The sequence below is a fragment of the Dromiciops gliroides genome, chromosome 4 (assembly GCF_019393635.1).
Source record: "Dromiciops gliroides isolate mDroGli1 chromosome 4, mDroGli1.pri, whole genome shotgun sequence".
NCBI classification, from domain to species: domain Eukaryota; kingdom Metazoa; phylum Chordata; class Mammalia; order Microbiotheria; family Microbiotheriidae; genus Dromiciops; species Dromiciops gliroides.
The window spans coordinates 447,916,592-448,144,383 of NC_057864.1; the positions used below are offsets into that span (position 1 = coordinate 447,916,592).

At 40.2% G+C, this 227,792-nt stretch overlaps 1 protein-coding gene across 2 annotated transcripts; it reads right to left on the reverse strand.

Annotated features, from left to right (window-relative positions):
• Positions 1-22,900: 22,900 nt before the first annotated feature.
• On the reverse strand, positions 22,901-174,369 carry TBX15 (T-box transcription factor 15). Of its 2 annotated transcripts, none has more exons than XM_043999560.1 (8): positions 173,967-174,369; positions 86,882-87,095; positions 75,374-75,475; positions 72,429-72,600; positions 71,176-71,343; positions 62,823-62,887; positions 40,255-40,352; positions 22,901-25,572 (listed from the first exon to the last, which is right to left on the reverse strand). In XM_043999560.1, exons 1-8 carry the CDS (start codon positions 174,166-174,168, stop codon positions 24,785-24,787), a joined length of 1,809 nt encoding a protein of 602 aa, XP_043855495.1. In that variant the 5' UTR covers positions 174,169-174,369; the 3' UTR covers positions 22,901-24,784. The 2 variants fall into 2 exon arrangements, with proteins under 2 accessions (XP_043855495.1, XP_043855496.1); XM_043999561.1 differs by lacking the exon at positions 173,967-174,369 and adding an exon at positions 109,480-109,673.
• Positions 174,370-227,792: the final 53,423 nt, after the last annotated feature.

Here is a 227,792-nt window from a genome sequence, read left to right on the forward strand (position 1 = left end):
CTGTCTCTCTCTCTCTCTGTCTCTCTCTCTCTCTGTCTCTCTCTCTCTTTCTGTGTCTCCTCTTTCTCCCTTCCTCCATACCTCTCCCTCTCCCTCCCTCTTATGGTGGTAATAGCTTCAGAAATGAAATTAAGTCAATGAGTCAGTAAGCTTTTAGTATGTGCCAGCTGTGTGCCAGACTTTGTGTTAAGCACCAGGAGATAGAAGGAAAGACAGTCCCTGTTCTCAAGGTACTCGCAGTTTAACAGAAGCAACATGCAAACAACCCTGTAAACTGAGATAGATACAGGTTATATGGGAGCCAATGTTAGATGGAAAGCACAAGCATTTAGGGGTATTTGAAATAACTTCTTGAAGAACACTTATATTTTTTTTCCAGAAACTTAGCTTTATTCTTCATCATCCTATTGGCAATTTTCCTAGAAGCTCTCTTATCTCTGCTTTTCCAACTACAGTAAGATAGTGAAAGCTAAATTTTTAAATAGTCAAAATGATTTTACAAGACCTCACAACAACCTTAGGAGGTAAGGGAAGCATTATTATTATTCCTTTTCACACATGGAAAAACTGAGATTCGGAGAGGTTAGGTGACTTGTTTGAGGTCATACAATGAATGTGTGGCAGAAAGCCCATATTTGAAAGGCACCTTGGAAAATCCCATAGGATGAGGTGCTTGGCCCTCACAGATTTCCAAAGCTTCCCTTCTGAAGGATTAAATATTCATAAGGATCACAGAAATTGAGTTGTAAGGAATCCAATGCCTGTGATCATCTAGTCTAGCAACCCTGTCCCCTCCCCACACTGTATAGGTGATGAAACAGACAGAGATTTCATGGCTTCCCCAAGGTCACACAGATAGAAAGGGCAGAACCAGAATCTGGACCAAAGTCTTCTGACTACAAATCTAGGAATTTTTGCACTGTCACACACTGCCTCACTACTGTCATTAATCCTGCCTCAGTCTTGGGAGAAGTTACAGCCCCTGATGAAAGGCACCTTTCTACAGAGAGCAAGAGGACTCCTTCCAAAATGTTTGATTGTGGACCCAGGATGGATCTGCTGCTATCTTGTTCTTTGAGTCCACCAAGAGGGTACCACCAAGCCTATAGCCAGAGTCAGCATGGAATAGTGAGAAAGGAGATGGACTGAAATTCACAAGAAACATAGTTTTAAATCCTATCTTTAGCATATGTGTGACCATGGACAAATTCCCTACCTCTCTGAACTTAGTTATCCTTATTTATAAAATAAGACTTATAGTACCTTTCTCACAAGTTAGGGATGGGGTGGGGTTCTAATGACATAATTTATGTGGACCACTTTGAAAACTTTAATCAACAATATGAATGCCACTTATCATTATATACCTATAGGCAAAATTAGATAGATCATAGATGGTGGGGAGAGCATGGGGGAGAGGGAAAGGGAAGGAGGAGAGAGGAGGGAGAAATAGGGGGAGGGAGAGAGGAGAAGTGAGAAGAAGAGAGGGAAGGGGAAGGGAAGGGAAGGGAAGGGGAGAGTGATATAAGCTCAAAAGACAATTTTTTAAAATTTAAAAACTAAGTTTAGGGGTAGCTAGGTGGCATAGTGGTTAAAGCACTGGCCCTGGAGTCAGGAGTACCTGAGTTCAAATCCAGCCTCAGACACTTAACACTTACTAGCTGTGTGACCCTGGGCAAGTCACTTAACCCCAATTGCCTCACTAAAAAAAAAAAAAAAAAAAACCTAAAAATTAAGTTTATCCCCCAACACCCATCTTGTTCTTGTCTAGAATTATGTCTCTTGATTTGGTGCCAGTTTTCCCTTCTCTTCCTATCATAGTGCATCATGCAAAAATGACGCTCTATTAGCACAGAAGAGATTTGAAGGACTAGGGCCATGAGAACTGGGTGAGAAACAGTAGGAGCTGAAACCATAAACATCTGCTCCCCATTCAAATCAAATGGCACCTCTCCCTTTCTCCCATCCTTTCCTTTTCCTTTTCCCCCTAGAATCCTCAGGGGTCAGAATCCTCTGCTCAACAAATTAGAAAGGTGGATGTGTTTTTCCCCTTTTGAAGCTGAAGTCTGTTTGGGGTTTGCATTTCCATTGCAAAACTCTTTTGAAATACTTATACCTGCTTTTCCTCTAAGATAAAGGACTAAAGTAAGCCTATTCCCCACTGGATCCTCTTTAATTATTTCCCTAAACAGAAAAAAGGCTATGTCATCGAAAGCATGAAACGCACCTAAAATAATATTCTTAAATAAAGACCAATGGAATCAAGGTGTGACATCTCCAAGAAGAGCCAAGTCACAAAAGAGTCAGTCGTGCTGGTGGCCAAGTTAAATAACTCATAATTTTGGATCCCAGAGTCCCTCTGGAGCCTTTGATTGTGGGCTTATGGAAGGCCTGGACAAGCAAGAGGGCCCCAGTTATGTCTTGTTTAACTTGGCCCTTTGCATGGCTAACCCTTTTGCATGTTGGCTCTCCCTGCACATCTCACACCTTTCCACAAATGACCTTTTCACTCTGTGCTTGGCTTTTCTGTTGTAGGTTAAGTGTCTGCTCGCATTCACGTCACTGGGCTCCTGGCCCGTTGAGGATGCTGTGGATGGTGCTCTCCCCGTGTGCTAGTGAGGCACAGCTGGTTGTTTGGTCATTCTCTCTGTACCGAGAACATGTGAAAAATCGTCTTTGCAGCTTTGCCAGGCAACTCTATGTGTTCTGCTGGGTGGGTATTTTTGCCCAGCCAGTGTTTTTGTTTAAACGGAGTCTCCTGTTTTCTGAGACAATAATATCCAATAGACTGATAAATAAAGTATTCATTACTGTGCATTGAGTGACAAGAACCATTATTAAAAGTTAATGGTGGGGGGGGGCAGTTAGGTGATGCAGTGGATAAAGCACCGGCCCTGGATTCAGGAGGCCCTGAGTTCAAACCTGGCCTCAGACACTTCCTAGTTGTGTGACCCTGGGCAAGTCACTTAACCCCCATTGCCCTGCCCCCCCAAAAAATAAGTTAATGGTGAGGCAGCTTTGCCAGTTAATAATAGTATTATGAAAGACAAATTTTGAAGTGATATTCATCCCAATTCCACATAGTCAGATGCGTGGAAGCATACATACTTTGAGCCAGGCACTATGTTAAACTCTGGAGATATGAGCCAGCAAGATTATACTTGTCCTCAAGGATCTTATATTCTAATGGAGATATACAAAAAGAGGAACAGGAAATGGGGTGGGGAGGGAAATAGGAACACGGCTAGGAATAAACAAGATTGGGTTCTGGGCAAGAAAAGGTAAAAATTCATCTGTTAGACACCAGGATGGATGGCGGGGAGGGGGGAAATTGGAATTTCTGATAATAGGGGAATGAAGATGGTAGCTGGAGGATGGGCAGAATGGTATGGAGATCATAGATTTTGAGGCAAGCTATCTAGTCCAACACCATCATTTTACAGATGGGGCTGGATCTGAACTCAGATCCTCCTTACTCCAACTTCCATCCACAACCTCCTATCCTTCAACTCTAGGCCATGCTCATGCACATAAAACCAATTAATTGCCTTTGTCACAACCTTTGGTGACTTGACCTAGTCCAGTTCTCCTATTTCCCGACTTTGGCATTATTTGCCTCCATAATCAAGAATGACCCTATGACAACATTTTTTATGATTCACCAGCTACTCATGTAGAATCCCTTCTCCTCTTCCTTTAGCTATTCTCAATCTATGAATCTTCATCTTTTGGTGATACTCACCATCTGATTTTGCTCCAGAACTACAGAGATTTTCTAGAGAAAGGTGCCAAAATCAAATCAATTTTACCCACTATAATTTTTAAGTTCTACTTTTTCTTATGAACCTGAGAAAGATTTTTCAAAAATGAATATTTCAATGTACAAAACATTCAATTTTTCAAAGTATTTGACGTACAAAAATTTTATATTTCAACATAGAATATACAAAATAGGAGAAAAGAGGGTTGGATAGGAAACTATGAACTTGTATTTCATGCAATTTGGTTTTGTGTATATGAAATTTAACATGATAGTAACAGAGCTGCCCTGCTTCTATGCATTCCCTTCTGAACTTCTTTCTTCTCTTTCCTGTATCTTTAAATATTTCATTGATGCTCATTTCTTTATTTACTATTTTTTTCACTGCATTATCATCACTTCTCACCAACCTCTCCCCCCTCCCCATACATTATCTTCCTAAATAGAAATCCTACCTGAGCAAGTACATAACCTCTCTGAGCCTCAATTTTCCCTTCTTTTTTTCTCTTTTTTCCTTTTTAAAAAATATTTTATGACTAATATTGTAATGTTTTACATAATAGTACACGTATAACCCAAATCTGATTGCTTACTGCCTCAGGGAGGAAGGAGGGAAGGGAGGGAAGGAGGGATAAAAATCGGGACCCAAAACCATAAATAAAAATGTTTATTTCTTTAAAAGTATTTTATTTGTAATTCTTTAAATAAAACAAGTATTTTTTTCAAATGAAGGTTGGACTAGATGTTCTCTAAGGTTTATTTGAACCCCGACTTTGCTACTTAATAACTATATGACTTTGGACAAGTCAACCAACTTTTCTATGCCTCAGTTTCTACATCTATAAAATAAGGAGGTTGAAATAAATTACCTCTAACCTCCCTTCCATCTCTAGGTCCATGATTCTATGACACTTTGAACATTTTTGCTTTAGACTGAGCTCATTCTACAAAGAAGAAAAACAGAAGGTGTTTATAGGAGATTCAGCCTAGAAAATTTATGTGTCCTAAAGTTTTAAGCTAAGGACTGCATCACCATTGGGACATCTAATTTTGAGTCTTTGCTGCCTCTTATCAGAGTGGAATAGGAAGGTCCTGGGATTGGAGTCCAAGTATTATATGAGGTCATTTGCTTAGGATCAGAGGATCACCTGAGGCTTTTGAGTTTATATTAAGTGGTTATTCAAAGCTTAACTTTAGCCTAGAAATCAAATTGGAAATGTTAGGGGATAGAACAAAGAAGAAGGAGGAGAGTTGAGCCAAGAAGGTTTCTGCTAGTACCTTCACATGGTCAGGATCTTGAATGGAAAATCACATGAGCTGTCAAGGTTTTCTCATAACACGACAATATTTCTTCTTCTGGCTGACAGTAGAAGGTGTTATAAGCAGAAACCTGTGAAAACAGCAAGCTAAGCAATGTTAGAAACATCACAATGCTGAGTAGATGAACACAGCACACTTAGACTGTCTATTTGATTCCACCCAAAAGAGCTGAATTGGAGGAAAAGAGAGGGTCAAAGAATAGCTAAATCAATAGTAAGTCACTTTTAGTAAATCTCACTGATACCCTTTGAGAATCTCACAGTCTTAATAATACTCAGGATACCCTTACAATGTATCTGTGGACTCTGGCATGATTAATTTCATCCTTGCTGATGGGGAGACTGACTTTTATCAGGATGAGGCAACCAGCCTGAGGCTACACAATGAGTCTGCAGAGATGCTGAGACTAGAACACAGCTGGTGTGAATTCTAAATCCTGCCTTCTGGCTACTCTATCAATAATAGTGATAATATTTTTGGGGTTTTGGTAGGGCAATGAGGGTTAAGTGACTTGCCCAGGGTCACACAGCTAGTGAGTGTCAAGTGTTTGAGGCCAGATTTGAACTCAGGTCCTCCTGAATCCAGGGCCAGTGCTCTATCCACTGTGCCACTGTTGTAAAAATTATTAGAATGTGGTAAAAATTATTTGTGGTAAAAATTATTGGAGTTTTAGCTGACTCGTTTGAGAGGGGCCACACCTGACCCACCCTGAAGTTACATATGCTACTGAGGTCAGAAGAATAACTCTCCATAGGCAGTTTTGGGTTTTTGTTTGTTTCTTTGTTTGTTTTTTGGTGAGGCAATTGGGGTTAAGTGACTTGCCCAGGGTCACACAGCTAGTAAGTGTTAAGTGTCTGAGGCTGGATTTGAACTCAGGTCCTCCTGATTCCAGGGCCGGTGCTCTATCCACTGCACCACCTAGCTGCCCCTCCATAGGCAGTTTTTGAAGGACCTCCCCTTTTGGGGGAGGAAGATTGAATGTTCCATGAGGGGAGGCATAGGCTCTTCTGGACTGTGAGTTCTCTCTCTCTGGCTTCTGCCCTTCCAGTAGCATGAGCAACTGTAGCCTTTCCAGGTTTTGGTGAGTGAACACAGAGAACCCTAAATTCCTTTGAATTAGCTTAATTGGAAACAATCTAGGGATTGCATAGGTTAAGTTTAGAGTTAAGGACAATTTATCTGTATTTCTTTTTCCTACTTCCTTATCTTTGATTTTTTATTAATTTCACCTTTGTCATTTAATTAATTCCCAAGTAATAAAATCTGATTCTTTTGTGAATTAAAGCTGTAAGGCTCCTTTCTTATTGGCCTGGGAGAAATATATAAATGGGCAGTTAAGAGGGGAGGGTGAACCTAAAGGTCCCTCATATTTCCAGGACCCCAATATTTTGGCGAGTCACCCAATTAATGTTCCATATATCAAATTTTGGCCCTCACCTCACCAAGCTGTCCTCTCAATAAAAATAATATTTAACAGGGGGCGGCTAGGTGGCGCAGTGGATAAAGCACCGGCCCTGGATTCAGGAGTTCCTGAGTTCAAATCCGGCCTCAGACACTTGACACTTACTAGCTGTGTGACCTTGGGCAAGTCACTTAACCCCCACTGCCCCGCAAAAAAAAAAAAAAAAAACACAACAAAACAAAACAAAATAATATTAAATATTTATATAACACATACTATGGGGCAGCTAGGTGGCACAGTGAATAGAGCACTGGCCCTAGAGTCAGAATCAAAATGACCCTTGGAAAGTCACTTAACCATGATTACCATACAGGAACATCTCCAGTTGTCCTGATCCATATCTTGCCACTGGACCCAGATAGCTCTGGAGGAAAGGGTGAGGCTGGTGACTTTGCACAGCCCTATCTCACTTAAATCCAATTCACTGCAAGTCATGACATCACCTCCCAATGTCATGGTTCTCTTTAAAAATGAAGGACAAAGGGGCAGTTAGGTGGCGCAGTGGAAAGAGCACTGGCTCTGGAGTCAGGAGGACCTAAGTTCAAATCTGGCCTCAGACACTTGACACTTACTAGTTGTGTGACCCTGGCCAAGTCACTTATCCCCAGTTGCCTCACCAAAATAAATAAATAAATAGATGAATAGATAAATAAATGTATGCATAAATAATTAAATAAATGAATGAATAGATAGGTAAATAAATGAAGGAAGGGACAAACAAAAATAGCATTTATTATGTGCCAGGCACTGTGCTAAGCACTTTACAATTTTATCTCATTAGATCATCAGGTAGGTGCTGTTATTATTCTTATTTTACAAATGGGGAAACTGAGGCAAACAGGGGTTAAGTGACTTGTTCATGGTAACACAGTCAGTGTCTAGGTCAGGGTTGAACTTAGATCTTCCTAATTCCAAGGCTAATGCTCTATTCATTGCCTCATTATTAGGAATTAAGATAAAAACACTCAGAAAGCAAGGCATGATCAGTCCATGGGCTTAAGAAGCATTTTCCTTTATGGAGGTAGGCATAAAGAGCTTTAAAAGGGGATTTTGCTTAGGATTAAGGGTGAAATGGAGCCATTTCCTCCAGTCTTGTAATTCTTCTAGAATCCAAGGGTCCCTCTCCCAAGTATGATGAGGACAAGGGGGAAAGACATGGGTCATTTTTTTTTTAGTGTTATTGTCCCTTTTACATTACATCACATTTATCCCTAAGAAAGCCCCCCTCTACTCCATTGTCTAGGAAGCCTTCACTTTCATAAAGATTTAGGAACTAAATTCCTACTGGTTTAACAAAATTTACCTATTATCAACTGTGCCTGAGAGCAGGCAGGCTATTTCGCATCCATACTCCTTCCACATCACACATTTCTTCAAGGAAAGGAAGAAAGTGAATTTCCACATCTTCTTCTCTTGGACCAATTGGACAAGTTGATTTAAGCTTAGTTATTTAAATTATACAACATTGAGGGATTTTTTTATTGTTTTCATTTGCATCATAGTAGTAAGGTAAATTGTTTTCATGTGCAGCTATGTAACACAAAGGATAGATGGGAGGAGTCAAGAAGACGTGAGTTTGAATCCAGCTGTGTGACCCTGGGCAAGTCACTTAACCCTGTTTGTCTCAGTTTCCTCATCTATAAAATGAGCTGGTGAAGGAAATGGCCAAACACTCCAGTATCTTTTTCTTTTTTTTTTTTTTTTTGTGGGGCAATGAGGGTTAAGTGACTTGCCCAGGGTCACACAGCTAGTAAGGGTCAAGTGTTTGAGATGGGATTTGAACTCAGGTCCTTCTGAATCCAGGGCCAGTGCTTTATCCACTGTGCCACCTAGCTGCCCCCCAGTATCTTTTTCAAGAAAACCCCAAAAGAGTTGGATACAACTGTAAAATAAATAATAACAAAATATGGTTTTCGTGGTTTTTACACTGGGAATGTTGAGAAGACACATAGAAGCAGAGGATATCCATTCATATGTCTTCATACTTTTATTTCCCCAAATTGCTATTCACCATTTTTTATATTTCATTACATTCATGTACCACATCTTTGGTCATTCTCCTATCTACACATCCATTTTTTGTTTCTAGTTCTTTGCTAGCACAAAATTTTCTGTTCTGAATATTTGATGTAGGTGGGATCTTTCCTTCAGCCTTTAACCTCCTTAGAATCTATATCAAGAAAAAGGATTGTAATTTCAAATTGTTTTCCAAAATGGTTAAGCCAGTCCACAGCTCCACCAAGAGCAAATAAGTAAAAGTTCTGGCTTCCTTGTGATCCAGCTCCCTTTTGACTCCCCCTGTCCAGTCATCCAGAATTATGGAAGAGGAATCAAATGTCTATTAGTGTGCTGTACCTCAAAAAGGCCTGCAGTGAAGTTAAAAACCAAAAATCATGAGCAGGAAGCATCTAAGAGGGAAACTGCATTAGGCTAGGTCATAAAAGATGAGTGTTATATGCAGTAAAATGAGCTAAGGAGGAAAACATGATGAATGTTTTCTCAGTTTAGCCCAGCAGGCCCTCATTCACCATACGGTCTGACAGTGGGAACCTAGAGAAACTATAGGGCTCCTGTGGCAGGATCCTACTCAGGAAATACAAGGAGGGAAATCTTTTGTAGTGGCCCACATCTGAAGGCAGGACCAATGCACATCACCCTCCTCCACCCTCTCCAACACCTTATGAATTTTTTTATTTTGTTTTTGTTTTTTTGAGGCAATTGAGGTTGAGTGACTTGCCCAGGGTCACACAGCTAGTAAGTGTTAAGTGTCTGAGGCTGAATTTGAACTCAGGTCCTCATTTCTCCAGGGCTGGTGCTCTATCCACAGTGCCACCTAGCTGCCCCGACCTTATGAATTTAAAGACATGGATTCTTCCAGATTTCTGCAAAATCCAAAAGAAACAGTTGATTTCAAAAAATCTTTCACAAAAAAGGATCTCAACTATGCAACAGAATAGATGGTACTTAAGAAAATAAGATATTTCTTTCTCATAACACACCATGTTCATTCCTACATGTCCTTGTGTTCTGCTCACCTGGAAAGCTTACCCCTCCCCCCCATTTCCACTTTGCCACTCTAAATCCTATCCTTCCTTCAGGGCCCAGCTTGAATACCACCACAAAATGAAAGTCTCTTCTAATATCCGAGTTGTCAATGTCTTCTTTCCTTTAGGGGTAGGAATTAAATTTTCTCATTTGGCCATCTGGGTGGAACCAGGAGCAGTGAGTGGAAGTTGCAAATAAGCTCATTTAAATAGATAGATAGGTAGATAGATAGATAGATAGATAGATAGATAGATAGATAGATAGATAGATAGATAGATAGATAGATAGATAGATAGATAAACAGATAGATAATGAATAAACAAATAAAATAGATAAATGAGTAAAGAAATGAATGAATAAAGAAATAAATGGGGGCAGCTAGGTGGCACAGTGGATAGAGCACTAGCCCTGGAGTCAGGAGGACCTGAGTTCAAATCCAGCCTCAGACACTTAACACTTACTAGCTGTGTGACCCTGGGCAAGTCACTTAACCCCCATTGCCCCACAAAAGAAAGAAAGAAAGAAATGAATGAATGAGTTTCATGTATGGGTCAGCATGGATGGCATTTCAGGTCCCTATCAAATCTCAAATTTTTGTGATTCTGAACTGCCTCTCCATTAAGCAATTATATGCCATCTTGTTCCATTGTGTTGTCTCCTCAAAAATAAAACCACATGGGGGCAGCTAGGTGGCACAGTAGATAAAGCACTGGCCCTGGATTCAGGAGGACCTGAGTTCAAATCCGGCCTCAGACACTTGACAATTACTAGCTGTGTGGCCCTGGGCAAATCACTTAACCCTCATTGCCCTGCCCTGCCCCCACAAAAAAAACCACATATTTATTAATGTTAGGCATGATGCTAGGTGCTGAGAATTGAAAGGGAAAAATAAAATAGCCTTTGTTGTCCAGAAGCTTCCATTCTACTAGGAGGACCTTCTCACTACGATTGTATAATTGGCTAAAGGACATGCCAATATACTTGATCGAGCAGGAAAATTAAATTTTCATCTCTAAGCAAATGCTCCTGGGACACATTTGGTCTCTCTTCTCAGAGAGACCTGGTTCATCTTCTCAGTCTCCTTTCTTGAATAAGAATGTCCAGAATGTACACAGAAGAGCAAATTCAAGATAATTTGAAGAGAAAAAGAGCTTCACAAAGGAAGTGGCATCTAAGTCAAGCCTTAAAGGAAGTCAAGGATTTTATGTGGCAGATGTGAAGTGGGAGTTCCAAAAAGAACTTATGATAAATGGGAGGAAAAAGATCATCTATATAATGCACATGAAGAAGTAAGATTAGTAGGGCCTCACCACAGTCTTACTATATTACAGATAATTGATTCAACAAAAGAAAAAAGCTTCTCACAAAGGTTACGTGTCATTTCCTGTCAACATATAATTAATTCCCTTTGGATCCTCTCCGTTTGAACACTAAAATGGTCTTCTCTGATGTTCCTCATGAGAAGGTAGAAATGTACTGGAGAAAACAAAGAAGGCAAAGGCAACTGAACACCAAGTGGTAGATAGCTCCATCAATTTTTGTGACCCTATTCTCTCTTTCTTGTTTCTCCTCCTTCCTCCTACCCTAGTGGTTTAATTTTCTGGATCATCATCTGTGTACTTACCCCTAACTATAGGTGTCCTACAAGGTTGTCTCTTAATCTCTCTTCGCTTTTCTCTCAGCACATTCTCTCTTAGTGATCTCATCAATTTCCATGAATCAATAAAATCTTTGAACTTGGAGTCACGGGACCTGAGTTCACATCCTGGTTCTTCCATTTATCTGAATCATTTTGGGCAAATCCTTGAACTTCTCTTGTCCTTGTTTTCTTCCTTTGTAAAATTAAGGGTTATGTACCCACCAAAGCACTAAAAGAGGAAATGAAATAATATATTACAAATTATGAATTAGTTCAAGATGCAACCCAAGGTGACATGCTGTAAAGCTGAACCCAATCATCAATGAAAATACATGGTTAGTAAATAAAAAGGAGGCATTTGAAAGATCCTACAAAGAAAGCCAAACCTGAGAAGATATTTTGTTTTTCAAACATCCCAGACAATGGAAATAAATGTTTTTAAAGGCAGCAGCGACTAGGTGGCACAATGGATAGAGTGCCAGCCCTGCAGATAGGAAGCCCCATTGTCCTGAATTCAAATCTGTCCTCAGACACTTACTAGCTGTGTGACCCTCACCAAATCATTTAACTCTGCCTCAGTTTCCTCATCTATAAAATGAGTTGGAGAAGGAAATGGCAAACTACTCCAGTATCTTTACCAAGAAAACCCCAAATGGGGTCACAAAATGTGACACTGGCTGTAAAAACTACTGAACAACAACAACAAAAATAAATAAGCAGAGCCAATAAAATAAATTATCCCAGGAAAAATGTAGGAAATAAGAAGAGAAAGAAAAGAAGTCTATGGAATTAACAACAACAAAACAACAGAAAGCATTAAGAGACGTTTTTGAGGGTTTTTTGTTTTTGTTTTTTTGCGGGACAATGAGGGTTAAGTGACTTGCCCAGGGTCACACAGCTAGTAAGTGTCAAGTGTCTGAGGCCAGATTTGAACTCAGGTACTCCTGAATCCAAGGTCATTGCTTTATCCACTGCACTACCTAGCTCCCCCCAAGAGAGTTCTTTCTGAAATTACATAAGGAGAAAAGGGGAAAAGCAGAAATCCAATAGAAGTGATGATGGAGAAATAGGCCCAATATACCATGGACTAAAATTCATGAAATCTCACCTACACTTGAGTTAGAGTTTTCTTTTCTTTTCTTTTCTTTTTGTAGGACTAAACTACTGATTGGCAAAGCTATAAAAGTTGAGATAGGGAAAGACGATAGAGAGGAATATGATATACCCTAATCAAGCCAAAAGTTAACAGTAAAGGGGAAATGATTTCTGTAGTCTCCCAGAATGAAAAGAGTACACACAAAGAAGTGAGAAAATAGATGCAAGGAAGGAAATTGGAGGAAATAAAAGTACAAATCTCATGTCAGTGATGGTAGAGGGTCCCATTAAGAACCCTCCCATGAGGGATATTCTGTGAGAGATGGAGATCTTACAATGGGTAAAATTATTAAGGATTTTATGCTTAGAGACATCATTTGTCCTTCCTCAGAAGAAAGGAAATCAAAGGTCTTGTAGGCAACAAACAACCAGAAGAGTGTGAAGGTATTGCACTGAAGAGGAGATTTCATGGCAAATGTGGATGAAATGATCATAGGAAGGCAAAGGGTAATAAAGAAATGCACAATCAGGGACATGGGATAATCCCTACCATTGGATAATACCTTTTTCCCTTTTTATACATGAGGGAAAAAATTAGGTAAATTGGATAAGGTAAAAAATTAGTCAGGGGGCAAGAGCTACAAGGCAATTACAATAGAAACTGTTTAGAAGAGGGAATTCAAAGCAGATATCTTAAAAGTTTTAATTCCATGAGGAATACATCAACTGAAGAAGGAATAAATATGTATAAAAACATGAATCAAAAAATAAAAACCTAGAAAGACAGAAAGGGGAGAGAAACAATGAAGAAAATGAAAGCAAAAAATCCTTTATAGAAAATGAAATAAAAAACTAACAAACAAACCAAATTAAAGGGGAGGAAAGGAAAAGGAATTGTATTTAAGCAAGAGAAAAAAGAAGGGAAGAATTAAATAACTAAATAAAAGGAAAGAACATGGGAAATTTGATTTCTAATTACAAGGTTCAAGTGAAACATAAAATGGTAAAAAAAAAAAAAAAGAAACAAGAAAGAAAAACTGTAAGAAATTTAATAAGGTTACAGTATTTCTAGATCTTTATGATAAAATAATATTTGTAATTCTCAATAACTTTATCATATAAGTAATTTAATGCAATTAGGAGTTTATGTAAAGAGCTTGTGGTCATAAGGTAATATTTAAGGTATGATAATATTTGTAAGTCTAAAAAAATGTAATATAAGAATAATTAGAAGGAGTATATGTAGACAGAGGGTGTGATTATAAGGTGATATTGATGATACAACACCTTAGAAAATAAAATAAAGGGCTAAAAAGTAATTGCATGGAAGAAGTAGGAAGGGAGAAACATACACACAAAGAGGCATAAAAATAATAAATAAATAATGAGTGGATAAGTAAATAAATGAGTGAATACATAAATGAATAGACAAACAAAAATTAAAGAAACAGATAAATAAATGGTCGAGCAAGTGATAAATAAATAAAGGAGTGAATGGATAGATGAATAAATAAATAAGTAAGTGAATGAATAAATACATGAGTGAATGAATGAATGATCTAATGGAGGGGAAGATAGGGGACATGGGCAAAGATTAAACCTTACTCTCATCAAAGTTGGCACAAAGAGGGAACAATAAATACACTCAGTTTGATATAGAAATCTATCTATAGGGAAGTTCAGATAGAGATGGTGATAATGAAGGAGGAGGAGGGGAGTGATACAGCAGAAGAGATATTAGGGAAGGTAGTAATCATAAGTAAGGCAGTTGTGGGAAAGAAGAGGGTGGGGGGGGTCAGAATGGGAAGGATGAGCAGATGAAAAATAACATGGAGAGATATGGATAGTCAACATAACTATAACGGTGAGCACATTTGAGGCAGAGTGATACATGCCGGGTAAATGTAGAGAGTTGGAGCAAGGAAAGCAGGGATATCAGTTATGATTTTAGACAGAACAGATGCAAAAATAGATCTAGTTGGGGGAGATGAGGAGGGAAACTATATTTTGCTGAAGGGTACCATGGACAATGAAGTCATATCAGTACTTAACATGTATACGCCAAGTGGTATAGCATCTGTGTTTTTGAAGAAGTTGAATGAGTTGAAAAATCTCTAGGACCAGATGGATTCACAAGTGAATTTCTACCAAACCTTTAAAGAACAATTAATCCCAATACTATATAAATTATTTGAAAAATAAGAGCTTCAAAAAAGCTTGGAAAGACATGTATGGAATGATATATTGGGAAGTGAGCAGAACCAAGAAAATACTCTACATAGAGACAGCAATATTGTTTGATGAAGAACTGTGAATGACTTGACTATTGATGGAACAGATTTGGGCATGCTATTTTTCACATTCTTTCATTAAGTGACAGATATGGTGATTTTTCCATGATCATATGTGTATAACCCATATTGGATTATTTACCACCTCGGGAAGGGGGAAGAGGAGGGGACAAGGGAGAAATAGAGATTGGAATAGAAAAATATAAATAAAAATGTTCAATCCAGAAAGGTGGGGGAAGGGTGTGCTGAGAAGGGTACAGCAGGTATATATGTATTTATATACATACACACACACATATATATGTTGGACATTTATGAATCATTTAGGGATTATTTATATAGTAATTATATTTAAACAAATGTGTCATATAAATTGATATTTATTTGCTATTTATAAAACAGTTATTGAGGAATTAAAATACTAAGTTATATGTATTAGAATATATCTAGGTATATCTAAATGTAATAATGTAGAAAATTTACATTATATATGTCATATATGTATCTGCGTATATGTATGTTTGATATATGTATAAAATATAATTTTATATCACAAATAAAATTATTTTTTTGAAAAAAAACAAAAGAACAAAAAGGAATCTATAAGTTAAGTAAAGCTGTAAAACTAAGAGAAAGCAGTTTCAAATGGGAAGGAGGCTTAAGGATGAGAGAGAGCCTGAAAGAACTGAATTGCCTAAAGGAAATTAAGTTAAAATAGCCAAAGAGATAAAGTACTATCTTTACAAAGGAAGAGGAGCCAAAATAAAAAAAAATAATGGAGTGAAATGGAGAGGAAAAATATGTGTAAACTTAAATGTGAATGGATTAAACAATCCAATAAAACAAAAATTGATAGATTGGATAAGAAAACAACACCCCACGTTCTGTTCTTTGTAAGGAACAAACCAAAAAAAAAAAAAGATGACATACACAATAAAAAGGACTTAAAGTTATTATGCCTCAGGTAAATACAAAGAAGGAAGAATTTTAATCATCTCATCAGACAGAGCAACAAAAAATAATAATTCACAACACAAGAAAAAAAACAAGGAAAATGCATTATACTAAAAGGAATAATAGACAACAAACCAGTATCATATGAAATTTACATACTCCCTAAGATCCTTGAGTTCATCTTTTCTTATAGCACAGTAATATTTCATCATAATCATATACCACAACTTGTTCAGACATTTCCCAATTGATGGGCATCCCTGCAATTTCCAGTTCTTTGACACCACAAAATGATTTGCTACAAACATTTTAGAACATGTGCCTTTTCCTTTTTTCCTAAATCCTCTTTGGAGATAGACCAAGTAGTGGTATTGATGAGTCAAAGGGTATAGGTAGTTTCATAACTCTTTGGCATAATTCCAGATTGTTGTCTAAAATGGTTCAATCAGTTCCCAATTCTACCAACAATGAAATAGTGTCCTGATTTTTCCACAGCCCCTCCAATATTTTTCATTCTTCCCTTTAATCATTTTAGCCTATCTGGTAAAAATGGTATCTCAAAGTTGTTTAAATTTGCATTTCTCTAATCATTAATGATTTAGAGCATTTTTTCATATGACTATAAATTGTTTTGATTTTTTTCATGGGAAAACTACCTGTTCATATCCTTTGACCATTTATTAGTTGGAGAATGACTCATATTCTTATAGCTTTGACAAAGTTATTTATGTATTTTAGATATATTTTTAGCTGATAAACTGTCTATAAATTTTTTCTCAATTTTCTACTTTCCTTCTGATATTGGCTACATTTGTTTTATTTGTACAAAACCTTTTTTTAATTTAATATAGTCAAAATGATTGACTTTATACCTAACTTTGCTCTCTATTTTTTGTTCATTCATAAATTGTTCACCCATCCATCCATCTTCTAATTTTCTTGCAATCTCTCTTTATACCTAGGTCATGTATCCATTTTGACCTTATCTTGGTAAATGGTATAAGATATTAGTCTATGCCCAGTTTCTGCCATACTGATTTCCCCATTGTCCCAACAGTTTTTATGAAATAATGAATTCTTATCCCAAAATCTTGTCTTCACACTTGTCAAATAAAAGGTTATTATGTTTACTTGCTGCTGTTAATTGTATATCTACTCTGTTCCATTGATCTTCCTTTCTATTTCCTAGCCAGTACCAGATATAGCTTAAAATCTTTTATTATACTATATTTGGGAAATACTTTTTATTCTAAAAATTAAAATAAAATTTTAAAATGTATATACTCCCAATGCCTTAGCAAATGAATAAATAAAGGAAATGATAATTAAATTATAAGAAATATATACAGCAATATAATAGTGTCAGTAGATTTTAATGTCCCTTTGTCCATTTTGAACAAATCAAATAGAAAAACAAAAATGGAAAATACAGAATTGAACTTGCCAGCTCTTTTAAAATATTAATAAAATTAATAAACCTTAGCCAATCCTATTTGAAAGAAGAGAGGACAAAATCAAATTTAAAAAAATAAACAAATGAGGCAAAAATCACAACAAAAACAGAAGAAAATATCAGATCATACTATGCACAATTATATGTTATTAAAACCAAGAAAACAAAAGAAATAGAATGCCTTCAAAAATATAAAATAAAATACTCAAGCTAACAGAAGACAAATAGCCGTCTCATATAATCCATTGGGGGGGGGGGAGGGCAGTGATGAACTAGATGTAATGGAACTACCAAAGGGGGAAAAAATGGACCTAATGATTCACAAGATATTTCTATCAAACCTTTAAAGAACATTTAGTGTCAATACAACAAATTATTCTCAAAAATGGGGGAACAAATGCACTCTACCATATTCCATTTATTAGACAAATGTAGTCTTAAACTAGGAAAGGATAAAGCACAAAAGTAAAACTACTATAGACCAATATCATTAATGAATATATCAAGCAATATCAAGCAATTTAAATAAAATCTTGCCTGACTACAGCAATTCACTCAAGTAAAGAGGAGCTAAAATTACCTCTATTTGCTGATGACCTGATAATTTACACAGAAAATCCTATAGAATCAGCAAAAAGAATAATTCACCTATCTAATGTCATTGGTCCCCTTTGAGAAAGGACAAATGACAACATATTGCATATATTTTTGCACTTTTCAATAATATTAATGACTTTTTATTATTCTTTTTCTCTTATTTTTTCAGAAGATATTATTTGTTATATGGGTCGGCTTCCTGGAATCAGGAGAGATACTTAAGAAAAACTTTGGTGATAAAAAAGATATTAATAAAAATTTACTTTAAAAAAGGGCCAAGAAACAAATATAAAACTTCCCCAAAGAAAGGGGAGGGGATGTTATCAAACAAAAACATCTCCTTATTCTCTAAGTAGTGAACAAATTGATGTGCAGGTACCACAAAGTGGGAGGGATAGCTCACATCATGATTCAAAAAGATCTTGAACAATAGGGTTAGAACATTGGACAAACTAATGAGCTAAATTTTATTAGGGATATTTGTGAAGTCTTACTCGGGTTGAACAGATCAACTGTATATGTTCAAGATAGTGGGGGCAGGATGCCATCAATAGACAGATGGGTATGTGTGTATACATATATATATATATATATATATATATATATATATATATATATACATACACACACACACACACACACATATATATTATATATACACATATATACGTGTGTGTGTGCTTCTGTTGATAGGATGTAAACTCCTTTGTTTTTTATCAGGACACTAGTGGAACTGGTGAGGATTGAGTTAACTCATATTTCCACAACACCAACCAGGGCTGTTGTGAGAAAATAAGCTATAGAGGATGGTGAGTTAATTTAATCTCCAGGCAGAATGATTTGAGACCCAGCTGTGGACCATTTGACCAATATAGAATATAAAAATAGTTTTATGACTTTAGTAGAAGAGCTGCTGAGACTACAAGGGACCTCCTTGTTGACTGATTTTTTTTAAACTCCCTAGTTGGCAGTTTTTATCTGCTTTCACTTTTGGGGAGTGTTTTTTATCCCCTTGTAGATTACCTTTGACCTAGAAGGTGTTAGATGTTTTGTGATTGTTTATTTGAGTCCTCAGGCTCTAAGTGATCCATTAAACCAGACTTGGAACCATGACTGGGACCTCCTTGCAGGCAGAGATGTTTGCTTTTTTTTTCTCCCTGTATTTTATTTTATCTTTCTTTGTATCCTTAATGTTTTCCTTTATTTTTATTTTTATCTATTTTATTTTTCCCCAATTACATGTTAAAATAATTTTTAGCATTTATTTTTTTTTAGTTTTGAGTTCCAAATTCTATCCATTCCTCCCTCCCCTTCCCTAAGATGGTAAGCAATCAGATAAAGATTATACATGTAAAACATTTCTGTATTAGTCATTTTGTACAAGACTCAAACAAAAAGAAGTGATCTTGTTTGAGACCTTTGCTTTTGTTTCTGAATCCTCAGTGCTTGGGATCTAAATATTTGTTGATTGAATATTCTCTTCATCTGAAAAAATGTGGGGAGCTTAGTTTATTTGCAAGCTCAGTATGAGTCAGCAGTTTGAGGTGACAGCTACAGAAGCTAATAAGATCCTGGGCTTCATTAAGAAGGGTGAAGCAAGTCTATCCCCTATGTGTAGAATGGGGGGTGTTGTTAAGTGGCTCAAAGGGAGGAAGAATTAACATCTTTAGCTTCTTCTCCGCCCCCTCATCTTTTTTAAAGGAGATTTTCATTCCTGCCAGGAAAGAAAGCAGGAGTTTGAGGCCAGAGGCCACCACTTTGATCTTCTTAAAGAGAGAGAGGTACTGGGCTAGAATTATATCTATCAGTTCCCTTGAATATTATTAGTCTAGAGCATGTAGTTTTCAAGTTCAAGCTAAACTTCTGATAACTATTCATTAATGGGGAAAGGAGGATCCCAAGACCTATATGCAAGGCTTGATTTCTTCCTAACAAATACCAGTTTCACATAGCCAAGAAACCCATTTATTCAAGTCAATAGCAAAATAGAAATCCAAAAAAAAATTTTACAAAGGAGAATGTGTGTGTATTATATATTATGTTATATATAAATATGTATGTATATATTCATATGTATATGTATTTCTATATGTGTGTGTATATGTATGTATGTATAAGGAAAGTTCTCTAAGATCTCTAGTATAGCGAGGGTATGTATGAATCGAGTTTTACATATTGGCTTCTTCCCAGTCTTTTTTCCTTCAATAATCTGAAATGGGCTTGACATCCATATTCTCTCTTGAAGCTGGAATTTAAAAGATCCCAAAGCAACTCAAGAAAGTAAAGAAACTTATTAGCCTCAAATCTCTCTTCTCTGCTGCTCTTGTCAACTCTACTCAACCTTCATGCAGGCACAGGGTATTTATGGTCACCAGTGAGAAGAAAGTCCCTATTTCAATGGGCTCTGGGGCTCAAGTTGAAGAGGACTGAATTCAAGGAACAAATAGGTGAAAATCCCTTTGTCTTCTTCACTGATAAGACCATATTTATAGGATCATATGCGATTCTGTGTGCCTCAGTTTAAGAAGGATATTGAGATGTTGGAAACTATCCAGAGAAACATAAACACAATGGTGAAAGGCCCCTGAGTACATCATACCTTATGAAGTTACCATATGAAGTTCAAATGTATGTTTAGCCTAGAGAAGAAAAAATTCATGGAAAATAGCTGTCTTTGGATACTGGAAAGACTGTCATGTGGAATGAGGACTGAATTTGTTCTAATTATCCTCAGAAGGGGCAGCTATGTGGCGCATTTGAACTCAGGTCCTCCTGAATCCAGGGCCAGTGCTCTATCCACTGTGCCACCTAGCTGCCCCAGAGCTGTTTCTTTAGACTTAAACTATGTCTCTCATCTTTATTAGACAGCATTGCTCATAATATTTCATTTTTAAGGTTTTTATAGATAAGTTCATATTCTAATATAATATTGCTTTTGTCAGCCATGTCTCTCTGTTGAGCAAGTAAGTCAAATATTTTCTGACTAAGGTGATGCCTGAGCTTTTTTGCTCTCCTTGTTATGGAAATTAATTTATTTTAGTTTAACTTCTGGATGAAATTATTATAGTCTATATCAATGTCATTTCTGTTTTCCATTTCCCATTTTTTCAATACCTTCTTTAAATAGTTCAAGTTTAAATCTTAAATGTGTAAACATATTTTTTCTCATTACAATTCTTTCTTCTTGCTTATTATAAATTCTGGTCTTTGCTTTGATTTATTAAAACTCATCTGTAACTATACAAAGACAGCTGACTGAGGAATAACTTCCATGGCTATAAGAAGTCTTTCCCTATCTGTTAAAAGATAGCCATCTTCGGGGGCAGCTCTGTGGCGCAGTGGTTAAAGCTCCGGCCCTGGATTCAGGAGGACCTGAGTTCAAATCTGACCTCAGACACTTGACACTTACTAGCTGTGTGACCCTGGGCAAGTCACTTAACCCCCATTGCCTAAAAAAAAAAAATAGCCATTTTCATTCCTTGTGATAGTTTTGATGGTTTTGGATGGTCATGGTATTCACCAGTGCCTACTAATTCTTTGTTTTCTTAAGAAAGTGTACATAGTATAGAGGAATGAGACTTCTATATATTCTACATTTATTACTTTTTTTTATTTCTTTGTCATGAATCAACATTTCTCCCATATTTCTACCCATCCTCACCTTTCCTCACTTCTGCACTGAAGTCATTAAGTGTTGCAAGGTATGTTGACTTGATTGGGGCAGGGGGAGTGTTTATCAAGGTCTTCATAGAATTTAACTGTTTGCCTTGACTTCCTCATCTGTAGAATACAGATGATAATAGCGCCTCTCTCTCAGAGCACTTGTGATGATCAAGTTTTTGTAAAGCATTTCATAAACCTTATAGTGCCATTCTTCTTCTTCTTCTTCAATAGTTATTGGAATTAGGAATTTAAGGTTCAAACTCACACTTTAATGGATACTGGATTTCTTCAGGCTTCTGCTGCTCATATACATCTAATGAATTATTGTCAAGGGTACTGATAGAATCATAAAATAAATAAAATTGTAAGGGGTGTGATAGTAGTGATATTATTGGGATAATTTGATGAACTGAGTACTAATGGTCATGTATTCATTCATTCCTAGCTTTCCTAATTAATTTTTTGTTGACTAGGAATTCTCTTCTCTTGCCTTAGATAGCCCTCTTTCAGAGATTACATATCCCTCTTGTCATAAGTTTCACATAGTTTCATGTTTCTCCTTATGTTGCATTCCACAAGAGGGTCCTGGCTGTCATTAGGAAACTTCTTATATTTTTCCATTTAGCCTTTCTCTGAAATATAAAAAACTACTCTCCTCCAGAGAGCCTCTGCCCCTCTTGTAGAATTCCCACTCAAGAATGGTGTTGTGAGGATTCCCAACTCAATTATTACCCATAAAATGTCCAGTAATCCAGTAATCTCCAGTTATCAAGAATTTGAGGTGTAGGGTGATACATGACCATTTGGCCTGCTAATTCAGGACCTGAAGTTTTTGTGTATCCTTCCAATAAACTTACAATTGCAAATCTCTCATGTAAGTCTTTTTCCTATGCCCTATGACTTGAACCCAAGTTCTGATCACTTAGTATGTCAGACTAACACAATGAACAAGTTCATTTGGAAAAATTATCTGGAAAGCTGTTTCAACTCCTATGTTGGATTGCTAGAAGTATAACTACATTTTCTGTCTTGCCCCCTTCAAGGGATAGGAACTAGAATGTGGTTCCTTTATCATAGGGTACTCCCAGGTAAGGAAACTCCCTCTACCAATTTATGTCAGCACCTCTTCTGCAACTTAGAGTCTCAGAGAGTTGCATAGAACACTAGAAGTTAAGTGACTTGCCCAGGGTCACACAGCTAGTGAGGTGAGACTTGAACTCAGCTCTTTCTCAATATTGGAAAGTAGCTTTCCAGAGCCCACATAAGTTTTTTAAATTGGATAAGAAGGCTAAATCATTGTATAGTATAAACATGGGCTATAAAGTCAGCTATGAATTCCATCTCAACTGACCTTTAAGAAATTAGTTGTTGGAGTTATCCCCTTGTTAAGAAAAAAAATAATACAGCATCCCACTGGTTACTGTTGCCTCTCTCCCCTCTCCAAAACCTTTTCTTTTACCCTTTGTTGCTAAAGCAAGATCTTCTATACACCTGACCACAGGACAGTGTCAGCATGAATAATTGCCTGACTTGACATCCTTGTCACATATCCCAGAAGATTTTGGCAAAGATGTCTTTCTAGGGGAGGAATTGGTGTTCTCAAATCAACAGACACACAAGAAACAATTGCAAAGATTTATTTAGCGGCATTTTGTGCTTGGCACTTAGAAACAGAATTCCGTGCATAGGGCAAATTTTTATACACCTTTTTCTTCATACATATTTTACATACCATTTTATTGCCCCTTTTTAATATTCATAATATTGAATTCCCCACTAGGCACATAAATACATTTATCTACAACACCTCAAAACCAAAATCTTAATAATATCTGTATTATGTTATTTGGGATAATTGCAGTTCCACACCATTTAAATTCTTAGTTTATACCAAGCTGCAATTTTTTTAAATTGTTAAAGGCTGTGGGGAGGGAAAAGGAGGGGTAGAGGGAAGGAATTAAAGAAACTTCAAAATGCAACCATCTATTTGTTTAAAACGGTGCTCTAAGGGAAGAGGCAAGAAGAGTTTCTTTGAAATTCTGCACTCTGAATTTCTGTGAAACTTTACAAATTTTATAGGGCCACTCTGGCATGCAAGGCACTAAATCCGGGTCAACTGCCTTTGTTCACTTGTAGCTGACCAGGTTTCTCTTCATTGCCCCTGATTTCAACAAGATCAGGTTGAATTATCAAACTCTTTTCCCACACTCCCATTCCCATTCTCTATCCCCTTCCCATACTAAGTAAGATGCATGTTTTGGGGAGTCAAATTTCCTCAAATTGGTATACTTCTGGATTCTAAAAGAATACCACTGCCAGGACTTAGCACTGCTAAGATGTAGCCCTTCTCCCATCTCCCTTCCCATCTGGCATGCTGGCCAAGAGTGTTTGCAAATATAGTGGGAATTGGAGTGTCCCAAAGAATTGGAGTGTCCCAAAGAGGTCTCTTCCTCAGTAAAATCATGTTTTTTGCATCTTGTTGGGAGGGAAAAAAGCAGTTTCCTCAGTGAATTAAATTCTCACCACTTCACACTTCCTCATTCTCTTTCTCTTTTTCACTTCTTTCTTTCTTCCTTTCTTTCTTCCTCTTTCTTTCTTTCTTCCTTCCTTCCTTCCTTCCTTCCTTTCTTTCTTTCTTTCCTTCTTTCTTTCTTTCTTTCTTTCTTTCTTTCTTTCTTTCTTTCTTTCTTCCTCTCTTTCTTTCTTCCTCATTCTTTCTTTCTTCTTCTCTTTCCATTCCTTTCACTCTCTTCTATCACATCAATGGCATCAGTGAATTTTCAGGACGATAACCTATCACCTGGAAGGGCCCATAGTCAGGAGAGCACCTTCCTTCAAGAAGGAAAGTCCGATTGTGGCTCGGATGTCCATCTACCCCTTATCAATGGGGAATGGTTTCAGGAGATCTGGTTCACTCCAGAAACAGGTGGGGTCCTGGGGGGTAGGGGTCAAGGATAACCTTCCCAAACCATGTAGCTTTGTAGAAAGACCACTCCTTGGTGAAGTACCCTTTCTGGGCCTCCCTTCATAAAGAGCTCACCCTAGTTGAGAGTGAGTGTTAAGTGTGTATGTGTGTGTATGTGTGTTTGTATGTTTATTTATATATATGTATATACGTATGTATAGGTATGTATGTATATATATATATATATGCACGTTTCATTGGCTGCTACACTCTAGCCTCTCTCTTATATTAATATAAAATGATTGTCCCATCTTTCCAAAGGCCACTTAGGGTTAGAGGTTAGACACTGAATAACAAGACTAAGTCTTTGGATATTGTGAGCACGGGCCAGGAAGTCAGATGTAAATTCCATCTCGAGTGTCCTAAGAGAGCTTGGGAGCATCTCTTTGCTGTTGGGGTTATTCCCACTTAACCCCCTTCAGAAGGAAAAAAATATATATGCAGTTCCACTGTTCATTAAAAGGCTTTGAGCTCCTGACAGTGAGGATGCCTTCATGGAAACAGTGGAGGGTCTTTGGTGATGAGAGGCCAGGTCCCCCATTAAACCATATGCACGGACATCTGGGAGGAGGAAGACCCTGGGACGGACCCATACTGCCGGCTGTCACAGGTATTGGCTGTCTGCTGATTGGCTGAAGAGGGGCTGATCATATGCATGCCGTGTTCCATCCCCGTGGGCAGATACTGCCTCTCACCAAAGGCTCCGTTGGAGGGGGATGAACAGAGTAAAGTGCTTTGGGAGGTGGTCAGTTTCTCTGGGCTCGCAGCTAGCCTGGGGGAGGTGGGGAAGTTGTAACCATAGAGGTTGTAAGGGTTGTGAAGGGAGAAGGCATTGTAAGAGCTCTGCTGCATGTGGCTACCACCAAACACATGAGGAGAAGAGGAGCTGGAGGCTGGGTTGCCTGCCTGCATGACATATTGAAACTGGGAGGCAGGGAAAGAGCCCAGCTGGCTGCCGTAGGCTTCCATCTTGCTATTGCTGGGCAATGAGGGAGGAGTTGGTATTCCTGAGATCAGGGATGGAGTCCTCTGAGGCATGAAGGTTTCTGAGGACTGGCTGGCTGAGGCCGTACCACTCTGCAAGCGGTTGTAGCTGCTGTCACTCAGGCCTGGGTAGCTCTGCAAAGCAGCCATATTGCTCCTGGCACAGGGTGGATAGTCGGAGAGGTTCAGGTTGCACAGCTGGCTCTCCCGGCAGCCCACGTTGAAAGTGTTGGGAGCCAGGTGAAAGGTAGGAGGAGAACAGGATGGAGACAAGAGATGAGAAGAAGCAGAAGGTGATGGGGTTCCAGTGCTGGAAGTGGTGGGGGAGGTGCCCGTGCTGCCCCCTGAAAGACAGAGTCGAATACAAACATTATTTCAATGAAATCCTTTGTTATAAGCCAAGAAGACTTACCATATGAACAACCATTCCCATTTCTAGTGTTTTACTCATGACAACCTGGAGGAAGGAACATAAGTTCTGCCTTCAGCACATTAGGAAACTGCAGTTCAGAGTCGAAAAGACCAGTCTTCACCTATAGGATCATAACTCTAGAGTTGGAGAGGCTCCCTATCTTCCTTTGCTATGTTGTCTTCTCCCATTAGATTGTAAGCTCCTTGAGGGCAGAGGTTTCCTTTTCCTTATTTTTGGGAAAAGCAGAATCAAATGTCCTCTCCAAGTAACATTTTAAGATGACCTGGCCCAGTTTGCCTCTCCTTAGGCAGCCCAGTACTCTCCTCTCCACCCACATCTCCCTTCAGAGGCTCACCATGCTGACGATGGACTTAATGTGGACATCCAATCAGCTTTGATCCTACTGCTGTTCCCTAATGCTGTGTGTACCATCACACCATTCTGGAAAGCAATTTGGGAGTATACCAGAAAAGTTACTAAACCTTGCAGATCCTCTGATCCAAGCATGCTACTCCTGGGCATAGATCCCAAGGAAATTAAAGAGAGAGTGATATTTTTTTTGTGGGGCAATGAGGGTTAAGTGACTTGCCCAGGGTCACACAGCTAGTAAGTATCAAGTGTCTGAGGCTGGATTTGAATTCAGGTACTCCTGAATCCAGAGCCAGTGCTTTATGCATGGCGCCACCTAGCTGCCCTGATATATTTCTAAAAATAGCCATTGCAGCACTTTTTGTAGGAGCAAAGAAGTGTAAGTAAAGTGGGTGCTCTTCAATTGGAGAATGGCTGAACAAATTGGGGTAAATAAATGTAATGGGATATCATTGCATTGTAAGAAATGACAAATGAGAAAGGATAGGTAATCGACTTTCAATTTCACTGGTATCGGGAACCCCCAGATGAGGAAACTCCTCCAAATGTCAAGTAATCAAAGGTGTCAGTATTATAGAGTGTGTGGAGGAAAGTAAAGTGCAAAAAAGATAAAAAGCTAAGAAGAGCTTTAAATGCCTTTCACATAGAGCACTCCCTACAGCAAATTCCCTTGCCCAAGACTGCTGACCTTCAGGGCAGGGTTTGGACTTTCCCAGAGTTGCCAAGACATATCTTTCCCAGAGGGAGAATCTTGGAACCCTTTGGGGTCAACTTTAACTTCTGCTGGGATTCTCAGAATCAGAATTCCTATAGGACAGGGGAGAGGGAAAGGGGCAAATAAGAAATAGAATGGAACTAGAATTAGTGATGGAGAAAATGGACAGGGAAGCATTGAAAAAATGTTTAATAAGTTTTGAGGAACCAAAAAAATTGAATTAGATCAGGGGCAGCTAGGTGGCGCAGTGGATAAAGCACCGGCCCTGGATTCAGGAGGACCTGAGTTCAAATCTAGCCTCAGACACCAGCTGTGTGACCCTGGGCAAGTCACTTAACTCTCATTGCCCCACACCAAAAAAAAAAAAAAAAAAAAAAACCCAAACATTGAATTAGATCAAATTGAAAATCAAATACCCAAAGGTACTCCAAAAAGTATAGACCTAGTTGCCAAACAACAATTCAAAATCCATCTAATGATCTGGAAAATACTCCCCAATAGGACTGTGTGAGCTACTTGAGAGGATGGACCATCTTTTAACTTTCTATGTATTCCCAGATTAGCTCATTGCCTGGCACATAGTAGGCATTTATTAAATGTTAGTTGACTCACTGTGGTACCTGAATAAAGCAAAAATTTGGTTTTTGTTTATAGTTTTTGTTATTGTTGTGTCAGATTTAGAGTTTCAGGGTTGGACTAGAGATATTTGAGGTTAACCAGATTAACCCTTTTGTTTTATAGTTAAGGAAACTAGAGGTCAAAAAGCTCAAGTGACTTGTCCAAGGTAATAGCTCATTCCTTGAAAAGGTAGAATAAGAATATAAGGCTCCTGATTCCCAGACTATTGTTCTTTCCACTACACCAATCTAACACAAAACTACTATATTCTTTTGAAAAAAAAAATTCCCAATACAGGCTTCTAAGCAGTAACTTCTAGACAGGGCAGACTTCAACTATAGGTCAAGTGGGTCTTCACCAACACCATTATGGTGCAATTTCAGAGACCCCTGGAAAAGCCCTACCTCCGTTTGTTTGTTTTTTTACTTCCCATTTGCTAGTTTCCATTTATCATTTCAGAATAAAGCTTTCATTTACATCATGTCTGAAAAGGTTCAAAATGTAAATGACCCTCAGGGAAATCACATATTTGTTGAAATTCACACTAAGATAGAAATGACTGATACCAAGTCATTTCCTAAGAGCAAATTTTGACTTTGAGTAGTAGAATGGGAGAGAAACCACTTGGGCACCTGAGATTGAGGGGAAAGCGGCTCAGAAAGGGGTCTGCCTCACTATGTCACTTTCACGGTTTTGGCTAGGTCAGCCCTGCTTGCAGAATCTTATATGAAATCCAGTGAAATCCTTCCCAGCCTGTATTGGGCACAGGCCCCTTTTGAAAGGCTTTTTCTCTATTTCCCATATATTCTCACGAAAAGGAAGCTATGCTGAATTCTGTGAGCTTAGGTCAAGTAAGTGATGTGACACGAAATGGAGAAATCTGACTCCGGCTGTAGAGAGATTTGTGTTTTACAAGGATATTTATCTAGTCTCCTCTCTTTGTGAGAATTGTCCTGCTCTCCATGCGCTGGTGTTTACACAGTCCCAGAGGGGACCACCTGTTCAGCATGCTGTACTGTCCTGTTACAAATATGCTTCATCATACTCAGGCCTTAGGCCTACAGCAGGAAGTGTGATGTGCAACAGAGAATTTTTTACAACTTTGAAATGTTTTTTTGGATGGCTCACAGTGGAGGGAATGGTACTGATTTAAAATCCTAGTCAGTTACTACACTAAAAAAAAAAATGTGGGGCGGTGGGGTTGGGATATTAACAAGTTACAGTGTTCTCTGCAGACCAGATGAGAAGCCCACGTTAAGAGGGTTTTTAAATCGTTTTTAAATAGCACTGACTTGAAACACTTCTTTGTGGCCCCTGGAGCTGTAAGAGAAGGTGAGAAATGCTGGAAATGGATTAGCAGAAGTTGTATATGGGAGAAACTGTCCAGGAAATGGTCAAGTTCCTTTCATACATTTCACTTTTTATCATGCATTTTTCAAATGCCCGGAGGAGACATTAGTTATTCCTTTCTGTTCATACTGAGGGCTGGGTTTATCAGATCTTAATTTTTCAGAGAAAGAATCCAAGGTAACAAGAAATCAATATCAAATTAAATTCTCAAAACACATCAACTCTAAAGTAAAATTAGAATGGTAGATTAGCCAAAAGGATGCTTTTAAAAACAAAAACACTTAAACAGGAGAAAGGTAGTGTGTTATAGTGGATAAAGGTTGACCTTGTGGTCAGAAAGGCCTGGATCTAATTTCTACTACTGACAAAGTGACAGTGTGACCCTGGCCAAACTATAGAACCTCTTAGTGCTTCTGGTCAATTGTTAAGACTATAAGTTGATGAGAGATGCTGACATATTGGGAATAATAACAATTATATAGTGCTTTATAATTATTATCTCATTTGATACTCAGAACAACTCTGAAGGTAGACTGTATTGTTATCTCCATTTTACAGATGAGGAAACCAAGGTAAACAGAGGATAAGGGATCTGCTCAGGGTCACAAAGTTAGTAAGTGTCTGAGGCTAGATTTGAACTCAGGTCTTCTTGATTTCAGGTCCAGTGCTCTATCCACTGAACCACACAGCTACCTCATAATGATAGACAGAGTTCATCACTGGAAGCTCCTTACTCCAAAACTCAAATAGAAAAGGGGAACCTTTACTATACACATAAGGATCCCTGTGGGCCATATGTTGACTTAGTTTTTAAATTGTAATATTATTTAAGTTTTATTGTATTTTTATCTATTTATTAATTATTTCCCAATTACATTTTAATCTGGCTTAGCAGCATTTGAGTGTGTTGGACAACTCTACTCTATATCAAGGAATCTGCAGGTTGAGTTTTATGAAAAAGTGGGGGATGGGGGCAGGGAACGATTCATTCTCTCTTTTTAACCTTTGACACCTTTGACCTATGGGTTGCCCTGCAAGGGTAAAAGCTGAAGGTCTCTCATTGAGGGTAACTTAAACCAGCATGAGCAGAAAATCTTGCCTGAGCTCAGTGTGAAAGGAGATGGGTCCAATGCTCAGAGGGACTGGTCTCTAGCTCTACTCTCCATGTTCCCCCACCCCCCCGCTCTCCTGTCTGAATTCTTCCCCAATTTCACTAGGGCGTCTTACTTCCCTAACTCCCTCAATCTGCCCACAAGAGCGGCAGAAAGTAATCCTTGGAGCAGGTTTACTACTTTTACACAGCAGAAAATAGTTATTAGGGATTGAATGATTTGGAGTGAGGTACCCAAGATCCAAACAGGATCACAGCCCCGGGGTTGGCAGGGACCTCAGCATGTTAGCTCCTAATAGACAAGATCCCATAATGATTAGATACATTGGTGTCTATAGAGAAAGGCATCTCAGTCGCTCTGGGCATTCCCCAAACATCCATGAATACTCTGTCCAATGTAACAGTGGGTAGATGCCAGGGAAATGTTACATGCTGAAGGAGCATTGCTTATAACCTATGCTCTACTGGGCATGAACTCGCTAAGTCATCATCAATATCATAGCAACTGACACGATAACAATGAGAGGTAATGCTCATATAGTATTTTGTTTTTGTTTTTGTTTGGTTTTTTTTAGTGAGGCAATTGGGGTTAAGTGACTTGCCCAGGGTCACACAGCTAGTAAGTGTTGTGTCTGAGGCCGGATTTGAACTCAGGTACTCCTGACTGCAGGGCCGGTGCTCTATCCACTGCACCACTTAGCTGCCCCCGCTCATATAGTATATAACAAATATTCATCCTTTTTTCCTCACAACAGCCTAGGAGGTGGGGGCTATTATTATTCCCATTTCACAGATGAGGAAACTGAGGTTTAGAGGATATGAGTTACTTGCCCAAAGTCACACAGCTAGTGAGTATCAGGCAGGATTTGAACACAGGTCTTCCTGACTCCACATTCCATGCTCTAGCCATTGTACCACCTAGCTGCCTATAGTTCTTTTAGTTTTACGTAGCTTGTTTTATCATTTATTCCTCATACCAACTCTGTGAGGGAAATGATTCAGATGTTAATTGCTCTAGAATTTCACATTTGCTTCATGAGAAATATAGCATTTCTTGGTTGGGTAGCATAGGATTATGCTTATTAATATTTTTGGAATTGGTTTCTACCTCCAGCACTGCATGGGCACAATAGGCACTTGATAACTTAGAGTATAATACTATTTCAGAGTCGGGACTCCAAAACCCATCTAGAGAGTTGCTCAGAGGGGATATTTGGAAGGACCCAGGCAAGTCCCTGCCTTTTCTCTGCCATCTTGGCTCCTTATTTTAAATGAGGACAATGAGTCTGGATAAGGGTGATGTGGTTTGCCCAGAAAAGATACCTAGTAAGTGTCTGAGGCAAAATTGGCAAAATTCAAACCCAAGTCATCCTGACACCAAATCTATTGCACTACCCACCGGGTCACATCACCCCACCCTATATTCCCCAAACCTAAAGAAACTATGAAACTACTCTGGATTCCTGCCCCCTGAAGAATTGCTGTGGCTCTAGAATGGATTCATAGAAACCTTATGAATCCACTCTCTCCCCAGGCCAGTCCTAATGAAGGCTCTCAGGCCAGTTTCCTCATTTGTAAAAGGAAATAGATAGACACAGTGATCTCTAAGGTGCCTTCAGGATTGTGTATGATTCTAAGCACAGTACAGGAATAATAGGCCCCTTGGTTCCTTTTTTCTTTTTTTTTGTGGGGCATTGGGGATTAAGTGACTTGCCCAGGGTCACACAGCTAGTAAGTGTCAAGTGTCTGAAGTCGGATTTGAACTCAGGTCCTCCTGAATCCAGGGCCAGTGCTTTATCCACTGTGCCACCTAGCTATCCCAGCACCTTGGTTTCTAATGTCTTCTTACCCTTCTTTCTCTTCTCCTTCCCCTGAGATTCTGATTTACTTTGGAAAGGGGGCAAGACAGAGAGAAAAATCAGGATATCCTGAAAATTCCACTCCCAGTAGATTAGAATCCCCAGGAACCCCAAACCAACTCCTTGCCCCCTTCTGAGTTTCCCTTAATCTTATTTCAGCAGCATGCTGAAGTGAGATGAACACTAAAATTCATATATGGTATTAACTTGCTCATATATTCAGGGCTAACAGCCAAAATAATCAAAAGGAGTACATTTATAATAGTGATCTTGTAAGAAGACAGTAATCCAGAATAATACAAGCGTCCCATGAAGACAAGCTAAATGTGTCTGTGAAAATCCTAAATGCCAAACCTGCTGACTTTTGCATCTTTAAATTGATCACTTCCAGATTGCATTATGGACGTTTTCACATGAAGTTTCCCCTTTGTTTCTTTTCTTTTTTTAAATTTTCAGATTGAAAAACAGCAAGGAAAAAACTCCATCTGGTCTGGTAGGGAATAAATTTCCATGTAATTACTTGATTCCATGAGCCAGATACTCCTCTTGTATAACTTGATGGCATCTGTCCCTGAGGAGTGCTGACTCACTGGATGTCCTTGGGAAGTCCTTCTTGGGGGTTTATTTAAACAGGTAAAAGGTAAAATGTACTCTATGTTCTAAAGACTTATTGATTCATTCATTCATTCATTCATTCATTCATTCATTCATTCATTCATTCATTCTCTAAAGGTCAACTTGAAACAACTCTTTAGGAGGATCAGTTGAATGAAGTGGGGATGTTTATAAAAGAAAACTTAAGGAGAACAGTATCAATGTCTTCAAGTATTTAAAAGGCTCCCATGAGAAAAAGAAATTAAATTTGATTTGATTGGGCCCAGAAGACAGGACCAGGAGAAATTGTCAGAATGTGCGGAAAGGAAGAGTTCAAGAAAGCTTCCTGACAATTAGAGTTATCTAAAAGTGGAATGTGTTCCTCCGGAGAGAGTGAGTTCTCCATCAGTGGAGAAGATGGACGACCCTGTGTGAATGATGTTTTTGATGAAATTCCTGCTCAGATTGCATTGGACAAGATGGGGTTTGGAGTTCCTTCCAACTCTGAGATAATATTATTCCCTGAGTCATTAAGTGCCTATTGTTCTCATGCAGTGATGGAGGCAGAATCCAATTCCAAACATATTAATAAGCATAATCCTATGCTACCCAACTGAGAAATCCTATATTTCTCATAAAGTAAATGTGAAATTCTATACAGCTGATGGGAATTGTGTAGTTTCATGCTTTGAAAAATTAACTATAAAAACTCTCTTTCCCATTAAATTCCAGTATTTAAATGTTTCAAGCTCCTTTTCTTTAAAAAAAACTTGAATTTATGAAAGCAATACTTAATTACATGTAGATTGGGTATATTATAAATGGTCTCTCCTCCTGCCTATCTACACTGTCTACAAACCTTCCCCCTGCTGCCACACAGCTGGTCCTTCTCTACCCACTGCATTTCTCTATAGTTTTGTTCACCTCATTTTTTTTTTTTGCAGGGCAATGGGGATTAAGCGACTTGCCCAGGGTCACACAGCTAGCAAGTGTCAAGTGTCTGAGGCTGGATTTGAACTCAGATACTCCTGAATCCAGGGCCGGAGCTTTTATCCACTGTGCCACCTAGCTGCCCCCTTGTTCACCTCATTTTTCAATTCCTATCTGCTACCTCATAAAATCACAGATTTCTCTAAAATGGGTTTTATTTCCTCCATTGTCATGCTCTAATATTTGCTGTTATCTGACTGAGAAGAGGGAAGAGGAAAGAAAGGAAGTAAATTGTAGCAATATTCCTGAGACTCTCTCCAACTCTTTGACCAATAGCAGCCAAGATAACCACTATTGCCACTACCCTACATATATACAAGATCCTTCATGATAAATATTTGTCAATCAAGAAAACAGCAGTTTATAGAAAATCATGACATAAAAATAAATAATAAAAGGTTATAATTTAGTTTTTTGACAACTGTGTGAGAAGGCATTGAGATATTACAGGCATGGATTACAGATATTACAGAAGGCATAGATATTACAAAGCTTCTGGGCAAACTAAATCAATGCAGCTAGAATCAAAAGAAAGGAGAGGAGGGAATCCTTTAAATAAGGATGATAAAAGTCTGACATCTAAAAGTCTGTAGGGAATTGCTATAAGCTTAATTCATTTTTAAGATAACTTGTCAAAGGACATGATCAATTTTTTTTAATTCTTTTTTTTTTTTTGGTAAGACAATTGGGGTTGTGACTTTCCCAGGGTCACACAGCTAGTAAGTGTCAAGTGTCTGAGACTGGATTTGAACTTAGGTCCTCCTCCAGGGCCAGTGCTCTATCCATTGCGCCACCTAGATGCCCCAATTTTTTTTTCAAAAGAAAAGAAAATGCAACTATCAGCAACCATCTTAGAGATTTATTCAAATGAGGGCAGCTAGGTGGTACAGTGGATAAAGCACTGGCCCTGGATTCAGGAGGACCTGAGTTCAAAACCAGGCTCAAACACTTGACACTTATTAGCTGTGTGACCCTGGGCAAGTCATTTAACCCTCATTACCCCACCCCCACCCCCAAAAAAGATTTGTTCAAATAATCAGATAAATAAAGATGAAAACAACTGAGATATCACTTCATACCCATCAAAATATCAAATTGCCAAAGATGGAAAAATTCAGTGATGGAACTGTAGGAAAAGAGAGCACTGTTGGCAGAGCATTGAATTGGTCCCAACAATTCTAGCAAACAATTTGAAATTATGCAAGAAAATTTACTAAGCTGTACATATCCTGTGACCCAACAATCCCACTACTGGGTTTTATGCTTTGAGGAAGTTAATTACAGCAAGAAAAGACCCATATTCATGAAACAGCATTATTTTAATAATAAAAATCTGGAAACAAAATATGTTTTCAATGATTGGGAAATGGATGAACAAATTGTGACATATGAATGTAATGGAATAATGGGAATGCCAGATATGAGGATTTCAGGGAAACATGAAAATGTATGAAAAGATGCAGGGAATATAGCAAAAAGAACTCTCCACAATGACTACAACAATGTAAATAAATTAAAAACCAAGCTGCAAAGACAATAGACAATGTAGGTCCCAAATTATTAAGTATTAAAGCATATACTACTTCTGTTAACAACTAGTAAACTATAAAAGGGGAAATGGTATGCTATCAATCGAAATTACTCTATAATGTGGTTTTGCTTAACTGTTTGTGGGAAGTTTGAGTACTTGTTGGGTAGTATCTATTGTATTAAAACAAATGTATCCATAAAAAGTTTTTTAAAGAAAATGTTGTCTATCAAACAATATTACTATTATCTCCAGACTTCTCTACTTCCTTCTCCATTTCCTCCAATTTCCCTACCCTTCCTACCCAGGAGAAATCTCCACCACAAGGTTCTACTGTCTGAAATGGTGACCCCCCCCCCAATCCAGATTCCCATTTCAGGAGGGGACCTGGCCATGCTTATTTCATTCCTGATGAGGTGACAAAGAAGTCCAGAGAGTGGGTTGAGCCAGGAATCGAAATTACTCTATAATGTGGTTTTGCTTAACTGTTTGTGGGAAGTTTGAGTACTTGTTGGGTAGTATCTATTGTATTAAAACAAATGTATCCATAAAAAGTTTTTTAAAGAAAATGTTGTCTATCAAACAATATTACTATTATTTAGGATGAGGAGTTCACAACCTGTCAAGGTTAGTCATTGCACTTGTGATAGACCAATTAAAGTTTTTTCCTATGTTGAGTGAAAATCCAGCTCCTCATAATTTCTGCCCATTGGTCTAAGTTCTGAACTCTGAAGGTACATGGAATGTATCTAATCCTTTTTTTCCAAATAATTGTCCTTCCTATATATAAAGACGGCTCTCTTCTATGCCCAGATCTGCCTTTTCCAGGCTAAATAGCTCTAGTTTCTTTCAGAAGACAGACATACTACTGTCACCAAAATTCTTGGGGCTGTTGAGTCTTAACATCTAGGCTGACTCCTGTCACCAGTGTCAGATGATCAAAGATCCTAAGAATTTTTGACCATCAATTGTTAATGGGACTGAGACTGAAAGTCAAAGTGATCCTGAGGCTTCCCTGAGGCTCTGTACCAGCTAAATGATTCAATAGAGTCTTGGCGTTTTCCTTAACCCATGCTCTTGGCATACATATTCCACAATTTCAAGCTCTTTCTAGGTTCCCTTGGTAATAAGTACTTCTGTCCATTCCTGCTTCCATGAGGGCAATTAACCCTGTCTTAACCAAGAAAGTTGAATCTACTCCCTTCAACATGAGTCTGTGTCTATACTATGGGACCATCTGGAATAAAAACAAAAAACAAAATCCTTATTTTCTCCCTTAGGGCATTTCCAAATGTTCAGATAATTGGTGCCAGCTAAGCAAAACATCTGGATAGATGAATATTTCCATGTTTATCCAAATGTCCAGTATTGTATAGACACAGCTTAATAAATATTTTCTTTCCTCTACTAAGAAGACATTGTTAAGCAACCAATCTGCCATTGGTGCTTCCAGTAGAAAACCACTCCTCATCTCTGCTTCTAGAGAGACACAAAACAATTCCATACAGAAGAGCAGAGGCTCTTTCCTCTCTTTTATGAGTGACATTGCCCAGAGTTACTGGAACCCTCAGGCTTTAGGGAGTAGGGATGACATTGTTGCTGATTTTACGTCCTTTGTTAAAGTCAAGGAACTAAGCCACAGAGTTTTTAATCATGAGAATCTGGATCAAGTTCAGTCCGAAGTTCAAAAATATATTCCAATTAAACTATTTAATAGATTCTTGGCTTTTCCTATTGTCCCATCCCATTACCATGTGTATCCAATAATCCCAGGTTCTTTTTTGTTCCCCTGTTAATAAGTGGATTTCAGTGATGACATCATGCTCTAAGAGTTTAGCTTCTTTCAAACCAATATGTTTTCTACATGTCTGTAATAAACCTGAATATTCATAGATTTGAGTGAGTCATTCAAATTTACTATGAGCATGAAGACTACACAGGGGAAATGGAAAGGTGGATGGTGAAGGTAACCAGGTTGCAGCATATGACCAGTAAAAATTTATACTCAGAAAGTAGGAAAAAATATTACCAAGGACACTTACTAATGAAAAAAGGAGATGAATCTTTCAAGCTAAAATGGACAGCCCAGGTACTACATGAGTATGCTCTAGCTGCTAAGCGAAATAGAGGAAGACTTCAGACACACTGAGTAAATTCTCTGTAAGCAATTTACAGGAAGAAATGGATGAGAATCACGCTGGTTGAGAACATGCAAAGGCTTTGAAAGAATGCCTATACCAAGAAGGTCATAAATTTAAGTTTCTCATTTGGTTATGTATCATCAATGCCCCATTAGCTCATGGATTGAAGAATTCCATCCCCATTAGTAATTTTATGCTAATTTACATAGTGGTGAACGAATGCAAAGGCTTGAGGAAGGCAACACTTGGAGGGGAGGTAAAAGTAGAAATAACTAAACCCAGCAAGTCATTGAGTATTGTTTCCTGAGGCTAAGATATTGCTGCCTTGCCTTGTTGGCAATATACCTGCTAAAACTCCTAATGCAGACTGCTACTTGTACTCTAACATGGAAAATCACCCTGTAGAACAAGAGAAAATAAGTTTATAGCCATGTTCCAAAAGCTTATAGAAGTAAGCAGGTTACTAAAAAAAACTGGTTTCTAGAAAAAATCCAGTCCTACAAATGGGGACGACCAGAAGGCAGACGTAAAAGTGGGCAGCCAGAGCAAGGTTTGCTGACTGGATTTGGCTGCCTCAATTACTGTCATCAAAGATCATAGTGGAGAGGAAACCTTGATGATTTGGTCAAATGGCACTACTTTGATCACTGACAGTAGTCAAATGGTGGGATGAGATGGGATTTTCCATACCCAAACAAATCTACTTCCTCCACCCCTGCCAACTCCTTACATTTCTCTCCCTTATCCGGTTTTTGTTTAGAAAAGATTGTCAGGTTTCTGTATTTTTCAAAAGTGTTAATTCTGAGAAGGGGTCATTAGGCTTCAATAGACTGCCACAACACACACACACACACACACACACACACACACACACAAAAGGTTAAGAACTGTGGTTAGCAAGGGTGTGCTGGTAAATATTTAACAATGGGCTTTTCAGACCAAAAAAAAAAAAACACCACTGTCCACACTTTTAAGTTCATTCTGTATTATTGACATTTTCTCTATCACTTTAACTCTACTTAATCAACAAAACAAAAAATCAAGCAATGATTTGCAGCCTTGGCTGATTTCTGAGGTGCAAATGCTCACACTGAAGATTTAAAAATTGGGTTTTCTAAGCCTGTTTGAGCTTGCTCCAGCATACTTTTGATAGTTGGTAAACTTTCAGGAGTGCTATCCCATAGATCTCATAGCAACTTTCACTTTGACATAATGGGGTGGGGGTGAGTTGTTGGGATACCAGAGAATGGTGACACTGGCCGCTGACAAGAATTAAGGAATATTTTGCATACAGGTTCTAGTTTACCAATTCTGATCTATAATCTAGATCAGGCCTTCTTCTTCTTCTTCTTCTTCTTCTTCTTCTTCTTCTTCTTCGTCTTTGTCTTCGTCTTTAATACTTCCATCTGTATTCAGATACCATCAGTTCCTTCTCTGTAGATGGACTGCATTTTTCATAAGTCCTTCAGAGTTGTCTTGGATCATTGCATTGCTGAAAGTAACTAAGTCATTCATAGCAGATCATCTTACAATATTGCTTACAATATTGTACACTGTATACAATTTTTGTATACGATATACAATATTGTATACAATTTTTGTATACAGTACATTTCACTTTACATCAGCTCATGTAAGTTTTTCCAGGTTTTTTCTGATAGCATCCTAGAATAGGGCTTCTTAAAGTTTTTTCACTTACAACCCCTTTTCACGTGAGAAATTTTTATGCAACTCTGAGCACATAGGTATATAAAATAGGTTATACTAACCTTTTAGTGTTGCCAAATTTTTCTCAACCCCCACATACAATTATTCCACCCACAGTTTAAGAAGTTTTTCTCTAGACCTGAGGTAGTGAGCACCCAGTGTACAGCCCATACCCCTGGCCTGAAACACTCCTGAGCCTAAACCAGATTAAATCATAACTGGGAAATATTTAATAAAATAAATTAAAATACAATAACACATAGATTCTTATTCAGTCATTTTTCCATCTTGTCCCACTCTTTGTTATGCCATTTGGAGTTTTCTTAGCAGAGATACTGGAGTGGTTTGCCATGTCTTTTTACAGATAAGGAAACAGATAAATGGAGTTAAGTGACTTGGCCAAGGTCACATAGCCAGTAAGTGTCTGAGGCCAGATTTGAACTCAGGAAGATGAGTTTTTCCTGGCTCCAGGAACCACTGAGCAGTTCCAATATACAAATAATATTACATTTTAAAACTAAGTCAAGGGGGCAGCTAGATGGCGCAGTGGATAAAGCACCGGCCCTGGATTCAGGAGTACCTGAGTTCAAATCCGGCCTCAGACACTTGACACTTACTAGCTGTGTGACCCTGGGCAAGTCACTTAACCCCCATTGCCCTGCAAAAAAAACCAAAAAACTAAGTCAAGGGGCAGCTAGGTGGTGCAGTGGATAAAGCACCAGCCCTAGATTCAGGAGGACCTGAGTTAAATCCGATTTCAAACACTTGACACTTACTAGCTGTGTGACCCTGGGCAAGTCACTTAACCCCAATTGCCCCACAAAAAAACAAACAAACAAAAAAAACAAAAAACTAAGTCAATATGAAGTTCCCAGAGATCCTTATGTACAGGGATACCCACTTCTTTTTGAGTTTCAAACCATGGATCTAGACTACAGAAGATAGGAGTTGGAAAAAGAAGGGCAAAAACAGCTTGTCTGAAAGGAAAAGAGTGAGCATATAGGCTAACTGCATCTGAGATTTCACTTGAAATATATGTAGGTTATTTTCAGGCGGTTCTTTTGGAAGTGTTCCATGTCTTTCCTTGAGAACAATCTTGTTCCAAATAAAACATAAGGTAACAAGCAAGGGAGGTAGGGAGTCTCAGCAGGCTAAAACAGTAGACCTGGGGTGGAAAGTCAATATTTAGATCCCTCTCATCACTGGGGGACCTTAAGCAAATGATTGCACCCATCTCTCTATGCCCTAGGACCCTTGTCTATAAAAAGACAACCATATTGATAGTGGAGATAACACTGTAAGGAAATCTATAAATCCCTAGTGTTCTGTTAAATGCTTAAGAGGAAAAATGAAGTAACCAACTTTTCTCACTGGGGGCATTGAGGTAACTTCTGTAGATCAGAGTAAGTGCTACCTAAGAGAATAAGATCTGAGGGGTTGCTCCCATCCCCCATTCAGCCAAGTGATGACGCTCCAGTTATTTATGTGGTTTCCAGGTTCTCTTCATTTCATAGCCGTCAGCACAATCCCATGACTCAGCTGGAGGCCAGATGTCCCAACTCAAATTCTGTGCCTTGTCCCTTCCCTGCCCCCACCCTGTCCCCAGCTAGTGACCATTATCCAGTGGCTTACCTTGCTGTTTCTGCATGGTGGTGAAATCCTCAAAGGTGAGTGTGCGCACAGGTGGTCTCCAGAAAGCATATGTTTCCATAATGGCCTCCAGTCCAGTCCTATGGAATGAGAAGAAAATCAGGTGAAGAAGACATAAATAAGGCCAAGAAATGCATTGGGTTCGACAGAAAGGACAGGCCTAACTTCTCTCACCTGGCAAACTGCGGTGCATGCCTCACCGCTGAGAGATCACCTCTGCCAGAGTAAATTAACCTAGAAAAGCATGATGTACTGATGCCGTCAACTCACAGAAACAAACCAAAAAAAAAAGAATTCGCCCAGTTTAAGACCATCTATAAACCAATCCAAGACCCTGATGCTATTTCATTCTGAACTTCTACCATGTAGTATCACCCTGCAGGTAATATCACCAGCTAGATAAGAAAGACATTGATGTATTAAACATCCTTGGTCTTACTTCTAAATCTTCCTATGACATTGAGGGTAATGTTGAATAACTACCTAATCTCCCCTTGCCCTCCCTTTGAGATCCAAAAACAGTAAGAGCTTTCTTCTCCCTAATTTAATGGCTAACAATTGTATTTGACTGTTCCAGTGGGCAAGGTAGTGATCTTTAGAACATCAGTGACTTAAAAGACTTAACACATGAACAAATACAGATGATAGGGATTTCAGGCACAAGAGCCCTGGAAATGGTAGCACACCTCTTGCACACACACACACCTCCAGATGACTGGTTCTACTTACAGCCCAGACCTCATAGCCAACATTTGGGGAAGCAACTCCTATGGAGAAGGGGCCGGCCTTCTCCAACAACTGCCACCCACAGAGCAGGTGAGCCAGGCTAGTAAAGATGGCACCCTGTGTGTTAGATAGGATGTGGTATGTGCCAGGCCAGTCAAATGACCCACCACCACTTTGACCACCATCTCTCCTCACACCCTAATGGAAACAGCCCAAGACTCTGAACCCAAGAACCTTGGGAATAGCCATGCCTCCAGCCCACTGCCTTCAGTCATCATCCTCAGAAGAAAGACCTGTGGAGATCCAGCTGGGCAACTGCTCCTATGACTGCTACAGGCACAGCTTCTGAAGTCCTCAGTGGCAAAGGCCATTTCCCACCAAATTTTTCATAATCATAAATAGAAAAAAAGGCATCACCATCAGCTTTGCCACAATACCATTGGACTTTTCTATCTGACTTGACAATAAAATCTTCCATATGGGTTGCCTCTTCCATTCATCAGTCATTCAGTAGATAGACATTTAGTAAGTGCCTATTATGTGCCAGATACTGTGCTAAGCACTGGAAATACAAAGAAAGCTTTAAAAAACAGCCCTCAAGACAACATATAAACAACTTACACAGAATGGAAACAGGATATAGGATAAGTGGGAAAAGCAATAGAATTAAGAGGTACCAGGAAAGTTCCTGAGAATAGGGACTATTTTTTTCCATTTGTATCTCCAGTGCTTTGCATATACTAAGTGCTTCATAACTGCTTTAATCATTCATTCATTCATACAGAATACAAAAAAACTGTCAGTAATGAAAGAGGGCCAGTCAAGGGATGATAAATGCCTTAGGGCATGATCAATAGATTTTTCTCTTTCAGCTAGAAGAGATGACCTGAATCCAATGCCTTCTGAATGTACCAGGAATCAAATAGGCGATCAATCACCAAGCAGTTATTAAGTACCTACTGTGGTGATAGATACTGCACTAAGCACCGAGGGGACAAAGACAAGTGAAATAGTTGTCACCCTTGAGTTTACAGGTTATGGGAAAGGCAATATGTACATAGATACATATAATAATAGCTAGAATCTCTGTAAAGTGCTTTGAAGTTTGCAAAATTAAGATATATACAAAATAGATACAAGTGGATATGGTTGAGCAATAACAGCTGGGGAGATTAGGAAAGACCTTATGTAGCTGGCCATACTTGAGTTGAGTCTTGGAGGAGACAAGGCATTCTAGGGGAAGAACAGTGTCAGCACAAGAGTCAGTCAGTGGAAGAGCAGAGATGGGAAATGTTTCCAGATCCAAATACAGCTCTTCCTAATATTTTTCCAAACCACTAGGATCAAGGACTCAGCCTGGAAGCCATATGAGTAGTCTTTGGGATCAGAGTCTTGTGCCTCTCTGACTATAAGAAGAGTCAGAACAACCATAGAGCAGTTCTTATTAGACAATTTGCTTCTGGATCTGGCTGAAATGAGAATCTTTCCAATTTGGAGGAGAGGGGATGGACATGCTCACTTACCCTCATCCAATTATCCCCCCAAAATACATATGAAAGATGCATTAATTCAGATGTAACTAGATTTTCTAACAGGCAATCTCCTGCTGAGCTTTCCTCTCTTCAAAAGAAGATTTGGGTTCAGGGATGCAAGTTAAATCTGGAACAAAGTTTTTGGTTGTTGAGCCTTCTCTGATTCTTAGGGACTTTTCTTTCTAAACTCTGCTATCTTCCCAATACCTAGCATAAAGTAGGCATTTGATGGGCAGCTGGGTGGTGCAATAGAGCATGCATCGGACCTGAAATCAGGAAGACTTATCTTGGAGAATTCAAATCCAGCCTCAGATGCTTACTGTGTGACTCTGGGCAAATCACTTAACCCTGTGTTCCTCAGTTTCCTCATCTGTAAAATGAGTTGGAGAAGGAAATGCCAAACCACTCCAGTATCTTTACCAAGAAAACCCCAAATGGGGTCACAAAGAGTTGGACATGACTGAAAAACAACTGAACAACAACAAAAGTCATTCCATATCTGTTTGAGTTTAATTGTATACGTCTCTATCTGTTTATATGCCATGATGAAAGTTTGTGTTTTTGCCTTTTTCATATCCTCAGTGTTCAGCACATTGCCTGGTAAATTGTACATACTTAATAAATATTTGTTGATTGACCACCTGACCTAAAGGAGGACATACAAAAGACAGCCCTATACTATAGACTTGTCGAGAAGTGACTGTGATGTCCTTTCTTGAAACTAGCAAGCTTTCTCTTCCTTTTGGAGGTGTGATCTGCACTGTTTGATCTCATAGCACTGACATCTTCTCCATGTGGTTCATTTCCAGATATCCTGGTGTAACAGAAAGAGTTTTGCGCTTGGAGGTCAGCAGAGTCCTGTTTAAATCTGAACTCTGATCCTAATTCTTGTGAATATCAACAAGTCACTTCAACTCTCTCTAAGCCACAGTTTCTTCATCAATAAAATGGGGGTAAAAGTATCTATACCTACTTCACAAAGTCTCGCCAAAAACCAAATGATCCTCTAATCATTCGATTTATGTAAAACATTCTGTAAAAATGTAATGGGCATAGGGCAGCTAGGCAGCACAGTGGATAAAGCACTCGCCCTGGATTCAGGAGGACCTGAGTTCAAATCCAGCCTCAGACACTTGACACTTACTAGCTGTGTGACCCTGGGCAAGTCACTTAACCCTCATTGCCCCACAAAAGAAAATGTAATGGGCAGGGTAGCTATTGTTATTATTCCAGTTACATTCAGCTCTGAGCACCGAGAGAGCAAAGCTAGAGGTGTGTTATGAGTGTGAATCACTCATAGAAAAGGCTTCTTTTCCCCTTCCTTGGATTTCTAACATGTTAGTTGGTTTTTGTTTGTTTGTTTGTTAGAAAGGATTTTCTTTGCACAGCTACCTTCCTTTATCAGCTAACTTTCTAATGTCATCCCTGGCATCTCAGAGGCTTTAAGTACACAAGGACAGGCAAATCCAACCTGTATTTTAAGAAAATGTTCTGAGTGGAGGGTATTTCCTAGTGTTTATTAGCTGTTAATCTGTTAAAAGTCAAAACAGAAGACCTCTTCATATGGTCAACTCATATTAATGCTGAATACACCATGTACAATGACTTGGCGGAGAAAGAGAAAGAGCTCATAAGCAACTCGTAAGGAAAAAGGAAAAGAAAGTTAAGCCTAGTCCGGGGGAATAGAAAGGCATAGAAGGCTTAGATCTGGTCCTCCAGAACCTAATTTTGGATTTCTTACTGACCACCATAACAATAGCTTGTGAATTTGTTTGGCTTGAATATCCATATTTGTAGCAAGAGGTTTGTTTGTTTTTTAATTGAATTGAATTTTAATTGAATTTATTTTTTAATTTAATTGAAAAAATAAGATGAAATTAACAACAACAACAAAAAAAAAAACCCTAACACACCAATGATGATGGTAAGCTGTGATACCTAGAATACTTGTTTGCTCCAAGGTATCACAAAACTAGAGTAGATCTCTTTATAAATTCATAATACAGGTAGGAAAGACTATAAGAAGATAGGTTTCACATTGACAAAAACAGAGCAGCAGCATGACAGGATGGATAGAAAGCTGGTCTCACAGTCAAGAATAATTGAGTTAAAGGGGTGCAGCTAGGTGGTACAGTGGATAAAGCACCAGCCCTGGATTCAGGAGAACCTGAGTTCAAGTCCAGATTCAGACACTTGTCATGTACTAGCTGTGTGACCCTGGGCAAGTCACTTAACCCTCATTGCCCTGAAAAACAAAAGAATAACTGGGTTCAAGCCCCACCTCTGACACATTCTGGCTGTGTGACCCCTAGCAAGTTAATTAGTCAGTGTACCAGACAACTCCCTAAGGCTCTAAGTTACAGAGGAAGTATTGGGGAGGGAATTCTTTAATGGGTACTCTCTAAATTGATAAAATTACAGATTGACTCAACAATGATCTCTAAAATATGGAAAATGACCTGTGTTATCTTAGGCAAATCACGATCTCTGGGGTCCTCAGTTTCCTCATCTTTAAAATGAGGGGATTTGACTAGTTCAAAGCTCCTTAAACTGTGGGTTCAGACCCCATATGAGGTTGTGTAACTGAATGTCGGGGTTGCAAAAAATCTGGCAACAGTAAAAGGTTATGTATACCTATTTTATATACCTATATACTCAGGGTCGTATAAAAATTTCTCAGGCAAAAAGGGGTCATGTGTGGAAAAAGTTTCAGAAGCCCAAGACTAGATGGTCTTTGAAGTTCCTTAGAGTTCTAAATACCTGCATCTAAAGATAATGAATTTGAATTCCATCCAACAGTAGGCAAGACATTTCTGGTAAATGTTCTAACAAATATTTTTTAGATAGCTAATTCTGAAGAGGAAAATGATCATTTAGCCCAGACTCAAAATGTAGCCAAACGATGAAATTGGCAATCACAGTTTGGAATTAGAAAGGGAACTTGGAGATTCTGTTGTCTGATCTCCCACACATTGTAGGAATCTCTTCAGCAGCACTTTTTACCTACGGCCATCCAGCCACTGTTTGCTGTGCCATTGGACAGCTCTTCTTGTTAGAAAACACTCATTGCCGTTAAGCCAAAACTTCCCTTTTTATTCTTCCTCCTTATTCAAAGCAACATGGCGTAGGAAAAAGACAGATGGGCTTGAGCTCATATAGTGGCAATGACATAACTTGGAAAGTCATCTCACTCTTTTTGAGTCTCAATTTCCTTAACGATAAAAGAGAAATTATAACACTTAGATTTCCTGGGGGCAGCTAGGTGGCGCAGTGGATAAAGCACTGGCCCTGGATTCAGGTGGACCTGAGTTCAAATCCAGCCTCAGACACTTGACACTAGCTGTGTGACCCTGGGCAAGTCACTTAACCCCCATTGCCCCACCAAAAACAAACAAACAAAAACACTTAGATTTCCTAACTCACCAGCCATTATAGGGAAAATCTTTTGTAAACCTTAAAGTGCGATATAACATAAGCTATAATTTTTATTTTGTTATGAACCACTGATATCATTTTTGCCTTCTAGAATAAACTTAGAATAGGTCTACCCCAGCTCCCTTTATGTGACAGTTCTTCGGATATTTGAAGACTTCTATCATGTATGCTCCAATAGCTCCTTATACTAAGTGGCTTTCAGATGTTTCATCATTCTGACTTCCCTCTAGTTTTTCAATGTTTCTTTAAAAATGTGCCACTCAAAACTGTATGCAATATTCCAGATGTAGTCTGACCCAAGGAGAATATAGTTGGATCTTGAGCTCTGATGGCAATAATAGTTTAATATTCTCTGAAAAATAAAGCTCACTCTTTTACAGATTAAGATAAGTAACTAATCCAATTATGAGGTGATGAAGAATATGAGAAGTGGAATGCATTGACCTTAAAGGCATTTGTTAAGTGCCTACTATATGCTAGGCACTATGCCAAGTGCTAGGGGGAAAAAAAGGCAAGAAAACTCCCCAGCATCAAAGAGCTTACAATCTTCACTCTGCTTTTCTAAATAGTAAGATAGCAAATGGACTCTTTTGTTTTGTTTGTGGGTCAATGAGGGTTAAGTGACTTGCCCAGGGTCACACAGCTAGCTATTATCAAGTGTTTGGGTCCAGATCTGAACTCAGGTCCTTCTGAATCCAGGGCCGGTGCTTTATCCACTACACCACCTAGCTGCCCTAGCAAGTGGTCTCTTTACTGGCTAGAAGGGATTGATTGGGTTTAGCTTCTTAGTAAGAATATTGGGAGCTCTCCCAAGTAGTACCCTAGATGGGGTCAAATTACAACAATTGAATGATTGACTTGTAGAATATTATACCCTCTTCTTACTGAATGTTTGTTGTTGGTCAAGTGTGAGAGAAAACTAAATAAAATATTAAAAATATGTACATATACTAAATAAATGTTAAAATGCTAAATAAATAATAAAATACTCAATAAATAATAAAAGAAAAATACTAAAAATAGCTACTTAGCACCTGGGAAATGAACATTACCACTGCCTATCCCATCTCTGCTTACCATAAAAATTATGACACCATTCTCACTGCCATTTGGGAAAGTAGAAAGAGTAATATACCCCCCAAAACCCTGAAGGATATTCCTAGTACACTTCTTTAGTATGTCTTCATCAAAAGAAATGTACTTAAGATATAAGAATGTAACACTAGAAATGCCAGACTTGATCATAGCCATAGTTTTCCAACTCAGTAATCTGTCTCTGACAGTAACACCATAGGGCATTTGTGAGAGAGCATGATTGTCCAAAGACTTTAGAGATGTACTTGATCCTGTCTCTAGCTTTAATCTGTTTATGAATCTATCATTCATGAACTTCCCCAAATCCTTTTTGAACTTGTCTATATATTCATATTGTGCCATATCTTTAAGTTATAAGTGCCATGTCTGTTTATTCCCCAGTGGACTTTCTGTTTATCCTAAAACTACCTCTTACTGAATTGAGACAGACTACCCTAGTTTTACCATGCCAAGATCCACAGACCTCGTTTGTGTTTACCTCATTCACATCACTCATGTTTTCATAAACTTCAAATATGTACTCTCCCCAGTCTTTGCTATTCCTGACTGGATGGGAACCAGGACAGAATCAAGAGAGCAGGGAACTAAAAAAAGAACCCACAGACTTTTACTAGGGATCTGGGCATTGTTTCTCCATCTGAATCCCTCTTCTTTGATTCAGGGGTACATTTCAGATCTCTTTCCATGTTTGCTCTTTCCATGGAGATGCCTACCCTCAACAAAGCCTGAACCCCAAGTGTGCAGCATCCATTCTAATCTTTGCTCTGTCTAGCCTTGATTTTTCTCTTAGAAATCATTGCCACCTCTGCCTTAAACACACTCAGGTACTTTGAATGGCTCTTCCAGGGCTTGACCTGTGTTCTGGATTTTTGACTAGCTCCTCAATACACCTACTCTTAGCTCTATAAAGTTTTAGTGCAGAATCCTATGTAAAGTGATTCCATTGTCTAAAAAGTGAAAGGGGGTGGGAGGAGAAACCCTTTAAGCTGTCCCAGGTATCTGTGTGCCACTAACACTTTCCACATGCTGAATTGTTCTGCGCCTGCTGAATGCTATCAATGTGGCTTCTACTCAGGGAAGACAGTCAAATTGGCAAGTGTCCCCCTTCTCCCTCTCTCCCTTTTACTTTCCCCTCCTTGAGCCAGTGATAGAAAACATCAGTCTAAATCCAAGGGCTTTCTTAAGCCCTTCTGCTGTAATCACCACTTGTTCGATGCTTAGTACTCCAAAGCTCTTCACTCTGGATTCTCCAAACTATTCCTGGCTAAGCAAGTAGAAACTTCTTAACATGTGGGGATGGAGGGAGAGAAAATAAAGAGAGACAGGGGGCCCCTCATTTGCAAGCTGGTAATGCCTCAGAATCAACTATTTTGGGAAAATAGCCAGCCTGTAGGGGATTGCCTTCCAACAGACTCATTCCAAAAGAATGGCGGGGGTATCCCTTTGGTGTTCAATAAATGTTCAATAACTAGAACAATATTCATAATCCCACCAGGCATCATATTAACTTGCAACTTCTGCTTTCAATTTGGCTCAGGAATGGGGATTGCCTTAATTTTTTTTTATTCTATTTACTTTCTCTATCCTCTTTACCATTCAAATACCTGATTTCATTACTCTACATTGGTCCTTTTCTTTCCTCCACAGCCAATTTCCTGGTGCCATGGGTGATATAGGGAGCATGAGCCAGGGAGAGACAAGGTCATTTTTCATTCCACAAGAAGAGAGGTCAAATGGGAGATAACTTGAGAAAGCCCTCAACCCTCAGCCCCTCCTTCTCTTTCACTGGATCAGGGTTTGGCTTCTTCATCGAGACTGCTGAAGCTGTCTTGTCATCTTGGGGATAGTCTAAAGAACCACAAACTGACACAGGCCCACAACCTAGCTAAGAAGAATGATGGCATAATGCTTTCCACATGGCCTCAGAGGCAGCTCTGGAGATGACTTTTATGGGACAGAACTGCTGGTGTCCAATAGACCAATGAAGTCAAGAGTTCAAGTTGTTCCTAGCCCAAAGAAAAGGAACTTCGATGGACCAATTTCTGACACTTGTAATATAAGAAAGTACTCTTGCTTCCTTACCAATCCTCTGGCTCTGGATTAAATGTTAAGGAAACAATATATTACCTAGGTCTGATCCTCAAATTCTCTCCTCAGAGAACAAAAAACATGTCCCTCAAGCCACAGTGGGCCTCATTATCACAGGCTCCAATATGTTAGCCATTACAAAGACATCACCCTGTTAGATGACACCATCACTGGTCAAGAGCCATAGATAACAAAATGATTGCCAACTTTTTCTGGCAATACAACATGACCAAGAGGACAATGGTGGAAAAAAAGCTCATGACAGGGTAGGGAGAACAAATAACAAGACAAAAAAATGTTTAACATACTCTAAAAGACCATAAGCCAGGAGAAATGATAAATGATTATAAATTAAGTGGATAGGAGATATTTGACTGGATGTTGCTAGGAGTCTGTTTAGGTCTGGTTACCTAGTACTGTATCTATAACCATGATTGAGAAGGAAAGCAAGGAGAGCATTGATTAAATCCACAGGTTGGCCCAAGTGGCAGGTCCTATCCATGCCAGTCACAACAGAAAAATCATGCAAAATCCAAGGAGGCTGGAATAGTTGCCAGGAAAGAATAGAAGGAGGTTCGACATGGAAAAACAGAACGAATGCCTCCTGGGAGAATAAATGAAAATATAGATACTCGCTGGGAGGGAGACACTTGGAAAAGCACAGTGGTTGAAAGAGAGTTTATGATTGGCCAACTGGATCTCAGCTTGCAAAGTGAGTCAACCAGCATGTGAGCAATGGATTTAGAGAGGGAATGTGACCTAGTGTTAGGCAAACTGGTCCCCATGTTGGAGATTTAAGTTCTTTTCTGGGTTTTGTCACTGAATATTTATGCAAATTGGGAAATTTCCTTGGCCTCGGTGTTACCTGTTTTATCATCTGTAAAATGGGAAAAATATTACTTAAACTTATGAATCTCTGAAGATTTTTAGTGAATTTTAATGACTGAGTTAAACAGTTTCCAAATGCAGTCCTTTCACCTCCACAATGTGCCTGACAAACCTCCCCTCTTCTCCTCTCACTTTGTAAGTTCCCAGTTCAGATCCCATCACCTCTCACCTACAGAACTGTAATAGCCTTGTAACTGGATGTCCTACCAATAATCCTTCCCATTTACAATCCATTCTTCACACAAATAAACTTCCTAATGCACTTGTCATTCCTAAACTAGAGATATTTCCATACCTCCCTATTGCCATCCAAACCTAACATTAAGCCTTCAACCAAGCCTTCAACAATGCAACTCCAACTTACCTTTCTAGACCCATTTCATGGAATTCTTTTTCACACACTCCACATTCTAACTAACCTTCCCTGCTTCCCTTCCCCAGTAACATTCTGTCCACTCCCATCTCCCATCTCTACATGTGTAAAGATGTTTTAAATACTGCCCTCCTCAACTCTACCTACTGAAATCCTTGTTGTAGAATCTTTTCAGTCATGTCTGACTCTTCATGACCCCATTTGGGGGTTTTCTTGGCAAAGATCCTGGAGTAGTTTGCTATTTCCTTCTCTAGTTCATTTTACAGATAAGGAACTAAGGCAAAAAGGGTTAAGATTTGCCCAGAGTTACACAGATATTAAGTGTCTAAGGCTGGATTTGATCTCATGAAGATGAGTCTTCCTGATTCCAAACCCAGTGCTCTACCCACTGTGCTATCTAGCTGCCCAGCTCAGGTACCACCTCCTCCATAAAACCATCCCCAATGGTCCCCAGCTAAAAGTTTTGCTTCATTCCCCAAATGTCTCCTTGGCCCCTAGTCACATTCTACCTCATATTTTACTTTTTAACTATATATTTATTTTCCCCTTTTCTCAATCAATTATAAGCTCCATGAGGTCAGGGACCCTATAATTATTTTCATCTTTCTATCCCCAGCCACTTACATGATGCCCTTGATGAGTGAATGCTGGTTGTTTGTTAAAATGGTTGTTTAATATCTTATAAGGTCCCTAAGCAACTTGGATAAAAGATACTACAGGAAAATAAAAGGTCATTAAAATAAAAGTTGATATCATTGTTTTTACTCGCCTCAAAGGGATATAGATAGCTGATAAAGAAGGGAAAGAGTTGGGGTGCTTATAATGGAGAGTTCCATTCAAGTTTTTTAACTGAAACTGAACCTGAAGCAAATGTTCCTTTTCCAGGATAACAATGAGCATTTATATAATGCTTTAAGATTTGCAAAGCACTGACCATATGTTATCTCACTGGATCCTTACAATAACCCTGATAGGATAGGCTGTTATGATGTCATCTCAAAAGGTGCCAACCCTGGGTCTGCTATTAATCCCTAGCTCATCACTTCTACTTTTTCCATATGATAACAGCCCCCACCCCCTAGAGTTCCCAGTTCCTCGGATCTTTCATAACTTTCTTCCTTGCTGCATAATCCTTTGTCCCTGGAGGAAATAGCAGTCAAATGACAAGGGCATCCTGCTATGGGCCTAAGGGAGACAATACACCACTTACACAAGGCAGGCTTTATTAGGGCTTCTACTTGGCGTGATTCAAGGGAAGTCATGGAGCCCCATCGTCCAAAAATATCTCCCATATCCATAACACTAGTTATGGTTCCTATAATTGCACCCTTCTAGAGTCATTTCTTTGGATTATCAGTGACAGTAAAAGCACTCATCTCCTAGGAAGGAAGATGATTCAAAAAGGGAGATGAGAGCACAGAAAGCAGATGAGAAAAAGGCAAACTCCGAGGAGTGGGTCCTATTCTTTATATCATCTATGTGGTGCTTTAAGGTTTACAAAGTGCTTAACAAATATGACTTAATTTTATCCTCACACCATCCCTGGCAGCTAGGTGTTTTTATTAGTTCCATTTTACAGATGAAGAAACTGAGACAGCCAGAGATTAGGAAACACTTTCCTTAAGTCACAAAGCGAGTAAGTGCCTCATGTCGTTCTTTCTTTTTTTTCCTTTTTTTTTCCTTTTTTTTTTTTTTTTGGTGGGGCAATGAAAGTTAAGTGACTTGCCCAGGGCCACACGGCTAGTAAGTCTCAAGTGTCCGAGGCCAGATTTGAACCCAGGTCCTCCTGAATCCAGGGCCAGTGCTTTATTCACCGTACCACCTAGCTGCCCCGTCTCATGTCTTTCTAACTTCAGGTCCAGCATTCTATCCACCTAGCTACCTTTTGATGAAAAAGCAACAGCTACCTCAATTCCCTGTAAGTAGACAAAGTCATCTGAGAACACCCCAGATGCACTACTCAAACTCTGAATAAGTCAAGGAACTTCTCTGGCCCTTGGTGGATCTGGTCCTTGTGACGGAGATCTGCCCTCACTAACCTACATCCCTGGTGACACAGCATCCCCCTGTATCTCTTCAGTCGTTGGAGTACAGAGGGTGAGGAGTTTTAGGTCTGTTTGCATAAAGTAAAAAGATCTTGGTAGCAAGCTTCTCATTCAATTATACCAGTGACACTGATTCTGGAAATGCCAGCACCTCTTTTTATTTTGAGACCTGACAGCAATGGTTTGGGGTGTATTTGGGGACTTGGGGGAGGGATACCCATGGTGGAGGAGCCTGTGCCTTGCAGGACAGGGACTGGTTTTCCCTCCAGATGCAGGGGAAGCTAGAGTGAGGGCAGCCTAGATGGAGGAAAAGCTGAGTTTGAGGAGGTAGATACAAGGGGAAGACCCAGGACCTTCATGTACTCCCTAGTGCTTCTAAGATAAATTCGCACAAATCCCCAATTTTCAGACAGTTCATAAATTTCACCCTCTTCTGTTGGATCCTGCATTTATTTGGAGATGTTTCCTGGATGCTGATGGAAAACATCCTGACCTAGATGAAGCTGGTAGTAAAATCCTGGCAGAAGTAACTAAAACCCTTACCAGGGCAGGCACTTTCTCATCTGACAAGGGTTCAAAGGGCATTCAGGTGCCTTTTCTTGCCTTTGATTTCTCCTGGCCATGATCTTCAATATCAGGGCAGTACCTGGTTGGGTTCCCCCTTCAGTGAATCCATACTCATAGCTCATAGTCCTGCTCATAGTAGGTTTTTCCTTTAGGCCACTGGAACTTGAAACTGAGTGTTGGTTTCCATTGTCAGTACATACCTTCCAGCTATGGAACAGGTTTGACAGACTAGCTTTCCCAAGTCCAGGCTTTTTACCTCCCATGAGTCACCCTACAAAGGGCATCATTCCTCCCCTTGTCAATAGCTTACCAACAACACCTTCCATGTCTACCTGTGAAAACCAGAAATGAAGCTTTGGTGGGACCATCTTGCCTTCATCGTGAATTCAGGCAAAGGGGTAAGTTACAGTAGAGTCCCTTTCCTACCCTAACTTCTAGGTGGAGGAAGTTGAATAGAAGTTTCATCCCATTGCAAAGCAGCTCTTAGTGAGCCACCCCTCTTCTTCTGCCTTTGCTCACATCACACCCTTCCTTTCTAAAGTTTGCAGATGCAAGAGAATATGGAATGTCCTCCTTTTCCTATGAGCCAAGAAGCACAGAGAGATCCCCATCATTCACAGCTAGGTCTGCTGTTTCAAAGGCTTTATGTCCCAAACTACTGAGGAATGCAACCAATTTCAAATGATAATCAATTTCAGATTCAGTTTGAAATTGCCATCCTAGTCTTTCAAACTAAGATGATTTTGTAGCTTTCTAAATCACTCCACCTACCTTACTCTTCCTCACCTCTCTTTTCTTCCCCTCACCTATCTTCTATGTCCCGTCCCCTATCTTCCTTTTACTTTATTGTTTCTCTTCCCTCTTCTTTTTACTCCTTCCCTGCCCCCTCATTTTGACCCCCCCCTTTTCTTTCTCTCATCCTCTTCCTCCTCCATGTGCCTGAAAAGACCTCCCCTTTCTATCCCTCTGTGGCCCCAGCCCCTTGCTAAGAGCACTGGGATCGAATGGACAGCATCTGGAGATCATTCAATGCCTCCCCAACTCAGCAACTCTGCTTCCTGTTTCACGCCTGCCTCAGCTGGAAGCCCAGCCCAATCAAATGATTGGAGAAAGTAACTCAGTAACCTCAACTGAAGCAAGAAAAGAGTATATACCTCACCACCCTATTCTGGCTTAGATTAATGTTCTTTCTCTCCTCCTTGTATATCTGTGTGTCTGTCTATGTCACTGTTATCCCTCTTAGATTGTGAACTCTCACAGAATATGGACTGTGACTATATCATTGTCCCAACATGGTACCTAGCAGCAGGCCACATGCAACTAGGCATTCATTGGATGCTCTGAGGAGATGATGCTGGTGATATTGACAATGGCCGTATTTCGATTTGTCAAAAGATGATGGTAAGTGGGCAGCTAGGTGGTGCAGTGGATAGAGCACGAGCCCTGGAGTCAGGAGGACCTGAGTTCAAATCCTGCTTCAGACACTTGACACTTACTAGCTGTGTGGCCTTGGGCAAGTCACTTAACCCTCATTGCCCAACTCCCTCCCCCCCCCCCAAAAAAAATGATGGTAGGAATTGCCAAATTATGTGGCAATGCTTACAGCATAGTTATTAGGGCATTTCAAGCTCCCAATTAACACTGTAACATTAATTACTATTAAGGATCTAAGCTGTCTGGGAGCTATTAACTTATGACAGTTTAGAGAGGAGTAATATACAAGTCCACTTTTAGGTTTGAAGGAAAGTGTTTTGGGGTGCTCGTATTCCTACTTGTTCTCATGTCAAGGAGCTAAAACTACTTATTGCTTGCAGATGAATAGGCAACATATCAGTGGTTGGGTTGTCCATAAGTTGTGATGTGTTGGGTTTTTTTTCATTTCAGAATTTGATTGAGTTCTTCCCTGATGAATCGGGGGAGATGTATGTATATTTCTCACCTTGGAGGAAAATGAGGCCTCCTTGAATTAATCCACTCATGCTTTTCTCCTAGGATTAAAAGCTGAGAATCATCAATTTGTAAGCTATTGTTGTATCAGAAAGTTATAAGGGTTTTATATTCCTTTTTTCCAGTGAGAGAGGAGAAAAATAGAGAGGAATGAAAGCAAATGCTTGTTAATTGAAAAAAAATTTCTTAAAAGGAGAACTGTGAATTATTATTCTGTCCTTTACTAGCTTATACAGGGCACTTCACTTTGTTTTCCATATCTGCAAGATGGGGACAAATATGTTCAAACTACTTATTCCACTGTGATGTTGTAAGGAATGTGCATTGGAAATCCCTCTTATACAGGGCACTTCACTTTGTTTTCCATATCTGCAAGATGGGGACAAATATGTTCAAACTACTTATTCCACTGTGATGTTGTAAGGAATGTGCATTGGAAATCCCTCTATCAATACTCAGGTCTTCCTGACTCCAAACCCAGCATTCCATCCGCTGCACTCCATAGCACTAGTGGGCACTTACAAAGTACTCACTCTATGTAAGACTGTGCTAAAACCTTGGAGATTAAAAAAAAATCATAAAAATTGAATGGGGGAGATAAATATAAGTCAGAACACACAGGAAAAATTAAACAGCAGAAACTTGGAAGGAGAATATTCAGGGCCTAGGGAATAGCAAGTGCAAAGGCAGAGGGAACCAGCTGGGGCCAAAGTACATAGAAGGAAGCTGTAAGGTCACACAAAAGGAGTAGCAAGTTGGCTGGTAGGATTTGGGCCATAGAACCCATGAATGGGAGAAGGGTTCAAAAGGAAGGAATAGGTCAGATTGTAGAGAGCTTTGAATGATGAACAAAGGACATGGTATTTGATCCTGGAGGTAATAGGGAGCCACTGTGGTTCATTGCACAAGAAGGTGACATGGTCAGAAATACACTTTAGGAAAATCGCTTTGGCAGCTGAGGAGAAGATGGATTGCAGAGGGAAGAAGCTTGAAGCAGGGAAACCACTTAGAAGTCCATTACAATAATCCAGATAAGAGGGAGATAATGAGGACCTGAGTAAAAGGAGGACATATTCAAGAGATATTATAGGGTAGCCATTCTCAAAGGCGGTCCCTCAGCCCCTGGTGGTCTCTGAGACCCTTGCAGGGAATCCACAAAGTCAAAACTATTTTTTTACAATAATACTTAGATATTTTGATTTCTAATAAGGTAGATATCTCTAGGTAGAGCCCATATAAACAAAAGTTCTTTGGGTTCCTCTAGTTTTGAGAATATAAAGAGGTCCTGAGACCAAAAGGATTGAGAATTGCTGTGGTAGAGAAAGAAATCACAAGGTTTGGCAAGAAATGGGGGTAGGGTGGGAAGGAAGGAGGAATTGGAGAAAGGAGTCACGGATGACACCAAGGTTTTGAAACTGGGTGATGGGAAGGATGGTCCGTCCTTGACAGGAATTGGGAAATTCAGAAGAGGGGAGGGTTTGGCAGGGGAAGATGATGAATTCCGTTTTAGGCGTGTTGAGTTTAAAAGGCCTGCAGGACATCCAGTTTAAAATGTCCAGCAAACAATTGCTCGACAGAGAGACGAGGGCTGGAAAAAAATAGATCTGGGAACCATTTGTAAAGAAATGATGATTTGTGCCAATGGGAGCTGATGAGATCACCAAGTGAGAAAATCTAGAGGACTGAGGACAGAGCCTCTAGGGACACCTACAGTTGTAAGTACATAGTAAACTTGTCATTTGACTGATCTGGTCTAACTCATGTACTTGAAGACCTTCAATGAGAAGGAAAACACCACCTCCAGAAATTATTCAGAAGTTTCAGATAACTCTAATTGGTAGGAAGGGACAACTAGATGGTCCTCTTCCTGAGTTCAAATCTGGTCTCAGACACTTACTAGCTGTGTGTGACCCTGGGAAAGGCACTTAATCCTGATTTCTTCAGTTAAATGGCAAACCACTCCAGTATCTTTGCCAAGAACCCCCCCCCAAAAAAAAGAGGCAAATAGAATCAGACATGAGTAAAAAATGACTAAACAACAATTTTTAGGAAGTGTTTGTTCTGATGCTAAGATTGCAAGGTCAACCAGCCAAAGTAGACTTATTGAAACTCCTGGGAAATGTGTCCATAGAATAAATAGTTGATATTTACATGGTGCTTTGAGATATACAATGAATCAATAAACATTTTTAAGAACCTACTGGGGCAGCTAGGTGGCGCAATGGATAGAGCACCAGTCCTGGAGTCAGGAGGACCTGAGTTCAAATCTGACCTCAGACACTTAACACTTACTAGCTGTGTGACCCTAGGCAAGTCACTTAACCCCAATTGCCTCACTAAAAAAAAAGAAAAAAGAAAAAAAAAGAAACTACTATGTGTCAGCTCTTTGTGTGTTATCTTATTTCATCTACGTGATGCCCCATGAGGTAGATACAATGGGTATTTTTATTTTAAAATTTTACAGATGAGAAAAGATGAGCCCAAGGTTGGTTAGTATCAAAGGAAGAATTCAGACCCAGGTTTCACCAGACCCCAAGTCTATGCTATCTATGCCTCTCTCTTCTGGTCCTCTAGGCCCACCACCAAGTACATGGACACATACACTAACAAGACATAAATTTGTGTCTCAAATCTGGACTCAGACACTTGACATTTACTAGCTGTGTGACCCTGGGGAAGTCACTTAACCCCCATTGCCCTGCAAGAAGAAGAAGAAGAAGAAGAAGACAGCGACGAAGACTTAAGCATTACACAGCTGGTTGGGGGCATTTCTGCAGAGAGTAATAAATGGAAACTTTCTTCCTTTCTTTCTCCCCTGAACCAGGCCCTGGCTGGGGCTTGGTTCTTCCCCTTTTGAGGCCTTCTGGGTTGTGCTGGGATGGATACTGCTTGACAAACCTGAACATGTTTTGGTTTGGGGTTTGGCAAATTCTGGGTCTCTAAAGTATTTCACAAATGTTTTGTGTTCAGTAAAACCAAAAGACATTGGCCAAGCACCTTCCCCCCTAATTTTTAAGCCCATATGTTTTAAGAGAAATTTAGTCCGTATGTTTCTGGTACATTTATATGTAACTCATCAACTATTCTTTTGTATAAAGTGCTTAATATTGAAGATGCCTTGAGAGGTTCTTAAAAAAAATTTTTTAAAGACTTTCTGTTAATATCAAGAGACTATTTACTAGATAGGGCACAGGGCACAAACTGGTCACTATGACATGGGTATCCTGGGGAATGGCCCTTTCTCCACCCCTGACACAGAGAGTTTGGGTTTTTTTAAGTTTCTATTATTCTATTATTACAAAATCAGGAAAGTATAGTAAAGACATAGCCTCTAAGCAGTGTGATATAAATGGTAGAGTCAGCCTCAGAGCCAAAAAGATCTATGTTCAAATCCTGCCTCGGACATATGTTGACTATTTGACCCAGGACAAAGCACTTAAATTCTCACTGACTTATACAGCTCACAGAAGGCAGAAAGCAATTGTAATGTTTAGAGCAGAACCTTAAAGAAAAATAAAAGACAGACACAATCCAGGCCATGTGGTTCAAAAAGAGCTGTACCTTATAGTTTCTTAGACTTATTTTGGGCAGGGGGGTGGGGAGTGGGGGAAAGGAGAAATTATATATTGCAGGAGGTGGTTAGGGAAAGGGTAAATGAGTTTAAGATCAGGGGCTGAAAATGGTACATGAAATGGTACTGTGTGGTCTTCAGAGGTCAAGGCCCAGGGCCCTGGAGACATGTTGAATGACACCATCACCTAGTTCCTTTTAGATGGAGGCCTCAGGCAAGAACACCACTAAGTTGCTTTTGGATGTGTTTTGGCCTACTGGGGTTCTGGGAGGAGAGGCAGAACTTTTCCACTGCTTACAATGGGGCATATGTGTGTGCAAAGCTCCTAACACCTCTACCAGAGACTCAGGAGAGGAGGAACTGATGGTAATTGTGCAACCCTAGTTCTGCGACAGCTAAAAAACAAAGCTGAAACAACCAGGAGGATCCAAGTAGGGATCGTTGGAAGCCAGAATTACTGCTTGGTACAAGGATTCTAAATATATCTCTTGATCTAAGGTGGCTCCAAACCCAACCTTGGAAATACAAATGGACTCAAATATAAATTGACAGGTAGACGGGGGGGGTAGGGGGGGCGAGGCAGTGACTCACTTTACAGATCATATAGTAGAATTATGGGCTTCAGAGACCTTCTCTTTCAGGGATTCTTCACCTTTTTTATATGGTGGACCCTTTGGTAGGGTTGTGAAACCCATGGGCCCTTTCTGAGAATAATGTCTTTAAAATGTATAAAATAAAATACATGAGACATGAACCAGTCCTAGAAATATAGTTGTCAAACATTTTTTAAAGTTCACTGACCCCAGGTTAAGAACCTGAGTTAAAGAGAAAGTGCCAACATGCATTGCTAAATGAAGTTTTCCCATCCACGAGCTCCCTATGCCAGTGCAATCACAAATTCAGTCCCCTAGTTCTGTGCACTTGTTTTCCTCATCTGCAGAATGAAATGAATACTATCTTCTTTCCATCTATCTTATAAAGGGAGCTATAAAAATTAGTGTAATTCCCAAGCCCTTTGTATTTTCTAAGGAGAAAGTCATGTGGGTATTAGAATTACAAACAGGAGCTGTGTCTCAAAGAGGTTATTTTCAGCTGGGTACTCAGAGTAGTGGACGCTTGAGTGGTTTCTAACTTTAGAAATTCATTCTTGCCCAGTCATTGACACTGTTGACTATCTGGGAGTATCCTATGACTTTGGACTCATTTTACCTGCAGTCTTCCCCAATAAGTAAAGTTTGCCTAGCTCTCTTTCCTTGTCTGGGACAATTTCTAGTAATACCCTCAAGTAGGTCAAGAGAGGGTGTTAAGAATTCAGAAAGAGTGTTAGCCCAGCATTCTATATTTGTAAGGAAATATAGAAAACCTAGAGAATGTCCCAGAAGTGCTTTTAAAGGGCTTAAGTTAATGGAAAATTATTCCTTTGAAGAAAGATTAAGAATTATAAGGGGGTGGGTTTCAGAAAAACCTGGGAAGATTTGTATGAACTTATGCAAAGTGAAGTGAGCAGTAACAAAGCTATTACAAAGATAAACAGATCAGAGTGATGAGCAACCACACATAACTCCAGAGAAGTCCCAATGAAACACACTATTCACCTTCTGACAGAGGTCATGGACTCAGTGCAAATTGAGATTTTTATTTTGATATGGCTAATATAGGAATATTTGTAGCAGGGTGTTTTTTGTTTGTTTTCTTTTTCAATGGGGGTCTGGAAGAGGTGAGAGGAAAAGAAAGAAGCTTTTCATTGATTAAAAAAGATATGAAATTTAATTGTAAAAAAAGAGCTATGATTGTTTAGGCTGAAGAAAAGGTGGCTAAGGGGTACGTTAAGGAGGGCATCATGGATTCTTTGCTCAGTGCTGTGAGAAGAGCTACATTCCACCAAAGTCAACTAAAGGAGACATAAAAGGCAGCTGAGCTCACATCCACAACTCCTCTAAATAGGACTAAAATATTCATCAGACTGAATCCTAATGGAAAAGTACAGATAAAGTCATAGTAAATCCTTTTTCCCACCTAAGTCAGCATAGAAAAATGAAGAGGTCTGTAGACACTGGGGGCAGGGTTGGGGCAGGAACATATGGCTGGCCACCAGTACAGTGCCCCAGGTAGAGGCTGTGTACCAAAGTCAACTACACATCACAGTATATTAACCAGAAAAAAATGACTAGAAATGGGTATCAAAACTTTCATATTCAATAAGGAGTCTAATCCCATCCAACATATCAAAGATTGTCACAATGGCCATTCTCTAGTATAGAAAGATAGAAATATGGAAACCCTTGTAAGCACATGAAGATCTTTAAATCGAAGAAGAGGAAATTTAAGGGATATGAAAAGCTTTCTTCAAATATTCAATAATTTATTTTAAGTATTCACTGGGCTATTTTACGGAACAGGGAATAAACTTGTTATGCTTTGTCCCAAAAGACAAAACTTGAAGCAACAGGAAGAATGTGAAGAAAGATAGATTTCAGCCCAGGATAAGGGAAAACTTCCTAATAATTAATACTATCCAAGAGTGGAATGGGTTATGAGTTCCCCATCACTGAAGATCTTTGAGCAAAAGCTGGATAAACACCTCTCAGGGAAACTGGAGAGATGTGTCCTCAAGTGTGGGTTGGATTAGCTAATCTCTGATGAACCCTTGCGTAAAACAAGTAAACATACTACTGCCACGCCCCCATTAGTCATTTACATAAATATGGATTTTTATATGCCAAGTTTGCTTAAATAAAGGTACATGTAAAGGTACATGGCTTCCCTACTTCATGAAGTTGTGTGTGTTTTTTTAAAGGAATCAAATCAAATCCTTTATGAAAGCACACCATATTGTGTATTTGTACAGGTTTCATTTTGTTTACCCTGGAAATCTTGAGCTCTTCCATAAATTGCAAAGCATGGAATGTTCTTCATTGTGTAAAATATAGTTGCGAATTATTGTATGTAATCAAAAAGAAAAAGAAAGAAAGAAATCAGGATCGCCACCAGCTAAAAAAAAAAGCATGGCACTCTGGGGGCATTTAGTGTGGGGGCAATCCGCCCTGCATACTCCAAAAGCCATTTGAAACTTCACTTCTAATATTCCCTAGGGAAATATTACATTATTAAACCCAAAATCTATAATGATAGCCCTAAGTCAATCAGAAAATTTATAATTATATTCAAAATATTGTTCTATAGCAAAGCAATATGTGGCATATTTCTTTTTTGGTTTTTTTTGTCTTTTTTTTTTGCAGGGCAATAGGGTTTAAGTGACTTGCCCAGGGTCACACAGCTAGTAAGTGTCAAGTGTCTGAGGCCAGATTTGAACTCAGGTACTCCTGAATCCAGGGCCGGTGTTTTATCCACTGCGCCACCTAGCCGCCCCCCGCATATTTCTTTTTAAAAATGGCTGTGGCTGAAATTATTTTTTAATTATTTGACTCTTAAAGATAAAGCTTCAGTTATCTGGAAAAACCACTTATCCAGAACTGCTCATTCCTTTATAGTGCTAGATGATAGGATCAAAGAATGAGAGTTACATGGGACCTTACAGGTCATTTGGTAGCACCTCTTCATTTTACAATCAAGGAAACTGAGGGTAAAAGAGGTTATATTCTACTAATTATAATCACCACTGAGCAAAAAAAATATTAAATTAAAATTCACTATTTTACTAATAGTTGATCACTACCTAATTAGTTCTGCAAGACTAAATCACTCAGATTAAGTATCTCCTCACCTAGAGTGAAGTAGAGGATTTACGACTGATGCCTGATTATCTGGAATATTTAGGTTACATTAATAAAGAAATCTAGCTCCCCAGTTTCAGATTTAGTAGTCACTGCTTCAGATTTCAAATTTTTTTCTTTTAGGAGGTTTTCTGACATGAACATTTCAACATACGAAGAAAAACAGAAAAGAGGATTGTCTGCAAAACTATGAATTTCTATTACATATAGTTTTTAAAGTATATATTCCATTTAATACAATCATTCCAAACCTGCTCTGTTCCTCTGTATCTCCTTCTGAACTTCTCTCTCTCTTCTGTATATTTTTTTAAATGTGCGATTGATGCTATTTTCTTTCTTTTCTTCTTTTTCTGTCACCAATCTTACACCTCATCCCCTTCCCCCACCCCAAGCTTCAACTTTGCACCTTATTTTTCCTTTATTGGTATGATGTATCTGTTCTTTCCAAAACAGTTGGCCACTGACAAAGCCAAAGTCAGAAGCAGCAGGTGAGAGTGAAGTCATGGTAGACAGAGATTTCAAGGAGCTCTCTTTCCCAATTTTCCTTACCTGTTTCTCCCAGAATCCCTGAAGCCCTTAGCAAAGGGGTTTCGATCAATTTTTAATCTGGTGATCTAGAGAGACCATAAAATAAAAAGTAAATTAGTCATTTTACTTTATTTTTTTTGTTGTTGTTTTGGGGGGGTGAGGGTTGTTTTGTTTTTGTTTTTTATCTGCAGGGCAATGAGGGTTAAGTGACTTGTCCAGGGCCACACAGCTAGTAAGTGTCAAGTGTCTGAGGCTGGAATTGAACTCTGGTCCTCCTGAATCCAGGGCTGGTGCTTTATCCACTGAGCCACCTAGCTGCCCCCTCAAATTAATAATTTTAATGTAGATTTCTTTTCTAATTATTTCTATTAGAAAATCAACCTGAGTTTCATAGTCACCATTCATTTTCTTATCAGGTTTTGTTCCAAGATAAAAGATAAAAAATGATCATAAGACACCTGAAAACTAACCAAGAGACCATCTACACAAGTGTAGAATGAAACCTGATTGAATCTTGAACAGGAGCTCCCCAACCCATGGACCCATGGGGCTGTGATCTGCTACTACCATTAGAATCAGAGAACCCACTCTGAAATCCTGTGTCTGTCACTTAGAAGCTGTGTGACTTTAAGCAAGTCACTTAAGCTCTCTGTGCCTCCTCCTCCACCTCATAAGGCAGTCTTCATAATCTAAGGCAAACCAGACCCAATCAGATCCAAGAGGCACTTGCTTACTCAGGAGTGGGAAGTCCATTAGTCCAATTTCCCATGAAGGGCAGAAGCTCCTTCTGTGTTATCCTAGCTGCAGTCACAGTCTCATGAATTTCTCTAGTGCCAAATTGTCAAAGCTTGACCAATAAATCCCATATGAATTCCAATGTTTCCATTTTCGTGGCCACAAGAGGCATTCTGATACTTATGTGTCTGGACCAGATGTTAATGACTCATTAGAGGCAAACTCTTCAGGACCTGAGGGTTGGGGTGGGGAGTCAAGGAAAAGAGGGGGAGGCACCCTGAATTTACTGTAATTCTAGAAATGAGCGAATAGCATCACTTAAGACTTTTTTTTCAATATTCTGCAAATTGTAGGACTTATCACTAAGACAGCTCATGTTGTTTCCTGTGTTGCAAATCCCCAAAGCTCTCCTCATCTCCTCTTCCAACCCACTTCCCCACAGTGGAATTTCCCAAAGACACATTCTTTAAAAGTCTTTAAAAGGCAATGCGAGATCCTGACAAGCAGACTCTGACATGAAAGAACCGTGCTTGCTTTAAGGTGGCTTTTTTCTTTCCCGAAACACTCCTTGCTCCAATATCACATGCTAATAACACAGCACTAATAATGTAGTGAAAGAAAGCAATTCTGTCCTCTGTTTTATGGAGCAGATCAGGAGCCTCAAAGTTTGGTTTTCTAAATCCCACTGTCTGCCACATGAAGACTGCAGTGAATTTAAAGAATGTCATTGCTTTTCTGTTCTTAACTTAAAATCAGCTCTTTCCTCCTCCATAATCCTCAGTAGTAAACTACACACCATATTTTCTTTTCAAGTTGAGGTTATAATCGTTCATTCTCCCTTTCAAGTTGGCTTATGCCGTCAAACCCATTTATGAGAGGGCCTTCTGATATATGATTGGGCTGCTATACTGCTAAGGTTCTCTGAGCCTCCAAGGACATTGTATATCACGGCTTCTGGAGATCCATCTAAGAGCTACCAACCCTCTAGTCACTTGCTCACAGCCCCAAGGGTGTTGGCATGCGTGGTTGAAAGGCCAGCAACCATCAAATGATGCAATAACTGGATTCTCCTGCTTGTCCCAAGGCCTTCATCTGCAAAATCAAAGAACTTGGTGAACAGTTGGCCAATGCCCTTCACTGCCACTGAGTTTGCAAATTGCATTTTACTCAAGTTTGAATTTACATCTACAACTTCCCATCGGCAACTCATGGAAGAGCAGACTGGGATTCTCGAAGACAAGGTTAAATCCTACTTCAGATATTTTTGAGCTGTGTGAACTTGGACAAGTCACTTAACTTCTATACATCAGTCTCCTCATTTGTAAAATCAAGATGATAATAGCACCTTCACAGGACAGTTGAGACAACCAAAGAAAAATATATGTATTTGTCTATATGTATGTATATGTATATGTATGTGTATTTTTTTTGCAAATTTTGCAAGCCTTAAAGCACCTAATCATAGAAATAGGACTAACAATAATAGCAATAGCTAGTCTTTATATATCACTTCAAGGTTTGCAACATGATTTATATATTATCTCATTTGAAAAATTAAATTTTAGTCATAGCAATATGGATTTTATTCATGTAAATATGAGTTTTATTCCTATAGTTTTATTAATATAAATATGAGTTTTATTCATATAAATATGATTTTCCCCCAAGTTCCCTGGTCCATCAGCAATGGAGATCGTTAATACATTTCCAAATTTAGCCCCAGTATCTATGATCAATGTATGCAGGGATGCAAAAATCATTGGTTCCTTGTCTGTCAGGGCCATCACAGCCTCAGGGAAAAATGGAACCAACCAAGTCTTTAAGTCCCACTGAACTCTGCCATAAATGTTGAGGCAATAGAATGATCTGGCATATCTTTTCTACCAGAACCTGGACCCATGATGGACTTCTAATCACCCAGAGTGATCTCAAAGAAGTTTTGTTCAAGCTTCAACCCATGGAAATGGGGGCCTATAGAAACATCCTCTTGAATTTCCGTTGTGTGAGCCTACCTAGTGTAAGCTGAGCTACCCTGTGATGCTGGTGTGGCTCCTATTCATTTTAAACCTTTGACTGAATTAGAAGCCTAAGTAAGACTTCTTAGGAACAAGACTTGAATCTCACAGCATGGTACAAATGTTATCAGCCACATCTAAGTAGGAAATGGAACTCAGAAATATCCAAGTAGGATTTTCAGAGCACCAAAACTCAGAGACTCCTTCCTCAATCAAAAGTCTCTTGGTTTTCTTTCTCTTTTTTCTTATGGCTAGTAATGCTTTTGAAGGTTTCTTTTGGGGGATAAAAATGGCTCCACTCAGGAAGAAAGTAATTTTACATTGATGTGTTTGAAAAGTTGGAATAAAATTGTCTGGATCACTTAGGATACAAATGAGCCTCAAAAATCCTTTTGGATTTGCATATGAGCAATTTAGGCTGAAGTTTCAAATTTACATTGGACCAGTTTTCATTGAAAAATAGAACTGTTACATGCAGAGATCAAAGCTATGTCTTTTGAAATCAAGTTTCCTGCTCACCAGAGAAGTCAAGGTTTACCTGTGTGGTGTGTGTATGTGTGTGTGGCGGGGGGGGGGGGGGGGGGGGGGGGGGGGGGGGGGGGCGATAGAGTGCTTATCCTGGGATCATGAAGACCAGAGCTCAAACACAGCCTCAGACACTTACTAGCTGTGTGACCCTGGGCAAGCCACTTAATCATTCTTTGCCTCAGTTTTCCCATCTCTAAAATGGAGATAATAATAGCATCTACCTCCCAGGGTTCTTGTGAGGATAAAATGATGTCATATTTGTAAAGATCTTTTTGAACTTTAAAGGGCTACATAAATGCTAGCTATTTAAGGTCCCTTCTGTCTCTAACAATCAAAGATACAGTCTTTGCAATGGAAACTTTCACCTTATTCAGTTATTCAGGGTGGAGATATTGGCTTCATCCCCCTCTAAGGAACAAGAGCAGAATATGAAGTCACCTCCACTACCTCCTCTACAATTTTACTCTCCACAATGAAATTCTGGGCAAGGCCTAAGACTTCCTCTCTGCCTGCCTAGGCTCTGCCAAATTGGCCCTCTGTGAGCAAATAACAGTAATACTAAAGCCTCTCTGACTGCTTAGGTCAGTGAAGCTGAATAGGGGGAGGAGGTAAGTTTAGATGTTGGGGCTAGGGTGGAGTGTATGGGGTTGTAGGTAGTGAAGAGACAGAACTGAAAAACATTCCACTGAAATAAAAAGTGCTTCCTTCCCCCTCTTCTAGTCAAATGATGTAAGGTAGTGATAGAACGCTAGGCCCTTGACTCTGAGGTGTGGCCTAGTGAAAACTGTACAGGGCTGGGACTCTATGAGAATAAGAACAAATAACTGACTCAGTCAGTATTTCTTTGCTGTCGACTGCTTCTGTCTGATAGCATTCAATCATTCTCAACCCTCTGCAGTGGTTCAGAGAAAATGAAAGAAGAGAGGTGAGAGAGGAAGATGCTACAATTTTGTCTCTGCCTTGCTACCTGTTTCCCTCTCCCAAACAGAACATTAGGGATTTCTTCTCTCCTACCATTTACCCCTAACCCCAAAATCTTTTTAAAAGAAGGAAAGTGCTGTCATTTAATAATATCTTTTCCACTCAAAAATGCAGAAAAATCTTTGCACAGAAAAGTTTGAAATGAATTAGACAACTTAACTTATAGGACTATGAGCCTTGCTAATAGCTAAAATGGTAGCCTAAACAGAAGGTCATTTATAGTGCTTCAGGCCTTGTCGCAAAGGCTAAATAGGGTTAAGGGAGTAAAAGTACAAAGATCGAAGTTTTTAAAAGGCTTTCAGGGGACAAACCAGGAATGATTATGAGGCAAGGAGGAGAGGGGGAAGAAGAAAAGGAGGAGGAGCAGGAGGAGAAAAGAACAAGAACAAGGAGAATGAGAACAAGAAGTAGAACAGGAAGAAGAACGAGAATAACAACAAGAAGTAGAACAGGAAGAAGAACAAGAATAACAACAAGAAGTAGAACAGGAAGAAGAAGAAGGAGGAGGAGGAGGAGGAGAAAGAGAATAAGGAGGAGGAGGAGGAGGAGAAGGAGAAGGAGAAGGAGAAGGAGGAGGAGAAGGAGGAGAAGGAAGGAGAAAAGGAGGAGAAGAAGGGGAAGGGGAAGGGAGAAGGAGGAGGAGGAAAGAAGAAAGAGAAGAAGAAGAAAGAAGAAAAAGAAGAACAAGCAGTTTTTAAAAAGGGACTTTAGGGCACTATATTAAGCTATAGCTAAACAGACAAATTAAGAAAGGAGATGTGTGATATGGTTCATTTTTCATTTTGTCTTTCTATCAATATGACCTAGTACAATGCTTTGTCTATTTTGGAGGAGGGGAAAGGTGGTGGTTTAGATCAGTGAATTCACTGATTTAGTGAAATGGCCCTGCGGTATGTGCCCTCTACCAATGGGGATTTACAAGTGTTATTCAACTTTATAGTGTTAGAGAGTCACTTAAGATATGGAAGGTTAAGGAAGTTGGCCAGGGCTACATAGTCAATAGATGTCAGAGGTGGGTATTAAACCTGGCTCTTCTTAACTCAGAGGCTGGCATCTATCCACTATAATGCACTTGCTACCTCTTGTTTATATACAGTAGTTGAGCAATGGAGGGAAAAGATAAGAGCAATTTCTTTTAGATTAGTCTGGTTATTACACTAGGTTATAGGATGAATTGGAGGAAACAGGGACTCAAGGAAAGAAAAAAAAGTTCCCATATAAGACATTTCTGTCTTCCTGAAATATGTAATAGAGTTGAGGATCCAAGACACCAATAAATCATGGGCAAAATTGCATTGCATGAGATAGACCTGTAACACATGTAGGATCAGAAATTCAAAATCTCAGTGAAGTTTTAATAATAACTTAAACTTTGAGTAATAAAGTGTAAAATTTCACTAAGACATTAAAGACACATGAAAAGAGATCAAGATTTCACAGAGTTTCAGAATTGAAAAGTTGGAAGGAACCTCAGTAGCCATTTTGTCCAAACCATACCTGAAAAAGTATCTCCCCTGCAAAATACCCAAACATTTCCAATAAGAGTATGACTGACTACATCTCAAAGCAACCCTTTCCACTTTGGAATAATTCTAATCATTAGAAAAGTTTCTCCTCTTGTTCTGAGGTTAAATTTACCTCTCTGCAATGTCTACCCATTGCTCTATAAACAGGTAGCTCATCTAATACCCTTTGAAGGTGATAAGAAAGCAACCAATCAGAAATGAGCAATTCTTTGCCTTAAAGAAGAAAATGACCACCTCTGATTCTAGTTCTGAAATTCTGAAAATAGATAAACTATATAGATGAAAGCTGTTCAGGAACTCCTCAACTCTTTTCAAATTTACTGAATATATACACGTAGGAACAAAGGGGATCATGCATATAAAATAATTAAAAACCATAAGGCACTTCACCCTCTTTCTCAATTTACCTTTTTAGACATAGCATGATACAGTATTGGTGCTTTATAGTAGAAGCTTCCTTCTGAGAAATGAAAAGTGTCTTACAGAACCCTTTTGCAGCAACAACCTGGCTCAACATTCAACTAAATAATTTTCTAATTACATTTGACCTTTTCTAATGATGCAATCATACTGAAAGTCCATTTGGCAAATCTCACTCATTGAAATAGACACTTCTAAACCAGGCTAGGAGCAAGGGATGAACATTACATGCTTCTTCATTTAAATGTCCCAAATTGAACTCATCCTCTGCCCCTTCCTTCAATGGTCCCACCATCCTCCACTTTATCAAGATTTCAGACCTTGGAATCTTCTTTAATATTTTAAATCATGTATGGGTAATTACCCATAAAATCCTATTGGTTCTTCCTTTAAAATTTCTGTCATGTCACCTGTTCTCTACATTCCTACTGCAACACCCCCACCCCAACCCAGTGTTCTATACTTGAAAGGATTCAATAGCCTCATAGCTTCTTTCCTTTCCCTCAGTGCCTCCTTCCTCCAATTCATCCTATAATCTAGAGTGTTACCAGACTGATCTAAAAATATTTGCTCTTTGGCCTCAGACACTTGAAGGCCTCAGACACTTGACACTTACTAGTTGTGTGACCCTGGGCAAGTCACTTAACCCTCAATGCCCTGCAAAAAAAAAATACTCTTATCTTTTCCCTCCATCGCTCAGAATTTGACAGATCCTCCCATTGCCCAAAAAAGAAAACCAAAACTCCACAGACTTAAGTCCTTTTTCTTGCTTGTCAAGATCCAAAATTTTTACTCTCTGTTTGACTTAAGCAAAGTGTTAGTGGGAAAGGAAACTTCACTGAACTTATCCAGAGGTAAGAAGAATCTCCCACTACCTTAACTCTCTGCAATATCAAGTCACCCATAAAAAGGGCTCAAGTGAGCTCTGGACACAGAGTTACAAAGCACATGATAGTAAACTCTACTGCCAACAGCACTGCTTATTTACTGAGTAATTCAAGTCAATAAAACTTATTTGAATCAATAAAATTCTGTCCTGCAATTGAAAATAAGAAAACTGCTCAGAAAATCAAGGTATTTTGAGAATCTGGGGTGGGGAGTTACTTAATAGGGTAAAATGCTTAGACAAGTTGTGTCAAAGGGCATCATGACCAATAATAACCATGTACTGCATGCCCACTGTTCACATGGAACTTTCCTGAACAATGGAGATTACATGGATTACAAAACATCAAAGAGAACTATAACTGATGGAGAAAAAAGGCAACACACTTCAAATGCATACAGATGGGGGAGGCATGATTGGGATGTGAATGTTGAAGGAAGACAAATATTCTTGGTCATGACTCACTAAGACTGAAAGGATTCAGGGATAAGATAAGTAGTAAGCTGAAAGGAAGGTGTTTGGTGGAGACAGACAATGTTATAAATGAGAAGGATGAGTGCATTACACTTTGAGAAAAGGAAAGGAAAAGGAAAACTCAAAGGTAAGTAGCTTTGTCTGGCTGAAACAAGAGAACAGAGAGATACAGACATAGGCACATTAAGAGTTGATATCAACTCAAGAAGGCTGGTCTTAGTAATGGAAGACCTTGAAGGCTATGTTCAAAATGTGGTGGGTTTTTTTAATCTGATTCAAATCTGGATTGCATTAAATGATTCCATGTGTAATAATATCAAAATTAGTATTCTGTGTTTATTTAAAGCTTTGTCTCATGTATGACTTTTTTTCTTTCAGTGGCATGTCCACAGACATAGTTTTCTACCAAATGCATAGATAAAACAAGATAAAATCACTCCTGATCCAAATCAACTTTGAAGGACTGATGAAAAATGCAATCCATCTACAGAGAAAAAACTGATGGTATCTGAATACAGATTGAAGCATAATTTTTTGTTAGTCCCTTTTTCTAAAGATTTTTGTCTGTTTTCTTTCACAACCTAACTAATGTTGAAATGTTTTACATGACTACAAATGTATAACTTATATTGAATTGCTTGAGTTCTTAAGGGGGGATGGGGAGGGAGGAAGAATTTAGAACACAAAGTTTTAAAAATCAATGTTAAAATTTGTTTTTACATGTCATTTGGGAAAATTAAATTCTAAATAAATAAATTTTAAAATAAAAAAAGATAGAATCACTTTGAGTCCCAAGCAAGACCACTTACCTGCTGATTCTGATAGGCTGTGACTGTGGTGAATACAGTCTCTGGGAAGTTGAAAGTTTTCACGCCATCCCCCACAGGGACAGGCTTAGTTGGAGAGAGGTCACTACTGAAGTCTTTTCTGATCACATGGACTCGGGGCTGGTACTTGTGCATAGAGTGCAGGATAATCTGGAAAGGGAAGGAGAAGCATTGCCCAGGGTAGATAGCTTTCCAGGCCCTGCCATTAATGTATAGACCATGTCCTCAAGTCCTAGTCTAGAGCTTGACCATCAGTCACTTTGACTGGACAGGAGGCAGGGAAATTTGGGGCCAGTGATGTTGTGGAAGGTAAGTGGTATTACACAGGACAATAGGATATCACTGTTCCATTCAGGGAATCCACAGGGATTACGACATACTCTCTGTAATTAAACACAAATGTTTAATGACACTGTTGTGGTCCCAACTGACTGTGATATCACTCCAAGAGAATGCTTTACATCCTCTATCTTGTGAACTTATTACCACCCCCAGTTCCAATTACCCAATGCTCTTGTGCGTAATTTCACACTGTATTAATCTATACTAGTTTATGTCACTGTTGAGTGTTCTCATGTCCTTTTAGTGCATTTCTTTTCTGTCTTCCTCAATAGATTCTCATTTTTTTAGGTCATAGACCATCATTTTAAATGAATGATCCAGAGCATCTCTCCATCAGAACTAGGTGGGAGCATAATGATGTTTTGGACTATCAAAGTATCTTTTGTATTGTTGACTTTTCCCCAGTTATACAGGGAAAATTCAAGGTAGGTCCCTCCCTGATAGTTTTATCAACTCCAGCAGAGCTTCCAAAAATGCTGGTGGTTCAATCAAGCTGACTGCCCTGAGATCATGCTGCTATTGACTTGAGCAGTTAACTTTTACTGAAACTGAATTTTTAAAAATTGTATGTCCTGTCTTCCTACCTAGACTGTAAGTTCTCCAAAAGCAGGGAAAAGAAATCATATTTCTTTGTACTATTCCACAGCACCTAGCAGGTATTATATATTCTGGTTAACTTGTTTTGATTTGTAACACAAGAGAATAAAAAAGAGAAATGATATTTCATGCCACTGTTAGGACAGTGAAGGTAAGATATATGTTTGTTCTGGCTAAGACCCTGAAAGCAAGGATGTGACTGTTAAGCAGAATAGGACAAATTTTATCAAAGCCTTCAAGTGGGACAGCTGTACAGCAACAAGAGAGATGAGAAGTTAGAGGTCTCCTTGACTCACATGTCCTTGGTCATCCAATTCATTGTTGGTCAGTTTGAGTTTGTCAAAACTGACCACCTGCCTCATCCATGTGTCTCCAGAGGCCAGTGAATCAGGATGGATATAAACTCTTGGGGGAACAGGGGAGTCAGCATTGCCGGCCACCATCCACTTGGAGCTGTGATACACATATCTGAGAGAGAAAGGAAGAGAGGGAAGATTCAAAAGGAGAAAGTGGAAACCATTTGGGGTAGAAGAGGGGGAATGGAAATGGGTGGAAAGAAAGGAAAGGAAGTCAGAAAAATGTGAAAGGGGTGAGGAGAGAATGGAGCAAGGAAAGGGTTAAGGAAAGAGGAGACAGTGAGACAGAGAGAAAGAAAAATAGAAACAAAAACATGAGGAGGGAGAGAGAGGGACAGGGAAGGAAGGAAGGAAGGAAGGAAGGAAGGAAGGAAGGAAGGAAGGAAGGAAGGAAGGAAGGAAGGAAGGAAGGAAGGAAGGAAGGAAGGAAGGAAGGAAAAGGAGAATCCAGGTATTGGGGGAAATGAAAAAGAGAGAAAAAATTTAAGGCATATTTGAGGTGGAGAGGGACTTGAGGTTACTGAACAAAGCTATAGCTCCTCAGGAGGAAAACAGTCTTAATGTTCCCTTCCCTTTCCCTCCCCCTCCCCTTGCCAAGCATGTAGACATATCCACACACAGACACACAGACACAGGCATGCATGCACACACGTGCACGCACACACATCCTGAGCCCATATGTGTAACTATGGGCTAAAGTACTTTACTGCAACCTTTCACCTTTCAAATGCAAACCAGATAATCCCTTGGCCACTTGTTCAGGATCTGGTTGCTTATTAAAAACATCTTCTTCCTTATTCTCTTATAAAACTCAGCCATGTGCAAAGAACCACCAAGCCCCCAACTCATTAACCATTTCCTTGCTCTGAGTCTGGATTTTTGAGACACTCATAGAAAAAAAAAGGAAGGAATTCAATAGCCCAGAAATTCTATATAAGTTCTGTGTCTTGTCATCAGGTATATTCTAAGAAATTCCATCAAATGAGGCTTCCCTTTATGTTTCAATATCTTCTGCATCCTTTCAAATCAAGTCTATTCAGGAATGTTCCATTCTTAGTATTGAAGAGCATCTGACTCCTGGGCCTTCCTTGCAACATACAGATGAGTGGAAGTTTTCTCTATTCCTGCTTCAATTCCATTTTGCCTGCTTCTAGAGAAGGGCAGGAAGCTACAAATACAGTCCTGCTTGCAACCTAGATTAGATAATTGGAAAACCCATTTTCCAGAAGGCCGTTGAGGTAGTGACTTCTCCATCCCTAGAAATCTTTGGGTAAGGGATGAATGACCACTTGCTGGGAATATTAATACCTTCAGCCTTGTCTCATAAGTCTTATTACAAAGTCTTGCCCACTCATATTAAACGATCCTGGTAGTCTTGATTGACTGAAGAAATAGATCCTAACTATAGCTCTTCCTGTTTCTCTCTTTTAGATTTAGGTTATCCAGCTCCTTTTGTGCCCTTGACCAGCTTTGCAAGCTTCCTCTAATGCTGATCATGTGTGCTGGTTTGACCATACCAATCCTGTTCCATCCATTTCTATCTACTACCCACCCACCCAGATCTGCCAAAAAAGCATACTTGGCTTGATAGCTGATCATTTCAGAACTGGATCATTTTAAATCTGAGTAGAAGCAAGGTCAGTTGCAGAGGATTGGGAGGGACTGGGAAGCCAGTCAGTTCATATCCTCCCTCAGGAAGGGCTGCAAATCAATAACGCAATGCAACAGATTTTAAGTCTTTTGTTAATTACTCCTAGGAAAGGCTATTAACTAACCTACTTTACCCTCTAATACATTCAGGATTTGTGACTCCATTGGCATAGGCAGCCCACCTTCAACACTAATCACAGCTCTCGTGATGCAATTCCCTTCTTCATAACTCATAAAAACAAACATTTCTTGCCCTCTTTTATGCTTCTTTTTCATCCAAGGTCCTCCTACTGCAAACAAAAATTTTTTGCCTCTAACTTGGGGAGATAAGAAATAGCCAAATCCCTTTGCTCCTTGGAACAAACCCTCCGAATTGTTATTTGGAATTCATTTGTTATTCACTAGGCATTGGATAATGCTATTTATTGGTATTGGTTAATGGTATTTATTGGGTCAGCCCTTATCCTTCTCTTATTTTAAATAAATTTATCTTTGTCTCATTAGCCTTTTGATTAAGCTCCACTCACTCATATTATACTATCCTGGTACAAGTCCAGTTATCAGAGGCTCAAGAAAAATATTAGTTCACTTCATAATTTCCTGGCTACTAGTAAAGATTTGGAATATGGCATATTTCTTCCTCTTTGATACAGAGCCATAGCCAGGAATTCTGGCATGAGGGGGATATTTGTTTGATGCAAATACTTTCTCTGCAAGAGTGCAAGGAATGGGGAAATAGGCTACTGCTGGGGAGACCAGCATGTACTTCTACCACTATTAATTTCAAGTATCTTGGGTGATATAGGGTCCCCCAGGGTCAAAAGCACAATAAAGACCATCCATGTAGGTACAGCGAGCCCCAAAAGTTAAGAGTAGGCCCTAGAAGAGCAATGTGATAGTGATGGTGGAGGATTGTAAGGCACAGAGAATCTTTTTTTTTTCACAGAAAATCTTAATGAGGAGAAAGGAGCCCCCACCATGGCAGCACCCTGGAAGAAAGCCCTAGTCACTTGGTACTAGTTTCAGTTGTGCCTTGCCAAGGGAGTGTGTATCATCCAGAGCTTATATGATCATGTTTTTATATATTATCTGATTTTACAGATACTTTTTGAATGTCCTCCCTAGTATATAATTTCTATACAGCAAACTGTGAGAATGTTCTGTTGAACTGTCTCAAGGGCTCACAGACCATCTATGACAATGCCCACCATTCCACAGCATGGAGCTCTCATTACCTGTATCTTTTGTTATCCACGGGCACAATGTCCATTGCTATGTAATACTGCTGGTGAGGGTCCAGGCCTGTAATTTTCACTCTCATAGCTGGGAACATCCGCCTACGGAAAGCAAGAAAGAACGCAGAGGAATAAGATCATGAGCAAGCAGCCTGAGATAACAACAATAAAAATACTGGTAATAATCATAGCATGAATTACAATTATTTAGCCCTTTGAGGCTTGGAGAATGCTGGTAAACAAGCAACTGATTTGAAATTATAGAATCAAGGGATCTATTAATATTTATGATACCCCCAACAAGTAGTCATCCATCCTTTATTCAAAGACCTCCAGGGATGGGGAACTCACTACCTCCTGAAGCAGTCCATTCCATTTTTTGACTGCTCGGTGTCAGAACTTTTTTTCTTTACATGGAGTTAAAATCTGCCCACTTGCAACTTCTACCTATTGCTCCTTGTTCTCACATAAGGGGTCAAGAAGAACAAATCTAATCCCTGATCCACTTGAGAGCCCACCAAACACTTGAAGCCCATGGGAACATCAGAAAAAATATTTCCCCATCCCTTTACTTCTCTAAGTAAAACATCTCAAGCTCCTCCACTAGTCTTCATCTAGCATAGTTTCCAATCTGTTCACCCTCTTGATCACCTTTTTCTGGATACGTTTTAGCTTTGTATATAGGTTCCAATACCTTCAGCCTTGTTTCATAAGTCTTATGACTAAGCCCTATCCACTCACATTAAACTATCCTGCTAGTCTTGATGTAACTCCAATTAGCAGAGGCAAAAGTAAAATACTGGGTTACATTATTACTAAACCCCTTTTTGTTCCTGTCCTGGCCACTGATAAGGATTTGGAATATTTTATATTTCTTCCCTTTGATACAGAGCCATAGCTAGGAATTCTGGTACCTGGGACAGATGAAATCAATGTCCTTCTTAAAATGCAATACTCCAAGCTTGAGCAGTTTCTCTTTCCCACTATTTCCAGGTGGATAGCAAGGCCATTATTCTAGCACTTAGCCTAAAGAATCTGGTTGGGCTTTAGTTTGTACTATTTGAATCATCATCATTACCTTGGATTACCATATTCAGTAAACATGAAAAAGCGAGACATTCATTTACTGTCCCTTACTAGCATCCTTGCAAGGTTCACTAGAGAACAGAATTAACAATCGTTTTCAAACAGAGCTGCCTACAAAATTCTATATAGCCTATATAGCTAATAAGCTATCCCTCTCATGAGTCACACATCATATTATATGATGTGATGCTATCTTTTCTAAAATACATATTCAGTTCATTATTCCTCTTCTTTTCTATTTTGTTAATGTATGTTTTTAAAGATATTTTCCCTGACAACTGCCTTAGCTGCATCCCAAAAATATTGGTAATTTTTTTCATCATTATCACTTTCTTTCAACTAATTATTTATTATTTCCATTATTTGTTCTTTGATCTATTCACTGTTTAGGATTTCATTCTCAAGTCTTTGTTTGGGGCCAGTGTTGTTGATCTTTTTATGGGTGTTAGTTTCATCTTGACCACTAGATTATAAACCCATTGGAGGTAGAATGGTATCTTTGTATCCGATAGAATATCTTGAGCACTGAATTGGTGAAATAAAGTGGAAAAAGAACTGCACTTAGATCAAATACTACCTTGCCATTTATAACCTGTGTGATCATGGGCAAATCACTTAACCCCATGAGCCTTAATTTTCTCAACTGAAAAATGGGGATGATGATATTTATCCTACCTGCTTCGTGGGATGATTTTGAGGAAAGCATTTTGTGAACTAGAGCACACTATATACGTGTGAAATATTGTTGTGGTCATTGCTGTTGCTGCTGCTATTTTTGTTGTAGCATTTGGTAGCTGTTCAACAGTCATGCTGAATCTGCTGGAAGTAAGTCTTCTTCTAAATGGTCCCTTGAGGAAGGAGAGGAAGTAGAGAAGGCACTAACATCCCTTTCCCTTAACCAAAGTGCTACCAAAGTATAGGAAGAAGCATAAAACTGTCAGAAAACATTTCTTGCTGGTGACCTTTGGAGTCTGTCAACGTGTGTGTCAGGGGAAGAGCAAAGCTGAAGCGGAATCAATGGGGAGTGAATTCAAGCAGCCCTTGCCTTTGCCACAGTGACTTGTTAAACTTGACAGACGGAGAAGGGTCAGGATGTGGCACTTTACAACTCCTCCCATCAGTGGAGAGAGGTGGGGGAGGGAGCAGCCCCTGAGGAGGATTAAGTTTCAGAGATCCCAGAATCAAGCACACCATTCTTCAGAGGACCACAAGAAGCAAGAAAAACACTGAGCTTTTATTGTACAGAACATATTCAGGAGCCAGGCATGAAAGGGATGAATGAGTTCTGTGGGAGTGTTTATGTTCCCATGAAAGGGCATTAGGTCTGGAGTCGGGGATCTGAACTTAAATGTCTATTCTTTCACTTACTGTGTGGCTATTTCCCACTTAGTTTCCTCATCTGTAAAATGGGATACTAATATTTGAAGTTCCTATCTCACCGGGAGGTTGTGAAAACCAAGTGCATTCTAAGAATTAAAGGTACTATATAAATGTCAACTATGTTTACACCACTTACTGGCTGTGTGACCTTGAGCAAATAACTTAACCTCAGTGTCCCCATCTGTAAGATGATAATGATAATTGACCCTACCTCTCTCAGTGTTGTAAAGTGTTTTGTAAACATTGAAGCTTTATATAAATATTATCTATCTATCCATCCATTATTGTTGTTGTTGTTATTGGCCATAGTTTATGATAGCTGGACTTGAAATTGGGAGTTATCACTTATTTAGCACATAGTAAGTGCTTACTGCATGCAGGTTCAGGTTCTTTCTCTCTCTCTCTCTGAACCATACTGACTGTGAAAGCCTGGAAAAATTATTTCACCTCTAAGTGCTTCCAGGTAACTCTCTAAGATTATAAATGTCCATACAAACCACTACTAGTCAGGGGAGTTTCCTCACTAGAGGTTCCCTTATATGAAAAAGAGCACAGGTCTGAACAAAAAGTAATTTTTTAAAAATTAAATTCGGCTCCCTATAGCCTGTTTTCATGTTCATGGATATGGACTGAACACCTGAACAGCCATTTTGTAGTTGTGTGCCATTGGTCACAAGTAGTATGAACATCTCAATACAAAACTACTATCCTGTCAGTACTTACAAGATCTTTGACTACACATAATAGAAATTAGTGGTTCGCTTATCTCTTTTCCTATTTACTTTGTATATGGCTATGTTAATTTTGGTTGTGTGTGTATGCCCACCAAGCTGACAATTTTAAAAATTAAAATTTTCATTCAAAAAAAAGATCCTTACTATCAGTATGCGCATTCCCTCCAGCAATGCAGACTGCAACCCCTCCACATTTTAGCTAGTGGCTTTTCAAATTGCTCTGGCCAAAATAATTCACCATTTCATAGCCAATCCTCTACTGATGAGATTCGCTGAATTTAGCTAGAGTGGTCTCCAGACAACACATACAGACTGTTGCTGGCCCCACCTTTGAAATCCTTCCAGGTTTATAGGACTAGTCAGAGCTGAGCTTTGCTGGCATAACCTTTCAGAATGCACAGTTACCACCCCACCATAATAAGGCACCAGAGGAGGACTCTATGGAAGAAACCAAGTGGTATCACTAGAGAAATAACTCTGAGTATAAATTAATGGGTTCATCCTATTTAGAAGATAGCACAAGAGTTACCACCTTAGTTTTGTACATATCTGTAATTATCTATTTGTGCGTTGTGTCTGCCGTGATAATGATACTTTCTTGAGGGCAGAGATTAACTTTTGTCTTTGTATCCCTTGCACTTGGCACAGAGTATTTAAGAAATGTTTGTTGGGGCAGCTAGGTGGCACAGTGGAAAGAGCACCGGCCCTGGATTCAGGAGGACCTGAGTTCAAATCTGACCTCAGACACTTAACACTTACTAGCTGTGTGACCCTGGGCAAGTCACTTAACCCCAATTGCCTCACCAAAAAAAAAAATGTTTGTTGATCAATCAATCAATTGATTGATTGACTGAGATAGCTTTTATGGCTATCTACAAGAATACAATATGTCCATTCCTTCCTGCTCAGTCACTTACTGTCTGTATGACACTAGACAAGTCACCTCACTCCCCTGGGCTTCATTTTCTCATCTGTAAAATGATGGGGTTGGGTTACATGGCCTAAAGTTCCTATCTACTTTCTATCTATGACCCAATGATCTATAATTCAAAACACTTCCTTTTTTCCTGATCTCTAGGAATATGTATAAAACACAGAGATATTCATGTTCCGTTGTTTTCAACTCTTTGTGATCCCATTTGGGGTTTTCTTGGCAGATAATGGAGTGGTTTACAACTTCCTGTGCCAGGTCATTTTACAGATGAAGAGATTGAGGCAAACAGAGTCAATTGACTTGCTCAGGGTCACACAGCTAGTATGTGTCTGAGGTTGGATTTGAACTCAAATCTTCCTGACTCTAGACCTGGCACTCTATCCACTGCATCACCTAGCTGCCCTTATATGTATAAATCTATACACAGGGTGAGTATGTTTTTTATTTATTTAAAAATGTCCCATCCAAAGAAAATTTGGTTTTGGTACATCACGACTACTAATCAGTGTCTTCAAATTCACTATAGATTACCAAATTAAGAATAACTGGTTTAAAAAAGATAATGTTGTATATTGGAAAGAGGGCAGAATTGGACTTCAGAAGATCTAAATTCTGGTTTCACACCTGGCACTTAATAGCCATGTGATATTAGACAAGTCACTCCTGTAGCTGCAGCCTCAGCTACCTCACCTGTAAAATGGAGGGAGTGGATAATACCATGCTTAAAATGCCTCCTTGCTCCAAAACTCAATGGTTTCCATAGAATTTAGAACTGGAAAAGGCCATATAATCAAAACCTTTCTTTTTATATGCGAAAAAACTGAGGATGACAACGGGAAAATTACTTCCCTAAGGTGACAGGAATATTAAGAGGTAAATGTAGGTATTTACCTTAAGGAAAGAGATTATAAGCAAGAAGAAAATCAGCCTTGATTGGAATATTTTTTGTTTGGTTGGTTTTTGGTTTTTGGTTTTGGTGGGGCAATGAGAGTTAAGTGACTTGCCCAAGGTCACACAGCCAGTAAGTGTCAAGTGCCTGAGGTCGGATTTGAACTCAGGTCCTCCTGAATCCAGGGCCGATGCTTTATCCACTGTGCCACCTAGCTGCCCCCTTAGTTGGAATATTAACACTAACTGTAATGAGTAGAGTCCAAAGTTGACTGCTGACAATGTCTGACAATGAGAGATCAAGAACAGAACTTTTTGACTTTCATAAATGATGGAAGTGTTTGCTGTTCAACAGACCATACAATCATCTGGAATGTTTGTTTCTGAATTCACATAGAAGGAAGAATATGAATACTAATCATATCTTACATTTGTGTAGTGCTTTTGGCTTTTTTAAAAGCATTTTCGTGTACATAATATAATTTGGAAAAAGTAAAATATATTGTTCCCATTTTACAGATGAAGAAACAGAGAAATTATGATTTCCCAAGAGTTACATAGCAAGTTAGTAGCAGAATTCAAAGTAGCTCCCAATCTGGAGTTATTTCCATTAATACTGCACCTTGATGAAAGATCCCTGAAAAGGGGAAGCTGGAAAGGGATCCAAGATAAGATGAGGAATCCAAAATAATGATTAGGAGGTGGGAAAGAAACATACCATAATTGGAACACACAGATGGTTCATGGCAGGGAGTTAGTATACTGAGCAAGTTTGTCAGAGTTCCACAGGGAGAGGGGAGGCAGTGTCTCACAGGGGATAGAATGTTGCATTTTGAGTAAGAATATATGGATTCAAATCCAGTTCTGCTATTCACTGCAAGAGTGATACTGGGTGAATTGGTTAAACTTTCTAAACCTCAGTTTCTTCATCTAAAATATGAAATGTTTAGACCAAGTGACCATTAGAGTCCCTTTCAGTCATATCAACTGTTATGATCAGCTATGAAAATCAGAACTGAACTAGAAAATTCTCCTTTCCAGCTGAATATCCTATCCAGAAAACATAATTGTCAACTCTACAAGTATTTCATTTAAACCGAGTTCAAAGTGTGGTGTAGTAGAATGAACACTAGGCAAAAGTTTTAAGGCAGTGGACAAAGCACTGGGCCTGTATTCAGGAGGACCTGAGTTCAAAGCTGGCTTCAGACACTTAACACTTACTGGCTGCAAGGCCCTGGGCAAGTCGCTTAACCCTCATTGCCCCTCAAAAAAATCTAAGGTCTCAGTTTTGCCATTAATTTTGTGACCTTGGGAAAACTCATTTAACCTCTTTGAAAATCAGTTTCTTCATATGTAAAATGAGAAGGTTGGATTAAATAAGTTCTAAGACACTTTTCTGACCTAAAAATTAGATTAATTCTAATTTCTTAGATCAATATAAGAATGATAGTTCACATTTATAGAGCACTTTGAAGTTTTAAAAAATACCTTCCTCACTACGACAGTGTAGGTAATGGAAGTATAATACCCATTTTACACATAAGGAAAAGTAGGTTTATCCATGGTTACTCCATATATTAGCAAAAGTCAAATCCAAGATTAATTGCAGGTCCAGTGCTCACTACAAAAGAATTCACCCATCTGGTAATTTAACAAATACTGCTTTTTCTTTTTCTGTGCCCTTTACTACAGCATAGTGAGTGAAAACATCACTGTGTGGTAAAGTTAATCCCTCACACTTTACAACAAGAGCTTTGGGTTTGATTTAACTTTGTGGCTAAATTTGGGCCAGTTCTTTTGTTTTCCAAACCCATCTGTCCCCATTGTGGCCTCTGTCCATGGTGCTGATCTCTTTTTCTTTCGGTGAAAGCAAAGGAAAAGTTCTTCAGTGATACTGAGCCAACATAAATTTTGACTAGATTATAAGAAAAGTCAGATGGACATTAAAAATCTCAAAAGGCATGCAGTCCCTAAGGAAAATGAATGTGGGAACTTTGGTGCTAAGAGAATGTGACCAAAAAAAAAATGAAGAGAAAGGGAAAATAAGCAGAAGGTACATGAAAAGTTAATGTAACTGTCCAAATGAAATTCCTGGAAAGTAAAAAATTTTCTCCAATATTTGAGTTTCTCTGCAGGTATCTGTAAGAATATCAATATTTAGAGCAAATTATATGCTCTGTTTCACAAATTAAATACTCCAGCCAAAAAAAAAAAATACTGCTTACTATTCTATGATGTGACAAGTAAATCTAAATGTAGGGTCACCTTATTTCTGTCCCAAGTTTAGGGCAAATTAGCTGGGGTTTCTAATATATTCATTACTTATAAATTAGAAGCTTTAGCACCAGTTTGGGGGCATTAAGCATTTATTCAAGCATACCAAGTATTAGTAAAAATAGAACACCTGGGTCAGAAAGTTAAGAAAAGGTCTATCTAGCCTAGAACTCCAGCCTGACCTGATTCTTCTTCCAAGTCCTCCACCATAAGCCTGTCTGAGAGACAAACTGTGAGTGGAAGTGTTTCCTGTGTCTGCTTCAAGCTAATTGGCTAGCATCACCCAAATCCATTGGTTCACTGGACTTGAGGGTGTTCCCTTGTTGATGTCAGAGTTCACACCCTCTGAGAACATACCCTCTTGAGGGCCAGGCAGATGTGGTTTTAATTGAGTTAACTTTAAGTGAGTTCATCAATGAAGTCAGTCAATCCAATCAATTCCCTCAGCTGGGGCCTTTGGGTGTTCCAAACCCCATTATTTTCTCACAAAGATTTCATCATATGCTCTCCAATACCCAGACCTTTGTTTATACTATTATCCAAGCCTAGAATGCCCTCTTCCTCAACTCCAGGCCAAAAACTAAGGGTTCACTCTAGTTGTAAATCTAATGATTCATATGACCCTAATTCTACTCGTCTGTACAGTGCACCTTTAAGTAGTAGTGTAATGGAATGGAAAAACTTTTTGGCCTTGGAGTTAAATAGACTTAAGTTAAATCAAAATTCTGACATTAACTAGTTGTATGGCCATGAGCAAGTCGACTAACTTCTTTGAGACAATTTTGGCAACTGTAAAATTTAAATAATGACACTTAACAGGATTGATGTGAGAATAGCATTTAGTAAACCTTAACTATATATGAATTATAATAAACTTCAATCTCATTCACTTCCATATTCTCTGAAAGGGCAATTCCATGGGGCATTGGGAGCAGAAGTGGAAGTTTAAGGTCAGAAACATAAGCCAAACTTCTCATGGTATTGTTATGTATCTTGAGAGAGATTGGTACTTTGAAATTTCAAGTTTGGACATCATTTTCAGTATCATACATACAGGCCCTAGCATGTCTTAGCTTCTTACCTTTCCATCTAGAAACAGTAATGATCATATTATGATAATATCTCCTATTTGTGTAATGCTTTAAGATTCACAGGGTTTACAAAGTATCTTCCTGGCAACACTTTGAAACATAATATTTATCACTAGCATTTGTGTAGCACTTTAAGGTGTGTAAAGTGATTGACATACATCAGTTGCTTTGACATTCACAACAATCCAATGAGGTAGATGTTGTTATTATCCCTATTTTATGGATAAAGAAACAGTTTGAAAGAGATTTAATGACTTTCCCAAGGTAACACAGGTAGCAAGTATCTGAGGCAGGATTTGAACTTGGCTCTATATTGTTTCTAAGTACTGAACTCTATCAACTACACCATCTAGCTCCCTGTAGTTATAATGAAAGACTTCTCTGGTCCCTGTACTTGCCTCCCAATTAGTATCATAAATATGGGATACCCACTATTGAAAAGTCCTATTCCATCATCAAATAAATGGTGTGCAAATTTTCACTTGTCCTCTCCAAGGTTATCAGTGATCTTTTAACTGCTAAATCGAATCATCCTTCATGATATAACTGTAGCTTTGGACATTGTCGATCATTCTTTTCTGAACACTCTCTTCCTTGGGTACTCATGACATTGCTATCTTCTGGTTCTCCTCTTACCTGTCTGATCACACCTCAGCTGAATCCCAGGACTTTCTTCTAGTCCCTCTTCCATTCCCATCCATACATTCTCCTCCTTGGTGATGTCATCAGCTCCCATAGGTTCAATTATGTAAATTACTTTCAAATCTACATCTGCAACCTTCATCTCTCCCTTGAGTGTCAGTCTCCCACCACAAACTGCCTGCTAGACACCTTCAACTGTATATCCCACAGTCATATTAAATTCTACATGTCAAAGATGGAATTCGATATCTTTCCCCCATAAAACCTATTTATCCTCCAAACTTTCTTATTTTAATGAAAGATACCAGCACCCTACTAGTCACCCAGGTCCACAACCTCAGAGTCATTCTCTATTCTTCCTTCTCTCTCACTCCCATAAATAAGTTATAAAGTATTTATCAATTCTACATTCACATTTCTCAAATCTATCTCCTTCTCTTAACTCACACATCTATCTCCCTAATTCAGATCTTCATCTCTCACCCAACCTATTGTAGCAACCTCCTACTTAACCTTCCTACCTTCAGTCTCAACTCCCCCAATCTACCCATTGCACAACTGCCAAACTAATGTCCCTAAGCACAGCTATGACCACCTCACTCTCCAGCTCAAGAAACTTTAGTCACTCTCAATTGCCTCTGTATAAAATATAAACTCATTTGACATTTAAATCACTTCACAATCTGGCTTTTCCCTAGCATGCCAAACTGATTTCATATTCTACATTCTATATCATCATATTTTACATTCAATCCAAACTGACATATTTACTATTCCCTCATACATGACATTCTATCTTCTGCCTTTGCATAAACTATTCATATGCCTAGAATGCTCTCCCTATACCTCTCAGCCTCTTGGAATCCACAGTCCCTTTAAAGTGCCACCTCCTATGTAAAATCTTTCAGATTTAATTTTTAGTGCTCTGACCACCTACCCCACACACACACACCAAATACTTTTCAGTTATTTTGTACAGATTTGCATTTAGTTATCTGAATATGGGTTGTATCTCTTAGTAGGATGTAAGCTCCCGGAAGACAAAGACTTTCTTGCCTTCATATCCCCAGCAACTAATAATGCCTGACACATGGTGAGTGTTCTATAAATGCTTGCGGAATTAAATCAAATGGTAGATGAATCTACTCATCAATGTCCTCTTTTGTTTTCACCTCTCTCCAAGTCTGTTTCTTCTAAGAAGCTCCTTTTATGGGAATATTCACCTACTGTAAACTCCAGCATGAAGAGGATGGTCATCAAAAAGAAAAACAAAACAAATTAATGTGTTTCTCTGATGTGTCTATGACTTTTTTTACCTCATTCATTTTTATTGCCAATATCTATAGGAGGAGTAATTATATTAGGTAGTGAATTTTCTGTAGTGCCCAGTGACTCTGGAGTCAGGTGAGGGGGTTCTTCTGTGGTTTTTAGTCATAAATCAGAGGACCTACCTTCAAATCCTACCTCTGGTATTTACTATTCATATGGCCTTGAGCAAGTCATCCACTCACCCTCTCATCTCATTGCCTTCATTTGTAAAACAATAAAATGAGGTCCTTTACATTCTAAATCTATGACCTTCTGATCTTTGGAATAAGAACTGTCATTTTCCTTAAGGATGCTCTCTCATTAGCAAGACAAAGGTAAAAGAAATATGAAAACTATTCCAAATTGTAGTGCCTTTACTAAAGGCCTTTTTCCCCCAAAAAGAAATAACTTCTACAAAAAGCTTTGGTCATCTTAAGTACATATTTTTAGAAATGTTTCTACCAGATTGCCACTGAATTCCCAGGATAATTTCTAACCTATAAGAAAACTCAAAGGGGCTAAGGGGAAAAGCTTGGCTCCCAATGCCAAGTTCATGGAAATGCACAAATACACACACACACACACACACACACACTGCTTGACTTGGATACCAACTGCCAAATGAAAACATTGGCTTTAGAAACAAATACTTGCTTCAGAAGACTATCCTTAGGCTCTTATAAAACAACTAAATTAAGATTACAATCATGCCTGAAGGCTAAGGAGTACTTCTGAGTATAAATGTGGTTAATGTTGGGGTGTTCCCTGAAAAACAACCATTAGAATGATCATAAAAGCAACAAGACTAATAGGAAATACTAATAATATATAACAGGAAATAATAGGGGGGAAAACTATTCTAATGCAGAAAATATAGGTCAGTCTTGGAGTTTTAGAGCTGGAAGAAAATGTAATGATCATCTAGTCCCACCCTCTCATTGTACAGATTAGAAAACTGAGCCATGGAGAGACTGACCAGCTGCCTAATTAATGCTTTATTTCTCACTGATGCTACTACACACCAACCACAATCTAATCAATGAAAATGTTCCTTCTTTTCCTCCCGGGTTGTTGTTGTTGGGACTTTTTATTGTTGTTGTTGTTGTTCTTTATTTTCTGTTTTGTTCTGTTTTACTTTTGCCCAGCCATAACAGCCTTGGAGTGTCCTTACCTGCCAGCCTTGGTAATGATCATCTCTGTCCCAATGTCATGGAATCTTTTCCAGAGGTCAGCACACTGGAGTTCAACCTGTATCTCCTCCATGGATGAAATGGGGGGAGGTGGGGGACCAGGAGCACCTGATGTAAGATCTGGATGGGACTCAAAAGAGCACGATGTCCTCTCTGTGAGCACTTCTGTGTCTGAACCAGTGCTCTGCTCTGAGTCTGCAAAACAAAAACCAAGCAAAAGGTGAGAAGTTTTAGTGACCTTGCCCTGTGAAGGAGGGGATGGAAGGACAGGACAAGTGAGAAGAAAGGGTGAATGAAAGACTAGAAATTGGGAAGCTCCAGAGCACAGCACTTTTATTATTTTTTTTATGGTTTGTTGCTGTGATTTATGGCTTAGTTTCAGGTTTCGTGTTTCCCACATGACATCTGGCATTTTAGTAAGTTTTAGCAACAGCTGAACAAAATTGTCCACATCACAAGACATAAAGAGTAGCTAATGTCATTGTGTTGGAAAAAATGAAGCATAGGGCATGGGGTAAGCAATTAACTACAAATCAAAAGAAAAGTTTTAATTGATTTGAAAATAGGGTTTGTAACCTATAGAGACCACTTTACTGGAGGGGAAGCAAGAAGGACACACACACATGCACACATACACACACACATACACACACACACACACACACACACATATGTGCGCGCATGCACACAGAATCCTCTTTCATCCAGCTCAATTGCATCCCAATCTAGGCCACTATGGGTAAATTAGTTCCTCTCAACATTATCCCCCACCCTAAGCTTAATGTACTGAACATCCATACAACATAGGATGCTCCAGGGTCTTTAGACATCCTATGTACTGTATCAGCTTGTATAAACTCCATTTTCTGAGAGAATGACCTTTCCCAGAAGTCCAATAAGGTCATTTTTGATGAAGAAAGGGCTTCTGGCTGTTGCAAGGCAAAGGGGGCAATAAACATATGGAATTAGTTACCAGGGAAGGCTGTTGAAACAAAGGGTATAAATGAGTTCAGGAGACACCTAGATTGGTTTCTGAAGTATGAGGAGAGAGAAGGGGGGCCCAAAACAGGAAGGTGGGTTTGAAAGCAACCAAATAAAAAGCTGGTATGTTGAGCCAGATGGCCTTTTCCTTCTCTCACAGTATCATCTGCGCTGATGAAGAGAAGTCAAAGGAATAAAATCAACTGGTGGAGAAGGCTGGGATCAAGCTTAATAATAGCAGACTTGATTTGTGGTAAAATGGAAAGAATGGGTAGTTCAACACAATGTTACTCCCCAATGGCCAGAGAATCTCCACATTTTTCAATAATGATAATTTCAATAATCATTCATATTTATACAATACTTGAAGATTTACAAAATTCTTTCCACAACAATAACAATGAACATAGTATATAGTGTTTCTGAAGTTTGTCAAGTACTTTACATATACTCTCTCCTTTGATCCTCCCAATGACCCAATGAGTTAAGTATTATCATTATCCCCATAAAGCTACTGAAACACAGAGAGGTTAAATGGCATGCACTTAGTAAGTGTCTGGGTCACAATTTGAACTCAGGTTTTCCTGACTCCAATTCCAGCACTTTATTCACCATGGCAATAATTTGTGGGGTAGATAGTACAAGGATTAATTTCTCCATTTAAAAAATTCCCTATTTCAGGGTAGCTAGGTGATACAGTGGATAAAGCACTGACCCTGGATTCAGGAGCACCTGAGTTCAAATCCAGCCTCAGACACTTGACACTTACTAGCTGTGTGACCCTGGGCAAGTCACTTAACCCTCATTGCCCCACAAAAAAAAAAACCCAGCAGTCAATCTTGTAAAATGGAAAGATTATTTTATGAAAGCTGGATTGGAAAAAGGAGAGCATGCAAGCAAGCACCAGTTAAAAGGCTATTGCAAGAGGCAGCTAGATGGCACAGTAGATAGAGCACCGGCCCTGGATTCAGGAGTACCTGAGTTCAAATCCAGCCTCAGACACTTAACACTTACTAGCTGTGTTACCTTGGGCAAGTCACTTCACCCCAATTGCCTCACCAAAAAAAAGGCTATTACAATTGTCTAGTCAAGGGGTGATAAGTCCCTGATATTTATGACATGTCCATGCCCTCAAGGAATATAAATTCCTTATAATATAATATAAATTAACTTGGAGGGGGAGAAATAATACATGTAGAACAATCAGAGCAATATAAAAAGATAATATATAATCAAGTGCTAAATATTTGATAACCAAAGAAGTCCCCCAGTTAGTGGCAACAGATAACTAGTGACTTGCAAGCTGCATTTATATCAGAGTGAAGGCCACTTTCAGGTGAAGTCATTTACCTCCCTATACTGGGAATAAAATCAAATATTCTTAGCTCCTAGGTTTCCACTCCATGTGAAAGCTCACACTCCCTCCCAGAAAAAAAAAGACCTGGTGGGTTTTACATTCAGAATATGGGCTCTTTTTTATTTCATTTTGCCAGAGTACTCCCATTCAGAGCCGGAGAATTTTCCAACAGCATATCAACAGCACCTTTTGCATTTTCTTAACTGTTACTGGAAAAAAAAACTGGACTTTTCATTTAAATGGTCTTTGTAAAGCTTCATCCGAGAGGCCAAGGTCAGTGTCTGAGCTAACCACACAATGCTATCTAGTAACAGTTAACATTTAAATAGCATTTTAAGGTTTGCAAATATTATAAATATAGATATAGATATATACAAACACATGTATACATATATGCATACATGTGTGTATGTCTATATGTGTGTATATGCATATACATATATATACTCTTAATAATAGGAGAGATAATATTTGTAAAGCACTTAGAATAATGCCTGGTAATTCAAGTGTTTAAAAACAAATGACTTTCCTTCATTTGGTTCTTACAACAACCCAGTGAAATAGGTCCTATTATTATGTCCATTTTACAGATGATAAAACTGGAAGAGGTTAAATGGCCCAATGGCATGCAGCAGGTAAGAATCTGAGGTAGGATTTGAACTCAGATCTTCCTGATTCCATGTCCAACCCTCTAGCCATTGGGCAACCTAGCTGTCTCTTATTGTAATAAGTTTCAGATTTGTTATGTGTTTCCTAATCTTAAAAATGGGGGAAATTTGATCCTACTCAAAGCACCCCAGAATCAGTACCATCAACATTAATAAAACTATAAAACTCTATTAATCAGGGGCAGCTAGGTGGCACAGTGGATAGAGCACCAGCCCTGGAGTCAGGAGGACCTGAGTTCAAATCCGGCCTCAGACACTTGACATTTACTATAGCTGTGTGACTCTGGGCAAGTTACTTAACCCCAATTGCCTTATTAAAAACAAAGAACAAAAACCCTCTGTTAATCAAATTGGAACAACTGTGACAATAATCACTCACATTTATCTAGCACATTATGATTCACCAAACATTTCCCTGAAATTGACATTGTAAAGTAGGTAGAAGCAGGATATGAAATTCTAAAGGTCAGGGAAGATTTTCATTTTTATTCTTTATTTCATTAATGCCTAGCAAAGTATTTGGCACTTAATAGTCACTGAAAATAACATTTAATGAATCATTTGCCCCATTTTAGGGAGATAGGGATAGGGCCCAGACCTTGGTTTCATTAGTATTGGGAACTTGATGACCAGAATCTCCATCTACCAATACAGGTTGACACTTCTACAATTTGTAGTTTTAGAGAGGTGCCTCTAAGAGGTTGTGACTTGCCTGGCCAGTGTATGTCACAGGGAAGAACCAAACCCAGACCGTCCTTGCTCCAAGAATGGCCCTCTCTCCACTACACCATTTGACCTCTCAAGCCCTATTTTACAGATCAAGAAATGGAGATCCAGAAAGATTAAGTGATCTGTTTATAGCCATGCAGCTATCCAGTGGCATGGCCAGGAAGCTAACCCATTGCTTCTGATGCCAAGTCAAGTGAATTTTCCACTATGCTGCATTGTCATACAACAACCCTGAGCAGTGACTTAAGTACCAGCTGTTACAAAGGCTGAGGGAGAGGTACCAAATGGATTGTATCACTACTTATATGAGTGACTAACTCAGACTCAGATACCAAGCTGACAGTTCAAACAAAAGCCACACAGTGTTGTTTGCCCAGAGTCTCGCACTTTTGTGTTTCCAAATAATTTGTTTTCTTGACAATTGATGAATTCCTGTTTTCCAGAATGCACCCTCTAAAGGAACCTCTAAAAAGCATAAAAAAGACTTGTTTGACAGCTTCTGAAAGCATATTTTCACCAGGGAAGTGTAAAGAAATCAGAAAGAGAGGTGATAGAGTTACAAATGGTTATTAAAGTTAAAGGAAATAGGACTTGAGAATCCTGCATTAAAACCAGAGCCAAGAGATCAGAAAACATTATATGAGTCACAGGATGAAACCAGACTACCCATCCCCCATTCCCCCACAACAACCTCCCTAAGATGTAAATTCTAACCACTGACTTTTAGGGTGACATTGTGTCCCCTTGGACTAATTTTTCATCTATAAAATAGAAGTAAATAATATTAACTTACCTCTCAGCCTTGTACTATATAAGCAAGATAGATTTCAGTTGTCACTCTTTCATACAATAAGGGGGGAGGAGGTTTGAGAAAAGTCTGAGTGGGATTATCAATAATAATCAATCACTGTACAAGTAATAAGAATACCATATGGTCATTCTAGGCAAACAGATGGCCACAATACCTCAATTTATTGAGTGGTGGCTCAACAACTTTAACTATCTTAATGAATGCAATGGGTTGATCACTGTTCAATTGATCTGTGAGCTATTTAGTCTTTGGGCAAATAACACCAACCCAACCACAAATGAGTGATTTGTTGGCTGCCTGTGTTCCACACCTTACAGAATGGGGAGGTGGGAAGCAAGTATAAACAGGTGACAGAGAGTCAAGAAGCTAAAAGAGAAAGGGAAGGAATTCCAAGGATCAAATCCAGTGGTATAATCCTAAGGTCAAAACCAAATGTAGGAAATACCTTTTTTTTTTTTTTTTTTGCAGGACTCTCAAAACACTGGCTTTAAAATCAAAGAACCTGAACTCAAATCCTTTTTTGTTTGTTTTTGGTTTTGTTTTTTTGTTTTTGGTTTTTCTGAGGGGCAATGAGGGTTAAATGACTTGCCCAGGGTCATACAGCTAGCAAGTATTAAGTGTCCAAAGCGAGATTTGAACTCAGGTCCTCCTGAATCCAGGGCTGGTGCTTTATCCATGCGCCACCTATCTGCCTCCTGAACTCAAATATTGATTCTGTCATTTACTACTTGTGTGACCTTGGGCAAGTTTAACCTCTCAATTTAACCTCTCTGGGTTTTCTTTACAGATCCAGAGATCCAGCAGAAAGCATGGTCTGAGTTCAAGATCAACTGGCTAAAAGTCAAGCATGAGCCACCAAAAAATCCAGGTTAGGAGAACAACCTGAAGGGGGGAGCATAAGGCAAGGCATTTTTCAGCCCCCTCCTCCTCCTCTAGCCTTCATTCGGCTGCAAGCAACAAAGCTGTAGGAATAAACAACATGTTAGATGTTGCCTACAATTATACTATATAGTATGACTCCATGAAAACACAAAGCCACAATCAAATATTGTTAAAATATTTTTTCCATTTAGCCATCTACAACAACTTTTTTTTTTAGTGAGGCAATTGGGGTTAAGTGACTTGCCCAGGGTCACACAGCTAGTAAGTGTTAAGTGTCTGAGGCCGGATCTGAACCCAGGTACTCCTGACTCCAGGGCCGGTGCTCTATCCACTGTGACACCTAGCTGCCCCTACAATAACTTTTAACAAAAACTTCTTGGAGGCTGGGTGATACAGTGGAAAGAAGAAGCCTGGCTTCTAATGCTGGCTCTGTCACTAAGTCTCCCTTTGCCCTTGCTAGACTCTGGGAACACCACAGAGACAAACAAGGAACAACTCCTATCCTCACATGAGGCCTTTGTCTACTTAAGTGGAATATGAGGGGACTGGTCTAAAGGTCCTATATACACCCTTCTACCTCTAAACAACCTTTGGTTCTATGAAACACAACATAACTTCATGTTAAGTATATAAAACATTAGTATTGCCATTGGAAAGGGAGATCTAAGGGGTCACTATGGAAATAGCACCTGTCAGTGTCTTTTCTAGTTGTGTGAGCAGGAGAAAGGAATGAAAATTAAAATAGAAAGAAATCAATTTCACTCCTTTCACTGGAAATGGCCACTATATAAATGAGATGCAGCATAATATGGAGGATGAAGAGTTGCCTTCAGCATCAAGGGGACTGGCTTTCAAGTCCTACTGCTGATACACACACTCTGTATGCCCCTGTGCAAGTCATTTAATGTCCTATTCCTTAATATCCTCATCTAAATGAGGAAGTTGTATTTGATGGCCTCCCAGACCCTTTTGGATCCAAATTTATGATCTATATAGAAGAGTCCAAAACTTCAAGCTACCATTGTTTGGAGGCCATGAGTGCTGATTGACATTTCCTAAAAGGAAATCCTCAAGGGCCATCCTGGTGCTTTTTGCAGGACTTTCAGAACACTGGCTTTGCATTCAAATCCTGACTTTCTCCTTTACTACTTGTGTGATTTGGGGGCAAGTTTGACCTCTCAATTTAACTTCTCTGGGACTCCATTTCCTTATCTATAAAATAAAAAGAATTGGATTAGTTACTCTAAATTTATGATGCTAGGATCCATCCTAGTAAAGGGAGAGTTAAGGAATAAAAGGGGATTTAGAATGTAATGGAATATTATTGCATCATACGGAACAACAAATATAAGGACTTCGGTGAACCATGGGAAGATTTCTATGAACTGATACAAAACAAAGAATGCAGAATGAGGAGAATGACACATACAGTGACCACAGTAACATAAAAGGAAAATATTTTAAAGTATCTAAGCAGAGTAATTAAACAAACCTTGGTTCCACAGGAAAGAACTGATGACATACTTATCCATACCCTTAAAGAGATAGGGGACTATGGGTCTATGTTGTATATTGCAATATGAGGTTACTATTTAATTTTACCTGTTTTTCTCAAGGAGGGAAGTGAAAGGTCTTGAAAGATAGTGCATATTAGAAAGATACTATAATGTAAAAAAAAACATCAAGAAATTTAAGGGAAAGGTGGATAGATTTAATTAATCCTTCTCAACTAAAAGCATTAACTTTGCTAAATCACTGGACTTAACTCTGTGTTGTCTTACTCTATTTTGGCCATTATTCCCAAATGGCACCTTCATTTTGGCAGACATATCAATGTGCTTACCAGAATTCTTCACTCAAAACCCAGTTCTAATTTTAGACACTATGATTTTTTTTGATACAGTGAAATCACTATAGGACAGCTGATTTAAAAAATTTGCCCCAGTATCTCCCCAGTACCTTTTGATCACAAATTCCAAAATCTAACACTTTCCAATATGCTGTTGCATTGCATGTGATCATGGATTTAGAGCTGGGATTGACCCCCTGTATTCTAAGTACAATTAGACCCTTGCAGTTCCCCAAAGGATTAACCAATACCAGTGCTGGTTGAAGAAGCCATTGGCTAAATCAGAGGATCTATCCTGTGCCTGAGTTAGCTCTCTGTTTCAGAGAACCATCGATGGAGTAAACAACTTGTGGGCATCTCCCCTTGATGTCAAGCTATTCTAGAGGGTTTCAGTTTGAATTCTCCTGAAGTAATCTGGCACTCAAAAACAGTTCCTAGCATCAGCTCATTCCAAAGAACATCTGGAAGATTGGCGAAGCCTATATGAAATTTGAAAGATAAATAGCATTTGATATTGTCTTAAATACTAAGTCCAAATTTGATACCCAATTCAGGACTTTTTGTAAATCATAATGGCTTAGACTAAAATTATAATGATACCAGAATTTATAAGAGAATAGTAAAGTATCTTTTAGTGTTAGAATCTAGGGTCTCCCCAGTCCATCCAGTTCCATTGGAAAATGAGGCCAAGGTAGACATAAAATCTAAGGCAGGCATAAAGCCTGCCAAATGGACTACTAAGAATACAGTTTAGTGGACAATACATACGTCTCCTGAATCATGATACATATCTGTAAGTAATTTAGGAGGTAGAAGACAAAGGAGAATCAAGAGAAAGAGATAATACACAGGTCAAGACCCCATGAATTGACTACATATCAATCATATGACTCTGCCCTTAAAGGAACTCAGAAAAGCAACCAAGATGGACTGGTGGATTTTTCCTGTCAGTCAAAGACCTACTTGCCCCTCTCTACAGGTGTTAGGGATTTCTGAGGGAATGTGCTTACCCAGTATGAGATCAGTAACAACACCAGTCCCTTTCTCTTCATCAGTCTTTCAGTCAGCACTCTTCCAGGCATACTCTCTTTGTATCCTTCTCTTCTCTTCTGTCTACCCCATTCTTACCTCACCAACCCTGGGTCTCTCAGAATATATGAAAAGTAAATCTACTGAAAAAGGCTTAGTCGCTCCTAGCTTATGCCAAGCTAACTGTACAAATACTAACATTTATATAGCACTTCCAGGTTTTCAAAGTACATTACATGTATTATCTCCTTTGATCCTCACAGCTACTCTATTATAGGTGCTATTATTATCCTTGTTTTACAGATGAGCAAACTGAGACTTATAAAGGTTAAGTGAAATTGCTCAGGTTCACAGAACCACCAAGTGTCTGAGACATGATTCAGCCTCAGGTTTCCTTGACCCCAAGTCCAAGACTTTATTTACTATACCACCTAGATGCCTAAATATCAACTGAAATTTAGTACCTAGACAATGCCATCATCCTCAGAGCCACTGTACTCCATGAGTAATTTAGGGAAGTCTTTTGCCCAATAGCTGCCACATTGACCACAAGTAATCAACAAGCATTTATAAAGTGCCTATTATGTGCCACAAACTGTGCTAGGGTCTGAGATACAAACACAATAATGAAACAGAAATTATCTTCTAGTTGTAGGAGATAAGTACATAAATAGGCATATTCAAAACAGATACAAAGTGATTTGTGGGGGAAGGCATTAGCAGCTGAGGAAAGCAGAAAAGACTTGATGTAGAAGGTAGTACTAACCTTCAAGGAAGCAAAGGATTAAGGTAATAACAAACACAACCCAGCATTTTTCTGGAGATGTTCATACCAAAGGCTTCTTCTTTTCAAAGCCAGTTTCTTAATTCTACTTTCTGCTTGTGGCCACCATTTTACAGAAGAACAAAGGTCAGTCAATAACATTTCTTAAGTTTCTCCTAACTACATAGCATCCAATAGTCTATTCCCATCCCCACAGGTGCTGAATAAAAGACTTATCACTTTGGGGGGGGGGCAGGCAATGAGGGTTAAGTTATTTGCTCAAGGTCACACAGCTAGTAAGTGTCAAGTGTATAAGGTTGGATTTGAACTCAGGTCCTCCTGAATCCAGTGCTAGTGCTTTATTCACTGCACCACCTAGCTGCCCCAAGACATCACTTTTATGCCCCTTTCCATTCTACATATTCCTAGAAGCCTTACATGCTATCTTTTTATTTTCTTTAATGAAAGTGAATTAAAATTAATTTTGTTTCAAAAATACCGAGGGAGTTTGACAATACCTCAAATAATTGGAAATGTCCTCGGAGTGTTGTAAACCTAAAGTTCAAGTTCATTACCCTTCCCAATCCTGACTTCTGGTAATTTGTTTTAAGTATATTCCATTGTCTTAAATATATTCTCAAATACATGTGTGTGGTGTATATGTTTTCTTAAACACATCCCCACTTATGTTACTGAGAACCAATCAGCCAAAACACATTATACTCATTTTTAAATGCTAAAATGTTCTTGTTGGGACAATCACATCAGCAAACCTTCATAGTGTACCTGGAAGATCATCACCATGACTATCACCATCATTCACCTGTGGCCTCTTCCAAGGAAAACCTAAAAAAGAAGCAGGATGGGATGGCATAATGCAAAGAGCCCAGAACTAGAAGCCAGAAGACCTGGGCTCTCATTCCAGTTCTGCCAGTGAGTCATTATGTGACCTTTCAAGCTCTGAGATTCTAACCTTTTATAACACAGTTACAAAATTCAGATATGGCACCAGCACATCTCCCTCAAACCATAGTTTTGTGCATGGAAAACCTTCAGGACAGAACTAATAGCTAGACTTTTCTCATATCAGTACTGTTCAAGTGATCCATTAAAATTACTTTAAGAAAGAAAACAGGGGCAGCTAGGTGGCGAAGTGGATAGAGCACCAGCCCTGGAGTCAGGAGTACCTGAGTTCAAATCCAGCCTCAGACACTTAACACTTGCTAGCTGTGTAACCCTGGGCAAGTCACTTAACCCCAATTGCCTCACTAAAAAAAAGAAAGAAAGAAAGAAAGAAAGAAAGAAAGAAAGAAAGAAAGAAAGAAAGAAAGAAAGAAAGAAAGAAAGAAAGAAAGAAAGAAAGAAAGAAAGAAAGAAAGAAAGAAAGAAAGAAAGAAAACAAATAGGTCCACTTTCTTAAAGAGATCACCAGAGTTAGAATTTAAATAAGATATTGGGATTGTTTTGACCTTTATTCAATAAATATGCTCCTTGAAACTAATAAGGACACAGCTGCCTCCAGGCATAACTGTAACATACATGATCAAGCAAACACCTTCTTTCTTTGGATACTCTCTAGGTTTTTTGTGACTTTGCTTTTTCCTGGTTTTCTTTTTCTCTCTCTGTCTACCCCTCCTCCTTTGACGATTCTTCATCCACATTATACCCACTAGCCATGGGTATATCCCAAGGGTCCCCCATCTCTTTTTGTTCTAAAATGTCTCCCTTTTCCTCAGCGCTCATAGGCTTCATGATCATTTCTATTCAGGTATTTTTTTCCCAGATCTGTATACCCAGCCCTAGCTGTTCTGCTGAACTATACTCACATATCTCCAATTGCATCATGAACATCTCAAACTAGATATCTCAGAGTCACCTCAAATTCAACATACCAAAGACAGAACTCATTGTCTTCCCCAACAAGCATTCTCTTCTTCCTAAACTTCCCATTTATTGTTGAGGGTACCACCATCCTCCCAGTTACCCAGGCTTGAAACCTCAAATTTCATAGTCTACTCCTCATTCTCAATCACTAGCATTCCTAATTCATTGTGGAATCTTGCAATTTCTACTTTCACAATGCCTCTTGTGTATGTTCCCTTTTCCTCCAATCTCTACCACAACCCTAGTTAAGACTCTTATTACCTTTTGCCTGGACTACTAGAATAACCTTCTGACTAGACTCTGTGCCTCAAATCTCTCCCCATTCCAATCCAACCTCCACTCAGTTGCTAAGGTGGTTTTCCTAATGCATAGGTCTGACCACGTATTTCCCTTGTTCAATGAACTCCGATGCCTCCCTACTTCCTCAAAGATTTTAAAATCCCTTGTTTGACATTTAAAGCTCTTTACAACTTGGCCCCTTCTCACCTTCCCAGCCTTTGTACACATTACTCCCTCTCCATGAGCTCTACAATCTTGCTACACTGGCCCACTTGTAATTCCTTCACTCAATCACTGCATCTCTCATCTCCATGCCTTTGCACTAGCTGTTCCTCATGCCTAAAATGTTCTTCCCTTTCATTTCCCTGATGCCTTTCAAGATGTGGCTCAAATCTCAGATTCCCAGGAGCCCTTGCTGATTCCCCCAAGCTATTAGCACCCTCCTCTTTGATATTACCTTCTAACTACTCTGCTTATATCTTGTATATAACTAATAATTTACATGAAGTCTCCCCCCAGGAAAATAAAATTTCCTTAAAGTCAACCACCCTCTAGAGAGCAATAACCCCACTGAAGGCATGTTGTTGTCCTTGTTGGTGTTGCTGTTGTTGTTGGTGGTGGTGGTGGTGGTGGTCAGTCATTTCCAACTCTTGGTGACCCCATTTGGGGATTTCTTGGCAAATATACTGGTGTGGTTTGCCATTTCCCTCTGCAGCTCATCTTACAGATTAAGAAATTGAGGCAGAGTTAAATGACTTGCTCAGGTTGCTGCAGCTAGTAAGTATCTGATGCCAGATTCAAACTCAGAAGATGAGTCTTCCTGGCTGCAGGCTCAGCACTCTATCCACCACAACACATAGCTGTCCCTGAGACTAAATAGTAAGTACTTAATGATGCTTGTTTGTTGACAGTAGGCACTTAGTAAATCTGTGCATTTGATTTAATTAACATGAACCATAAAGAGAAAAATCCACACATACTTTCCTGTGACTCATAGATCCAAGGATGCAAAAACATATGCCTCGTAAATTTCATCATCTTAACACTACAGGTCTCTGCTACAGCTGAAACTGGATTACTGGTCGTGATTTCTCTTCAAAGATCCAGAAAGCTGCTCTTAATCTGCTACTCCCTCCTCTCTCCTTTACGATACCCTTTCTTTTTATGTCCAAGCCCTACCTTTTGCAGGCCAGAGATAGACTAACATCTGGTCAACACCAAGATGATATTTCCCATTCTGATAATACCCTATAATCAATCAAACAAGGCAAAACTTTGCCAGATCATCCATGCGACTCTATATAAAGGTTGTACACTTGACATGTTAAGGACTGTTAAACTTCATATAAGAGATCCTACAATATAAGTTAAAATACAAAAAAATGGGTGAATAGAAAGTCAGAAAAGGTGACTGGGTATGTGGAAGAGGTGTGAGTAGATAGCAATTTACATCAATAAATGGGAGGTGTGTAGGTCATGAACTAAAAGTTCTATGTGATCAAAAATGTAATATGGCAAAAAATTCTACAAAAAAGAAGGATCTATACTTAATATACAAGCCCAAGACACTAGATACCTTCCCAATAACCACAGAAGTAAATAAGGATAATCTCTATCCCCTGTTATTATTTGACATAGTTCTAAATATTCTACCAATATAAAAGACAAGAAAAAATGTTTTTAAAAATTAAATATAGGCATGGGGAAAACAAAATTATCTGTTTGATGATGACATCAAGTTTTGCTTGGAAAATCCTAGGGAGTCAGCAAAGTTATAATGAAACAATTAGTATCTTCAGCAAAGTAGCAAGTTACAAAATAAGCCCACAAAAATCAATAGTATGTCTATATAGCAACAATATAATCCAGAAGGAATACTAGAAATGGAGGCCTTTCCATTCAAATTAACTTTAAAATGTATAAAATAATCTGGGAGTCAAATTACCAAAAGATATGCAATACCTGTCTAGATACAAGCACAGAATATTCCTCAGAGAAGTAAAGAACAGTTTTTAAAATTGAAGGGATAGTTACTGCCCATACTTAAGTCATGCCATGCAATAAAATTAGAACATACATATAATTAATTTAGGCATTTAAATTAATTTAGGTAAACCAATTTGACTCCATACCAATCAAACTACTAAGGGAATAATTTGAAGAGGTAGACAAAAATAACATTAATTTGTAATAACAATAGATCTAGGATACCTAAGAAAATAAGGGGAAAATATAAAAGTGAAAGTGGTACATCCAGACCACAAACTATATACTATAAAACAGTAAACATCAAAACTACTTTGTATTCATTTTTTAAAAACACTTAACAATAGTGGGCATCTATGTGGTGCAGTTGATTCAGGAGGACCTAAGTTCAAATCCAACCTCAGACGCTTGAAACTTACTAGCTGTGTGACCTTGGGGAAGTCAACCCTCATTGCCCTGTCCCCCAAAAAAATACTTAATAAGATCAATAGAACATACTAGAAAAGAAAGAATAAAAAATAATTGATCTCAATAAATCCCAAAACATAAATTACATAGGTAGGAACTCCCCATTTTATGAGAATTGCTGGGAAAGCTGGAAATTAGTTTAATAGAAAATGGGTTTACACCAACATCTTATACAATAAACACAAAATGGACAGGTCACTTGAAGATTAATTATCATACTATGAAAAAAGAAGAGATCCAAATCAAGAACCCTTCACAGCTATGGATAGGAAATTAATTCTTAACCAAACAAGGAAAAGAGTCAACAGATAATTTTAATATTATGAAATTGAAAAGCTTTTGCATAAATAAAGGTAATACAACTGTGAAGAGAACTCTGCAGCAGAGTGGAATCTTTGCAACAAATATCTCTGATAAGGTTCTTTTTTCTAATAGATGGCTTCATAAATAATAGGCTGGGCCTGAAGTCAGGAAGACCTGAGTTCAAATCTAGCCTTAGATACTAGTCATGTTATCCTGAGCAAGTCACTTATCTGTTTGATGATGACATCAAGTTTTGCCTCAGTTTCATCAACAATGAAATATAGATAATAGTATCACCTACCTTTCAGAATTGTTGTGAGAATCAAATAATATTTGTACAGTGCCTGGCATAAAGTTGGCATTTAATAAATGCCAGTTTCCTTCCATCTTTCAAATATAGGCAACTCTCAATTTTTCTTTTCTGTTTGTTTGTTTTTGTGGGGCAATGAGGGTCAAGAGACTTGCCCAGGGTCTCACAGCTAGTAAGTGTCAAGTGTCTGAGACCGAATTTGAACTCAGATGCTCCTGAATCCAGGGCCAGTGCTTTATCCACTGCACCACCTACCTGTCCCAACTCTCAATTTTTCAAATGAGCTTAAGATCTCATCAGTTTCAGAGTTCTCTCAATGATACAGATCACAATCTACTCATGCCTGTCCATTCTGTGAGACTCTTGTCCATATTCTCGCCACAAAGTTCACCTCAGGGAATCAACCCAATTTTTCTGAAACCTTTATCACTTTCTCCTGACATCAACAGGGAACCAGTGACGTACTCTAGCTATCCACTGGTGATCATCTGCTCTTCCCACATTACGGGTCCATTTTCTCTTCCTAACAAACTAGTCTAACGCATGATTTGATGAGCACCAAACAATCATTCTCCACTGATGAGGATCATTCTATGCCAATAGACTTTAAGCTGTAGGTTACACTAACAAAAATATATGACCAAAAGCCATTTCCCCAAAGACAAAGTGTCAAGGGATATAAAGAAATAATTCTGGGGGCAGCTAGGTGGCACAGTGGATAAAGCACTGGCCCTGGACTCAGGAGTACCTGAGTTCAAATCTGGCTTCAGACACTTGACACTTACTAGCTGTGTGACTCTGGGCAAGTCACTTAACCCCCATTGCCCCACAAAAAAAAAAAGAAAGAAAGAATTCTGAAAAAGAAGAATTGTAAATCAAAATAGCTCTGAGGTTTTACCTCACACCCAGAAAATTGGCAAAGATAACTAAAGATTGGAACAGTCCATATTAAAGGAGTTTCAGAAAGACAAAACAGTAATGCTCTGTTGTTCAGCTATGAATTGACCCAGTCGTTGTAGGTCATTTGTAATTGTGCAACCAAAAAAAAGTGACTAAAATGTCAATACTCTTTGACCTAGAGATTCAACTGCTAGCCATTTACTTCAAGAAAGTGAATGGTGGAAATAAAGGTACCATATAAGCCAAAATAATGCACTATTTCTAGTAGCAAAATCGGAAACAATGGATAAACAAATTGTGGTGCATGCATGTAATGGAACATTACTAAGTTTTTAACAATTATGACAAATACAGAATTCATGGGAAACATATGAACTGATGCAAAGTAAAGTAAGAAACAGGAAAACAAAATACACAATACTTATGACAATATAAATGGAAAGAATGAGAAGAGAAAAACAATTGAAACTAAATCCTGTGAACATGCAATGACCAGGGGCAGCTAGGTGGTACAGTGGATAGAGCATTGGCCCTAGAGTCAGGAGAACCTGAGTTCGAATCCAGCATCCGACACTTAACACTTATTAGCTGTGTGACCCTAGGCAAGTCACTTAACCCCAATTGCCTCACCAAAAAAAAAAAAAAAAGAAAGAAAGAAAAGAAAATGCAATGGCCAAGATCATCCCCAAAGAAGATTCATGAGGAAACACCTCATTCCCTCTTCTTTGCAGAGATGGAAGACCATTTGTATGGAACAACCACATATACTACCAGACTTTTTCAATATGTTGGTTGGTTTTGCTGAACTTTTTTTCTCCACTTTTTCAATTCTTCATGATAAGGGGTGGTTCTGTGGGTGGGGGCAAAAGGAGGGATATAATGGGAAATAGAGGCAATGAAGAGACAAGAGGTGTCAATAAAATTATATTTTAAAAATTCAACATGAATTGGAACACTAATGCATTGCTGGTGGACCTGTGAACTGATCCAACCATTCTGGAGAGCAATTTGGAATTATGCCCAAAGGGCTATAAAGCTTTACATAACCTTTGACCAAGCAATACCACTATTAGGTCTTTTTCCCAGAGATCATAAAAAAGGGAAAAGGACCCACATGTACAAAAATATTTTAGCTGCTCTTTTTGTGGTGGCAAGGAATTGGAGATTGAGGGGATGTTCATCAATTGGGTAATGGCTGAACAAGTTGTGGTATATGAATGTGATGGAATACTATTGTGCTGTAAGAAACGATGTACAGGCAGATTTCAAAGAAACCCGGAAAGACTTACATGAACTGATGCTGAGTGAGATGAGCAGAACCAGGAGACCATTGTACACAGTATCAACAACATCATGTGTTGATCAACTGTGATAGACTTCATTCTTCTCAGCAATACAATGGTCTAAGATAGTTCCAAAGGACTCATGATGGAAAATTATTTCCAAATCAAGAAAAAAAATAAAGATCTGTGGAATCTAGATACAGACTGAACCATAGTATTTCTATTGTTGTTGTTGTTGTTGTTGTTTCTCTTTTTTGAGGTTTTTCCTTTTTGCTCTGATTCTTCTCTCATTACATGACTATTGCAGAAATATGTTTAATGTGATTGTACATATATAACCTATATCAGATTACTTGCTTTCTTAGAGAGGAGGGAGGAAGAAAAATTTGAAACTAGAAATCTTATAAAAACAAATGTTGAAAACTATCTCTACATGTAATTGGAAATAATAAAATACTTTTATGGAAAAAATAAAAAGATGTACACAAAAAAAAATTCAACATGACAGTCAAAAAATCTAATGTGATCTTAGATTTCCATAAGGTACAGTTACTAAAACACAGGAGATTATATTCCTGTTATATTGTGCCCTAGTCAGATCATATTTGGAGCCCTGTCATAGAATCATAGAGCTAGAGATGGAAAAGACCTCTGCAGTCTAAGCCCCTCATTTAACAGTAAAGGAAATTGAGCCACATAGAGGCTATATTACTTGCCCAAGGTCACACAGAAAGTAAGCTTCAAACATGAGGTTTGAACTTTAGTTCTCTAACACCAAAGTCAGTGCTATTTCTACTATATGATCCTGCCACTCTAGCATTCAGTACTAGATAGACATTTTAGGAATGACTTTGATAAGTTGGAAAACATTCAAAGAATAAAAATCAGGGCAGTAAGGGTCTCTGAGTCTGGGCTGTAGGAATGCCTTTTTGGATGGGTAAAAGAGTCATAAGAAGATCAGTTGAAGGAACAGGGGATGTTGACATCCTGGAGCAGTGAAGATTTAGGGACAGCATGATAGCTATCTTCAAGTATTTGTAAGGCTATTGTATGAAAGATGGATTCAACTTGAGATGCTTTTTTTCTATGTTAGATTTTTTTAATTCCATGACAATTTCAACCATCCAAAAATGAAATTAGTTGCCTTTGAAGGTATTGAGTACTTCAACAAAAAGGGATTCTGGTACACATACAAATTGAAATAGATGACCTCTCCAACTGAAAGGTGTCATAATTGCATTAGCAGTTTCAGTAGAGTGGTAGCCATCAAAGCCAAATTATAGAGGGTTGGGTGGATGCATGGATAGAGTGGAAGCAAAAACATCAAATGCAGATAGACAACTATTTCCAGAAGTTTTACATTGAGAGAGGAGACAAAGACTGGATAGCCAGTAAAGGAAGTCAAAGGGAATGGTTGTTTCTTGTTGTTGATGTTTAGGTTAAAAGAGCCCTAATCACAGTTACAATCAAGAGAGAGAGAGAGACAGAGAGGGAGAGACAGAGACAGAGACAGAGAGAGACAGAGAGACAGAGACAGAGAAAGACAGAGAGACAGAGAGAGAGAGAGTTAGAGTTTAAGAAAGAAAATCAATATATAACTTCAGTCCCATTTTTTCTTCCAGGCTCCTAACCCATAATAACTGCCTATAGAACATCTTCAACCATCCATCAAGTATTCTTAAGTACCTCAAATTCAATATACCCAAAGCCAAACTTATTCTCTTTTCCCAAAAATATGCCTCTTATGACTTCACTTTTTCTTCCAATGGAACCACTATTAAGCTAGTCTATCATGTTCAAACAATTTCCACTACCTGTACCTTCTCTCTCCTTCATCTCCTATATCCAATCAAACCTTACCTCTTTTTCCCACTGTCCATGCCCTCATACAGACCTCTCATTGCTATTCTACACTTCTGCAATACCCTTCTAACAGTGTTTCCTCTCTCTGATCTCTCAATCAGTCAAAAAGCATATTAAGAATCTTTGATGTTCCTGCCATGGTGATAAGTGATGAGGATACAAAGACAAATTTGAAATAGTCCTTGCCCTCACAGAACTTTTATTGGAGAGAGGAGAGGAGGGAGATAACATGTAAAGTATAGAAAAAAAATAAATACAAGGTAATTTTAGTTTGTTTGTCTTTTTGTTGTTGTTGTTTTTGCAGGGCAATGAAGGTTAAGTGACTTGCCCAGGGTCACACAGCTAGTAAGTGTCAAGTGTCTGGGGCTGGATTTGAACTCAGGTCCTCCTGAATCCAGGGCTGGTGCTTTATCTACTGTGCCACTCAGCTGCCCCCAATACAAGGTAATTTTGTTGGGGAGGCACTAACAGCAAGGGAGATGTGGAGAGTCTTAATTTTGAGGCAGCATTTAAGCCAAAGTTTGAAAGAAACTAGGAATTCTAAGAGACAGAAGTGAGGAAGGAGTGCATTCCAGATTTGGGGGTGGGGGGCAACAGAGAGGACACCCAGTGTAAAGAAAGGTATGGAGATGGAAAATGGAGTGTCATGTGTTGAGGCCAGTCTGCCTAGATTTCTCCCTACTTCAAACTGTCAAATAAATAATAGGTTTGATTGATCTTTCTTATACATAAACATGTTTATTTCACTGTTCTACTCAAAACTCTTCAAAGATTCCCTTTTGCCAATTCAGTAACTTTCAAATTCCTTGGGCTGGCATTTCAATTCCTCTGTAATTATAATGCCACCCTACCTGTCCAGCCTTATCTTATGTCACTCCCCTGTCTGAACTCTATGCTATTTCCAAAATGGATTATTTCCTATTTTCTTTCTAGATGCCACAATTTCCTACCTTTATGCTTTTGTTCATATTGTTTGCTATCTCAAAAAAACTTCCCCCTCAGAAATTCTTACCATTCTCTAAATCCCATTTCAAATGCCAATTTCTCCACAGAGCTTTCCCTAACATTCCAGTCTATAATAATTTTTACCTTCTCACATATGACCATTTTTCTCTTAATTTCTCTTCTAATTCATATGTCATATTTTTTGTTCTTCTCTTGTGATACATTTATCATGTATTATATTGTACTTTAGGGATTTGTGAATATGGCACATTTCCCTATTAGGCTTTAAGTTCCTTCAAAGAAGAGATTCCATCGTCCCTTCCATTAACACATGATAATTGTAATCCACCCTGTACTTAATAAATATATATTGCATTACATATATGTTGCTTGCAGAGAGAGAGAGAGAGAGAGAGAGAGAGAGAGGGAGGGAGGGAGGGAGGGAGGGAGGGAGGGAGGGAGAGGGAGGGAGGAAGGAAGGAAGGAAGGAAGGAAGGAAGGAAGGAAGGAAGGAAGGAAGGAAGGAAGGAAGGAAGGAAGGAAGGAAGGAAGGAAGGAAGGAAGGAAGGAAGGAAGGAAGGAAAGAAAGAAAGAAAGAAAGAAAGAAAGAAAGAAAGAAAGAAAGAAAGAAAGAAAGAAAGAAAGAAAGAAAGAAAGAAAGAAAGAAAGAAAGAAAGAAAGAGATTGAATTGAGCAAAATACCAGAAGTAGTAATCAAGAGCACAACACCTCTTTTCCTAAGGTAAGAGGAAAGGAACAGAAGTTTTGAAACAGAGGGGAGAAAAGTTGAGGTACTTCAAGGCTGTTGTCCTCAATCACAAGGAAAGGCAGTGTTGCCTAATGGAGAACTTATTTGCTTGGCAATAGGAAAACTTGTGTTCAAATCCTGCTTTGGGCATTTATTATCCTTTGACCCCCTCCAAATAAAACAGCTATGTACTACAATGAAGAAGAAGGCAGGGCCTAGAGTCATGAAGACCCATCTTCCTGAGTTTACATCTAGCCTCAGATATTTACTGTCTGTGTGACCCTGGACAAGTCACTTCATCCTGTTTGCCTCAGTTTCCTCATCTGTAAAATGAGCTGGAAAAGGAAATGGCAAACCACTGCAGTATCTTTACCAAGAGAATCCCAAATAGGGTCACAAAGAGTTAGACATGACTGAAATAACTTGAACAAAAGACACACCCCAAAAACATTTAATCTTTCATCCTCTCTGTTTCCTCATCTGTAAAATGGGAGCAAAAATAGTACCTATCTCAAATATTGTTGTGAGGATGAGGATCAAATGAAATAATGTGAAAAGTGTTTTGCAAACCTTAAAGTACTATATAATTTTTAGCTTTCATTCTAATGAAGTTGAAGGTGGGGTCATCTGCCAAGCAAGATTCACAGGAGTGTGAGTGGGCACTTGAGAATACTGGGAATGATTTGCAACAACCAGTACTGAGAATTCGACAGGGCAAGGAGCCCATTATATTGTATAGAGCCAAAAAGATCTGGGTCTTGCTTCTGACTTGCCTACATGACTACAGGCAAGTATCTTAGCCTTGCTGTGCCCCAGCTAACTGAGATTATAATTTTCTAATTCAGTGGAGAGAGTTTTCTATATACATCATGTTATAGGACCAGATCAAAGCAATGATTATTGTCAAGGAATATTTATAGAGTGCCCACCAAATGCACATACAAATAAATATTAGTCCCTGCTCTCAAAGACCTTGCAAGATACTTTGGGAGATAAGATACCAATCTATGAAAAATTAAATGATCACATAAACTTTACAAAGCAAATAGAAGTGTTTTCATTAGCCAAATAACTCATTCCAAAAGCAGTTACTATAAGAGTCGGAAAGACAAAGACGTGCAGTGCACGGGGTCCCTGTACCTGGTGATGTCTGGGGTCCCCATGCAAATCTTTTATAAGTCTGAAACAGAAAGCTCACTTCAGCCTTCACCCATAGATTTTGGCTAATAATTCAAACTAGGTATAGCTACAGTCGAAAGTTCACATGTTAATTTTCAGTAGGTTGTTTGCGTGCTTCAGAATGAAGAAAGCATGGTTTTGCATATTAGCAAGGCAGTCTCTTCAAAGGAGAATACAGAAATTCCATCAATGTCAATGTTCCAGGGTGAGCATTGAAAGGGAAAAAGCCCGTTCATCTTATAAGAGCCAACATTTATCTAGCCCATTAAACTTTGCAAAGCACTTTCCAGAGGTTATCTCATTGAAGCCTCATAATAGCCCTGTGAGGTAGGTGATATTATTAATCCCTCTAGTAGAAGAGGAAACTGAGGCTGAGAACAATTAAGCAAAGTGTTAAGTAAAAGTCACACAGCTAGTAAGTGTTGGAGTCAGGATATGAACTCTAAGTCAAACTGACCTTCCTACTTCCAAGCGTTCTAGCCACTACACCACTTAGCACATTTTAATGCTATTTTTTCCCTGACTTTAACAAAAAGAGAAAACTAAAGAGGAGGACAAAAGAAGAAAGAACCAAGACCATTAGGGATTCCTAGGACTACCAAGATTTCTCCCAAATTTACCTTAGGGTGGAGGGTATAAAAGTGTAATCTGTAGAACATTGCTAGTTGGATTCATATTCAACCCCCCTTATTTAGAAGATGAGGCAAATGAAACACCAGAGTAATTTGCTTATTCACACAGCACTCAAGCCTCCTCCAGTTGGTTTACAGGCTGGTCCAAAATGCTTAAGCCATCTATCTCTGCTTGGTATTTGCATTTTTTAGCTCATGGAGGAAAAAAAAGAGGTGGAAGGGGTGAGTATAAGACTGCTACTGGAAAAAAACCATTAACTTAGGCTGAAAAGCCTTGCACAGATTGGGCACAATGAATCCATAACTCATCTTTCCTTCTCCCCACCCAACCCGCTCAAGCAGCCCACACACTCATTCCCTGGCATTTCTCTCCCCACCTCATATCTCACTTCAGCACAAAATGGTAAAGGTCGGGATGACTAGATGGGAGTGATTCAAAGGGCACTGAGCCCCAGGGAGGCTAATTTTTCATGGTAGCAAACAAGAGGGGGATAGGTTGGCTCTTCCCCCTTCAAGTGATCCATGCGCTAAAAGGTTCCCAGATCCCTGTTCAAGGAGCTTTATAGGGAAAGAATTTTAGCTAGGCATTCTCAAAGCCAACTTGTTCTCGGTGTTCCTCTCCTTCACCTCCCTTAGACTTATCCAGACCGGTTAGCCCCACCTGCTCCTCTCCTCAGCTAACCCCTCTGGAGAGAGGGACAATGAAAGCTTCTGCCCCATGCCTACCTACCTCGAGGAGACAGTGGCCTCCAACTTCAGCCCAAGTTCAGTGAGCTCTGCAGAGAAGGACACCCTATAAACCCTTAGTGTGGTCATTCGACTTCTGGTGCCTTCTGAAGGAATCACGGGTGTCACTGAGACGGCACTGTTCACGTGCCAACCCTGCAAGGACTGCCCTCTGATATGGAGCTGCACTGTCCTTCCAAACCCACCCCTCAAGCCCTGGGAAACTGCTGGCACCGAGGCCGTGGCATTTAAACCCGCTGTCATAGATCCCACTCTGATCCCTTCGTGCTGGGCCAATTTAGCATTTGTCAGAGTGACCTGGCCTGAACTGTATTTAGAAACTTCAGAGATGATGCTGTCTCCTGGCTCCTCTCAGAGTGAAGGGAGATTTCCTGAGCCCCTGGGGCTGATTCAAGCAGTCCTCTTCCCCAGGAATGAGGGCCAAACTGGATTTTCTCTAATGGTCCTCTTCCTGCTCAGGTAGCATGTCCTAAACTAGTGTCCTTCTGTTTGAGACCTCTCCCAAGGAAGCCGAGGACACATCTCTGTAAGGTTGGTGCTATTTATGAAGCTAGAGTTAAAGGGCAGAGGAAAGGAGGAATAAAGAGGTAATCAGTGGGAAAATTAATCTCTGGAAGCCAACTACAGGCTTTGTTTATGGCTGTCAGCTTTGTTACCAAGATAGAGTTTACTGGAAAACACTGAGGAAACACCTGCTGGGAGAACTCAGGGCCAACTGCTGTTCCTGAGTAGCCAGGGAGAACCCATCTTTGCCCTCTTCTCTCAGGGTGACCATGGGTAACTCATCAAAATGCCTGACATCATTCTACATCTGTGAAAGCTCTCCATCAGCCCTGGAAATAGTCATGCACCTACTCATTCCATGTTTACATATTCTGTTTGTGCTTTTATTGGTACAAGTTGTCTCCCCCATTATAGAATGTAAACTCTCTGAAGGCAGAGATGATTTCATCTTTCTCTGTGTCCTAGATGCTTAATGAATGCTTTTTTGATTGTAAGACAAAGTTATCATGGCATCTCAGATTTAAAGCTGAAAGATCCTTAGAGACAATCAAGACCAACACCACCATCTTGAAAACTGAAGCAAGGAGAGGGCATGACTTGCCAAGGTTCAGCCTACTGTTGTGTCTGAGGCAGCATTTGAACCCAGGTCTTCCTGACTCCAAGTCTAGTGCCCTATCCATTATATTACCCCAAATTCAATCATCCTTTGGTGCTGTCTTCACAGGGGCAAGTTTAAATAGTCATATTTCAGAACTAGGATTTTGTTATTAAGTATATTCCTTTCACCTCAACACAGAGCATAGATCCTTCCATTACTTAGCATATAATCTTTGTGAGTTACTCTAGCCAAAAATTTTTTAAATGCCCACCAAAGTCTCCACATTCTGGTGCTAAACTTCTCACCCTTATGTGGGTGCCTTGGGTGCCATCTACATGCATGGTCCATTGCCAGTCCAAACTCAAAGCAAACATTACAGCTTAGGTGGATGTACCTGACTTTGTGATCCATTGGTATAGCCATCAATAACCCATAACATAATGAAGCATCATCACAGAATTTAAGCTTAAAAATTGAAATAACAAAATAATGGAGAAGAGGCATTTCTTTTCTTTAATACCTATTAACAGAGAAGTTCTATAACAGGAACATTTTTTGGGCGTGGAAACCTTTGGCAGTCTTATGAAGCCCTTCTCAGAATAAAGTTCTTAAACAATTAAAGGAAACACTAAATTTTAGCTAGAGGTTATGAAAATAATGATGAGGTTTTTTCCCATCCAAGTTCATGGACCCCCTGAAATCTATTCATGGACCTCTTAGGGGTTCTGGAGACCCCTAGTTAAGAATCATCTGGTCTATAAACTCAATTCCATTTACCCACTGGTGAAAGGGAATTCCCAAACATGACTTCAAACCACCACCATCATCTTCTTACTTGGCTGGTCCTGATCAGTCCAACAGACCTAGGACAGAACTCAGGCTGAGTCCTTCAGAGACAGCCTGTCTTTTAAAAGGCATCATTGTTTAGCCTCTCCCCATTTCTGGGCAAGAGCCCAGAAGCTCAAAGAATGTGGTTTTAGGATCATGGCATCTAATCCATTCAAGGATTATTTTCCCCCCTACTGCTCAAATGGGTGTGTTAATCATCACCTCCCTTTGTTCTGTAATAAATTCAGCTCTGGCTAATTCTAGGCTTCTCTGCATCACTGGAGTTTAAAGATGGCGTTTTGACAGGTCAGATACTTGGAATCAATGGACCACCAACCAGTCAAAAATCTTAAGTGGTTTGGGGAGCATGTGGAAGTAATCTTTTCAAAGAATTCACAAGTCTGTAGGATGGGGACTTATTGATGGCGTATGTGCCATTGAATATATTACAGTACAACTCTATAGATTGTATTCTGCACATAATCAAAACTGATTCGACAACCAAACACATTTTAATCATTAAGCTAAGTGTAAAGCAAGTATTATCACTAACAAATCGAATTACAATAAAATCCACCACAACATTTTTAGAGGACCAAGAAAAGAATAGGATAAGATGAAAATTGTATTAAACAGGTTTTTAATGCATGCAACTGTTAATTGAATTGAAAACATATATAAACAAATAAATAAACCATAATATTTATGTGATGTTTACTAAGTGGACAGCTCTCACTTAATTATAAGCATAGTGATGACCTGTATTTTCATCAGTGTCAGGAACCCACAGACAAAGAAGTGCCTTCTGCCAATACAATTGAACACTTTCTCTGCAGCTTATAGTCTTAGAGACTTTCCTAGAGCACCAAGAAGTTAAATGACTTATCCTGGGTCATATAGTCAGTACCTGTCAGAGGCAGTATTCAAACCCAAGTTTTCCTGATTCCAGAGTTGTTGCCTATCTACTAATAATACGTACATGCATTTTTGTTGGCTGTTCAGTCATTTTCATGTCTGACTCTTCATGACCCTATTTGGAGTTTTCTTAGTAAAGACACTGGAGTGGTTTTCCATCTCCTGCTCCAGTTAATTTTACAGATGAGGAAACAAACAGCCTTAAGTGACTTGTGCAGGGTCTCCCAGCTAGTAAGTGCCTGAGGTCAGATGTGAAATCAGAAAAAGGAGTCTTCCTGACTCTAGGCCCAGCACTTTTTCCACTGTGCCCCTAATATAGACAGGAAACTTAGATTCTAAGTTCTGGGAAAGGTGATGATCAGCATTGGTGGATGTAGTTTCCTCACCCAAGATTTCTTTATGGCAATGAAATTACAAGTCTAGTCTCTATTTCTATATTATTATTATTATTATTATTATTATTATTATTATTATTATTATTTCTATCTTATTAAACTATACCTTATGTTTAAATAAGACTTTCACATACATTATGTCATTTGATCTTCATAGCTTGTTTGTGTGGTAAATGAAGCAAGAATTATTATCCTAGTGTTAAGGATAAGGGAACAAGTTCAGGAAGGAATGATGGAAAAAAATATTGACATTTGGTAGAAATCAGAAGGTTTTGGTTCTTGCCTTCATGCCCTCCCTCAATAGAAAGTAAGTTCCTTGAGAGGAGATAGGGCTTCATTTTTATCTTTGTGTCTGTAGCACTTAGCACAGGGCTGGGTACCCAGTAAACATTTGCTAAACTAAACTTCTCAGGGACCTCAATCACCTCATCATTAAAATGGGAATACTACTTTATTTGCCTAAAAGAGGGACTAGAAGTAGTCGTTGTAGGTTCCTTCCAAATCTAGCACATTTTGAATATTTTTCTTGAAGGCTTTCCAGAAATAAGATCTATAACTCTAAGACACTCAGCCAAAGTCACATGGCCAAAGGATAGAGATGCTGGAGCAAGCATCCTTATTTGTTGCTTCTCAGTCTCTTGCTCTTTCCACAGCACACTGCTGATTTCTTTCCTGATCCTTAACGACCTTAATTAACTATGTCTTCTGCATGTCTCATTAGCACATCTAACCAGTGTTCATGGCAACTACCCCAACATGCTACAAGCTGCAGGGGTGATAATGGTCCTTTTAGTCCCATCTAGTCACTTTCTACTAAAGATAATGCTTAATTATGTAGACTATCCCATTCCCTAAAGCAATCCCAATAATAGTCTCCCTGGACTGGAAATGAGCCGTTCATGCATTTGTATGCCCCAATTTCATCATCACAAACTCCAGGTTGGGGAGTGGGGAATGCTGGATCCAATGTTCCTCAAAATTAATGAACCCTCATGGAGCAATGGTACTTGTTGCATTGTCCACAATCAGTGACCACAGACCTACCTCCAATCCAATGCCATCATAGTGACCTTCACTGTATAGGTCCTAAGCCTGATGATGCTCAGCCATGTGGAGGTCAAGTGGATCAGATTTAAGTAAGACAAATGACCACCTTTGGAAGAGTTTGAACTTCCTTATCTATTGGTCAAACTATCCACAAAGCAAATGTATTTATGAGAATATATATATATATATATATACATATATATATATGTGTGTATATATATATATATATATTGCAGATCCTCTCATCTCATCTCCTCCCATTTTTATAGATAAGGAGCCTGGAGTACAGAGAAGAAAAGAGAGCTACCAATTAATTGATCAGTTCAATCAATCTGAAGAATGAATTTAAGATGAAGCTGGGATTCAAGCCCAGGTTTCCAGCATTCTCCCCACCACATCACAGGGCCTTAATTTTGTTTCTCCTGACCACTAACATATACAACCTTCCCTCCTCTGGTAATACTTCCCTCTCAAAGAGAAAATTATCAACACTTAACAAAATAGATGTTAAGGGTCTACTGTGTGCAGAGCACTATGAGAGAGATTGAGGATGCTTGTAAGACCTGGTCTCTGACCTCATGAAACTAACAGTCTAGTGAGGAGATGAGACACAAGCACAGAAAACTACAGTACAGTCCCAGTAGAGAGAAGTACCCTCATGGTCCAGTGGATAAAAAGCCACATCACAGTTAGGATGACTTGGGTACAAATCTGACCTCTTTTACATACACAGGGTCTGTGTGACCCTGGGTAAGTAACTTAATCATCCTCCAAGTTTGTAAAATGCAAAATAATTATTGAGCTGGTAGAGGGAGTTTCCTTCCTGAGACCCCCCCCCACCCCCGCCATGCCAATAAAACAATTGATCTCATCATTACATGACAGATGCATTAGAAAGCTGTTAGTCATGGTGTTATATAATATCCAGGCTAGACAGCTTTCCTGGCTAAGAGATTCTGGGAAGGCTGCAGGGAGGAGATGGAATTTCAGTTGCACTTTAAAAGATGAAAACTGGTGTTCTCTCTCCCTGCCTTCTCCTCCTCTACCAAAGAGACATTGCTTTATTTAGGTTTGATCCGTTGTAAAACGAAACAGTTCTGGAGTCAGAGGATCTGGGTTCAAATTTCACCTCTGATACTTATGACTTACATAACCCTGGCCAAGTCACTTAAACTCCTTATCTTGGTTCCAGTTTCTTCATCAATAGAATGAAGGACTTGGACTCACTGGCCTCTGAGATCCTTTCCACCTCCAGATGTACATCACATTCTTTCGAATTTTAGGGGTGTTCTTACTGGTTGAATTCAACACAGTTCTGTTGGGGGTACACATTTCTATTTCTCTCTGCCAATCCCCCATCCACTTGGGAACCCTAGACTACTTGCTAAAAATTTCCTCCTCTTCTTTCCCATTTAATTTCTTTTTTTTGTTTTTTGTTTTTTTTCAGGGCAATGAGGGTTAAATGACTTGCCCAGGGTCACCCAGCTAGTTAAGTGTCAAGTGTCTGAGGCTGGATTTGAACTCAGGTCCTCCTGAATCCAGGGCCTGTGCTTTATCCACTGTGCCACCTAGCTGCCCCTCCCATTTAATTTCAATTCAATAAATACTTATTAAGTACTTTCTATGTTCCAGACACTATATTATGTCCTGGGTGTTGTTATTGCTTGTCCTTCCTTCTCAAAGAGGGCCATGACATCAGGAGGTGATGCCATAACTTGCAGTTACTTGGATTTAAGTGAGGCAGGGTTGTGCAAAGTCACTAGCCTCTATATATATATATATATATATATATATATATATATATATATATATATATATATATATATATATATATATATATCAGGATCACTGGAGATGACTCCGGATGTTTGAGGCAATTAGGGTTAAGTGACTTGCCCAGGGTCACACAGCTAGTAAGTGTCAAGTGTCTGAGGTCCAATTTGAACTCAGGTCCTCCCGACTCCAGGGCAAGCGCTCTATCCACTGAGTCACCTAGCTACCCCCAAGTATTGGGGGTACAAAGAAGGCAAAGACAGTCCCTGCCCTCCAGGAACTTACAATCTAACGGGGTAGGAGACAACAGACGAACAAATATATACAAAGCAAGCTATATCCAGAATAAATAGGATATAATTAAGAGAGGTAAGGCACTGGAATGAAGAAAGGTTGGGAAGGGCTTCCTGTAGGAAGTGGGATTTTAGTTGGAATCTAAAGGAAGCCAGGAATATCAGTAGCCACAGGGGAAGATGGAAGAGCACACCAGGGCCAGTCAGAGAGAATGCCCCAGGCTGAGAGATGCAATATCTTGTTCATAGAACAGGCAGGAGGCCAGAGTCACTAGATGAAAGACTGTGTGTTATGAATTAAGGAGTAAGAGAAACCAAGAGGAGGCTAGGTTATGAAAGGCTTTGAATGCCAAACAGAGGATTTTGTATTTGCACCTGAAGGCAATAGGAAGCCACTGGAGTGGCTTCTGGAGTAAGGGGGTGACATAGATAGTCTTACAGTCTTAGGACATCCCCCCACCCCCACCACCCCAATCCTACAGCTCTACAAGGACTCAAAGAATCTCAGTTCCTAAGGACTCCTCAGTAAGGCTCCACCATGTTCAGACCAACAGGATGGTCCCCTTACCCGCTTTAAGGGAAGAAAAAGCCTTGTCGTCTGTGCTAGGGTTGGCATCCCTGGTTCCAAGTGGCCTAGATAGGTCAAAGCTGCCAGCTAGGCCACAAATCTCTCCCTTCCAGCAATAAGGTCACCATGTTAGCAGCCTCGCGCTACTCTGGAACAGTTGCTGTTGTACAGAACTAATGTCTTCATCAGTATCTCCGCTATTTCACACTTCATTTCCTCCCAACTCTTGGATGAAAATCATCCAGTCCTGGTGATTTACTTTACGGCATTTTCTTTTAAGTTGGTCGGCTTCTCGGGGAATGCCACGGAGGCACTTCCAGGGCTCCAGCTGAGGGGACACACGCAGTATCTAAATATCGGCCGAAGGCTGAATCCCACACAACAACCAAGGGTCTGGCAGAGGCCAGATTTAAGACCCATGGGGTTGCACTGGCCATGTTGGCTGAGGCAGGAGGAGAGAGGAATCTTGCCAGGCCCTGAAGCCTGAGGCTACGGTAAACAAGGGAAGGAGCAGCTTGCTGCAGAGGAAAGATGACCAACTTCAGAGGCAGAAGACATCAGGGAAAACAGATTAAAACCCAGCTCTGCCACTTGCTACCCACAGGACTGAACAAATCATGCCCCCTCTTAGGCCTTTCTTTCCTCATTTATTAAATAAGACTGCACAACAATTTACATTTTTATAGCACTTTATATAGGAATGGGGACTAGACCCACAATTTCAATAATACAAGTAACTCCTGCTACCAATGCAGGTAGGTACCTTCCTTGCAATTTATCAGCTTATAGTATTACCGTGAACACCCAGGGGTCAAATGAATTACCCAGAGCCACATAGCCAGTGTAAGCGAGAGACAAGACTTGAACCAAGATCTTCCTGGCTTTGAGGCTAGCTCTCTCTGTCCACAAGACCATTGTTGTTGTGTTGTTTCAGTTATGTTTGGCTCTTTGTGACTCTATTTTGAGATTTTCTTGGCAAAGATACAGGAGTAGTCTGCTATTTCCTTCTCCAGTTCATTTTTACAGAGGAGAAACTAAGGCAAACAGGGCTGGTTAAGTGACTTGCTCGGGGGCACTCAGCTAGTAAGTGTCTGAGACTGGATCTGAACTCTGGAAGATGAGTCTTCCTGAATCCAGGGCCCAGCCCTCTATCCACTGCACCACCCAGCTGCCCAGCCACAAAGCCACCCTGCCTCTCATTTCATGTAAGCCCCATAAGGTAAGTACTGCAGGGTTTCCTAACCCCATTTTATAGATGAGAAAACTGAGATTTGTAAATATTAAACGGTTGGTGCAGAGACACATGGGGAGGGAGTAGGGACTTAAACATAGGTCTTTTAATTCTAATTGGAGGGGCAGCTAGGTGGTACAGTGGATAGAGCACTGGCCCTGGAGTCAGGAGGACCTGAGTTCAAATCTGACCTCAGACACTTGACACTTAACTACCTGTGTGACCCTGGGCAAGTCACTTAACCCCCATTGCCCCTCGCAAAAAAAAAAAAAAAAGAAGAGAGTGAAAAGAAAGTGGAAATGCCTCTTGTAATTCTAATTGGAATCGTAGTCCAGAGCTTTTTCTATTATACCGTGTGGATGTGAGAGAAATAAACTCCTGAAAATCTGACTGGCCTTGCCATGGCTATTTTGGTTACTCCGAAGTCCCTGCCTTCATACACATCTGTAGCACCCATCCCCTGGCAGGGATGTTTATGTAAATAGGTCCCTAAGAAAGGGAATCACAGCATTTTGTTTGACCATTTTTCCATTGTTGGGACTTTTTTTTTAATCTCCATAACAAAATCAATTCTTCCCCCTCAGATCTAGAATTGGAATTGCATCTAGATAGAGGAAAATATAATGATGTCTGGCTATAACCTCTCCTCTCAGATCTAGTCACATCGAAGGTCATGATGGAGAAATCAAGGATAAAATAATGCCTTCAGAATCAGAGAGACTTGTGTTCAAATTTTAGCTCCTTCATTCACCAGCTCTGTAGACAAGTCACTAACCTCTCTGAAACTCAGTTGTTACATCAGTAAAGTGGGAATGATGAGTAGCTAGGTGGTGCTAGGTGATAGAGCATTGGTCCTAGAGTCAAGGGAACCTGAATTCAAATCTAGCCTAAGACACTTAACACTTACTAGCTGTGTGACCCTGGGCAAGTCACTTAACCCAATTGCCTCAAACATCCGGGGTCATCTCCAGTCATCGTGATGTATATCTTGGCACTGGACCCAGATAGCTCTGAAGGAGAGAGTGAGGCTGGTGACTTTACACAGCCCTCCCTCACTTAAATCCAATTCACTTCAAGTCAGGACATCACCCTGTCCCCTTCAAGAATGAAAGACAAACAATGACAAAATGGGAGTGATAATGATATCTATCTCACTGGGTTGTTGTGAGAATCAAATGAGATAATGTACATAAAAAGCACTTGGCAAACCTTAAAATGGTGTTTAAGCTATTACTAGTACTGACATTATCATTAACTCCTGATAAATCACACACCAATCACTAAATTTCTCTGTATCTTTACTTCTATATGCTAAAGGCAGAGGGGATGCCACTGCCACTCAATTCTCTCCCAGAAACCAATTCCATAAGTCTTTGTTAGATAATATGAACTAATCATCATAAATAGGGGTTAATTGTCTTGAAGAGAGAAAAAAAGAAGAAAAAACAGAAATGGTGAAAGTGAGAAGTTTTTACCTGGCACAGTCAGAGACCAAAAAGAAAGGGACAAAGCTAGATAAGGAGGAGATATGACCAGCTGGCTCCAAGGGCATTCCTCTCCATCCATAAGTGGCCTCTGTTGACCGAGGAGACTCGTGGTCCTAAACATTGCTAGGTCACCAAGATACCACTAGTCCCTGAAGCCAAAACAGCCAGTGGCAAATTTAAAATGGCTCCCTCTGACCTCTGGGGTATCCCAGAATGCAAATGTCCTTGCAGATGGTTCTTTTAGAGTGACATGGAAAGCCACATGACACATTTTTATACTGAATTAAATTTGAACATTTAAACAACAATAACATCATGAGACAACTTATGTGTCACAGTCTTAGCCTGTCAAGCAATGAACAGCAAAGCCACAATCCCCAGCTGCCAAACATGAAACAAATCATGAAACCACACATATTGTAGTGAGATCCATAAAACACCCTCTCTATCCCACATCTGCTTTACAGCAGAGAAAATCCCCTCCCCTGCCATACTGTCCTATGCGGGGGGGGGGGGGGTACCATCAATATCAACCAACTATGAGTAAGGGTTAGACATCCCACCATGGGAGATGACATCCACAAATTTAGATCATCTTGATCGTTAAAAGTCACAATACTGTGCCTTCCTACACCGTCACTGGTACAGCCGCCATCACCACTACCACACACTGATTCAAGGTTTTCTGGGCAAGGCACTTGGCTAAGCACTAGAGTATAAAAAGAGAAAACTAAAAATAGTTCCTGCTTTCAAGTAGCATACATTCTAGTAGGAAGATACAGTATGGAAGCAGATAAGTATGTGTGTATGTGTGTGGTCATGTATATATGTTAGAGACATAGATATGTTGATGTGTTGCACCTATATGTGTGTGAATATGTGTATGTGTCATATGTACATATACGGGTATGTGGATACATGTATATGCATACACATATATACCTTGTATTGGTATATAACACATATATACATATGTTGATACATATATATGCCTATGTTGATATGTGTGCTACATGTGTTTGTTGATACATGTGTGTGCATGTATGTGTATATAATGTATACATATGTTTATATGTATGCATGCCTATGTTTATATATGCACTGCATGTGCTTATTTGTTGATACATGTGTGTGTACATGTATACATCCATGACAATTTGACCCATCCAAAACAAACAAACCTTAAACCAATAAGAAAACTAACTCCGGGCAATAGAAAAAACTTAGAAAACAAGTGAAAATCTATATATTTTTCAAGGACCCGGTCAGTCTGGTACAAATGGAAAGAACAGAGCACTAAATTGGGGATCAGAGGATAAGTTCAAGCCCTAGCTCTCCTAATTACTACCTTTGCAAAACAAATCACCTGACTGGGCCTCAGTTTCTTCATCCGTCAAATGAAAGTTTCAGACCAGATGATCTCTAAGGTTCCTTCCAACTCTAAATCCCATCATCTTTCTTTGGACAGACCTTCCCATAAGCTTCCCTGGAGATGCCCCCAGTCCTGGCTTATACTTCCCTTCTTTGAGTTCTAATAGCTATGATTATCCCTGCCATTCAACTGAATATTTAATCACATGTGGCATCCAATTGTTGTGTGTGTGTGTGTGTGTGCGCGCGCATATTGGACTCCCACTCCCCAAGGAGACCAAAAGCACCTCCAAGAAGCCTTAGGATCTGCAGACAATTAGCTAAGAAAGTTTCTCCATGTACTTGAGAAAAAAGGAACTTGGTTCAAGTGACTATCCCTACGGTGGTGTGTTAGACATAACCAGGCCCATAGCTTGTGTGCCAATCATGGCACTGAGGTAGAAGCAAAACATTTAGGCCAGTAGACTTACCCCCCAGCTCACTGACCTAATCAAGCTGCAGAGAGTGAAAGGAAAGGTGTTGAGCCTAACTAAGGCTCGACACAGAACATCAGTCTCAAGTAAGCAGAGGGTTTCAGTCCAATGCCTGCTTCCATAGACCTGGCCCATCCATAAAGAAGACTCTGAGGTCTTACAAAAAGACCTTTGCTGGAAGAAACCTTCCCATAGTCCTGAATAAGTTGTCTCAGCAATGACTGGCTGTGATAGTGGCTCTTTGCCTCACTCATACATCTTATCTTGGGCCTCCTTCCTCTGTAAGTTGGAGATTTTGTTTTGTTTTGGTTTTTGGCTCATCCAGACTTCCTTTGGTTTCATCAATGTAGGGAACTCCCCTGATGTGACAAGTCCCTCCACTGAGGAAGATCAGTTTGTCAGCCAAAGACTATCTCATAGTATTTCCTGAGGTGATGAAACATGGGGTCAAGTTGGACAAGTATTGCTTAAGCACCTACTATGTGCCAGGCACTGGCAAAACCAACTCCTGCCTTCAAAGGAGCTTAAATCTGATGCTGCAGGGCAGCTAGGTGGCGCAGTAGATAGAGCACTAGCCCTGGAGTCAGGAGGACCTGAGTTCAAATCTGGCCTCAGATACTTAACACTTACTAGCTGTGTGACCCTAGGAAAGTCACTTTAACCCCACTTGCCTCACCAAAAAAAAAATCTGATGCTGTGACCTGCCCAAGCTCTGAATGTCAGAAGCAACACTTGAACCCCTACAGTCCAGCTCACCACCCACTACTCCACACTGTCTCTCAAAATGGGAACAAATACAAATAATACTCATTTCTCATTTTGGCAGACTAGTTACTGACCTATTCACGAGGGAACAGCATTCATTTATGCCAGGCCAACAATATAGATAAAAACATCCTTTTGTTTATTTTTTACAGTGTATCTCTGAGGCAAGAGGAAGAATCTGGGATTTTTTTTCTAAAATGTTAAACCTATGGTTTTGCTTACGAGGTTTGTGCAATAAAAGGGTAATAAAGGCTTTTGTAGTCTGATAGCAGGGAACATGTCTTTGGAAAGTAGTTGCTCAATAAATCTTAACTGACTATCAAGGGCAAGGAAAATTGTTAAGGAATCACTGAATAGGAGGAAAATGAGGGTCAAGTTTGTATTGAGGTTATGAGAAAGGCTGGATCCTGCCACTTTGCTAGTGAGAAGTTGACCTGTAGGACAGAGGAATGGCTATTCTGTGGCTGGAAGAGAAGCTAACCAGGAGTTTTTCTTTGGCCTCACGGGGGACCACAGAAGACAAGAAGTCACAGCCCTCTTATTTATCTAAAAGCCTCCTGTCTCTGAGTGAAGAAAAACAAGGCCCAGGAAACCACCAGAAGAGGTCTGGCTTAGCCAAAGGCCTTCAGGCTTTGAAGGAACGGAGCATCCCAACCTTGGTTTGAGCCAGACCTCAGTTCTGGCTTCCAATAGGAAAGAAAGAAGATGGCAAGTGGCCAAAGGAAAGGGAGGGCAGGAGTGGGGGCAGGGGAAGGTGGTTATATTTGGGTTTGTTTGTTTTCTTAAACACAGACCCAATCCTGACTTTTCTGCATCTCCCAAACCAGGCCTCTGATTAGAGAAAAGCAAGTTGACAGGAACACTTGGCAAGACTCAGATATTTGTTATTGGCTGGTTCATAAATGGTGTTAAATCCTTTACTCTCTCTCTCCCCCCACACCAAGGGCAAATTCAAAATCTGCCTTTTGCTTTCAGTAACATCGGGGCACATAGAACATTCACAATGACTAAAATATGTGTAGGTAAAGTAATGATTCTCTCAGAACTACAAACCAACAACAAACTGGCCCATAGTGCGGCAGAAGAACCGGAAGCCCAAAAAACCGACTTTCTGTTCCAGTGACCCTGGGAGTATCACTACACTTCTCTCGGCTTCAGTTTCCTTTTCTATGAAATGTGCATCTTAGCCTGGATCATCTCTAAGTTCTCCTCCATGTCTAATGTGATTCTATATGATATTATTCACCTTCTCTAATGCAATGAGTCAGTCAAGTTGAGAAGGTAACAAGAGAAAGAAAACAGAGGTGACAGGGTGATTTTAGATTATGAGCTCCTTGGGGGCAGGGACTATCTTATGTCTTTGCATCCCCAGCACTTAGCACAGTGCCTGGTGAATAGAGGTGCTTAATATGTGCTTATTGATGGACTGACATTCTGTCTCTATTCTAAGTCCCAAACCAGACTAAGTAAAAACTCTTTAAAGTGCCCTAAATTGGCAGACAATTAGCCTGGCTAATTGGGAGTAGTAATTACAACAATAATGACAACACCTTTTATTTTTATATCACTTTCACAAACATTGTCTCCTTTGATCTTCACAACAACCCCAAGAGAGAGTTAGTGCAAATATTATTTTCCCCATTTTATAGACATAGAAACTGAGCTGCTCAAGGTGACACAGCTAATAAGGGACTGAGTCAGGACCAGAAGCCAGGCTTATATTTAGGCTACACCATTGGGAACAGGAGTTTTCCAGTTTGACTTTCAGAACCAAAAAATCAAATGAAGACAAGAATGAGCCATAATTTCACAGAAGTGAATGAAGGGTCAAGTACTTGGCCTTTCTCTTGTTTCCAGTGATAGTAAATACAAAAGATAAATTAAGACCAAAGCATGCAGCAGCTCTGATAGTCACATGCCTACCCCAGAAGGGTGAAGGAAATCAGAGACCATCAATAATGTGTCACATCTTGTCCTGCTGTGGACAAAAGTCTGTTAACATGGGAAGTGATTGGACACAAGAGTGTCCAATCATGCTGCCCAACAGTATGATTATGGAAAGGAGAAAACCAATCAAGGAAAAAGCTATTTGTACCAGGCAATAGATATCCTGATGCAGTCACTCGAAAAAAAAGTCAACCAATCCATCCCATGATGACTCCCAACAAACATGTATTTGTGCTGAGAAGAAATAACCCAGAATAGATTTTCTGATGCTCTTACAGCAAGACCTGGCATTGAAATTCAAGGCAGGTGGGGTTGGCCTACCAGCAAACTTCAGAGACAGGAAATATGCCTGGGATTAATAGGCCCATTCTGATTCAGCTCATCTAAGGAAGGGGATTTCTCCAAATCACAGTGCTGCTTCCCTCACCCCAAAGGCACAAGGCTAGAGATGATGCAAAACATTTTTAAAGGCCTTCACTCAGCAGGACTCCAAAGTCTATCAAGAATAGTTGTTGCTATGAAAATGCATTTGACTGCAGAGACATCATCCCCTCCACCAGACGTTGTGCCTAGAGAATTCTTCAGGTCTGAGAGAGGAGCTACTCTTAGACTTTCATAATATGAAAGAGGTTTGAAGGACAGCACCCATGTTCTCCTCTAGTCCAAGGTCAGAAGCAGCTTTCACCTATCACAAGACAAATAGGCCAGCCATCATGGACAGCCTTACTCTGGGGCAGAATAAGGGGCCACTCACATGGTATCATTTCAGGGCCTGCAGGAAGACATCCTTCCTCAGCATATCTTCCACAGTCCTGTTAAAGGGCCATAGATGTCATCATTTTTGGAGGCGATGAGGGTTAAATGACTTGTCCAGAGTCACACTGCCAGTAAGTTTCTGGGGGTTGGGGGAAATTTGAACCCATCTTCTTGACATAAAGTCCTATGCTGTTTATTATACCACCCTTCTAAAACATAGTGCAAGCTTTTAAATGCAGTAGATTAATGGTCTTTGTTATTACAAATCTCCTTGAGAGTACAAATTGTTTCCTTTTTGTATCTGCATCCCTAGTGGCTATCACAGGGATTGGCATGTACTAAATAAATGCTTATTGATTGACTGATCTGGATATTAACTGCATCCTTGGCGATGAACAAATGGCTATGGAAGTGAATTACAGGTTAAGCAGATAAAACATAAACATAAACATACACACACATATGCACGTGCACGTGCACACACATGCCCACACATGCCCACACACAAAACAATACAAGGATGAAACAATAACAGGTGCTGAATAAAAGATTTCTGAATCAGATGAACTTGAATTGAATTTGATAGAAAGGCTGCTATTACTCCTTCCAACAGTTTTCCAGACTCAAAGGGGGAAAGCTAAGAACAAGACAGAATAAGCAGCTTTGCTATTATAGAAGGTTTTTTTTTTCCTTATCCTGAGATTACAGAGGAGACCAAGGGAAACCTCTGGAGAAGTAACTGAGGGAAGGTTTATCTTCAGATACCAGCACAGATTCCTCCTCCCACCCTTGAGACATACATAATAACACCTGTTTGAATGACAGTGGAGGGGGAAGGGAAGGGGGGATCTGTGATCCAGGACCTGGTTATAATAGCCTGGTTCCCTAGGTGCAATGGAGAATGCCAGTTTGCCAGTCATTGATGGCTAGATGAAAACAGTGAAGATTTATTGTTCAGCTATAAAAGGCCATCTATAAAATACACCATCCTTTGAGTCAGAGTAATCTGTCACAGATCCCAGCCCAAGATTTACAATTTTTAATAGAAAAGCTGTCTGAAGTCTTATCTGATTATTATACCCTTCTTTGGTGCAAAGGCTGTTACCATAGTCCTTTAATCTTCATTTTACCTGGTTAAATATTGAGGCAGCAGTGTGGTGAAGCAGATGGAGAGCTCACAACCCTGAGAAGCAGGTTCTGTTATAAATTCCACTTTATAGTTGAGGGAACTGGGGCAGATAGAGGGTGAGTAAGTTGTCCTGGGTCATACAACTGATGATGTTCAGTCATTTTCCGTTGTGTCCAACTCTTCGTGACTTTGTGAAAGATGGAATTTGGGTTTTACTTGGCAAAGATATTGGAGTGGTTTTCCATTTCCTGATCCAGCTCATTTTACAGGTGAGGAAACTGAGGCAAACAAGGTGAAATGACTTGCATTTTGTATCTGAGACCAGATTTGAAGTCCGGTCTTCCTGACTCTATCCATGTCACCACCTAGTTGCCTAGCTTAAGCTACTGTAAATTGACTGCCTACTCAACTGCTTACTTCACTGTATAGTTGCCAGCCCCACCACTTCCTTAAGCCCAAATCATGAAGCTGACAATGGATCCAAAGTGGGTTGAGTGACCACACTTCCTCAGCAAAGCTGCTTAAGTCATAATATGATCACGGGGCCATGAAGTTAGAACAACTTGGTGCCAACCTGACTGAAATCCTTGTTTAACTTGTTGACTTTGTGTTCATTATTCTTGGCCAGCTTTTTGGCATCCACGGTCTTCATTTTAAAAACCCCAAAACATTCAGAATACTTTAAGAGGAGCAGGCGCAAATCCCCTCCTGACACTCAGCCTGTCACTAGAACCCAAACCCCACCCTCAACTGCCTAAAATTGCCATGGAAACAAGCAATTTGATCTGGAAAAAGAGACCTCTCCTGCCTCCTTCAGTTCAGCTTGAACAGCTGAAAGAAACCAATCGTATTACAAAGCAAACAAGTCTGAATGTGAAGGAGCCCAACTGACTCCTTCCTTCTGGTAAGAAAAATCATCCCTCCAGTGTCTAAAGTTTTGAGGTTTCGTTTTTGTTTTCTGGGGAATCAACAGCTAAACCAGTGCCAGCTTTTGGTAGGAATGCAACTCCACCACCAGCACCCCAGCCTCCCTTCAATGAGACATTAAGGGGACTAACTGAAGCTTGGTGTTATCATGTGGGCAGCAAGCAAACAGACAATCATTCTTGAGGTCTCCTCATGGCCCCAAGACACTCTGGCACTGTAGATGTGCCCATGACTGAGATGAGCCTGTTATGATTAAAGTTGACACTCACTGAAAACATCAGAAAGTAAATCGTCTCTGCAGCTCAATGCCTTAGAGTTGGTGGCTGTGGGCAAGAAAATTTGCATGATTGGAAGGACTATAGATGGGGGCGAGATCAATAAGCCTTTATCTTTTCAGATGGCCTATTTTGTAAAATCTGGTGGGTCTGATTGAGATGGTTTTTAGGTCTTTTCTTTGGAGATGAAACAATAAACAGAGAAAAGAAACAACAGGAAAAACAATGTGACCTTGACCTTGGGCATAATGCTAAATGGTTCAATGTGATCTCATGCTTCTTTCCAACAGAAACAAGGATAAGAGTAACAACTCACATGCAGGTGGCAGTTACCTGACTATAAATTGTAAGGTCAATAATTACCCCAGTTTAACAAGCTAAGGAAGCTAAGGATTTGACACTTTAAGTCAGAGCTGTCAAACATACAGTCCATTCCTGTGTGCTGCAGAACCAGATTAATTAGCATGTTTAATTTAACAAAATAAATAAAAATGCAATCCAATATTAAAGTGTAATTGGAAAATATTTGACAAAATAAGTAAAAAGACAATAAAACATGGATGACTGTTTTTTCAAACTAAGTCAAGGAGTAGCTAGGTGGCGCAGTGGATAATGCACTGGCCCTAAATTCAGGAGGACCTGAATTCAAATTCTGCCTCAGACACTTGACACTAGCTATGTGACCCTGGGCAAGTCACTTAACCCTCACTCCCTAGCCCAAAAACAAAACAAAAAAAAACCCTAAATCAATATGCAGCCCACAGGGATCATTATCTATGGATGAATGACTCCCGTTTTGAGTTGGACACCACTGGTTTAAGTGACTTGCTGATATTTACACAGTTATGAATTAGGATTTGAACTCAGATCTCTTGGCTCCAATAGCAGGGGAGTCTATCCACTCCACCCCAATTTCTGAAACCAATTTATTGCACAAAATCATGGAAACTCAGATTTGGAAGAGACCTCAAAGGGTCATCCAACCCTTTCTGTATATAGTAGGGTTTTTTTTTCCTCTACTAGAAGTGTTTATCCAATCTCTTCCTGGAGCTCTCTAATCAGGGACAACTTGCCACCTATTGTAGCAGCCTATTCACCCCCTGGATGACGCAAATTGTTAGGAAGGTTTTCCTTCATTGAATGAACATTATTGAGTGCCTACAATATGCCCTTCGTAAGGCAGTCACTGAAGGATGTGGTTGAGAGGGGAAAAAACCACAATCCTTGCCCTCAAAAAACTTAACATCAGGGGGCAGCTAGATGGCGCAGTGGTTAAAGCGCTGGCCCTGGATTCAGGAGTACCCAAGTTCAAATCCAGCCTCAGACACTTAACACTTACTAGCTGTGTGACCCTGGGCAAGTCACTTAACCCCCATTGCCCCGCAAAAAAACAAACAAACAAACAAAACAAAACAAAACAAAAAAAACTTAACATCAGGGGCAGCTAGGTGGTGCAGTGGTTAAAGCACCGGCCCTGGAGTCAGGAGTACTTGAGTTCAAATCCTTCCTGAGACACTTAACACTTACTAACTGTGTGACCCTGGGCAAGTCACTTAACCCCAATTGCCTCACTAAAAAAAAAAAAAATTAACATCTAATTGATGTATAAAACTAGGCGCACAAACAATGATGATCCAAGTTGGAATGGGATAAAGGCCAGAAAGGGATGCAGGCAAAATGTTTTAAGTAATATAGGTAAGTCACTTAACCTTTCTCAGCCTCAGTTCCTTCATCTGTTAAAGAAAAAAAAAGGTATAATAATACCACCTACCTCCCATGGTCATTGTGGAAATTAAATCAAATGCAATGATATATGCAAAACATATGTAAATATTAAAATGCTGTATGAATGTTAGCCATTAATATATTATTATACATTTTGTTACTATGATTAGTTATTATATGGGGGAACTCATACGAGGCTTTAGAAAAGAGGTAGATTTTCTTGCTTCCCTTTCAACTCTAAAACAAGGAGCCTATGATCCTGTAAGGACCTGAGCTAGGCTTTAAGAGCAGAGGAAGGGGGCAGCTAGGTGGTGCAGTGGATAAAGCACTGGCTCTGGATTCAGGAGGACCTGAGTTAAAATCCGACACTTGACACTTACTAGCTGTGTGACCCTGGAAAAGTCACTTAACCCTCATTGCCCCCCCCAAAAAAAAAACCAAAAGCAGAGGAAGATTCAACAAGCAGAAAGGCAGGGGAAATGTGTTCCAGCCATGGCAAATGCTGTAGCCAGGACTCATATGTTCCAGCAGAGAAGGTATCTCACTCAAAAGAGGTCACTTAATAAAACACAAACTTAGTCACAGAAAGACCTTTTGTGGGAGGATAGGGATTGAAGGGGATTGAAGTTCGTTAATAGTCCTCTGTGTCTCAGCATGCTTGAACCAAACATGCCGTATTAGCTCATGTTGATTTCTCCTGCCATCATGCCTTGGCACAGGCTGTCCTCCATGCACACTCCCTCCTCTGCCTCATAGAAATAAACCCTAGCTTCCTCGAGGCTTATTTGGTATACCATGTACCCTGGAAAGGCTTTCCTCATGCCCTTGGATGGTTGTACTCTCTCCCTGCTCCTTAAATGATCTTCTGTGTATTTATCTAATCACACATTGTATCCCATCAGCTTCTTGAGGGCAGGGACTTTTTGTTGTTATTGTTTTTATATCCCTAGTGCCATGCACAGTGTTTCCGTTCATAATAAATGTATGTTGAATTGGATTGGATCCTTTATTCAGGGGAACATCAGAGTACTTAACAGTTCCCTGGGGATCTTTGGAGTTCCCAACATTAGTCTCCATCTAAGGGTTTAGGATTTTCCTGGAAATCTCTCTGAAGTTATCTTCGAGGTCAACATACAGATAAAAGCTGCTCATATATTGAGTTGAGACCCTGAGACACCGATCTGCCCCAACCCAAAGTCTCCCACTGGCTACCCACATCCTACAATCCCCTTCATCCTTACCTGACCTTTTCACTATTTTAGCTATTGATAGACCAGATGACAAGGGTGTGTACCAAAATACATAGTAGAATACACTCTTGTTCTTCTAGCCATATCCCATTACCATATCAACATACATATTCATGTGATGATGTAGGAGGAGGATGGAATGTGATAAACTTAGATTAGATAGATAAACTTAATTGTGTATCCAGGGAAAATGGAAGAGAAACAGTGTAAGCAGTGTGCCCAGAAATCACCAAACCAAATGAATAAAGATGGGGAGAACCAAAGATGAAGTTGGCACGTGTCATAATTGTTTTTGATTGACCCTATATCAGGGAACATGAGGCACTAATTAGGTTTGTATACATTTGTAGAGCAAAGTCTACTTCCATTTCTGACTTTTTTTTCATCATGGCACTCAAATGAAGCATCTCTAAAGTCAAAGTATAAATGTTCAGACAATTTCATAGGTAATTCAGATGATGAAAAAATAGCTGTTGAAAGAACAATGGGGAGTTGGTCCTGTGCTTAGGAATATGTAATGCACTCAATCAACCTGAATTATTTTGGGAGATTTGGTGTACTGGAAAGAACATTGGCCTAGAAGCCATAAATTCTGATCTGAGACTCTCTTCCATTCTAAGACTACCTATAAGCAATAAATAAAAGCCAGGACATTCCAGGACTCTAATGTATCCCTAAACTGCCCTCTGCATCATAGTTGGAGCCCTATAAGTCTCTGTTAAAAGGAAGCAAAACAATGGAGTCCTGTAACAACCAGCCATGTGACCCTGGGCAAGTCCCTTAACCCCAATTGTCTCACCAAAAACCAAAACTAAACTAAACAAAACAAAACTGAGGAAAACAGGGTTAAGTGACTTGCCCAGGGTCACACAGCTAGTAAGTGTTAAGTGTCTGAGGCCGGATTTGAACTCAGGTCCTCCTGACTACAGGGCCAATACTTTATCCACTGTGCCACCTAGCTGCCCCCTGCCTCAGTTTTCTCATCTGTAAAATCAGCTAGAGAAGGAATTTTATCTTTGCCAAGAAAACCCCAAAAGGGGTTATGAAGAGTCAGACACCGCTGTGGATGACTAAACAACAACAAATAACAATACTTCATGACAAAGCAATGTAACAATGGAGAGTGTTGGTTGCATAGAGGGCTATTCCTAAATGTCTGTTTCTCTTTTGCAGCACTATATATGTTCCTGGGCAAAGTTTGACTTATTTGGATCAAACTTGCTGTGAAACTCTAAAATCAATAACAAGTATCACACAACATATAATTACAACGTGCTTTATGAATGAATTCCTATCCAAGAAAGTACTTCTTCAATTATAGGGACTTTATCCATGGGAAAGATATCTTGACATAGTGACTGGAGTGTTGGATTTGACCTGGGTTTGAATCCTGCCTCTGACACTTACATGCTGTGTGACTATGGATGCAATGTAGAATCATAAATTTTAGAATTAGAAGGAATCTTACAGGTCATATAGTCCAACCTTCTCATTTTACAGATGAGAAAACTGAGTCCCAGAGAGGGAAAGGGATTTGTTCACAGTCATGCAAGTGCTTAAGTAGGGACAATAATAAGATTAACCAGATTATTGTAATAAGATTATCATAAGGATCAAATGAGATTCTTCTCTCCAAAGTGCTAGGCAAATCTGAAAGTGATACCAAAGCTTCAGCTGCTATTATTATGTAAGAGATTTTTAAATTGATCCAAGTTACTGGATGATTGCATCACTTTCAACCTCATTTCCAAAGGGTATCTTTCACACCTGTGGTCACAGAGAGAGGTCTTAACTAACCAAGATATGAAGTGATCATAGGAAATTAAATTAGAAAATTTTTATTATATTAAATCAAAAGTTTTGGCAGGAAAAAAACAAAGCAGCTAGAATTAGAAGAGAGGCAGCTAATTGTGGAAAATCTTTGTAGCAAATATCTCTGATAATGGTCTCATTTCTAAGACATAGGAAATTGACACAAATATATAAGAATAACAACTATTCTTCCACATATATGATCAGAGTTTTCAATAAAAGAAATTCAAGCTATCAACAACTGTAGAAAAGCTTCATCAGATTCACTAATAATGAGAGAACTCTAAATTAAAACAACTTTAAGATTTTACCTCTTACCCATCAGATTAGAAAAGATGACACAAAAAAAAATGTTCAATGTTGCCCAGGCTTTAGGAAGGCCTACATTATTGTGAGCTGGGAATTGGTCCAATTGTTCTAGAAGACAATTCAGAATTAAAGTTGAAAAGTCACTAACCTGAATGTCACCTTTGACCCAGAAACACCATTACCATATCCTGCCAAGGAAGTCAAAGACAAAGGGAAAGTTCACCAATATCCAAAAATATTTGAAGCAGCACTTTTTGTTGTAGCAAAGAGCTGGAAGGAAAGCAGGTGCTTCTCAACTGGAGGAATGTTGGCATGTGGATGTATTGACATGATACTGTGCCATAAAAATGACAAATATGAAGAATTCAGAGAAATTTGGGAAGATCTGTAAAAATCGGGGCTAAGCAGATAACCAAAATCAGGAGGACAAATCATACAACACACTGCAATGATCTAAAGGAAAACAACCTTTAAAAACTTTGAACTCTGAGCATACATTTTCAAACATTTGTTTTGCTTGACTTTACTTATTAGTGACAATAGGGAGTTCCAGGGCTATGAGGGGTCTTTGGGAAGAGATAAAAAAATGTTTTCTTAGAACATTAATAAAATCTTTTAAAAGAAAATTTTATTCCCATATATATAAATGTAGCCACAGGGAAGGTGAAATAAATGTGTAATCACTTTCGGATTGGACTCATCATATTAAATAATAATGCTAGTTGAGAACTAAAATAAATAAATAGTTGAGAACTAAAATAAATAAATAAATAATAATGCTGATGTTTATATAAAGCTTTATAGTGTATAAAATGTTTTACCTCTCATTGATCCTCATACCATCCCTGTGAGGTAGGCAGTACAAGTATTATCCCCATTTCATAGATAGGAAAACTGAGGCTTAGGGAAATTAAGGGCACTGTTTCTCTTAATGAAGCCTAGGAATCCACTAGCTTTATTGGCTGGCCATTTCACATGTACCATTAGATTGTAAATTCCTTGACACCTGGCACATAGTAGGTTTTTAATAAATGTTTATTGACTGATTGATATTAAGCTTGCAGTCCACCTAACCCCACCCCAAGATCCTTTTCACACTAACTGCTGTCCGGCCACACTTCTTCCATTCACCACTCATAATAGTGAATCTTTGAATTCCAAGGTTTGATTTACTTTGATTCTTATTCTTTTATCTTATTAGGTTTGGCCTATCCTGGTGACCTGTTGAGATCTCTTCAGTTATTTATAATCATCTAACATTTTAATTATCCCTCCTAACATTGTGTCACCTACAGATGTGATAAGCATGACAATCCATAGTTCAATTCAAGTCATTGATAAAAGTATAAACAGCATAATTGATTGAAAAGAGGAGAGGGGAAAAGGGAGGGAAGGACAGATCCCTATGATACCCCACGAGATGTCCCTTCAAATTGATTTTTATTCATTAATGACTACTATTGGGATCTGGTCATCCAAACAGTAACAATTCTACCTAATGGTAAAATAGAATAATAGAATTGTCATTTGGCCCACATCTCTCCATCTTGTCCAAAATGGCAAACAAATGCTTTGCTGAAATTTGAGTATGCTTTATCATGACATTCAGCTGAATAAGCTTCTAAAAACAAAAGAAAGTGAATTTACTCATCTGCAAATTGATTAGATGGGACCAGATGACCTCAAAGTTTTCTTCAAAGTCTAAGAATCTATGAAATATATGATTTCACTGCCTGGTTCCTTCTCTGTTCCCTAAAACCACAAGCTATAAACAAATTTTCTGTTCCTATTATCCGCCATCACATTGCCCTCAAAGAGACTGACTGATTTTCCCCACTGCTGGTCTGGTTCCAGAGAAGGAAAATACCAAAACTCAATGTCTGGCATAGAGTGACAATGACAGAGGAAGGGTATGCATATGGAAACATGCGAGGAAAACAACAGTCAAGGGGTTGTAGAAGAAAACACCACCAGTTTGCATCATCTGACATATTTCAAGGAAGAATTGACCATTAAAGAAAGTTTCCACAAAGAATAGGCACACATGGTAACTTGCCACACATGGCAGTATTAAAGGGAATGTGTACTTCTCCGTTAGAGGGAATGTAAGAGAGAGTGTGCTACATAGAAAGGCAAGGCATCACCTTGCCTCTCTTGGACTCAATTTCTTAATCACTTTAATAAAAATGTTGGACTTGATGAATTCCCTTGCAGCTTTCCAGTTCTGTAATTCTAATCCCCCATCTCTCATTAGGCACAGAAAAGATTGTTGAATGGTGGAAACAGCTATTCCTTCTACCCAGCCTTCCTTTATGCTCCCTTGCAATGATGTAGCCAGATTCAAGGTCAGAAGATGAGGTGGCAGCGTAGATATAACAAAATAAATATCAAATGTAATTAATAGAACCTTTAACCCTGCAGCAATAATTGAGCCATTCAATTCAGTTCAACAAACATGATTTAAGCATCAGCTTTTTGCTAAGGTAAAAAAATAATGACAATTCCTCATGCAAGGAGTTTATAATCTAATAGTTTATCTATATATAGACTGTACCTTACAAAATATTTCTACTTACATTATCCCATTTGATCCTAAAAACAACCATGAAGGATAGGTGGTATGTTACTATTCCCACTTCACAAACAAGAAAGCTAAGATATAGAAAGCTGACATTATTTCCCCCACATTCCTACTTCCTAGTAAGTGGAGGAGCCAAGAGAATTCAAATTTAGGTCTTTTGACTTCAAATTGAGTGTTCTTTACATTTCCCTACATTAGAAAGTACTGCTCATGAAGTATTGACTTCAGATGTCTACACACAAAAATGCACAAAGTATGGGGAACATGCAAGATGAATTAGAGTTCCCAATACAAGGAGAAAAATTTGATTTCATAGCTATCATTGAGTCTTGGTCATACCTGGAATATGGCTAGATAACAGCATTGTGGGGTGGGGGAGGTTCTAGTGGACTACAAGCTCTATATTAATCAGAAGTATCATATGGTGATTTTAGACCATACCAAGAGAGTTTATCCAAGCCTAGGGAGGTAACAATATCACTATGCTCTGTCTTTGTCGGATAATATCTGCAGTCTTGGATTCAATTCTGGATTCCATGGTTTAAAGAAATGGATAAGCTGTAAAGCATCCAGAGGATGGCTACTAGAAGGGTGAAAGGCCTTTAGACCCTGATATACAGGGATTGATTGAAGGAATCAGGGATATTTAGCCTTAAAGCCTCACCTGCATAAAAATGTGAGATGAGGAGGGACCCTATACAAACAGTGTGACTTCCCCTAAGTTTAAGCATAAGAATGGCTATAATCATCCTGCCCTATTAAAATGTGTGGAGTGGTTGGCAAGATTCAATGATCCCCAAAATACTTAACTTATCCATCCAAGGGGGACAACACGGAGAATATAGCCCATTTTCTCTTTCAATATTCACCTTTTCCATATAAGGTAAATGGGAACAACCATCTTTCTGGAGTGGCACATTTGTGTAAACATGTAACTTACCCAATTCTAACTTAGTTATCCTGATAGGCCACATGTTCTTTTGTCTCATACATTTTTTGCATCTATCCATCATAGAACCTATCACAATGCTTTCTAAATAGGTATTCAATAATATAATTGTTGAATGAGGGGCAACTAGGTGGCGCAGTGGATAGAGCACCAGTCCTGGAGTCAGGAGGACCTGAGTTCAAATCCAGCCTCAGACACTTGACACTTGCCAGCTGTGTGACCCTAGGCAAGTCACTTAACCCCAACTGCCTCACCAAAAAAAAAAAAAACTTCCCACCCCCCCCAAAAAAAGAAAGAAAGAATTGTTGAATGAATAAACAAATGAAGTCAAGGAATTATACAGAATGTAAAAGTGTAGATTTCTGGTTCTTGATCCAAGATCTTTGGGAGAAAGTAAAAAGCCTGTAAACTCTCACAAAGGAAGCTTAAAATACACATTCAAATACTTTACCTGCAGCAGAATATCCTCATATGAATAAAATATGCATTTGAAGACAACTGCTAAAGAAAAAAAGAACATTTGAGAGGAGATAGTTGTACCCTAGCCAGTCAGTCAATAAGCATTTTAAGATCCAACCATGTGACAGGCACTGCTAAGTACTGGAAATACAAAGAAAGGCAAAAGACAGTCACTACCCTTGAGGAGTTCATAATCTAATGCAAGAGACAACACATAAAAATAAGCTGAAAAGGTTGTGAAGGGAGAAGAAACAGGGAAGGTACCTAGTGTGGAGGCATAATGAGGTCCTACAGCTGGATGGGAAATGATGGTATGGCTGCCTTAGGCACCTTTCTTATGTGGAGGATCTAGGAGGAACTCTCCAATGTCCATCCTCCATGATCTCCAGCCAGAGGAATGGAGGGGCCACAGGGACAGGGACTACTCAAGAGGTGTAAGTGCCAGATGATCAAGTCTTTATTTCTCACTTTCTCCAATCTAGACCCAAAGTTACCACTAAAATTTAGCTAATGACAATTTCATGAGAAATGAATACAATTAACAATGTAGCTCTGTGTGTATATGAGTATGTGTGTGTAAAGGGGAGAGACTAAATCAGATTTCAAACTGATAAGTATAAATGATTAAAATTAATTCTATCCATCCTTATTCAAGTCCAAGATAATGAAACAATTTCTTTCCCTTCTGCAGAAACTTGGAATGTATTTTCTTATGGTAGGGAAAAGAAGTATGTCCTGCTAATTTCCACAGGTAATGAACTCTTACTTGACATACTCAATCAAGGTATATAGATATATGTGTGTAAGTGTGTACATATATATGTGTGTATGCATGTATGTATCTGTGTGCATGTGCATGTATATATGTATATACACATATGTATATACCACAGGATCATAGATTGAGAATTGGAAAGGACCTTAGAGGTCATTGGATCATAGATTTAGAGCCCAGTGGAATATTAGAGATCAGTAGCATGACCTTCTCATTTTACAGAGGGTACTACTATCCAGAGAAGGGGAGTGACTCTCCCAAGGTGACCCAGGTAGGAAGTGGCAGAGCTGGAATTCAGACTTTCCCAGCAGAAAGTCCCTTCAGTTCCAGCAGAAAGCAAAACAATTTACAGATTGGTAATTCAACACTACCTATGGATTGCTACTGCGACTGATACGGAGTTCTCTTTGCTTTGAAGGATCCCTTCTGCCAGGAGAAATGTGTAATGGAGGAAGAGGGGTAAGCAGGAGAGTAGAATGGGGGACGAGGGAGGAAATCCAGGGATTGGGAGCAAAGAGGAGGGGGTGAGGAGGACGGGAATCCACTCAACTATTTCTGCCTCTTCATTTGGCAGCCTTGCATCCTGCCGTGTTTATGGGTCTGCCGTGACTATTGAACCAAGTGTTCTCACTGGCCTTGCACTGACAGACTTGCCACATTCCCTTCTGGTTCAGGTTTCAGCTGAATCACAACTCTGGTTTGAATAACCCAATGCATTCTTGCAAATTGATGGCAATAAACTCACATTAGTCAAACCTATAGAAAGTGTATGACTCCTTCCTCAGTTAGCTCCATCAACCTCAGCTTATCCCCACCTGATTTTCTCCTTCAGTGTTACTGACTCAATCTAATACCACCTGACTTGGGTGAACTAAGGAATCTGCACCTCTCCAGACTTAGGTTATCAACTAATTCCAATTTCTCAGCCAACAGAAAGAAGTAACATCCTCGGTTGGGTCTATGAACTCAACCTTTGACATGGTGTAGAATCACAAAATAATTTAATATTGAAACTAGAGGAAAAGCAACATGGCATAATGGATAGAAACTTGCTCCCTCAGAAATACCTGGGTTAAAGTTACTTCTTATACATTCTGGCTGTGTGATACCGGGAAAATCACTTAATCTCTCAGTTCCCCCGGCAACTCTCTAAGACTATAAATTGCAGAATAGGTAGCAATCTCCATTGATAGAAGTTCTTACACCAATAAAATCACAGATCAAGAGGAATATAAAAGCTAAAATGAACCTTAAACCCTAGTCGATCCCTCTTGTTGTCTTACAAATGAAGAAATTAAGCCCTCTGAAGCAAAATAATTTGCTCAAAGATACAAAGAAAATTAGTTACAAAAATGTAAATAGAAAATCTAAGTTTTCTAACTCCCAGTTCAGTGTACTTATGGATATTCACACCCACAAATCAACAATCTAGCAGAATGTCTGTTTCTCTTTGCTTTGAAGGGAGAGCTGGGACTAAGTTGTGGCCACCATCATAGTGGTGGTTATAGGTACAGTTTAGTTATCCTGAACACCACCCAAGCTGTCATCACAGTATGAAAAAGAATGTAATTTGTTGTTGCTGTGATCAACACTTTAAACCCTAAAAGAGACTTGGAGAGAGCAGAAGCAGTAGCTGTAGGGTGGCAACAGTAATAAGCTATCCATAGTAACTGAGCATCATTTGGGTAGCTGTGACAAATGGAAGTCGTGATAATTGGGTGGACATGGAATTTGGGAAGATGTGGCTGGTGGCTAGCAGAGGTAGTTGGGAAGCAATGATAGCTGGAGAGTTGCAGAATGAGGTGCAGACCACATACAAAAGACTTGCTTAGGCTCTGTCTGATGGCATACAAGGGGCTGCTTTGGATAAACTGAGGGTAACTATCTCCAGAAATGAGTCAAGATATACCCACTGAAGAATGATTGGAAAAGGGTTTTATCATACAAGAGGAAATAATCTGTGAAGAATGCCTTGCTATTTATTCAAGCTAAAGTGGCTATGTGCCACAGGCAGTATACTAAAGTCAATCAATCAATGAACAAACATTTATTAAGGGTTAACTATGTAACAGGCAGTATGCTAAACACTAAAAAAATGCTTTAAAAAAATCAAGGATTCCTGTTGTAAAGGCTAAAATTCTAGCTAGTCTGTCTAAAATATCTAATGAGTGGTCGCCAATAAATTAGAAGCTTTAGCAAGAGTTAGACTTTTAAGCATTTATTAAGGAGAATAAGAATTTTGTAAAGAGAGAAAGGCCTACATTCCTCTATCTATTAAAGGGAGAGAGCATTCCTAGCTCTGCTCTCCACCAGAGTCCACAGGAAAGAGAAAGAGTCAGAGAACCAGGATCCCCCTTCTTCTTCCCACAAGCAAACATCATTTCTTGATGCCAAAGAAAAGACACATGGTCTTGCCCTCAGAGACCTTCACCTCATGGCGGAGCTTTTCTACAGTAAGTCTCCAGCAGGTGGCATCATTCCAATTGTTACACTGTGTTACTTGCTTTAGTGAATTCAAGTACAAAGACCATAAAATTTGTCTTTCTGGGGTAGATGGGAGAGGAGGGGACCAACTAATCTCAATTTCTCCAAAAATCTAATTGGGAACATATCCCACTTGCCAACCCAATGGAATTGGGTAGTAGACATTATTGGGAGGAAGTTATGGTTGGGAAGTACTTCTCATACTTCTAGTCATACCTACCATCTCCCACAAACCCTTTCCTGTCTTATTTCCACATTTCAGCTCCTATCTTTATAAAATTCCACCTTAAAAAAATTGACGAGCTACCCAGCTCTTACTGCTATAATTTATCCCTTTTTAAAGAAAGTCACAACTATTATATGGCCTCTATAATTATTATCCATCTCATCCTAACACTGACACCTTTTTTTTAAAGATTGAGTCTATCTCACTTTGCCTGGAAGTGCCACTAATGGGCTGATTCCACTACAGATCAGCTCAGTTTACCTAATCCAACCTGAGCTAGTTTTACCCTTCTTAGGCAGCCTGGCTTCTCCCTGGTGCCAGGGTGTTCATCAGATTGGTGCCAGACTTTGTACAGACATCCTATCAGCTTTAGCCCTGCTGATGCTCAGGGCTCCCAAACTCAAGTGATCCACCAGCCTCAGCCCCACCAGTAGCTGGGATTACAGGAATATTCTACCATGTTCAGTCACCCACATTTTTTAAATAGTAGCTTTCTTTGCAGATGTTCATAGTGCTTCTGAGAAACTACTTTCTTAGTAATACTTAGTATTAGTCTCTTAGTAGTTGTAACATCTGATTGAAATCAGTGGGCAGCATCTTACAAAAACAGAGGTGAAATGAGTTAGCCACAGACACACAGGAGGCAACACAGAGGTTGTAAGGATAAATGAAATGATTTCTAGAGTCTGGATTTTTAAAGATCTGGTGTTTGTTTGGTTTTTTTTAAAAGTATTCATTTTATAGTTATTCTCAAACTTATGCATGACTCTCTGAGTCTGTCAGACCATTCTCTATTGTTAAAGAGAGGAAATCCACATTTGAATTTATTTGAAAAAACAAAGGGGTTGTTGTATAGACTTTTTCTTTATAGGCACTGAGATTCTTAAACAGATATTTCTGCCAATGTTTCAGGATAACTTTTTTTTGGAAATGCAACAAATCCCCAGTGATAATGACTGTGCCTTTATGAACAGAGCTCTCCATGGTTGGGAAGTCCTTTTACTTGCTAGATCTCATTTGTTCATCACAATACCTACCATGAGGTGAATAGAGAAAAGATGATACTGCTACCTCCTTTGTCAGAGAAACCTAACGTTCAAAGAAGGTAGAAAACCCCCATCACTGTAAATCTTCAAAGCTAGATGATCCGTTTTCAGGGATGGTTTAGAGGGGATTACTAATTCTTGCATAGTCTGGACTCAATGACCTCTGGGACCCCTTCCCATCCCAAGGTTCCGTGATTTTATATGGCTTGCCCAAGGTCACCCAGCCAGTGAAGAGTGGAACCAAGACTCAAACTCAGGCTTTCTGACTCTAAACCTGGTGCTTTTTCCCATTTATGCTATATGTGGATTTACCAATTTTCAAATGCCTCTGAGACATCATTATGAACATTAATTATCATTGGACAGCACTACTAAAAAATATTTTAATGGACTGAGCTTTGGCTTTCTGAGATTCCAGATGAGCAGTTCACTAGATCTTCAGTTAAATAAGAAATGAAGATATCCATGAGCTTCCTGTCATTTCAAACACTGCCTGCAACTGAGTCAGAATGCCAAAGGAGATGATGAAGACCCAGATAGAACACAAGTAGAAAACAGGTGGAGGAAGAATCATAATTATCAATACCAAAGAATGCTGATAATAGTAATAAGTTTACTCTTGTCTCTGAAGCCAAAAACAATCACAAGTCCTTGACCATCACAGGTAATGTATGGCTGATGACAGCTGGATACTTAAATCTGGATCCCAGTTGTCAATGAGAAATACACTTCAATATGGATATTAAAAGAAGATCATAATAACATAATTTATCTAAATGCCTGTGACACTTTTGTCCAAGGTCCTCAAAATTCTCTAGATGCCCCCCAAAAGATGAGAGGACTCTATGAATTTGGGAAGCCATTTCTAAAACTGAGGCACCGAGCAGAAAAATACTTTGATATTCTGATGAATCCATAATTTCAGTGGTTCCATCAATCAATCTTTCAACAAACATTTATTCAGAGCTTATTATGTGCCAGTCACTGAGATAACATGCTAGGGACACAAAGAGAAAGAAAAGAAGTATCCCTGCCCTCCTAATGGTGAAGTTCATAAACCCTCCATGACTTCTTATCCATGTATTCCCATAAATTTTTCTTAGAAAACCTACACAAAGCAGAGGTCTTCCTATAGTTCTTTTACTATTCTAGGTCAAGGATATCAATATACCCTCATGATATCCTTCCATTGTGTCTCTTTCTCACTACACAACCTGCCCACTTCTTTTCCAGTCCCACATATCCTCGATGATGGCTATTGTGCCACTTTACAGGCATGAATTTGGACTCTTTATTAAGGTCGAACACCCAAGGGAAAAAATGCTCAGCATTCTATTTTGTGGGTCCCACAAAAAGAGTCTGGGGTTCTATTTCTGCCCCACTGACCAACACCCTGAGTTGATGCCCTGTAGCCAGTTGGCACTTTCACAGCTGATTAAGATCATCTCCTAATCAGTTCACTCAATCATATAACAACTAGGCATTAATTCTGAATGGTGCCCAAACACTATGCCAACAGGAGGACAGTCAACATAGTGGCCACATGTAAATACAATCTTTGTGAGATGATGAGTAACTCACTGTAGTTCTTGATAGATCAGTCCCCAACTTGAGACATCAAGTCCCTCACCTGTTGTTCAGTTATTTTTCAGTCATGCCTGATTCTTCGTGAACCCCATTTGGAGTTTTCTTGGCAGACATACTGGAGATTCTTGCCATTTCCTTCTCCAGCTTATTTTACAGATGAGGAAAATGAGCAAATAGGATTAAATGACTTGCCCAGGGTCCCACAGAGAGTGTCTGAGGTCAGATTTTAACTTGCAAAGATGAGTCTTCCTGACTTCAGAACTGGCACTCTATCCACTGTGCTACTTAACTGTCCTTCACCTGGCCTACCCCTAGCTTTATAGCATATTTTAGGGGTAGTGCTTTGTAGTGGGGAAAGTACTAACCCTGGAGTCAGGAGACTTGGATTGAAATCCCAACTCTGATACTTGTTTTCCATGTGACAAGTCCAATCATTTAATTTCTCTGAGCCAATCTATAAAATAAAGGTAATTATATTTCTTTTAGCTACTTCGCATGCTTGTTGTGAAGAAAGTCCTTAAGCTTCAAGTTCTATACAAATATGAATTGATTTTTGTTACAAGACTGCAACAGTGTCTACTCTCTGCCTCATTCAAAGGGAAGTCCTAGGTCACTGAAGAAATATAATCTATAACTAGAAGGCACAACCCTAATTAAATGTCTTACAGATTGATCTTTATCACAACACAGGCTTCCAGGGATGATGAGAAGACAGCTAAACCATAAGCTCACCCAAGTTAACAAATGTGGAGTATTCCCAGCATGAAAATAAAACTTTTGAGAAGTTCACTTGGGAACCACATTCCCATTTTTTGGTAGTAGAAAAGAACTGGAAGCAAAGTAGATGCCCAGTGACTGGGGAATGGCTATACAATTTGTGTTGCCTGAATGTAATTGAATTTTACCACACTGTACACTATGACATTGAATATGAAGAAGCATTGGAATGCTTGTGTGAACTGATGCAAAGTGACATAAACAGAATTAATAAAATAATATATACAAAAACTACAGCAAGTAAATGAAAAAGACAACACCCCAAATTAAATAAAATCTAAATGCTGAAAAATTATGATGAACTAGCTTGGCCCCAAATAAGAGATAGGAGAAAGCTCATTCCCTTCTTTGCAGCCATGGGGGCCTACACTACATAGAATGCCAGATTTGGTTGATGTGTTGGTTGGTTTTGTGTAACTTTTTTGTTTTGTTTTGTTTGGGGGGAGGGTTATTTTGTTCTTCACTATACGGGATCTCTCTGAGAAGGAAAAGGATGTTGGTAAATGAAGATGATATAAAAGCAAAAGCTATGAATAAAAATCCTGAGCTGGGTAAGGGGTCCCACAAAGGGAAAGCTCAACACTAGTGTTTTATTTGGTTGGAACCAGAAAAAGTGATACAGGAAATATGCCCACTATGGGAACATGAGGATAGGGATTCAGTCCTCTTAACAAAATACACAATTAGCAGCTGGGGTCTCTACAGCTGGTTTAAGTTTATATGTCCACTGTGGAGAAGATCTAAGGGTTCTGACTTGTACATCCTGAACTTCTACCCCTGTCTGTAGTAGTCAATGGTCTGCCCACTACTCTTGTGTGTGAGGATCTACATTTGTTTTCCACTGTGTCAGCACCTTGAGCACTGGTGAAAGTAGAATAATTCCAACTTTTGCATTCCTGGGAAAACAGGGATCTCTTGGGCAGGAAGGGGTTAGGGATGGGAGAATGTTATGGGCACTGGTCTTTGACTTTGGGTTCCCAGGGAGAACTGGAGGCTGCTGGCTCGCAACAATCAAGTGACCCAGGGTGGCACTCACTGATAAGAATTGGCCCCAGGCTAGTCTGATTTAACTTATGATTGAGTTATATAGTTCTCCACCCTTCCACTCCCAACCCTCAATACTTAATGAAAGTTGCAAGGAAAAAGGTAATACCCTAATACCTCCTAAGCAGGCTCAATTCTAATTTTACTTATCTTCCACACTTCTTCAAATCAGTAATCTATGATATATCACACGCCTGAAGAAAAACTCCTATTTATCAAGAATTAAAAACAATAGCTGGCATTTCTATAGCATGTTATAGCCTGCATTATGTAAACATTATTTAATTTTATCTTCCCAACAGGTAGCTAATATAAATACCATGACCCCCCCATTTTATAGATCCGCCTAAAAGAAATTGATCCTTTCTTTAAAAAAAAGTGGGAGCATTCATCAAATCAAATCGGGGAGAAGGGGAGGAAGGAAAGAATCCCAAACCTTTCTCAACATCTCTGTTTCCTGGCTTCTGCAGGAAGTGATAGACACCCCTCCCACCTTCACCCCAACTGCAGGCAAAAGAGTTATACTAATTAGTTGTAACACAGCATTTGGTTCACACAGGACCCAGCACACAGCCCGACCCGTCCTTCTTTGAAATGGTCTGGAAATTGCCTTGATTTTGAACATCTGAGGATAATTGAACCCAAAGTTACATCCAGAAACACTGAGTGTGATGCCTTTTATGCTCTCCCACACTAACAAGAAGTATTTGCAGCCGGTTTTTATTTACTCTACACCTTGAAAGCTTGTGGGCACTGATGATTTGCACCACAGGGTCCTAAAAGAATAAGGCAAACTCATGTTTGGGAACACTGGGAAGACTGGGGAGGCTCAGAGGAGGCTGGAAAAGATCCTATTTTTTTTAAATGTGAAAGAAAGGGGCAGTTAGATGGCGCAGTGGATAGAGCACCAGCCCTGGAGTCAGGAGTACCTGAGTTCAAATCCGACCTCAGACACTTAACACTTACTAGCTGTGTGACCCTGGGCAAGTCACTTAACCCCAATTGCCTCACTAAAAAAAAAATGTGAAAGAAAGATTGCTGTAAGGTATAGACCAATAAATTTGGTGGACATAGGAAAAGTGAGGGCAATGGTAAGGAAGTGGGGGTGGAAAGTGCCACCAAATTCTATTTGCAAACTATCTTTAAAAAAAGATACCAGCTACTTCACACCCATCAGATGGACAAAAATGACAAAAGAGAAAATTACAGCTGTGGGAAAACAGGCACACTAATTCATTAGTCCAATCATTCTAGAAAGTCATTTAGAACAATAGCCAAAAGTTACTAAACTTTGCTGACTGTTGTGTGCAGCTATGACACTAGGCATATATTCCAAAGAAATAAAAAAGAGAGAGTTTGGAGAGTTAAAAACAGAGTCAGAATCTGAAAAGAGGTCTTCTAACTTTTTTCCAGTATGCCCAGAATACAGTAATTCTTTCTAAGCTTTATGGAGCTCTTTTGCAGAAAGGTCAAAGGGTTCAAATGACATTGTCTTCTTCCTCTTTCCTCTACTGAGAGATAAATAAGTGACAAGCACTATTCCCTCCTACTTAAATGAGAGAAATTGGATATGAAGAGGGCCATTAATTTTAAAAATATGACTCAGATCATATTCATGATGGGGCATCTAGAATTTTTCCCCTCTGGCATAACAACTGCCTTGGATATATCAACTGTGCAAATGGAAAGAGTTCACTTTGTCAAGTGATAACCTTTTAAGTAGAAAATCTCAAAACATCATGAACCCTGTCTGAGAAAATTATTTGAAATAAGCTAGAAAACTCTTTTATACTTGAAGATAAAGAAACATTCTTTCTCTGGCCAAGATAGCCACCCAACTGTACGGGATTTCAAACCAAAACACCATTTGTGGATTTCTTTTGTTGAAGGGGAAGGTAAGTTCCTTGAAGACAGGGACTTGCTTTCTTGTCTTTATCTCCCTAGGGCCTGGCACAGTTCTTGGAAAATAGTAGGGGTTTAATAAATGCTTGCAGAAAAGAATAGAGCAGAACACAATAGGGGATGGGATGGGATGGGAATAGAATAGAATAGAATAGAATAGAATAGAATAGAATAGAATAGAATAGAATAGAATAGAATAGAATAGAATAGAATAGAATAGAATAGAATAGAATAGAATAGAATAGAATAGAATAGAATAGAATAGAATAGAATAGAATAGAATAGAATAGAAGTAGAATAGGAGTAGAATAGAATAGAATTCCCTGTGAATAACATATAGCACCAAGAATAAAGCAAGTTTTCAACACAAAATTCTACTCACTGGATGAGGCTAATAAGGCTAAGTAGAAATTAAGTTGTATCTTTAATAGAAATGTACTTTAAGCAAATTTACATATGCAAATTAAGCTTTAGAAAGTACATACATTAAGAAGTAAGCCTATAGTTTCCCATAAGATTCCCATAAGGATTCACAATAGAATTTCTATAAATAGTAAGCATAGCTAGTATATTTAAATATAATTCAATTTATATAAATTCTACTAACATGCGCATGTACCAGAATACATCTCTTTTTCGGGAAGTAGCATGGTTTGGTAGAGAATATCTGGTTCAGTGATAAAGGACCTCAGTTCAAATCCCAACCCTGCTGTGTTATGGGATAAGAGATTTAGAACTAGAAGGGTCATCCGAGGTTAGATAGTCCATCCTCCTTATCCCAGAGTAGCTGTGACTTAACCCAAGGTGTATGCGGCTGGGTCAGGATTGAAACTAGGTACAGGACTCTTCCCACTACACCATACCATTACCTCTTACTACCTGTGTATCCTAGGACAAGTCACTTAATCCCTCTATGACTCAGTTTCTTCATCCACAAAATGAAAGGGCTGAAATATATAGAAAGCTCCTTCTAATTCTCAGTCTACATTCCTATTCCATAAAGTGAGATGTTCTAGAGCCAGCTCAAACTGATTCAAGAGAGCTGATTGTTAAATTTTCAGTGGGAGCCTCTACACCATGGAAATTGACAAAATTGACAAACACTAAAACTCTGGGCTTGAGGTACGGCATGGTTGATTTCTAGACTTAAGAAAGTGACCAAAATAAAGTGACAGGGAAAATGTTAATAATGCAAATTAAACTCAAGAGTGTGTCGTGTATATGTTTTTCAGAGAGTAGGTTGTTAAACATTTACCAGCATACTTCCTACCTATACCTTTAGACAAATTCCATTGTTTAAAAAACAGCAGCAACAACCTAGAGTATCTTGGACATTGTAGTCACTTTGGAAATGTTTGTAGCACTGAAATTGAATTAATTTGTTTAACTGCTCACAAAACTCATGTGATATTTTCAGTGACTAACTTCTAAATCCCTGATAACATTTTTCACTGTAAGAAAACTATGTACTATTATCTAGTCACAAGCAACTTACCACCAGTTCCCAAAGAAATAATAATAAATAATGTTAATACAGCATTTAACATTTGTCAAGGGCTTTAAATATATTATCTCATTTGAGATCATCCTTTTTTTTCTTTTGTGGGGCAATGAGGGTTAAGTGACTTGCCCAAGGTCACACAGCTAGTAAGTGTCAAGTGTCTGAGGGTCCTCCTAAATCCAGGGCTGCTGCTTTCTCCACTGAACCACCTAGCTGCCCCCTGAGTTCATTCTTAAAACAATCTTGTGAGTTCAGTGCATTTGTAGATGAAGAAACTAAGGCTAACTGAGGTTGTGACTTGCCCAGGATAACACAGTAAGTATCTGGTTAAGGATTTGGATTCATGTCTTTCTCATTCTGAGTACCATGTTCTAATCAATTACAATATCGAAGTGCATAAGTAGCCTAAACAGTGAACTGAAATAAGCTCATAATCTGTGTTCCCAGGCTGTTCAACTCTCCCTAACATGTATGGCATCATATTTGGTCCCATATAGCCTAGTGACTAGTGATTATCAACAGAGCCTAATGTGAATCAAGCACTCAGTATCCCTTTGTTCAACTGAATTGAATACTGGCATTACCAATAATGATGATAACACATGGAAATACCTCTAAATGTTTGTCCTTTGGCCTGATCCCAAATGTCTCTATTTTTAGACTTGGGACTTTTTTTGAGCTTCAAACCTAGGAACAGCTTAGACAACACAAAAAAAAAATACAGGCAGGAAACCACTGGCCCCATCAAAAGCAGTACTCATCCATAGGCTTCTGAGGACCCTGAGCATTGGAAAACGGGTAAAAGGTACATTCATGCTGACAAAGAAACATCAGTACCTTCTTTTCAACTTAGTCTTAGAGGTCTAAAAGGTTAAGTGACTTGGCCAGCATCACACAGCCATTGTGTGTCAGTTGGTGGGGTCATGAAAGGCTTTGTAGTAAGAAGGAAATGTGAGATGTGAAAATCTAGAGACATCTCCATCCCAAATACTCAAGTGGACTATTTGTGTCCGACCTGTGTAAGAGCCTTCAGAGCTCATATTGGTCTGTTCAGTCACAGTGGAACACACTGTACCTTGACCCCAACAGTGATGTCATTGATCCTCTTCCAGTATGAAGGGTGAACAACAACAACAATAACTGCCTACTAGAGTATAAAAGGAGATTACCCAGTAACTGACAATTAGGTGTATACATGAGTTCTCTAATCCTAAACCTTATGTTACCCAAGAAAAGAAGGAAGGAAGGAAGGAAGGAAGGAAAGAAAGAAAGAAAGAAAGAAAGAAAGAAAGAAAGAAAGGAAGGAAGGAAGGAAGGAAGGAAGGAAGGAAGGAAGGAAGGAAGGAAGGAAGGAAGGAAGGAAGGAAGGAAGAAAGAAAGAAAGAAAGAAAGAAAGAAAGAAAGAAAGGAAGGAAGGAAGGAAGGAAGGAAGGAAGGAAGGAAGGAAGGAAGGAAGGAAGGAAGGAAGGAAGGAAGGAAGGAAGGAAGGAAGGAAGGAAGGAAGGAAGGAAGGAAGGAAGGAAGGAAGGAAGGAAGGAAGAAGGAGAGACAGAGACAGAGAGAAATAGAGTCCTTCTAGTGCCCTCCCTCTAATAACCTATTCCAAACCACCCTCACCCCACCCCCACACAGGAATCTCTTCAATAACATCCCTCACAAATCATCTATGCTCTGCCAACAAATGTAAACATTTGTTCAACAGCTCTAATTGTTAGAAATTTCCTTCTTATCCTGAGCCAAATTTCTCTCCTTATAACAAATATCTATTAATTCTATTCCGCTCTCTAGAGAACATGACTCTTAGAAAGCTTTTCAGATTTCCAAAAAATCTATATCATGCTTCTCTCTACAATCCTATCTTCTCCTGCCAGTTCTCATAGAATGCAGATTTTGAACCCATCAATATTCCGATTGCCCTTCTCTAAACATTCTTTGATTTGCCAATGACACTCTTAAATTGTGCTGCAAGAAATAAACACAGTCCACTGGATATAATCTTAGACTGTAAGACTTTTCCCTAGCCCTGAGCATTGCCTCTGGAAGAGTTCCTAGCTTCCAAATGGAACCTATGGTCTAGGGACCTGGATGGACACCTGCCATATATTCTCTTTCTTAACACAATAACCTTTAGTCAAGAGAGAATAAGACTTTCTATTAAAGGCAGCAAATTACAGCTAATTCTCTCACTGCCTGTCCAATATACCAACAACCCAATCCACAACATTATTCTCATCTTGAGGACATACTAGCATATAATAGAGATCTTTCTGTATTGCTTACCATGAAGCTACTTTAAAGAGAAAAGAAAGTGTCCTGTCCCTCATTTCCTAGGTAAATTAACAGAAAGTTGTGCCAACTATATTATCATAAGATGGGTTTCAAGCTCTTTTTGCAATAGATCTCAGGAACATCAGAGGTCTCCACCTGCTTCCCCATGAGATCGTATCTACGAGGCATCCAAAGTATATTCTATCTAAGGCATGACTTTTGTGGGGAGATGATTATTCATCTTCTTCTAACTAGCTCTTTTAGTAACTGTGCCTCACAATTAAGAACCATGGAGACTTCTGAGTATACCATATAGATATCAGACACTTATGGTTAAAATGTTCCTAGTTGAAAAGTGATGCTTAATTTTTTTTGTTAGTTCATCTGAAGTTTTGTTTTTGTATGTTTTCTTTCACAACCTGGTTAATGTGGAAATGTTTTGCATGACTGCTTATATATAGCTTATTTTGAATTGCTTGAGTTCTTGGGGTGGTGGAGGAGGAAGGAAGAGAATTTGGAACACAAAGTCTTAAAAGTATTGATGTCAAAATTTGTATTTATAGGGGCAGCTAAGTGGCACAGTGGATAGAGCACTAGCCCTGGAGTCAGGAGTACCTGAGTTCAAATCCGGTCTCAGACACTTAACACTTATTAGCTGTGTGACCCTTGGCAAGTCACTTAACCCCAATTGCCTCACTAAAAAAATTGTATTTACATTTAATTTGGAAAAATAAAATTCTAAAAAAAAAAAAAAACCCTGCTGCCTAGCTATGCCAGAGAAGAAAACAATGGGCAGTCTAGTTCCACCATGATAGAATCACACTGAGGAGTCATGTTCACAATAGTTGTTTCCATTTCTCCCAACTTAAAAAGTTTTACTTGTTCCTATGTTCTTATGTAGCTTCTTCATTTTTGTTAAATGACTCTATTAGGTACAATCAAGACTTAGGAGTATTCAACTAGAAGAAGGAAGTACTAGAGTATGCTGCTGTGTTCATCCACAAAGCTCTGGATGACATCAAAAAGTCACTTCCTTCCAGATTCATATGGGCTTCCAGGGATGTGGCCCACCTTCACAAAGCAGACCTCCTCTGTCTTTATATACCATTGGAATCAGAAGGTCATGCATCTAGAGCCAGAAGGGCAAGCCTGGAGATGTGGAAGTATCTTGCCCAAAATCACATAAATAGTCACTGTCAGAATTGGAACTTGAGTGCAAGTCACTCCACTCCAAATCCTTCCCTCTTTCTACTGTACAATGATAAGGTTTGGGAAGTCATTAATGCCATAGAGTCTCCTGTAGTCATGTGCATAGGTGGCCTAGGACTGAAGGCTCAGGACTTATAACCTTTTTTACATGTATCATGGACACCATCAATCTAACAAAATTAAGAATTGTGTTTGTAAAGGCATAAAATGAAATTCATAGGATTACAAAGGAAACCAAAGCTTAGTGAAAATAGAGATGTATTTTTTTTCTTCTCATACAAGTTAACAGACTCCCTAAAATCTACCCACAGATTCCTTGGGGGGAATCAGTGGACCTCAAGGTTAAGAATTTGTGGCTTAAGCAAATACAAAGATGGAGAACCTAACTTCAAATTAGATTCTGGGAATGGTAAGACACTTAACAGAACCCGCAAAGGAAATAAAATAGAAGAGGGGAGCACCAGACTCTCTCTGATTTGAGTCAGCCCCAAAAAAGCACTAAAACCTTGACAACAAAATGCGTTAGTCTAAGAATATTCTCTCTCTATTTCTCTCTCTCTCTCTCTCTCTCTCTCTCCTCCCTCTTCTCCCTCCTTCCTCTCTCTCTCTCCCTCTCTTTCTCTCTGCCTCTGTCTGTCTCTCTCATTCTGTGTGTATCTTTGTCTCCATTGGCCCCTCTGTCTCTGTGTATGTTTGTGTCTCTTTCTGTCTTTGTGTACTTTGTCTCTGATATCTATTTCTGTCCCTTTGTGTCTGTTTCTGTTTGTGTCTGTGTGTTTCTCTCTCTCTCTCTCTCTCTCTCTCTCTCTCTCTCTCTCTCTCTCTCTCTCTCTCTCTCTGCTTATCTCTGTCTCTGTCTCTATGTATGTCTTTGTCCATCTCTGTATCTCTGTGTGTGTCTCTCTCTCTTCCCCTTCCTCTCACCCTTCTCTACCTCCTTCTTGCTCAAGGAGTACTTTAGTGTTTCAAATTCACTAGTTTGTTTCTCTCTTTTCCTTTTACACTCTCTGGGCCCTTCCATCAGCTGGGTCTGCACGGTGACCCAGGCCCTCCCTCAGCTCCATTACTTTCCTCTCTCACAGAGAAAGTGTGTGTGTGTGTGTGTGTGTGTGAGAGAGAGAGAGAGAGAGAGAGAGAGAGAGAGAGAGAGAGAGAGAGAGAGAGAGAGAGAGAGGAATTTCTCATCCCCTGCTTCTGCTTAACACAACAGCGCTTTCTCAGACAAACATATGCAATCTGTCTTTCATTTTAGGATATTTTTTGCACTTCTGTCTAACACTAGGGATTTTCAGATTGCCTTTTTTCCATTTCTTTTTCTCCCTTGCTGGGCAGGAAGCAGAGGCTGCCAGGGAAATAAGGCCTGAAACCAATAGGAAAGGCTGGAGCAGCTCTGCTCTGAGACATTTCCTTCACTAATGACACTTTCTAAAACTGGGGGGCCTGCTCAGGTGGAGAAAGCAAAACCTTTTGCACATTCCAGAAAGTTATTTCTCTTTGCAAAAAAATATTTTCCCCACATTATTACTGAAGCTTCCTTTGCAACAGCACTGGAGAAATCAGTGGTTTTAACCCTCTTTGCAGATAGAAAACAAGCTCAGATGAACCAAGTGATTCACCTGAGCTTACACTGCAAACTGCCTGGGAGGCTGAAAATCATGAGAGCCAACCCGCATGAAGTCTTCACACAGGATTCTCAGTCTCCCTAGTCCTCACCTTTACACTGGCTCTCCTCCAGGCCAAAGGCATTTTCCCTCCTCAAATCTGCCTCTTGATTTATTGTGAGGCTCAACTCAAATCCCACCTTCCATAAGAAACCTTTCCTATCCCCCTTCCCAGGGCCTTCCCTCAGAGATAATCTCCTATTTATATCACATATATAATATATTATTATATCTATGTGATGATATATATTATATTGCATATACATAATATATAATGTATATTATATTAAATGTATGTAATATTGTTTGTTATGATAATATTACATTATTTATATGTGGGTATATATGTTATGTATATATGTATATATTGCTGAGGGCCATATGACCATGTGTGTGTGTGTGTGTGTGTGTGTGTGTAGATAGATAGATATAGATTGTTGTTGTTCATTCTTGAAGAGAACCATGACATCAGGGTGATGTCATGACTTGCACTGAATTTTATTTAAGTGAGGGAGGGCTGTGCAGATCACCAACCTCATTCTTTCCTCCAGAGCCATCTTGGACCAGTGGCAAGATATATATCAGGACAACTGGAAATGGCCCCAGATGTTTTAAGGCCATTGGGGTTAAGTGACTTGCTCAGAGTCACACAGCTAGTAAGTGTCTGGGGTGATATTTGAATTCATGTCTTCCTGACTTCAGGCCCAGTGATGTATTCACTGTGCTACCTAGCTGCCCCATGTATATGGGGGGGGGCGGGGAATGGGTGGATGGATGAATAGATAGATATAGAAAGATATAGTCAGACAGAGATAAAGACAGAGAGGGAGAGAGAGAGAGAGAGAGAGAGAGAGAGAGAGAGAGAGAGAGAGAGAGAGAGAGAGGGAGAGAGAGGGAGAGAGAAAAAGAGATACACACAGGTATGTACAATTTTTTGTACATGTATAGCACAATGGGTAGAGCACTAAACATGCATTCAGAATGACCTGAGTTCAAATCCAGCCTCAGATTAGATGTGTGATCCTGATCAAATCCCTTAACTTTTGTCTGCCTAGGTTTCTTCAGCTATAAATGGAGGATCATAATAGCATCTGCTTCCCAGGATTGTTGTGAGAATCAAATAAGAAAATATATGTAAATTGACTGCCACAAAGTAGATGATTAATAAATGTTTTTTTTTCCTCCCTTGCTTCCTTTGTTTCTTTCTCTCCAATTAGAATATAAGCCCCTCAAAGACTGTTTTTGCCTTTCTTGGTATTGCTCAGTACCTGGCATTCAGTAAGTGTTAAATAATTGCTTCTTAGGAGACTAACCAAGTCAGCTGATGCTTGCTCTGTGTCCTGGGCCTCTGAACCCAGGTCAGTTATCATGTGGGTAGACTTGCAAATGGCATACTGTATTAGGGGAAAGAATGTGGAAAAGGTATGTTATAATTGCTGAGGACTGATCTATGACTTCAGGAGATCCGAAGTGCTAGAAGTTTCTAAGCCTTTATCAAAAGCATCTAAAAAGGGGCAGCTAGGTGGCGCAATGGAGTCAGGAGTACCTGAGTTCAAATCCGGCCTCAGACACTTAACACTTACTAGATGTGTGACCCTGGGCAAGTCACTTAACCCCAATTGCCGCACTAAAAACAAACAAAAAAACAAAAAACAAACAAAAGCATCTAAAAACCATAGAACAACATTAATCCTGAAAAACAAAATCTGTAGTGTAGGAATTCATCAAGACTTCCATTCTGGGGTTGTGCAAAAACACCAGATCTTAAGCCCTGAGTCTAAGAGGAATGGAGACTTCTGGTGTCTGCCTAAACCACATGGATCAGGAGAAGGAGGTTTTTCCAAATGTACTCTCTCTCTTGAACACACCTAGACCTTTATTCAGCCCCATGGGTCCTTAGAGTTTACCAGCATTCTAACTATAAACTAAAAACTCTGGGTATTCTCACAGTAAAATGAAGTCATTGACTAGAAAAAACAAAGGGAAGGATTAAAAGTTACTTTTGCCCCCAAACTCTCCAAAGGGCCTCTGAAAAGAACATGGGAATCTCAAGTCTCCTGGGTCCTCTGAATTTACCAACTTCCCAATTATAGGCCAAGTGTGCTAAGGTCCCGCACTTTCATCTTCTATCTTTGCTTGACAGTATTTTCCAGGTCTAAAATATTAAAAAAAAACACCCTGCATTCTCTGCATGAGTTCCCCAATACACATTAATAAATTTCAAGTCAACATCCAGTTGATAAGGCAACTGAATATGGACAAAATATTCCTATAAAGTCCAGGGGAATATATACATTTGTTGATACCTAAAAAAAAGTTCTCTTACAGAAAGACAAGCCACATCACTCCCAACACATACCCGAAATGAGCTACACAGCTGTGTAGTACCTAACAACTCAGCCAGGAAACCAGACAAGCAGAGAAAAAGGAGAATGCAGTCAAGTCCTGGGGAAGAAAAAAAATAAACGTTAACACCCGAAACCAATTCACCCAAGCAGACTGGCAAGCCATTACACTCAGCTTTCTTCCACACAACACACCACCTCCCCAGCCCTAAGCTCTGCTTACTACGTGTGAATTGGTACAGTACCCAGAACTGGCCTGTCTCAGGAGAAACAGTCTCTTGATCTCTTTTGTCACTACCATGCCACCCAGACAGAATATCATAGGGATTCCTCAAATCGTTGTGATGTCACAGTCTAATCTGCGTAATATGCAGTTGTACCAGGCTGTAGATAATGTTCCCAGGATGAGGGTGGTTTTGCAGCTGGAGAATTCCCTAGTGTCCTGGAAGCACTTGAACTATCTCAGGATGCTGTAGGAAAAGTCACATGACCAAGACCCCATTTGTTTTGCATTATTTATATACAGTCATAGCCTGAGATGTTAATTCTACCATTTACACCAGCAGCATACTTGGTAATTTATAGTCAATTTCATTTGACAAATAGTGCCCCAATTTTTTTTTAAAGAAGTTTTGCTTTTGTTCCAATTCTACCCCATACTGAAAATTAAAAGATGTGTTTATTTTATCTCAGTTTTGTGGGTAAACATGCCCCAAAAATCATTTGTTGCTGCCCCTCTTTCTTTTTTTTTGTTTTTTAGGGTTTTTTGCCGGGCAATGGGGGGTAAGTGACTTGCCCAGGGTCACACAGCTAGTAAGTGTCAAGTGTCTGAGGCCGAATTTAAACTCAGGTACTCCTGAATCCAGGGCCGGTGCTTTATCCACTGCGCCACCTAGCCGCCCCCTGCTGCCCCTCTTTCAAGTCACAAATGCTCTATTTGGCACAAGGCTGTGATGTTGGCAAGGAGAGCAAATCTAGCTTTACAATAGAGATATACTTGAACATTCACACTCAGAGTGTGTGTGTGTGTGTGTGTGTGTGTCTGTGTGTGTGTGTCTGTGTGTGTCTGTGTGTGTGTGTCTGTGTGGACTCAGTATCTTCTAAAGACTACTTTTTGAAGTCCTGAAATAGAGTCAGTCTTTGGCCTATGATTTGACAGATTTGACAACTGCCACAATAGAGCAAGAGATACAGTAGGTTGAATGACCACATCCAAAGAAACATTTCATGAATACATATATTAGAGCCTTTTCCAAGTCCCTGTTATAGAAATATGACTTCAAGATAGAGAGTAAATCTTAAGTACATCAAAAGAGAATGAGGTGAAAGTACAAATAGATACACTAATCTTGAAAATTATATTTTTAAAAGTTTTCCCAAGATCCCTACTAAAATCACCTATGTTTTAGAAGGATAATATAACCTGGTAGTAGGGGATGGGGAGGAGAGAAAAAAAAATCAATTCAATTAACAAATATTTATTGAGTGCCTACTATATAGACATGCATTCTCTGTCCTCATATAACTTCAAGTCTAGAAAATGTGAGTCTAAGAGTCACCATTAAAAGAGATTTGGGGAAATAGATGATTGTGCTTTTCTTGATGTACCCATTTACTTCAATTCTTCAAGTATTTTTAATGATTGTGAAACATATCTGGGCATACAGGAAAGGAAAAATCCTGCCCTCAAGAAACTCACAGTCTACTAGGAGAATATGATAGATACACAAATAAGTATGATACCAGGGAGAATATTTTAAAAGCAGAAAAAGCCAGACAGAGTACTGTTGGAAAATTTGAGGAAGGACAAATCACTTTCAGTTGAGGAAATCACTAGGAATGGGGTAACAAAGAAGGAGTTCAACAAGCAAAGATGAGGAGAGAATTCTATTCAGATGCAAATAACAGCTGATGGTTACCCTTTATGGTTTGCAAGGCACTTTATATAAATTATCAACACTATGAGGTTGATATTATTAACCCCATTTTATAGATGATGAGACTAATGTTCAGGGAGGATAACCCTGGACCACAGTCACACAGTTAAGTATCAGAGAAGGGATACCCACTCAGATCCCCATGCCCAACACCCAGTCCAAGTCCAAAACTCTGTAGACTGCATTACACAATTGCATGGGGGCAATGGAGTAAAGAGTAAGACTGGGGAAGAGATAGTCACCCGGATTGACTGATGAGCTCTGAAAAAAAGAAGAGAATCAAAGCAACCATCCCACACTGAAAGTTGTGGCTATGCTAGCCATACTTGTCTGTCACTTTTCATGGCTGCTTCCTAATCCTTGTGCATTAGAGAGAAGCCACTGTGTAAATCAGGAACTCTTCCCGTGTAAATTCAATCCATGAAAAAGAGATTTCAGCGGCAATTCCAGAGTTTTCTAAAATCAAACATACTTATAATGCATGAATTGCTTGTTGCTGCAACTGATATATTTTTAAGCCATTCCATTTTGAATCAATTTCCCATCAGAAGCAATCTCTGTTGTGAATGAAGAAGAAAGTAGGTACAACAGAGACATTTAATGTTCCTCTGAATTTCAAAGTTACTATGGTTTAGGATAGAGAGATTTTAGATCAAATTCAACAAGTAGCCCAATCCTATTATATGGAAGAACTGCAGAGATTTGGAAAAAAATAAGCACCCCAAATTCAAGAACATCGTTTCTAAAAATTAGACTTCTCAAACTCCTTTCACCCTGGAGTCTTTCCTTAATAGATATAATAGGTATAAACAAAGTGGGACATTAAGGGGCAATGTTCCTAGGGGGATGTTCAAATCCTGGGGTGAAGTTTCCCCTACTATCCTTACCTTCCAATTATTTATACAATAGCAAAAGAATAGCTAAGTAGCAAACTAAGGATTCAATAGTATGTGCTATTAGTCCAGTATTTATTGTACCAGGAAATACTCTGCATCCTCTGACTGTTTATCTGGAATCTTCTTTTTTATTATCAGGTAAGGGAAAATAAGGTGGATTAGAAACCTCATGTTCTTCCAGCATTACTGTGCCCCTGTCTTTGGCTGGTTGTGCTGTCAGTCATCATCAAGATAGAAGTGAATCTATTAAAACAATTGCTGAGGGAGCCTGATGCTAATTGACAGCTTAGCTAGCCAGTAACACTAGTAAAAGGGGGAGGGGTCTTATACTTCTATGCATTACTATGCACCTAGTGGAAGGATGGAAAGGAGACATCCAATATCTCTTTACTTTCCTCTCCAGTACTACCAAACAGGAGATTGATTAAATATCTCACATATAAATTCTCTAACAGTATGAAACAACAAAGGAAGGCCCTCTATCTCCCCAAGTTCAAAATTCATAGATTTGGAAAACTATACAACCAGGAAGGGACATGAGAGGGATATCATCTAGGGATACTGCCCTTCTCGTGGGGTGAAGTTTCTCCTATTCTCCCTACCTTCCAATTGCAAGTCCAATCTTCCCATTTTATAGATAAGACCATTGAGACCCAGTGAAGTTAAAAGACCCACTTGCCCAAGATCAACATCCAGAACCAAGTTTAAAACCTAGGTGTCTGACTCCTGGTTCAAGGCTCTTTCACTTCAGCATACTGCCCACCAACCTCAGGCCCCTCTGAATCTGAATATCAGAGGAAAGACATTCACAGAAAAGATAAATGATTAGGTCTTGTATAAAATGGGGAGAAACTTAAAGGGGGTGTGGCCAAGTCATAAGATCATAGGACCATTCATTTAGAGCATTTGAAGTCATCTGGTCCTCATTTTACAGTTGGGAAAACTGAGGCCCAGGGAAATGAACTGGCCTACCCAGTGGTACACAACTTAGAAGCAACAGAGCCCACATTTGAATACAAATCCTCTAACTACAAATTGAGCACTCCTTGCACAACATCCCAAGTCCAGATGAACTATACAGCATGGGGCAGCTAGATGGCGCAGTGGATAGAGCACCAGCCCTGGAGACCTGAGTTCAAATCTGGCCTTAGACACTTAACAGTTACTAGCTGTGTGACCCTGGGCAAGTCACTTAACCCCAATTGCCTCACACACAAAATTAAAAAAGAAAAAAGAAAAGAAAAAAAAGGAAGAATTTTGGGGCAGCCAATGGCGCAGTGGACAGAGCACCGGCCCTGGATTTAGGAGTACCTGAGTTCAAATCTGGCCTCAGACACTTAACAATTGCTAGGTATGTGACCCTGGACAAGTCACTTAACCCCAATTGCCTCATGCACAAAATTAAAAAAAAGAAAGAAAGAAAGAATTTTGGGGCAGCTAGGTGGTTCAATGGATAGAGAACTGGCCCTGGATTCAGGAGGACCTGAGTTCAAATCCGACCTCAGACACTTGACACTTACTAGCTGTGTGACCCTGGGCAAGTCACTTAACCCCCATTGCCTGCAAAAAAAACAAACAAAAAAAGAACTATATGGCACCACAAGTGTAGTGTATGAAAGCCAGTTGGTATTGATTCAGCAATCAGGTCTGGGTGGCCGAAGGACAGCCCTCTTTCCACATCTGGACTGGTTTGCCCTGTGTGGGAGATGTGCACCTGGCTAGGATCCAACAAGGAGCTGAGGCTTCTGTCCTTCTCAGAGAAGTCACCTTCCCCGCCTCAATGCCAGGAAATGGCATCAATCCAATGTGGGGCATGAGAATGACAGAAAAATCTTAAGCTTATTTTGGGAACCTCTCTGTTTCCTGAAAAAAAAATTATTTCCAAGAGGAAAGCCCTGAAAACCTGAGGCAGCTAGGACTTTGCAGTTCAAATACAATCAGTTATTGTTCTCTTTGTCATTTTCTGAATTTCTGCTATTTCTCTCAAAAGCTTCCCCCAAGTAGCTTTTTCTCTAACATTCCTTCAGGTTCATCTTCACTTAATTGGGTCCTTGTAATCCTTCTCTTTTTTGTCAAGCTGCTTGTATCTATTCTTTCCTACTAAAGCCTACCTATTAGCACCCATCTGCTGCCTGGTTCATCCTCTGCCCCAAGACAATTTGAGTTCCCGCATGTCATGGTTTTGTCACTTTAAAAGAAAGGGGGGCTCAAAGGTGGATCTTTCTTAATACCTGAGTCATTGAGGGACCTGGGACTTTTCTAAGAATCTGTCATCTCTTTCATCATGTGCAAGCTTCTTGGCTACTTGTTAAGAACCTTAAAAATAGGGTAGAAGAAATATTGGTTATTTCAGTTTTAAAAAATCATTTAGCCAAAATGCATCATTGCTACAATTGAACACCAAGTGGGATCTGAAGCCTCACAAAGCCATGGCGAATGCTTTTCAGTTCCCCAAAAACTTTGTTAAAGTCTCTGTGAAAGAGGGGCAGCTAGGTGGTGCAGTGGATAAAACACTGGCCTTAGAATCAGGAGGACCTGAATTCAAATCCTGCCTCAGACACTTGACACTTACTAGCTGTGTGACCCTGGGCAAGTCACTTAACCCTCATTGCCCCCAAGAAAGGAAAAAGTCTCTGTGAGAAGGGTATTATTATCCCCATTTTATAAACGATGAACCTGAGTCTCAGATTAGCAAAGTGACTTGCCTAGGATTACACAGGAAATATGCCTCAGAGAAGGTAGCTGATGCTCTGGTACTGTTCTCATGATATTCTGGTCATGAAAATTCCAATGAATTACGAGTTCTTAAGATGGAATTTCAGGGACTCCTGTAAGCTTTTAATAGTTTGATACCTATATTTCAATATAATGTGCTTCCTTTGTAATCTTATGTATTTACTTTTATGCATTTAAAAGCATTTTGCCTGTTGACTTGAGAAGGGACCCATGGTCTCTGGAGGTGTACTGGAGCCAGCTTGTATTGGTGACATTACGAATTATTCAGTTTGAATGTTTACTGCTTCAGAAATCAACAAGTCTCGACTTAAGAAAGTGATAGAGGGGCAGCTAGGTGGTGCAGTGGGTAAAGCACTGGCCCTGGATTCAGGAGGACCTGAGTTGAGACACTTGATACTTGCTAGCTGTGTGACCCTGGGCAAGTCACTTAACTCTCATTTCCCTGTCCCCCCCAAAAAAGTGATGGATAAAATTTTGAAAAATACAGATAAACTTAAAAGTGTTTCAGGGACATTCCCCTGGAGTTGGTCCAAAATGCTACATGGCTAAATCTCATACTTTATTCCTGATTTTAATGTATGAACAGTTATCCTGATGGTGAGACAAATAACTCACATTTATGTAGCACTTCTAAAATCCTGCTGTAAAGTCTCATCATGGAACAGATGGAACCCAGAGTCTCTAAGGTAAGTCTCTTCTAGTAAATCATAAATTCTGACAGGTGAGAAGGCTTCACACAATCTCAGAAACAGAAAATGTGGTTTTCAAGGACTGTCCTACCTAAGTACAAGGAGGTTTATAACAAATAGGCTAACTATTATGTAAGGAAATCTTTGGCAATGACATCCCATTTAAAACTGAGGATTCTAATTTTAAAGGACTCAGATCTAGAATGAACTTGGGTAGACACATAGCATTTTTACTGCTACAAAGCACATTATATTCATCTTAGTTAACCACATAACAATTCCAAGAAATAGATAGTACAAAAGGACTTCAGCAGGCTAGAACATTCAGGCCAAATGTAAAAAAGATGAAACAATAGAAATAAATATTCAAAAAATCAACTTAAAAAAGACAAGATGGTGGGGGGGGGGAGGATGGACCACTGATATAGAGCTATAAGAAAGGTATCTTAAAGGCCCAGAGAAGTTAAATAATTTGCCCAGGATTACATAGGTAGCAAGCCAGAGATAGATCCAAGATCCGAACTCAGGTTGTTGGTCTTTCTTCTATACCACATTGACTCCTATCTAGATGGAATTTCTTAGAAAGATTTGGGAGGGAGGGCAATTAGTTGATTTTAAGTTCATTGATAAATCAACCGTGTGATATAGAAGCCAAAAATTACCGCAAAATGAGTTTTCGTTCAAAGAAGTATAGCAACCAAAACTAGGGGATCAACTATCCCACTATGTTCTGTCCTAGTGAGACAACATCTAAAATGTTGTGTTCAGTTCTAGCTATACCATTTTAGGGAAGATACTGATAAACCACAGTGTATTACCAGGAGGACATCCAGGATGGTGTAGTGACTTGAGATCATTCTATATGAAAATCGGTTGAAGGGACTGAATCATTTACCCTGGAGAAGAAACATTTTCAACGTAATAGATATATTTGAGTATTTTAAGAATTCTCATGGGAAATATGGGTTAGACTTGCTCTGCTTATCCCCAGAGTACAGAACTAGGCACAAGGAATGAAGCCATAAAAGAAGCCAATTTTGGTTTGATATAAAGGAAAACTTCTGAACGATTAGAGTTATACCAAAGTGAATTGAGTTACTGAAATAGGTAGTGAATTTCCCCTCCTTAGAGTTCTCTAAGCAAAGACTTGAATAATCATTTGTTAGGGATGTTGTAGGAAAAAGAAAGAAGGAAGGAAGGAGGGAAGGAGGGAGTGAGGGAGGGAGTGAGGGAGGAAAGAAAGAAAGAAAGAAAGAAAGAAAGAAAGAAAGAAAGAAAGAAAGAAAGAAAGAAAGAAAGAAAGAAAGAAAGAAAGAATTTTTATTCAGGGATGGGTTGTATAGATGACCACTGAGGTTCCCTCCCACTTTCTGGGATTCTGTTACATATTATTAACTGGATTTTGCTGATGATGAAACTGATGTTTTGAAAGATGAATGACTTGTCCAAGGTCACACAGATTGGACTCAAGTTTACGTCTTCTAACATCAGTGTTCTTTCCATTACACTACAGTGCCAATAAGTCCAATGTGTTGTAATAGGTTTCACTGAGTATATTACAAAACGTTACCATTTGGTTGCATGCCACTAAAGGTATGTGGTTGCTACTAAAATTTAAGAGCTCTATTCTTTGTTCACATAAGCAACTAAGCATGGCAAAGGTTTCAGAATAAAGGCACTATTGGGTTTCAGATTTAGCTGTCCATAAGGAATTAGACTCTCACAAGATAGAAACATGAGGAATCACTCCTACGTGCTGGTTGGGCACATCTTTCTTTGTGGTGATTGGCTCTGACACCACCTCAAGTTCAGCAGCTATGAATAGTGGCTTGAATGCTGTGCAGACTTCTGATCTATCTTGTTGACAAGCATTTTGCCTGTCCCCAAGTCATGCTTTTAGCATCCTAACAACATTGCCAAATCAAGATCTCGGCTTAGCAGGCATGACATGAAAAATAGGAACTAATACTTTCTGTCATGTTAAAGTCTGATTTTGTGACAATTAATTGTCGCCCTCAATAGGCAGGATGGAGAACTCAGAGGCAGGAAGTCCTGAGTGCAATCCTGCTTCTCACACAGTTTATCTGTAAAGTAAGGGTTGGGGATTTGGGCAGCTAGGTGTTGAAGTGGATAGAGCAATGGGTTTGGGGTCAGGAAGACTCCTCTTCCTAATTCAAAACTGGGCTCAGACATTTACTAGCTGTGTGACCCTGGGCAAGTCACTTAACTCTGTCTCAGTTTCTTCATCTGTAAAATGAGCTGGAGAAGGAAATGGCAAACCACTCTAGTTTCTTTGCCAAGAAAACCCAAAATGGAGTCATGAAGAGTTAGACACAACTGAAACAACAACAACAATAAAGGATTCGGGGGATAGATGGTCTCAGAGGTAAATGCCACATCAGATACACAGCTGTAGGCAAATCATTCAACCCTTCAATGGCCAAAACAACTCTCTAAGATGGTAAGATGCAGAGTGGTTGCTCATCTGCCTTGATACAGGTGGTTTCTTTGCAGGGAGTTCCCTCTACCTAGGAAATCAAAGATACAAATCAGTTCCACTGATTCTGCCCACTAAAGGACGAGATGACTATTTTTTTTTTAAATACCAAAGGGCATCTGCATTCCCAATCATGTCCCTTCCAGTCCCCAACACAGTGCATTATGTGATACTGTGGATATAGTGGAAAGAATACCACCGTTTATTAACCCAGTGCCCTTGGGCAGGTCAATCAAATTCTATGAGCCTTCATTTCTTCATCCATAAAATGGGGACACCCTGAACTGTTTAGTGACAGAGGTGAGATCCCAATACAGGTTTCTTGAATTCCAGAGCAATATTCTTTCCCACTAAGTTCTGCTATTCATCTGAGAGCTTATTTTGTGCAGGAAACATTTCTGTTTTTTGGACTATGCTCCATAAACATTTATAGCTACTTTTGTTTATAACTCCCAGTATAGAAGAAAATTCACATTGCTATATTTATTTTGTTTTAAGGCAAAAACAGAGGCCCTGAGAAGTCAAGTCATTTTATTTGGGGCACCAAGAAATGAAAATGCTTAATCAGAATTAAGAGCTCAGTTTAGGACCTAGGTGATACTTAATTCCTTAAACCCCAGTAGCCTTGCCTTTCCCTCACTTCTTTCTAAGTCAGAGGCTGAAGAGGTTTATTTGCTAGAATGATAATCATTCACAAGCCATCTGGGGCTGGACACCGAGGCACTGGGAGATTACAGAACCAGTTTTGTTCTGATTTCAAAATATACTCAGTACCTCAAAGATCTCTGATTTCATGTGGTACAGACAATCCTTCACCCAGTACAGACTGTAACCCTTCCAGAATGTTATAGTCCAAGTGGCAGTGACTAAAAAAAAAATCCCCTGGTGACCAATCCCCTCATCAATGAGCCTTTCCTAATTTATCTAGGTTTGTCCTCTGATAAAAGATGACTTGTCTGTCCCTGAGCCCATGCTTGATCAAAGCCAGTGTGCCTTGGGAGGACCTGTCAGCGACTGAGCTCTGCTGGTACAACCTGGCATAGCCAAAGTCAACTAAACACCCTGATAATACATCAGAAAGGAAAATCCAAAAAGGAAAATGTATTTATTTATTTGAGGGGATTAACAAAGCAAAGCATCCTGGATCAAGCTTTTCTAGAATAGCATTTGTTATTTTCTCAAGTGTACCATCATGCCAACTTCAGGGACTAGGCTGTAATAAACACAATGCCCAGTACACCTTATTCTACTGGGTCATTTAAATGCTTGCTCATATTCCTACAAAGTCACATCTGAACAAGCAAAAATATTAACTACACTAGGAAAACTATTAAGTTTAAATGACATTTTGTTTTTTGAACAGGCTAAATTATGACTATCCTCTGTAATAGGGTTGCTAAGATATCTCCTAACCCTAGATTTACCCATTTGGAAATGTTTAGGGATAAAAAGTTCAGCAAGCAGAGGGATTCCTGGTTTCTAATTGCTCCTAATGTTTGAAGTCAGTTTGATTCTTCTGAAATTTGCTGGGCCTGATGAAAGCAAAATTCAAATCCCCCTCAGGGCTCGAGGTGTAAGATCCTTGGGCCCCTTCTTAGCTGCATTTTTGGTGGAATTTTTTTTTTGTATTCTTTTATGCCTCCCCCCTTTACCTCATAGTCAACAGGCCACAGTAACTGGAGCTTATGAGGGGAATCAGCCATCAGGCAGCACTCTGGTGTCCCTGGTTATTTAAAATGCCACAATCAAGGTTTCTGAACATATGGAATCTGCCTTGAGCTGAAGGGTGTATGCGGTAAGACCTCCCCAGCTTGAGACACATTGCCTGAAGCTGGAAGATGGGGAGCTGAGAGGAGTTAGTTAAGGGATGAAGAGGGAAACTTGAGGCTATAGCTGAAACAGGGCAAAAGAAATCAGGTTTCTGTGGGTAGCCATTCCACCAAGGCCCTCTCTTGATTTCTTGCTTTCTGCCATCTGAGGAAAAAGAAAAATATTCCATGTTCTCTGAAACCAGCTAGCCCAGCACAGGATGAGGAACTGCTGGAGAGGAGAGTTTAAGAAACACGGGATACCCAGCCAAAGGCAAACAGATGAAAGAGAGGTGTAATCTGTGATTTGGGCCCGATTAACTGACTTCTGAAGGTAACTGAAGCTGTCTAATTTTTCCAGGGAACCATTCACAGGAAGGGGGTAAAATCAGAGTTCCTGTCACAGTGAAACCCCATCTGAAATTTGCTGGAAGAGTTGGCTTTCTGAACCTCATATGAGAGGGGGGCAGGTCGGGGGTCAAGTAAGCCACAGGAGGAGGTAAGAGTGAAAACAGGGCTTTATGAGCCCCAGTCTAGGGCTTTAAAAATAAACATCGTATTGTGGGACAGTGTTAAACAGGAAACAAGAGGGATAATGAGGAAAATAATATCATGGCATTCACTTGAGTTCTGTAAGTTTAAACCCCCTGGCCTCTACTAGCTACATTATAACAATCCCTTCATGATTCCTACTTTTCAAAGTGTTGTCATGCATACCATTTCAACTGATCCTCATAGAAGCCTAATATGGTCAATACAAGTGGAGGAGATAAGAAGGAGAAATGCTTCTACAAATTTGTATTATTTCTATGTTCCATTTATCTTAACAAACAAACAAAAACTCAATGAGTTTCCTATTATTTCTGCTATTTATTCTGTTTCCCCAGACCCTCATAACTGTATGATTTACTTGTTGGATGAAAAGTGTGAGATTATTATTCACAGTAAAATTCATCTGCACTTTTTATAATGAATGTCATCATCAAATAAAGAAATCCCCCACCATAGGAATGACCCTTCCCCTAACCTGTGTTTTTCTTCATCCTTTATCCTGTAACATCAGGATCCAATCCAAAGGCTAAACTAGGGGCACAGTTTCAGCCTTGGGGATTTTCTACAATTGTCAAACAAAACCTGGAGGTGACATCCCCAAAGGCCTCCCAAAGTTCAGATGCTCTGTTTGTTAATAAATTAGCTCAGCAAAACTACAGTGCAACTATCTTTCTGTTTCTCTCCATCATTATCTATGTTATAGTATTTTATTCCATATTATCGTAATATAGAGTATTACTGTAACAATACAATAAGCCCTTGGAGAATTTCATGTTTTATTTAAAGTTTGCCTGTCCCTTTCCCCAACCACCCAGCACACAGTATGGACTTAATAAATATGTTCTGAATTGATGAAAAATAAATTTATTAAAATCATAATGGACATAACAAATCCATAGTTATATATATCATGTTATATATACATAGAGTACTTAGACCAAACATTGGGTGTGTCAGCAGTAAAGAATGAGCAATTATAGGGCTTGTTTACAACTGTTAAGTTTGTTATAATGGAAAACTTCTGCTTTGATTAAAATGAAATTTTAATTGAATTTTAAAAGAATGTTTGAATTCCCCACCTCTTACATTTCCTGTGAGGGACTCAGGCTGAGGAATCACTGCTAATAGCGATAACCAAGGCATAAGGTCTTACTTAAATTAACAAATAATTATCCTTCTTAATAGAAGTGTAAACAGAACCCCATTCATGAATTTGCTAATTGCTCTTCCCTGCTGGGACTTCAGCTAGAGTTCAGTCTTTAACTATATGATCTCAGACAGGAACATATAAAATTCTGAACTTAAATCTCACTAGGAAACCTGGAAAAAAAGAAAATTAAAAATGATCAGTGTGGAGGAAAGAGAAAAGAGAAAAAATAATCTTGCTTGTTTCATACTGAATCTAAATTTTCTAAGTTACCGGACACTATGGGGAAATGTCCACCAAACAGCAAAAGGAAAACTTCTGATGAACAAATCCACTAAAAGTTTCCCTTCTGCTAGGCTGTTTTGTTCCTTATGGGAATTAGAAAAGGATAACCACATACAGCCCAGAATCATTATTTAATAGATTATCTAATTGCCTTTCCAGAATTGAAGAGCAAATGCCAATTTGTTCTTCCTCTTATTTTCTGTGAAATGTACAGATTTTAGCATTGGCTTTTGTCATCTGGCCCTGACCTGAGAAGGAGCTAACAGATTTAGGAAGGAATTCTTCTACACCCCAGTGTAAAATATGCCAGATTCTGAAGTCAGTGTCATTTAATTCCACTAGGTACTTTTTGAAATACAGATAATAACTACAGTAGTCGTAGAAAGTTTCCACAGTTAAGAGGGTTTTGTTTGTTTGTTTCTTTGTTTGTTTGTTTGTTTGCTTAAAGAGCCCTTCGACAATCTTGGGGGAGGAAGCTTTTTAAGTACAAAATTTTGCTTTTATCTGATAAAACACTTTATCCTTAGTTGTTTCTGGGTGACTTTTCCCATTAATCTTCTGTCCACACAGTCAAAGTAAAATGAAGAGTGGAGGAAATTATCCAGATAATTAGAGGAAGGTGGGTAGTGGAATACCTATAATTAAGGGGAAGGGGGTGTGTGTGAAGGTGCAGAGACTGAGAAACTCACCTCAGTTCTTTATTTTGTCTATTTACCTTGGGTCAACTTGTTTAATTTTTATTTGTTGATAGATGAAAGGCCCTCTAACCCTTAGGATATCCAATTAGCCATCTCTCAAACACTCCTCAGAGTAATTTTCACATTTTCTTTAGTTAAAATAATTTTAAATTAATTTTGTTTTGATCAATTTTTACAAAATTTCATGACCTTCTTTAAGATCATTGGAAAGGTTTCCCTGGGGCATCTAGAAATTTGAGATTACTTCCACTCTCTTTTAAAATATGGAATTCCTCCTTTGTTCATCTCACTGATTTTTACTTAATAGGAACATGAAATGTGAAATAAGAGAAACCAAGGTGTACCATTTATTGTGTATACCAGTTCCGTGGGTGCTTGTTGCTAGGATCTGTATGCACATCCTCTGGGGACCCTCTGCTGAAGTGTTCGGGAAAGAATTGATCTCTGTTTCTCCCTGAACATTAGGAATTTCCTATCTGAACTCCAAGTAATCAACCTGAGGATCACATAGATATTCGGTCCCGGGGACTTTTAGTGAGATCTCTTACATCCAGTGACGATCTCCTTGGAGGAGGCAGAGAAGAGAGGCCAGGCTTGCACCCAGGAAGAGAATGAAGAGAGGCAGCAATTTATTTATTTGCCCTAAGGCTTTGATGAAATGGAAAACCTTCTGCTAAGCATGTGTGCACCCTTGCCCTTTATACAAGAAGTCTGGGAGGGGGAAGGGGAAGAGAGATTATATTTGAGGAGATCTGACTGGACACTAATTAAAAAAAAAAAAACTGATCACATCCTTCTTTAGAAATGTTATCAGGCAGATTTTTTTTAAAGGGGGAGGGGACAGAGATTCTACAAAGTCTCCCTGTTCCTCCCACAGGCTTTAAACCGCCCTTGAAATTTAAAAGGTAATTTCTCCTGGTGATACTGCCATTGCCATTTTACCAGTAGCGTTTGTTTATAAGACATTATAACATTCAAATTGACGGGCTCAGTCCTCTTTACTTAACAATAATCTTCCCAAAGTGCAGATGGCATAATGCACTTATTATTCCTCCTAAGACATACTCACAGCAGTTACTGCACAGAGCACCACACTACCATACGATTTTTTACATTTATAAATTTGTCTTGACAGTCCCCAGAGAAAGTATCTCACCACTACAACGAGAGAACTAACACCCTCTTAGACAGTCCAGATCAGTCATTGACAATTTCAGACCTCTACTTTAGAAGAGCGGGCTCTCCCCTTCAAGAAGAGGCACTTCCAAAGGACATGACAGAGAGAGCCATATTTCAAAATAGCAAGGAAGCATGTCTTGCTCTGTGTCCGGGCAGAACACACACGTAAAAACTTTCACCCAAGCATACTCTCTCACACTCTCTTTTCCCCGAAAGGATTTTATCTGAGAGACTGAGCCAAAACTAGACACCCAACTCCAGAATCACTGGCGTAGTCAAGTCTGCAGAGACCATACTCTAATACTCTCATAGGGTTGGTCACATCTGGAAAACCCGGGTAATCGTATCTCTCGGGAAGGAAGGAGAATTGTGAAGAGGTCCCTGAGTCTCTTTGAGCTCTTCAGGCTGAGCCACAGAGCTTACAAGGAAGAATTTACTGTATTCAGCGATATTGTTGGTCTCTCTCTCCCGTTGTGGCTGATATTATTAGTTGTATGCTTTCTCACCCAGTTTCAAGCGCTTGGGCGCACACACATTCACAAATCTATAACTACACAGAAATCTAGCCAATCTTTGCTCCGTTACCCAAACATCACCCATAAATAAATAAATAAATAAATAAATAAATGATTGATTTCTTCTCCAGTTGTCCTTAGTTGAAGAGAACAGGGTTTAGAATTAAAACCTGCCTGGTTAAAGTGACTTCATTAATCAGAGAGCATCAAGTCTGGCGTCAAGATTGATATTGAGGGCAGATGTAACCCCAAGCATTTCAGCTAGCTCTTTAGCACGTCCTGGGGGTCCCTGCACCTCCCTGCCCTCTTTTTGGCGTCCAAGGAACCCCGCGGACCAGCGACATTTCGCAAGCGGGCCCAAAGGAACAGGATTTTGCGTCGAGTGAGCGAGATCTCCAAAGCGCTCTGGAAGGCCTGGTAGTCCTCCGAACCTTGAGCCTAGAAATGCTCTCGGCCAGTGTCTACGAGCCGGAGCCGAGAATGTCTGAGTTAATTTAAGTGCGACTTTCGACAGAAAGATCCCGAATGTTTGCGGGGTAAACTTGATGGGATTTGAAGTTAAAACATTCTAGCCAGGGTTAGAAAGCAGAGACTGGAGGGCTACGGGAAAGTCTTTCCAAGGCCTCAACTCGAGAGGCCCCGGGCGCTCTGCGACTGCGGTTTGCGTGGACAAGGAGGGACGGAGGAAGAGGGGGCCCGCATGAAAGCCCCGCGGGTGGCACAATTGGCACAACAGTACTTGACTCTTCTCTCTCAGTGCCCTGGCGTCTAGTTCTCTCGAATCCTGGGGAATTTTGCCTCTTGAAGGTGCACACGTGCTTTGGCCCTGAATCTGAGAAGTGCCTTACTTGCCCCATTGGAAGTTCACTGAAGGTTTCAAGGTCCAAGGTTGTGACCCTGAGCTTTTTTTCTTTATTTCCACTCTGATTAGTTGGAAACTTGACAGAAGAGGTGTTGGGTGCCTCCAAGGCTTTTTGTACTTTTCCTTCCACTGCCCGCCGGCCAATCCTTGGATTTTGCTTCGCTATGATAAACATCCCCGTTATGGGAGCGAGGGGTGAGGGAATTGTTTTTGTTATTTATTATCATCATCATCATCATTATCGTCTCTAGGATTTCGCTTTGCAAGCGATTAAATAAAATCAAGCTCTGATTCCAAGGAGAAAGGGCGGGGGGCGGGGAGAAGATTAGAAGGGAAGAAACCAGTTCTTGGACGAGAAATTATGCTTTGTTTTAAATGGGGCTCTTCTCAGCACTCTTAGGTCTTGTGGATTCTTGTCCCACGGCTAGAACACGGGTATGACCGTTTACTAAAGCTAAATCAAATATAAACGCAAACACCAATTGTCCTAAAACATCATCATCATGCTCCTCCAGCCCCGTCCGACCTTGATTTTATCCCCTGGGAAGGATCTGATAATAGCTCTTGGCGGTGTAAGTCCTCATGAAGTTTCCCCTCTAAATGCGGGAAGGGAAGAAGTAGCAATTACCGATGGGCCAGGGACCCGACCCGCTGATCACAGCTCGGTTGTCTGATTTGGTTACCTTTATTACCCTTTTAAACCTGGTTCTAATTTCTTTTGCTGCTGCTATGGGGAGTAGAGGAGACGGAAGGGAGAAAGACGTGGAAGAGCCCCAGTCCTCCAAGTCCAGAAAAGTACCACCTCCAGTGTTTGCCCCAAGATCGCCTTCCCCGGACGCCTCAGCTCCCGGACTTGTTATTTCTCCTGCTCGCTCTTCTCCCGGCAGCTATCAACGAACTTCCTTCTCTGGCAAAGCTCGATCCCACCTTCAGGAGGGTGGCTCATTTTTCTATCTATCCGCTCCAGAACAAAGGCGGGTGGAACCGTCTTTACGCGGGGATTTATTCATTCTCACGCAGAAGTCTCGGGGAGAGTAGGAGCTTCTCCGTAGGAGGAAAGAGCTACTACTGATTTCTTTTTTAAATGCCGCCTCCTCCCCACTCTTTCCTAAAAGAAATTGTTTCTTGCTTCCTTTAAGTGTTCGTTTTAATTTTTTGGAAGATAGTAAGGTGGAAAATTGGTAGAACTCTACGAAAGTTATCGTTTTCTGGAAGGGGAAGAAAATGAAGGACTAAAGGTTTTCATTTTTATACATATATACATAAATATATATACACATTTACGTATACACGTATATGTGTATGTGTGTACATATATCCACATATATATGCATATATATGTATGTATATATATATATTTTTTTTTTTGCTACGGTTCTTATTTTCAAATATTTACGTTTTTCCAAAACATTACTTCCATTTCCCCCTTCTTAGCTCTATTTTCCTCCTGGCCACCAAACACCCAGACCTTGATCTTATAGCTGAGAAGCAGAGAAGGGAAAATCCAAGAACGTGACTCTGATTAGAACTTGTGCTATCCCATTTTAACAGTGAAACGACAGAAGAGCTAAGCGGAGGAAGATCGGCCTGAAGTTCCCAGCTCTTGAGAAGAATCAAAGAAAAATATTGGTGGCAGGAACGGGAAATAAACTCCCAATTTTGCTGTCGAAGCTACTCCCTTAGTAGGGATGAATATAGGAGGGGAAATGGAACAGGCAGAAACCCCAAACACTGCCTGTTCGAAAGCCTTGCCAGAGCTCTGGTTACTCGAGGGCAAGAGTACTAAAATAGCGCTACAGAGGCAAGATAGTTGAGTGGAACTCACTTTTTGCGACACTTTGAGCCAAAAGACATGGATTCCAGGCCCAGCTCTCTCCTACCTAGATGTACTTGACTTTGGACAAGTCGTTTTACCTCCTTTGTATTTCATTTTCATCATCAGTAAAATGAAGGAGTTGCACAATATGATTTCCAAGGGCTAGAGCTTAACATTCTCTGAGACTTTGAGCACTTGCCCAGGAAGAGAAGCAACACTTAAATCACATTACAAGTGTTCCAAATTCCTGTGCCCGTGAATGCGTAGACGTATTCAGTCGATATAAATCTCCTTTTAATTTTCTTTTCACCGTCTAATAAAAGTAATTCTCCAACACTAAAGCCAAATACCGTAACTTGCAACAAAAACACGAAGAATTCATAAAATCCTGTCTCCAAAGTCCACCCTTTAATCGCATTATTATTAACTTCATGGCCATGGAAATTGAACTGTCACTGCTTAAAAAAAAAAATGTAGCAGACAGCTGCCCCCTTCTCCGAATCTTCCCTTGGCCAAGCTGTTACAAGAAACAAGATTTTCTATTTCTTCCCGCTGTCCTTGCCCTCTGTGAGTTGATGGTATGGGGTATCTCTAGCTCTCCTCTCCCCTTCCCAATTTCTCTAAGCGTGTGTCATCTCCCCCCACAACCAGATCCACGAGATCGCTTTCAGAAATGCTTTAGAAGCTCAGGACTGGAAATGTACTGAAGCAACCAAAAGAGGCTGCAAGTGTGTGTTGTGAGTGCGTCTAAGTTTCTTCTGATAACAGCTGTTCGAACTACGTTGGTTTTTCACAGGCGAAATCTTGGCACTTAGCACAAGAAAGATGTAAGCCTATTTTCTTCAACAATTCTGTTCAAAAACATATAGGGGGTAATTTTGTAATATTTTTGCAGGTATACATGTCTTATATAAATTAATTGTATGCCTCTGTCTACTCAGATAATAAATGTGAATATCTTGATAATATATCCAGGAGTCAAGATAAGGATATGTGAAAAGAATTCACATATAAATATATAGTTACAAATACAGTAATAATGTAATTTTGCTCTCATCGCCAGGAAAACACACACGCAACACAACCTGAGTCCCAGGAAGGTGGGAAGGGGGGGGCGGGAATTGAGCTAAGTTTAAAGCAAGTTGGGGAATCCTAAAAGAAGCAAGATTTTCTTTCTAAGGAAGAACTTATTCACCGGAGCGATCAAAAGAAGAGTTGCTCATTCTTAGGCACCCAGGTCCTGGCACATTTTTCTCAGGATCGATCTGGTCCAGAATTTGGAGTGCACTCCCCAGAAAGGACACCACTTTGCTACTTAATTAGCATGCTTCTGCAGGTTAGTTTCATGATAGAATAGCAGCAACCACATCATACCTCCCTCCAAATAAATATATATGTATATATGTATGTATGTATGTATGTTTTCCAGAGCCTACTGGGGGAAGATTGGATACATTGGTGCAAAAGAAAACAAAACTTTTTTTCTTTTTAAAGAACTATAGAAGAAAAAGTGAAAGAAGAAAATGAAGGACAAAGGAAATGAAAAGAAAAAAAAAGAAAAGTAAGTAAAAGAGAAAAAAAGGAAAGGCCAACCCTCCACTTTCCCGGGTTTACACTCTGCCCCCTGTCCCGGCGCCGCCTGCTACGCACGCCGTACTCACCGGGGTGGGGCTCCAGGCAGTGAGCCGCGTCCTCACTGTCTCCGAGCGGTCCCGCGGGGCTCAGGGACTCCATGGACAGATCCAAACCCTTTTCCTCCCAGTCTCGGAGTTTGCGCTTTTTATTTGTCCCAATCAGGGCTTCTACGGAGAAAGCATGTGCTCGGGAGCTCAAGGCGACTGCAGATCTTCTCCTTTCACTCATCTTAGCCGCCCTGCGCCCTGGACCGCCAGCCCACCCGTAGCCGGCTACAAATCGCGAGCTAAGACGGAGTGGCCGGCAGAGCCTCAGCCGGGAAGAGGCAGCGGCAAAAGCGGGTGGCTAGAACAGCAGCGGCTGCGGCAGTGGGTTTCGGCGCTGGCGGAGGTGGTGGTTTCTCAGAGTCTTCTCTACCCCTCCCCCCACCCCCCCCACAGCCCAGCACCGCCACCCCACTCACTCGGCCTCCAACTCCGGAAAGCGTCCCCCACCGCCCCCGGCAATTAGGAACCTGGGCCCGTAGCGGGGACAGTATTGCTACATGAGCTTGGGCAAGAGGCTGTGGCGCTGGACCCCGGCGGAGCGGAGGCGGCGGCAGCGGCTGCAGTGGTGGAGGCTCCGGGACAGCTGAGCGGTGCTGGCTGGTGTCCCCACCCCTGCCTCTCTACCCCCCCCACCCCCCCTGCAGGCTCAAAGGCTGTTCGGACTGGATTTCATCTTTTTTTAAATTCTCTCTCTCTCTCTCTCTCTCTCTCTCTCTCTCTCTCTCTCTCTCTCTCTCTCTCTCTCTCTCTCTTCTCTCTCTCTCTTCTCTCTCTCTCTCTCTCTCTCTCTCTCTCTCTCTCTCTCTCTCTCTCTCTCTCTCTCTCTCTCTCTCTCTCTCTCTCCCCTCCCCTCCCCTCCCCTCTCTCTTCGCTCTCTCCTCCCCCTCTTTCTCTCCTCCCCTCTCTTCCACCCTCTTTCTCCCTCTTTCTCTTTCTCTCTCTTCCCCTCTCTTCCCCTCTCTTCGTCTTTCCGCTGATTCAAACTTCTGGGAAACTTTTTTTTTAATTCCTCTCTTTCCCGAAGAGCTGGGGCCAGGCTGTGTGTGCCACTCAAAGGCGCGAGGGAGAGGGAGGGGGAAGGGAGAGAGAGAAAGAAAAAAAAAAGAGTAAGCCCCCGACCAATAGGGGAAGAGGGAACAAGAGAAACCCCAAAGCTGCTGTCCAATGAGAAACTGGGAGAGACTGAGGCTAGGGGGCAAGAACTTAGGCCTAGTTGTCTCTCCTTAATTAGCCTCGACATTAACCCTTGTCACCCCGGATCCCACTTAAATTGGGGGGTGAGAAGGGAAGGGGGAACCTAAACTTAGTGGAACCTTTGGGTCGAAAAATTATGTTTCCCCAAACCCCAAGTTCAAAACCATTTTTTTCTAATTCAGCTAAGTATTTTAGCTGCCTCCCAGGTACTAGGAACTTGGGACTCCAAAGAATATTTTTCGGATTTGAGAAGTGTCTTTAAATGATGAGTATTGGGCTACGCCTCCATTCGCCAGCTCTACTCAACAGAATTACCTAAACTTAACATTTAGAGCTGGCAGCCCCAGTGTTTCATTAGTTACTTTGTTTTAAATCTCCTTTTGGTTTAATCCTCGCTGGACTTTCCCTGCCCTGTCCCCAACACCTTTACTATTACAAATCTTCAAAAATCAAATAAAAATCCCTTTCTTATCCCCAGTGTACCTGTCTTAACAAGAGCCCATACCCTTTTTACAATGAAGAAATGAATTCGGATGTATTGTCAGGCCCACGGCTGGCTTGCACTTTCCCAGTGGGGCCTGGGGGCCTCGTGGGAGGAGAGAGCCTTAGAGGTCAAGCTTCGGCACTTGGAGAGTTAGATGCCACGGTTCCCCCAGCATCCCTGGCACAAGCTCGGTTTTTTTGGTTTTTTCTTTTTTTTTCTTTTTCCGATGTGTTGGAGGCCCAGCTAGGGAGCCTTCAGCGCTTTGCCCAGGAGCTACTCCTTGGAGAAAGAACAGGGAAATGGGGAGAAGGGGTTGTCAAGTCTTGATCTAAATGCTTCATGAAGGGTGCTTCTCTTCCTTTCCCTTCCTTTCCTTTAAGCAAAGAAATCCCTTTTGGAGTTTCCTCCCTACTTCACACTCGGTTAATTTCTTAAAGTAGTTTTAAGTTACATTTTAAGTTTAACGCCCCCCCCAACAGTTCCCCCCCCAAAAAAAAAGAACGACCACCTCTCTTTCCCTGAACGTGATTTTACCTTTTTACGCTCTGCTGTCTGAGATGAAAGACTGTAACGGTGAATCCTCTAGAGATGGTGTCAGAAACTCCCAACGCTTAGCATTCGCTCACTGAACTCAAGGAAGAGAACTTTAACTTGCTCTAGCTACAATAAGAATCGTAAGAATCTGTTTCCTTAAGCACAAATCAATTACAGCAGGAGAGGATTATTCGAGCGATTTCATAATCCTGGTCAGGCCTAGTTCTCAAAGACAGACTGACAGATAGACAGACTGAATGACAGGCCAACCTAGACCAAGAGAGACAGAAAAAAATAGAAAGGAAATAGATGCAGGAAAAAAACGTGTATGCAGACCGGCTGGCTGTCAAATAGGGAAAGAAAGACCGGGTCTGACTACAGCATTTTGCGGAGATAAAAGGAATTCGCATTATAGCGTGCTATCTTGGTCTGCCGGACCTTGCCTAATTTTTACCGAGGCGTTTCTGCAGAAGAATTAGAAACCATAAGGCAAGAAGCCTTTTCTCAAACTGCAGCTGCATTTGGAAGATCGCTGACTACAGGAACCAAAGGCTGAACCGGGAACACCAGACCCGACTAGGCCTAGCTTCAGTCCATATGTGTGAGTGTTGCGTGGCACAGATGCCATTTCCTGAAGCCCCCTCTTTCCCCTTCTCCCCTTCCCCCCGCCCCGTGACTTCGGGCTCGGGGCCCTGAGGGCTGGGCTGGTGAAAGATGCAATTGAGGAGGTGTCAGCCGCACATTACCTTTCCCAGAGTAGCTGTACCCTAGTAAGATCACTACGCGAGTCTCGGGATGCGAGTTCCCCATATGCTGAGGTGCAAAGAACGCGCAAGTCACAGTCAACTTTACCATCCCTCCCTTTTTCAGTATTTTTTTCTCCTGTTAACTCTAAAGTATTGCAGTAGATAGATATCATTAGCAATACTGGACCTCTTTAGCTTCACCCTCCCTCGTTTTGGTCATTCTAGGTATTTTGCCAGTGGGCATCAAGATCTGCCCAAAACAGTGCACGGAAATTCGAAAGCTAACTTCTCCAGGCCATCTGAGTGATTCCTATGTGTTCTTTCAGCCTCTGTAGACCCTCCGGGAGTTTTTGGCCTTCTCATCCCCTAGCCCCGGACACACAAACCCTGCAGGAAAATTCCAACGCCCTTTCACTCTCCCGGAAGGTGCATAAAACTACGAAGCACTGGAACCGGGAAACCCCAACCCCAGGAGGGGGCGGGGAAAGCCTGAGAGATGAGTGAGCCTCCAGACACTCCTGCACCTAGCTAGTTCCTTCCTCTGGATTCTCTGGTTCGAGGGAAAGGGAAAAGGGAAGGGGAGGTGGGGGGGAACGGGAAGCGATTGTTTCCCAAGTGCAATCATGTACGGCATTCCAACCGGCCTCGGCTCCACATTTCACTTGAGACGCTTGAGGGCAGTACACTCTGGGTTGCAGGCAGACAACCCAGATAAGCAAGAAGGATAGATATGTACACTTACCTCGAATACAGGTCTGTAGGCCAACACAATGCAGGCGTGTATGTCCAATACATACAATGCAGACCATCTGTGCACATGTTCTGATACTCGAGTGAGCCGTGCCACGTGGAAATGCGTGTCTGCACACACACACACACACACACACACACACACACACACACACTCCCTACTCTCTGGGCCCTCGGCCCACGAAGAGAGGGACTCTTTCCATTCCTTTTTATGATTCCTAGGCCTATACCCAGATCTACATAGATGCCGAGTTATTCGCAAAACTAAGGGATACTCTCACTTGGAATATATTACTGGGCATAAGTGAGAAGTGGGGGGAGTGGGGGGCTGAGAGGTGGAGAGGTGGATTTTCTGCCTAAAATCTGATGAAGCATATGACTGTGATACCTTTGTGAATAGTGTATTGCTGGCGTTAGGTACTGATGAGAAATTAAAAGGGTGTTTTTATTTGTGCGGAGATTTGAGTGAAATGTGTGTGCTTGTGGGTATAGTCTACTTTGGTCTTTTTTTTTTTTTCTTATTTGCAGACTGAAGGGGACTTTACCGTTCCTATTTTTGTTTCTGCTGCTTTCTCTGTCTCTATCTCCCTCCTCTCTTACGTTTAATCAACTGAGATTTGTGGACCATGGTAGGGGGAAGAGGCATGGGACACGAATGAAAACCAGGATAATCCCAGAACTGATCGATGGATGCCCTCCGATACACTTCAGTCACTGTTAGGACATTGACACTGTCCTTGGGGCAGAGTTTGAAACTGTCGGTTTCAGCTCAGAAACTATTTCTCTAGGACAAGTCTGGGAGTAAGAGCCAGGCCTAACAGTAGGGCCAGTAGTTTGAGGGTGGATTTGTTTTCGATCTTGGAGTAAGGGGATGTAAAACCAGCTACCTGGTAGGAAAGAGAAAGGGAATGAGGAGTAGCAACGAGAAGAGAGAGCTGGGAAGCAGCAGAGGGAGATGGGGAGGTCAAAGTGATTAGAGCTTATCCAGACACGTTATTGACAAAAGAAAAGGAAGCGACTTTTCTCCTACCCGGACAGAAATCACAAACACAAACTCCCAGAAAAAAGTCCTGCCCTTATATATACTCATTCACCACCCCACCCCCGAGCAATAATTGGAATATAACAACATCAAGGTGACCTGCCCCCGTCCGGGTTTGATTTCGGGTTTTTGAGCCAATAATTGAAAACAAAGTTTAAAATAGCGTGGGTGTGTGGCGGGACCTTGCCCCTTAAACACATGGGAATCATATATTGGGGGAGGGGCTGCAATTTATTGTATTTTCCGCTGACTGGTAGATATAAAACATTATGGATGAAATCACCTGAGGAAAGGAGACAATAATTCCTTCCTTGAGAACATTTCCTACTATGGGGACAGAACAGACTTAAGTCAAATCCAGAAGTAATAACTAGGTAGAGCACCACCACAAAGGAGAGCGAAGAGCACTCCTGGTCTAGGGTAGGGGTTGCGGTACGTGAACAGAGCAGCCAATTTCTAAGGACGCCTTCAAACCTCGCTTGGCGCTAATTTCGCCCCCTAGCTCACACCTTCGCAGATGCCCTTCAGTAACTTTCGCTCTAGAGTATGCGGTATGGTGAGAACTACTTGTCACGCGTTGTTGCAAGTTCACGACCCGCTCCCGCTTTCCTTTAATTGCGGGACCACTCCTGGAGAGGTTTCTTTAATTATTATTTTTTGTTGTTGTGCGAAATAAAATCTTTTGTTTTGATTTTAAACTAGCAGCGTGCCAGTCTTGCAGTTCTTCCAGATGTTTGCAATAAAATGTCAGGTTTCGCCTTTGGGACTCGAAATAAAATTTAACTACCTTCACCCTGTAATTATTCTCTTAGCTCTCCCTTCATAAATTTATCTGCTTTTCTTTCTGGCGAGGTGGGGAGTAGGGGGGAGGGGGATGTAAGGGGGGACTCGATTATGCATTTGGACTATAAAAATGAGCCACCCGGTTTCCTAGCCTTCCCTGGCTTTGGCCACGCAGTGCGCAGGCCGAGTTGGGGGGTGGGGGTGGGAAGGGAATCAGTCCTTCAGCACTGACCGAACTCTGGTTCGTGGTTGGTTCTCAATCTTCAGGTTTTGCCCCCTTAACAATGAGGACCTTTGTAAGAACAACGCCAGGGCTCAGTTGGGCCCAGGTAAAGAAAGGAAATTTCGTTCCCTGAATGCCGCAACCACAAAACTTTCTTCTCTCGGCTTCAAACTTCAAAGCATCGTGCCTGCCGCCCCCCCCCAATCCACCTCCCCACACTAACCCCACCCCAAATTTCGGCGGAGACTGTGAGCCTGCCCCAACCCCCCAGCCTCTGGCCCTGAGTCCTGGAACTGAACTGGCGGAAGGCTCGGCTTTCTGGCTGAACCTATTCGCAGGAAACGAGAAAATGGAGCTCGTCCTGAAAGATATTTAGAGTGGAGAGTTGGCCTTCACTCCTACGCGAGGCTCGAGGAGGCAGCTGCGGAGGCAGAAGGGCAACAGCATAGGGAGGGCCGCCCCCAGCCAGAACCAAAGTGCAAAGCGCTCGCTCCTGCCTCTGTCCCAACACACTGCTCTGCAGGAGCGTCGGGTATAAACAGAGTAAAAAGTGGTGAACATCCAGTGCTTTCTGCTGGTAAGGGCTACAGCCCAACCCAGCTTGCAGAAAGAACATCTGCATTTTCCCTAAACCTGCTTAAACTCACTAGGAGTTTCCGTAAAGTTTTTTAACTACAGCCTGATTCATAATGCCATTTGGGAAAACGCTCCTGCTCCAAGAAACACAGAGACGCGCACTCGCCTCCACGTACTCGTTACCAATGCGAGCGCGCAAGAGCCCACACGCATCTACAGTTACATGTGTGTTGTATAAGCACATGCATATTATGAGTGTGTGTAAAAAATATATTTTCGCTCGCTCGCTAGCTCTCACACGTACACGCACTCAGGACTAAAGGAAACACGTCCGCACCCCTCCTTGCCACACACCCTGCCCCCAACTTTCTGGCACTCTCCCTTTGCCTCCCTGGGGTGATGGGGACCAGATTCTTCAAACTGAGTTCCTTTGCAAGAAGAGCTACCTGTGGAGAATCGAAGAGTCTGCGAAGAAATCCAGGGACTTGAGTAATCCTGCCTGCGGCCTAGCGCCCCCAGTACAGTCCAAGTCTGGGGATAGCTAAAAGGGACGACAGGCTGGCGGGCTGAAGAGGCACCCAGATCGTAGCAAGAGTTGGTCAACACGGGCAATGTATGTGGGAAAGGAAGCAGCCATCAAGCCAGCGCAACCCTTGAGCTTTGCCCAAAACCCAAGGGGACTGGAAATCCGGGATAGAAAGGGAGGGAGGCGCCCAGCAAGACAACCACAAAATCTTTTCTTCCTCCACTCCCACCCCACGGGCAGTGTGAGGAAAGGGCAGTAAAGAAAAAGGGAAAACTGGGGTCGGAGCAGTCAGCTCCTGGGAGGAATGGGAGGAGATCCAGGGCGCTAAAGAGGCTTCAGATTTTCTGTACTTTCTACATACACACCCCAATCTGCTGCCAAGGAAAAGCAAGTCTTTCTCTCCCTGTTTGCAGGTGTTTTGCTAAACTTAAGCGTCTGTATTTGTTTTTCCACGGAGAGGAAGTATTACATAAAATCTTTACTTCGGGAAGAAAAAAAAAGCAAAGAGCTGACGTCTGAATAGCACGGGGGTCGGGGGGAGAGGCAGACAGAGAGACAGAGATAGAGACAGAGACACACACAGAGAGACACACACAGACAAAATTCTGAAAGAGGAAGTGGAGGGGGCAGCGCTGAATCGCATATGAATGACAAATTCTAACAGACGCAAAGAACTGTACCTGAAGTTGTGCAACATTCGTATGGTGTTTTTTGTCAGGTGTCGTATTTCACTTGTCGCTTATAAAACAGTATTACAGAAGCTCGTACGCCTGTACGCCCATGGCAGTACGCTGTGCACATCTGAGTTTTTGCAACAAACGCGTATTCACAGTCAGACACCTCTATGTGAAATGGGCAATTATAAGACTTGTATTCATTTTGGGAGGAAGAAATTGGTAGACTTTTGCTTTTGAACACCTTTTGCATCCTAATGAGCCTTGCCTTCCAGAGAAGACCAGGTCAGGGTCGGGTGGGTAGAGAGAGTTGTTGACCTCCCCAATAAGCTGCTTTATCGAGGACCCTGGGGCCTGTATCATTCCCGATAATCATGGCAGCGCAGATGTGTGTGCTGCACACACATCTGCGCTGCACACTGAGTCTGAATACTTCCAAATTGAGGCTTAGGGTCTAAAAAGCTAAAGGACGTTTTCCAGTTATTCTGTAGTTTCGAAGCCGCCGTTTTCCACTACCACCACCCCCTTTTTTTCTGGCCGCTCGGACACCCCACCGGTCCATGTTAAGCTAGAAAACCTAAGAAGGCAGAGCAAATCTGAAACTCCTGGTCAAAAACGCTTATTGTGAACAGGGGTTCTTCACTTTTCTGTGTGCCATGGACCCCTCTGTCAGTTTCTTGAATCCCTTCTCAGGAAAAAAAAAGTGTGTGTGTGTAAAACGCATCATATAAAATTCACAGGAAACCAGTTACCAAGGAAACCAATTATAAAGAAATTTTTTTTCTCATTCAAATTTAGGTACCCTCTGAAATCCAACTACAGAGATCCAAGAATTTCAAGTTAATCTCTGTTCTAGAGAGAAGCAGGTCTACCTCTGAGTGTCTTCTCGAGCCTGGTGGGACAGCAGAAAATGGGTAGCTTTTCCCAAGTCTGATGAGTCCCACGAGTTCTCATGTCCAGGCAATTAGGCTCCAAACAGAGAGAAATCAATCCAGTTCTTAGAATATGAATTGAAGCTCCAGTGTTTGTTTTCAGCATTTATTTCCATTATCAGAGACCTCAAAAAGCTGCTGGAGGAAATATATATAGGCTTTGAACTAAACACTGAGGCATGAAAATCGAATACGAAATTAATTGTCCCTAGTGACTGACAGTAGTTATCGAGGTCACTCTGTGGATAAGAGTGTTGGACCCGGAGTCAGGAAGACCTGAGTGCGGTTTTACACACTTACTAGCTGTGTGGCCCAGGGCAAGTCATTTAGCCTCTGTTTACCTTAATCAGTTGGAAAAAGAACTGACAAACCATTCCACTATCTCTGCCAAGAAAACTCCATAAACAGTATGTTCCACGGGGTCGTGAAGAGTCAGACACGACTGAACAACAACAGAGACAGAACTAGAGGCAACTAGGTGCATAGTGGATTGACTGTGGGTCCTGGAGACAAGAAGCCCTGAGTTTGAATCTTGCCATAGGCACTAGCTTATGACCTTGGATAAGTTAATTAACCACTCTGAGTCTCCGTTTATTCAGCTGTAAAAAGAAGATAATAGTACCCCAACACAGGATTGTTGTGGGGATAAAAGAAGATTTTATACACACACACACACACACACACACACATATAATGTTTTGCAAGTCGGCGTGTCATGTAAATGTTAGTTATTATCTATTTGACTCAGAAATTTTCTAGGGTCTTTCAGAAAGTTAAACAAATGCCAAGAGCAATTAATTTCCTTCTAATATAACTCCATTCTCTCTCATCCCCCATTCTAGTTTGTTTCATCGTCCTAGAAAGTTCTTCAATAGCTCGTCGCTGCTTAGAAATGATCTTGATTTTTCGTTGGCTTGGGTGGGGTGGTGGGGAGGAATGGCTAGGAGGTAGATCCTGCCACGCTCGAAAGGACTGCTTCAAGGGTGAAGGACTAGTTAAGTACGGGCAAACTCACCACTACCAAGCGGTTGGCCACCAGGTCCCGAAATTTTCAGCCAAAGTGACTCTCCAAGACCTTCTGCTAAAGAGTTGCAGTAAACTCCTGGCGAGCAGGTGCCCACCTTGACGGAATTATAGGGATTTTGAACCACTGAATTTAAATTATTTGCTAAACGATTTATCTTGCCCCCCCCCCCCTCCCCCGGCAATTTCGCCGGTTCCAATACACTTTCTTCTGGGTTTGGAAAGGAGAGTCTTGACAATCTCTCATGCAAGAGAGGAAGCGGACCAGAAGAGCCACGGAACAGGTTCGCTTTTCAACCCAGATCACTGAAAAAAGATAACAAGATCTAACCTAGCTCCGATAATGCGGGAACAGAGAGTAATAGCCAAGTGGCCGGTTCTCAGGGAAATTAATCGAGGAGTTGTTAGGAAAGGTTCGCAACCCCTTCCCCTACCCAAAACGTTGACATCTGATCTTAACAGTTTCTTCCCTGTGTGTCTATAAGTATAATCTGCCTGCCTACCTGCCTGCTTGTCTCTGTCTTTCTCATATACATTTGTACTAATCCATGGACAAATATGTGTGTATGTATGTTTTTTTTTCCATTGACAAATTCAGACAGACGCCATTCTCTTTCTAGCTGTATCTTTATGTGACAAATGACCATTGATTTAATGGTCCAATACTTCAGGCCCTAACAAAGACCTTGGTCTGAAATATCACTATATTTAAAGACGAGGTTGTGTATGGGGAGGGGGAGAACACATATGTATGATTGCTGGAATCTTCAGTCTGAGAAGAAAGGAGCTCCTTGGCTCTCTAAACTCCAGATATTAGCCTAAGGAAGTGTGAACTGGCGAATCCCCAAATTTCTTTTTACCCTAGACAAGAAATGAGAATAACAGAGATTACCTCAAAATGTTCCTTCTCAGTGAAATTCAGAAGAGAGGTCCATGGTGGGAAAGAGGGTAATTGGGAGGGGGGGGCAGTGAAGGAGGTTCAGTGTGAAAAGATGAGTCTTTTTGACTTGACAGGGAAGGTTGGTTCTGGCTGGGATGATAGTGGAGGCAGAGTACTTGAATTTCAGCACAAGATATAATGTCATTTTTGTTGTAGAATAGCACCAAGAATAACAGAATAGTTATCTTCAGCTGCGGAAGCTGCCATTCCCTCGGGTATGGTGTCCCCACCAGATTTTGCGCTGGTTTTGGAAACAGGTAGATCTTAGACATAGCTGGAATAGGCTACTGCTTACTTAGTGGGTTTTTAAGGAAAACGAGAAAGTCTCCAGATTTTCTCTTTTCCTCTGGCTAACACAGGAAATCCTAATAGAGCTTCATTTAGAATAAACTTCCTTATGTACCCTCCTCTTCATCTCAGCCTATTACTATTCGGACATCTATCATTTCATCCTCCCAGCCCTTCCAGATAAAAATAATCTGGTATAGTGGAAAGATGTTGGCTGCGGAGTAAGAAGACTTTTTTCAAATCCCTACTCTCCAATAAATCCATTTATGATCTAGCATCTTCATTCTCTTCCATTCCATGTGTTATTTGTCTTCAACTTTGGAATAAGTGCTCTTAAAAACAAACAACGGGCAGCTAGGTGGCGCAGTGGATAAAGCACCAGCCCTGGATTCAGGAGTACCTGAGTTCAAATCCGGTCTCAGACCCTTGACACTTGCTATCTGTGTGACCCTGGGCAAGTCACTTAACCCCCATTGCCCCACACAAACAAACAACAATTTTTAAAGAAAACCTTTCACTCGAATCTCACACCTTATGATAAATCATATTTCTTTAATTGACAAGGAATTTTCAAGATAACTTCTCAACATAATAGTATCCCATCATCCTGGTTCTTACACTGTGTGACCACAGCAAGCTGCTTTTAACCTCTGCTTCTTCATCGCTAAAATGAGGATAATGATTCTTGTAGGACCTACCTCACAGAGTTGTTGGGAGCAATATATAAACTAATACACGTAAAGTGCTCTATAAACTTTTAAATGCTAAAGAAACTACAGCTAATGATGCTGTCACTGGTACCCTTTCTAGTTACCTTCTAGCATCTCTAATTTCTTTCACCTTCAGATTCTGAAAAAAACTGTCAGAGCTGTGTCCTCTCTTTCTCTCTACATTCACTTCCTTGGCGAGTTCACCTATTGTTATGGCTTCGGCTATAATTTCCAAGTTGAAGATAACCAAATCTGCTTCTCTAGCCCTAATCCTTTTTCATCTTCATTCTAACCCCACATCTAAATCTGACCATGGGACAACTCTATTCTGCTTCTGTCTTTAAAAACCAACATATACAAAATTGAATTCATTACCTTTTTCCCGATCCCTCAACAATTTCCCCTTCCCAATTAGCCTGTTTCTGTCAACGGCACCACTATTTCTTCTGTCTACCACACTATAAATCTTGGCCTCCCTCTCTCTTTTACCTGATATATTAAATTTGTTACCAACACCTGTGGTTTCTTCTTTCAAATTTCACCAGGATTTACACTTTTCTCACAATTCTCCCACCACCACTATAGTACAGACCTCTAGCATCTTAAATAGCTGGATTACTACTACACTATTTGAGGTCTCCATTTGCCATGCAAACACAATCTTCTCCAATAGTCCATCTGTAATGTAAATGATAGATTAATCTTGTGTTTTAAAAAAAAGCCACAATGTTGGGCATATTCTTATTGCACTACTCAATAACAATAACTCTTAGTTGATTACCATGTCAATTTCAACCTAAGGCTTGGGGGTTGGGGGCAGGGGAACTAAATTACATGCCTCTATTCACACAAGAGGTAAAAATGTCAGAAGTAGGATTTGAATGAAAGGCTCTCTATCTTAAAGTCTAACACCAATGTGCCAGGAGCCATCCTTTGTGGCAGATAATCACTACCATAACAATTTACTCCTTTTTATTTATAGTTTCATATATCCTTGTTTTGTTTATTCAACTGTAAACTCCCCAACAGAAGAGACTGTATGGAGGTTATTCAAATGACTATGAATTCAGCTCCTTATCTTCTTAAAGGCTCTAAACATTACTACATTTAAGAATACAGGCACATTATCTAATTTCTTTAGGCTTCAGTTGTTCATCTGTACAATCTAGGAGTTGGACTAAATGTCCTCTAAGGTCACATTTAGTTCTAAGTTTATGAGTGTATGATCATGGTTTAGAAGAAAGAAGGCTGGACTACGGAGTCTTCAAGACTCCGATTCAAATTGTGTTCCTTCAGACTATAGCTGTTTGACTAAAACGGGCAAGTCACTTAAATTCAATCTTCTCACCTGTAAAATGGTAATAATAATGGACACACACATAGTCTAACCAGGTTTGCAGATCAATTTACATAGATTCTCATTTCAGCTTCACAGCAATCCTGCAAGAGGGATACTAAAGGCATTATTATCTGAATTTTACCAATGAAGAAACACTGAGATTCAGAATGGTAAGTGACTTGGTCCATAGTCAAGATATTGACAAATATTGGAGATGAAATCTGAACTCCAATCTTCTTCACTAGCCTTGTACACACTATTAGGCCATTCATTCACCTTCTCAAAAATGGTATCTGTAGTTAGCATCTGCTTCACAGAGCTGTTGTCAGGCTTCAACAAGATAGTGCACATTTTGCAAATGTTAAAATGACATTATTCTTCTACATTTGCTTATTTCTAAAAATCCCTCTAGTAGCTTAAGCTTAAAGTCAAAAGTGGCCAAATCAAACTCATCTTTAACTTCTTTCCCAAATCAAATCTTCCAGTCAATAAAGCTGAAAACAGCAAATTCATCCTTGAGTTTTTGTTGAGGTATGGATTGGACTATTCAATTCTGACATTCTGTGGTTCTGTTATCTGCCCTATTTCTTAACCTCCATGTCATAAAAGTCCTGTCCAATATTCCTCCATAAGATCTTGCAGCCATTCTCCCTCCATTTCTACTGTTACCAATCTGAGTTTAGACCTCAGGGTTGTTTTTTTTGGGGGGGGGGGCTGGTCTTTTAAAATCCATCTTACCATATTCCCCTCCCCTCTGTCCCTTCTCTTGTCCATTGAAGATAGATTGATTTTCTCAACACACAGCTCTGATCATGTCACCTTCTCAAAAAATCATCAATGGATCTCTATTGCCTATAGAATCACGTTCAAAATCTAACCCTGGTATTTAATGTCCTCTGCAATCTGAGACTAGTCAACCTTTTCATCCTGATATCTCACTACTTACCATCTATCCTATTAAACTTTAGCTAATTGCAGTTTTCAAATATCCTGAATTTTTACCCTTTTTATGATTGTGTTTATATCAATCTCTCCCCTTAGAATGACATTTCCAGCTTCATCTCTTTCTGTCCATCTTTTAGGGTCTAGCTCAAATGCAACCTTTTCCATGAAACCTTATCTGATCAATCCAACAGAAAAGGATCTCTCATTCTGCTGAATCCTGTAGCACTTTGTTCCTAACTTTCTTATGACATTTACATTGGTTTTTCCTTGTCTCCTCTACGGCACAGAAAGTTCTATCTGGGATCCATAAAAATTACTATTGTCTGTATCTGATTCCTCAGCTCCTAGCACAGTGCCTCGTACACAGTAAGAACTCCATAAATACATATTGAATGAATTAATACATCTCTTTCTTTTGTTTCCCTTCAACTCATTCACAGTAATAGGATTATTCCTTTAGTTTAGACCTCTGACGCATTTAAAAATTAAACTATCCCCTCCCCAAAAGGTAATCACATAAATTACACATTATCAACCACTTACCCCTCTATGTGAATAAAGGATCCCAAGAAAGTGTTTATGAGGAGGGGGGTGGCGTGGGGTGGGGAATACAAGCTCATCATGTTATTGGTTACCTAAAGAAAAGGGGTACAAAACTCAAAGGCCTAAAGAAATTTTATTGGTTTAACATTTTTGCCAGAATTGGAAAAATCATCTTGTCTAGTTCAGCTCCTTCATTTTACAGATAAGGAAACTCAAAGAAGCCATGAGATTGCCCCAGATCATATAATGAGTTAGTGTTAAAGCCAGAGCTAGAACCCAGATATTTTTCATATATGGTCTGGTGCCCAGGCAAAGAGGAAAAGGAATAGAAAAATACAGAAATAAATTGAGAGAGAAAACCAAGATCTACCCACCCACCCCCACACAATCCCCCCCCCTTTTCCTGACTGGGTTTCACAGTGGAATGTTGGCAGTTTGCTTTTCTGCTATTTTTTTTCTTTTGCTCTGATGGCAAATCCAGCATTACTTCCAGGCTTGCTCAGTGCAAAAATTACATTAAAATGCTTTTCAAGACATTTTCTGCTGTGCAGAATTTTAAAAAATATGTTCTATAGGCGCCCAAACCCTTATGTATGTCTCCTCTAAGACCTTTTGGGATCAAGTTCTAGCCATTTTTCTACCTCCAATTCCCGACCTCTACCCTACAATGTGGATTTCAACTTTCTTTACCTTCTTCCTCAGAGTCTCTCAATGCCACAGCTTCCTCTTACAATCAGTCTTCCTTTTCCGTCTTTCTTGCCAGTCTGTGCTTTTTCTTTGCTTTTCTTTTAATCCCACTTCCCCTGAAGCTGAATGCTATGAATGGAAGGGGTGTGCCTGCGTGTGTGTGTGTGTGTGTGTGTGTGTGTGATGTATGTGGTCAAGCAGAAAAGGAGATGAAGGAAGTTGTAAGTATGCCGGTCTATTTTTTAAGGGCATATACATATTGATTCTGCATAGATAGATACCTTGGGTCCTGAAGACCATGTTTTCTGGCCTATTCCACAATTAAGGAGCTTCTTGGCCTTTGGCTCTCTTTGGCTACTATTTTACTGGGTGAAATCTTCCCCTACCCCCACAATGTCCAAGGCTGGCTCTGGCAATTCTGAACAAAAAAGCAGACTCAGTGCTCGACTTAGTTTTCTGGAAACTGAAAATCCTTGTGGGGCTCTCAAGGCCTCCTTAGGGGCTGGTGGGCTCTACTGCTCTTGGGGGTCGAACCTGTAATTGAAAAGGAAGGGATAAAGGAAAAGTAAGAATAAGAAAGGAGGGAGAGACAGAGGGAGAGAGAGGAGAGAGAGACAGAGAGAGAGACAGAGAGACAGAGAGAGACAGAGAGAGAGAGAGAGAGAGAGAGAGAGAGAGAGAGAGAGAGAGAGAGAGATTCTGAGAAGTCAATTTACTCCCCCGTCCTTGTAGGGAGTTAGGGGTCCTTCGGGCAAAGGGTTTATAGAGTAAAAAGTCAAAGTCATAGAAATAGAGCATACCACGGAAAATAGAATACACAGGGGAACTAATTTGTATCAATAATAAATACCTGACATAAGACCCAGATTATCGCCTCAATAGCAAATAATTTTAAAATACTCTTTTGCTGGTCATAATGTTTATTTTTTAACCAGATTGCTCTGGGAAATTTACTAAAGCACTCATAGCATGGAGGGTTAACGATTATATTACTCTGAAAAATAAAAACACATTAATATAGAACTTTAAGATTCCAAAGTGATTTTTTTCACTGAGCTTTTCCTGGGATGATGCTCCCTATATTGATGCTAGTGATATAGCTATTATCAATACCCCCAAGATTTTTTGGGATCTTATCCTACTATGCTTATATTCATAGTAGAGAAACGCGTGTCCATTAATGTTCTTGTTCTCTCTCTCTCTCTCTCTCTCTCTCTCTCTCCCCTCCCCCCCCCCCAGTCAGGGTGCCTTTTACTCTATAGAGCAAAAGGCAAGAGCTACATATGAAGGGATACTCAAGTTCCAGGTGATGAATTGATCAGCAGAAGAGCAGGTAAGGGACACCTCTAAGAAGATTTGAGGATCTTGCCTAGGGTCTATCAAGCCATTCAGGCAGTGACAAAAGGTTAGTCTCCTGATGGAGACTCCGACTTGGGCTCCGGGGGTGGGAGTGGTTCGTGGTGGAAAACAAGGAGTATAAATGTCGCTCTCTATGTGGTTTTAATATTCTCCCTAATCCCAATCCAATTTGGGGTTATTAGACTGATCCCAAAAGCGCCAGCAAAGGTTGCACATCTGTCTTATTTCAGTAACTCCCTGAGCTCCAGACAGAGGGAGAGATCCAGGAAAGGAGGAAACGTGCTGACATCGTTCCTCGCTCGGAGTGTACAGTTTAGTTCCTTCTCCCTCCCTTGTAGAGGAGAGGGAGTAGAGCATCATTTATTGAAGTGAAGAGTAGTGCGTGCGTGCGTGCGTGCGTGCGTGTGTGTGTGTTGGGTGTCTGCGTCTCCTTCTGGGCATCTTTCTTCTGATTTTCAAACTGTATTCTCAGAGCCGGGGCATGTGGCTAGGAACGGAAGGGGTGGGGAGGTAAAGAAAATAATTTTCACATTAAATGCCAAGCACTGGGGAACTTTCTTACTTTCTCGCACTTCCCGCCTCATCCCCAACACACACACCTATCCACACCTTCATTCCTCTTATCTCTCGGTCACACACACACACACACACACACACACACACACACACACACACCCTTACTTCCTTGTTTGAATCAGACCAATGTACCCTGACAAAGGGACGAAAAGGAAAGAAGGGGGGGAGTGGGGAAATCTTTGCTAACAAGAATTTATGTAAAACGAGCCCCCGAGCAGATGTTCCTATCCAGCCTCCAAGCATTTCTTTGGGTTGGAAAACCCTTGCCTCGGGTGTCTCAATTAAGTTGGAGAGAAAGCCCCTAACTGACTCCGCCCCCTGCCCAGGAGAACCGATTCCCCGGAGTACCCCAGCCTGCATGGTTACTATTATTTCCTCCTTGTCCAATCTTTTTTTTTTCCTAACAAAAATTTTTTTTTAAAATATCAATTGCTGCTTTACTAGATCAAAGTAAGGATTCCTAGTGCATCTGGAGGACCCAAGGGAGGGGGAGAGAGAGAGAAGAGGAAAGGAGGGGGAAAATTGGAGCAGCCACAGTTGCCCAACTTCAAAGTGTTCCTTAACAATGAATTTTTGTCCTGTATATTTTAACTTCCCCTCCTCTCAATCTTTAGGATCGGCATCTGAGAGGAAGACAATAGGTCTGTGGGTTTTCCTCCAGGGAAATAACCTGTTATGAACTTGCACCATCTACTCTCCTGCAGCCCCGTAAGCCCTTACAGAGTCTTAAAAGGACAGGTGGTTTCTGTCCCCGGGAATAGGTGAACTGAGGGAAAAGGTGAAATGAGCAACGGTAGGCATGGAGGGGAGCCAGAAAGAGACCTCTCAGGAGATACAGACTCCCCCTCCCATCTGTATTAATAGTGACAAATGCGATAATAATAATAACAACAGTAAGTGATAGTTCCGCCCTGCATCCTCAAAACCCACCTTTATGACGGTAGAGAGGACTTTTCCCAGCTTCCCACCGCTCACGAGTTAAGGTCAGATCTACTGAAAATAAAATGAAGGAACCCACAAGAATTCGGATAATTCGGAAGCTCCGGCATTTGGATTTCTTTGGGGCCAGGGGGAGTGTGATTCAGCAGTCTTGGCGGAATCTGGTGTAAGATCTAATTTATTAAATTATCTAAATTATTCAGTTATTTAATAGAGTGAGGATAATAAAAGGGGCCTCGGAGACCATCTAGTCCAGCCTCCTCTTCGTGTAGATGAAGCGACCGAGGCTTAGAAAAACAGGACGATTTGCTCCGAGCCGCATAACGAGGAAGGATGAAAGATGGGATTTGAACTCCAGTCTTCTGAGTCTGGAGCCGAAGCCATTTTCACAATACAGTGCCTATATAGGTTGAAACCGCATAAGGGCATCCTCTCTGAAGTGAAGGCTGAGGAAATAGAACCACTACGCTGGGAAAGGAACCTTCCAAAGGTTATGGGGTCGTCAGCCCGGAGAGCTAGGAGAAGGCAATGAGGTAAGGTTTGGCTGCTTTTAAGGCTAGCATCCCTGGAAGAAGCCTAACCGATAAGGATTATTTTTAAGCAGTTTACGTGTCGGCTCTTTGCTGTCTCATCCCGGCTGGGAAGAATAGGCAGAGATGGCATGAAAGAGGAGATGCATAGATGAATAACAGATGTATTGAAAAGGCCACTCTTTCCTTTGGTTTCTCAGAAAGCCTCTCTCCAAAGTGGTAGTAACCCGGCTAAACCCACACAAACACATTCTATAGTGAAGCATGCTGCGTGCCCGCCCCTGAGCGCTGAAACCTACAAAGCGAAGGAGGAGCTCTGTTGAACTGACAAGTACAAGTTACCCTGCTTGTAGATAGGATAGAAGACCTACAAATGGAAGTGACTTTAGAGGTCATGTAGTTCAACCCCACCGTTTTACAGATGAAGAAATTAAGGCTCAGAGCAGTGAAGGTGATTTGCCCAAGGTCAGGAACAGATAAATAAGTGAACTGAAACCCTCTGTTGCCAAATCCTTTCCATTACATTGTTGATCTTAGTTTGCCCCTACTGATTCTGTTATTTGATGAACGATTAGAGGACTTCTCCGTCAGGGGAGAATAGGAAACAATAGCCGAGCCTGAACTGGGAATAAGATCCTATTAACGGCCTCCTCTCCTCCTTCCCCTCTCCCTTTCTTTTCTCTTCTCTCTCCCCCTCCCTCCGCATCGTCATCATCACCAGCAGCACCATCATCACCTTGTCTAACCTTGCCACATTTCTGTGGACCGTCGCTATCCAGCAACAGCTATGTTATAGCTCTCGGTCCCCCAGCCTTATGCTAGGAATGTCTCACCTCACCAAGGCAGCAGGAGAGGTGTCTGGAGAAGTTTCCGTGTTCTCTGGCTAAAATGGAAAGGGCAGTTAGATGCTCCCCTTCCCTCTCCACCGTCGAGAGGACAGATCGAGGGGGAAACAGAGTTGGTGCAACAGCTGCGTGTTTCGCCCAGCTTCGGCTCCTGCGGAGGATGTCCAGGGAAAGTACGGACTTGCCATTGTGTGAAAAACTTCTAAACAAACGTTTCCCCCAAACAGTTCCTGGGGCTGACTGAAATCACCAGGAGTTGGGGTGTGGTTCAGTCTTTTCGCTCTCTGATCTACGCCTCCTTGGGCCTAATGCCTCCAGCCTGGCAGCCAGAGGCAGGGCCTGGGAGGACAGGACTGGGCAGGGCAAAGCAGGGCAGGGGGAGGTGTGCTCTCAAGCAGTCGGGGTCAGTTATTGGGTTGTCTGTGGCGGGAAGAGAGCAAAGCCCTCAGTGATACTGAGAGCTACACCCAGTTCAGGCGGAGCAAAGGAGCAAGAATCTGATCGAGAGACTGAGGCCCGAACTAAGCCCAACAAGTCAAGTCTACTCATGTCTTCCTAAAGGGAATTCGGCATGCATTAAAGTGCTAGAAGGGCGGTGGGTGTGTCGAAGGATATTTAGAGAGAGTGATCCTGCTTTCCATTAAGAGAAACACTTGTCCCTAATAAAAACCCCGGTTCTCCTCCATGCGTTGACTGTGCTTTCCCCAAGCCTGGTGTCCTACGGTTCCTTAGCTACCTCTCTACTTGTGGCTACGGTTGAGCTAACCTCCCTCACCCCCAGTCCCTATCCCAGTGCCACATAATACTGGTAGAGTCCGTTCTGAGCTACTCCACCAGTCTCACCTGCCCAGCATGCACATCTGCCTCCGAGTCTCTCGAAGATTCAGGAGGGTTCTAGATTTCTGGCAGGATTCTGGAGCTCTGGTAGAATTTTGGAACTATTTTAGAATTCTGGTGCTCTGTAGCTATGCCCCATTCCTTTCTCCTTTGTCCAGGGGAAACAGTTACAGTTTTTAATAAGGGAACCCAAGAGCTGGTTCTCCTCCCCAAATCCCTTCCAGCTTTGGGAACGTATTTTTCTGAAAAGATTCGGGTCAAGGAACAGACCAAATCACCGTACAGCCCCTTCCAACCTCTGCACACTTCCACATACAGTGCACACAGTCCAGGTTCACACCTGCACGTGCACGTGCACATTCTTCCTATGCTACTCTCCCTCCACCCCCACCTCCTTCTCCTTCTTCCCCATGCTAGGCCTGGCCTGTTTCTGTCAGGTGATTAACGACTCCACTTATTCCACGGATTTCAGGGTCTCCTGCTCAGCATTTTCGGTTTCTGGGCTGTATATCACGCTGTGGGGAAGGGACAAGGGACGGGGAGAAGCTGAGTAAATACCACAGCGCTGTTCTGAGCTCTCTTGCCGTTTTGTTTTGTTAAGGCCGCCTGGTAAATCTTTCCCTAGAGAACCCCAAGGAAGTAGCAAGTGGGGATGGGGGTTGGTGGGGGTGGGGGGAGACCTGGCAGGTTGCTCTCAGGTTTTTGTCTCTTCTATATCCTCCCATCCCCTAGTAGGAAAGAGGACTGTTCAGCCTCAAAGCATGCTCGGATACTAAGTAGTCTCTCAACTAGATAAAGACTTCTGAAGTATAGTCATTCACAAAAGTCGCTCTCACGTGTACAGCTCTTTGGTTCAGCCATCATGACTCAAGACTACATAAGGCTTTCAGGTTTACCAAGGGCATCTTTCCCAACAACACTGTTGAATAAAGTAGAGTAAATATTAGTATCTTTCATTTTATAGCTGGGGAAACTAATCGTTAGGAAGGTTGTCCACGGAGGTGTCGGAGGAATGGGGATTTGTGACTCCAAGACTGGTCCTCTCTCTACAAACTCCAAGCTGCTTTTACTAATCGGCCATCAGAATTAGGCAAAGTGCGGGGTCATGACTCCCCACTCACTGCAGGAGGCCCTTGGCCTCTGGCACAGGGGCTGCTCTTTCTAAGGTTGCAGGCTCATTAGCTAAGGAGATGTGGTTACCTGCAGGGAGCCTGGGAAGGGGAAGAGGAGGGAAAGGGGAAGGGAGAGAAGTGAAAGCAGTCCTTATGACTACCTTTAACACCAGGGTTTATTTTTTATTTAGCCCGACGGGATCCATTTCTGTGACACCTTCAAAACTCTCTTCCTCCGACTGGGCTAATTCCCAGCTTGATTTTTGTCCCTTCAGTTTTTTCTCTACAGCAGCCTGTGCGGCAGATTCCTTCAAATGTGCTAGAAAGAAACATCTTCCCGTGCTCCTTCCCCAGCCCAAAGACTCCATGCCCAGAATGAAGAGAGAATGAGGAAGAGGAGAGATTTCCAGAACGAGGTTCCTGGCCTCTTCTTAGTACCAGAATTGATCATCTTTCAGGCCATTTCATCAGAGCCCCTGCAACTAATTAGAAAATACCTAGCCAGGAAGAGGGACAAAGGCTAGAGGAGAAGACTCCAGGCCAGAGGCTAGATCTTCTGTGCAGGGTAGGCTAGACTGTCCTAGTGAAAATATGTTGAAGAAAAAAAGAAAGAAAGAAAAAAGAAAATACATTGGCCCTAGTGGGGCATGTACACTGTCTCTGTGTGTCCATATGTGTAAGGTTGCCCTTCTACACTGTTTAAGGACTCCCTAGGACAGAGAAGCACAGGGGGACTGGCCTGCAGGTAGGACAGAGGCTAGTGGGGAATTTGCCTTCTTGAGGGCAGCCAAACAGATTACTTGTGCTCCTACTCCACCCACATCTTTCAGAGGTGTCCCCTGCCCTGACAGCAATATTACATATGCCTGTGTATATTCTTCACACACATATATTATTTATGATGAAATGGCTTCTGTATGAAGATTTGACTCATGTAAAGGCCCAGTAGAGTTTAGGGTCAGTGGAAAGGAACTAGCTTAGCAAGGGTCAGACTTAGAGCTAGATGGACCTCAGAAATTATCCAGCCCAACCCCACGATTATACAGATAGATGAGGCAGAAGAGGCAGATAAGGCCCAAGTAGCTTAAAGAGGGAGAGGGATTGCTTAAGGTCACTAACTAGGCAGCAGGCCTCCCGTAGCTCAATGTGCAGTTCTACTGAGCAGCCTGGGGAAGAGTTGAGCTTTTAGAGCATTGTTATTCCATAACTCCCTGGAGTGTCCAACAAGGAGATGTGAGAGGTTGTAATTGACAAACACTTGGGAAAATCCTGTACAATTTCTATCACCTTTTTTTCCCTACCTATAGTCAAGGGAAGAGCCTGAAGATTAAATACACAGATGTTTTTAGTTTACAATAGAAGTGTAAACATGACCATAATTCATGACTTTACTATTGACTGACCACAATTGACTGACTTTGGTGCAAGGTCTATCTTTGACTCTAACCCAGTAGACTCAAACCTACCTTTTAGAAATCCCCCAAGATGTGCTGAATGTTGTCACAATCCCTAGAATTATTCCTCTGGATAAAAAATTCCAAAGAAAAGGGACAAAGGCAGAGAACTCTGAAAAGGACTGTTCAAGTTTCAAAATATGCTAGATACACCAAAGTATGGAACAGAAAAATTAATATTATTTTTCCTGTCCTGCAAAATTCCTTAGTCAAACTTGAATCTGTTCGGAGGTTTTATCGAGAAGCCCAGAACAGTCGGTCACAGACAGTCTCAGGCAATTTCTCTCCCTCACGGGGCTAAAACTAACACAGGGAGAAAACACGGGAAAACAAACTGACAGAGCCGGCAGGAGAGATAAGTTCAGCCCATGGCTATTTGGTATTTTTTCTGTGAAAATGTATTTTTCTTTTCTTTCTGATAATTCAATTCTCTCTGAATCATTCAGTTCAGTTCAGTTCAATTTAATTGGATTCTAGCCAACCAAGGTTTCTAATAGGTTCTTTGTGTAGTTTTGAAGGTTGTGTTCAGTTCCTGAAGCAAGGATCCGGCATAGAACAACCCACTGGGTTTGGTTCCGCTTTCCAAGTTTGCTGGAAGAGCTCAGAGATAACAGATCGATACCCCTTTGCATTAAGATGTTTTCTTCCCCAGTCCAAATTCACTTTTCCAGGGACCAACGGGTAAAGACGAAATGAAACTGATCTCCACTCTCTACTTTTCATTCTCAGTGCCTCGGCTTTTGAAGAGAGTCTAAGGAAAGAAACGTAGACACAAACACACATGTGATCTAAGCTCCAACTAAACGAAAGCACCACCTTGCTTCCCAAGGGATGATTGAATCCTTAGAGATCTCCCCTTTAGACTTCGAATATTGATTTAATGTTGAACGCGGTTAGGAAGAACCAGCTAGAGCTGGAAGAGACTTAATAGACCACCTAGTTTAATTCCTTCATTTTATGGAGATTGAAACTGAGGCCCAGAGAAGGAAGGAGATTTGGAAGGGGGGGGGGGGGTTGTCAATTGACTAGAAATCCAGGTTCACCATTTCGTGTACACCCTAAGTGCTCCTTCCAAGAGATACACATATTAGGGTTCATTTCTCCGGTCCATACTTTGGTGTATCTTGCATAGCAGTTGTATGAGTAATCCAGGGTCCCGTGTGGAAAGCCCTCTTTCAGAAACTATCCATTTATGTTTCCTAATCCTAACTGGATGGGTCTCTTTAGGGCTCCTTCTAACTCTAGTGCTCTATCTCAATCTACTGTGGTGTGTTGCGACTTTACAGGTATCCTGTGGAGCATGGCGAATGGGTGCAGGATGGGTTGCCGGCTTCTGTGTCGGGAAGTTTGGGCAGAGGGACCAGCCCCATCATTAGGCATGGGCCTTAGTGTAAATTTACTTACGGGGAACATTAAAAAAGGTTTTTCAATGCCTCTCTCAACCTCCAATCGAATAGCCCAAACTGTCCATTTCGGATCCGAAAACTGATCTCCTCGCCCTAATCCAAAAGAAGAGAAGGGGAAGACAAATCAACTGAAATAAAGCTTCAGCCTAAGGGACGCACCCCTTGCTGGCCACAAATTACTATGGGAATTTTATGGCCCGGAAAGGAACATTCGTTACGCAAACTCCGAGGAGGGGAGGGGGAGTGGAAGAAGGAAAAGGAAGGGGTGCCTGAGCTAAAAAGAGGGAAAGGGGGTTCTCATTTATCTTGTGGCCATTCCAGATTTCACAACGGGTCCAGCCTAGTCAGCGAAGCCGCGACTGGGCTGTTAGGGTTCTCTGGACATGAAAAGACAATCAAAGGAAGAATGCTGAGGGCATGGAGCCTTTACTTGAAAAAGTTCAGAGAGAGCCTTTCAAATTGAGTGTGCTATCCTCCAAGACATTAGACACATAATGGATAATGGGGAGAAAGACTATTCAGGTCATCTAAGGCCAAAACAAATGAACAAACACAAAACCCCACTGACTCCTCAGTTTCACCCTCAGAGTTCCAGAAAAGGTTTTAAGTTTTTCTAAAGGGTTATCTCGCTTCTCCCTATAATTTTCGGTTGAGCTGCACTGGTACTCCTACATCTCCGTCTATCAATGGTCAGCCCATTTCCGCCCTACCTAGATAATTAATTGCTCCGGAGATTAAATAGAATGGGGGAAAAGCCTGACAGCTTACTTCTCTAGCTAAGTCCCGAGGCAGGTACCGTCCTAGGACAACCAGACTGGTGGTCAATAGAAGTAAAATCAGGACTCCCTCCCTGATCGCACAGTCTCCTTCGTTTCCGGGGTTCTAGCTCAGACACTAAGGCACTCAGGTTAGGCGGGTTAGGGACCTTCGTCCCCATGTGCACTGTAGGCCATTTTAATTCTTCATTTTAGCACCTAGAGCTTCGCCAGCTTCACCTCCTCTCTGAATTGCGGGTTAAAATCTCTCTAGACTAGGGAAATAAATAAAAACAGGCAGCAAAGGGAACGAGGCTTTAGGACTGGGATTAGTCCAAGTCTCCACCCATCCCTCCCAGCCCAGACCAAAAAACCAAAACAAAACAAAACAAAAAAACCCTACAAATTCTATCATAGTCAATATACACAAATATACACAAACTAAAAACTCTTGCTATGAACAGAGTAAGAGGCAACGTTTTGTGGATAAAGAACCTGAGTACAAGTCTACTGTCTGACGCCTGCTACTTTTAGGAAAAAGAATTTCTTAACGTTTCCGTAATGATCCCATCTATCTTTCAAAGGCTGAGTCACAAATGAGTTGCCTATCTACATGGACTGTGTACCAGTTTGGGAGCTCCCCACACTGATGAAATCTACGTCCAGCCCAAACAAAGAAAAAAAAAGGGGGGGGGGATGCAGCTCACTGTGCTCTAGGTTTTGTGTAGATGATTTTTTAAAATAACAAAAAGGAGATGAATTACAGCTGGTGGAATAAAATCAGCACTGGAGTTGACAGACGTCCAGCGCTGAGTTAGTTAGCATCCTGACTTCCACACCTCTCTGAGCCGCTTTATTAATCTGTAAAATGGACTTATTAACACTATCACTACCTATCTCACAAGGCCCCAGGGTGAGAAAAGCTTTGTTAACGTTAAAGAGTCATAAGGGGATCTCCTTCAGGTGACTGCAGGATGGTTCTTAAATTAAGGGGCTGACTTCCATTTGCTCCAGGCAGAAATCAGACTTCTAACTTGAGAATGACACCCGTAGATCCTAGCCTAAAGGGAAGCCGGATCCAGGTTGCCTGGAACGTTAAACCACAGTCGCTAAGGGAAGTACCTAAGGAGATTCTTTGGGAATAGATTTCTGGGTGCTCGCTTAGTGTCTGTGCGTAGAATGCACCCCGGTTTAGAACCCGCGGTAAGTCTTTCTCCTTTCCGGTTTCCTTCCAAACCTGCAGCGCTCAAGGGAGGGTCTCCCCGAGTCAGGGCCAAGAGCTGCCCGTGGTTCGGGACGCTGAAACGACCTTTTAGATAAGAACTCGGGCAGGAGAATATTCGGAGACCCAGAGGAATCGGGGCCAAGACCTCTACTGACAGTGCTCTCGTCTCTGCCTACTGGCTGGAGATGCTAAGGAAGTCAGCGCCCTTCACTCTTCCCCAGGCCTGGCTCTCACCACTTACGAGATGTAAAGGTCTCTGGCTCAGTAGGCCTATCTCTTCAGAGGAAACAGTCCCCTTAAAAAGGTGTAGAGCTTGTGAAAAGCTTTGTACTCTCTTAAAAGTTCCTATTTCAGGTACATATCTAAGCCTACCTGGTGGAGAAGGAGATGCAGAGAGTGCGCGGGTGCGCGTGTGGGGAGGGAAATTCAGGTTCCGGGGAGGCTTTGCAATAATAATAAAAGACAATTTAAACACACACACACACACACACACACACACCTTTCTATTTACTCTCCTTCCTTCATCCCCAAATTCTTAGGAAAGCTTTTTGTTTTTTGTTATTTGTTTGTTTGTTTTGGGGTTTGACTTTCCCTTCCCACGCTATTGCGTCTCATTGCTTTCAACAAGAGATCTGGAAGTTCTGGGCCAGGCAGAGGAAGGCGAGCCGAGAGGGGGTGAAAGTGAAGCAGGATTCAACCCGCCAGGCCCTTGAGAGTCCAAGTCAAATGGATCACATGTCACACTATACCCACCCCTGGGCATCTAGAAGGGGAAGGGTGCGCCTTGACCTTGGGTAGGGAAGATATTTTGGTTCCGTGCGGAAGCCACAGACTGTAGCGGCTGTTTGCACTTGAACCTGATCTCGGGGCTCATCTTTGCGTTCTCCCCGGGTCACTTTTTTGTCCTCTCACTGGGTAATTTGTGTGCTTGTTAATGGTGAGTTGGGGGTGGAGAGGGACGAGGAACAGGAAAGGTAGAAGTATTAAATCGAATCCCTAACAGCTTTCTCCTTCAATCAAATGTCTCACTTCCCCACCCATCTGAACAGACAACAACCACACCACCACCACCACCACCACTCCTGCGGAGCTCTCTGTCTCTGTCTGTCTTTGTGTCTCTGTCTGTCTGTCTGTCTGTCTCTGTCTCTGTCTCTCGGTCTGTTACACACACACGCCCTGAGACAAAGACATAAACCTAGAGCCAGTCTGAAGCTCCCCTTCCATTCTACCCCCACCTCACTCCATTCCCCGCCCCCAAGGCCCATGCTCTGTCAGTTTTCGTCCCACGGATTTTATCCGTTGGCACATTAAGGTCTTATGGGTTCTTAAATGCTAAGACATTAAACCCCTCGCAACAGTGAACAGCACGAATGCTTCAGACAGGGTGATTTGGGCCTGTCTTAGAGCAATGGGAGCATAACGAGGTTCCTTGCCCAGGAGGCTTGATCTACAACTCCTTTCTCCCACTTGAACGTGACTCCCCTCCTGGTTGCCCGGACCTCCCAGACGCATAGCAGAGCTATTGGAGAGAGGGTCGTCGGGAATGTCTCCAGGCCGGCTCTGATCATTCGTCAAAAATTCGGCTTTCAGATTTACAAAACGCCTTAGGAATTAATGCAGGCTGAGTGGACGCTAAGTATTCCTCATCTGCCCAGATCCGGCGAACCCAGACTTTCCCTCAGTAAAAGACAAATGCCTCCTTGGGTGTCTGCGCTGGCCTCGAGTATGTTATCCTTGGGGGCCCAGGGGCCTAAGTCTACCGAAGACCTGCGGGAAAGCTCTCCGTTTTGAGTCTATTTCTGCTTTTGGAATAAAATAGATTAAAAGGTCCTTTCATGGAAATAAGGACAGACCCAGAACACAGGAATCTTTGAATAGCTTTCTTTAATCGCCAGGTCTGAGGGAGCCCGTCTTCCCATTAACTCTGGAGTGGCTTACTCTCGGTGGACTTACGATCCAGAGTCCCACAGTCACTGTTGTCCTTGTCAGGGTCCTTAACTTTCAGTCTCCACTAAAGGCTTCTTTCTGGGAGCTCTGGGATGCATTCCCACTCCCCCAGCCCCAGCCCCACCCCCATTTGTGGCCATTGTCTCTTCAGGGAGTATATATGTGTATATGTATATATATATATACATATATATATATATATATATATACATATATATATATATATATATATATATATATATATATCTTCCTTTTATTTTCTTTTCCTAACTTTCACCCCTGTATCGACATCGACCCCTTGGGTCTTCTCGTTACGTATCCCAAAACCTTGATGTGAATTTCCGTGAATCAACTAGATCATACATCCCTATCGTTTTAGACAGAAAGCTTCCCCCCCCAAAAAAAAAAAGTTGCCGAAATTTCTACCGCCTTTTTCTTACCCTTCAAGCCCTGTTCTTCCAAAGAAGAAGGTAGATTCAGCAAGTTTCTTTAAAAAAAAATCATCCCTCATTAGAACTGGAATAGGGCATAGAAAAGTTAACAGTCACAAGGCTGCCCCCCCGTGACGATTCTCTGAAACAGCATTGCCTTCTGGATAACTTTTGGGCGGCTTTATCTCTTTTGAACTTATGTCATCTGTGGTCGAAAAGTTATTGAAACCAGTTATTTTAGTCCACAAGAAGTGAGCGGGGGAGGAGCGGATATGGTCCCCGGCGAAACATTCTCCTGCACAGAGACGCTGGAGAATTTATGCAGTGTGTTCTTCCAGTCCCTTCTATGAACATTTGTCATAGCCGTGCTTTGTAAATTCCTCATCTTCTCCCCTACCCACCAAGGCCACCCTGCCCCCACCCACTCTTCTCTTTTCGTTTTCGGTTCTGCAACAATAGCTCTGGCTGCTGGAGTTTGCCCGATGATATAATTCAAAAGGCATTCACCAGCAGACCAAGGGCCAAGTTATCAAAGAGTTCAACTTTTTTTTTTTTTAAAGCTGTTTACTATTCAGGAAATTTGGTAATTATTTTTTTTTCTCTCCACGTAGTGGTATTACCCTCTCCCTTTTGATATTAGATCCTCTATGGCCCCTAGCTTCGTGCTTTAGGGGGAGGAGAAAGATGAAGGGGTTGGAGTCAAGCATCAGAATGTCCTATACTTCTTGTTATCAGAGTTGCTTTTCAAACCAGCTGAGGGCTTCCCACAAAAGAGTAAGCCACAAAGCTAGCCCACATTCTCCATCCATGGTTATGGGAGAATGAAGGAAAGCTCCAGTTCTATTTAGTCTACCTTTTACTTGATTCTCTTTAGCATTTTATACCACATGTTTTTTTATTATTATTTTTATTTTTTTGGTGAGGCAATTGGGGTTAAGTGACTTGCCCAGGGTCACACAGCTAGTAAATATTAAGTGTCTGAGGCCGGATTTGAACTCAGATACTCCTGAATCCAGGGCCAGTGCTTTATCCACTGCGCCATTTAGCTGCCCTATACCACATGGTTCAAAAAATATATATTTTATTTTCCCCGATTTCACGTAAAAACAAGGTCTAACATTCATTTTTTTTTTAATTTGAGTTCCAAATTCTCTCCCTCCCTTCCTCCTTACCCACTTGCTGAGGTGGTAAGCAATCTGATATAGGTTATACATGTGCAATCATGCAAAACATATTTCCATATTAGTCACATGGTGAAAGAAAACAGACAAAAAACACCATGAAAAAAATAAAGCAAAAAATAGTATGCTTTGATTTGCATTCAGATGCCATCCTTCTTTCTAAGGAGGTGGAGAAAATTTTTCATCGTGAGTCCTTTGAAATTGTCTTTGCTGAGAATTGTATTTTATTGCTGAGAATTGTATTGTGAGAATAGCTGTCAATCACAATTGATCATCTTATAATATTGCTGTTACTGTGTACAATGTTCTCTTGGTTCTGCTTACTTCATTTTGCATCAGTTCATGTAAGTTTTTCCAGGTTTTCCGAAAGCAACCTGCTTGTCATTTCTTATAGCACAATAGTATTACAAAAATATACCACTAGTCAGCCATTTCCAGATTGATGAACAACTCCTCAGTTTCTTCTTTGCTACCACAAAAAGAGCTGCTATAAATATTTTTGTAAAAATGAATCTTTTTCCCTTAAAAAAATCTCTTTGGGATACAGACCTAGTAGTGGTATGGCTGAGTAAAAGGGTATGCACAGTTTTATAGCCCATTGAGCATAGTTCCAAATTGCTCTCCAGAATAGTTAGATGAGTTTACAATGCCACCAACAGTGCATTAATGTCCCAATTTCCCCACATTCCCTCTAACACTTATCCCTTTCCTTTTCTGTAATATTAACCAATCTGATCAGTGTGAAGTGTATACTATATAATGGATATTTCTCTGCATCCCTCCCCCAAGAGCTTATGTTTGAAGAATTGAGATGTATAGGAAAAAGTGAGTGTGTGGGCATCAAAGATATTTTTGTGGGCTGTTCATACTGCAATGCTTATACTCACTAAAACTATGCAATATTCTGTACTGACTTATTTTCCCAACTAAATATAAAGGTCCTTGGGGTCGGGCACTATATCATACTTCTATTTTTTTTTTGAACCCACAGTGACATTGGGTGTGTGTATGCATTTTTTATCTTCTTAGAATTCCTAGCATTCCTTCAAAACACAGCTCAGGTATCTACTCCTACATAAGGTCTTTTCTCTGATGCCCTCAACTGCTAGTGCTTCTTCTTTCCAATGGCTTCATGTACACTTAGTATCTGCATATATCTGTATTTATTATTTCTCCCAATAATAATGTAAGGAACTTGGGGGCAGTGATTGTTTCTTCTTCCTTCCTTCCTTCCTTCCTTCCTTCCTTCCTTCCTTCCTTCCTTCCTTCCTTCCTTCCTTCCTTCCTTCCTTCCTTCCTTCCTTCCTTCCTTCCTTCCTTCCTTCCTTCCTTCCTTCCTTCCTTTCTTTCTTTCTTTCTTTCTTTCTTTCTTTCTTTCTTTCTTTCTTTCTTTCTTTCTTTCTTTCTTTCTTTCTTTCTTTCTTTCTTTCTTTCTTTCTTTCTTGTCTTTGTATACTCAGCACTCAGCAGAGTGCCTGGTATATTAAACAGTAAGTCCTCGTTGATTGATTGGTAAAGCAGTACTGGGCATACAGAAGGCTCTCAAAAAAGCATTTGAAGGGTAGCTAGGTGGCACAGTGGATAGAGCACCGACCCTGGAGTCAGGAGGACCTGAGTTCAAATCCGACCTCAGACACTTGACACTTACTAGCTGGGTGACCCTAGGCAAGTCACTTAACCCCAACTGCCTCACACACACACAAAAAAAAGCATTTGCTAGTTGATGACTTCTTTGGGTCTCAGTTCTCTCATCTATAGAGCAAGGGGTTGGATTAGATGATATTCAATACTGCTTTTCATTCTAGATCCTATTATTCTCTCTTATTAATTGATTATCTTTGGGTGTGAGGTTGGAGATTCATATGAGAATGTGCTCTAATCTAGCATCCATTATGGTAAAGAGTAGAGGTTCTCCTTCTTCATACTATAATTATTAGGTAACCCCTTGAAATGGATTTACTAAATATCCTGGCAAATGGTCCAAGAAATGTATTTTCCAGAGAGTATGACCCATAGAGTTAGGGGAATTTTTATGGGGTAGACCTATTCCAAAAAACTGTATTCCTTTCATTACCCTGATATTGATCCTGCCCAAAATGCCTTCTGTCTGCTCTCCTTCCAAATGAACTAAATTAAACAAAACTTCTGACTAACTAAAACAACCTTCCCCCTACTCTTGCTTATTCTCTTCCTTTGGTTATCAAGGCACTTCGTTCTCCTTCTACCAGACTGACCACTCCTTAGTCTTCATTACTAGATATTTAGTTATATCTTGTCCATTTAAGTGTAGGTGTCTCTCATCTTGAGCCCTCTTCTCTTCTCTACACATTCTCTCTCTTGGTAATTTGATCATTTGCTATGGACTCAGTGATCACCTCTATGTAAACAATTTCCACCATACATGCATGCATGCATGCATATGTATATATGTGTATATATACACACATATATACCACTGAATATTATATGTATTATATATAATACCCAGTGGGTATATATGTATATAATATCCAGTGGTATTCTCTGAAGAGAACAGTTCCACATTGCCAAATACTTGCTAAACAAAAATGTCTCACAGATATCTCAAATTCACTAAGTCCAAAATGGAACTCATTTTTCTACCCTAAATCCATTCCTCTTTCAAACTTCCTCATTTTTTCTTTCCTTTCTTTCTTTCTTTCTTTCTTTCTTTCTTTCTTTCTTTCTTTCTTTCTTTCTTTCTTTCTTTCTTTCTTTCTTTCTTTCTTTCTTTCTTTCTATTTTTGGTGAGGCAACTGGGGTTAAGTGACTTGCCTAGGGTCACACAGCTAGTAATTGTTAAGTTTCTGAGGTCAAATTTGAACTCAGGTCCTCCTGACTCCAGGGCCAGTGTTCTATCCACTGCGGCACCTAGCTGCCCCCCCCCCCCTTATTTCTTTTGAGGGCACCATCATTTACACAGTCTCTCAGGTTCATAATCTTAGAGTTAGTCTTGACTTTTCCTTATTCCTCAGCACTCATTATCTAATCAACTACCAAATCATATTGATGCTATCTCCACAACATCTCTCACATTCATTCTCTTCTTTCCACTGACACAGTCATTATTCTGATACAGGCTCCAAGTCATCCCTCTATTACAATAGTACAAGGTCTTTCTAATTGGTCTTCCTGCTTTCAGTCTTTCCCCCTCTACAATCCACTCTCCAGAGTAACCAAATTAACATTTCAAAGACTTCGAATAATCTAGGTCTGATACTGCTTTCTGGTTCCAGTGACTTTGCTTTGCCTTTAAAATAAAATAAAATAAAGGGGGCAGCTGGGGGTGGGGCGGCAGCTAGGTGGTGCAAAGCAGCTGGCCCTGGATTCAGGAGGACCTGAGTTCAAATGTAGCCTCAGACACTTGACACTTACTAGCTGTGTCACCCTAGGCAAGTCACTTAACCCTCATTGCCTCACAAAACAAAACAAAAATTAAATTAAATTAAAACTCAGTGTGGCTTTTAATGTCATCCACAATCTGAATCTCACTTACTTTTTCTAGACATTTCATATTACTCTCTCACACACAGTCTGGATTATTGACTATTACTCAAACTTAATGTGTCATCTCTTGTCTTACTTCCTTTATATAGTTGAACTATATAGATCAACTAACAGTTATAGTATGAAGCAGTAGAACCTCTACTCTTTACCAGAAGTCTCCCACACCTTCTTTGAGTCCTATTTCCTTGAAAGCTCATTTCAGGTGCACCCTCCTAATTAAATAAACCTTTGGTGAGATTCTTCAGGATGTTACTGCTTTTTTCCTCCCGAAATACTTTGTGTTTTCTTTTCTCTGTACTTGTTGCATTCTTCTCGAGTCCTTCTTGTTTCCTCTCCAGGCTATACTCTTGACTTTCTCTACAATGCCCCAGAAACCACTTCATCCTGGACTCCACTCCAACCCTGGAATTCACATACTGGAAGTACCCTCCCAAGCCTCTGTTCTTTCCCTCAGATTGGATGGCTCTTTCCAGAACTTCTATTTAAGGAGGGAGCCCAGGCCAAGCATGTCTCTCCCCTTACTCCTGCTTTTCAGATACCTTTTTGTGTATGTTCTTTATCCCTATTAGAATGCCACTTCCTTGAGGTACTATTTTTCTTTCTGCTTGCATATGAATTCTCAGCACTTTGCACAGTACCTGGCACATTGTAAGTGCTTAATAAATACTTCTTGAAGGATTTTTTTGTCTGTGCCCCCCTTCCCCCAAGCCCAGCACAGTGCTTTACACATAGTGGGTGCCTAGTAAATGTTAAATTGAATTGAATCAGAACCAGAATAAATTTTCTAGAGCATATCAGTTGATAAAATAGCACCAAGTACACAAAATTGCAAGATACAGTATCATAAATACACCATATAGTTATTATTTTAATTCCTTCCTCTCTCCTTCCCTCCTTTCCTTCTTTCTTCCTCCCTCCTCCCTTTCTTCTTTACTTTCTCTCTTCCTTCTTTCCTCCCACTCCCTCCTTTCCTCCCTTCTTCCTTTGCTTTTTCCTTTTTCCCTTCCTCCCTCCTTCTTTCCTCTTTTTCCTTCCCTCCCTCTCCTCCTTTACTTCTTCCTTTCTCCTTCTTCCCTCCCTCCCTCCTTCCCTTCTTCCTTCCTTTTTTTTTCTTTCCCTTCTTCCTGACTCAAGGCTTTTAATGTCATCCACAATCTGAATCTCACTTACTTTTTCGAGACATCTCATATTACTCTCTCCCACACAGACTGGATTATTGACTATTACTCTAACTTTTTCCATTTCTCATTATAAATTTCCCCAGAGAAAGATAGGTATCTTAAGTCAAAATGTGGATTGTCTTGTTCTTTTCCAAATAGAAAATCTTTCAGTTGTTTTTGTTTTTTAGAACTGCCCTCTCATCTGCATTAGCACAAGACATACTTATCATTAAAATATGTAGACCAACCTTTGCTTCTGGGTTTTCTATCCTTTGATGCCTCAACTATAGTTACTTCACAGTTTCAAAAAGCCTCAAAGCTCTGATGCCTAGTCACTGAAGCACACTGCACTGAGTTTGATCTTGAATCCGCAAAACCACATTTTAAGTGTTGTATGTGATGTTGTAGAGGTCAAATGATTGCACAAGTATATGTGGTATGAGTTTTAAACAAAGATACTGATTTCTAACAAATGTATAAGCACTTACACTTACAAATGGGTGTTGTCTTTCAAAGTATGAAAGAAAATCTCAGTGTGTTGCTTTTTTGCCACAAGTATGTCAAAGACAATTTATTAATTACTTCCAAGCATTTCTGCTTAGAGAGGAAGAAAATCAAAGGGTGAAATTTCTTCCTGTTGGTTATAGTGCTTTCTCCCACAACCAATGAAACAATTTACATCACTTACAATTTATAGTGATCAGAACACAGACAAAATTCTACAGAAAGATAAAACAAGGATACAAAGTTTAATTTGGGGACTTTTGACTGATTCTTGGAGATGTCTTTTTGGAAAACTGTCAGGTCCAGAGTATGACAAAAAGGTCACATTTCCAGATTTAGTCCATGATAAAATTAAGGGATACTTGCTTTGGTTAACAAAGGAACAGTCCATCTTTAATCATTCTATTTAACATTTCTTTTTTCAGTCTGGTCAAAGGTAAACTCAAGAAATACCTCTCTTCTCTGGTCCTCACACTACTCTTTTCCAGGAAGGGTTCCTTCTTGACCTTTAGTGAGGCTAGAAACCAAATAGGTCTTTTTAATAAGAATGAAATCAAGGACTTCAGAATAGGATATTGTCTCTTTGACACTGATATTTTTTTTTAAAGACTAATAAGGTTTTTCATTCAGATTAGACCAAGGAAAACAGACTAAAATATTGGCAAAATATTATTTATTAATATTTCAGAAAACAAAAACAGGCCAAAGGGCTATATGATTTTACCCCACCCCCACCTTCACCCCAAGAGTCTATATATCTACATAATTATTCACATGAGCTAACCATTGCTCAAAACACATTTGGGACCCTTATCTGGCAATTGTCTGAAGACACGTGAGAAGAACAGATTTCTATGGTGATTTCGGCGGTGGGGTTGGGGATACTTCTATTTTGTTCATATGGGAACTTCTAGAATGTCCCTCCACAGATACATATTGCAATTCTTCTACAATATATAATAAAGTTATAATATATTAAATCATTGGGGTGGCTAGGTGGCGCAGTGGATAAAGCACCAGCCCTGGAGTCAGGAGTACCTGAATTCAAATCCGGCCTCAGACACTTAACACTTACTAGCTGTGTGACCCTGGGCAAGTCACTTAACCCCAATTACCTCACTAAAAAAGTAAATAAAAATTTTAAAAATTAAAAAATATATATATTAAATCATTGTTTATTATGTTAATCTACGATATAATATATTTATAATATGTGATCATGTGATTTATAGAGAATTTGGGGGGGGCACTGAGAAGTCAAGTGGCTTGTTGATGGTCACAATGGCCAGACTTAAACCCAGACCTTTCTGACTCAGAAGCTGGCTCTCCATTCACTTTATTAGGCTACATCTTATACAGCGCTATAAGGTTTACAAGAAGCCTGAACCTGGTTCAGACTCCAAGTATAGGATCCTTTCTTTTAGATAATAACTAGAGCAAGGTATCATTGGCTATAATCCTCATGGTAATATTGAGCAATGCTTCTTAAATCGTGAGTCACAACCCGTATGAGAGTCTTGAGAAATTTGGTAACACTAAAAGGTTAGGTATACCTATTTTATATACCTATACACCCGGGGGTCAAGTAAAAATTTCTCAAGTGAAAAGAAGTCTCCAGTGAAAAAAGTTTAAGAAGCCCTGATATATGGCAAAGAATCGGAAATTAAGGGAATGCCCATCAATTAGAGAATGGCTGTACAAGTTGTAGTATGTGAATGTAAGGGAATACTATTGTTCTGTAAGAAACAATGAGCAGGAGGAGTTCAGAGAAACCTGGAAAGATTTAAGTGGACTGAATTTGAATCAAGTGAGCAGAACCAGGAGAACATTGTACACAGAAACAGAAACACTGTGCAATGATCAACTGTGATAGACTTAGCTCTTCTCAGCAATACAGTGATGCAAGACAACTCCAAATGATGGAAAATGTTTTCCACATACAGAAAAAAGAACCATGGGTTCTGAATGCAGATTGAACTATACTGTTTCTACTTTTTTTGAGGTTTGCCTCTTTTGTTCTGATTCTTCTTTCACAACATGACTATGGCAGAAGTTTTTTTTTAATTAAATTTAATTTTTTTAAAAAAGAAGCCCTGATATAGAGGATACCCATCTTTACCATCTGACCTATCACTATATCCTCCAGACCCTCAGGCTTTGCCATCAAAACTGACAGTATACCCTAAGACCTCCTGGTACTTGCAATCCTCTCTGTAGCCAGTTCATTCTATGTGAGTTGCCTCCCCACAATCCTCCTTGAGAGCACTCACTGTGCTTGTTGCATTCAAAACCTTTACAGTGTTAGCATCTACTAAGTATAGCTAAGGGGCTCAATCATAGAGTGCGGGGCCTGGAGTCAGAAGGACCTGAGTTCAAATCCAGCCTCAGCTACTTACCAGCAATATGACCTTGGGCAAGTCATTTAACATGTTTTCCTCAGCTTTTTCATCTGTAAAATGGAGATAATAATAGTACCTACCTCCCAAGGTGGTTTCAAGGATCAAATGAGATAATGATTGTAAAGTGTTTGGCACATAGTGCTATATACATCTGAACTATTATCATTAATACATGCATTTTCATTCATTTATTTAAGCTAATTGGGCCTTCTGAGCATCAACTGTAACAATATGTGTAAAGCACTTTGCAAATCTTAGAAGTGTTATATAAATCTACAAATGTTAGTATTATTAATCTGTGAGGACTAGAATTGATACCTTGGACCCCAAGCTTATTAATAAACATGTATTACTGAAAGTTTAACTGCTATAATTTTAGGTCTGCCTGTACAGAAAAATTAATTCAAAGATCATAGCAGCATCTTAGCTTTTGTCCTATATTTTACATGCTTTTCCTTGTTTATCCTTCTTCCCCAGTCTTTTTGGTGCATCCCACAATGTGCTGATATGGTAGAGCAAGGAAAGGGTGTGTTGAACACTCTGACTGACCAATAGGATGCTTTTGTTATTTGCATTTGTCTGATGTACAGTCCTTGAACTAGGACTGATCTGTTACGGTGGCTCCTTTCTATGCCATTGTGTTGTGATCATGAACCAGAAGACATGGTGTACCCCTTTCTTATTTTGTCTTGATGCTGCTACAGGAGTGAAAATCACAGACCATTAGAGAATAGTCAGACCTGATTCCCTACACCTAATGACTCTCTGGGGAGATGCTGACAGTCAATCTGTTTGTGTGCTATTTTGGCTACTGCTAGAGATGTTACAAGTTGCCCAAAGAAGCTACAATTCACTCATTCATAGGAACTGTAATACACAGGGTGAGTGAAAGAAAAACATCAAGGATAGAAGCCAGCCATGGAAGTTGTGGTTTGGGTTGTCTCGATTTGTTAACTGTTATTCAAGTTTATGATGTTGAAAGCAGTGAGAAGAATCCCTGAAGCATTTATTAGCAACTTGAAAAATACTCTTTTAAGTGGAGCAATGCTCTGAGGCAACCATTCCATTTCCAATTCTTAATGATGAGTTGAGCATGGCTCCTTTTTTTTTTTTTTTTTTGGTGAGGCAATTGGGGTTAAGTGACTTGCCCAGGGTCACACAGCTAGCAAGTGTCAAGCATCTGAGGCCAGATTTAAACTCAGGTTCTTCTGAATTCAGGGCTGGTGCTCTATCCACTATGCCACCTAGCTGCCCCTCATGCTATCTTTTTAATGTTATAGTTCATAATCCCCCACCAGTGTGCTTCCTGTCATTATTATCAGTTATCCACTTCTCAGGAGAACTTAATTAGCTTTTTAGAGAAGGGTATTTACCAAGCCAGTATGGTAAGGACAGTTGGTACAGACATTCCTCCAAAAGTCTGTGATATCCTCTCCCTCACATACGTATAGAATTCAAGAGGAAGTTCAAAGTTAGAAAGCACATGTGGCAGAGGTCCATCTATCCTGGATGCTCATTTTCTGGTGTCCTCAAGATGTTCCCCTTAAATATAGTGTAGTTTTCGTCTTCCACAATCTCTTTGTAATAGTCTTGACTCATCAATCCTGTCTATCCTTGGCTCCTGACACAGAAAGTGCCATCATCAGCTGCTCTCCAGGGGACACTGCTAGGATGCCAATGAAAATCTGGATCCTTTGGTCTTCTGAAGTTCACTAGGTACTCTTCTGTTTGGGTGGGAGTAGGCACTAAAACTAAGGTTCTCTTCTCCCCATCAAACTATGTTTTCCTCCTCAATAGTAGCTCTTTCTCCTTTCTACTACCAGACAATCTAATCTCTCCAGTTCAACTAGGTTCCTGGTTTTATACAGCCTCTGAAGGGTGTGACCAAGTCCCCTCCTAATTAGAACAGACTTCTTATCAATGTCACCCCAGTTCATCTAATGGCTTTAAGGATTTTTTGGCACTTAAAAGTCTTTGCTTGATTTATTGAGACATGTAATCACTAGGTTAAGGTATCAGGGCACAAAATCTTATTATTGATTTATGTGGGGATGGGACAATTACCCAGGCTTATCCCCACCCTTATACTAGTATATATATATATACTCAGGTCCTCCTAAATCCAGGGCTGGTGTTTTATATTCATCAACTATTTACTAACTTCTATGTCAGAAGCTAAGAGGGACAGGATAGAAGATAAATGGAATTGGGTCCCTGCCCAAATGACCTTGAAATATAATAAGGAAGATAAGGCAGGTAGACAAATATGAAGGAGACTATGATAAGTATAACAGACAACAATAAGTACAAAGAAAGTGTTACATGATTGTTCAGAGGAAGAAGGGATCACAGATCCCCCTTAAAGATGATAGTATGGGTAGGATTTCATAAGATAGAGATTAGAGTGGGTGACATTATAGGCACAGAGTCCATCATGTACAAAGACCCAGAAGCAGAAAACCATACAATGCACAGTCAAGTGTACTTAGGTTGCTTGATGTTCCCTAAAACTTTGAAGCAAAATAGTAGGAGATTATCTCAAAAAGGTAAACTGGAGCCAGACTTTAGAGGATCTCAAAGGTCAAGTTCATGTTTGGACTTTATATTCTGTGGTGGATGGGGAGGCACTAAACGCTTTTGAGGATCAGGGTGATGTGATCAGACTTGTGTTTGGGAAGCTTATGGCTTCTCAAAGCAGTGGCACATCTGTGGTAAGATTTACTCATGCGATCCTCTCAAAATGACCTCATGCCCGGCACCTTCTGCAGAAACTTATATGTGTTGTGTAAGCTCCCTAAGGACCGAGCATTTATATAATGTTTTAAGGTTTGGGAACAGCTTTACATAAGGTTAACTCATTTGAACCTTACAACAAAACTAAGAGTTGTCTGAAGGCAGGGTTTCAATTTGTCCTTGTATGTAGTGCCTGCTGTGTAAGTGCTTAACAAATGCTTATGGGTTGATTGGAGAAAAAGTAAAAGACGAAAAGAAAAATACAGGAAAAATGCAACAAGGGACTGAATTTCAGCAGTAGCAATAGAAATGGAATGGGAGAGATAATAAAAAATATCGGAGATACAACTTAGTATTTTTGTTTCATCCCATGGCTATAATCAACTCATATATTTAAAGTATAGGGAGAAATGAACAAAAAACCTTTCCTGACTTCCCTGAATACTAATGCCTCCTTTCTGCCCCCTTCAATTTACTATATATATATATATATATATATATATGTATGTATGTATGTATATATATATATACACACACATATATATATATATATACATATACATATATCAAAGACAGTGGAGTGGTTTGCCATTTCCTTCTCCAGCTCATGTTACAGATGAGGAAACTGATACAAACAGGGTTAAGTGACTTTCCCAAGGTCATACAACTAGGGCATATCTGAGGCCAGATTTGAACCCAGGAAGATGAGTCTTCCTGACTCAAGGCCTGGCATGCTATCTACTGTGTCACATAGCTGTTCCCAACCTGGCACATAATAAGTGTTTAATAAATGTTTGTTGACTGACTCAAAACTAGCCCTATTATTCTGCTGCTGTCATCAGAACACATGAACATTTATTTGGGAGGGCACAACATGGTGATGTTATGCATCATGTAAGTGCAAAATGCTCCAAGTAGTTTTCTGTTTTGGTCGTGTTTTACATCATGATGCCTCTACTCTGGGGAAGACTGCCAATGCCATGACTTGTGTTTTCTCTAGTTAAGTTGTATGTATGTAGGATTCAGAATTGACTTTGCCCTTACCAGTTTTTTCTAAGTCATCCCCTCTTCTTTAGGGTGAGTTTATACTCAAGACTTTCAAGGGAACAGTTGACAGGTAGGAGAAGAATGCACTAAGTGCACTGTCTTAAAAATCTTAGGATGAGAATGTATCAAGATGGAGGGATGGAGATGGTTCATGAGTATAAGCTATTGCAAGAGTTGAGAAGGATGAAGGCTAAGAAAATGCTACTGGATTTAGTGATCAGGTCACTGGTAACTTTTGATTGACTAATTTTAGTAGAGTTTTATGGAGGAAAACCAACTGGTAAGGAGTTGAGAAACAGGTAGGTATTGAAGAAGTAGGGAAAGGAAGTGTAGACTACTGTCCTTGGAAATCTAAATTGAGGATAAAGGGAAGGCTTTTTCTTTCTTTCTTTTTTGATAAGGATTAACAATCTAGACATTGGAGAAACCTCAGAGGCCTATGAGTCTAATCCCATCATTTTACAGATGAGGAAACTGAGGCTTGGGTAGGTTAAATGATTTGCCCAAGATGACAAAGGTAGTAAGCATGAGAAGTGGGATTTGGACAGATCCTCTGTCTCCAGAGACTTTACTCTCTCTACTGTATGACCACAGGCCAAGAGAAAGGAGCAACTAGGAAAAGAGAGATTGAACGTGCAGGAGAAAGAGGGCATGATTCATGGAATGATTTCCCAGAGGAAACATGAGTCGATGACATCAGGAGTGTAGGTGAAAGGTTTATCTTTGATGTGAAAAAGAGGCAACTCTGGGCAGCTAGGTGGTGCAGTGGATAAAGCACCAGCCCTGGATTCAGGAGTACCTGAGTTCAAATCTGGCCTCAGATACTTGACATGTGTTAGCTGCGTGACCCTGGGCAAGTCACTTAACCCCCATTGCCCTGCAAAAAAGAAAAAAAAAGAGTCAACTCTGAGACATAGAGGAAGGAAGATAGGCTGGGTAAAGACAGAAGTTTTGAGGTATGAAGGCCATTGAGGGAGCTAACTCAGCGAAGCAAATGGCAATGTTATCTTCTGAAAGAGAGGAGTAACTTCAGGGTAGAGGGCTTGAAGTGAATGGAAACAGTTTGGAGCTCTCACTATTTGTCAAGTGATAGGGAATTAGTTGGTAGGATGTAAAAAGGAACAACAATAAACCGAATTTAGGTAGCATGAGCATGCAGTGGAACCATTTATCATGGTTACATGATATTTTTTTTCTACAATATTTTGGTAACCTGGAGCAGGAACTGAAAAAACAGATGGGTTGGGTCACTCAAGGTTATGGAAAGGGATAATGGAAGGCCAAAAGAAGGAGGGATTCTAGAGTGATAGTTAAAGGATTTTTAAAGTGCCCAACCAAGGAGTGTTAGCTGTGTAAAGAAGCAAGTGACACCTGAATGGGATTGATGAGCTAATGAGAAGAGAGAGGACTTGAGAGAATAGAGCTTATGATAAGGGCAATGACATTTCATAAGAGTGAAGGAAGGATAGGTGAAGGGATAGAAGGTTGTGGCTAGAAAGGAATTTCAGAATGCATAATCATGGAAGTGGAGCCATTTTCAATAATGACAAGCTGAAGGTATGGTCCTGTGAGTGCTTGGAGTAGAGTGAAGGTGAAAGTATTGAAGTTGAGGTCAAGAAAATGTAAAGCCATAAAGGAACCACCCACTTTTCATTTCCCTACAGGACAGAATGGAAACTAACCCATTCCAGGGTCAGGAAGAGAATTTTGTGGGACTTTTATTTGCTTAAACGATGATTGAGTTTGTACATGTGTGGAGGGCTAAGGAACAGAAGTGAGCCCCAGGTTACAGAATACCCATAGCCAAACCATCTCAGGGTACAGCCCTCAGGGTTATCTGCACATCCTTGGAAACCCATCCTAGGTCCAGGGAAGTCCTGAAGTTGTCATGGAACTCAGAAATCCAGTGTGGTGCACTCCTGAAAGTATGTGTTCAGCATGGGAGCTCAGTAGAGTTTAGGGAGGCAAACCAACTATTAAGGAATTGAGAAAAGAGTAGATATTGAGGAAGTCAAGAAAGGAAGTATAAATTACTTTCCTTAGAAGTCTGGGTCACAGGGGAAAGGGAAATCTTTTAAAGAATTAAACTGATCTTTAAAGAATATTTTAAAGTATTTGGAGGGTTGTCATGTGGAAGAGAGATAAGTACTTAGGGGCAGCTAGGTGGTGCAGTGGATAGAGCACCGGCCCTGGAATCAGGAGTACCTGAGTTCAAATCTGGCCTCAGACACTTAACACTTACTAGCTGTGTGACCCTGGGCAAGTCACTTAACCCCAATTGCCTCACTAAAAAAAAAAAAGAGAGTGAGAGCGAGAGCGATAAGGACTTGTTCTGCTGGACTCCAGAGAGCAAACGTGCTATAGGGAGAACTGAGCACTATGCAGAGCTCCATTCTAAGAAGAAAAGCAGGAGGGTTGGGTCATATGGGGTATGTTTGAGTGTCTTTCAGCAACATGCAACTATTGCTTTAATTGTTTTCATAACTAGGGCAGGGTGACCAAAGCTTTGCCCTAAGACACTGAATTTAGAGGGTGCTGACAGGTCTTGCAGGCTTTCAGTAGCATAGAAACAGCAGAGAGAAATACTTAGCAAGAATCATTAAAATTGATCGATAGATAGTGGGCTGGACTGAAGTTGTCCTAAGTTCTACTCTAATCTCTCCCAACCCCACCTCTCATACCCCAAGGGTTTGGCCTTCTCAACAACAGCCTTGGGTTATTGGGATCCTGGGCCCTCTGTTTCTCCATCACCTCTCCACAGGGTGATATTCATCCCCTTTCAAATGAGGCAATGCTTCACGCAGCTCACCCTGGGTGTGGTTTGTGGCACAAACTTCCTAGTTATGTCTCTTGTTCCAGCCACTGCTGTCTTTAGAAAACTCATCTAATGTAACTTAAATCAATTACTATCTATGTAATATCTCTGCTAGGCAGTCAGCACTTTAAGTGTTGGGGGGGGGGTACAGAAAGAATTTATGACATCATCACTATTAATGCCTTATGAAACTTATTACCAGAGGTGGCAAGGAAGGCACAGTGCTCAGAACAAGGAAAGTAATAGTACTGCGATACTCTGCCCTGCTTAGACTATAGCTGGAATGTTGTGTTTGGTTCTGAGCACTATGCCATTTTCCTCAGGGAACTGGATTTTACTGGGAGAAGAGAAGATATGAAGCATGATAATATTTTAAAGAATTTGAAGGATTGTCATATGTAAGAGAGATAAATTCTTGCTCTGTTCTACTCCAGAAAGCATAGGATGGAAGACATGCAGGCATATACTTCATTTCAATATGGGGGAAAACATCCTCAAAATTAGGGCCATTCAAAAATGGAATGGACTGCCCTTGTGGTAGTGAATTCCCTTTTATTGTAGGTATGCTAGTAGAACCTGGATGAGTACAGGAACCAAACCACAACCAGTCACAAAGGCATGGTGATGATGGGGGCCTTCAATTATCTGAACATCTGCTGGAAGTTTCTCTATGCCTAGCGCTGAACAGCTAATATTTTTATTGACTTGCCATAATGACAATTTCATGCATCATCCATGCAGGGGGAACTTCTATTGTGCATCCAATTCATACCAATAAGGAGGATCTTCCTGTGGGAATAGAGTGCCTCAGAGTTCTAAACTTGGTCCCATGCTGGTTAATATTTTTTATCAATGACTTGAATAGAGGCATAACAGGTACATGTTTTTCATTTTTGAAGATGACATGAAGTTTACATTGCAGAGGCAGGATTCAAAAAAAGTCCCTAGAGGGTAGAACATTGAATTGAAGATAACAAGATAATCAGTCAACTAGCATTTATTTGTTAAATCACATGAATTAGCATCTACTATGTGGTCCTCACTGTGCTAAATACTGTAGAAGATAGGGGAAGTGTAGTAATATAGTTCACCTGGAAATGATCTGGAGATTTTTTGCATAGGGCAAATTCAAGATGAATCAACCATGAGATATGGCAACCAAAAAAGCTAATGTGAATTTCTGCTTCAGGAAGAGGCTTGGTGTTCAGATCGAGGGAAGTCAGGATGGTTCTGTATTCTTCTCTAGTCAAACAACTGAAGTGCTGCATTCCATTCTGGGAGTCACATTTTAGGGGGCTGAAAAGTGAGAGAGCATCAAGAAGAGGATAACTAAAATGGTGAAGGGCCTCAACATCATGGCCCATGAAGGTTGTTTGAGTAGGGTTACTTAGTCTGGAGAAGACTTGAGGATACCTGTCTCCAAGTATCGAAAGGGTTAACATGTAGATGAATTAGACCTTCTCTTTTTAGCTTCAGAGAACAGAACTAAGAACAAAAGGTAAAAGTTATAGGGAGGAGGCAGCTAGGTGGCACAGTGGATAAAGCACTGGCCCTGGATTCAGGAGGACCCAAGTTCAAATCTGGCCTCAGCCACTTGACACTTACTAGCTGTGTGACCCTGAGCAATTCACTTTACCCTCATTGCCCTGTAAAAAAAACAAAAAGAAAAAAAAAAGTTGTAGGGAGGCCAATTTATGGTTGATGTATGCAAAAATTTTCTAAACAATTGGGCTTATCCAAAATTGAAATAGGCTGACACTGTAAGAGAGTGAGCTCCTTTCCAGAGACCTTGAAGCAGAAGCTGACATCCTGAGTATGTTGTATGGGAGATTCTTAGAATGTTCAAGTATAGGTTGGGCTGGATGCCCTTTGGAGTTAATTCCAAATCAGAGATTCCTTGACAGGAAAATAAGGCTAGTAAAATGATGCAATCTAATGCATCTCCAAAATAGTTTGGGTAAGAAGTATTGCAGAGTCCCATATTCTCTTCCTCTTCATCCTCATTCAGGATGGGAGATAAGAGTAACTCATAGATATACAGCCAGGCTCTTCTGAGCTTGACCACAGGCACTACATTTCCCCCAATAGTCTAAACTCTTTTCCTTGGCTCCATCATTTTTAAGTCTTATTTGTAGTGTGGAATACTTCCCATCAAATTTGCTTCCTATCAACATTCTGCTTCAGATAAAATGAAAGAACCAGGAATGAAGGTCAGAAGCTGCAAGGAGGCAGATTTAAGCTGGATGTCAGGAAAAACAATTAGAGAAACCCAACAGTGGAATGGGCTGCCTTGAGAGGTAATAGGTTCCCTCTCAATGGAAGTTTTCAATTAGAGACTGGAAGATTATTTATGGGCTAAGTTTGGTGCATTCTTTTTTCAGATACAGATTGGATTAGATGTCTGCTAGCATCCTGTACATTTATACAAATGAGTAGTTATTCACTAAATCATGGAATCTTAGAGTTTGGAGAGATCAAAGTGGTCATGTAGGAAAGTTAGTACAGAAAAAGTTGGAAAGATTTCTGGACTGAGTAACAAGATCTGAGTTCAAATGATGACTAACGATTACTAGTTTGGGGACCACAGGCAAATCAATTAACCTCTTTCAACCTGTTTCTTCATCTGTTTAATATAATGGGTGTGTTATCTACCTCTTAGAGTTGTTGTGAATAAACTTTATACTGCTATACAAATGTCCAATTTTGCCTGATAGATTATTTTTTTCCTACCACATTCTTTTTTGTTGTTTTTTATTTATTTTTTCTACCACATTCTTGACTGCCTATCCTGTTTCTACTTGAACACCTCCAATGATGGAACACTGTCTCATTCTAATTTTGAATATCTCTATGTATTAGAAGTTTCTTATAATGAGCCAAAATTCCTCTCCTTGTAACTTCTACCTAGATTCTAGCTTTCTTCTCTGAGGCTAAGCATCATAAGTTTAGTCTTTATCCCACAGGACAAACCTTAACATCTTGTAAACAATTTAGAAAATATTCATGAATCATTTGTGTGCAAGGCAATGTGATGTTGTGGCTAGAGTGCTAGGTTTAAAATGGTCAGATGTCAGTTTGTCTCAATCACGATGGAGTTTTGATTGTTTAACTAGTGTTTGTGTGGTAGCAAATCCTAGAGGGTTTGGAGTTCATAAGATCTGGGTTTGAATCTCAACTCTGACAATGAATGAATCAGTCAACTACTGTTCATTATAGGCAACCCACTAGGTCTTACCAACTAAATCATAGTTGGCAGAGAAAGTTCCAACATCTGGAATTCCCCATTGATGATGAAATAATGGATCCTTTCAAACACTGAAGTATTTGAGTGTCTCTGCTACATGATGGGGTATACAAAGACCAAAAATAATCAGTCCCTGCTCTCCAGGAGTTCACTTTCTGCTGGAAGAAACAGACAAGTGCATAAGTTTTAAAAAAATGAGATAGGTTGAATTTGAAATTGGGGTGATGCCCATCAATTAGAGAATAGCTGAACAAATTATAGTAGAGATTATGATGGAACACTATTGTGCTGTAAGAAATGATGAGCAGGGGGCAGCTAGGTGGCGCAGTGGATAGAACACCGGCCCTGGAGTCAGGAGTACCTGAGTTCAAATCCGGTCTCAGACACTTAACACTTACTAGCTGTGTGACCCTGGGCAAGTCACTTAACCCCAATTGCCTCACTAAAGAAAAAAAAAGAAAAAGAAATGATGAGCAGGATGCTATCAGAAGGATTTATGAAAAATGCAATCCATCTACAGAGAAAAAACTGATGGTATCTAAATACAGATTGAAGTATAACTTTTTTGTTAGTTCCTCTTTCTAAAGTTTTTCTTATGTCTGTTTTCTTTCACAACCTGAATATTGTAGAAATGTTTTGCATGACTGCACATGTATAACATATGGAATTGCTTGAGTTCTTAAGGGGTAGTGGGGAGGGAGGTTAGGAAGAGAATTTGGAACACAAAGTTTTGAAAATCGATGTGAAAGTATGTTTTTACATGTAACTTGGGGAAAATGCTAAATAAATAAATAGAAAAAAATTTTAAATGAGATTTTTGTTAAATTCTTTACAGACCTTAAAATGCTACATAAATGCTAGATATTTATCATCATCACCATTATTCAAGGGGGAGAGAATACTAATCATGGTAGGAACCTTGCTAGGCTTTATGAAGTGGATGGCACATGAGCTGAGCATTAAAGGAACATAAAGATTGAGAGAAGTAGGACTGAGGAGGTAGTGCATTCTAAGCATGATGGAATATATTCAGAAAGTCAAGTTCAGACAGCAGCAAGTAATCCAGTTTGCTGGAACAGAGAATTCATGAAGGGAATAGTATAGAACAAGCCTGGAAAGAAGGGCTGAAGCCAGGATGTGGGGATCTTAAATATTACCTTTAAGTTTTCACTTCTCTAGAGGAAATAGCTCTAGTCCCTTCAGTCAGTCCTTCTAAGGCCCTACCAATCTGGTTGGGAAGGCAATACTTACATCAAACAAAATATTCCTAATTCAACCAAACTAAGCATCAATTTTGAGAGACTTCATATTAAGAGAACATATTTCTTAAATGAATGAAAAGTCTCATGAAGATTTTTTTTGGGTGGGGGAAGGGGACATTTCTGAAAGCAGTCCCAATCCCCTTTTGTCAGGTAATTGGCATTTAGCAAAGAGTTAACTTGTAAGGCAGTGTCACAGATCCTGGTCAGGCAACATAAGTGAACATAATGATGTAATTCTTGTAATACGACTCTTTTCTGGAGAGCTATGACTCCTTTGGAAACTCAGAAATGTGTCCTTTTACAGCTGGCCCACATAATTCAATTTACTTCAAATAAAAGCTTAATAAAAGGGGTGGAGCCGAGATGGCAGAGGAAAGGCAGTGAGCTCTCAAACTCATGACATTATCGCTCCAAAAAACATCGAAATAATGCCATAGGACAATTCCTGGAGCAGTAAAATCCATAGAAAAATGTGCTGAGATCATTTTTCCAACCAAGGATGGCTTGGAAGTTTGGAAGGAGGGAGCTGCTGTGATGAGACAGGAGTGGAGCCCAATCCCACAGTCACCCTGACACAGATGCAGTCCCAGGAAAGCCTCAACAGAGAAAGAGATGGCCAGAGCCTCTGAATCAGCTGCAGTGCCAGTGTCATCTGGAACTAAGTGCTAAGGCAGAACTTGGGTTTTTTACCTCTCCTGGGAAGCAGGAGATAGGATTGAGTAGCAGTGTTCCAGGTCGGGAAGGGGCACAGGCTTTTCTAAGCTGACAACCACAGCACACAAAGCTGGTTGATTAGCAAGTTGGTCTGGGGTCATCTATGGACCACGGAACAGGCCAAGTGATCCTCCTTAAATAATACCACCTTGGACCTCCTGAAGCATGGTATAGTGCAACCTGGAAACAGTGTCCCACTTTAAGGAGCTAAAAGTCAAGTAAAAGAAAGGTAAGATGAGCAGACAGAGAAAGGTGAGGACCACAGAAAGTTTCTTTAGTGACAAGGAAGATCGAGATGAACCCTCAGAGGAAGATGTCAATGTAAGGGCCCCTATAGCTAAAGCTTCAAAGAAAAATATGAATTGGTCTCAGACCATAGAGGTGATCAAAAAGGACTTTGAAGATAAAGTTAGAGAGGCAGAAGAAAAAATGGAAAGAGAAATGAAGGTGATGCAGGAAAGACATAAAAAAAAGTCAACAACTTGAAAAGCCAAATGGAAAAGCTCTCTGATGAAAATAATTGCCTAAGAATTAGGACTGAACAAATGGAAGCTAGTGACTTTATGAGAAACCAAGACACGATAAAGCAAATCCAAATGAATAAAAAAAAAAGAGGGCAATGTGAAATATCTTCTGGGAAAAATTTCTGACCTGGAAAATAGATCCAGGAGAGATAATTTGAAAATTATTAGTCTACCTGAAAACCATGATCAAGGAAAGAGCTTAGACATCATCTTCCAAGAAATTGTCAGGGAAAATTGTCCTGATATTCTAGAAGCAGAAGGTAAAATAGAAATTGAAAGAATCCATTGATCACCTCCTGAAAGAGATCCCAAAAGGAAAACTCCCAGGAATATTGTAGCCAAATTGCAAAGCTGCCAGGTCAAGGAGAAAATATTGCAAGCTGCCCAAAAGAAAGAACTCAAGTACTGTGGAGCCCCAGTCAGGATAGCATAAGATCTAGCAGCTTCTACATTAAAGGACTGGAGGGGATGGAATATGATATTCCAGAGAGCAAAGGATTTGAGATTACAACCAAGAATCACATATCCAGAAAAACTGAGTATAATCTTTCAGAGGAAAAAACGGGACTTCGATGAAAAAGTGGACTTTCAGGCATTTGTGATGAAAAGACCTGAACTGAATTGAAAATTTGACTTTCAAATACAAGACCCTAGAGAACCATAACAAATTGGAGTTAGGGGACATACCTGAGGTCATGAAGTGGGTGACTGTCTTGTGTCTGAAGCCAGGTTTTGGCTGTGGTTCCCCTGGGTCTGGGGTGGATGCTTTGTCCACTGTGTCACTTAGCTGCCCCATGGTGACATCTTTAGGGTAAAATTGAGGGGTGAGAGGAATGCACTTGGGGAGGGGGAAGGGCAGAGGTATCATGGGGTGAAATCCCACATGAAAGAAATAGGAAAGGCTTATGGGGTGGGGGAAGAGATAGGGGAGGAGCAGGGCAGCAAATGAATTTTACACTCATCAGAATAGGCTCAAAGACTTTAATCTCATCAGAATTGGCTCAAAGAGGGAATAAGGTACACACCCAATTGGGTGGAATAATCTATTTAATCTGGGCAGTAAGTGAACCTAACACTCATCAGAATTGGCTCAGGGAAGGAATAACATACATACTCAATTGGATGGAGTAATCTATCTAACCCTGCAGGAAAATAGGATGGGAAGGGGATAAAGAGAGTGGGGCAAAAGAAGGGAGGGCAGATTGAAGGAGGGGAAAGACAGAAGCAAATCCCTTTTGAAGAGGGATAGGCTGAACAAAGATAGATAATAGAGTAAATATCATGGGGAAGGGAATAGGATGGAGGGAAACGGTTAACAATAGTAATTGTGAAAAAGAGAAAAGGGGGGAAAATTGTACAAAAAATATTTATAGCAACTCTTTGTGGTGGCTAACAATTGGGAATCAAAGGAGTGTACATCAATTGAGGAATGACTGAAGAAGCTGTGGTATGTGATTGTGCTGGAATGATATTGTGCTATAGGAAATGACAAACAGGATGATCCCAGAAAAACCTGGAAAGACTCATATGAAGTGATGAATAGTGAAGTGAGCAGAACTGGGAGGCTATTGTGAATAGTGACAGCAGTATTGTTCTATGAGCAATTGTGAATGACTCAACTACTCTAAGCAATAAAATGATCCACGACAATCCCAAAGGACTAATTATGAAGCATACTATCCACCCCCATAGAAAGAACTCATAAAATGAGCACTTGTGGATTGTACATATATAACCTATATCAAATTGGTTGCTGTCTTATGGAGGTTGGGGGAAAGGGAGGGCAGGAGGAAAATTTGGAACTCTAAATCTTGTGACAATGAATGTTGAAAACTACCCTTACATGTAACTGGAAAAAAATAAAATAAATGTTTGTTGCATTGAGAAATAATAATAATAATAATATAAAAATAAAAACTCAATGAAAAAGTTAACTTGATTAAAAATATGAAATACTTATGAAATACAGGGCTAGGAGCTGATAAAGTTTGGCGTAGTGGAAAGGGCTCTAGATCTCACTTGTGAGAACTTGGAAAAGTCACAATTTCACTGGACCACAGCTTCTTCATCAGTGACACAAGGTGGTTGAACTAGATAACCTTTGAGGTTCCTTCATTTCTATGTGTATGATTCGATGATACAAAGAAAAACCACAGACCTTGCTTTTATGGAGTTTACAATCCAATGGGAAAGATGTACGAAACAAGGGAGAATTAAAAAAAAAAAAAAGGATAAATGAATCCAAAACCAAAACACAAGGATAGTGCTATGGGCAATTTTAGGTTGGGAAGATAAAGGGCCTAAACAAGGGTGACTGCAATAAAGAGGATAAAAGTGAATAATATTTTGGAGATAAAATCAACCAACAGGATTTGGCCAAGATTGAATGATGGCGGAAAGGAAAATTTTGGAAAAGGGATGAGGCAAATATAACTATTGGATTATGAAATTTGGTAGTTTAGAGAGAGAGTGATGCCATCAACAAATGGGGAAGTTAGGGTGGGGGGAAGTTTTAGGGAAGCTCATGAATTCGATTTTGGACATATAAAATTTGTGGTTCTGGTGAGATAGCCAAGTGTGGATATATAGGAAGGTCTAGGGAAAAATTGGGAGGGGGAGAGATATAGATTTGTGAGTCATTTGCATTTGGTTCAACACTCAAGAATGGATGAGATCACTGGAAAAAAAAAAGAGTCAAAGACAAAATTTTAGGGGATATCAATATTCATGGGAAAGGAGGAAGAAGCAGCTCCAGCAAGACAGACAAGAGCAGTCAGAGAGGTAGAAGGAAAACCACAAGAACACAGGGTCTCAGAAGTTGAGAGAAAAGAGAAAAATAGATAAATATTGTAGCGGTCAGGGAGGGTGAAGAAGGGAAGGCAGGGGTCGGGGTGGGGATCATTAGATTCAATAAGAAACTTCCTACAATGAAACTGGTGCTAGAATTGGAGTCAGAGTACTTGGGTTAGAATCTCGGTTCTGCTACTTATTAGTGTGACCTGAGGCAAGTCACTTAATCACTTGATATTTAAGAGCCCTAGTTTTCACATCTATAAAATGAGGAGAATGGACTAACTGGATTTTAAGGTCTCTAAATCTATGGTTCTATGATAGAAAGGGATGGAAGCCAGGAGACTGTGAGACAAATACCAAAGTCATGGAGAAAGGACAGTGACTTAATTTGAATTTAGTCCTGAATACTTTGGCATAGAAGTCCAGACTGATGATATTTAAGAAATCAGGTAGTAGGGGCAGCTAGGTGGCACAGTGGATAAAGCACCGGCCCTGGATTCAGAAGGACCCGAATTCAAATCTGGCCTCAGACACTTGTGTGTCTGTGTGACCCTGGGCAAGTCACTGAACCCTCATTGCCCTTCCAAAAAAAAAAAAGAAAAGAAAAGAAAAAAAAGAAATCAGTTAGTTGAAGCAACCTTAAAAGGATAAAAAAAAGGTGGGAAGGGGAAGAGAATTGGGAGTATGAGTAAGGAAGAGATAAGGAAAGAAAATAACTGGTTTTTCCCTCTAAGTGATTAAAAAATGGTTTGAGTATACTAGAATTTTGACATGTCCATGACATCATTAATGGGATTTCTGTGGGTACAGAGAAGTCAATCAGAATGAAAATTGGGTTTTTAACAGTGATGAAACTGAAACAGATTATTCTAATAATTCTTAAAGCTCTGGGAAAATCAGGTGATATTGAATATAATGAATGTCCTCTGTAAAATGGTCAGATGTCATTTAAGTCTTAAGTCAGGGCTGACTTTAGATTTTTTCTTTATGAACAAGTGTTTGTTACATGGCAGCAAATCTAGAGCTTTGGTCTGAAGGTAAAAGTATGACAATAGCAACAAATTCAACATTGAAAAAAGCCATTTAGGGGCAGCTAGGTAGTGCAGTGGATAAAGCACTGGCCCTGGATTCAGAACTACATGAGTTCAAACACCACCTCAGACACTTGAGACTTACTAGCTGTGTGACCCTGGGCAAGTCACTTAACCCCCATTGCCCCTCCAAAAAAAAAAAAAAAGGAGGAAAAAAGCCATTTATTTGTGGAAGCACCAACATGGAGACCAAATTAGAGCATATAATTATAAAACATTTTTTCCACTGTCTATCCTTATTTATTGTAACAACATCGATTATCCACACAATGCTTTTCAGTTTTCAGGAAATGTTCACATCTTCTAGATATTTTGACATTTATGATAACCCTTGAGGCTGATATTATCACCCTTGTTTATAGGTGAGTCATAGTTGAGTGTCTTAAATCTTAAATCACATCCACAGTCCCAAGGTCACACAACCTTGTGTACATATGAGAAAAAAAAAAGAAAAAGAA

What these genes read in the sequence shown, in the direction of transcription:
- TBX15 (XM_043999560.1), bottom strand. Translation starts at nt 174,168, where the DNA reads ATGAGTGAAAGGAGAAGATCTGCAGTCGCCTTGAGCTCCCGAGCACAT. An exon ending in CTGCCTGGAGCCCCACCCCG is followed by an intron (nt 87,096 to 173,966) that starts GTGAGTACGGCG and finishes TTTGTTTTGCAG; the next exon opens with ACTCAGAGCAGAGCACTGGT. An exon ending in GTGGATAACAAAAGATACAG is followed by an intron (nt 72,601 to 75,373) that starts GTAATGAGAGCT and finishes TTTCTCTCTCAG; the next exon opens with ATATGTGTATCACAGCTCCA.